Source organism: Arvicola amphibius, chromosome 9 (genome assembly GCF_903992535.2).
Source record: "Arvicola amphibius chromosome 9, mArvAmp1.2, whole genome shotgun sequence".
Taxonomy (NCBI): domain Eukaryota; kingdom Metazoa; phylum Chordata; class Mammalia; order Rodentia; family Cricetidae; genus Arvicola; species Arvicola amphibius.
In genome coordinates, this window is record NC_052055.2 from 1,149,619 (window position 1) to 1,382,984 (window position 233,366).

A 233,366-nucleotide genomic window follows, 5' to 3' on the forward strand; every position below is an offset into this window, starting at 1 on the left:
ATTTTTAAAGTAACCAGTATTTTTCACAGTGAAATAGTTAGTGCCGTTGACCTTTCTGATTTCAAACCCTAAATTCTATCTCTCTTTTTTAAAAATATTTTTATGCTTTATTTAACTTTATTTCATGTGTATTGGTGTGAAGGTGTCAGATCACCTGCCACTGGATCTTCAGACAGTTGTGAGCTGCCATGTCGGTCCTGGGAATTGAACTCAGGTCCTCTGGAAGAGAAGTCAGTGCTCTTAACCACGGAGCCATCTCTCCAGCCCCTAAATTCTCTTAAATAATACAATTAAAATCAGTATTTAAGGGCTGAAGAGATGGCTTGGTCATAAGCGCCTTGCTGCTCTTACAGGGAACCAGGGTTCTGTTGTCAACAGCCACATGGCAGCTTACCATCCTTAAGTCCAGTTCCATGTATGAACACAGTGCACATAGGGACATACAGACAAATCGCTCATACACAGAATAAAAGTAAATCCTAAGAAATCAGAATTAGAGCTGGCAGGTGGTGGTGCATGCCTTTAATCCCAGTACTTGGGAGGCAGAGGCAGGCAGACGGATCTTTGAGAGTCTGAGGCTAGCCTGGGCTACAGATAGAGTTCCAGAACAGCCAAGGCTATACACATAAAGCCTGTCTTGAAAAGCAAAAAAAAAAAAAAAAAAAAAAAAAAAAAAAAAAAAAAAAAAAAAAAAAAAAAAAAAAACAAGCAAATGAAAAAGAAAAAAAGGAAGGAAGGAAGGGGAGAAAGAGAGAAAGCGAGAAAAGAAAAAGAAATGTCTTTCAATTAGGTTTGGTGATTCATGACTCTATAATACACTTAAAAGCCAGAGATACAACAATTGTGTGTCCCAGCCAGCTTGGCCTACACAACGCGTTCCAAGTCAGCATGGGCCACAGAGAATAATCTTATGTATGTACACATACATGTATACACACATACATGTATACACACATACGACATGAGCACATGTGTGTGACATGAAAATAGAAGGGAAATTGAGGAAGAAAGAAACTAGCGGAAGGAACAAGAGAGGACCATTAGCAGTAAATATACAAAGTACATGATATGCATGTATGAACATGTCATAATGAAATTCATTGTGTTCTATGATAATTTTAAGAAAATCTTAAGGGGATGGTAAGAACTATAGAAGAATGTGTGTTGATTTAGGTAGATGGAAAAAGACAAATTCTTCCTCTAAAACATCTTTCATTTTGAAGTTGTTTTTGTGTCTATGTTTGTGCAGGGTATGCAGATGTGAGCACAGATACCTGAGGAGACCAGGAGGCGTGGAACCCCAGGAGCTGCTCAGCGTGAGTGCTGGGAACCAAACCTGGGCCCTCTGAAAAAGTAGTGTGTGCTACTCAGGAATGAGATCTCTCAGCTCTGAGAAGGACATATTGCGGGCAGGAGAGTTGTTTTTGGTTTGGTTTGATTCTTGTTGTTGTTATTGTTGTTTCAAGACAGGGTTTCTCTGTGTAAGCCTTGTATGTCTTGGAACTTGCTCTGTTGACCAGGCTGGTCTCAAACTCAGAGATCTGCCTGCTTCTGCCTCTGAGTGCTGGGATTAAAGGCGTGCGCCACCACACCTAGTCAAGAAGGATAAGTTTTTTATTTTGTTTTGTTTTGTTTTTTAACAATCTCTCTTCTCTCTCTCTCTCTCTCTCTCTCTCTCTCTCTCTCTCTCTCTCTGTGTGTGTGTGTGTGTGTATGTCTCTGTCTCTGTCTCTCTCTTGATTTAGTTATTATGTATAGTGTTTTGTCTGCATGTATGCCTGCAGGCCAGAAGAGGGCACCAGATCTCATTGTAGATGCTTGTGAGCCACCATGTGGTTGCTGGGTATTGAACTCAGCCATCTTTCCAGCCCAAGAAGGTTAAGTTTTAAATATTAAAGTATTAGTTTTAATACTAATGTGTTTAGGAATTGGTTTGAACAACCACCACAGACTCATGGATTTGAACGCTTGTTTGTCTTGGAATGGCATTACTTGAGAGGGGCTAGGAAGTGTAGCCTAGTTGGAATAGGTGTGACCTTGTCCCCATGTCTCTCCCTGTTGCCTGTGGATCCATGTGTAGACCTCTCACCTGTTTCTCCAGCATTGTGTCTGCCTGCATGCTGCCATGCTCCTGCCATGATGATAATGGAATAAATCTCTGGGAGAGATGGCTCAGAGGTTAAGAGCACTGGCTGTTCTTCCAGAGGTTCTGAGTTCAATTCCCAGCAACCACATGGTGGCTCACAACCATCTGTAATGAGGTCTGGTGCCCTCTTCTGGCATAGAGGTGTACATGCAGAAGGAGCATTGTATACATAATAAATAAATCTTTAAAAAAAAAAATCTCTGAAACTGTAAGCCAGCCCCAATTAAAGGCTTTCCCTTATAAGAATTGCCATGGCTGGGCACAGGGGCACAGGCCTTTAATCTCAGCACTCTGGGAGGCAGAGGCAGGTGGATCTCTGAGTTAGAGGCCAGCCTGGCCTACAAGAGCGAGTTCCAGGATAACTAGGGTTACACAGAGAAACCCTGTCTCAAACAAAGAAAAAAATTGCCATGGTCATGGCGTCTCTTTACAGCAATAGGAACACTGACTAAGATAAGGGTGGGAAGTGAAAAATTAAAAATTAAGAAAAGAAATGAGATAAAATCAGTGATTAAGCCAGAAAATAGGTAGTTCTAACAGTAGAGTCCTTGAGAAAGTTGTTCTCAGATGTTAGTCTTCTGGGGGAGATCAAAACATTAGCTTCCCGACGTAGGTAGGGGCAGGTCTGACTCCTTGAAGACATTGACAGTGCAAACCATGGTCAATTCTGACTCTTTCTGACGCTCCCCATTACAGCCTTTCAACATCCACTATGTGATCGTGTGTGTGACCTAATTTTTGAAAACTTTTATTTACAACTTGTATTTATGTGTGCACTTATTTGCTGGTCATGGGGGCAGGTGAGTGCAAACCAGAGGGCACCTTTCAGGGGTCGGTTCTTTCCTTCTACCTTGTGCTTCTCAGGGGTTGAATTCAGGAAGGTCAGCATTGAGAACAAGTGCATCTACCTGCTGAGCCACCTCTCCAGCCTTAATCCAGAAATTTTATTTACATTAACTGTGTAAGATATAAGGTGATATTTTATGTGTGCATAGTTTATGTGTGCATAGTTGTGCACATGGTGTGTGTGTGAATATTCAAGTGGGGAGACTATGGGTGTCATAACCTGTCTGTGGATGTCAGAGGACAATCTTGAGTGTGGGTCCCTGTCTCTCACATTGTTTGCGACAGGGTCTCTTGTTTTTCACTGCTGTGTGGACAGAGTGGCTGCCCCACAGGCTTTGTGCTGTTCTCCTGTCTCTGATTTTCACCGTGCTGCAGGAACAGTGGGTTACAGACGTGAGTCAACATCACAATGGGAGCACTGGCAAGTCTGAAACCAGGAGCTAAGCCAGCAGGGCAGGGAATTGCAGCGGGGATCAGTGCTACAGTCTAGACTTTCTCTTCTGGGGACCTCAGGCTTCCTCTGAGGTCCTTCACCCAGGCTCACTGAGGCGGTAATCTGCTTCCTTTGGTCTATTGACCTGACTGTTAACGGTATATGAAAAATACCTTCACAGTAACTTGTAGACTGTGGTGGCTGGTTGGTTTGACTGCTTGAGACTTTTAACAGAGTCTAATGTGGCCCCTGCTGGCCAAGCTTGTAGCTTCAGATACAGGAACCTCTACTGTAGCTGGGGATGACCTGAAAGTTCTGATTCTCCTGCCTCTTCTCCAGAGCTGGGATTATGGGAATGTGTTGGCACGCTACCCAGTTTCGAGACTGATCTTTGGCCAAACAGGTAGTTTACCACAGCCTAACTGATATATAAAATTAATCATCACAGCCGGGCGGCCATGGCACACGCCTTTAATCCCAGCACTCAGGAGGCAGAGGCAGGCGGATCTCTGAGTTCGAGGCCAGCCTGGTCTACAAGAGCTAGTTCCAGGACAGGCTCTAGAAACTACAGGGAAACCCTGTCTCGAAAAACCAAAAAAAAAAAAAAATTTAATCATCACAATCTCCAAGACAAAAAAAAAAAAAAAAGCCTTCGGGTGAAAAAATGGACTCTTCTATCTGGTGGTCCTAACATATCAGAGATGCTGGAATATGAAAGACAGAAGTCCTCCCAGGAAATCAGAAGCTCCTCAAAGAGTGAGAAAAAAGTGGAGTCCCTCTATTTTAAGATCCCCAAGGATAGCTGAGTCCAGGGGAGGTGACGGATGCAGGTGAGGCTGGGGTTCCAGACTGAAGGTGACTGGGAAGAGACAGTCTTCCAGCACATCTTAAAGAAACACATTTTCCATAGAAGATCAGTGAGTCTTCGGGGCTTTGACCCCACTGTGCTGACCCTGATTGGTCAGAATGGCTGGTTGCCTAGGAAACCTGTTTCATCTTGCACCCAGTTTCATTGACACAGGCATCTGTCTGAGCGGCTTCTGACCTATATATGTTTTCATTCATTTTCATCAAATCATCATTAAAAAAGCAAGCGAGCTGAGAAGAAATTAATGGGTACACGATTTAAAGCTAGAGAAAACATTTTCATTTCAACAATTAACTAGAGAAACAGTTGAGTTTCTCCGAAATCACATGCAGAAAACTAAGGTTTTGAAGGGTTTATGCAGAAACCACAGTGGTAGCTGGATTCCTCCATGCCACACTAGACCTTCAGTGCTAAGAACCTGGACCCAGAATGATGACATTATGTGATGCTGGGTGGCTCAGCTGCTCCAGGAAACCTTTCTGCATATATTTCTACATTACCCCAAATGCAAAGGAAAACACTAGAGAATGTTACTAAGACATGTTCCCGGAAATGTAATTCAAATTATACTCAACGCATATTATTCCATTATTCATTTCTTTGGATCTATAAAACTTAGAGGGTACGAGTGACCAAGTGGCATTTTAAAAAGAGGAAATTGGAATGATAATGAGGTCATTTAAAACCTCCCACTCTGCTCTCCTTGGTTCATGGGCAGCTCAGTTGAGATTTATTGAATACTTACTGTAAAGTGGACAGAATTAAGACAGTTCTGAAGGAGAAAGAAAGGTGGGCATGGGAGATTCTGATCTGCCAGGAATTCTAAACACAGCTCTGTTTAAAAGATCATGTCTGGCTGGGTTTGGTGGTGCATGCCCGTAATCCATTTTAGCACTGGGTCTGGGGAGGACAGGACAGAGGAGGGTGTGAACTAGATGGGACAGCAAGGGCTGCACAGAGAGAAGGAATATAAAACATCAAAAACAGAAATACTCAGGACCAAGGGCCACCAGTCAAGATCAGACTAAAGGAACCTCTGTGTAAACCAGTAAAGTAAAGATAAGTAAAATGATAAAAATAATAAAAATCGAAAATCAAAAACAAGCCGGGCGATGGTGGCACATGCCCTTAATCCCAGCACGCAGGAGGCAGAAGCAGGCAGATCTCTGTGAGTTTGAGGGCCAGCCTGGTCTACAGAGTGAGTTTCAGGACAGCCAGAGCAATGCAGAGAAACTTTCTTAAAACAAACAAAAAATAAAAATAAATCATAATTTAATTTTTTAAATTTGGGTCCAGAGAGATGGCTCAGGGTTTGAGAACACTTGCATGTCATTCAGAGGACCCCAGTTTGAGTTCAAGCACCCATATTAGACAGTTTACAGTTGCTCATAATTATAGCTCCAGGAGATCTGATGTCACCTCTGGCCTCCAAAGAATACAGAGAATCAGGCAAGTTCACATATAGCTAACTATTTTAAAAATAAAAAATTATTACGTTTATTCATCTTTTAATGTTTGAGAGTGCACACATGAGCCATGGCACATTTGTAGAGGTGTAAAGCCTGCAGGAATCAATTCCTTCTCAATTCCTTCTCCCATGTGGGGCCTATGGATTGTCAGGGCTGGTGGCAAGCTTGTCGAGTCGTCTGACTAGCCAAAAATAACCTTGTTTTGTGTGTATATTGTGAGGTCCCAGGCTCCCTTATGTCTAGAAATGAACTCAGGCTCAAGACAGGATTTCTGGAAGTTAGATAAAAGCCAGCATTCCTCAGGAACTAGTGAAACAGTTTTTCCATCTCCCTCGATACTCCCCACTTCTAGTTAGCATGATGTGTCCACCCCAGGCTCACATGATCTCTCTGCTACTCTTCCCACGTCTCCACTTCCCCATCCCTAGTCGTACACAGTCAACTTTTTTTTGCTCTCTGCTCAGGACTCTTCCAGATACCTCTGGATCTTTTCTCTCTTACGCACAATAAAAACCAACCCCAAGACCAGCAGTGGTGTAATCCCAGCACCCAGGAAGCAGAAGCAGGTGGATCTCTGAGTCTGAGACCAGTCTGGTCTAAAGAGTGAGTTCCAGGACAGCCGGGGCTACACAGAGAAACCTTGTCTTGAACAAAATAAAATGAAAACAAAATAAAAACAACCCTGCCCCCAATAGAGCAATCATGTAATCATGTAAACAGTTACTTACTTTACTGTGCCCCTCACATATGTATGTGAACTTCCTAGGAAGGAAATCAAGAGAATCTGCCCCATTCCATAACTTTAAAGAGATTTAAATACCTATAAGAAAAGCTAACCAAGGAGGTGAGATACCTCTGCAATGAAAACAAGACACAGAAGAGCTGGCATGGGGGCTTATGCATTGGTGATTGGTTGCATAATAGAAATGGGCTAATTTAAGATATAAGAGCTAGCTAGAAATATGCATAAGCTAATAGGCCAAGCATTGTTTTAATTAATACAGTTTCTGTGTGCCTATTTTGGGTCTGGGTGGTCCGGAAACAAACGAGCAGCCTCCGCCTATATAGGTGGATGATGGATCTCTCCAGGGTGGCTGGATCTGCATCGACTGCCACTTTCAAGGCTTGTAATTCTGATCTTGTCATATCAAAGCTGAAGTTCCAGCCCCTATGCCTTCAGCTACACCTAGGAGGGTGGATACTAAAACAGCTGTGAGGGCTTCTCATCTCCCCCATCTAGGTGATGTTTCTCACTAGTAAGTCTTTATCATCAGGCTAGTAGATTGATTATTCTGGGGACTAACTGGACCAGAACGCAGAAATCTTTGGTCTGGTTCAAAATGTGAACACAGGAGGTTAGGCCAGAAGCACAGGCCTACCAGGTGTCATCCGGTGGGACCAGGAAGCCAGCTCCCATTAGGTACAGAGAAAGACTGCAGAGATGAGAATAGAAACCATACAGGGGTTTACCTAGACAGAGATGGTTTCCTGTCACCAACATCAGGGTGAGCCTCCCCTTAAATGGTTGCTGCCATCTTTAAGCTTGTGGGATATAATTTAGTTTCTCTGAACCGCTATCCCTTCATAATAGAGGACTTGGTAACTAGACATAACCAGCAGTTCTCAGTGAGGCCGAGCTTTGACATGTTCAGAACCGAGTAGGTGACTGATAACAGCCCCAACCACCCTGGGCCACAGGGCATGTCTGAATGCGGGGTTTCAGTAGATATTGGGGCTCTTGTGCCTTCTGGCTTAGTTGGAGCAGTCAGTACCGTACTGGGACCCAAAGGTGTGGCTGATAATGGAGGCTGAGCATACAGTTGAGTAGAAAACAGTTTCCCCTGAACACCAATGCTTGACTCTCGACCCCCAGGTCTCACCTGACGTTCATCCTGTAGCTTTCCCGGATGATGACTTGGTGAGCTGAGTTAGGATCAGATTGATACCCTTCAACCGAGAGTAACCCCATTCACAGGCTGGGTGACCCGCCCCAGGGACAGTCATGAGGTCTCCATGTTGCGGGACCGTCCAGCAGATGTGGCCCATGGAAACACAATCCCAAGAGGCACAATAGTGTTCATCTGCCCCACCCCACATTTCCTTTCCACTTCCTTGTCTCTGACATGGCCAGGACAGACACAGAAATATTTTCCTTGAAGGGCCCGTGTGTAATTACCTGAGGAATGATGGGGTACCCCGTGGAATGATTGGGTACCAGAGTGAATAGGTCAAAGGACAGGCCAGAGGACGAGGTCCCCATGGGGGCCAGGTGGGTTGTTTGATTCAGGATTTACCCAGTTCCGGAATCAATAATAACCCAAGTGAGGCAGTAGGATTGATGGGGGAGTGTAACTATTCCGCCCAGCATTTAAGAGTAATAGGGGGTACCCTAGCAAGTACAGGCTAGGGAGGAGGACAGACATAGTCAATGTTTAGCCTACCAACTGGGTCAATGACATTCGGAATTCTCAGTTGGAGAGGGTCTTGCGGGTGGGTAACAACCTTCCAAAGTCCAAGGTTGGCTTCTGGAGCACAGTCCTCAAGGTCAGAGTTGCGTCCACAGGCTTCATCTGGGAATGTTGAAACCAGGTGGGGAGCCTGTCCACCTTAGCAGCTGTGGGCATAGTCGGGATGATGGCGTGGGGTCCCTTACAGCCAGGCTCTAAGGTCTCTTTCGGATGTCATTTGATGACCACTAGATCCCCTGGTCAGAATCTGTGGAGCACAGGAGGCAATTCCTTCTCATAGATGGCACATAGCTGGGACCAGGGTTGTTGCTGTACCCGAGAGAGAGCTTGTAGGGAGGAGAGAAACTTCTAGTCATCAAATTCAGCCAACAGCTCTGCCTTTAGGTTAGGTAGTATCAGTGGAGGCTTGACATACACGATCTCAAAAAGGGTTAGGCCCAAAGCATAGGGGGAATTGTGAGCCTGGTAAAGAGCAAAAGGAAGGAGAGAAACCCAGGCACTGCCAACCGCAAGGGTTAATTTAGCTAAGGTCTGATTCATCCTTTCTATCTGGGGATCGTACGCAAGTTTCCAATCAGTCCCCATTACCTTGACGAGCTTCTGTGTTACCTGAGAGATTAGCACAGGCCATCTGAGCCCAAGAGCACTGGAATACTTGGAATATTTTCTCCTGATAGTTTCTTGACTACTATTGCAGCCAGCTCATGTTTGGTTGGAAAGGCTTCAGTCCATCCTGAAAAATTCTCTATGAAGCCTAATAAGCACGTAAACTATATAGGCCTGGTTCTACCTCAGCGGAGCCGATTTTCCTGGTTGGGATCTTCTTTCCTGGTGCCCTGTCCTTGTGACTCCACTCTTTGCGTTCACAGGATGGCACATGGGCATCGGCTTATGGCCTCTGCTGTCTTAGATCTAAGGTCAAAACCTTAATGTATGTCCTCTTCAGGAGGTCTAGTATTGTCTTCTCTCCCAGGTGGGTGCTCTGATGTGTCTGCCAGACTAGTTGAGTGGCAAACCTGATGGGTGAACAATCGGTTCATCTGGGGGCCTTAAACCATCCTTTCTCTTTGTAGGTGTTTGTGCATACGTGGGTCCTCCAGAGCTCTTGATCAGTGTAAGCTGGAAATTCTGGCAGTGTGGGTGCTACCATCTTTGGTGGTGAGACCGGCAGATGGTTGCCTTCTGGAGGGCAACTTCCTTTGCTGTTGCAGCGGCCTGGTTGTCTCCCCTTGAGATGGGGAGTTAGGGACTGTGGACCCCCAGACCCTGAATTTCCTATAAACAACTTGTTTTCCTCTGCTCTGAGCAGCCTGCAGCTGCTCTGAGCACGAGACCCTGATGGCAGGGGAGTGGTTTCTGGTGGGCCTGCAACTGAAAGATCCTGAGAGCTGGGGTGTGGCCAGAGCCCTACATAAGCTGCCCCTGAACACATCCTGCCTCAAGGATGACACGTGTGTCCCCATGTCTCTGTCTCTGTGTATTTAAGTCTCCAGCCCCTTTCCCGGCTCACATCCAGGCCCGTAGTGCAGGCGCTACAATGGGGTCGTCTCCTTTCTGGTGTCCTGGGAAGTGCATAACAGCTATTTCCCTGGGAAGTCATATGGCCTATAAGAGTTCTAAAATCTGGGCCTGGAGGGATGGCTCAGCAGTTAAAGGCTAGGCTCACAACCAAAAATATAAGAGATCTAAAATCTGTTTAATCTTGCCTACTACAGTTAATAACCCTCTTTCCCTGTAGATGGTGCCATCAACACGTATTGTAGCGTGTATGTATCGGCTATCTGTATAGATGTTAGGTCTCTTATCCTTCCCAGCTGCACTGCCTTAGTTGAAGCTATCAATTGTAACAACATTTTAAAATGAGTACAGCCATCCTTCTTTGGGGCTTTATACATCATGTTCTCCCCCAAAGCTGAGGTATTTCCCTCCTTGGGAGTTCACAGCTACAAAGGAGTGTCTCTTTCTGAGCAGGCCTGCATCCCAGGGCAAGGAATGCTGTGCTTTCAAGTTGTCTGTGGCTTCCTTTGGCTTCCTCAGTTCTCATAAAAGGTGCTGTCAAGAAGAAAAGGGAGTCACTACCCAGAAGCAGCCATGCTGAGTCACTGGCTAGGCATAATTAGGGCCTATTCTACAATAAAAACAAATTTTGAAAAAGAAAATGTATCCCCATGATGTAGGAGGGTCTTCTATCATTGGTTAATTAATAAAGAAAACTGCTTGGCCTGATAGGTCAGAACATAGGTAGGCGGGGAAGACAGAACAGAATGCTGAGAGGAAGAAGGCAGTGAGGCAGTAGCCATGACTCTCCTCTCCGAGACAGACGCAGGTTAGGATTTTTCCTGGTACTACACATATTACTAAATATGGGTTAAAGCAAGATGTGAGAATTAGCCAATAAGAGGCTGAAACTAATGGGCCAGGCAGTGTTTAAATGAATACAATTTGTGTGTTGTTATTTTGGGTGTAAACTAGCCGGGATCTGGGTGGCGGGACGCAGCCCACTGCTCCTTCTACATCCCCAGAGGGCAGGGGGAGGGTGGAAAGAGAGAGGGGAAAAAGGAAGGGGAGTGAGAAAAAAAGTGTATAGTTCAACAAAAAACAATACAAAACAATAAAATAAAATGCATCCCCAGAATTCAGTAGTTGCTGGAATGGGACTCAGCAGGTGGCTCTTGCTCTAGAGTCTCCTTTTGTCCCTGGTTCTCAACCTGGGCTGTGCCTGTTTCAGCTCAGGCTGAAGCTTTTTGGACCTGGGAGAGGAAAGCAGTTAAGACACAGGTAAGGAGGGGACCTGCCATGTCATGTCAACTGTCTGGCTACTGTCTCCCTCCACCTCAGGTGAGCTGGACAGTCACCACTGATCTTTCCACTGATGTCATTGTTTGTGCCTCCAAGGAAGGATCACGGAGTAGCTAGACCTAGAAATTTTCTTAGCCCTAAACATGTGTTATAACTTAAACTGAGCGCTGTATGGTGTGTTCTTTCTACTAGAAAGAATAGGACCTTCTCCGACAGTTCAGGGACATGATTTTGTAAATAGCAACAGGATATGAATACCAGAGCCAACAGTATATGGACAACACACTTGCTATTGATGACGACTTACTGATCAACCTCATCATTTTACTGATGGTAATAAGGCAGCCTTGCCATATGGGCACCTGAACAAGGTTATGAGGTTAGCTCAGTCCTCATGTCTAGGAGGCTCCTTGAACAAGAACAACATGGAAGATAGAGTCTGTCGTGCTAGGGCAGCATTTCCTGCGATGTGTGCCTGAGAACGCTGGCCCTGCCTGGGCTCAGGGACCAAACAGAAACTTGTGATTTCCTTAGGACTAAAGCTGGGAATCTGCATCCTGGCTCTTTGGGAGTCTGGCAGTACACAAACTCTCAGCAGCTGGTATCTCACACAAACCACCACCTGTCAGGTCCTTTCCAAATGCATGCTGGGAACTCACACATCAGAATTGTACGACCCAGACCACAGGCTCTGGTTTTCATTTGGAGAAAGCAGAATAGTTGAGAGTCCCTATCTCACTCCCTCTGAAGCTTCAGGTCTGCCTCTCCTCTGAGAAGAGTTTAGGACATGAGATAGGGCACACAGAGTCACTCTGGAATTGTAGCCCCTTAGAACCCAAGACCTTAAAAATAAGACCGTGAGGGTGACATTGCTGACTGACCCAGGGAACCTGAAACAAGGGATACCTATTGTCCACAGTTCCTTCCGTGAAGATCAGGTGGTCCTGCAGCCCATTTCTTTGGCTATCATCAGCTGCAGGTCTGTGGTGAACCTCTCCATTTCCTTCTTCACCTCTTCCTTGGTGAGGAGGGTTGGGTGGGATGACGGCTCCCTAGCAACCTCTGTGGGTTGAGGAACACAAGAGAAACTGCATAGTGACAATGTTTAGAGGCTAGACAGATCACCCTGAGGCACAAACAAAAAGATCATATCTGGAACCCAGTGACAGCCCAAATATGTGGGGCCAGGTTGAGATCTGGGGATCTCAGGTTTTCCATCACTCTGTAGAGATGTGGTTAAAGCAGTCAGGATTTCCTCTGCCTCCCTACACAAGCTCCAGGTGAACACAGACACCACCTCTTCTGGCTTATTCACAGCGGCACAGGATGTATCATGGTCCAGTGCCCTGAGGTCCATCTGTGGCTTCAGAAGTCTGGAGCCCAGATCTCCTGCCTGGTCACTCCAGGCCCACGGCTATGGATTATAAAGTCATGCAGGGGCACAACATGGTCAAAAGACTCACCAAGTCACCCCACTGACAGCCCAGAACATGGAAGCTGGTATGAAGGAGCCAATCTCTACCCTGGTTATGGCTCTGACAGATATTTGGCTACACTAGAGAACTGCCTGCCATCCTCAACTGCTGACTCAGAACCCTAAGGGGACTACTGTCCGGGAGAGGTGGTCAGAGGAGTCCTGCTGTACAGCCTGTGGACACAATGTCTTGGTCAGAAGCACTTTTCTCTCCATGTGACTAGTGTTCGATAGCCCCTGCACCTAAAGGAAACTACTAGGGTTTAGGTGTAGTGAGGCCCTAAGTTGGGGACACATTAGACCCTCCCTGCCTCCTGATGGTCTCCTTCTGTCTCCACATCACACCCCTAACTCCAGTAAAGGTAAAAGCTAGGTACGTCCAGCATCACAGCCGTGGCCTCGCCAGCTCCTGGACGAACTAATGTTCTGGAATCCTTGACAATCAGGAATTATGATAATTAGGGAAGTCCATTTGCTTCTCAGAGACTCCAGCTCTTTTGCTCCATTACTGTAAGGCACAGGTCAAGCCCACCTCCTGCAGGAAGGTCCCCATCTCCAGCGCAGCGCTCATTGTGTGTAACCCCACTTGGCGGGTCAGCTATTCAGGGTCCTCTGAAGGGGCGCTACCTGAAAGACATGGGCTGGAGAGAGAAAGGAAACCAAGCAAGATTCTGTTTGTCAAGGTCTTGTTTATTAGGGTGAAGGTTACAGCTTATATAGCCCTTGAATGGGGTGGAGGTAGGGGTAGGCAGGAACTTTGCCGGGGTAGCAGAAGGTCATCAGTCAGTATCCCTGGTGTAAGCTGAAACATGTGATCCATTAACATTTTTCAAGATAGTTGAAATAGGGCAGGTTCCGTAAACAAATAGTTCTCAAGATAGTTGGGATGTGGGGTGGGTTCTCCGAAAACATCCTTAGGGCAATGACCTCTGCTATCTTTTATTTTTTTAGGACAATGGTCCCTGACAACTGTGCCTATGCCAGACAATTTATTTGATCCTGTTTTATTCTGAGACTGAACGCCAGCTTCCTTCTGTCTTTCTCTGGTCTCTTGACACTCTCTATTCTCTCTCCCACGTAGACTCCTCAGTCTTGACAATATGTCTAATGCTGTACCCTATAGGCACTGAAGGAATGCCCTAAGGGCAGCTGGTGTCGCTACAGCACTGGTGACCTCACAGGGAACACCAAGAGCTCTCAGGAGACAGTACAATGTTCGGAGAAGGGACTGCTGATGCCATGGGGAACAGCCTTTGCCACCCTGCTAATTAGTTCTCACTGAACTGACTGGAAGCCTAGGTTCCCTTTCCAGGAGCCTCTGTTGGGACACAGGGAAGCCATTCAGCACTTTCTCCTTCCGAAGCCAGAGTTCTCTGAGCTTGATTGGAAGCCCCGTAGCACTTCCCGTGTTGAGAGCTGAGTTATACCTTCCAAATACTGCTCAGGAACGTCTCATTCCCTCCTCAAAATCCCTCTATTCATCAATATGAGATTTAAATAATACTGAAAAGCCACATTAGGATGAAAGGAGACAAGGAAAGATTATTTTCTTCAAGGACAAGTGTTTGAAAGCACTTTCAGGGGAACCTACAGGGCTGGTTACAGTGTGGTTTGGGGTTAAAGGTACAGTAATGGAAGCCATGTGCTTAACTTTAGAAAATTCCACAGGATTCATTAGCAGACAGAGAATGCAGCCATCAGGGAGCTGGTACAATTGTGATGATCCTATTGGCAGAGGAAACAGAAATAGTGGATCCACCAAGAGAAAAGGCCTCAGGCCGAGTGTGGTGCTCTCCACTCTGCCCCAAAGATGCCAAAGCAGGATCAGTTACAGGCCTCTGTGAGTTACAGTGAGATTCTGCCTCTTGGGGGAAGAGAAAGGATGGTGGGAAAATAAAGACAACAGCTGTAGACATACCTCAGTTGGCAGAGCGACAGCCCAGCATATAACAAGTCCTAGGTTCAATGACCACTGTTGGCCTTGCTGGCCTTGGTGCACACTTGTAATCTTAGCATTTGTGAAGTGGAAGCAGGATGATCTGAACTCAAGGTGAGCCTGCAAAGCCATTGTGAGGGCCCTGCCTTGAGAAATAGAACAGAAACACACCCCACTCCAAGGCCTCGCCTACCCGTCCCTCCTATTGGAAAGAACTCGCCATTCCTCTCCCCCTTTCAATTTAAGGAGATGGAGGGGAAGGTGAAGTCATCTTTCTAGTCTGAGGACCTTGCTCTTGCCTTTTCCTAGGTCCACACAGCAGATGAAGGTGGGAATGACCGTCTGAACTTCTGAGGAACACCCAATGCCGCCAGCATAGTACTGTGCCTATGACAGACTCTGACTTTCCCTGAGTGCTGCTGCCCCAGCAGCAAGGGTCAGGGTCTGAGGCCCAACCCCTTGACACCCTTAAGTGGCTAGAAAGACACTCCACCTCCTTAGCCAGAGATTAAATCAAGCTGACCTGTTCCAAACCTGGTTGGCTATTGAACCACAGATGACACCCCCACTCCTTTCATTCAGGGTTCAGTTCAGGTTAGAGTTTAGGGACCTACATCCCTGATAAGTACCTGGTATACTGTCCCATGCCCACATTTGTTATAGGACTGGGTGCAAACAAGCAATATGTTGCTGTCAGTAAGAGGTGGACCCTGCCCAGGACCGTTGGCCATGAGGGACTTTAGAGGAACCCCCCTTCTTCCTCAGGACTGTGATGGAGGAGTGTCTATGTGTCACTTTCATTATTAATAAAGAAACTGCCTTGGCCCTTTAAGAGACAGAAAATTAGGTAGGCGGAGTAGACAGAACAGAATTGTGGGAGAAAGGAAGCAGAGTTGGGGAGACGCTTCAGACAGTCGCCATAGTGAGTCGTCATGCTTCTCCTCTCCGAGATGGACACAGGTTAAGATCTCTCCTGGTAAGCGACCACCTTGTGGTGCTACACGGATTACTAAATATGGGTTAATTAGCCAATAAGAGGCAGGCAGTATTTAAAAGAATACAGTTTCCGTGTAATTATTTTGGGTAAAGCTAGCCGGGTGGCGGGACACAGCCCGCTGCTCATTCAACAGGACTGTTAATGATGAAGGACAGTGGTCACTTGGAAGCCACAGGCTGGAGAGCCCTTCAAAAGTGACTCACATTACTAGGAAGCCTCAAGTTTCTATGTCCTTTGCTTTTAAGGCAGTTAAATTCAAATAGACAGTGCCTAACCAGGGACTATCCATGCCACCCGATGTCTCACATCCTAGGTGCTTTTTTATGAATGCCTTGAAGCTGGTTTAGTTGGTTCTACAACTAGCAGTTTCAAAGGAAAATAACAACAAACACTGTGTATGTCTGAGACAGAACAAATAAATAACTGTAATGTATTTCCATGACTACATTAGTGGAAAATCCAGCCTAACCGAGGAGTGGGAACCAGGACTGTGTCCTGGCTTCTGTGGGCCTAGACCTCGCTCACAGGCAGGAGTGGGGTCACCTTGGGGTCCTCTGCAGGGACAAAGTGAGATAGAACTGGCACATAGCAGGCTGAGCAGCCATCCTGAGCCCCCACAAGTCAGGTTACCAGCAGACTCCCAGTTTTCCTTCCAAGGAGCTCCTGCAGAGGCCATGATCTCTGTCTGACCCTCTGCAGCATTTAGGGTCATGCAGGTGTCTGTCCAAGGGATACAAACTTCTTCCATTCAGAAACCGACAGGACAGGGAGCCAAGGTCAGGAACGGTGACCTCCTCCATAAACTATGTGACCAAGATCAGAGGCCTCCTTGGTTTTGGGTCCCTGTTGGCCTTGTACAACACCTTGAGCCCAGTTCTGACCTTCACTGGGATTCCCTTGATGTGCTCAGACACACCTGGAACCTACCAGAACCGGCTCAGGGAGATGGATTCACGGAGTGGGAGGAGCATAACTTACTCAGGATTGCAGATAGAATCTGAGGTCCGGATCTACCACATCTCACCTGGCTAAACTTGGCTCATTGCTTTCCTTCCTATGTATAGTAGGGGCTATCCAAGGAGCACTCTCTCTGCAATGACATTGCCTGCCTCAGTGCAACAGGTCCCCAGAAGCCTAAGCAGCTCAGCCAGTTCTCCTCAACAGGAGCCAAAGCAGGAGACAGACAGGCTCTGAGAAACTGCCTAGGCAGCAGGAACCCTACACGGGATCAGGAAATGGTGAGGTTGCCACCTGCAGTGTGGTGGACTCATTTACAGCAGCAGCTGGACCACCTTACAACGGCTCCATTTGTGCCTGGCTGCAGTAATTTTCATCTCTATTACAAGTTTGGGAGCCACCTTTGCGTGGGAGGCACAGTTAGGCAAAACGTTATGTGGTACAAGACTACTTTCAGAAAAAAAGTAGGTTCTTTGGCTTGGATCTAGAACGTTCCCTCAACAGTCCCTGAGGCAAAAGTTTGGTTGTGGTCGAGGCAAGACTTTGGAGAAGTGGGATCTTGTGTGACCTTAGGTCAGTGTGGTTACTACCCTCCAAAGGGTGGTACAGGGATTTGAACCTCTTTCTCTTCCTGTTTTTTACCTCCAGACTGTGAGCAGAGCGGTTTTGTTCCTCCACAACAGCTGCTCCCTACCATGGCCCAAAGAAACAGCCACTTAATCATGGACTGAAACCTTTCAAGGCTTGAGCCAAAGCAAACCTTTCTCTTTTTCAGTTGGTTACCTGAGGTGAAAGGAAGGCATTCTCTCCCACTCTGTGCTCTTCTGAAGACAGTCACTGGGCATAGCTGCACAGTGGGGACTGTGCACCATGTCCTCCTAGCGGAGGAGCTACCGAAACTATTTGGAATTTTTCTGCACGGAGGATTTGCCTCTTCTCCCCATTTTGTTTATTTTTTTCCAGTCATTTGTTTAGATCAGAATGGATTCCAAATGTTAACACAGTTCGTTTTTTAGAAGAGCAATTTGTGATTCCCTCCTCATGGGTAAAACTGAAAAGGATGCTAAAATAAACATCTCGAACAAAATGACATCAGCCTCGTTTCAAAGTTCCTCTCCGGAGTGTGCTAAATCCTGTGTGGCTAGGAACGTGGCATAGGAATTACATCATGCGATCTGAAACGGTTGACTAACTAGACAAAAATTCCCTTGCAAAAACTTCCCAAGGATTTGTTTAATATAATCTAACCTAAACTTCCCTTTCAATAAGGAAGCGGGATTTAAATGCATTCTTTGTTTCTGCTTGCTATTTAAATTACGGCGGATGACAACACCTGCTCTAGACGATAAAAAACAAAGCAAACGGCAGACCGGGTGCATGAGGCCACCTGTGTGGCCCAGACTGACGCACTGACGCACCGACGCACCGACGCACAGGCTTCCTGGCCTCACAATCCTACTGCAATGCCAGCACCAGCTCAGACTAGCAAGAAGGCCCTGGTGGTCAAGGCCATGGCTGCAGGCAGCGTCCGGTCTTCAGTCACTATTAGAGGCTGTGGTCTCAGGGCACAGACACCACGCATTTCTGGACTTTTGAAGGTCTCCAACCTCTGTGGAAAGGAAACAGTAACGAGCAAACACGAGACCACCCGGCTCCATTTTCAGGAACCACGTGTGATATGGTAGGATTGCTATTCTCACTCCTCTGAAAGCTGCACTGTGCTTTGGACCAGTGCACACATCTTTTTTTTTTTTTTTTTTTTTGGTTTTTCAAGACAGAGTTTCTCTGTGGCTTTGGAGCCTGTCCTGGAACTCTTGTAGACCAGGCTGGCCTCGAACTCACAGAGATCCGTCTGCCTCTGCCTCCCGAGTGCTGGGATTAAAGGCGTGCACCACCACCGCCCGGCCAGTGCACACATCTTTAGTCCCAGTACCCGGGAGGCAGAGGCAGGCAGATCTCTGAGTTCGAAGCCAGCCTGGTCTACAGAGCGAGTTCCTGGAGTGTTAGAGTTGTTACACAGAGAAACCTTGTATGAAAACAAAGAAATAAACAAAAACAAGAGCTCGTTCTGTGGGAACAAAACCCTGTCTCAAAAACAAACAAACAAACAAAAAAGTTCTTAACCACTGAGTAATCTCTCCAGCCCTAGATATTTTTTGTACCTCTCTATTAACTCTTTGCCTACAAGGTAAACAAAAGCACACAGTTGCTCGTCTGAGTGTCTTGGCTCACGCCTGTATTCCCATGGTATGTACAAATTACACGCTAGCAGGTGTTACATAATATTATTTTCATATCCATCACCTACTACGCTTATTTCATCTCAGGCATGGAACATGATTTACTTCATCCTCCTTTCCACAATCACAGAGGATTCTTGTTGCTAAGTCTCAAACCTGGGACAATCACTGAGGCGCCTGTTTAACATATTGAAGTTGGACCTGGCAGCCAACTTCTTCAGTATCGCTCAGTTCCTGCCTTTACAGGGTGTGACTCAGTATACCCCGCCCTTTACCCTGAACTCTCCAGACCAGGGACTCTCCACCCAGAGATCTTCCTACATAATCTAGACATTTTGGTTACCCGCCCCTTCCTTTTGGTACCTTTGGCCTCCTGGCTGCCACACATAATTTCCCTCTCCCTCTCTCCTCCCTTCCCTCCTCCTCTACCCACATGGCCCAGCTGGGCCTGTCCTGTGTGTGTCCACTCTGGACTCTCCCAGATTCTCCTGCCTCCGACTGTGCTCACCCACATACCTATATTAAACTTTCTCCTCCGCCACACCTAGGTTCAGCCATGTCCTTTTCTTTCCTTATTATTTCCTTTTTCATTCACTTATTCCCCTTTGTAGCATTCAGACAGATTAACTGATCTTGTCAAGGACGCAATTATTCTCCCTCATGGCAAAATTATACAAATTCATAAAGAAGAGAAAAGTTAACTTAGTCTTCTGGGTTCAAGACCCAAGCTACCATGAGAAGGTGAGCTGTACTTGGTTTAACCGGCCGCAGACCTTAGCACGACTTCATGAGGGAGGTTGTTAAACCTGGAAATCTCAAAGAGAAAAGACAAGCCCACGATTGTCTGGTTCAAGCAAGCTGTATTTTGGGGTGAGCCTGGGACTGACCTGCTGGCTGCCTCACCCCAGCTAGGGATTCGAGAGAGCAGCCTCTGCTGGCCTCTTGAAAGTCCCTCTTTTAGGAGAGATAAGGTGTGCACAGGGTGAGAGAGTTGATGGTTATACAGAAAGATACAATGAAAGGGAAGGGTCAAAGGTGAGGATGTGAATGGGGTTACAAGTAGTTGGCGCCAGACCTAAGAAATAGGAACTTACTATGCCAGGATGTCACCAGGATGTCACCAACACCCTTCAACCTGCTGTGCCTAACCTCCTGCCTTTTTATTATAAAAAAGAGATGGAAATGTAATGGTCTGTCCTGTCCCTTTAAGAGACAAGCCCCGCCCACTCCCCCCCAACCGAGGCAAGCTGATCTCCTGCTTTCTAGTCTCTCTCCCAAAGAGGTAGCTGCTGCTGTGACTCCTTCCCCGTCCCCCTTTCTTTCCTCATCCCCCTTTCCCCTCCCTTTCCCCTTCCCTCCCATAACCCACTAAATAAGTACCCAGCCTCACTCTGCATGGCGTGCCGGTCCATCTGTCTCTCCCTACCTGGGATCCGCTGCCGGATTTATTTATTTATTTTTGGCACTGTTTTATTTTTGCCGTTACAATCACCACCCCCACCCCCCAACACACACAAAATGGCAGTGCTGGTGACACTGTCCTAAAACGAAGGACATTGGTCTGGTAAACAGAAGGATTATTGTTGGGTAAACAAGTCTAGATGATTCCGTTTGTTAGAATGGTGGGAAGATGGGCTTCTGTCTGCCTCCTGGATTAACCACCTTTTTCTCCCAGAGACCTCCATTAGCCTTTCTCCCAAGCTCAACTGCTTAGGTTAATGGTATTCCTAGTTCCAGATCAATCAGGCAGCCAGTATCAACTCAGCTTCCCCACCCTGCTGACTGTCAAATAAAATCTGTTTGCTTTTCCTCCATTTTGTTCTTTTTCTCCCCAGACCCACCCCAGCCCTGAGGGATCCAAAATCAATCAATCAATTGATCGATAGATCGATCAATCAATAATCCTAGTTTGGTAGTTTCTCTGCCATCACTTATACTTCACATAGGTGGATCATAAAACACTGTCTCTCTTTTTTTTGGTTTTTCAAGGAAGGGTTTCGCTGTGTAACAGCCCTGGCTGTCCTGGAACTCACACTGTAGACCAGGCTGGCCTAGAACTCACAGTTCACCTGCCTCCCAAGTGTTGGGATTAAAGGCATGCCACCACTACCCAGAAATACTCATTCTCTTATATCTCCATATTTCTTTTAGCATAATGCTTTCCGGGTTCATCCACACTGTAGTATGAATTTTATGCTCTTGTTGTAGCTACTATTATGAGATGAATAACTGAGCCAAGCTACTCTAACCTTTAAACAAAGTTGCTTTGGCCTCAGGCCTTAGCTCAGCACAAGGCCCCACTGCCTCTGAACAGAACCAGAAAGAGTTAACATAATCAAGACCAGCTGTAATCTATGTTAGGTCATCCTGACACCACCGTAGAGAACTACATTCTTGAATCAGCAAACTCAGACAGAGTGACCCATTGTAACCCATGCCTGCTTAACACAGATTGCCGGTCTCTAGAAGAGTCAATCCACACTGCAAACTCAGAGCTAATGAGATGTCTGTCTCACCATCCAGAGAGGATTGTTGCAGGGGTGTCCACCTGACAAAACCCAGGAACTTGTCTTTTTTTTTCTTTCTTTCTTTCTTTCTCTTTCTTTCTTTCTTTCTTTCTTTCTTTCTTTCTTTCTTTCTCTTTCCTCCCTTCCTTCCTTTTTTTCTTCCTTCCTTCCTTCCTTTCTTTTTTTGTTTTTGTTTCTTCGAGACAGGGTTTCCCACTCTGAAGACCAGGCTGACCTTGAACTCACGGAGATCCACCTGCCTATGCTCAGATTAAAGGCATGCACCATCACCTCCCACCACCTTCAACTTTCCTTCTCAACTGCAATAAAACAGCTGTCTTTCTCTCCCTGAACCTTGACCTCTTCTCTGGGAACTCCCTCCGTGTGCTGGGATGTGTGTGTGTGTGGGGGGGGGGGTGTGCCTTCTGTAGAGCAAGCTGGGGGAATAAACCGGTCCCTTGGCTTCTGACGGACTGGGAATTTTAAATAATTCTTCGCATTCAAGAAAGAAGCAGAAATCATTATCCCCCAATATTATGCATGGGAGGAACTAGTCTGGTCTTGGGTGCAGTCACATTGTTAACTCCTACACTGCGAGAGCCTGATAAGGAAAGCAGTTGGTGGGCTGGAGAGATGGCTCGGAGATTAAGAGCCCTGGGTGCTCTTCCAGAGGTCCTGAGTTCAATTCCCACCAGCCACATGGTGGCTCACAGCCATCTATTATGGGATCAGAAACCCTCCTCTGGCGTACAGGTGCAATGTACATTAAAAGAGAAAATCATCTTTAAGAAAGGCAGTCGGAGAAGGGCCTTAGCCAACTGTAAAAGGGAGCTGAGAATTTTCAGTGTTTCAGATATCAACTCTGAGTGAAGATGGCCAAGTCCCTGTGTTACGTTCTCTGTCTGAAATACCTAGAATGGTTTCTATTTCCCTGACTGGAATCTGACTAGTACAACTATAGCTGATCGCAATCCAAATCTTTGGACACTGATGGATTGTACAGAGTGCATATTAATATCACTATTAATGAGGATCTGTTGTTTTATTGTTAGTCACATGACCTGCCACTAATGACTCCATCTGCCCATCTTCATATCTCTCTCTCTCTCGTTATTTTCTCCCCTTGGAGGCAGGGATTGCATCTCATGCACTTTGTCTCTCAGCCTCCAATCCAGCCCTGACCAAACCCCCAATGTGTGCTTTAATGACTCTGTGATTAATCATGAGGCCTCTGAGGGTACATCAATTTGATGCGTTCATGTTGGCTGCAGCTCAGTCTGAAGTGCCTCATAGTCCTGACCCTGACTGGGACAAGATCACCTTCTATTGGTGTTCCATCTCCCCAAGCCCCCCAACACACACACCCCAGACAGGTTTTTCTGTGTAGCCCTGGTTGTCCTGTAACTCACTCTGTAGACTGTGGGGGCCAGCTATGATAAGCTAAGTATGAAGTTCTTTATTTCCAACCATTATTACCTGCCAGAGGTGGTGATATTAAATTTATGGCTCTCCATAAATTTAATAAGAGGCCTGAGTCTCAGTAGTTTACCCTGAGGCAATACCTGGTTATAGAACCCGACCACCGCCCAAGAACACACCATTTAAAGGAAATGCTTAACATTCCAACCATAGGATCACCTGCAAGTGCACATTCACCAGGACACCCTGAGACAAATGTCAGCCAATCAGGGTTCCTAAACCTCAGAAACCCCTCACCCCCACCTTTACTACTATAAAAACCCAATTCTAACTGAGCTCGGGGCTCTCCGGATACTCCAAATCGTTGGACACGCGAAGAGACCGAGTTTGCAAACTTGATTAAAATAAAGGCTCTTTGTTTTTACATATGGGACTCTTGGTTTCCTTGTTGGCTTTTGCGGGGCTTCGTGGATTTGGGCATAACATAGACCAGGTTGGCTGTGAACTCAGAGATCTGCGTGCCTCTGCCTCCTGAGTGCTGGGATTAAAGGCGTGCGCCACCACCGCCTGTGTCAAAGTTTGAGAGTTAACACTGGCTACTAAGTCCCATGGACTGGAGATTGTTATTCTGCTGGCCATGGTGGTTGTCAACCTCTTACTCTAACATTCCTCTCCTCTCTGGACTTTGCGCCCTCTGCCTTTGGACCCCGAATATTGACTTAGGTGTTTCTACAGCCATAGGCTTGCCAGCTGTGGCCCTGGCATCTCTGGCTCCCATCCTGGTTCTTTTGTCTCTTCCCCAGGACAATTGCAACTTAACCTACAGGTCACTGTCGCTGTCCTGGCAGGAATTAATGCATTCTAAAGAGACGCTTGGCTATCAGACCATGAAACAATGGTCCCTTTCAGACTGGAATTTCCCCAGGAATCTCGTGCTGGGGGAAGGAAGAGGCTTGAAACTGGTGCCAGTCGGAGGAGGAACTTGTCTCCTAGAGAAAGAGCTCATACAACTTGTCAGGCCACTTTGCAGGAGACAGAGCAGAGACCACGTTGGGTGAGGTGCCACTTGCCTGCTTATTCACACTGCACTGGCCTTCTGCTTAAACCTAATCTTCATTCAGGCCCCCAAAGATGGGTTTGGGGGTGCCACTGGACCTCTTTGTCCCTCTCCCCAATGCCACACTGAATAAATCTCCTTTTTATGTTTCTCATTAGTATTTGCCAATTTAATTGTCCTATTGAGGACTGGTGGTGGTCAGACCTTGCTTGTCAGGGCTGCTAGAGACCAGGTTCTGACCCTAACAACTGCCGTAACTTCAGCACCTCTGGGAAGCCCTCCATGATCTCCCCAAGGCTTTGATGTGGATTTCCAAGGTATGCAGTGTTCGACACACACAAGTGCCTAGCCTGCTTTATGTCCTTTCATGCTTATTTCCCTGTGTTCTTCCTCAGCTAAACTGTGAGCTCTTTGCTATTAGTGGCTATTTCTTGCTGTGCAATGGCAGCCGCCCTGGGCTCCCAGATACAAGGAGAAAGACACTTCCACAGTGACTTATTACAACAAGCTGTATTTTTAAAGGTGCACAGGCTCTGGCCAGTCTGCTGTCTCACCCTAAACTGGGATTGAGAGAACACCATCAGGATAGCTTTTTAAGGTCCTTTTATGGGGGAAAAACCCCACAAGTTAATAGAGCAAACAAACAAACAGCAACAAAACCAAACACAACACAAGTAGCTGCTGGTGTGTTTACAGGGGTGAGATCATGGGCCGTAGGAAAATTACAACGAAAAAGCAAGAATTTCGGCCAGGTAGTGGTGGCAGTATTGAGACACGTCTTTAATCCCAGCACTCGGGAAGCAGAGCAGGTAGATCTCTGTGAGTTAGAGGCCAGCCTGGTCTACAGAGTGAGTTCCTGGACAGCCAGGACTCTTACACAGAGAAACCCCTTCTCAAAAAACTAACAAACAAACACAAAAGAATTCTACAGAATGAGCATGCTAGAATATACATCATGTAGGTGGGGAGTCATGTCATGGGGTTGGCAGTCAACATAATTCAGTGTAGATTTTGCAAGACACATCAGGTAACAAACTTCTTTTATTTTTTTCTTCAGTTTTTTAAGACAGGGTTTCTCTCTGTATCTCTGGCCAGAAAGTTATTCTTAACTAGAACTGGAAACTAATCCTATAGAGTGTGGTAACTTCACAATGTGACCCCTGTTCTGAACTGAAGCCAAGATGGTTCCTCAGAAAGTCCGAAACAAAAATGAAAAGGGAGTAACCCGGCTCTCTCCAAGTTTCTGGGGAAGCCTTAGTCCTTTTTGTTGTTGTTTGTTTTTGGAGATAGGGTCTCTCTCCATAACCCTGGCTACCCTGGAACTTACCATGAAAACCAGGCTGGCCTCAAACTCACAGAGATGTACCTGCCTCTGCCTCCTGCCTCTGAAGTGCTGGGATAAAAGGTGTACACCACCTTGCCTCTCTCAGTTCTACTGTATTCCAGTAAGATCATCCCAAAGACACGGTAGCGGCTTGGTTTACTAAGCTTCCCCGTGCACATATTTCTCCAGCTAGCTTTTACTCTATATTCTAAAATCTGTAGCAATTTGGCAACTGTGACTTTATATCTTGAATAGTAAATTTTCTAAAATATAAAGTTTTTGAAATATAAAATATTTGAATTGATGTGTCATTTGCTTAATAAATCTGAAATTCTGGCGGGAAGAAAGCGGTAACTATGGCAATATACCAAGGCTGTGAATAGTCAGCATCTTTCAATGCAGTATTCCTCATCCTATATTTCCATTCCATTCCTCTTTTGAGCACTAATGCTTTTCCAGTTCCAAGTGGCTGCGGACACAATCATATCCTTTTTTTTTTTTGCAACCCTGAGTCCGACACTCATAATTTCTTGCAAGCTAAGATAACACTCTGCCAGGAGAAAAAAATCCCCAGCCCATAAAGATCCCAAAGAGAAAATTATCTCTACTGTTATGAAGAAAAGTAACAAATACTGAGCTTTTTCCAAGTCCTCCCACAATAATAGTTCCGCTCAAGGACCTGCATTTGGTAACCCTGGGGATAGAACCTACGTTTAAACTATAAACCAAGAACGTGGTAGGTGTATGTCTTTGTGAAACTAACCAATCTTATTTGACATGTACTTAAATTTAAATCGAACCCGTTTTATTTCTTGTTCCAAGTCTGAAATAAAACTTTCACATGGATTTTTAATCTCATTTATCCGAGATTCTTAGCTATCACTGTGGTCAGAGGCTAAACCTTGGATACAAGCCTTCAAGACAAAACACCAGCTGGAAGGAAGTACCCCCCACCCCCATCCGCTGGGCTCTCTCAACGCTGTGTGTTGGGTCTTGCAAAGATCTCCCGGCAGTAATTGTTTCTTTAGAGCTTCAGTCATTATTAAAAATGCTACCCCAGCACAGTGAGGATGCCCTTGACACACATCCTATTTTCTGGGAAAAGATTGCTACCAGAGTAATTGAGCTGGGAAGCTGAGACAAATTGCTCTCAGCGGGTACCGCAGTGGTTCAAAGTACCGCAGTTGACTGGAATCGTACATACCACGCGTTTTTCCCTTCCACCAGTTTGCAAGATAAAACTACGGTCCCAGCGCAGCATACACCGATTATCTGCAAGCTAGATTCGAGGCAAACACAGTCGGAACGAATCCGAATCCCAAGCAAAGTTGCACCCATTGCGGAAGGAAACCCCCGGAGCCTCCCTGAGGGTCCAGCAACCCCGCAACTATTCGCTCGGCGTGCCCGGCGCCCGCAGCGGGCTGGAGCCGGCGGTGACATCACGAGCCCCGGCAGGCCACGTGACCCAGGCCTCGCCTCCCCCGCCCCCTCGCGTCGCCGCGGTCTTCGAGCTCAGTGTCCCGCCGCAGCCGCCGCTCGGAGCTCTCGGGGCAGCGCGGAGCCAAGGGCCGGGGCGAGCGGGCCGGGGCGTCGGAGCGAGCGGGGGAAGAGGTCCAGGAGCGGGCGACCGGGCTAGCGGAGCCGGGACCGACGCGGACGACGCTCTCGCAAACTTGTGCGCGCGTCGGAGCGATGAAGATGGTCGCGCCCTGGACGCGGTTCTACTCGCACAGCTGCTGCCTGTGCTGCCATGTCCGCACCGGCACCATCCTGCTGGGCGTCTGGTACCTGGTGAGCGCGGCCGGGCGACGAGGGGGCCACCCATCCCGCGCGCTGCGCAGCCCGCGCCGCTGGGTCGCTTCCAGGTCGGCCTCGGCCTGGGGTGCCGCCCGCGATCATCCGCCTAAAGTTGTATTATTAGAAAGTTAATTCTCGGGGAGAGGCGAGCTGCAGTGGCGGGGCGGTGGGGAGGGGGCGCGGGGCCCTGGAGGCGTGCGGGGTCCTGGGGGTGTGCGGCGGGCGGGTCCACCCTGGTGCAGCATCGCCGTGAGTTCGCATCCCAGCAGAAACGGTTGGGAAGTTCTCGACCCTTTTGAGTGGGTTTTCCTGCACGTACTTGTTTTAAAGCCTTTACACTGGGAAGGCACCGTCGTGTGACTGCGTCCCAGTCGGCCTGGAGAAGCCATCTTACACCCACTCAGGTCCCTGTCCGTGGACAGGTGATCCCTCTAAGCCGGACGGCGGGCAAATACTGTTTTTAAAATGGCTTTTCAGGTTGGCGCTTTTAAGGTCTCATTTGTATAGAAAACAAGCGGCGATTCTCGTGGGCAGCGGGGAAGCCTGATGGATTCTTGCACTGTGGCGCTACCCTTGGCTGATAGTTGGCAGCCCTGGACTGCACCAGCCTTGAGTCCATTGCTCTGCATTTGGGATTTTTGTGACATCATTTTTGGGAGTTAGATCCGAACTCCTTGGCAGTGAATAACGCTGCAAGACGAAGAGGTGCCTTAAAAAGTGATAGTTAAGTGTCATATTCAACTTTTTTTTAATGAGAATGCACTCTTATCTCCTTCAGCACGAATCGTCTTTTTTCTTTTGGTGGCTCGTATTTAATATTTGATAGCTTAAGAAATATATAGTATATCGAATTATAAACTGCCTTGTGCCATTTTAAGCAAAGCACTCATTCCCCCTCCCTTGTGATGTTATTGTGCTATTTATAGTCTCAAATTTCCTTTATTTGGACTCATTATGGCCACATAATAGAATTTTTTAGTCTTAAAAGCTTTCCAAAGATCGTTGATATATGTGGGTTCTGGCTGTGTGCAGTGTGAATGCAGATTGAACATTAGTGCATTGGCTCAACCCTGAGTTTTCTGAAAACCAAAGGAATTCGCAGAAATTTAAAATCAGATTTGGAGTAAGCAGTCTCAAGCAGTGCTTTTGCGGATGGTCAGGGCAGACAGTCGTCTGCAGATGTCTGGGTCTTCCTTGGAAGTGTTCAAATCTGCTGGCTTGCAAGTGCATCATCGGTGGATGCAATTTGTAAAATCTAGGGCATTGCATTAGGCAAATGTACTACATGATCTCCAGGAGAGATAAATCTACTTGAGCCCTGCTGTTGGCAGTCATCCAACCAGGCGGCATTGGTGATAAAAGCCGAGATCTCCTCAGGCTTCCTCTCCCGTAGGAACCTGCCCTTTGTGGGGTATCTGCGCTTGGAAATGAGGCCTTTTGCAAGATAGCTTCCAAGTAGACAGGAAACCAGGGTTAAGTACTCATCACGTTTCTGCAAACATCTTTATTTCACAAGACTATTGAAATTTTCTTCAGTAGTTGAGTTCCCGTATAGCTTTAAATATAATTTGGTTTTCTAAAACCTTGATTTCCATTTTAAAAGGCTGAGGTGGGTGGGGTATAAGGCCTAAGGAAAAACCGGCCCTCCCACCCTTCCCCAACACCCATTTCTCACTAGCTGCGTGGTCTGGCGTGGGAAAGGAGAGTTTTTCTGGGAAAGACTTAGAGTGGATGGGTTCGGATGAGAGTCCACCGTAGACTGTGCCAGATGAAATGATCATTTTCTGCGTGCTTTCTAATTGCTGTTTCTTATCCTGATGTTTACTAACTAGGTCCTGCGTACTATGTACTGTGCTCGCTAAGCTAAATTTAAATATTCCTGGTGAAAACGGAGGTTAAGAGCTTGCGGCTTATACATAGTCCTTGGTTTTAGCTCAAGTGCTAGCTGGTCCTCCTCCCTGCCCCGTTAAACCTTTAAGAAGTCTTGGTTTTGCCTTGACTATCAAAGGTTTCCAGAAATAAAACATTGATTCAACTATTAGGGGTTTTTCTTTGTTTTTTATGAAATGGCCATTCGCGTACAGTGAGATCCTGTTGTTCCTTGTACGGTTCAGTGGCAAATGTATGTTCCTGTCTAACTAAAGGTTTTGAAGTTTTCTTTTCCTCTTTTCTACCTGGTCCCAGCTCAGTCTGTCACCACCTGGGAGCAGGTCACTTTGCACAGATTTTACTGTGTGCACTTGTATTCTGTTCCTTTCCCTTAGTGTAACCTCCTGTTGGAATGTATGAATGGTCTATATTTTGTTGCTCCATGTTGTTCTACTAATACACCACACCTTATTTGTCCGTTCACTGGATTGAACAGTTTCTAGTTTGGGGGATGCTGTGTGTGTGTGTGTGTGCGTGCGTGCGTGCGTGCGTGTGTGTGTGTGTGTGTGTGTGTATTCTTTTTTCTTCAGCTGCTCTGAGCATCCTAAAGCCATAAGCCAGGTTTTGTTTTTAGATATATGTTTGTATTTGCAATGGGTAGATACTATTGACTGGAGCCGTTGCTCACCGGGTGAAGTATGACTTACCCAGTGCTAGCCAGTTTTCCAAAGGTCGGTTCCGGTCCAGTTTGCTCTGTTAACTACAGGTGGGTGAAGGACTGGTTGTCTCATGTTCTCCAGTACTTGGTGCTGTCACTCTCTTAGCTTTTAGCATTCTAGGTATATGGTGTGCTAGTTTAATTTGCATTTCCCTCGTGAAGAGTGAGGAAGGGTTTGACTTTGGTTATGAACCAATCACATGTCTTTTTATTGGGCTCTGTCTCATTAATTTGTAGTAACTTTACATACTTGGATACCAGTTCTTAAATATGTATGTGTGATTGTAATCTTCCATACTGTGGTTTGCATGCTCTTGCATGCTTGGTCTCAGCCTCCTCCATCTTTCTTCCCTTCTTTCCTTCTGTTTACTTACTTACCTACTTACTTACTTACTTTTACTTATTTATTTTTTTATTCTTTGTTTTTTAAGACAGGGTTTCAACTGTGTAGCTTTGAACCCTGTAACCCCGCTTGGCGGGTCAGCTATTGAGGGTCCTCTGAAGGGGCACTACCTGAAAGAGCATGGGCTGGAGAGACCAAGCAAGATTCTATTTGTCAAGGTCTCGTTTACTAGGGTGAAGGTTACAGCTTATATAGCCCCTTGAATGGGGTGGAGGTAGGGGTAGGAAGGAACTTTGCTGGGGTAGGGAAGGTCATCAGTCAGCACCCCCGGTGTAAGCCGAAACATGTGATTCCATTAACATTTTTCAAGATAGTTGGAATATAAGGCAGGTTCCGTAAACAAATAGTTCTCAAGATAGTTGGGATGTGGGGTGGGTTCTCTAGACATCCTTAGGGCAATGACCTCTGCTATCCTTTAGGACAATGGTCCCTGACAGAACCCTGTCCTGGAACCAGCTCTGTAGACCAGGCTGGCTTCAAACTCAGAGAGATCCACCGGCCTCTGCCTCCCGAGTGCTGGGATTAAAGGTGTGCGTCCCCACTGACCGCCATCATTTTGGTGATCAGAAATCACTCAAAAGTTTAAGACTAAGTTCAGTTTTCAAAGTTAATACTTTCTGTATCCTCTGAAGTCGAAGGCTACAATGTTTTCTTTCCAGAGGCTGTGGTCTTAGCTTTCCTGTGAGGTAGGGGCTGGCATCTATATCTTACTCAAAAAAGCAGTTTAAAGCTGAGCGTGGGGCATGTGCTTGCCTGTAATCTCAGCAGTCGGGAGGCTGAACCAAGAGAACCGCCATGAATTTAGAGCAGCCTCTTGAAACCGGGTCTCAAGAAAGAAAGAAGTGCACAGTAGACTGATACCGTGCCTTCTGGAATGTTCTCTCTCCAACAGGTCCCCTGACTTCAGGGGTTCAACACTGTCGGTCTCAGTGTTTGGGGATGTATCTGTAATGAATACATGCAGTCCCCCATCATTCGTTAACTTAATACAATATAGTTATTTATGTCATATTTACATAGTATTAGTTGTAAGTAAGCTAAATGTGCACTCTAAGAAGACATGCAAAGCTGTTTTGTGTAAGACATAAGCGTTGGAGGAGTTTGGCGTCCTCCCCTGCTGCCCCCAGGTTTTCCCATACTTGTCTCTGACCATAGATTTAGACTCCCCAGCTCAATGCCTCTGTTTTCACTTTAAATAGTTATGTGTATGAACATCTACATGCATGTATGTATGTACCTGCTTCATGTGTATGCAGTTCTCACGGAGGTCAGAAGAGGGTTACAGGCCCTCTGGCAGTGTACAGTGAGCTGGCATATGGCTGCTGGGAACCGAATCCCAGTTGTCTGCAAGAGCCATCTGTCCTGTTGTAAGGAGGCTGGCTGCTCAGCCCCGGAATAATCACACAGAAACTATATTAATTAATCTCTTCTTGGCCCATCAGCTCTAGCTTCCTATTGGCTAACCCTTCTATCTTAATTTAGCCCATTTCTAGTAATCTTTGTATCGCCACGAGGCTGTGGCTTACCCGGTAAAGTTTTGGCATCTGTATCAGGCGGGGCTACATGGCTTCTCTTTGACTCCGCCTTCTTCCTCCCAGCATTCAGTTTAGTCGCGTGTCAGTCTCCCCATCCCTCAGTATAGGTCGTTTTCGTTCCCAGTACAGTATCTCTGGTAGGGATCCCCATACACCGAGCCCCAGTTAAAATTAGACCAGGCCCTCAGCTTTTCTGGAGATAGTGTCTTATGTGTCCCTTGACATGGAATGCCAGATTTCACCTGTGGTGAGCTCCTGGAATGTGAAACCAGCACACCGCTATGTCAGTTTGGTGAAACTCGCCGAGATGAGATGAATTCTGTCCGTAGCGTGTGTCCTCCTTCAGAGGAGGCTAACGATGGTGGACCGGTTTCAGTTCTGCTCTTCGTCAGGGCAGCCTGGTGAATCTAATTTACAAATGACATTACAAATTCCCAGTACTAAAGGAACAGTTCTCCATCCCAGCTCGCCGCCTATATGGTCCTGTGTGAAGGTCTTCTTTGTTTCCCTCGCCCACTTGGTCAAATGGTCAAGAGCCGCCTGTTTCAGCCTCTGTGTCTGGTATAGGTAAAGCTGCCGCTGTCTGGTTCTTCTGTTCCCAGAGGCTAGAGGAACAGGGTAGTGGGACAGGACCACATCCTGCCTGACCCGTGGCCTTTCTGTATCACCTTTGTGTGTGGTTGGGACTTTTCACCATCGTGTTTGTGGGGGACCTCTCACCTTCATGTTTGGTCCTGGCCTGTGAAAGGCGCAAATGAAGGCAAGGGAAATTTGGGAGCCATGAGAAGGAAAAATAAAGCCCTTTACCTTGGATTCCAGTTGAAGCCTCTTGTCCATAGAGAAGCAGGGCTTGACGAGGCCGAACACCTTTCTCTTCCTGTCTGTAAACCTGCAGTTTCCTGGGAATGTCGCAGAAACCCGATGTGTAAGAAAAGATTGTGGGTGGGCAGTAGTGGCGCACGCCTTTAATCTCAGCACTCCGGAGGCAGAGGCCTACGGATGTCTGTGAGTTCGAGGCCAGCCACATCTACAGGGCGAGTTCAGGGACAGCCAGGGCAACGCAGAGAGACTCCGTCTTGAAAAGGAGCTGGAGCGCTTGCTCCTCAGTGCTGACTGCTATTGGAAATGATTTGAGTTCACTTCTCAGCACCCATGTCGAGCCATTTACGTATTCGGGGGACTCCAGTTCCTGGAACTGGACGCCTTCTGGTCTCTTCAGGTATCTTTGTACTCAGGGCACTTACCTAGATGGATACACACACACACACACACACACACACACACACACACACACACACAAAGATAAATTGTAGGACATAAGTTGGAGAGCAGAGAGCAGTGAGGAAGATCCCCTACTCCAGCCTTTGATCTGCACACATCTGTGGTGTGCACACATAGTAATAGTAAAAGAAAAAAAATCATTTTAAGCTTTGAGATAAATATAGCAGGATCCTGATAATAGCTGCCAGGAGGAAGAAAATGGAGAAAAAGCCTTGCCTTTAAGTTAGGCATGGAGCTCAGAGAAAGTCCGGAGTGTCAGGGGAAGCATGCTAGGCTTTTGGCTGATATCCAGAAAAGAGAAGGGAAAAAAAAAGCACATTGCAGGCTTCAGATCTGAGTTCAGAGGGCTCCTGCTCCCAGACTCTGGTGTCGAGACAGAGGGTTGTACCAAGGACAAGTGGTTAGCGTTAGAGACAGTTCATTAACAAGAGGGAAAGCAGGCTCGATGTGACCATGGAGGCCTTTAGTCCCAGCTCTCTGAGTTTGAGGCCAGCCTGGTTGACTTACTAACTTCCATGCCAACCAGGGCAACATAGTGAGACTGTCTCAAAATACTTAATACAGGAAAAGCACTGATGGGAATAGGAGTGGGCTGGGGAGGCTAGGGGGAAAGCCCAAAAGCTAAGAAGGAAAATGAGAGGGGGGAGGGGGGAGAGGGAGAGGGAGAGAGAGGGAGGGAGGAGGGAGGGAGGGAGAGAGAGAGAGAGAGAGAGAGAGATTCCAGGAACAAGGTAAGGATTTCCTACAGGAGCATGGACACCTCACTGGCTGCTGTACTATCAGTTTCCTGTCAACCATCAGCTTTCCATAAATCCTCAGGAAGGGACAGAGTCTCATGAACTGTTCCCTTTTCATGACAGGGTGTTGACAGGCCCAGGCTTGTAATAGCTGTCTGGAGAGTGACTGTGGTACTGCTTTTGCAAGGACCCTAATTCAGTTCCCAATGCCAGTATTGGTGACTAACAATGACCCAGGGGATCCACCTCCATAGCACCAGGCCCACACACACACAATTTACTACTACTACTACTACTACTACTACTACTACTATATTAAAGGAGTACAGCCGTCATCTGTCTCCTGGACCATACATCTCCCATCTTCCACTGGCTTTTCTGTCCTTTCCTCCTTTGGAAGCTTGAGAGGCACTACAGATGACCACAGCCAACGGCCACACTGCTCTTTGGGCAGAAACATCGTGTCCATTTGATAAAACAACTTCAGTAGCGTCCGTGTGAGAGTCTATGACCTTCCAGACATGAGCTTCTGATTGACCGGTACAATACCGGATTTAAAGGTCCTTCTGTGGAACAGGCATTGAGTCCAGGCAGGAGGTTGGCTACTCCTGGAACAGACTTGCCTCTTCTGCATCAGGATCCACACCCAAGTAAGACAGCTGGTGACGTTCTATCCCAGAAGCCTTCCTGGCTCCTTCCAGTCCAGTTTCTGTTTGAGTTCCCTGTGTCCCATGACCAAGGCAGGTGGCATTTCTAGTCTTAGCACCCAGTTCTATGAGCAGCCAGCAGAGGTGGCCATTTATGTATTATTTTAGGAACCTCAGGAGCATGTGCCATCATACTGACTTGAGCCTGTTCCTTCCTTCTCTCTCACTTTTTAAAATGACTTTATTTATGTGCACTGGTGTCTGAGGGTGTCAGTCCCCTGGACCTGGAGTTACAGACAGTTGTAAGCTGCCACTTGGGTGTTGGGAGTTGAATCTGGGTCTTTTGGAAGAACAGCCAGTGACTGCTCTTAAGCACGGAGCCTTCTCTCCAGCCCCACATCTGCCCTCCCCATCCCACCCCCAGGTAAGATCTGGCTATATTGCCTTAACTTACTTGGAACTGGCTATGTAGATGAGACTTGCCTTGAACTCAACAGAAATCTGTTTGCCTCTGCCCCTCAAGCTCTGGGATTAAAGGATTGCACCGGCTCTTTGAATCTTCTCTTAATAAACACTGACTTTGCTTGATACTGGCTCACCATGGGATTCTTTTTTCCTGTTAAGTCAAGAATCCCGACATCCCGCAAGGAGTTTCTGGAACTGTGGAGCTGTGTTTCAGGTCTGCTGTTAGGCTGTATTCTCATTTCTTAGTTCCTGAGGATAACCCTGTTGTGTAACAGTTATCTCTAAAATGAGCATTCCCTCTGTGAGCATTCCCTCCATCCTGCCTGGACGCCCTTTGAAGAGGAAACTAAACAACCAAAAATAGCCTCAGGAACTCCCTGAAACTGACTAGATTCATTAGGCCCCTCCCTCCTGTTGTAAGCAGTAAAGGCAGAGTCCCTATCAGAGGAGTTAGCTGAGCGGCAAAGAAGCCTCTGAAACCAGGCCAGCTGCCTGGGAGAAGCAGAAACCAGCCGAGCCTCCTGGAACAGGTTTAGACCAGTCACTTGGGAAGTACCCTCTCCAACCTGTTGAACACCTGCGGGTTCTGCAATGTTTTCAGATTTCCTAGCTTTTGTGAGCTGTTCCCTGTGTCAGAGTGAGCTTTGATGATGCAGCTGTCTTTGAGACGTTTCTGCTCCTAGAAGTAACCCCAATAAAACTCATGGTTCACCATGTTGGACTTTGGTGGTATCTGTACTTTGGTCTGTTGTGGGCGCCCTATCTGGGGAGAGTACAACATAAGTTTCATTACACAACATAACTGACAGCACCCCAAAGAACCGAATAGGAGTTGGGAAGGAGTGAGTGCATGGTGGGGAACAAGGCATGAACCTGAACCTGAGGCTGTGCAGCCTGAGTGGGGAGCATGGGCGGGGGAAATTCCAGTCTACCCGTTCTTTCCCGTATGGTGTGTGTTCGTGTGCCCTTGTGCTATGAGGAAGTGCATGGTTCACCCAAGGTTGAACCGTCAGGATTAGGAGTATCTGTGGGAGGGATCTAGGGTATCAATCTTCATCTGTGTGGTATGGGGTGGAATACCTGATTGATGAGTGGGGTCCACCGTGTAAATACAGAGATGTCCTGAGAACAGTGAAAAGCTCAGAGAAAAGTTTGCAGTCTTTGAGATCAGAGTCAACTCTCATCAAGCAGCTGCGGAGGTTGTTGGGCCGCTGCTGTGTACAGTTAGAAATGCGTTGCATGGGGCTGGAGAGATGGCTCAGTGGTTAAGAGCTCTGCCTGCTCTTCCAAGAGGACCTGGGTTCAATTCCCAGCACCCACATGGCAACTCACAACTGTCTGAAGATCCGGTTGTAGGGGACCTGATACCTTCACACCAATGCACATAAAATGAAGTTAAATAAGCCATAACCAATATTTTTTTAAAAAAGAAATGTGTTGGAGCTGAGGTGGTGGCCGCTGCTGTGTGCAGTTAGAAATGCGTCTGAGCTGAGGTGGTGGCCGCTGCTCTGTGTGCAGTTAGAAATGCGTCTGAGCTGAGGTGGTGGCCGCTGCTGTGTGTGCAGTTAGAAATGCGTCTGAGCTGAGGTGGTGGCCGCTGCTCTGTGTGCAGTTAGAAATGCGTCTGAGCTGAGATGGTGGCCAAGCAGGATCTTGTTTGTGTAGAGGATCAATTGCAACAAGAAAGGGAGATGCAGCTGCCTGTCATCTTCGTGTTAACCTCTGTTTTGACAAATAAATTAGATGAAAGGGATGAGAGAGATGGTAACGTGATAAGATATCTCTTGAGTCTATCCTTTAGTAGAAAAAAGGGAAACCCTGTAATCCAGGATTCAGGAGATTTATTGGGAGGGAGGAGTCCAGGAGAGTGACTGCCGCTGCCAGGGTTGGAAAAGCAGCAAACTGAACAGGCACAGAGCTTATATAGGGCATCTTAGGGGTGGAGTTTTTCCAGGGAGAAGATTTTCAGGGTGGGAATTGGTCAGATTTCAGTCCCTTGAGCTCAGGTTGACTAGATTTTTTTGTTTTGTTTTTTGTTTTTTTGTTTTTCAAGACAGGGTTTCTCTGTAGCTTTGGAGCCTGTCCTGGAACTAGCTCTTGTAGACCAGGCTGGCCTCAAACTCACAGAGATTCACCTGTCTCTGCCTCCCGAGTGCTGGGTTTAAAGGCATGCACCACCACCGCCCGGACCAGCAGTTGACTAGATTTTTATGCTCAGGGATTGGTTGGTTTTCTGCTCAGGAATTGGTTCATTTTCCTGCTCAGGGATTGGTTGGTTTTCTGAGTAGTTGCTCAGGGGAAGATTTGGCTCTGGTTTCAGGACCAAAGTATGTTTCTTTTCCTGGCTCTTTTTATCCTTTTGTCTCTAATTTCAGGGAAAGGGCATATTTCTTTCCCTGACTCTGATTCTATGGCCAAAGTGTGTTTCTTTGGCACTGGTTTCAGGATCACAGTTTGTTTCTTTGGTTCTGGGTTCAAGGCTAAACTGTTTCTTTCACTGTTTCGTGTCTCAGATCCAGGGTGTGTTTCTTTCACTGGCTCTGGTTTCAGGACCAGGGTGGGTTTCTTTGGCTGGCCCTTCTATCCTATAGTAAGTTACCATCCTTCCTTAAACCAAAGGCTGCATGACCTGAGACATGAGACAATGAGAGAGAAATCAGCCCCTGATGGACTGGGTTATTACAAAACACTTGGTTATCTGCTTCTTGGGTTCCCACAAATAGCAGGGGTTGAGGAAGGGCAGATGCTATTGAGGGAACTAGGAATAAGAGCTGTGTATGAACCACAGTTCTCTGGGTCAGAGAGAGCTGTGTTCACAGAGGAATTAAAGAAAAGGATGACCCATCAGGGCCCTCGAGGCTGGTGCTGACCCTTAGTGGCTTTGCTGAGTCCATCGTTGGGGTAAGATCTTTATAAATTAGAAAGGCTTTGGCAGATCTAAGTGACTTAGACCAGCATGCAAAGGAACTCTTAAGGCAAGAGAGCAACACAGAAGAAATAAAGAAAAGATATAGAGGAGGAAGAGATTTGTCTGGGTTTCAGGAAGAGGGAGCGTTTGCTCAGGAACGTTCTGAAGGCTTCAAAGCCCAAGGGGCAGTTCACAGAAGATACAGCTGATAGACTAAGACAGGGGAAGATGATCAAGCCGGTTCCAGGAATGGGTCAGTATCCCCCAGACTACATGTCCCTCCAGAAGGAGGTCATGTTAGGGGTGAAGATGATTTGCCCAGCCAAGGTGTGTTGTAAGGAGACAACTTGTCTCCCTGCCTCCTGGTAGCTCAGACATGAAATAATCACACAGAAACTATATTAATTAAATCACTGCTTGGCCCATTAGCTCTAGCTTCTTATTGGCTAACTCTTATATCTTAATTTAATTTATTTCTAGTAATCTGTGTATTGCCATGAGGCTGTGGCTTACAGGGTAAAGTTCAGGCGGGGCTACATTCTATTCTGCCTCCTTTCTCCCAGCATTCAGTTTAGTTTTCCCCGTCTAGCTCTGTTCTAACCTATCAGGCCAAGCCAGTTTCTTTATTCACCAATGGCATTCACAGCATACAGAGGGGAATCCCACATCAAAGGTGTACTGAGGGAGAGGCAACAGGGACAGCCACAGCCACAGTGCCAAGCCAGGGACCCAGCAGGCACAGCAGGGAAGAGCATTGCTGCTGAGTGGGTCTGAGCAGATTAAGCCAGGCCCACCGAGTTCATCAGGGGTACAGGAGTGTAGGGAGGCTCCGTGGAAGAACTTCAGGATGTGGAAGTATAATGGCTCAGAGAGAGTGGCGGAGGATGACAGAAAACCAGCCGAGTTAGTGCCTCCTGTTCAGGTTTCCACCCGACCTTGATCTGTGTGGAGGAAGCAGTGGCTATAGGTGACGGGACTTCCGTATGCTGCATTGACCGTGCTTGTTTTTTTACTTTAGTGCCTCAGTTGTGAACTTCTGGGATCACCTGACACTTGCTGAGAACAAATGACAGCAGACCTTCGGAGTGCTCCACTAAGGGCATCTTGTGGCCCCACTATTAGCTATGGGGTAGTGGTTCAGGGTGTTTCCTTGACCTGCTTATGCTTTGGAAACATTTTGTTATACTGGCATATAACCCCTGAGAGGAAAGCCAATGGAAAGACAACCAGCTACAATGGTGCTTCCTCCTGCCTATAACCCTACTAGGGCTGGGTTAATCAAAAGGAAAAGAAAACCCAAAGGGCACCCTATATGGGTGAAAAAGGGCATTCCCAGAAGTCATAGGTTATTGAATGAAAACTCCAATGCCGGGGGTGGGCTTCCTCCTAGGAGTTGTTGGCCAGGGAAGCCCCTCAGGTCCCCACAAACCATAAAGGCTGTTGTTGCTGCTGTTGGTTACATACCAGACTAGACAATAAGACCCTGTTGCTGAAGACACCGCACGTGCATGCTATGACTGCAGGACATGGAGAGATTAAACAGGGTCTGAACTGAAAACTCCCACCTAGAGCGGGACATGTAGGACACGTAGGCTGCTCACAGAGAAGCATCAACAACATTCCTGCATACTAACATACCCACATGCTAACAGGGTATGTCTGCTTGTGCAATAGTGGCCTGCCTGTCATGGGCAAGACCAACGAACAGCCTTTGGGTTGGGTTTAAGGCCTGCTCCACAAGGAGTTCACATCTGGTACTGCGAACCAGAAAACGTCTGTGACTGGGGAAGTCCTAGATCCCGATGGGGAAGCAACTCTGATGGTTTTAGTTAGCTAGGTGGATGTGATGGGCCTGCCCAACTGTGTCTAGTGTTTGCAGCTGTAGATCAGGGTTGTCAATCTCCACTCACGGCTCTCAGGGACAAGTGACCACAGGTGGACAGCTAAAGTCACCCTCTATGTCTTAATTAGGGTTACGGTTGCTGCGGTTACATACCATGGCCAAAGCAAGTTGGGGAGGAGAGGGTTTATTCGATTTATACTTGGTTTACACTTTCAAATCACTGTTTATCATATTGAAGGAAGTCAGGACAGGACCTGGAGGTAGGAACTGATGCAGAGGCCACAGAGGAAGGTGCTTTCTGGCTTGTTCCTTCTCTCTTGGTCAGCCTGCTTTTTTTTCTTTTGTTTTTGTTGTTATCTTGGTTTTTTGAGACAGGGTTTCTCAGTAGCTATGGGGACAGTCCTGGAACTAGCTCTGTCGACCAGGCTGGCCTCGAAATCACAGAGATCCGCCTGCTTCTGCCTCCCGAGTGCTGGGATTAAAAGTGTGTGCTACCACCGCCCGGCTCAGCCTGCTTTTTTATCGGACTCAGGGCTACTATTCCAGGGTTGGCACCACCTACAATGGGCTGGGCCCTCCCCAATCAATAATTAATTAAGAAAAAGCCTTACAAGCTTGCACGCAGCCTTATCTTATGGGCACATTTTCTTAATTGAGTTTCCTTCCTCGCCGATGGCATTAGCTTATTTCAAGTTGACATAAAACTCCAAGGCCTGATTATCATTGCAGAAGAAGAGATGGAAAGAATGTAGAATTGGAGGAAGGGTGGAGTGTTGTGTAACAGTTTCCTCCCAAACTGAAAAATTCCATCCTGCATGGAAGCTCTTCAAACAGGAAGGTAAGCAACTCAGTAGTTTCAGGAAGTCCCTAAAACTGACCAAATTTACTAGGCCCACTATGTGCCAGAATAAGCTGAGGGTCTTTTTTTGTTTGTTTGTTTGTTTGTTTGTTTGTTTTTTTTGGTTTTTCGAGACAGGGTTTCCCTGTAGTTTCTAGAGCCTGTCCTGGAGCTAGCTCTTGTAGACCAGGCTGGCCTCGAACTCAGAGATCCGCCTGCCTCTGCCTCCCGAGTGCTGGGATTAAAGGCCTGCGCCACCACCGCCCGGCCTGAGGGTCTTTCAGATGAGCCAAGATGCAGAGAAGACTCTGAGACCAGACCAGCTGCCTAAAGGAGCAGAGACCAGGTGAGCTGCCCGCAGGTGTGCACTGGGCTCCAGGTTCCCTGCTTTGTGAGCTGTCGCCCATGCCGGGGTGGGCCTTGGCGATGGAGCTAAATGTCTTTGAGTTCTCAGCAATAATTTTCTTTCCTCTCCACCTTCGTGTTATTAATTCTAAAAATAAAAAAACTATGTAGGTGTGTATGTACATGAGTATGAATGCATGTGTGTGTACATACACATGTGCTGATGCCTGCAGAAGCCAGAGGAAGGCATCAGATTCCTTAAAGCTAGGTTTAAAGGTGGTTGTGAGCCACCCAGCATGAATGCTGGGTACAACTTTACCTCTGTACAAGAGCAACAAATGCTCTTAAACTGCACATGTGATAACACAAATCACTGTATGCACATGTGATGACAGATCACTGTATGTACATGTGATAATACAGATTACTGTATGCACATGTGATAACACAGGTGACTGTGCACATGTGATAATAAAGATCACTGTATGCACATGTGATAATACAGATCACTCTGTGCACATGTGATAACACAGATCACTGTATGCACAAGTGATAACAGATCACTGTATGCATATGTGATAACACAGATCACTGTATGCACATGTGATAACACAGATCACTGTATGCACATGTGATAACACAGATCACTCTGTGCGCATGTGATAACACAGATCACTGTATGCGCATGTGATGACACAGATCACTGTAGAACACAGTTGTGATAATCCTAGGAGGATGTACTCTAAATTGTAGTGGAGGCTTTGATCCAGCCCTGGGGAGGGGCAAGCTGAGCTCAACCCCAGCATTCAGGCAGAGACAGGAATATCTGGGGTTTGCGGCTTTCCCAGGTTGTGAAACCCCAGTTCAAGAAAAATAGCACCTGTTGCTGTCCTTAGAGCACCTAGGTTCAGTTCCCAGTATCCCAGGCCCACAGTCACCCGGAACTCCAGTTCTAGGGGATCCCACACCCTCTGTAGGCATCAAGTTCGCACGTGGTGAACATATATGCAAACAAAACACTCATACATATATACTGTATAAAAAATGAGAGGAGGTGGAGTTGGAGCTGACAGTGTTTGGGAGGTGGGGGTGGGGCTGACTGGGGGGTGGAGCTGACAGTGTTTGGGGGTGAGGCTGACTGTTTGGGGGTGGGGCTGACTGGGGGTGGGGGTGGGGCTGACAGTGTTTGTCTGACAGAAGTCGAATGAGGATTTTTCTTCCCTGTCGTCTTCTTCTTCAGCATTTTTAGCTATGTGTCACGTTGTATTATTTGAGTAATTTGATCAAAAAATTTTTACCTTGTGTATGTGTCAAAGACCAGGATTAATATCCTTGTCTCTTCCTGCTAAGTAATGTGAGCCCTTTAATTCCAAGCTTTCCTCCCTTGCAGTTTTTAGTGGTGTCTTGTTTCCTCTTTTTTTTTTTTAATTGGTGTGTGCTGGGATTAAAAGTATGTGCCACAGCGAGCTGCGCGGTGGCTCATCGTGTAGGGCGCGTGAGAGTGAGTGCATGTGCGTGTGTCGGCGAGTTTGAATCCCGTGTGTCGTGTCTGTGCGTGTGCTGCTTGTGCGAACGGTGTCTCTCTCCCACGGCTTCTTGTGGGAAACAAAAAATTTTAAGCCGGGCGATGGTGGCGCACGCCTTTAATCCCAGCACTCGGGAGGCAGAGGCAGGCGGATCTCTGTGAGTTCGAGACCAGCCTGGTCTACCAGAGCTAGTTCCAGGACAGGCTCCAAAGCCACAGAGAAACCCTGTCTCGAAAAACAAACAAACAAAAAAGTATGTGCCGCCACCACCCAGCTTTAGTGGCTGTGTTTGTTTCACAAAACATTGTTTAGAATTGTCTCTGTTTGCGAATCTTTTCTCAATTGTTTTGTCTGTATGTACGTACGTAAGTGAACTGAGCACATGTGTGATGCTTTCGGGGGGCTGGAAGATGGCCCTGGGGGCCCCCAGATAGTTAATGTGGGTGCTGGGAACCAAACCCCAGTCTGAGCCATCTCTCCGTCTCTCCAGCTCCTCTCTATCCCCTCCATTCTACTTTTTATTCACTATACTTTTTTAACAAGTGAAAATATTAACATCTGATATGGGAAGTTTATGGTCTAGGAGCCCTGCCCCTCTGAAGTGTCAGGAAACTTGGATGGTTGTTCTCTAATAATGTCTTTATTTGGTCTTCATTCTTGAAATGTGAGGTATCCACCCCAGGCTGCTCAGACATGGGTTTGAGCTAATAGAAAGCCCTCATCAGTTGGCCACTGACTACGCTGGGTGTTCAGGATCCCAGTGGATCACTGAGCCTTTCTCAGGCTGAGCTTTTAAGTACAAAAACCATGTTCTGGGCTGACCTTTAGCTGAAGCAGAACCACAGAAGCCAAAAAGCAAGGTTAGTACATGTAGAGACTTTCCCAGGACTGGAGAGAACAAAGAGCCTTGTGCACACAGATCAGCCCTGGAGAATCCAGGAAAACTGAACACATAGCTCACCTCTTCAAAGGAATGAGGTGCGAAGCTGCTCATCCTGGACCACCGGAAAGATGTTGCTTCACAACCTGGTGGTCCTTTGCTGTCTGACGGGACAAGCTCTGTCTCACCTCCCAGCATTTATGATTTTACATATCCAAGACCTTTCCCCGTAAATCTTGAGCATTGCTTTTAGACCATAAACACACTCTTAAGAGTGAGGTCCCCTCTGCTTTACAACAGCATAGGTGACTTCTCTGTTATCTCAGGGCCAGACCAATCCCGACACCCACAGGTGTTATGTTTACCGCAGTCAAGCTCCCCAGACCCTAAATCTTGGGCACTGTCTCTGAGTAAGGAGCCAGATGTACTTTGTAAGGGATCTCAATGTGAACTTGTCTTAATCTGTTGTACTCTTAGGACTGGGTTGTTATCATAATATTTTCTTCCAAAAATTGTGCTGTGAGTAAATATGGCTGAAGTGGAAAGATCCGAGCCAGAAGTCCTGGTCCAGCACCGGTACCAATAAAATCGGGCTGAGCTGAGGTTCATTCTTTTCTCTTCCTGGATCATTGTTTCCCTGCCCTCTGTAAAGCCACCGCACAGGGAGTCACCGCACAGAACTATGGACTTTGATGATTTGGCCTTTGTTTTAGTTTTGGCAGGCGGTGCTGTCTTTGTGTTGGGTTTTACAGCCTGAACTGTCCACTTCTTCTTGACCACGGAGTCACGGGCGGTACAGGGTCCTGCATGTCATTAGAATATCAGCAGGCCCCCCTGGTGGCAGAGCCACTGCGAAGGGCAATGGGCCACAGCAATGCTGAGTAGCTGGCTGGCTTGGGCCCAGATCATTTTGGTTAAAGTAACCACTGTAGCTCCCATGTACCTGGTTTCGTCTTTCATTTCCTGACAGGAAGGATGGGCACCTCCATCATTAGGCAAGAGGGTAGCTGTAACTCACGCCTGTTCTACGCTCTAAGCTCTACGTGCTACTGTATGGTTCAGGAGCTGGGCAAGGGGCTGGAGATCGAAACACACACACACACACACACACACACACACACGCCAAGAATGTCCAAAATGCCCCCTTTATTGTGTTCAAGGGCAATTTATACAGTCCTCTGGTCACGCCCCAGCTCTCGGGATCTTTCAGCTGCAGGCCCACCAGAAACCAATCCCCTGCCAGCAGGGTCTCGTGCTCACAGCCCCTGCAAACATAGGAAAAACAAGCTGTTTACTCTGGCACGGGAAATTCAGGGTCTGGGGGTCAGCAGTCCCCAACAGGTAGCCAAGTTGATGGTGGTAGGTTTCTCAAGCCAGACTTGAGGGTGGACATGAGTCGGGCCTGGTACTGGGTTACACATTCATTAGACAGCCAGCGGTCAGGTGCTCCTCAGGAGGACCTCAGCTGTGTCATGGGGTGTTCTGAGTATAAGATCTTGATACAAAACTAAGTTATTTGCTTTCTTCCATTAAATTAGCAGTAGCCATCACAGATCTTAGATGGTGGGCCATTTTGTGGTTACAGGGTCCGATCGTCATAGGGTGTTTTCATGGCCCAAAATTTTGGGTTAAAACCCCTCTTGTGTCAGAGATGTTGTTAAAGTCTCAGACGCCTTTTGTTTAATTTCAGTGTAGACTAGGAACTCAGTACCCACCCTTGCTGCTGGTGTATAGAGGACTTGCTGTTTTCACAAACTCTTGTATCCAGAGGCAGTGATGTCCAGCTGCACCTAGGCACTCTTGAACCTGTCTCTGAGTCTTCGGAGTTGGGGTCTGAAGGATGGCAGCAATCCTACTCTGATACAGGCTCCTTTTGCCTCCCTTCATCCGGCAGCTAAGATAGGTAGCCTCTGATGTACAAAGTTGGGCTTTCTTAATTGACATTCTGAAGCCCGAGGTCTGTAACTGCCGCAGTCCCTCAGTGTTTTCCCAGAAACCTCTGAGGGAAGGTCAGGAAGTCTGCATTTAGTGTCTCCGCATCCTGGGGCAGCCTGGTCCAGCTATGTTGCCCACTGAAACCTCTGCACTGGGCCTGTCCATTTAAAAGCAAAAGATGGTTCAACTCTGCTCTGTCAGCGGGAGGTTGAAGAACACATCTTTTAGGTCCAAGACAGGGTACACCCATTTTTCTAGCAGAATCAGACTCAGGAGAATCAGTTCCCAGGTTTCTTCAAAGGCAGGAGAGGCGTGTTCCGGAGTAACTGGCAGGGCACCAGGATGCCCGTCTCTTCAAGCCAGGCAATATTTACTGCAGTTTCCCCTTTTGTGTCCAGGGTCACTGGGTATTGTTTAATCTGGATGGAGGTCACTGAACTGGTTAGTTGAACAATTGTAGGAGCTTGCTATTGGGCCAGTCTTGGGGGAGTTGGTTTGGGAGTTGGCCCATACCCCTGGAAATCTTAGTTGTCAAGCTGAGAGGTAGTCCAACTGTATTGATCAGGGGCAAGACTTTAAGCCAGGTAGGTTCTCCGGATAGAGGGTAAGACACCGGCGTTTTGCTGGGCATCTGCCTGTGTTTGTCACCAGAGAGGTGGTGGTGACTTTCCGTTTAAAGATCAGGTCCCAACCAGTTCTCTGATGTTAAACACCCTTTGAACTACCTCCAGCAATTGAGACCTATTTATATTTAAATTAAAAATTAATTTTATTTTTATTTTATGTGCATTAATGTTTTGCCTTCATGTATGTCTGTGTGAAAGAGTCAGATCTTGGAGTTACAGACAGCTGTTGGCTGCCATGTGGGTGCTGGGAATCGAACCTGGGTCTTCTGGAAGAGCTGTCAGGGCTCGTGACTGATGAGCCATCTCTCCAGCCCTCTATTTTTAATTTTTAAAAACTTTTATAACTTTTTAAAAAAAATATCTGAGACCGACTGGGTGACAGGAAATCTCAGCAACTGTCTATAATTTTTCTAAAAGGAACCTAGTGAAAAGTGCTTCAAGTCTCCTTGATCAGGGTCACACAGAAAGGAAAATCTGCTTGTTCAGGCTGTGTTGTCTGGCACCAACCCCCTTTCCCAGTCCAGGTTGGTTTTTTTTTTTTTTTTTTTTTTTTTTTCTTTTTCAGAGAATGGTATGTTATGGGTCATTGGTTTAAAGGGCGTCATAAATCATAAAGGAGAAAGGAGTGGAACTTTTTTCTTTCCTTTGGGCTCAGCCCAGGGAACGTTTCCCTTTCCCTGGGGTTGCTTAGCGCCTGTGTGGAGTGGAGCAGAGCAGGTGAGAGGGACTGTTTTCCCCTCCCCGTGTGCATCCCACTGAGATGACTGAGGGCCTTGGACGAGCCGTCTGGCCTCTCTCCATCCCCACACAGGCACCAACCCCAACCCTGAGCAGTAGCCAAGCAACAGAACAAACGTGAGAGCCAAAAGAATATGGGTGCCCAATGGGATGGGACACAGGTCTTGAGACAGGGGCTTCTCATACCAGAGAAAGCCACTGGCCAATACAGGGAAACAAAACTGACAGAAACACATAGAAAGACATAGTAAAGGCCATCAGGAGTGGTCACCACACGGTCACACACCTGAACAGACAGAAAGATCGAGTGTTGCGCATGGAGCCCAGACACCGGATCAGTAACCATGTCTGACCTCGTCTATGTGTACATGAAGAAGGTGCCTGAACCGGGCAGACCAGGTGACTTACTGATTTCTTTCCTTTTGGAGGTGACAGACCCCTCTGCAGGTCAGGCAACAGTTCATCAAAGGGAGCCCTGGCACCTGGAGCATCTCAGGTTGCACATCCCTTAGTACTTCCCCGACCATCATCAGACCCCTCCTCAGTCCAAGGGGCTCCGAGACCCCTGGTGTTTCAGTGGAACCTCCAGAAGTGTTGTAGGGTATTCACTAGAAAAGACTGCTCAAACATGGCTTTAGGCCAATAGAAAGTCTTTGTCAGCCAGCAACTACACTGGGTATTCAGGATTCCTTGTAGCACCCAGCCTTTCTCAGGTTGACATTTAGCCAAGCAGAACTACAGAAGCCAAAAAGCAAAGTTAATACATTTAGAAACTTTCCCATAGCTATATGGAGCTTTTTTTTTTTTTTTGTCTGTTTGTTTTAGTTTTGGCAGGTGGTGTTGTCTACACGCTGAGTTTCACAGCCTGAATGGTAGGTGCTTCCATGATGGAGTCAGTTTTGCCGAGGTCTGGGGACCTTGCATGAAGACTTCCTGGGTGTGCCCTGCTCTAGGGCGATAGTTAACTGCTCAGGCACTGACGCTGTCTGCGGCCTTTTCCAGACACCTCTGCCGGATTCACTGGGTTTCTGATTGGTCTGCCTACGTATGTTCCTTGTATGTTGTAGGAACAGTGCGTTGGCAGGAAGCTCCAGGGCGTGCAGAAGCTGCCCGCCTGCAGGTCACACTTTGGTTAGCAATGGTTCAGTGGATTCAGTGGACATACTTTTTTCTTTTAATGCAAACCTTCTTCCTTTGACAGTGTCCAGGCTGTCATCTGACTGCTGTCTTCCTGTACTAGGAAGACTGGTTTGCCCCACCCCACTGCACAGAGATTTCCTTATAATCTCGCCTGTGTCGGGAGTTTATTTTTCTTTTGCAGTAGTGGGGATTGAACTCATGGCCTCCCAAATGTGAGTCAAGCATTCTGTCACTGAGCTATGTCCCAGCCTTTCCTCCTTGTTGTTAATTTTTTTATATTTATTTATTTATTATTATGAATACAATACTCTGCACCCCTGGAGAGGGCACCAGATCTCATTATAGATGGTTGTGAGCCACCATGTGGTTGCTGGGAATTGAACTCAGGACCTCTGGAAGAAGAGTCAGTCCTCTTAACCTCTGAGCCATCTCTCCAGCCCCTTGTTGTTAAATTTTGTAGTTAAAATTTTGACTCTTAGGACCCGGGTGTGGTGATGCATGCCATTAATCTCAGCACGCAGAAGGCAGAGGCAGGTGGGTCTTTCAGGGCCAGCCTGACCTGCAGAGTGAATTCCAGGACTGTCAGGACTACACAGTTTCGGAAAACAAACAAACAAACAAACAAACAAACAAAAAAATTGACTATTAGGATCTGGGAATGGAGAATGAGGTAGAGTGCTTGCCTGGCATATTAATTACTTTCCCTTTAGTATGATAAAGTACCCTGACAAAAACAAAAACTTGGGTTCGAAGTTCAAGGGCTCAGATCATTGTTTGTGGTGGAAGTTAAGGCAGCTTTTGAAATTACCCTAATCAGGCTAATTCCTCACAGGCAGCCCCAGAGGCTTACCTGATGTAGATAATCGCAGGGCAGGTGTGTTTGTCTTCCAGGCGGTGCTAGATCCTGTCAAGATCATAGTCTTTGTTAAGGTCACACCCCAGTCCTGCCAAAACAAACTTTCCTTCTTCCTCAGTTTCCATTCCTTCAGCAGATCTTCCCAGTGGCGGACACCCTTGTTCTATAGGTGCAGGGCCAGGAGCTGAACTCGGTTCTTTGTGCTCTTGTTTGGCCAGCACTTTGCCCACTGAGCTATTTCCCTAGCCTGCCAGATTTTGGTTTTGAATGTATTGAATGTATTGCCAATTAGGAGATTTTTAACTGCAGCACAATCTAACAACAGCGTTTCCAAATGGATGAAGACTCTTAACTAATGGGTTAAGATTGCCGTTTTCTCTTCTCTGAGCAAGGGGATTTTGCTTATGGATTTCTCTTGGATCTTAAGCAAACAGCTACAGAATGATAGCATGCTTTTTATGTTAAAGAGCAAATACACAAATGGTTATAGTCCTTAAAGTGTATTATTATCCAAGTTTTGCAAAAAGGCGTTAGGGACTCCCAGATGCTGTAGGTACCGCACACCAAAAGAGCATGTGTATGCGTGTTTGTGTGTTTTGAGACAGGGTCCTTTTATTCTGTGGCTGCCTTGGATTCACTATAGAGCTGAAATTAGTCCTTACCTGCAGAAATCCTTGGGCTTTAGCTCCCAAGAGTGAGCCATTGTAGCCTACTCATTCTGTACTTTGTTTTCCCTGTTCCACGTCCCTTAGTGCCGGTCTCTTAGTGCTGGTACTTTTATAATTGTGAACCTAGGTCCCCATCGTTCTCAGCCTCGGCTGGACTTGGGGCCAGGCTGCCTCATCCCATTTGTAGAACCACATTACATGATGTAAATGTGACTACTTTCTTCCTTCCAAAGCATCGATCTCTTAAGACTTAGAGAAATAAAAATAAAAAGGTCAGAGCAACCTGCTGCTTCTTGCTTAAGTTGGCCACCCAGCCAAAATGAAAAACACTTCAGAAAAAACAGTCAGTGACAAGGGCTGTCTGGTGGAGGCTGATAAGAACTGGAATGCTGATGTCTCAAGGATAGCCAGAAACTGGCCAATCAGATCTGCTCATATTGTGCCTCATTTACATACCTCATTTACATATCCCGGCGAGGAACGGGCCAATCAAACGAAGACATACTCATACCCATAGTTTATTTGCATAATGATATCATTCTTTTTTAATCTCCTGCCCTTTTGTAACCGTTTTGCAGTTCTCAATGAGGTCCACGTATGCAAATTAAGTGAAAGTTGGTCCTATGGGTTGTGCCTATAAAAGTCCCTGCAGCTCCAGGAGGGGAGCCCTTCCTGCCCTCACAGTGTTGAGTGTATTGGACAGCTCATATTGCGCTTTGGAATAAACCCTTGCTTTTTCGTCCAAGTCTCGGATTCCGGTGGTCTCTCTCGGGGTCAAGGGTCTGGGCACAACAAGACAACCTCACACTTTGTTCTTGCCTTTCCTGGGGGTTGCTGAGGGGGCATCCTTTGCATTTGCCCAATACCTATTACATACATACATACATACATACATACATACATACATACCTATACATGTATACTTGCATATGTATACACACATATAGTTGTTGTTTTTTGGGTTTTTTTTTGTTTTTTCTTTTTTCTTTTTTTTGGTTTTTCGAGACAGGGTTTCTCTGTAGCTTTTTTTTTTTTTTTTTTTTTTTGGTTTTTCGAGACAGGGTTTCCCTGTAGTTTCTAGAGCCTGTCCTGGAACTAGCTCTTGTAGACCAGGCTGGCCTCGAACTCAGAGATCCGCCTGCCTCTGCTTCCCGAGTGCGGCGGTGGCGCACGCCTTTAATCTCTGTAGCTTTTTAAAAGCCTGTCCTGGAACTAGCTCTTGTAGACCAGGCTGGCCTCGAACTCACAGAGATCCACCTGCCTCTGCCTCCCGAGTGCTGAGATTAAAGGCGTGCGCCACCACCGCCCGGCTGTTTTTTTTTTTTTTTTAAGAGGGTTTTTCTGTATAGTTTTGGTTGTCCTGGAATTCCCTTTGTAGACCAGGCTGGCCTCAAACTCAGAGATCCGCCTGCCACTGCCTCCTAAGTGGTGGGATTAAAGGCATTTGCCAATACACCCAGCTAAAAATATTTTCTTTTTTTTAAAAAATATTTATTTTTATTATGTTTATGGGTGATTTGCGTGTACGATTTCTGGTACCTGCAGAAGGCATCGGATCCCTTGGAACTGGAGTTACAGGTGGTGGTTTCTGGGAAATGAACCTTGGATCCTCTGCAGGAATAGCAGAGCCATCTCTCCAACTGCTGTCCGGAATTTTTCTCATTAATTACATGGTCCTGCCACCTCCCACTTTTAAAGGTATGTACCACCACACCCAGTTGGTCCTGCATTTTTGAGTGCATATAAAGATGTCTCAGCCTAAGAATAACGCCCAGAATCCACCCAAGTCCATTCAGAGAAATCGGTTGGGATTGTTGCCACTGCCGCCTTGGCAGCCTGGCTCTCGCTTTGCCCCGAGTGACCGCCAGTGGCCGACTGGCACATTCCCTAGGAAAGCATTCTGAGCTTGCTGCCTCAAACCAGCCGAACTGGGTGAGGTATGAAAACAGGGCGTGGTAGCTTCTGTGTGATCAATAGGCCAAAGATTCTTATTGGAAACCATATGCAGCTTTGTGGATACAGAATGTACATATTGACTGTACCATATATCCAAGCTCATAATCACTTTGATAAAGGAAACCATGACGTCATCTGAAGTGGGTGTGGGGTGGGGGTGTGGTGAGTTAGTGACTTAGCTTATCACTCAGGAAGCTCTGCCAGTAGGTCGAGAACCCAGACGACCTGTTGAGGGGTCACAAAAACCTTTACATTTTAGACACTCCCCTGTTGACGTGGGGGTCTGGTAAGCACAGCTGCCACTTCATTCCTTAAGCTGTTTCATAATTTGAGGTGCCCCCAACCCCCACACAGTGTTTCTCTGTGTAGTTCTGGCTGTCCTTGAACTCAGAGATCCGCCTGCCTCTGTCTCCCTAGTGCGGAATTAAAGGCGTGCACTACCACCCATCTATAACTTGAGTTTTTTTTTTTTTTTTTTTTTTTTTTTTTTTTGGTTTTTCGAGACAGGGTTTCCCTGTAGTTTCTAGAGCCTGTCCTGGAACTAGCTCTTGTAGACCAGGCTGGCCTCGAACTCAGAGATCCGCCTGCCTCTGCCTCCCGAGTGCTGGGATTAAAGGCGTGCGCCACCACCACCCGGCCTATAACTTGAGTTTTTGACTACAAGATTTTAGGGACAAATTCTTTAGTCTTGTCCAAATTTTTTTTCCATTTTTATCATGGAGAAGCTGTTGAGTAAGAGAGAGAGAGAGAAAGAGAGAGAGAGAGAGAGAAAGAGAGAGGGAGGGAGGGAGGGAGGGAGAGGGAGAGGGAGAGAGGGTAGGGGCAGAGGAGAAGAGAGAAGAAATATAGGTAGGCATTCCTAGCTAGGTAAGGAGGTAACCGGTAACCTAGCCTGGGTGGCCAGGAGGGCCAGGAGCTCCAGGTCCTCCTCTTCTACGTGAGTTCAAGGCCAGTCCACCTCTTCTCCTTTCCTGCCTTGGAATACGTAATTCTGTTGTCTCTGACTGCTTATGTTTCTGATATAATCTGTTGAAGGGAGGATTTCTCCTATTGTAACCTGACTCATGAATGAGCTCACAGCTGTCTAGTGGGTCAATTTAACTCATCACCAAACTGCCTTTTGAATCATAGCCTCAGGAGCACAAGCTTTACCTGCATTTATTATCCAATTCACAGGAATACCAGAGAGTCTCAATACTATGTTTTTGTTCTCAGAGTTTTTCTTTTGGTTTTTTTGAGACAGAGTTTCTCAGTAGCAGCCTTAGTGGCTGTCCTGGAACTCACTCTGTAGACCAGGTTGGCCTCAAACTCAAGATGCCACCCGCCTCTGCCTCCTTAGTGTTAGGATTAACGGTGTGCACCACCACTGCCCAGCTCCTTGGAGTTTCTCTTACCAGTCAGTTCTTCACCAAGTAGTCTGATATTGTCAAGATTTCAAAGCACATTCATTACCTTATGGTATTGGTATGCCAGCACCTTTCTGTGGAGCCTTTGGGCTGCATGCGTCCCCCAGCTGCTGTGGGTTTAATTCACTTTTGAAGAGTCCAAGAATAAGAATATAGAAATGTAGATTCCAGAAATAGGAACGTAGAAATAAAGAAGTACAAAGTCGTAAGCCTAGTCGGCAGCTTTCTCAGCAGCTTAAGGATTAAGTTTTAACAGTGGGTTGTTACTCTGGCTGCTCTGTTTACAATACCAAAGCATCCCTCTGCAAACTGAGAGTTAGCTCTAAGATAACACCCCGGCTACCCGTGATCAACAAAGGATATGAGCTGAGTTGAGCTTTAGCGGGTGGGATGTACGTGACTTTTTGGTTTTGCATTGTCCCATACCCTTCCCTGCCACGTGAAACTAGCAGTATCGGGAAGAGCAGAGCTTTGGTAAACACATCAGGGAGAGCCAGGGAAGAACAATGGCTTAAATACAGACACTAGTGTAAGTATAAAACTCTGCTAATGGAAATTGCACAGAAGGGCAATTTGTTATCTGAATTTTACCTCAAAATTGTAAAAACTCCTTTGTTACTGCCTAACGCTTGTTGCTTCCTGCTAGTAAAAGTGGGAGCTCAAAGCCGGCCTTTGCCACAGCCTCACAAGTTCATCTCTGGCTGTGGTCTCAGCTGATAAGTTTTTTGTGCCCCATGGAGATTTAATTTTTCCTGGAATAAAGTTTGCTTCTGGTTTACTAGACTTCGGGGGTCTGTCCCCATCTTTGTGCAACCCCCGTGGGCCCAACAGTTTTCACTTTGAATGGAGCATGCAGTTCCTGTGATTCTCTTCCCTCTAGATCATTAGCTGTGCGTGGGATACTTAGCCTACCTTCTGGATACACAAACTGCTTAGGACTTCTGTGCCTCTGAACAGATGGATGCATTAGTGAATGCACACATTGCTCTGTATTTGCTTGGCTGCTTGTTCATTTGTGTTCTTCTCCACTGGATTAATCCACAGTGGCAACAGTCAGGTCTCAATTGTAATGTAACTCAGTGTGCAGAGAAACACAGGTGAACTAAGTCAGCTTCATAGACAAACAGGGTTTGCCATAAACTATACTGTGATTGTTTGAGTTGAAATAGCAAATTTCAGAAGTTTATTTCAATACAACAAAGAGCATGTGAGGATCTTAATTTTAAAAGCACATTTGTGTTCTGATTCTAAAATGTGTGTGTTTGTATGTGCCTGTGCATGGGCATGTGTGTGTGTGCCCACCCACTTGGGGTGAGTGTGTAGAGATCGGAGAGCTTTGTGGGGTTGGCCTGTGCTTCTGTGCTCTTCTTGTTCAAGTTTCTTTGTGTCACGTCTTTGCTGTAGGTGTCAGGATTGGTTCTTGTTGGACTCAACTTTCTAAAGTTCATATGTTTTGGTTGTCATCTTTTTAGGCTTGAATGTTTTTTTAAGGTTCCTTATTGAGGTTCTCTTCCCCCCCCCCAAGACTAGACAGAGTCTCACTATGTAGCTCTAGCTGGCCTGGAGCTCACTGAGAATGTGTAGAGATCCGCCTTCCTCTACCTCCTGAGTGCTAGGGTCAAGGGCTGTGGCATCACTATGCCTGCTCTGTTGAGGGTCTTGGGTGGTGCAGCTGGTGGTTGCTGGTGTGCTGTCTGAGATCTGACATGTGACTTAAGGCTGGAAGAACTTTTGAGTGTCTGGAGAGTGTACAAGGGTCTAACAAACCATTTCAGTATTGGACAGAAGGAGTTAAATTTGTTTACACGTGGAAATATTCATTAAGAACAAGAAAAACAAAAGTGTGACAGCACAGGAATAATTGGTACCCACCTCACTGAAAGAGACACAGCCCACATACAAGGGAGCCAATTACAAGAGCTGGGATGTGCCTGCTAGGTCGTTTGCATTGAGAGGAGCTGTGGTTAATCTGCTCCTGGCAAGTTTTAGCACTATTGGGTTCTTGTTTGTGTGGATAGCTCACTCTTGGTCAGAATTGGTGATCTAATTAATGGCATCTGTCTTCTCTTGCAGGAAGTTCTTATTCAGTGTTCTTGGGGCTTTAGCTTGTATCTGGCCTCTTCCATCTGACAGTGTTTAATGGTTGCCATGACGAGATGAACCCCCACTCTTTGTGTTGATCCAAGTTCTCATGGATACTCCTGTATTCATTCCCTCCTTGGTGCACATTCCCGGCCAGCTGTAGAGGTTGTAGGTAGTAAAGCAGAAAAGACAAGTCAGACAGATTCTCTTAGGAAGATCTCACCCCTCAAAGAGAAGAGGCACAGGGATGAGTCACTTGAAGGAAGGCTCCTGGAAAGAACCATGCCTTCCACGAACCTCCTACAAGGCTGGTTATCTGCTTACAACCTCAGGGCTGTGGGGAGGCAAGAATGCTGTAAGTCCAGAGCCATCCTTAGCCTCCTTAATAGCTGCTTATTACCTGCCTCTGTAGTGACCTGACATCTCTGACAATTAGGGAGTCCTTTGGGATGTACAGACAAACCCCAGGCTCCCACCAACCCAAGGCGAAAGATGTCAGCCCCTGAGGCTTAGAGCTGAGATGCCCCCCCCCCCCGTTCTCTCCGTCCACCTACCTGATGTTTCCACCAGTGTTTGTGAAAGTGACATCATTTAGTTTTTATTGTTGCTCTGTCATTATAAAATTTAATTTGGAGTCATTCATATTTGGCTCTGGAATAAACTATCTCTTAGGCCTGTGAAGTGAGAATTATGTTTTGTTGTTGTTTCTTCTTCTTCTTTTTTAATATTTGTTTATTTATTATGTATACAATATTCTGAAATTCCAGAAGAGGGCACCAGACCCCATTACAGATGGTTGTGAGCCACCATGTGGTTGCTGGGAATTGAACTCAGGGCCTTTGGAAGAGCAGGCAATGCTCTTAACCTCTGAGCCATCTCTCCAGCCCCGTGTTTTGTTGTTTTGTTGTTGTTGACAGTCGTTTGGATGTGCAAGAAGCTTGCCACTCTTTCTTTTAATATATTTATAATTTAAGCCGGCATGGTGCTGCACAACTTCAATCCCAGCCCTCAGGAGACAGGTGGATCTCCATGAGTTCCAGCCAGGCCTGCATCGTAAGGCCTTGTCTCTCAAAAACATTTAAAAAATTATTTCTGTCTTTGTGGGTTGTGTATATGTAACACAGTAATGGGTGAAGGGACAACTCAGGAGTCAGTTCTTTCCCTGCCAGTGATCAAATCGGGTCATCAGGTCATGATGCGTGTGCGTCTCCACCTGCTGAGCTATCTCACCAACCTCAACCGCTGATCGTTGATCTGAATTACTGCCCAAAGTACAGGGGCATGGGGAGGAGGCTGCCAAGCTTGGGCGGTGCCTGCGATACAGAGAAGGGGTGGACGCCATTGTTAAGCAACAGGGCATTGTAGGGAGAGAGGAGGACACACCAAACCAGCAGAACTCTTGTGAAACCCCGAGGAGAGTCAGGGACCAAGAGGGGAATGTCAGGATTTTGGGAGGGAAGTTGGAAAGAGGGCAGGCATGGATGGTTAGAAGGGTTAGAAGCCAGGTGGAGCAGCCATCAGCATGGTTACTTGACGTGGCATCACGTGGGACCTTACCGCCTTCCCAGCCATCGTTCCAGTAGTGACAGGATGCTGCCTCACCCAGGCTTGAAGTCAGGGTTGCTGCTTCTCTTGCCTTCATCCTTGCATCTGGTCACTGACTGTGTCTCTCAAGATTCTGGCTCCACGACCCTTGCCTAGCACCCAAGACCACTCCACATCACATGACAGTTCCTCAGAGATGTGAGACTTAGACAGAAAGTGGCTAAAACCTGATCCGTGTCTGCAGGAGGCTCAGAGCAGGGTCTCCTTAGGGAGAGGGCTCTGACTGGGTCACCCCCTGTCCTGTGGATGAGAGCAGAGTCTCCTTAGGGAGAGGGCTCTGACTGGGTCACCCCCTGTCCTGTGGATGAGAGCAGAGTCTCCTTAGGGAGAGGGCTCTGACCGGGTCACCCCCTGTCCTGTGGATGAGAGCAGAGTCTCCTTAGGGAGAGGGCTCTGACCGGGTCACCCCCTGTCCTGTGGATGAGAGCAGAGTCTCCTTAGGGAGAGGGCTCTGACTGGGTCACCCCCTGTCCTGTGGATGAGAGCAGAGTCTCCTTAGGGAGAGGGCTCTGACCGGGTCACCCCCTGTCCTGTGGATGAGAGCAGAGTCTCCTTAGGGAGAGGGCTCTGACCGGGTCACCCCCTGTCCTGTGGATGAGAGCAGAGTCTCCTTAGGGAGAGGGCTCTGACCAGGTCACCCCCTGTCTTGTGGATGAACTGTTTAGAAGGAAGCCCCACATTTCCTGTCATGGCCTTCAGGATTCTCCACCACCTGGCACAGTCCCTGCCTCAGGCCCTCATCCTTGTGTCAGCAATGACTGTGATGTCACTAAGGTAACTGCATCTGTCTCCCCAGCCGGCATCTGCCTAGATGCTGCTCAGCCTTCCTCCCCAGCAGCCACATCCTCCTTAGCACCACTTTGGGGACTATGACCCTCACCATGGTTTAGACATATTAACCGAAATAATTAATGTTTGTGCAAACTAAAACAGAACTAAAATAGCTAGAGGAAGTGTAAATAAAAACCAATTGTCATGCAGTGTCTGGAAAATGCTGCTAAGCTATTCAAAAAGACAAATGTTGTAAGGGTATCCCCCAAAACCCCTAACACCGATGTAACTGTGGGTTTTGTCTCTAAACATAACTGTATTCCTTCCTTCCTTCCTTCCTCCTTCCCTTCCTTCTTCCCTCCCTCCCTCCCTTCCTCCCTCCCTCCCTCCCTCCCTCCCTTCCTCCCTCCCTTCACAGGTTTTCTCTGTATCCCTGGCTGTCGTGGAACTTGCTCTGTAGACTAGTATGGCCTTGAACTCACAGAGACCCGTCTTCCTCTGCCTCCTGAGTGCTGGGATCAAAGGCATGCACCACTGCAGCTGTGAGACCCTGCCTTTCCCACACACCCCACCCAAAGGGAGAGCTGGAGAGATGGCTCAGAGATTAGGAGTACTGACTGCTCTCCCCAAGGTCCTGAGTTCAATTCCTAGCAGCCACATCTATAGTGGGAAGTAATGCTCCCTTCTGGCATGCAGGATGTGTGTGTGTGTGTGTGTGTGTGTGTGTGTGTGTGTGTGTATGTATATATGTGTATATATATATATATATATATATATAAAATACATAAATAAATCTTTAAAAAAATAGGGTTGGGGATGAAGATTAGGTTGCCAAGTGCTTGCCTCCTGTGGATTTGATCCCCAGCACTCTAGAGGGGTGGGGGCAGTAAATCTAAGGCCAGCCAGGGCTATGTGAGACCCTCTTTCTACCCACCAAGCCTAACCTCCTGCTTGTCATATCTGTTTAATCATGTGTGTGTAATGTGTTCAGGAATTGCTGTTCTCATCAGACTGCATCTGACAATGTGGAAAATAGAAGAAGGAAAAGAAAATCCAAGTTGTACGACAATCCTAAAATAATCTCTTGAGATTGTCACATTAAACACTTCCGACTCGAATCTCTTCTGTGATAGGTACTTTCACACTGTAGGATGTGCTGTGGTTAATGCTAGGAAAAGGCCTTTGCTCCCTGTTTGGGAGGAGTAAAACAGAGCACACTCGTTTTTCCTAACTCAGGTGTGGGGCATGGGGGATGAGGGAGATGGTGAGCCCAGAGATAATGAAGTCACACATGTTAGCAGAAGACATGAAGCTGTGTTTGGGATTAAGTTCCTGACAAATCCCCTCTACAGTCTAACTTTCTGATTTGAGCAGTATTTTTAACCTTCAAGCCTCAGCTTTCTCCTCTGTACAATGGGGGTCGTTCGGCATTGCTCTAATTAACTTGAGAGGGTTTGTAGGGCTTGAAAGGGTCAGTAGAGAGGTGGGAAGCGTCAGTGAAGATCATTTCCATGTGGGTGGGTTGGGTTTAAACCCCAGTGATTTTAAAGGCACTGTCCTCAGGGAGAGACTGGGGCAGGAGGTGTTGTTGGTCTTGTACCATTTCCCTGGGCACGCGTGTGGAAGTTAGAAGTTAATATTTGAGTGTCTTTCCTTGATTATTCTCTATCTTCATTTTTTTTTGAGATAAGGCCCTTCACTTGATTTGCTAGATTGGCTGGCCAATAAGTTCCAGGGACCTGACCATCCCACCCCCCACTGCATCTTCCCCCAATTGTATTTATTTCTCTCTCTCTCTGTGTGTGTGTGTGTGTGTGTGTGTAGGTGTGTGTAGGTGCACATAATGATGGTAAAGTCCAACCTTCAAGAGTTGGTTCTTTCGTGTGGGTTTTGGGGATTGAGCTCATATTGATATTATGAGGTTTGATGACAAGTGCCTCTCCCCACTGAGCCATCCTGCCCAATCTCTATTGCGCTTTTTAAGTGGATTCTGGAGGTCTCACCCACGGAGCCTCCTCCCAGCTTAGCTGCCTCCGAGTTGGCAGGTGTCCTCCACCTGGGGACCTTTGCACACTCGCGCAGACATGAAGCACCATGGGTAGTCCAACCTCTGGCCTGGTGTCTTACCTGTTCTTCTCCCCGCAGATCATCAATGCCGTGGTCCTGCTGATCCTGCTGAGCGCCCTGGCAGATCCTGATCAGTATCACTTTTCGAGCTCTGAACTCGGAGGGGAATTTGAGTTCATGGATGATGCCAGTAAGTACGTCAGATGACAGCCGGTGATATTTTGGGATTTCTTGGGACAAGGAGTCTGACTGTCTGTCTTTTCTGTTAAATTACAAATACTGATTCAAGGGCCTATTTGGGCTGCTATTTTAACTTTATTTTCTTTCCATCATTACAAATCGAATCAGCACATACTTTCGTGCTGCCGTGCTCTGGCTCTGTTCTTAATGACTATCAGACTATCTTTTCTGTTTTACTTTTTTTAAAAGGGGGGTGATGGGTTTATGTATGAGTCCTGTGTCTGTATGTACACCTGCATGCCTGATCTCATTATAAGTGGTTGTGAGCCACCATGTTGTTGAATTGAACTCAGGATCCTGGAGGAGCAGCCAGTGTTCTTCAATGCCGAGCCTTCTCACCAGCCCCACCATCTCTCCTGCCCCATCCTCTCCAGCCCCATCTCTCTCCCGCCCCATCATCTCCTGCCCCATCCTTTCTCCAGCCCCATCTCTCCAGCCCCATCCTCTCTCCAGCCCCATCTCTCCAGCCCCATCATGGTCTAGGGTTGAAAGCATTTGTTGCTTTTACAGAAGATCTGGATTTGGTTCTCAATGTACACATGGTAGCTTATAACTGGCTATGTAACTCCAGTTCCAGAGAATTTGATGCCCTCTTCTGGTGTCTGTGGGCCCTGCACACACGATACACATGTATATATGCAGGCAAAACACAGATAAACATAAAACAAAACTTTTAAGAAAGAATCTGCGTGTGCATGCATGTATGTATATGCACACATATATAAATTTACAAAAATATATGGGGAGTGGCATCTTATGTATCCAACAATTGTAAATGCAGAGTTTTCTCTGTCTCACCCTGTCCCACCGGACCGGTTTCTCTCATCCCACCGGTCCCTGCAGCTGCTTATAAGAGAACCACTGAAAGGATGTGAAAGACTGATTCTAGAGGGAGTTTGAAGCTGGGCACGGTGTGCAGGCCTGTAATCCTAGCCCTTGGGGAGGCCGAGGCAGGAGAGGTGTGACTAGGCCAACTGTGAATAAACAGTAAGACAGTGTTTCGACAGTACAAGTGAGCTGGGCTCCTGCCCACATATTCTGTAGTTCACGTGTGTGGAATATGATATCGGCAGGTCCAAAGAAATGGAAAGTGGATTAGTAGATGCTGAGGGGAAGGGACTGGGGAATGACTGCTAATGGTTATTGAAGATTGGTTTGGAAGGATGGAAGTATTCTGGCCCTCATGGAGATGGTCATGTAGCTGCATGAATATATTAAAGCTGTTTGCTTACACATGTTAATTTTCTAGCAATCCCCTCTTCTGTCTGGGTTGCCCACCATTTGTTCCCATCCATAATAGCTAATTATTGACTTCAAAGCAAAGATAACATCCTGCTAGTCTTCGTAGCTCATCATAAACCAGGTTAAACCCACTAGTACTCATTAAGTAAATGTTGAGTTTAAGCATAAAATAAAACTAGAAGTTAGCAAGTTACAAAATCCCTCCTTGGGGTGAATTTTACATTCGATGGGATGCTATCAACAATCGGCAAATCCAGAGTATTAAGACTCTTCTGTTTGGACGATGAAATTGGTATCCTCTGCATGTTCTTCCCTGGTCTTTCACCCTCGATGCAAGCAGCCCCTGGAGCAGAAAGTGAGCCTGGGCCTTTGGTCTTTCACCATGAGGTTTCAGGGGTTTGCATTTTGTCCTGAGGATCTTCACACTGAGAGCTCAAATGAAAACCGCTCCCTGCACCGTGTGATGATTTCTACGGTTGGCTTTTGTGTGCTGTGGGGCCAACAGTGTGGCCAGCCATTAGAGAGGACCTAGATGCAAAAAAAAAGACATGGGAACTTGAACCTAGGTAGCAAGCTCTTCTGCAAGCCTTCTGAGGAGTAAACAGTCCACAAGGTGGCAGGAACAATAGATGACTCGAACACAGGCGATTCGGGTAGCTTTTCTGTGCCTCTTCTGTCCTGAGTTCAGGAAACTTTTCTAATCGTGCCTCCCATACCTGTGTTGTCGCTGTTGTTGGGATCGTTTTCAAACTAGAACTGCATAACAAAAGCAGGAGTTTAATTTAGGAAGCAATTCGATAAGGATGTGCTCTGATGTTGGGGTAGGGAGGCTACTGTGCAGAGAGTAGTCCTGGCATTGGCCATAAACCCCCGCTGTGCTAGGGATGGAACCCAGGGCCTTCTGTACCCCAGGCGTTCCACTGCTGAGCTGGCCTGTGAGCCCTAGGAGGGACCGCACTTTACAGTGACTCTCCTGTCTCTGCTGTGCTATTTCTGAGGGTTGGCAGGTGTGCTGGATTACCCGCAGGTGGTAGACAGCCCGTTTTCATCTTACCTGCTCTGTGCTCCGATTTACAGTTGGGGTCCATGGAAGCGCCTTCGTGTGCTAGGGATGTAGCCGGTTTGTGCGGAGTAGCTGGTAGAAGTACTTACAGAAGTAGGATTTCCAAAACTCCCCATTTCACTTTGTGAGTGTCGGTGTGTACTTTGTTTCTTGGCTTTTATTTGTACCGTTTAAATTTCTTTAGGTTTTATGTTCTTTGGTAAAGATATAAATTACGAAGTTTGAAACTATGACTCTGCCAAAGTCAGTTCTGCAGTGTGCCCTCCCCATAGGACACTGTTCTTTCTGTTTGTTTTGTTTTTTCGAGACAGGGTTTCTCTGTAGCTTTGGAGCCTGTCCTAGAACTAGCTCTGTAGACCAAGGTGGCCTAGAACTCACAGAGATCCGCCTGCCTCTGCCTCTTCTGAGTGCTGGGATTAAAGGCGTGCGCCACCACGCCAGGCTGAACACACTGTTCTTATTAAGATTTCTATAGTGTGTATTTTCATTTTCTGAATAAAACTTTTCAGTTTATTTGCCTGTATGAATATTTATCATCTTAAAGATCTTTGAAATAGTCAAAGAATATTCTATAATGGGCTGGTTTTCATAAAATTATCTTCTTGGGGCTAGAGAGATGTTGTTAAGAGAGTTGTTAAGAGCACTGGTGGCTCTTCCAGAGGTCCTGGGCTTAGTTCCCAGCACCCACATGGCAGCTCACAACTGCCGGTAACTCTGCCTCCAGGGGATCTGACACCCTCGCAAAATACCAATGCACATAAATAAAAATAAATAAATATCTTATCATTGCTATTTTGGGATCTGGGGTTTCAAGACAGAGTTCTCTGTATAACAGCCCTGCCTGTTCTTGAACTCTCTTTGTAACACAGGCTGGCCTTGAACTCACACAGATCTGCCTGTCTTTGTCTCCCCAGTGCTGGGATTAAAGCATGCACCACTGTGCCCTACCCAAATTTTTTTTTATTAAATATACAGAAAGTTTCCTCTCTTTTCCCTTCCCACTCCCCCTCCTCCTTACAGTCCAGGGCATTTAGTTCATCACGGCAGGCATGCTCCAGGGGGCCTTTGTCCTATTTTTGCACTGGGGAGCTCAGCATATGTGGGGGCCTTCCCTCTTATTTAGCATTCCAGAAGCCCTGCCATGGACACCACAGAAATATGCTTGACTAATCCAGGCCCTTCTCAATCCAGTCAAGTTGACAATCAAGATTCGCCACTGTGGCAGAATTAGTCACGGGCCAGTCTTTGAGTGCACACGCTCTCAGAATGTCCTGCTACCCCAAGCCCTCCTTTTATAGTCTGCTCAGAAAGAACAGCATCTACCTCGGCTGGGAAGAACGAAGCAGTTGAAAACCGTCGAGTGCAGAGAGTTCGCTGCCCTCAGCAGTAGGACTTAGCAGCTTGGCTGCATCATACACTAAAGATATAAAGATACAGGCTTCCTGGATAAAGAAGCGTCCAGCTAGTACCTTCACCATCATTCCAGATCAGTGCTGTGCAGTAAGAATGTGAGAACCTGTCGTCTTCTGGTTACGAAAAGCAACCAAAGACCAAGATTAACTGTAATTATTGTAGTCAGTATAAATGCCTTTGGTGAGGAGTCTTTCTCTCTCTGAACTGAGTCTGGAAGTCGTCTGGAAGTCTGGAGTGTGTGTGTCTGTCCATCTCACAGAGCGTCTCACTGTAGTGCCCAGTGCCCTCAGGCTGCTGCTGGAGGGGCCTTCCTCACCTGCTGGTGATGGTAGCAAGCAGTGTAGTCTTACCTGGAGGGAAACCAGCAAGCACTGGAAACAGAATAAGATCAATAGTTCCCATCTGGGTCGGCACAGGGATGGGACCCTGTGGGGGCTCTACCGGCTGGAGTGCTTAAGGAAGCTTCCCAAAGAGGTGGTTTTCCCTGGGACCTAAGGCATTGGAAAGGGAATTCTGAGCATAGGAAAAATAAAACTGCAGGCGTAAGGCCCTGGTGGGTAACGATGTTTGAACACGGTTAGGCGATGTGGACAGTCCAGGTGATGAAGTCAGAGGAGAGGTGGAATCACCAGAATAAACTAGGACATTGGTGTAAAAGAAACTGAGACTTTTAATTGTAAGCGAGTGAGTAAGGTATGGAAAAGTTTTATGTGCCTGAGTGTATAAAATACAGATAGATACCTGTGTGATACAGAATGACCAAGTTAATGAGTGTTTCTGTAGCCAGTGGACTGGAAGGCCACTCTGGTATCTCTGTCCATGTGCAATGGTTTAGGGAGACCATATGGGTACTTGTTAGCTCTGGCAGTCAAGGCAGCATAAAGCTTTTACCTGTAGTTGGTTTATAAACAAAACAACTTTGAAGAGGAATTCAGTGTCTTCAGTAGCGGGTCTAATTGTGTCCAACCTCCCCCCCCCGCCCTTTGACCTTTGCCAGATATGTGCATCGCTATTGCCATCTCTCTGCTCATGATCCTGATATGTGCGATGGCCACGTACGGCGCATACAAGGTAGGTGGCCGCGGTTCAGGTCCTTCCCCGTTGTGGGGGTTCTCAGCCTTCCTAACGCTGCAGTGAGTGCCCGGCCCCTCTTCAGGTCCTTCCCCTGGTGCGGGAGTTCTCAGCCTTCCTAACGCTGAGTCCTTTAATACAGTCTCCCATGCTGTGGTGACCCCAATCATAACATTTTTGCTACAGTTTATAACTGTAATTTTGCTACTGTGATGAATTGTAATATAAATGTTTATATTTTCCTGTCTTAGGTGACCCCTATGAATGGTTCATTTCACCCCCAAAGGGGTCTTGACCCACAGGTTGAGACCTGCTGCGTTAGGGTGATCGCAGTATGTGGTTATTCATAGTTTTCTGTAAGAATCTTCAGAAATCTCTATTACTTCATGGTACTAGGAAAACTGGTAAACCAGTACCCTCACTGTTTTTGTCTGAGTGCCCCAGCGTGGCATGCCCTGGCTGTCATGACCCGGCTTGATGACCGCCAGTTCCAGGTCCCTCTGGATCGGTGAACTTAAAGTCTTGTTAGATTCACCGCATTAACATCTGTTTTCTCGTGTTTAGCAACACGCTGCCTGGATCATCCCGTTCTTCTGTTACCAGATCTTCGATTTTGCTCTGAATACCTTGGTTGCGATCACCGTGCTTGTCTATCCGAACTCCATTCAGGAGTACATCCGACAGTTGGTAGGTGACCCTTCCCGCTGCCTCTTGTCCTCCTGAGGGGCCTAGCCGAGTACAGGACAGAGCCTTCTCGGGACACACGTCATTATGGGGACATACATCATTATTAGGATATACATAATTATCGGGATATATGTCATTATTGGGACGTATGTCATTATTGGGACATACATCATTATCGGGATATACATCATTATTGGGACATTCATCGTCATTGGGACATATGTTATTATTGGGACATTCGTTATTATTGGGACATATGTCATTATCGGGACATACGTTATTACCGGGACATATGTCATATTGGAACATACACTATTATCGGGACATATGTCATTATTGGGACATACGTCATTATCAGGACATACGTTATTGTCGGGACAGACATCAATAAAGTAGATTTTAAACTTGCACGTGAGTGACTGGTCAGATTGCTGAATGTTTTCTGATGGGTGGGAGTTGTGATTAGTAGGGCACTGTTGGGATGCTGTAGCCGTCATAACCTCCCGGAACCTGCAGGAGATAAGATTGTGAGGGCGGCAGTGGCATCCATGTGTCTGCTGAGAATCTCTGATACAGTTTGCTCAGGTATTAGCAGTGAGTTTCTGATACAGTTTGCTCGGGTATTAGCAGTGAGTCTCTGATCCGGTTTGCTCGGGTATTAGCAGTGAGTCTCTGATACGGTTTGCTCGGGTATTAGCAGGGGTGGCATTCTGCCTCTGTTGGCATGGGGAGTAGTTGTCAGACTTACTTCCCAGACTGTTTCCCCAGATGCCTGTCATTTGAGGACTAGATTCCTGCTACGTCCTTTATGGACTTGTGAGTCAGTGTTGGTGGCTGGGTGCACAGGAGCTTCTTACAGCATCAGATGGAGTAATAATTCTGGGCCCTATGCTTTTTACCTGTGGGCTTTTTAATTGTGAAATGTGTTTGAACATGCAGTTTCTTTAAGCATTTTTTGGGGGTGGTGGTTACTGGGACAGAGTTCCTCTGTGAAATTGAAATATACCCTGGATTCTTTTTTTTAATGGGTACTGGGATTGAACCCGGGTCCTCTGGAAGAGCAGCCAGTGCCCTTAACCTCTGAGCCATCTCTCCAGCCCCTCACAACTGTTTTCAATGTCAAGATTTTTTTTTCCTTTTTTGAGACAGGGTTCCTCTGTGTAGCCATGGCTGTCCTGGAACTCATCAACTATATAGAGCAGGCTGGCCTTAAACTCAGAGATCTGCCTGCCTCTGCCTCCTGTGTGCTGGGATTAAAGGCTAAGATATTTATTCTTTTTTAAAAAAAACTTTCTTTAACTTTATTTCATGTGCATTGGTGTAACTATGTCAGATTCTCTGGAATTGGAGTTACAGACAGCTGCGAGCTGCCACGTGGGTGCTGGGAGTTGAACCTGGGTCCTCTGGAAGAGCAGTTAGAGCCATCTCACCAGCCCAAGATATTTATTCTTAAAGGTTCTCTCTCTATATAATTTTATTTATTTATTTTTTTTAGGTATGGTACTAAGGATTAAAGCCAGGGCCTCCCACATGCTAGATAAGCCCCTTACTATTGCATCCCCCCCACTTGAAATTTCCTTTTGAGATAGAGTCTTGCTGAGTTGCTCAGGTGCCTGCTTCCGGCTCCCTAGGATCACAGACTGCCATGTGCTCATGTCACGGAGCTTTTGTGGTCATCTCTGGACTCCAGTGAGGAGTAGCCTTCTTCTAGAACAAGAGGCGAAGCTGAGAGATGCTGTGGGACATTGGGAACTGGATGGTCAAGTGGAAAGGCCAGCAGACAGGGAGGGAGAGTTGAGAGAGCAGAGAAGTTTGCCATCTATGACGGTCATGCTCCGTCCCTTCCAGCACAGAAGGCCTCGAGGTTTTCTTCCTTAGGAGTGTCTGCACTGTCGTAATTTTTATGATGAATCGGGACCATGCTTTGATGTACTGCGGTGTCTAAGAAGTTCCATGTGCAGTTTTGAGAGTCGCCTCTTGTGACGTGGAACACTTCTGAGGAGCTGATTTGTGGTGGGCAGGTGGAGAACTGGCCTCTGCCTGGGGGTTGGTGTTAACTCTGGTAATCATCTGCCAGGCTCCCGGGACCAGAACCCGGTCCCAGCAAGCTCCCCACGCGTGGGCTGGACCGGGTGGTGATAAGAATGTGTCACGTTCCTGGGCTGCAGGTGCTGCCAGTCCTATAGAGCCCAACATGCAGGGCACAGAGGACATTTGGTGACATCTTGTTCTGTTGCTCTTCATTCTCTTTGGAGCCACCGTGTGATACAGCGACAATATTTCTGGAGCTGAGTGGAATGATAATACTGTGAAAAAAAAAAAGAAAAGAAAAAGTCAGGTGGTGGAGACACACCTTTAATCCCATTAAGGTGGATCGCTGTGAGTTTGAGACCAGCCTGGTCTTCAGAGCAAGTTCAAGGACAGTCAAGGCTACACAGAAAAACCCTGTCTCGTAAAACAGAGAGAGAGAGATTTCACTCTTATTTGTAATGACAAACAATTAATAAAGTGAAATATTTCAGAAAGCCAGGTGAGGTGCCAAGGGTTCAAGATCATCTTTATCTACGTAGTGATTTTGAGACCAGCTTGGGTTACCTGTGACTCCATCTCAACTTCCCATTACCCCTCCAAAAAAAGAAAAAAGTTCCATACTACTTAATGGTCATTCTGAGCTGGCCATGGTTGCCTATAATCCCAGCACCTAGAAGGCTAAGGGAAAAGGAGAAGTCCACAGTCAGCCTGGGCTACCTAGTGAGAACCTGTCTCCACAAAACCAAAACCCAGATCGCATACATTGTCACCAATAAAAGGGAATATTGACATTTCCCCTGACGGCTACTGCAGATAAATAGGAATACAGTGAGTTAGAAAGGCATTTATTTATCTGAGAATGCCGCAGAGTCCTGTAAAACACAGTTAATATACATGCATACGTCTTTTTATAGATGTGCGCTTTTGATTTTTTAACCTAGAAATTCATTATCATTGTTTACAAAACAAAGCACATAAGAGAATCTACTATTTAGAAAGATGTGCCGTTAGCAAAAATGCTTGTTTCACTAGGTTCTCCTTGTTCTGCACACACCCTTTAGAATATTGAACTTGAAGAGCATCAGGAAAACACTACCCAGTTGCACTAGGAGTGTACCAGGTACCACACACTGATGGTGGACTTCAGGGTGCACTGGGAGGACCCCTCCTCTGACCTTGGTTCTGTGTCCTGTGGGTCAGCTGGGGAGAGTCCCTGCAGGATGTACGCAGCAGCAGGGAGCCCCCTTCAGATAAACTGACTGCCTTGTGGCTTTACAAAAGCATCTTCCTTCCTTCCTTCCTTCCTTCCTTCCTTCCTTCCTTCCTTTCCTTTCCTTTCCTTTCCTTTCCTTTCCTTTCCTTTCCTTTTTTTCCCTTTCTTTCTTCCCGTTTTTTTTTTTTTTGTTGTTGTTGTTGTTGTTTTCTGATACAGGGTTTTTCTGTGTAGCCTTGCCTGTCCTGGAACTTAAGTAGACCAGGATGGACTCAAAACTCAAAGCGATTCTCCTGTCTCTGCCTCTCGTGTTGTGCAAAAGCCTCTTTTATTGTTACATAAAAGCCACCTTTAGAAAACTAATACTAATATCAAAACCTCTTATTTTAAGAGTTGTTTGAAGGAACCATTCCATTACCTAAGCAGTTCTTCGCCATAGGAGACCTCTTTGTTTGCCAGGTACCTTTGAAGAATAAGTTGTACAAAGGCTCGGAAATTCCTTCAGGAAGAGCAACTCAGTAACAGTCCTTGACTTAAGCAGAAGGTTTTAACCTAGGTGCTATCACTCCAGAATTCCTGCCAGGTGCCATGGCTCCCTCTCTCTCTCTCTCCAGACTTTTCTTTGCTGGAGTGTCTGACTTAGGAACACATTACCTCCCTAGCTCACTGTTTGCTGCTGTCTGGTGTGTAGAGGTGGGAGAGAATTTTGTATCTGCCCTAAATAACAGTATCTGTTCTCAAGGGAGCACCTGGGCTGCTGCTGGCGAAACAGACCTTGGAAAGGTGAATGTGATTTGCTAATGAGGCCTCTTTTCCTTTCAGCCTCCCAACTTTCCCTACAGAGACGATATAATGTCCGTGAATCCTACGTGTTTGGTTCTTATTATTCTTCTGTTTATCGGCATTATTTTGACACTTAAGGTAAGCATGAATAGTCTCCTTATGGACTAAATATTAAATGTATTTCTGAACTCGAAGGAAATAAACAAAATAATCCTTCCATTGCCTCTAGACTTCCTAACATTACAGTTTATTCTGTTATCTGTGTGATAGAGAAATAAATACTACAGGCTTATCCCACAGGCCAGTCAAGGGACAACACTCAGTGGTTAGACCTTGCTGTTCTTCCAGAGGACTCGAGTTCTGTTAGCAGAACATGGTGGCTCACAACCATCCCGTGACTCTAGTTTACAGAGGATCTGATACCCTCTTCTGATGTCTGTGGCCCCAGGCATGCACATGGTGGCAGATGTACACACAGGCAGAACATCCACACACATAAAATAAAACTTAAAAAAAGATGTATTGGGGAACAAGTTAAAGTTATACACTACATAGATTAAGATGCATTATATGGTGTTCTGCAGGTTTTTCATAGTAAAAAGTCACAAAAGTTAAATGCAAGTATTTGAGTAAACATCACACAGACACAGTTTTTATTGGGCTACAATCCATGTCACAAAGTTCAGCCATTTAACGTGTGTGGGCTGACGAGGTGGCTCAGTGAGTGAAGGTCCTTGCTGCAAGGCTGATGGACTTAACCCACAGGGTGGAATGCAGAGAGCTGGTTCCCAAAAGTTGCCCTCTGGTCACGCACACAATGTCGTGTGCACGTGCACACATAGGTGTGGGTGTTCGTGTGCACACCCATCTCTCCCTATAAATAAGCAGATGTTATTAAAAGGGATGAAAGTTGGTGTTTTTAGTGCAGTTACAGGGTGTGCAGCTGGCGCTTCACGGTGGCAGTACGTACCGTGTAAGTTTACTTTTGTCATTTCCCCCAGCGCACGGCTTCTCTGTGTAGCCCTGGCTGTCCTGCACCCTGATCTATAGGTTCGGTTTTCTACTTACGCCGTTCTTTATAGTTACCCTTGGAAAGCCACCGTTACTCTCTTTCTGTCTCTCTAGACGGATGTATTGTAGGCAGTTTACATTAACACAGGCACGCCATGTGTTGGTCTTTGTGGATGGTTCTTTTTGCTCCTAGGTTGCTTTCTATTACTGCAATAAAGACCATGACCCAAAGCAGCTTGGAGCAGGAAAGTGTTTTCCTTGCATCCCCGGGTCACTGTCTATTGAGGGAAGCCAAGGCAGGAGCTGAAGCAGAGCTCGTGCAGGAACACTGCTTAGCTTCCTATTCGCATGCAACCCAAGACTCAGGGTTGGCACAGTAGTTCACACCTTCCCACATCAGACATCACCTAAGGAACAATGCCCCACAGGCTTATCTCCAGCCCCGTCAGTTGAGGTCCCTCTTCTCAGATGACAGCACTCACGGGGATAGTCGCCACGTGCCCTAGTGTGTGACATGCCACGTGCCCTGGTGTGTGACATGCCACGTGCCCTGGTGTGTGACATGCCACGTGTCCGCCCTGCACATGGCAGGCATTCAGCATGAACAACGCTACCCTTCACATTCATGCGTAAAGCGTGGATGGATATGTGTGTCCAGTCCTGTGGACATACATGTCCCTGGGGTGGGATTGCTGGGTCCCGCGGTAATTTGATTGAAATTTGAGGGGGGGGGTCACTATACTGTTTGAGATCTTTAATAACAGTGTGTGACATTTCTGTTTTCCTTCTCCGTTTAACCTTTTTTTTGTCAAAGAATTTTAAAATTAGGGAGGCATTTTGAAATAATTGAGTTCTAATCCAATGATTGGAGATGATTGGAGCAGGAGCACAGAGAACGTCCCTGATCTAACAAACATCTCACACGCATCATTTCTGGCACATTGTTCTTCTGGTGTTAACCTTAAGTACCTGCAGATACTTCATTTTGAAAATGGTACAATAGAATGAGATAGTCCTCTAGAATAAAAACAGTCAAGTAGTATATGCCTATAATAACCAGAAGTCAGGTACTGGAGGGGGTAGGTGGCGGTGAGGCTAGCCTGGGCTATACAGCAGGTTTACTCACATCTTGCTAAAGGATAAGTAGTACAGTGGTAAGTGGCTTAATAAATCTGACCAGTGTCTGCCAGGGCGCCCCTTACCAGAAAGCTTCTATACCCAACTTCTGCGATTTTAAATGCATATGGTTTAGTAACATTAGCCTGGGTATGCAAATAAAAACTTTATGATGTTACTTTGTATTGTTTTAAGCCATCTGCCATTTGAAAATTCAAAACCCCAGTGATCATTACTTGCAGGGTTACTTGATAAGCTGCGTTTGGAGCTGCTACCGATACATCAATAGCAGGAATTCCTCTGACGTCCTGGTTTACGTCACCAGCAATGACACCACGGTAGGTGTGATGTCACCAAAGGTGAGACCTCCCCCGCTGTCTACTGTGTGATGGTACCTAATGTTCCTAGTGTTTGCTGCTTCTCGTTGAGACCTGTGTGTGTGTGTGTGTGTGTGTGTGTGTGTGTGTGTGTGTGTGTGTGTTGTGTTTGTCTTTCCAACTCACTCTGTAGATCAGGCTGGCCTCAAACTCAACAGAGATCTGGCCTCTGCCTCCCGAGTGCTGGGATTAAAGGTGTGTGCCACCGTACCTGGCTAAGACTTGTTGGTCATCTGCTTAGTCCACTACATTGTAGGTTGTCGTCAGTGTAACAGATCCTGAAGGAAATGGCTTAGGAGGAGAGGGGCTCTTCTGGTTATACATTTCCGCCGTGTGGTTGAACTTGTTCCATTACCATGGGCTTGTGGTAGATAGGAAGAACATCATGGTAGCAGACCCTGTGGTGCTAGAAGCTGCTCAGTCTGGGGCAGCCAAGAAGCAGAGAGCACTATGGAGAGTCCTCCCAGTGACCGCCTTCCCTCTAAGCAAGCCCTGCTTTCAAAAGTTTCCATCTGCTCCCAGTAGTGACATCAGATTGAAACCATCAGAAGGTTACTGACAGGTTGTGAGTCTTTCCCATCCAAGCCATGAAATAGATAATAATTGGGCCTGGAAAACAGTAACAAAAACCAACCAACCAACCAAAACAACTCTGGAGAGATGGCTCAGCAGTTAGAACACTGGCTGCTATCCCAGGGGGCCCAGGTTCCCTTCCCAGCATGACATGCCTCACAGCCCCTCTCTCTGTAGCTCCAGGTCCAGATCCGGCTCCGACCTTTGCACAAACACCAGTCATGTACACAGTACACGGACATGCACACAGCCAAACACCAGCACACATAAATATAAAATACTCAGACAACAGAAGATAGTGAAGAACAGAGGTGATTCCACTGAAAATTGCATGTATTTTGATGAATTGTATAAATGATCCTAAAGGAAGCTTCCTGTTCTGTTCCTGTTGTGTATCTTTAGAAAGGGAGAACACAGGCTTCCCTAGACACAAACACATCACACAGGTCATAGCACTGATGTTCGGGTTAGGCCACCTGTGGCCAGCTGGAGCCTCATCAGGATCCTCAGTGTTCTTGCTCCCCAGTATGACAGAGGCTCATGTATTTCCTGCACCAGATATGTGGTCTGCCGTTGCTCCCAGGAACCGTTTCTTTTCTGTGGAAAATGATATCTGGAGACCATTATGTGGATTTTGAGATTCCATAATTTTAAAGACTTCTTTTGGCTTTCTAATTTAAAAACCAAACATGCTAATGCCTGCCCCGGAGACCTTCTAGAAGGTTGGACTGATCAGTTTCTTGTGGCACACAGGGATGTAAGCTTCTCCTTTGCCCGAGTCAGCACCGGGCATCCACATTGACATAATAATATGTCCCGCATGGCTTTCACTTCGCATTAAGTATTGGGCCAGATGGCTCTTCTCCCAGGCGAAATAAATTCGTGTTGACCTTTGTGGGAAGACACTGGGGCTCTCGTTAGAAAGTAAACACGCGTTGTCTCCTTCTCTAAGACAGTGCTCATGCTGTGGTCTGCTCAGGGGGAGGACAGAAGAGAGTTCTGGATAATGGAGATCATTTCCAGGCTTAGCCCTGCCTCCATCTGCAGCGAGGGTCCCGAACACAGTGCCTTGAGGCATGAGTGATTCGTTCAGGCCGTGGGGGTAAATACCCAGCTCTTCTGTGCATTAAGCTGTCGTGTATGCACGGCTTGGCAGCCGCCTGCTCAGTATGTTTCCCTTGAGAGTTTAAAATATCCCAAGGTGCCCCTCTGTGTCACTGCAGCTGCCTGGCCCCAGTGCTGCTGGTGCCTTAGGGAGATGCATGCTCCCCTTTAGAGCCCCGTGTTGGGGAGGCCATGTGGTGGATACGTTATGTAACAGCACGTTCTCTTCCTGATGGCGTGAAGATGTTCTCACCGGAGGGAAAAACACATTAAAATGATGTGTGTAAATTGTAGAAGCGTTTTTCACATTAAACATTAGCAAATTGAAGTTTTTAGGAACTTAATATGTGTAGCCTTGTATCAATAATAATCCTACAACTCCGGTCATAGCAGCGTTTTCCCAAGTGTATGGGACCCAATTCCTGTGGGACCGGGGTCCTCTAAATCAGTGAGATTTAATGTTTAGGTAAAACGACGTCTGAAATTCTGATTTCAGATAAAAACATTATAGTCTTGGGTATGAGAGGAAGGGTTTCAATAATTTAAAGGAGAAATGTAAACTTCTCGGGGTCGGTTATGCTGTGCCAGTGCAGGTGCTGATTAAGACCGCCCTATGCAAAGCTCCTACTTCAGAAGTGATTCACTGTGTGAGGCTTTCTCTTGAGTCTGCTTTAAAAATACAGCTAAAAGACCAAGGGCCGGCCATCTCCCCGATGGCCGTTTCCCGGCAGAGTCTCTGACGCTCCGAAGGTCGGTTAAGGTCAACCTTAGCAGTGATAGTGACTTTGTGGTGGTCTCCGAGTCCCTGAGACTTTCAGTAATTGGGCAAGGTTCCCGCTGGTTTTCTTTTCCTCTCCTCTCCCTCTCCCTCCCTTTCCCCTTTCCCATTTTCTTTTCCTCCACCTACTAGTCTGGGTTTTCTTAGTATAAGTTAGACATGATTAGAGGCCGGTTCTTGACCAGGTTTTGTGCATTTTTTTCTTAACCACAGAGAGAGGAGAGGAGAGGGCGATCAAATTGGCAACCAGAAAGATCTTTCGTTAGACTTTGAGGCTCATTCATCCCCAAGAACTAAACAGTCAGCAGCCTAAAATGTAAACAAGTCTTTTCTGCAGAAAAGTCAAAACTAATTGGCTGGACAAGTCGGCAAGCTTCAGATACGTTTTAGCCAGATTTAAGAACATCTGTTTGAATGGCCCAGAGGGCCTGGGAAGTAGCAAGAATCTTGCAATGTGGGACCCGAGGAGTGAAAGCTTCTCTCGGTTTCGGGGTTCAGAACCATGTCCTATAACTTGTTGGTTTGGAAACTTATGGCCTGTGAAACACTATGATGTAAAGGGAGGTCTTATTTCCAGTGGCATTTTTAAGTGGGTCTTTTCTTAACTGAGTAGGTTGTGTGAACTCTTAGTCCTCACCCCCACTCCTCACCCTTTTGGCTTTAAAAGGCCGAGACCACTGTGAGAAGTCGTTGTGGACCTGTATCTGAGCTGAACTAAGGGCTCAGCTGGGAGGTTGGGGGAAGGAGCAGGTCCTCTCCCGGGAAGAGACAGGGAGAGGACTGGGGAGCGGAAGAGAGCCTTGGAGAGAAATGAGAGTTAGTGGTGAGGGGGAAAACGACAGGGTACTTAAAGGCCCTCTCCTGTATGTGACTGCAACTTTAAACCTCTTACTGGAAAGGTAGGACAATAGCTTCAGGGTCCTCTGGCCCGGCACCCAGTCCTCTGCCCTGTGCATATGTGTGGTCAGCCGTGAGCTCTTCTGTGTTACCCTCCTTGCTCTGGATGGCTTCATCAGACACGGAGGGGTTGCCATCTGCCAGGCACTGAGTCCTCTATATGGATTAACTCGGCCTTCCAGCACTGTGGAAGGATGTCCACATTAGTCTGTTTTCTGTTACTAAAATCTACTTATTTGCGAATGTTCAAAATAATGAGTTTCATTGTGATGTTTTCATACGTCATTATGTTGTAGCATGGCTTTTAATAACAAAAGAATTCCAGCCTCATCGTATAATAACCTGAGAATGGTTTGGTTGAATATGGGTGTATCTACAAGGGCAAAATACATTTATTTTCATTAAAGTTGTCACAGGCAGTATAATAGCAAAAGAAAGCTTTATGATACTTCAAAGTGCAGTACGGGAAGGAACGTGTGCTGTGGTCACGAAGAAGCAAGGCTGGTAGACACAGGTTAGGCTGTAACAGAAAATAGCTACTGTCTTCAGCTTGCTATGTAGCTGTGCCTAGGAGACATGGGAATGAGATTTGGGGATCCTTCCTTGTGGAAACCTGTTAACCTCAGGTTAACTAATAACATCAGAAAGCATATCACTTTCCATTTGCTTTGCTTAGTGTCTAGACTGCTCATGTTCAGTCCCCACTGCCCAGCCTCATATCTAAAGTCCCTTCTCTGACAGGTGAGGCTTGTTCTTCAGTCAGCTGCTTACGTGGTGATTCTACCCAGGAAAAGAAATTAACACAAAACTTGGTGTGGAGCTGTATCAGTTAAGACAGTGCCCATTAGAGATGCCTGTAGGCCAGGGTGATCTGGCCAATCTCCCAATTGACCCTTAGGTGGTTTGGTTGTGTCTAGTTGATAATCAGCCTATATTTTTAACATTTTGTTATACTTTTTTGAGACTGTCAGAGATCGGGTGTAGCTTATACACAATGCCCTGCAACTGCAGAATTACAGATAAACCTCTACTGGCTAAATTCAAATATTATGGTTCAAGTCCAGCCCTAACCCTGGTGCCTAAACATTTTCTAGTTTTACCAGTAAACAGCTAGGTACTGCACAACAATATTTCAGTCTACAACATGCATGTTACATGGTGATCCCACAACTGTATTGTTTGGGTGATAATGTAGCCATTTTAGTTATATAAATACCCCGAAGGATGTTCACGTCTGATGAAATTGTTTAATGGTTTGTTTCTTGGCATATATCCCCACTGTTGCAAGGGGTATGGCTGCAGTTCTTTCCCCTGACATTTTACCATTTATTAACTGATGAAATGGATTTTGTTTTCCAGATTTTATTTATTGTTTGTGTGGTGTTGTGTTTGTATGTGCACATGTGTGCGTGTATAGGCGAGAGGTGGCATTGGGTGTCTACCTTGGCCTTACCACCACAGACAAGCACTTTACTGGCTGAGCCAGCTGCCCCCAGGGGAGGGTGTATGGAGAGAAAGAGGGTTTTTGCACGTGTGTAGAATTTGTGTTGGACTTCATATAAAGTGCCCCACAGTTGCGTGGCTTGGACGTTCTCACTCGGCCGTTAACTTCTGATTGCTAGCAGCAAGTTTACATTGAAGTAGGATATGTTCTTGGCCCTTTGTTGGTGGTTCATTGTGAACAGTTAAAAAATCATTTAGCTAAATGCCAAGTGACAAAAATATCAAGATAATCACATTTTCTTTATATTATGGCATTCTAGTTGGTAAATTTTGTGTAACTCTTATTAGAGTTATTTCTCTCGATGTCCAAGTACTTCATCTGCCTTGGCTGTAGAAAAGGAGCATCCTCAGTGTTAACAGACCATAGTAGGAACAGAGTGGTGGTCCTTACCATCCTGCCTTCCCGTCAGTATCAGGCTCAGCATCTGTTGAGTAAGATGATGCTGAGCCTTTGAGGACTTAAACTAGTTCATCTAGAGAACTTTCAGAAGTATTCTGATGGCCGGAGATGTCGCGTCAAGAATATTTCACAGCCAACATGGAACAGTGAAACGGTGTCTGTCACCAGCTTCCATGGAGGGAGAAATTCTCCAGGCCGCTTGACTTCACATGACAAGCAGAAGTCAGCAGAGCGTTTCAGAGAAAAGATTATCAGTGTTGAAATGCTGATTCCCAGTGAAACTTCAATTCAGGTTTGATAGCGAACATCGAGAATACCAAAGTGTGAGAGTTTTATTTTGACAGAACATAATTGTGCCTCCCCGGAAAGAAAGTGCTGCATTCAATTTGTGAGCATTTTGGAGAAATTTGGCTTGGATGTCTCCTTTTGTGAGAAAGGAAGGAAACAGAGTTGGGTGTGCTAGCTTGCTCGCTGCTTTCATTTCTCCAGCAGCCCACCGTGTAGGATTTCTCCAGAGACAGCGAGTGATAGTTACGGGTCGGTTAATTCCTGGGGGAGGCTGTGGAGGGTACTATCATCATTCTACAGCCACAGGTTACCCTGGCTGATGCAAGCACACACGCATGTGCTGCAGGCTCAGGCCGCAGCCTTATGTACAGCGCCTTGCCCGTCTTCCCAACTGCATCCCCCCCCCCCCCCGTCTCCTTTCTCCCTACCCCAACTGTACACACACCTTTTCACGCTCTCGCTACTGTCTGGCCACTTCCTTCTGCCCTCTGAGAGGCTTTCCTTGATGTCCAGTCTGCACTGGCACCCCCCTGTTCTTTAGTTTGCCTGCTCTGCCTCCCAAATCATATGTTCCTCAACACACAGCACAGTGTCTTACTGGGTGTGTGTGTGGCAGGTGTGAGTGCCTTGAACATTCCAGCACTCGGTGTGCAGGTCTGCCAGGTAGAAGAGTGGCTGGTTCCTTTGTGGGGAGCCCTGCAGGTACCTCCTTGCTGGAGAGTGATCGCCTAGACCCAGCATCTCAGGTGCTTCTGTCTTTTGCCTAGTTTGTGAAGTATTTAGGACCCAGGAACAGAATTAACTGGCCCCTGTGAAAACAAAGCAAGCTGACAGGAACGGCTGCTTCTGGGATGCGGTGTTGGGAGCCTGGCTGCGCTGTAGTGCTGCCCGTTAGTCTGGTTGGAGCTAGACCTTCCCAGTTGTCTGTCGCTTGCTTGCCCGTGAGCCATGCCAGTCAAATGCACTGTAGGAAGGAGGGTGTTCTGGGTCTCGTGTGCCCTGCCTCGTGTCTCTGAGCAGGAAGGAGGGGAAGCAGCGAGCGGTGGCAGCACCTGGCTGTGTCAGGGATTCCCCTGCACGTAACTGCTTCCTGTGGCTAGCCTGGAGAAGTCTGAGCAGGATGCTCTTACACATCGTGCTTACAGTAGATGAGCTGTGCCCTGCTCCAGCAGGAAAGCCTGCTGTCCGCTCAGCAGTTAACAGCCACACCTTCTGAATCCAGTTCCCGTTCCTCCAGGCCCTCGTTAATGACATCACCATGGCTTCTGACTTCTGACTGCATCAAAACAATCCAGACAGCTAGGTGGGCCAGCTTAACCTCCTCACAGGGGAAGCTTCAGACCTCCTGAGTCCCACTAGCAGGTGGATAGCAGGTCCCCCTCTCGGGGGGCGTAATGACTGCAACCTATGGAAGTTAGGAGTGGAAAAGAGGAAAACGACCTGTGTTAAGTTAGAGGGGGTGGACGTGTTGTGTGTGTGAGGCAGGGAGAGCGGGGTGTGACAGGAACTAAAGGGGTGCAGTGGTGTTTCTCCAGGAGCCTACGGGACAGGCACACTTTATGGCTTGTGTGACTGTCTACCACTTTAGTCTCAATGGAACTAGAATAGAAAGTACATTGTATAATGTTTATGTTATTCTTTCTCTTCCCACGCAGTGAATAACCTTGAGAAGTTCTGGTTTTGTGCTTGAAATGTGAGCACAGAGGTGTTCTCTGTCAGTCAGCACCGACTCCTTAGCTCCAGCTTCTACAGGTTCATACCAAGCATTATAGACCTCTGGTCCTCGGGTCTTTGTTTTACAGACGTAAAACCCGCGAGGACATAATGTGCTCAAGGCTATGCTGATAAGAATGACTGGAGTGTGGATTTGGTCCTCCCCCCCACCTCGAGGTCATGGTCAAGGCTGTGGGTTCTACCGTCTACCTAGGGCCTGCCCCACGCGCACACCCTGGGGAGAACCATTGTCACCTCCTTGTTCCCTTGCACTACACCGTCTAGCTATGCAGGCACAGGTAGGACATGGCAGGAAAAGCAGAAGCCCCAGAAGTCCCTCCCAGGTGCTGCTCAAAGGATGCAGAGTCTCATTAACTGTATCCACTTAGTGAGAAGCTGAATTGAGGGCAGGGTTTATCTGCGTGCGTGTCCGGGACTGTGCACCTATACACCTGCTTTCAACACTGACTCTGGGCTCTCCTCTCCAGGTGCTTTTGCCTCCATATGATGACGCCAATACTGTGACCGGCACAACCAAGGAGCCACCACCACCTTATGTGTCTGCCTGAGAGGAGCGGAGGATTTGGGAGCAGCAGTAGAGTCTGCAGCTGCCTTCTGTGATGTCACTTCCTCCTGTGATGTCACTTCCCAGATGAGCTCTCTGAGCCTGTCTGTTGTTAAAATACCACATTTTACAATTTAGATGTTAAGTTGAAGCCTCTGTTGTTTGGAACATCTGCTGTAGCTAGAACACCGGAGTAGCTGTAGATTTTGGTGGGGGTGTGGTGTAATGATCTCCCTTAGTCTTTCCCAGAACCGTAGGCAGCCTTCCCAGAGGCTGGTTTGTAGCTGCCTGGCCCCACAGCTGGGCACTCTGTCACACCGTTCCTCTCCATTCCTTCTGACTCTCTTGAAAGTATAAAATAAAAATTAGATAGTACTTAAACCATTCCAGTATATAGAACAAACCCTAATACAAATAATATTAATTGCTTTAATTAGGCAGTAAGGAGCCCTTACATATATGATAGAAGAATTTCCCTATAATCCCCAAATTCTATTCTGAATTTGCTGGTCAAGGATTTACCTTGTGCTAAATAAAGGCCGAGAAGTAACACCAAACAGTGAGGGTGGGGACCGTCTGCCCAGGGTGTCTGTCCAGGGCTGGCCTATTTGGCACCGAAGCGTCCACTTCTCCTCAGTGTTTGCCCCAGCAAATCTCTTGCTGTGTCAGGTAGAAGTGCCCATGAGTGTTTGTCTAGAAGAATGGAAAGGGTTTTCACCCTCTCTCCTCTGAAGATACATTCTACTTTGGGTTTCTTTTTAAGTATGTCTAATCACTTATTAAAATGTCAAGTGGTCTTCAGAAAGATGAGGAGGATCGCTCCCTTGATGCTCGAGACTGGATTGGAAAAGATGTTTCTGTCTCTGAAAGCGAGCAGCTGTCCTGCCTGTTTCGTCGCAGAATGTGCTGTACACACGGCTTTGCAATTAAAAGTTTGTCTGTATCCAAGAAAACAACCCTGGCTCTGATGATTGTGCGTAGCCCCTCTCCCCTTCCCTCGGGTGCACAGATGCACACAGTTCAACCACTGTACAGATTTGTCTTTAATATTTAAATGCTGATGAAATTGGATTGGTTGGACTAAGAAGAGCTAGGGGCCAACAACACCCAGCATCCGATGTCACTAACCTGTCTTTCACACTTTGGGTATCTACCGGTGGTGTGTGATAACTTTGTGTCCATAGTACCCAAAACCCACCTCCCCCCTTTTTTTTTGAGATGGGCCTTTGCTTTCTAAAAGCTTGGCTGGGAGCTTGCTGTATAGCCCAGGTAGGTTGGCCTCCAACTCAAGATCTTTTTGCCTTTACTTCCCTAATGCTGGGGTTACTGGCACACTTGGTCACCAGGCACTCTCAATAAGCAAATGTGATACTACTGTGTTTCGAGATGTGATGTTGGTGTTAATCGTCACCTTGACAGGATTTAGAATCACCCGGGAGATGGGCCTCTGGGCTGTCTTGATTATGTTCATGGACATGGTGAAGACCTGCTTACTGTAGGCGGGACCATTCTCTGGGCAGCAAATCCTGGACCCCATACAAGTGGAGAGATGGAGCTAAGCATCAGCATGCATTGCTTTCTTGACTGGATGAACTTTGATCAGTTTCCTGATGCCTCTCCCGCTGCGATGGGAGTGAACCCTGGACGTGTGAGCCAGAATAAACCCTTCTGGCCTTTCATTGGAGTTTTATCACTTAAGATACAGGAAATGGACAGGAAAGCTGGGAGGCAGGGAATGATGTATTTTATCCCTGAGAATCACCTTATCTCAGGGTTTTTTTTTAATTAGAACTCTGAATGCATCCTGAGAAATTCTGCCCCTTGAAGCTTTGTGTCTTTAATATTCGCACAGTTAGACTCGACGAACCTTCAGAGTAGAAAGGGCCTGTAGCTGGTGGTTAATGATCCCCATGGAGGACGCATAAGGAAACCACAGCTGTATCTTGTTCCCCTTTGCCTAATACTTTCTGCAAATGCCACATGATCAAATAGAGAGGCATGCTTGCCTTTGGAGTGTGTGTAGGGCTGTGGGAAAGGGGGGGGGGTGCTGGAAAGGATATGGACTGATACGTACTGACTGATACCCCAACTTGATATCCAGTAATAGGAAGCAGCCGTACCCAGATGCTTATCTTGTGATCAGTGCCTGGGGATCCTTCAGGGTTTTCATCTTCACACTCAGGTCTTTAAGGTCTCAAATTCAAACTCTCCCTCTCAAAGTTCACAAATGGGGCTGTGCTTGTGCAGCCCCCGCAGGAGGGGATTTTAGGCCATGCGCTAGGCTACAGGGAAGGAGTAATTTTAACCCATTTGCTGAGTGGTAATTTGTCCACTTCAGAAACAGCTCTCATTAGAACCAGCTGCTCAGACTGCTGGGCAGTCAGGGAGAAGCTGAGGCCAATGGGTCCCCACTGCCTGTTCTTTCTCCCTCCTTACACTGCAGCGCCCCCCAGAGCCTGTCCATGCCCATGCCCCTCCCTCCCCAACCGTCTTCAAGAAGACAAACACTAACACACCTTTCTTGTCTCCTAGTTTTTAAAGAAAAAGCTCTCGTCTCCAACATTTGTTTAGTTTTACTTAACCTAAAAACCTCAGCCCAGGTCATTTGTCTCTCTACCCTTAATAACCACAGTCCTTACTAATGATCTCAGTGGACAGCCTTCAAGGCTGTTGCCATTAAAGTAGCTTTATCCATAGAGAAATACTGCGTTTGAAATAGTCATCATTTGAGGGGGGAAGGGGCCGGGGATTCAGGCCGAGCTTCAGGATAGAGGAGGACAAATGAAACTGAAAACATTTTCTTTTTAAAGTGTTAAAGTGTGTGTGTATGTTTTCAGCCAGTGTATGTGTGTGTGTGTCTGTCTGTTTGTGTGTTTTCAGCCAGTGTGTGTGTGTGTGTGTGTGTGTGTGTGTGTGTGTGTGTGTGTTCAGCCAGTGTGGAAGCTGACTTATATACTGCCTTGTCATGCTGCAGGCCCATAAGCAGGCCTAGGTTCTGGAGGGGAGAAGGCAGATGTCTTTGCCAAGGTCCTGAAAGAGCAGCTCTTGCAGAAGAACTGACAGCATAGGCAAAGCCATTTCAGGGCTCCCTGCCTCCAGCCCTAATAACAACCAAAAATAGTGCCTGTGGCTGTGTGAAATGGGGCTTGGCAGCTCCTATACATGTGTTCTAATAGGAAAGGAAAAAGGAGACATTACAGGGCTATCTCCCCACCCATGGAATTCACTTCAAGTGTTCCTGCACAGTGGCCAAGTTCTCTGCTAAATGGCTCATGGTGTATGGAAACCAGCCAGATCTACACCCGTCTCCCAGCAGCCCATGCTTGCCTTCTGCAGACAAGAGCACCAAGACTGGAGAGTGAAGCTGTCCCCTAGAATATGTTCCATCAAAGTGGAGCTTTGAGCCCCCCAGGCCCACGAGAGGACCCCACTTAGGAAGAGCAGCTGCTGCCTCGGGGTGAAGGGTTTCCCTTACAATAGCACAGTGGACTCGCTTGCTCTATCCTATCCCATACATGACATGTTTTACAGCAAAGTCATTGGCAGCACACTCTGTCTCAGCACAGGAATCTTTCGGTATAGCAGACCGAGATCGTCAACTGCTGCAAGGCTTGCTTTGGCTCTTTGGGGGTTTTCTGTACATTATCATTTGGGGCTGTGGCAAGGCAGCACACTCTGGCATGATAGAACTCTTTCCTCATTGTGAGGAGAAAGGTGAGCTAGAGTCTGCCATCCCTTTCAAGGGCACACGGTGACCCGAAGACCTCCATCCAGACTCCAGCTAGAGTTCATTTTCTTCCGTGTTATTTTTTAAAATTCAAGTATCTTGGGCATCAGGGAACATAGTATATTTGTGGATTTTGTTGCATTTGAAATTTTCTGTTTGCTTTGTTTTTGAGACAGGGTTTCTCTGTGTAGCCTGCATTTGAAAATTTTACTGTGTGTGTAGCTGGAGAGATGGCCCAGAGGTTAAGAGCAGCCTGGACTGATCTTTCAGAGGATCTGAGTTCAAATCCCAGTACCCATGTTAGGCAACTTAAAATTGCCTGTGACTCCAGCTCCAGGGGATCCTGCACTTCTGACTTCCTTGTGCATCCAAAATAGTGTGCACATACTTCCACACATGCACACACGTGTACACAACCATAGTTAAAAATTAAATCTTTAAAACACATACGTGCTTGTTACAATGCATGGGTAGAGGTCAGAAGACAACTTTTGGGAATCCTTTCGACCATATGCATCTGGGGATTGGACTTGGGTGATGACAAGGACCTACTGAGCCATCTTGTTGGCACTGGAATTTAATGACATTAAGTAGAAAAGCCAATAACTCATTTGTTGGGGCTCACATTTTGGAAGTTTTAGGAAGCACTGATCTGGAGGCATTTGTTCAGTGATGCCCATAACATGCCCAGCATCCCCCATCAAACCACATGGTACATTCTGGTTACTGTTGATTTTCTTCTCCGTGATCCCCCAGTTGGGTATGTGTTGCTCATTTTTCTCTCGGTGCCCGGCACACATCTGGCAAATAGAAGGTTCTCAAAAAGTATTTACTAGGATGAAAATAAACACACGAGAAAAATTAAAGCCAGCTGTAATCCCACTCCCAGTAATCACCACAGAGTCTTCATTCAGCTAAGCTTGAGTCCCACAGAGAAAAGTTTTCACAGAGGAGCCCACTGTAGGGAAATGCATTCCTATGGGGCATTCTAAGGGAAGGGTCCCTCAGGAGGACCCACCAAAGTCACAGCTGGAGGAATGTTTATGCCATGTGCGTGTGTGTGTGCGTGCGTGCGTGCGTGCGTGCGTGTGTGTGTGTGTGTGTGTGTGTGTGTGTGTTGACTTTTAGAAGAGAACCAAAGGTTACAGGGAAAGAAACCAACCCAGTCATTAAAGGATTGCTCTCTGAAGAAAGATCAAAGGACCGCTAAGGTAAGAGCCTAGCTAATATTCTGCTTAAATTTAAGATCAGAAAAAAAAAAAAAAAACAGCTCTTACTATTCTTGTGATCATGTCCCTTCGGTGTGAACTTAATCCGTGCATCTCTGAATGGAAACCTTCTTTTTCTCCAGGACTTTCTCCTTTTCCCTGTCTCTATATCATGAAAGCAGTAAGTGATCAAGTCCAAACCCTGAGACCTTGGGTGTCCAGCGGGGAATTCTGATCAGAATATGCGGCTCAGATACATGTCTTCACACTTCCTGGCACTTCGGATTCAAAGTGCAGTCTTGTGAGACTGGGCTAAATAGTGTTTGTCCTTCATGCTTTATGAACACCTTGCAGGATTCCAGAAGGCAAGTGATGGGATTTCTCCGTCAGGTCCTGTGTTCTTGTACAGAAATCTCCACCAGCAGATGACCTGGGTAGAACGCTTGCCAGTTCACAGTGTCCTGAGTTTCATACCTAACTCTGTTTTGGATCATTGATCTTGTCTCCCCAAGCTTTGCCAAACTGTGGTATTCATCCTAATGGTTCCGTAGTCTGTGCCTTAGCATGTCTATGTATTAGGCTCTCTGCAAGTGGATCCAGCTTTGTTTTTTCGTTCTGTCCAGGTTCCTTTTGTTTTCTATTGAGTGACGGTGGTGAGAGCCTTGCTCCCAGTCCTGGAAAGCTTCTGGTCTCCCAGTGTCAAACACCAAGTTGGTCACTGCGTTTTGTGAATACCCTTTATTAGGTTAACAAAGTTCCTTTTTGTTTCTCGTTTGTGGGTGGTTTTCCTTGGGGCTTTGTATTTTGTTAGGTATTTTTCTGCTTCTGTGGAGAAGGTTGTGTGGGCTCTGTGCTTTAGCCTATTGGTGTGTTACATTATATTTAAACATCGTCCTGACAAGCTTTCTGTGGCTGTAAAGCAGTGTTACTTGGTATCACCTCACTTAGCCAGATCAGGAAGGCTGAGCTCTTGCAGAAGGTCTGCTCTCAGACAAAAACAAGCGAACAAAGAAACAAACACAAAAACTCCACTGGGGCTGGAGAGAGAGTTCAGCAGTTATGAGCACTGGCTGTTCTTGCAGAAGACTAGAATCCTGTTGCATCCACATGGTGGCTTATAATGCCAGTTCCAGGAGACCGAACACACCCTCTTCTGGTCTCCAAGGGCACTGGTCATACATGTGGGTGTGTGTGTGTATGTGTGTGTACATAAATGCAGGCAAAGCATTCATGCACATGAAATAAATCTTTCAAAAAAAGCCAAAAACCCTTTCGGCTCTTCCAGAATTTGGTTATTGCTTGGAGACTTTGCTATCAATGAAATTATTCATTTTATTGCACTGCAGATGTTTTCTCCATCTGGTGATGTACGTATGGCTCTCGGCGGGCTATCGCATTATTCTTCCCATTAACTATTTGTAGTGTTTCTTCACTGTTGGGCTCTGGTGCTAACCATGTCACAGCTGGCTTTCGTGGGAAAAGGAGGATGTGGGAAGCCTTCGCATCTGCTGTATTGTATTGTTGACTCTCCTTACTGCCCTCTGCCAGTGCTGCGGGCGGAGGGGGCCTTAAACGACAGGAGGATATAGTCACTGCCCAAGTACCTCACAACCTGATTTAACACCAGACAGTGCCGAGACTCAGTAATGTCTCTGAGAGAAGACAGGTATGACCACTTCATGCCAGTTCTTTGTATGTTTTGGATAAAAAGACAGCAGTGTGTTTCCAAGTGATGCTTCTGCACATCACTTGCTTAAAGACTCCTCTGCAGCCTCTCCACAAATACCACAAGCTCTCAACTCCAGATTAAAGCCAAGAAGCCTCTAAGATGGCATAGGGCAAGTTTAGTAAAGAAGTAAAAAGCTTGTCTTCATCCTCAGGACCTGGGGATTGTTCAGAGCTCCATTAAAACCATCTGAATCCATGGGAGCTGGAGAGATGGCTCAGAGCTTAAGATTTATCCTGCTTTGTAGAGGAGCAGCGTTTGGTTTCCAGTATCCATGCTTCAGGGATCCAGTGCCCCCTTCTGGTCTCCTGACACTGCACTCATGCACAAACCCACACTCATACACACAAATAGACATAAATAAAAATTAAATTTTAAAAAATACAAACAAACAAACAAACAAAAACAAAACCCAAAACATATTGGAATCCATAGACTGGGGAGATAGTTCAGTTGGCCAAGTGTCTGCCTTGCAACTGTGAGGAACAGAATCAGGTCCTCAAAACCTACGTCATCAACAAGAGACCCAGGCATGGTGACATGCGCTTATATTCCCAGCACTGGGGAAGCAGGACACAGTGGATGCCTGGAGCTAGCTGGCTGGCCAGTCCAGCCTAAGCAGTGAGTTCCGGTCAATGGGAGACCCCGTCTCAGAAACTAAGGCAATCACCTAGGACTGTCCTCTAGCCTCTACATGCATAACCACACACTAACACCTCCCACCACACACACATACACACGCGTGTACATGCATGCACACTTGCCTGTGAGCACGCATGCACACAGATACACATTCACCTGAGAGCATGCACACAAGCACACATGTCCATATACTCTCCTGCAAGTGCATGTGCACACACACACACACACGTTCCTCTGGAATGTTTTGTTTTCTTCAACAAGGTTTTGACTTGTTCTATTACTTTCCTTGTTCCTCTCATCTTGTCTTTCTAAGGTGGGTGGATATGTTTATTCAGAAATCTTTCTCGCTGGGTGTGGTGGCGCAGGACTTTAATCCCAGCAGAGAAAGAGGAAGGCAGATACCTATGAGTTTGAGGCTAGTGAGGTTTACATAGTGAGTCCCAGGCAAGCAATAGGAAGACACTATCAAAAAAAAAAAAAAAAAAAAAAAAAAAAAAGAGGGGTGGGTGGGTGGAGAGATGACTCAGCGATTAAGAACACTGGCTGCCCTTGCACAGAATCTGGGTTTGATTCCCTGGACCCACAGGGCGGCTCACAACACCCTCTAGTCTCAGTCTTTTCTGATCTTCAAGGGCACTAGGCGCGCCTCTGGTTCAAACCTGGGACAAACAGTGGAGGTGCCTCTTTAACATATCAAAGCAGGCCTGGCTTCCAGCTTCTCCCGGCTTCTCTCAGTACCTCCCTTTACTAGGTGTGGCTCACAGCATACCCCGCCCTTTACCCTGAACTCTCCAGACCAGGGGTTGGGCCCTTCCCCCAGAGGCTCTTCCCTATATAATCCAGACATTTTGGTTACCTCCTCCTTCCCTTTTGTACTTTTGGTCTCCTGGCTGCTGCACCCGGTTCCCCTCTCTCTTCTCCCTTCTCCTCCCCCTCTCCCTACATGGCCCAGTTCAGTCTGATAACTGGACTCCCCCAGATACCCCTGTATCTGGCTATGCTCTCCCACATACCTATAATAAACTTTCTCCTCCACCATACTTAGGGGCAGTCATGTCCTTTGCTTTTTCTTTTTTTCATTCACTGGCAAAACACACACACACACACACACACACAAATCTTGAAAGAAAAGCCTACATTTGAGGTCCTTCATAAGTTTGAGGCCTGTGTGAAATGACACACCCCTTCAATCCCAAATAGACCCTGTGCTTAGTTTGCTTTCTCTTTCTGGGATAAAACCCTAATCAAAAGCAACTTCAGGAGGAAAGGGTCTGTTTGTTCTACATAACCTGATACATATGCAGTCCATTGAGGTAAGTCAAGACAGGAACGCAGAGGCAGGAACTGAAGCAGAGGCTATGCAGGAATGCTAATGACTAGATGTCTCCATTACTTTCTCTTTTTAAAAAAAATTTATTTATTATGTATACAACATTCTGTCTTGATGTATGCCCGCACGCCAGAGGAGGGCGTCAGATCTAAGTACAGATGGTTGTGAGCCACCATGTGGTTGCTGGGAATTGAACTCAGGACCTCTGGAAGAGCAGCCAGTGCTCTTAACCTCCGAGCCATCTCTCCAGCCCTCCATTACTTTCTTCTTTTGTTTATTATTTTTATTTTTTGAGATAGGGTCTCTCTGTGTATTCCTGACTGTCCTAGAACTCACTCTTTGTAGACCAGGCTGGCCTCGAACTCAAAGATCCAACCGTCTATGCCCCACTCAGCTTGCTTTTTAAAATACAACCCAGGCACCACTCATAATAGGTTGGACTCTCCCATATCAATCATTAATCAAGAAAAATTCCCCCACAAATTTGCCTGCAGGCCAGTCTGATGGAGGCATTTTCTCAGTTCCTTCTTCCCAGACGCGTCTCAAGACAAAACACTAACCAGCGAAGACCCTCTGTGGAGACAGAGAAAGGCCAGTGGACCTGCAGCCTCGCTACCAACGTCTGACCAAATGGTCACCTCACGAACTCTGTCGGCTCCTGCTGCCTTCACTCCGGTTTGGTCATGTGACCTAGAAATTTTATCCCATGCTTCTTTTAAATGAGGTTTTCTACAGCGGAGCCCCAGGCAGAAAGGGCCGGTCTGGGCCTTTCCTCTAGGAGGCCTTCTCATCAGTTTGCATTATTGCCTTGCCCTGCACGAGGTACCAGAGAGGTAAACCGTCATTCTGACTCTGTATTTCACTGAACCTGCGTTTCATTCACTATCTTTATTTATTTATATTTATTTATTTGCAGACCCGAAGAGCATCCCACCAAGCAGACACTCGCCTGACCCCTCTGCCTTGCCCTCAGCCCTGCTCCACCCAAGATTTCCTATTCCGAAGAATTCCCACAGAACTCCCTGGAGGGCGGGGAACACCCATTTTAACCGGCCCAAACCAGATAATGGCGATCATTATTAAACCAGAGCCTCCTTAAAAATGAGAAGCATTTCCAGATTATAGTTTCCCTGGTAAATGACTGGATCCTATGGGTGTCTTGGACTAGAGATGCCTATTATAAATACGTTTCTATTATTTGTAGCTCAGCTTTTCCAACCCTTCCGGGGTTTTCACTGGCTCCAACTCAGGAAGAATTTTGTTCTGTGGGATCCAAGACCAAACATTTCCCAGAGATTTCGTTCTATTTTATGACCTCCACCTTCTTCCTCCCAAAGACCAAAGGAAAACATTTCTGATAGATGCAGGCTGCCAGCAGCAGCAGCAGCAGCCGCAGCCTGTGGGCTAAGGTTCAGGTGAGGCACACAGAAGGGTGAGCCCCTGCTTATTTCTTGGCAGCAAGGCCTGAGTGTGCCGATCCTTTACTTTACGTTTTTGTTGTTTTGGGTTTGACTGCCTCACTATGGCACCTCAGCAGGCCTGGAATCACCGTGTAGACTACACGGCCCTGATAAGCATGGAGCTCCACTTGCTTTTATCTCCTAGGTGCCGGGGCTGAAGGTATGCATGCATCCACCACTGCCCGTGGCTGAGATTTTAATTACCCACCTCTGGAGCTTTTGGAAGGAATAGGTCTTGCACAGGACATTTATTTGTGTTCCAGGGACCACCTCTCGTCGAATATGAGCTGATAGGTACTTACAAAACACAGGCAGCCAAAAGCATGGACACGTTGAATATAGTTAGCTCTGATTTTCCCTGGTGGTTTGGTAAAACCCAGATGGGGTGTATTGGCTTAGCGGCTGGACGATAGGATTCATGGTTTTATTGGGAAATATCCCTGCCTACTGTAGAGTCCTGTTATCCCAGATAACAGGTTATCAGTTCGGTTCCCGCTCTCTCAAGTAAGGTTCCCCTCACTTAACAAAGTTACAGAAGTCTTGCCCATAATTTCTTTAAGTCTTGCCTGAACTAGACTCTGCCCCTTCAGGGGAGGAACCTTGGCATTCTAATCTCCTTTCCCACCCCAGGGGCTGGTCCAAGGCCAGTGGATAGATACTGTTCATGTGAGTTGGCACTGGAGGGGCCGCCCCAGACTGCCAAGACAGTTCCTGGCACTCGTCATCTTCAAGTCTCACCACTTCTTTCTTCATCATCGTGGTCGATGGATGCCTCTAGCCAAAAAATAATCTCCAGTTCAGGTTATAGTACTCCTGCTATGACTACTGTTACTAGGAATCCCATCCCCGACCAACAAGCTCCTAAAGCCTCCAGTAGCTCCTGCCTCTGGAGATCCATCCATCCCACTCCGGCTGGGGACGCGCAAGGAGAGTGAGGTTGTCAGCAGGCAGGGAGCGCGACCACGGTCAGGGTTGGGGGCTGTCTTCAGGGTGGGGCAGCTCTGGCCGCCGCCTCTCCCCGCCTTCCCCATCCCCAAAGAGGACACCCCTCCTTCCGCCCGCCCGCCCGTCCGCTCCCCACCCTCGCGCGGTACCGCCTCCCCGCGCCGCCCTCGCCCAGAGCCTCAGGCAGCCAGCAAGCGCGGGGAGCGCTCTGGGATGGGACTTGAAGGCGGCGGCTCAGGACACGGCGTTGGCGCGGGTTTCTTCGTCGCGTCCCGGGAGCGGTGCTCCAGGAGCGCTGCGGTACTCGGCGGGGCGAGGCGGCGAACGACAGAGACAGACCCACGCGGCTGCGCCCCTGCCTCGCTTCCCTGGTGCCGGCGGCGGTGGCTGCAGGTGAGCGTGGCGCGCTGCTCCGGGCGCGGACAGACCGACCCACTGACCGACAGACGCACTCACGTGGCGCAGTCGGGGAGCCGCTGTTCATTGGGGAGCGTGGGAGAGGGAGGTGGCACTGCTGGGTCCCCTCGGCCGGGAGAAGTCCCGCCACGCCGGGCCAGGCGCAGGACGCACGGCGCAGCAGAGGTCCCCGAGTGCCCCGCGGGGGCGCTGTACCCCGCCGCAGGGACACCCAGACCCTCTCCACACCGACTAGGGAATTGGGGACTTGTTGAGCGGGTTTTGTAGTGACAGTCCTAATTACCAGGTAGAAAATAACTCGATTCCCCCTTGCAGACTGTTATCTCAAGGCCAGGGTCGTCTGGGTTTCCTTTGCGTTCTCTATAATTGCTCCGACTTCCTTGTATTGCTGAAGAGGGATAGGAAGAGGGCATTTTGTGGTAGTTGCTGGAAACCTGGAGGACAGTTTGGGGAGAGGACAGAAAAATATGGAGACAGCCCTTGGTAAGGAAGTAGGCATCGTGGGAGATGCTTAGCTCAGTGACATGCTTCCACTATCCTGAACAAACCCAATTACGAGTCAACAGTGATAACTGTAGCACTCTCACACCGCATCCGCAGAGTGCACTTCCCATCAGCCTTTGAGGAACGGACAGTGAAGAGGCTGTAGAGCCCGGGCGAAGAGCAGATGCTTGGGAACCAGTTCGGCCTCGTTCATACTCCAGCTGCCAAGCTCACAGGCTGGAGTGCTTGGAGATAACCATCAACCGTTTGCCTCAGTTCCCTCACCCATCTCGTGGGGATTATAATGCCTGCAGGATTAAATGAGATTCCACAGAAGTCCAGAGAGTAGTTCTATGGTTTAGCGAGCTCTGCCGCTCACCTTTCTGGGAGAAGGAAAACGTCCCATGAACAGTGAATTCATGCCCACCCCACCCCCTTTCTAGGGAAATACCTCTTGAGGGATGCACTAAGATGGCAGGTTGTCTATATTTGTTAATGGGGCTTTGTGCCAAAGTCCGTTCTAGCACCATTGCCGCTGCCTGCTTTCAAAGGAATAGTTTCACAAAGCCAGTCAAGATACCAAGGTGGGTTTGCCTCTAAGTTTTCCTCTACACCTCTTAAGTTTGTTCTCACTGAAGGCTAATGCCCACAGGTTTTCATCTTCTGTTTCCCTTCTCTTCCTACTTTTATTCCAGTCGATAGGATTCAGCCTCAAGCCCCTACATTACCAGCCAGCTCTTTTCTGTAAGCCAGGGTTCTCTGGAGTCCAGACCCAGGCAGTCAGGAACCATTAAGCCTGCGGTTCGTTGCTGGAGGTACCATTAGCAATTGAAATCTGAGGCACCCTTGGACAATTGGTCCTACCAGCTAAGACCATCCTTCTCTGACAACAGAAGGCTAGTTGAAAGCTTGACATGGTGGCTCATGCCTATAAGCTTAGCACTTGAAATGTAGAGAGGTCAGGGGACTGGAAATTCAAGGTCATTTTAGTTATATAGTAAGTCCAAAGCCAACCTGAACCACATCAGACCCTTTCTCAAAAAAAAAAAAAAAAAAAAGGAAAAAAGACAATTGAAACCATGCTTAAGATTTTAGAAAAAGCAAAGAGATACTGGACTTTAAAAGACAGGGAAGGAATATAAACCACTGGAGAGTCTGGAAAGAAAATTCAGTTTGCCTAGGAGCATAGAGAGATGTGGGGGTGGGGGAAGGAGAGAGGGAGAGAAGGCGTAGTCTCCGGGAAAGCTGGCTGAGTGGGCAGTGGCTAAGGAGATGCTAGGGACTCCATGGAGCGGTGAGAACAGCCAGGGCAACCAGGGCCTCTCTAGGAGTTCCCCTGGAATTTGCTTGTTTTGCTTCTGTACCATGCGTAGCCTCCTGTTCTGGGAGTCCCAGTTCTCTGGGGGGAAGCTAAGCAGGACTCCCTTCCCTGTTTAATGTGCACAAGACCGTGGGGATGGCTGATACCCCAGAGAGAGTGGAGCTCGTAGTGTTGCTAGGAAACAGTGCTGGATGCTCTACCAAGAGTCTGGCCAGCCCTTGGAGCTCGTGAGGTTATCTCTGAATTCTGCAGGACAGTTAACACAGTTCAGCAGTCACAGTCACCACAGCCTGAAGGTGGCTTGGTGGCAGGGCTGGGCTGAGCCCTCAGCCCCTGTCAGTAGTGACATGACAGTGACCTGGACAGATAAGGGGCTACAACTCAAAGCACTGTTTTTAATATCTGTCCCAGCTCCTCACGCCTGTAAAGACTTTTAAAGTGCCATGGGCCCAGTGCCTCAGTTTCCCCATTTGTAAACCAGGAGTAGGAATGCTGGAGAAACTGTCCTAGCTTACACACATGGAATACTTCATGCAGTGGCTGGCTCTGAGCAAATGCTTGGTGCTTACCACCACCTTGGCCTCTATTAGATCGCTCCTCCAGCAGGTGAGAGATTGCCCTAGGTTGTGTTGTAGGTTCTGTGGATCAAATGTAGTTAATGTGAATCTGTCCAGGACTCTAGCTTGCAGAGTGAGCTTGTTGAAACTGACAATTTCGCGGAATAGCTGTGCATTAAAATCAGTGACTAAGCAGGTTCTAAGAGCCTTGGCGGCGAAGCCACTGTCAGAATACTCGTTGCCACTTAAGGTTGTTGTAAGAGCTCCCCGCGGCTGCTAAAACAAGCCTCCACACGTGTAATGGCTTCCACTCATTCATTATCTGGCAGCCCCAGAATCTGAAATGGGTCCCCGAGGGGCTAAATGGAAGCGTCAGCAGGGCACATTCTTTCTGTCAGCTCCAGGGAAAACATGGCCCCTCGTGGTTTCTGACTTCTAGGACTTCCTACGTCATTGGCTCCAAGTCTCTCCTTCCATTTTCAAACGCAAGAAGAGCATCTTCCAGTCTCTCTGTCCTGTCTCCCACTCTATGTCTGTATCTCTGTCCTCTCCAGTTTGTCTACCTCCTGCATACCTCTTTCCCTCTGCCCTCCCTTCTAATTACCCTTCTCCCATCACCGTCTCTTAGATTCTTGTGATCACATTAAGCCCATGAGGAAAATGAAGGCTCACTTCGTCATCTTAAACATTGGGGCATCAACTTTTGACCTACAGGCCTAAAATCCTAAAATATCAGACAGGTTTTTCTGTGAAGCAGGATTTTTGAAGGACTGTCCTACCTTGTGTGGACAGTAACTGTCAGCAATTGAGGCAAGGGCAGTTTCTGTGCCCAAATGACTAGCTTTTATCATAAAGAAAGCAAACTTGTGAAGTTTCTTTGATGCCCATTATCTTCTCTGGAATACATTACATTGGTGCCCACTGTCATGAAAAGTCTAAGGTATTAAAACATTTTAAATGCCATATTCTTTAGGTCTTTAAAATGCTTGAAGAATAGTTATCTATTGGATATATCTTTGTATATCTAGAAACCCTAACTAAAATGACTATTATAGATGACTATTAATTTGTATTTTTAATTATACATTACATTTTTTAATTCATTAGATTTTTAAAATATACTAATCCAACTTCCCACTCCTTCCCCTCCTCCCAATATACATTACATTTTTAATTGAGCTATATAAACACAATACCTTGTTTAAGAGTAGAAATATACATACAGCATAACAAAATTAACCTCAAATTTATATTAATAAACTAAAATCTATACCAGTGTAAAATATTGTGAGATTAACAGTTGTTTTTTGGATTAAAGTAGATTCAATAATCTACCTTTTCCTCCCATCTTCTCTATATCATATCCCCCTTTCTTCTTTTAGAAAGAGATTGGGTATGACAAATTACAGTTTGTAATCAGTCCCCCTTAAGTGAAAACAAACATTTATAACCAATATTTTGGAAATGTGAGTATAGTTTTCTAGACAACTTCCTGTTGATTGGGGGCACTGGTAATCTTTGAGGGACCCTGAGACAATCAGGATAATTGTTAAGTCTCAGCTGTAGTATTCTGTGAGACTGGATTAGCTCAGTCAGCAGCCTCGAAGCTGTTTTGGATGTTGGATCACCTTGACCATCTGTTCCCCTCAGAGTGTTTTAGGGGGTCTCCTTCAATCAAACCATATTAGCATGGAAGGAATCCATAGCCTCTTGTTTCCTTTGGAAACAAAAGCAAAACCTCTCCTCCAAAATAGCTTTGATTTTCATTTGACAAATGTATTTTTGACTTCCTTTTTTTTTATTTGATTTTTCAAGATGGGGTTTCTCTATGTAATAGTTCTAGCTGTTCTGGAACTTATTTTGTAGACCAGGCTGACCTTGAACTCACAGAGATCTGCCTGCCTCTGCCTCCCAAGTGTGTGTGTGTGGGGGGGGGTTAAAGACATGCATCACTACTTTCTGGCTTGACTTTTATTTTAAAGTTAAGGCATTCCTAAAGTATATAGTCTGGTTTATTTCAACAGTCCCTCTTTCAATTACAGGTCTCTTAGCAGCTGTCAAAATCAACACAGCAGCATAGGATCTAAACTCCCTGTGTATTTCCATCTTAAGTGGCTTTTTTCTTTTATATTACTTTTCTCTTTGAATACTTTATTTTATTATTTTTAAACTATTTCTTTCTATGACTGTACATACCCTCTTTCTTTCTTTCTTTCTTTCTTTCTTTCTTTCTTTCTTTCTTTCTTTCTTCCCTTCTTGTTTTCTTTCTTTCTTAAGCATGTACACATTGTAAAACACACTGGAACCTGTTAAAAGGTTTTTCTGTTTGGATTTCTTCTTTTGTGTACCTTTTAGTCTTTTTTGACTGTGTGAGCAAAAACCCCAAATCTACCAGATTTGAAACAGGATTTCTTTCTTTCTTTCTTTCTTTCTTTCTTTCTTTCTTTCTTTCTTTCTTTTCTTTTCTTTTCTTTTCTTTTTTTTTTTTTTTTTTTTTTTTTTGGTTTTTCGAGACAGGGTTTTTCTGTGGCTTTGGAGCCTGTCCTGGAACTAGCTCTGTAGACCAGGCTGGTCTCAAACTCACAGAGATCCGCCTGCCTCTGCCTCCCGAGTGCTGGGATTAAAGGCGTGCGCCACCACCTCCTGGCTCAAAGATTAGTTTTTAGAAGTAAACTTCTTATGATGTGTACATATAAAAAGTATACAAATCAAGGATGCTGCTGGATCTAAACATGTGTATAAACAAGAATCTGATTCATCAACAGAATAATCCCAGCACCCAGACCCCTTCATACCTGCTTTTGTGTGCTTTTCCTCCCATGTAGCCACCACACTGATATCTAGAACTGGAGGCTATTTCTATATTTTATCTTGTTTACTATTAAATTAACAATTTATCGTGCACATTGTGTATCATGTTACATACAAAGCAATGAGTCCTGCCACAGAGTATCTCGCTGTGTTACTGTTTATCTGCTCACTGTTAAGGGCTGTTTACATTGTTTCCATTCACATTTTATTTTGAAAGAGTGATAACCTACCCAGAACCTCAGCTGTCTTAAACTCCATTCAGGTGGAAATGAAGACACTGTGTGGAGGAATGGAGGCTTAATGCTGAAGCGTGCACACAGGTGCACATGCCTGTAGTATCCATGCAGAGGTTGCTGCAGTCAGCATTGTGACACAGGGCCAGGCTATAGGGCTTTACATGCTGAGCAGAGCAGTCTAGATTTGATTCTTTGGAATGTGAGAGCCACTTTTGTTGGGCAGGAGTGTGTTAAGCATGATACTATATTGACAAGGTGGAAGTTAGCACCCCTGCCAGGGGCGGGCAGTGGAACAGACAGGATTAGATTCAGCTGCAAGTTGGAGAAAAGATCAAAATTGCAGGTGTTGGTTTTTTGTTGTTGTTGCTTTGAGTTTTTTCAAGACTGGGTTTCTCTGTGTCTTGGCCGTCCTGAAACTCATAGAGATTCACCTACCTCTGCCTCCTGAGTGTTGGCATTAAAGACTTGTGCCACCATCACCTGGATAAAATAGCATGCTTTTAAAGAGGGACTTTACTTCTGTCTTGGGTTCAAGAAATCTGAGGGCTGGGAGTCCAAAGCAGTTGTAGAGTGGGGACCTAACCTCCTTGTTTCTTTTCCTGGGCATGACTTCCAATTCAGGTGGAGCCTTATGGTTCAAGATAATTGTTCAGTCCCCAAAGAGGATGGGGACTCTCATTCAGGAGTTGTGAAAGAATGAACTAGGAAGCTCACCATGGTCTTCCCAATGATAAGCACACCCTTCTGAGATCACAGGTGCCAAGCGCACCTCTGTTCCTCAGACCAGCACTTAAGTATCTGGCAGGGCCAAGACAGAATCAGGGTCATTATTCTGGCATCTCATGTGCCCACTTTGAAAGTGAGGGTTCTGCAGTAAGAGAAATGGGGTGGAAAAGGAACTGGGGTTGACTGGCAATGTCTGCTGAGGCCTTTGCAGTTTGGGTGTGGCTGCAGGTCAGATCTAGGGCTGTGATTGTGGGGGATGGACAGGAAGACATAAGCATAGGAGACAAACTGCAGGCAGAGATCCAGACTCAGTGTGATATTAAAGAAGGGAGAGGTAGGGGAGATGTTACCATGTGTATCACATTGTGGTGATGGATTTTCCCAAAAACGTGATCGCTTGCAAGAGAAAAAACTGACTTACACTGAGTCCTCGAAGGGTGTTTTGTCAACTATATTTTGAGCCAAGTATTGTTCAAGAAAGGCATGTTTGCTAAAATGACACCAATTGTGGTTGTTTGGGGGTGCTTACAGAAATCAGTTGAGTTTAAAAGTGCCAGAAATTTCCACTTAGAATTCAGTAATTAGTCTTGAGTGTGCAACATCATTATGATAGGAGTTGAATAGTGCTTCGTATGGTAAAAAGTCATTTAGACAATGTGTGTGTTTGTGTGTGTGTATGGGAGCATGTGTGTGTATATGTGTGTGTGTGTGCGAGTGTGGAAGCATGCTCGTGTGTGTGTATGTGTGTGTGTACGGGAGCATGTGTGTGTATATGTATGTGTGTGCGAGCGTGGAAGCATGCTCGTGTGTGTGTATATGTGTGTGTGTGTGTGTACGGGAGCATGTGTGTGTATATGTATGTGTGTGCGAGTGTGGAAGCATGCTCGTGTGTGTGTGTATATGTGTGTGTGTGTGTGTGTATGGGAGCATGTGTGTGTCTATGTATGTGTGTGTGAGCGTGACAGCATGCTTATGTGTGAGTGTGTGTGTGCATGGGAGCATGCTCATGTGTGTGTGTATGTGTGTGTGTGCATGGGAGCATGCTCATGTGTGTATGTGTATATTCATGGGCAACACAGAAAAAGACATTAGATCCCCTAGAGCTGAAATTATGGGAACTGCCAGAATAAGTTCTGGGAACTAAACTTCAGTCCTCTGGAAGAGCAGCGAGTGCTCTCAACTCCTGAGCTACCTCTCGGCCCCTTAAGGACGGCTTTATCGACAGGATGTGCAGCTAAGCTGTCTGCAGTACGGACTCGGAACATGCTGAAAATCTGACTGTCGTTATGGTCTGCAAATTAGGACTGTTGGCCTGGGATAAGATTTCTAGTGACATATAATATATGGACTCAAAACTGGCTGTGTCCCAAACAGCCCAGAAGGGAAGATGCTGAGAATCCCAGAAGGCATCCTTAGTGCTAATACGCCATCTGTGTTAGAGAGGCAAGTAGCATTCAAAAACATCGTTTATAAAACAGAGAACTTTGTTTCATAGTATATTTATGTCAGCTGGGCGGTGGTGGGGTCTGCCTTTAATCCCAGCACTCAGGAGGCAGAAGCAGGCGGATCACAGAGATTGAGGCCAGCCTGGGCTACAGAGGGAGTGCGGATCGCAGAGTCTGAGGCCAGCCTGGGCTACAGAGGAAGTTCCAGGACAACCAGGACCACACTAAAAACAAAACAAAGCAAAAATCAAGAATAGTTTCCACCCAAAAGCACTATTTTACAATTTAAAATGCTTTCAGTATCCATCTATGACAACTGACACGTTATTGTAAGAATTTTGATAGTTTAGTCTTTAAAAAGGATGTCTAGGTTGTCTGGACACTGCAAGTGGGCAAAGATGAGCAGGCTGAAGGGTGAACTGAGACTCACTGGGCCACACTACAGTTTCCAAGACAAGAGTCTTCTTCTTCTTTTTTTAATTTTTCTGTTCATTTTTGGTTTGGTTTTCTTGTTTGTTTTTTGTTTTTCTTTTAGACTTGGTTTTGATTTGGGGGTTTGCAAGGGCCGAGGGCATATTCGAGAAGACACTGAGATAAGGAGGATCAGAATAACGTAGGATGCGAAATCCATAAACGTAATCAATGAAAGAATCAATAAAAGTAAAAACAACTTTTTAAAGGAAAGATATTGCATATGAAGGGCTGAAGACATGGCTCAGTGGTTAAGGCAACTTGTTCCTGCAGAAGAGTTTGGTTGCCAGCACCCCTGTGGTGGCTCATAACCACTCGTCGCTCTAGATCCAGGGGACCTGATGCCCTCTACTGACTTCTGAGGGCACTATATGTGCATGATGCATGTATATACATGGGGCCAAAACATTCACACACATAAATACAACAAATAAGTCTGTGTTTTAATTTTTTATTTTAAAACTGTTGCCTGAGATTTCTGTCCCACCCAGTCCCGCAGCCATTCTGTCCCCAAAAAACACACAGAGGTCTACATTAATTATAAACTGGTTGGCCTATTAGCTCAGGCTTCTTATTAACCCTTACATCTTAAATTAGCTCATAATTCTTGTCTGTGTTAGCCACGTGACTTAGCACCTTTTATCAGTGTGGCAGTTTCATCTTGCTTCCTCTGTGTCTCAGTGATGACTGCAGACCGAGCCTTCTTTCTTCCCAGAATTCTCCTGTTTTGTTCACCCCACCTATACTTCCTGCCTGGCTACTGGCCAATAAGCATTTTATTAAACCAGTATGAGTTACAAATCTTTACAGAGTACAAGACCATTGTCCCACAGCATAAAGGGAAATTGCAGGTGAGGATCCTGCCATTAAGAAAATGAGAACCTTCTATTAGGGTTGTCTGCATGTCTACATCTGACCAATGTAATAAGGAAAGACATGGGCTCCGGCAACCAGTTTGCTTTGACATTTATTGATCTTTTATTAAATAGTCATTTATCCAACACATTGATTATCTACCAACCTATTTATAAAATTTAGAAGCCAGCAGTTAGGGGGATATAGACACAGGATGTCACCTCAAATGGTAGCTCATGTCTATGCAGGAAGAGATTCATGGTAGCAAGAAGAATAAATAATAAATAATGAAGTGCTGATAGCCGACAAGCCCATCTGTGGTGTGTGGAGGTCAATCCTTGTGAAAACCTGAAGACATTTTACTGCCCGAGTAAACCCATGAATCAAACGTGGAGAGCTGAATACTATCTTCATTAATATAGAACGTAGGCCTTGGAGGCCATGGAACCAGCATGGTCAAAGGCACCCATTGTAAAACAATCTCAGTACTTCAGACTCCATTGTGAGCTTAGGGTAAATGTGAGGACATCCTTATTGGAGAGATGGCCTGTGGTCAGCCGTGGAGGGGTGTGAATCTAGCATTTATTCAGTGAGGCCATCAATAGACCACAAGCAGGCAAAGGAGCTGCACACAGGGCATTCAGCAGCACCCGGGAGAAGCTAGGCGCCAAAGACCTGGGCTGCAAAAGTGGCTGCAGCCACGGAAGCAGCGAGGAAGCAGAGACAGAAAAAGGAAGTTTGTGCGTTCCTGAATGCATCCTGGCAGATGGAAATGGGTTTGCAGTTACTGGTCTTGGTGTGGAGGACTAGGGTGACCTTGGCCTTGGAAGGCTCAAGAGGGAGGCGCTGAGCTGGAGTCTGGACAAGCTGAGTTGGATGGGAGTCACAGACAGTCATGTCAGGTCATAATAAAACAGGCTCTAAAATTTCAGGTTGCCTCTGTGCCATGGGTGCCTTTGAGTCCTGGCATACATTTGCTTCCTACTTGCTGGCCAAGCAGGAGATGGCGGTTCTGGAGATAGGTGGAAGGAAGACAGGAGGGGCTTGCCTCTGAGATTCATTCTCGGCTTTGCCTGGCGTGTCAGAATGGTGAGGTCAGAAGAACCTCAGCTCTCAGCGGCCTTTTTCCTCTGCCCCAGCTTCTTAGGAAAGCCACATGAAAGAACTCATTGTTTCATGGAAAGGAGAAAAATGGCTAAAACAAAAGTCAAAGCGCTTGTATTATTTCAAAAACATTCTTTCTGTGCTCCCTGATGTCACTGAAGCCGCTCAGAGCGAATTTCACACTCAGCCGTTCGCATTTGCCCGGAGTTGAAAGGACTGTCCTCAAAAGCCACTTCATTTTCCATTTAGAGATGATGCATAGTCTTCAGAGGCCAGCAGATATAAATGCCAAACCAAGAAACCACCATTGACCTGAGGACAGGAGTCAGCTTTTTGCATAAAAAACTGCATTGTCTGATACTAATAATACCATTATTGTGTATTTATGGAGTATTCTTTCTGTCTTATTAACATATTAATTATGGATAGTAATGGGTTCACGAAGACTTTTCATACACATATCCAATATTTTTGGACTGCATTTGCCCCCATTGCTCTCTTGTTCCCTTCCCACTTGTCCCCTTCCTCTTCCTACTAATTCCTCTTCTACTCTCAGGTCTTAAAATCTTTAATGCAGACAAGGAGGGGAGCCTTGTAAAGTCGATTCTTCCTGACCAGATCTCCAGACTTGAGAGCAAGCACTTGTATTTTCTGATCCATCCTACTGGCACTGGCCTCTCTCTCTCTCTCTCTCTCTCTCTCTCCTTTGTGGTTTTCCCTCCGCCCCCCCCTCTCAGCTGTGTTGTGGGTTCTAATGATGCATACAGGAATATGGGCAGCTTACAATGACTGTACCACTAGAAAAAAGTCTCCCCCTCTCCTAGTAAACATAGCTACCTAGAGACCCTCGGGAGGGACAAGGCCTGGAACCTGGTCTCCCCTCCACGAGGGAATATTAACAGGCCCACTCCCAACCTCGTGCAGGTCTTGTACAGGTAACCACAGCTTCTGACGGTTCCCAAATGCCACAGCTGTGCCCTGCCCAAAAGACAGATTCCACAACATTCCACCCTTCCTCCAGCTCTCTGATGCCATTCCTTTATTTTTTTAATGGCTTTTTGAAGTTTAACTTACAGTACAATTCATTAATTTTAAAGGTTACAACTTGATAAATTTCAGCAAATACATCACTGCACCATAACCATAATGTAAGCACTTCCGTAGCCTCCTAGGTTCCCTTTGGCCCCTCCACAGCTGGTTCCTTTATTTTTAACCACAATCTTCTAGAACCATTGATCTGCTTCCTGCCATGTAATTTTGCCTTTTGTTGAATTTCATATAATCAGAAGAATTCAGAACATAGTGTTTTTGTGTCTGGTTGCTTTCATTTGGTGTGATTCTGAGATTCATCTAGCAGATCCCTCCTTTGATAACTTAGTGGGAGTCCATTGTATGAATGTCCCATAATTTGTTCCCCATTCATCAGCTGCTAGTGATTGGATTGTTTCCAGTGTTCAGCTTTTAAAAATGCAGCCTCCGTAGGCATCCAAGAAATTATTATTATCCAAGTTATTGTGTGGATGCATGCTCTTGTGTTTGAGTAAGTATTCAGGATATGGGCTGACAATACACTGAATTTTCCTGGGGTCGATTTTCCTGGATTTTTCCAGGGTATGGGATTTCACTGAAAGCACGGGAAAATAGAGACAATGGGTTATTTTGTGCTGTGGTATGTTGGTGAGGTGTGACTTTATGAGAAGCTGCCAAATTATGTTCTAAAGGGACACACCTTGCATTCTTACCAACAAAATATGAGGTTTCCATCTGGAAGGGGGAGGCTCTTCCCTGAGGAAGAGCATTTCTCACTCTCAGCATTTCCCAGTTGCTCGTCGGTCTTTGTCGAGGGTTTAGGCCCTGTGAGCTTTCCCCAGTCTTGTTAGCATGCCCACTGTTGGTGCTGTTCAGGTTTTGTTTAGGAAGCCGTGACATTTCATGGGTGCTGTCTCTCGAGCAGCATTTTTAGCAGTCACAGCCCCATGGCGACCTTCTTGCCTTTCTGACTTTTACCATCTTTTCTCCGAGTCTTCCACAGTGACTCCTGAGCCTGCTGTGTGAAAATACGTTGTACGTGTGCCAGCTGGGGTCGGCCGCCACACAGCTCTGATCTCTTAGTTGTGGTTTTCTGTAACGGGCTCTGTTGCAAAGACAAGTTTCTCTGACACAGGGTGGGAGCCATACTTACCTGTGAATATAGGCATAAAAATTCAGAGTATAGTTAGGCATTGTGCTGGTTTAGTAAGGTTGTGTTTAAACCATTTTAATCTTAGAGCTACACCAGGCGTGGAGGTACATTCCTTTCATCCCAGCACTTGAGAGGCAGAGGTAGGAGGATATCTGTGAGTTGGAGGCCAGCTGGAATTATACAGTAAGACCCTGTCTCAAAAAGCAAATTCTAAAAACCATACATCAACATGTATCTATATTGCATTGGCTCAAATGCAGAACGGGTAAGAATCACAACAGAACAGCTGTTGGGATGGCTCAGTGGGTAAAGGGGCCTGGTAACCTGAATTCACTTCGGATTTTTATTTATCTATGGAATAAAACAGATTGAACTGGAGGACGTTCTACTACATGAAGCAAATCAGACACAGAAAGATAAAATAATAGTAAATCACTTATAGATGGTGCCACACATTTAGAGTATTGTATTAAAATTGTGTGATTAATATCAAGAAATTATGAAAGTAGTTGAAAGGGGAAAGGCTGGAGAGATGGCTCAGCAGTTCAGAGCACTGGCAGAGGACCAGGGTTCAGTTCCCTGCACCCACATGGAGGCTCACAGCTTAGCTCTGCAAGAAATCTCACTTGCCTCTCCTGTGTTGTGTTATAGCCACACCCCTGCTCCACTTGAAGATGGAGAAGATGCTGCTCGGATGCTTGCTAATGCTTGGACAGTTCTTCCTCCTGCCCGCTGGAGCCAGAGACCGCCCACAAGCCAGATTTCCCTCCAGAGGCCGCCATGTCCGAACACATCCCCAGACGGCACTGCTGGGTGAGTGAGGGGCACCCGCAGCAGCAGGCAGCGGTGTGGGTTGGGGGAAGGCCCTGGACCAGAGGACCTGGGTTGGGGAGGCTCCTGCCTCTGGGTCCTCTGCTAACTGTGCTGGGCACTGGGGGAATCCCACATCTGGACTGAGGATGAAAAGTATCTGGGTTTTCAAATTACAACTAAACTTCTTCTATTTTAAACCCTTGGGTCTAAGGTGGGCTCATGACTTTGCTCCAATATACAGGGCAAAAGGTTTTCTGCTGAAAATGTCCCTGCTGAACTCACCTGAACTCAGCTGTTAGGCCTGGGCCCTTTGGACAGATGCTACCTGGGGACCACAAGTTACAGTCAGGGACCAAAGGACTAAAGGACCTTGTTCTGATAGAGCAGAACCTATACTGATGTTGACTGAACAGTGACCCTGTCTTTAGTCTCCTGAGAGTCCCCGGTTAGTAGTGCCATAAACACAAGACTTGTGCATACATTGAAAAGAGCCAAGAAGTGTTTAGCACATTGGCTAAAGGGTTAAAGAAAACCATGTCAAGATATTTATATGATTAGCACTGTGCATGTTTAACTGGACGTATCTTGGTGCTTCCTACATCACCATCTGTGAATGCATAGTTGGGTTTATTTTATTTTCTTAGGATGTTAGGGGTGGAACCCAGAACCTTTTACATATTAGGGGAGCACTACACTTCAGACAAGGAGGAGACATGTCTGAAGCCCCACAGGAGTTTTTGATAAAGGCTGGTTTGGGGATGAGCCATCCCTGAATTAACTGGAAAAGCATAAGCCTTCTTTTTTTTTTCCTCTTGGCTCCAAGTCTGTCTATCTTTCTGTTTTTCATACATACACACACACACACACACACACACACACACACACACACACACACACCAGTCTCTGAATTGGTAACTTTAAAACTTCTGAGGCAAGAGGTACACACCTATTTTGCCAAAAGTATTGTTCCCCATGTGATGATTTGAATGAGAACTGCCCCCTTTGGCTTATACATGTGCACATTCAGTCCCCAGTTGGTGAATTGTTTGAGAAGGATTAGAAGGATTAGGAGGTAAGTCCTTGTTGGAGGGGTTGTATCCTTGTTGTAGGAGGTGTGGCCTTGGAGGGCCTTGTTGGAGGAAGTGTGCCCTCATTGGAGGAAGTGTGCCCTCGTTGGAGGAAGTGTGCCCTCGTTGGAGGAAGTGTGCCCTCGTTGGAGGAGGTGTGTCACTGGGGTGGGCTTTGAGGTTTCAGAGGCTCACACCATTCCCAGTTAACTCTTTCTCTGCCTCTTGCATTGTATCACATTAAGCTATTGCTCCTGTGACATCTTGTCTGCTGTCATGCTCCCCACCATGATGATCATGGACTAACCCTCTGAAACTGTAAGCAAGTCCCCAGTTAGATGCTTTCTTCTGTAAGAGTTGCCTTGGTCCCGGTGTCTCTTCACAGCTGTAGAACAGTTACTAAGACACCCCACAACTAACATCACTCTCTCTTCCTCAGTTTACCGGGGAATGTTTTAGGGACAAAGGGGAGAGGGCCCGGACACGGCATGCTGTGTGTAGTTGCTTTTCTGCTCCCTGAGCCTGGCACACTGATGTCCCCAGACTTGCAGAAAGGTGGCTGTGCTCACAAAGGAGGCTGAAGGACAGCCATGAAGCTGGGCAGCAAACGTGGCAACTCTGGCCAGGGTTCTGGGTGGCAGTCTGCTTTGGATGGCACTTTGAAGGGAACCAGGGTGGAGACGCCACACTTGTTGGCTGGCCTTAGTCCAGTGGTGTGACCGTCTCCTCACAATAGGGTATCTTGTGTTTTATATGTGTTTGTTTTTCTTTCTATGTTCAGAACTCTGTCCAGGCCACACTGCAGTCTTGGAACAAGTTACTTTGGCCACATTTATGGCGTCTCTCAGCATGATGTAGTCCCTGGTTATTTGCTTACAGGAGTTTCTCTGAACTTTCAGTAGAAGCAAATTTGTCTCTTAGGTTATTTTATTTTTTTAGAGATAGGGTCTCAGTCCATAGCTGTCTCTGGTCTAGAACTCTCTATGTAGATCAGGCTGGCCCCAAACTCCAGAGATATGCCTGTGTCTACCTTCTGAATACTGGGACTGAAAGCATGTGCTGCTATGCCCAGCCTACTTAGGTTAAGTTGTTGTTTGAAACTTTTAGGTTTATTATTATTACTATTATTGTTTGGTTTTTTTGAGATAGGATCCTCTGTGCAGACTTGGCTGTTCCTGGAACTCATTCTGTAGCCCAGGCCGGCCTCAAACTTTCATAGAGATCTGCCTGCTTCTGCCTCCCAAGTGCTGGAATTAAAGGAGTGCGCCACCATGCCTGGCTGAAAAGAAAAAGTATAAAAAACCCTGTGTATGTGCTTTTTATATCTGTATTCAAATCAGAGTCACAGTAACAAATGGCGCTGGGGAGATGGTTCAGATGGTAAAGTGCTTGCTGAGCAAGCATGAGGTCATGGGTTCGATCCCCAGAACTCAGGTTTAAAAAAGTATTGTGGGCTAGTAAGTGCAGTAGTGGAGAGTTGGAGATTGGAGAGTCCACGGGCTCAATGGATAGCCAGTCTAACCTACTTGGTCAGCCTCAGCAAGCGAGAGACTGTCTCAAAGGAAGAAAGTGGATGGAGTCATGAGGAGCAACACCTAATGTTGACCTCTGGTCTACACGCACATGCACACCCATTTACCTGAACATACATGAACATATACGTACACATATACCCCCATCATATACAAATATACAAAACTGCATGTATATACCCATTCCTCCTGTCAGTGTTTGTAGGTCACCCACTCTATCTAAATGCTGACTTTTTCCCCTTATCCATCTATGGGATTTCCACTCTGGGACAGACACAGATATAGGGTGGAAGGCTTATGATCAATAAGATCAATAGCCTCCATGAAGAGTGTGCAGTGAGGTGCTGGAGAACAGGTTATAGAAAGATCAATAATCTGGAGGAATCAGTGTACAGCTGTGCAGGCATCTCCAAATTAGCCAGTCTGCCGGCTGAGCATGATCTCTCCAGCTTTTTGACCTCAGGAATCTTCCTCACACTCAGGAATAACCTGTGAATCTCAAAGAGCTTCTTGTGGACTAGAAATATCATGACTTACTGCACCAGGAACTAAAGTGAAGAACTTAAAAAATATTGGTTAACAAAAACCAAATAAACCCATACCATGTTGATATAAGCTATCTTATTAAAATTTATTTTATCAAGCTAGGCAGTGGTGGCACAGGCCTTTACTACTCAGCACTGGGGAGGTAGAGGCAGGGGGATCTCTGAGTTTGAGGCCAGCCTGGTCTACAGAGTGAGTTCCAGAAAAACCAGGGTTACACAGAGAGACTCTGTCTTGGAAAACAAAAAAATATATATATTTTTATCAATAATAAAAATCAGTGAAAACGGTATTTCTGTCTTAAATTTTGCAAATCTATTTAGTGTCTGCTTTGATACAACATTTCTGGATTCCTACATTTCATTCTTTCAATCTGTGATGATTTGGGGGGCTGTGGGTAATGCTGGGGATTGAACACTGATCCCTGGACATGCTAGGCAATTGCTTTACCTCTGAGCTGTATTTACAGCCATGGGATGCTTTGGTTGGTCCATACCTAGATCCCGCATAGATACACATGTTGCATGTAATTGGAGAAATGAGAGGCATCTTGTAGCAGTCTTCTCGTGTGAATCTTCTTCGACAGGGCATGAGACTTGACAGACAGAACTTTCTTGAAATTTGTCGTAGTGTGGAATCTAAAATCACACCAGCTGACATGTGTTTGTTATATATACACATGAAAGTCTGCAAGAATAAAAGGTGAACATACGTGTTAGGAACACAGGCCTGACCTCATGGATCTTCTGAAGGAGTCCCAGGAAACCTCGGGGTCCCCAAACCACTTTCAAGATAGTGGTTTAAGGGAACACTACTTGTGAAGGTCGTGACCATGGAGAGCCCCACGGTTGAGCAGGCAGCAGAGGGATGGCTCTGAGGCGAACTCGGACGTTGGCCTGAAGATGGTGGGGGGATCTGAAAAGGAAACAAACCCAGAAGAGCAGGGAACTAATGATTTAGAACTTCAGGGCCTTCTAGGACAAGTCTGAGCCTTTAAACAGACAGTAATGGTGATCCTTTTGACTTTGTTCCTGAGGGGCCTTCCAGACCACCTCAGCCTTGCTGGGTGGGCAAAAGTCAGGGTCTAACTAATCATCTGACTTGCAGGTGCCATCAGAACAATTCTGTAGGCCAATGGGAGAACCAATGAGCACTGATTACCCAGCGTGAGTCCCTTCCAGGGCATGGCAGTGGCAGGGCGAGTCAGAGCAGCATCTGTGCTTCTTCCCGTTTTACCAACAGCACACCCTCCCTTGCCAGCTCCTTCCCAGGCTCCTCCAGGCAATGCTAGCTGCGAGACACACTGTCCTGCCCACAGATGCTGCCACATCATCGGTGCACATTTGTTTTCTTTTGTGCATCGCTGTCCTATGGGGGTGGTGGAGGTGGGGTACCATTTCCAAGGCAACCAATACAGCACAACAGCCTTTGTAGAAACCCTCACTGTTCTTGCTCAGATGCTCACGTATTCTTGATGTCTTCATTCCTAAGAATGCATTTTTAAATTGTTTTTATTGAGCTATACATTTTCTCTGCTCCCCTCCCCCCCCTACCCTCTCCCATGACCCCCACACTCACAATTTACTCAGGAGAGTTTGTCTTTTTCTCCTTCCTGTGTAGATCCCTGTATGTCTCTCTTTATTGTCTAGGTTCTCTGGGGTTGTGGACGGTAGGCTGTTTTTTCTTTGCTTTGTGTCTAAAACCCACTCATATGAGTAAGTACATATTATATTTGTCTCTCTGGGTCTGGGTTACCTCACTCGATATGTTTTTTCCTAGATCCATCCATTTGCCTGCAAATTTCAAGATGTCATTATTGTTTTACCATGGAATAGTACTCCATTGTGTAAATATATCACATTTTCTTTATTCATTCTTTGATTGAGAGGCATCTAGATTGTTTCCAGGTTCTGACTATTACAAACAATGCTGCTATGAACATAGTTGAGCACATGTCCTTGTGGCATAATTGAGTGGTATTACTGGGTCTTGAGGAAGGTTGTTTCCTAATTTTATGAGAAATCACCATACTGATTTCCAAAGCAGCTGTACCAGTTTACACTCCCACTAGCAATGGAGGAGTGTTCCCTTTACCTCACATCCTCTCCAGCATAAGCTGTCATCAGTGTTTTTGATCTTGACCATTCTTTCAGGTGTAAGATAGAATCTCAGAGTTGTTTTGCTTTGCATTTCTCTGATGGCTAAGGATGCTGAACATTTCCTTAAGTGTCTTTCAGCCATTTGAGATTTGTCTGTTGAGAGTTCTCTGTTTCGGTCTGTACCTCATTTTTTATTGGATTATTTGTTCTTTTGATGTTAAGTTTCTTGAGTTCTTTGTATATTTTGGAGATCAGTCCTCTGCCCGATGTGGGGCTGCTGAAGATCTTTTCCTATTCTGTAGGCTGATGTTTTGTCTTGTTGACTATGTCTTTTGCTTTACAGAAGCTTCTCAGTTTCAGGAGGTCCCCATTTGTTAATTGTTGCTCTCAGTGTCTGTGCTATTGGGTTTTATTTAGGAAGTGGTCTCCTGTGGCAAGGCAGACTCTGAATGGTCTTTCCGTGTGGGTATTCTGCTGCCAGCTTTCCTTCCTAGTGTTGACTCTCCCCAGGTGTTGTTGAAAGCTTCATTCCTTTCTACGTTTGCCGGTCTTGCTTGCTTTGTTTTTACTAGCTAACCTTGAGGTCTTTTCCTTTCCCAGTATTTGACCTTCCCTGCCACCCATGCAGAATTCATGCTTGTTTTACAAGGGCGTCTGGTGACAATGTGGCAGTAGACTCAAGAAGAAAGTGACAGAGACTAAAATGGATGCTGGCTCCTTAGTCTGGCCTGGGCATGTAGGAGCAGGACCACTACTCTCCTTCCCACAAGGACAGTGCCAGAGAAAATAACATAAGTGTTCCAGGGTTCAGGCAACAGGGTTTAGGGACACTACTTTATAAATGTTATTTTACTACTTAGAATTCAGCTAATGAAGGAAATCTGTGTTAATCAGAATTCTCTAGAATAATATTGCAATGTTCCTTATAGAATGAGTCTCTGTCTGTCTCTCTCTGTCTGTCTCTGTATCTCTCTGTCTCTATCTGTGTGTCTCTCTATGTCTGTCTCTCTCTGTCTCTCTGTTTCTCTCTGTCTGTTTCTCTGTCTCTGTCTTTCTCTGTCTCTGTCTCTGTCTCTGTCTCTCTCTCTCTCTCTCTCTCTCTCTCTGTGTGTGTGTGTGTGTGTGTGTGTGTGTGTAAATAAGGGTGTTTATTAGGATGACTTACAGGCTGTGGCTCAGCTAGTCCAGCCAGGGCTGGCTGTAAAGAGAAAGTCACAGAATTCAGAAGTTGTTCAGTCCACAGTCCGGATGTCTCAGGTAGTCTTAAGTATGCACTGGAATCCTGAAGAAGTGGGCTTTAGTGCCAGTGAAGGAATGGATTTGCCAGCATTGTGAGGGCAAGCAGGAAAAGCAAAAACTTCCTTCTTTCATGTCCTTATATGGCTCCCAGCAGAGGGTGTGACATGATAAATTTGTGTCTTCCCACCCAAAGACCCAGATTAAAGTTGTTGTTTTTTTTCCCCAGCTCAAAAGATCTTTATTGGGCTTGAGAGATAGTTCAGTGGTTAAGGGCACTGGCTGTTCGTCCAGAGTATCGGGTTAAATTCCCAGCACCCACATGGCAGCTCACAACTGTCTGTAGCTCCAGTTCTAGGGGATCAGACAGCCCTCACATAGACATACATTCAGGCAAAACACCAATGCACATAAAAATAGATCATTAAAAAAGTTGTATTATAAAAAAAAACAAGCTATGCAATGGTGGTGCATATTTTTAATCCCAGAACCCAGGAGGCAGAGGCAGGCAGATCTCTGTTAGTTCAAGATTGGCATGGTCTACAAAGCAAGTTCCCAGATAGCCACAGCTGTTACACAGAGAAACCTCATCTTAAACAAACAAACAAACAAACAAAAAATAAACCTACCACCACCAACAACAAAACAAACAAACAAGAACAAAAACAAACTAAACTAACAAACAAAAGGGATTTGGATTAAAGGACTGTCTTCCCACCTCAAAGATCCGGATCAGAAGTGGATCTTCCTATTTCAAATTAAACAAAAATCCCTCACAGGGTGCCTTCCATTTTTGTATTTTAGTTAATTCCAGATGTAGTCAAGTTGACAACCAAGAATAGCTATCACAGAGTCTAAGATTTCACCTTATACATCTCTAAACATTGATTGCTCTTTGGAAATCACAATGTACTATGAAACATTTACCTCATTTGCATACACCTTTAATTAAGTCTGACATTAAAATAGAGGTAGACTTGGTAGCTGAGGAGATGGTTGAGTAAGGGAGCTTGATGTTCAAGCGTGAGGACCTGAGCTCCAATCCCCAGCGCCCATGCAAACAGTTGTGCGTGGCCACTCTTTCACCTGCAACGCCTGTGTTGTGGGGCCGAGATAGTGGATCAGTGGGACCTGCTGGCTGATATCCTAGCTCCAGGTTCAGAGAGTCCCTCAAGGGAATAAGGTGGAGAGTGACAGAAACGGGCAACCAGCAGTCTGGCCCTGAATGTGCCTCTCCATGTAAAATTGCCATGCATTGCATTAGAAAACCAAACCTTCTTAAATTATTGGCATGATGGGAGGAAGTGGCGGGCGGGCCTGCAGAATGAAACTGAGAATACCCTGCTCTGTTGCCAAGGCCGGTTTCACATAGCTTGATAATTAATGACATTTTCAGCCACTGGCTTCCAATAATGAAGGACGATATCCACAGCCTCAAACAATTCCCCTGATTGACATTTGTTGGTGCCCCTGGTGAGGGAAGAAAGCAGGTGCCAACAGCCATGAGAGTCCTTGGCTCTTGTGGAGACTTCATCCGTCTTACATCATTTGAGGCTATTTGGGCGGGATGGGGGGGGGGCTGCAATTTTTACTTTCAAGCTTCCCCATGATTTCTGGTTTTCATTATCTTCATTCTGCCTGGAGTATCTTTTAGACCCATTGTGCTGGGTATTTTTATGTCAGCTTGACACAAGATTAAGTCATCTGAAAGGAGGGGACCTCAATTAAGAAAATGCTTCCATAAGGTCAGGCTGTGGGCAAACCTGTAGGACATTTTCTTAATTCGTGGTCGATGAGGAAAAGGGCCCAGCCCATGTGGGTGATACCATCCCTGGATTGGTGCTTCTGGGTTCTATAAGAAAGCAGGTGGAGCAAGCCATGAGGAGCAAGCCAGTAAGCAGCAAGCCCTCCATGGCCTCTGTGTCAGCTCCCGCCTCCAAGTTTCTGCCCTGTGTGAGTTCCCGTCCTGACTTCCTTCGATGATGAACAGCAGTCTATAAGTGTAAACCAAATAAAGCCCTTCCTCCCCAAGCTGCTTTTGGTCCTAGTATTTCATCGCAGAAATCCTAACCCATTATCAGCTAGAGTCAAGCCAAATGCCAATTCCTACCTCTCCCAACCAGGCAAGATCCATCTTCAGTAGGGCCACACAAATGGTGGATTGCCGGCCAAGGTATCCACCCCGAGGACGTTATATTCCAGGGAGAGCAGCGGTTCCTACCTCAGGGAGACTGGCATTCCAGTTCTTTCTGTAATTAATGTTTACCACCAGATTGTGACTCGCTTGGAAAGAGGGCTGAGTATTGTTCATGGATCACGGCACATAGTGGGCGGCTGGTCTGTGAACCCCTGGGACAGACATTGTTTCATTTAAGCTTTCGGGGGGGGGGGGGACATTGCAAGTTGAGTCTTGTTATGTGCCTCTTAGTATGAGGAAGCAGAGTCTCCAAGAGGTTAAGCAATTTATCAACTTGTCAAAACTTTGCAAACCACACAGAAACCAAGCTCAGCCTTATTAAAGGGTTGTGTGGTTTTGTTGCGCCTGTACTCAGAGCAAAGAAAGATATATGTGGCCTACAGTAAGATATGTTGATTTCAGCTTGGGCTTATTCTTTCATGGGGGTCCCACTCACCTCCAATCTTGGCAGTGTTCCTGCCCACAAAGCAGAGTATTAATATCTGATGGCTGGCTTTGCCATTGGGATCATTATTTATTTGCTTACTTATTAATTTATTCACTCATTTTTTTTAGTGGTGGCGATCAAACCCTTGACTTTATACATGCAAGGTTGATGTCTGTGTAGACATTGAGCCACATCCCTGCTACCAGATGATTCCAGTTCAGGTGTTTTTCTTCACTGTCTTATCTATTCTCTCTCTCCTAACCCCTCTGTGTGTCTGTCTTAGAGATCTTCCTCTGTCCCCGACCCCCACCATGGTGCTGGGGTGACAGACATGCACACACCACACCCAACTTTTTCCATGGATGTTGAGAATCTTCATCCAGGTCCTCAGGCTTGTACAGCAAGCACTCTGAACTGCTGAGCCACCTCCCAGCCCCCAGCAAGCACTCTGAACTGCTGAGCCCCTTCCAGCACTGACTCCTGTCTTGATCTGACTACTTCTTACATAGGCAAGTGACTTTCTCTCTGAGACTCGGTTTGCTCTGCTCTAGAAGAGGAGGAGGTCAGTGATCCCTCAGGTTTTATCTAGAGAATGTGAGGTCACTAATTCTTTCTTTCCACACCCATCTATGATGTGCAGAATCCTCTGCTGTCTTTCCCTCTCTCCAGGTAAGAGTCTTCCACGTTCCAGAAGACGAGGGAGAAGTTTGGGGTAGGAAGAGCTATGGGAGAAGTTTAGTGATATGGGAGGATGGGCAACAGGACCAAGAGCATCAGAAGCCCCTGGAAGGCTTGTTGGAATAGAGGTTATTCAGCCCCACACCCAGAAAGTCTCCTTTCACTGGTTTTGCAAGCTTAAACAGCTGTATTTCTAAAGATTCTAGTATAAGAACCATCACAGAAGAGCAGTCTTTGAGGTGGGGTAGAAATGGGCAAAGGAAGGCCTTGGGAGATGCTGTGAAATGTGAGCCAGGAAGAAGATTCGAGATGAATAACATCTGCAGGAAAAATTGCAGCTGGAGAATTAACTAGCTTCAGACTAGGCCCACCCCTCTGAAACTTCGAAAATAAGCTGCTAGCATTTTCCTACCTTGGGAGAAGTTGGCAGAGGTAAGACCCACGCCTGTGTGGGGAACCAGTTTCTTCCAGTGCCAACGCAGAGGGCAGTACAGGGTCTCCACAGGATCTGCTTGGCTGGAGTGTGTGTGTCTTTATTATTAGAACTGACCATAAAAAATGAAGGTTGATGTATAGTTTATGAGATTCCTTAAAAATAGAAAAGACTTTTGAAGTAAATCCTCCCCCAATGCCCAGTCGCGGTGCATATTCAGCAGAATCCATAGAATTGTGTGTGGGCTCAACAGAGGGAATCGTTACTTCTCTATACAGGAATGCTGCTCTTTATCAAATACATTTTTCATGCCTGTTTAATATATAAACCAACCTCTGTTATCATTCATTTTTAATAAACTGTATAAAACAAATTCCTCTGTCCTGTCTTGTGATTAATGCTGGAGAACCCTAGAAAGTGCAGTATCTGATTTCCAGTAAGCCACAGATGTGAACGCTTTCCTAGCCAACAGATAAGCTGATTTTTCTCTCCGATGCAGCCTCTTTCCTTCTGTTTCCTGTGAAAGTCTTTCCTCATCTCTTTCCCTTTCTAGAGCCTTCTTTCATCTCCTCTCATTCCTCCTTCTCTCGTTGCCTTCCTCAATTCCCAAAAGTCATACCCCTAGTTTGCTCGCGGGTTTTGCAGTATGTGGCTGTGGTGTGTAGGAGGGCGGGGTCCCCTCTGTGGGTGACGAAGCCACTGTGCCGCTGCTCTGTTTCTCTCGAGGGCCAGTCACGGGCTGATCATGTCTCTGGTCTTCATAACTAATGGTAATGATGACAGGGATGGTAATGCTGGCTTCCGTGGGCTGTTTGTCTCATTTGTTGTTATTTCTCCTCTGCATCTGCCGCCTGCCTGGTGTTGTGCTAGGGTGATTCACACTTTGTTCAGCTCAGTGCTCTTATTCCCATTTTACAGGTGAAGGAGCTGAGCCTTTGAGAAGTCGGGTATTTCATTCAAACTCCTAACAACTACCCAGTGGCCAGGGGTATAATGTGTTTCCTCTGCCCAAATGATCCTTTACCTATGGTGTTAGATATTCCCTTCTGTTCCATCCACCTGAACTGTATTCATCTTTGAGGTCTCAATGGAAGGATCCCTAATCTGGTCAAGATTTAAAACCATAACTGATTTCCTACTGCAGGCTCTCCACCATCACTGGTGCTCTTTGCCTGAAGAGTGAGTCCTTGCTTTGTCAGCTGTGTGGTCCAGCAGTTCAGCAGTGAGGCTGGTATACAGCAGGCACTCAGTACATCCCTAGGAAGGAATAAATGAACTCCCGCACTAATGAAGGTTTCCAAAGGCCAGGAATACAGCAAATAGCGGAAAGAACTAAATATCTGGAGTTTGGAAACTTGACGTGGGGTGCTCTGTGTGTGCGTGTGTACAGGTGTGTATATGCATGTGCATGTGTGTGTTTATGTGTGCATGTTTGTGTGTGTGCATGTGTGTATGCATGTGTGCATTGTGTGTGCATGTGCTTGTGTGTGTGTGTGTGTGTATGTATGTGTTTGCAAGTGGAGGCCAGAGATCAATGTTGGGTAGCTTTCACAATCACTGCACACCTCACTTTTTAGAGACAGGGTTTGTCATAGTGATTAAATACCACAACCAATAGCAACTTGGAGAAGAAAGGGTTTGTTTTAGTTCACATTTCCACATTACAGTTCATCATCAAAAGTAGTCAGGGCAGGAGCTAAAAGCACCCCAGGACCACCTGGCCAGGGCTGTCACCACCTACAATAAGCTGGGCCCTTCCACATTAATCACTAATTAAGAACAGGCTTGCCTACAGCCTGATCTCATTGAGGCGTAGTCTTAATTAAAGTTCCTTCCCATCAGATGACTCTAGCTTATATCAAGTTGACCAAAAACTACTAGCACAGGGTCTCAGAGACAGAGCTCACCCAACACAGGGTCTCTCAGGGAGACAGAGCTCACCCTGCACAGGGTCTCAGAGACAGAGCTCACCCTGCACAGGGTCTCTCAGGGAGACAGAGCTCACCCTGCACAGGGTCTCAGAGACAGAGCTCACCCAGTACAGGGTCTCAGAGACAGAGCTCACCCTGCACAGGGTCTCAGGGAGACAGAGCTCACCCTGCACAGGGTCTCAGGGAGACAGAGCTCACCCTGCACAGGGTCTCAGGGACAGAGCTCACTCTACACAGGGTCTCAGAGAGAGCTCACCCAGCACAGGGTCTCTCAGGGAGACAGAGCTCACCCAGCACAGGGTCTCTCAGGGAGACAGAGTTCACCCTGCACAGGGTCTCAGAGACAGAGCTCACCCTGCACAAGGTCTCTCAGGGAGACAGAGCTCACCCTGCACAGGGTCTCCAACTGAGACAGAGCTCACCCTGCACAGGATCTCCAACTGAGACAGAGCTCACCCTGCACAGGGTCTCAGAGACAGAGCTCACCCTGCACAGGGTCTCAGAGACAGAGCTCACCCTGCACAGGGTCTCAGGGAGACAGAGGTCACCCTGCACAGGGTCTCTCAGGGAGACAGAGCTCACCTTGCACAGGGTCTCAGGGACAGAGCTCACCTTGCACAGGGTCTCAGGGAGACAGAGCTCACTCTGCTCAGGGTCTCCAACTGAGACAGAGCTCACCCTGCACAGGGTCTCAGAGACAGCGCTCACCCAGCACAGGGTCTCAGAGACAGAGCTCACCCAGCACAGGGTCTCCAACTGAGACAGAGCTCATCCGTTTGGCTGTGCTGACTGATTGATCACAGTGTTCTCACCCCCACAGCACTGGATTTCACACGTAAATGTACCCCAACTTGAATTTTTACATAGCTGCTGGGTCCCAGATGCAGGTCCTTATGATTGCATAGCAAAAGCTCTTACCCACTGAGCCTCTCCACAGTCCCGAGTCTCCTGTTGTGTTTTGAGACAGGATTTCACTGTTCAGCCTCTCCAACGCTGATGTTATAGGGTGTCCCACCATGCTCAGTTCTAGCTGCCTCTTTCTTTGCTTTGGTTCATCATTGTTTCCTTCCTTCCTCCCTCTCTCCCTTCCTCTTTCTCTCCCTTCCTTCTTTTTAGCTCTTTCACTCCTTGGTGTAACAAGTTAGGATCACTTGCAGATTTGGCAAGATGCTTTTAGTATCGTCCTTCAAGTCAACATTGAAAATATTAAAATAATATTTGTTAAAATTTGTTTGATTTTTAATGAAACTTTGGGTTAGAATACAGAGTGGGTTCATTGTCGCATTGTTGCACACCTGTGATCTGTATTACTGTTTGTTGTTCTTCATCCCCAGGGACTCCCCATTCATGCTGCTCCTCTCCTCCCCCAACATAGCCCCTCCTGCTCTCATAATGACCCCATTTTATTACTTTCTCCCTTGTCCTCCCTCACCCTTCCTTTCCACCTCTTCCTCCTTTCTCCCCTCTTAACTGTCTTATATTAAACACATTCATGCACATACCACATACATAATCATAAATTTAAGTCTAGATTTTTGTGCATATGAGGGAAAATGTGGTATTTCAAATTTTAAAGCTCTATTTCTATCTGTTTTCCTTTGGATGTCATAATTCCATTCTTTTCAAGTTTTGCTCATTTTCTGAGAACTTTATGCAATGTATTTTGATGATATTCACCCATCCCTCCCTTTGATTCCCTTTAAATCACCCCCACTTCTCACCCTCCCTTTGTGTTCTCCCTTCTTAAGTAATCCACTGAGTTCAATTTATGATGCCCATATACCACAATTTCTTTCATAAAACAATATTTCATATTCTACCAAAGTTTATATAAAGATTATCATCTTTGCTTTTTAAAATCATATCTAAATATTTAATGAGTATTATGGAAAAAAGCAAAAAAGAGCTTGTTTTAAACATTACACAATCAATTGGTCTATAAATATTTACTGTGTTCTTGAAACAATAGCATAGAGACTTGAGTGGCATGTCAGTTTGTTGGAGCTTCCGGAAGAGTGGGCCACAGACTGGGGGTGTAAGCAACACAAATGCACTGTCATCTAATTCGGAAGGCTGGAGCTGAGGTTAAGGTGTTGGTAGTCTGGTTTCTTCTGAACTTTCTGACCTGGGCTTGTAGATAGTTACCTCTATTCTTCCCTGCCATAGGACAAAGAAGCTTCTTTATTAACCAATGGTAATAAAACATATCCATAGCACACAGAGGGGAATCCCACAACAGGGCACAGATGAGCTCTGGTGAGGAGGTAAATAGCTGGGCAACATTAATGTATAAGAAGTGCAAGGGATTCGGTTCTTGTACAGTTGTGTGAGTGTGTGTCGTGTGTGTGTGTGTGTGTGTGTGTGTTTGTGCGTGCATGTTTGCTCTTCCAGGACAATCATAGTAGCTCAAGAGTCAGATATATTTGAATCTCATTCTAGCTCTTACTAGCTGTGTGGTCCTGGGCAGAGGACCCTCTCAGAGCTGCTGCTAGTGCATTCTGTTGGTCTATAACCATTGCTCCATCAATATTAGCTATCATAGGCTAGAACCATGTGTAAAGGGCCAGAGAACAGTTTTATTTATTTAATTTCTTTTATTGGAAACTATAGCACCCTAGAGCTGAGAAAGAACCAAGACATACTATTTCATCTAATATCCTCATTTCACAGGAAAGGAGGCTAAAAGATAGAGAGAAAATGACGCAGTAAAGAAATATCGTAAAAAAAAAAAAAAATATCGTATGGCTAGTGTCCCCTCGCTAGACTTAGGATGCAGGTCTCTGGATTTTCAGTGTGGTGGCCTCTCCCATACAGCCACTGCCACAGAACCTAAGTGAGAATACTAATGGTCAATTAGTATTCTAATTGCTACAAACAGCAAATTATTGTGATTCTTACTCTGTGTCCAGTGCCGTTCTAAGTCCTTAACACACAGTCTCTCGTTCAGTCTGCATGACAACTTATTGTGTGCATTTTGCAGGAAAGAAAATTGAAGACTAGACAGACCCAACAACCCCCCCCCCCCCCGGTGGAGAAGTGAGGTTTGGGGACAGGGGCAGACTAGGAGTCACGAGGCTATTCCATTCCAACACAGCAGGACCTGCCCTCTCTGTAGGAAGAATGGAAACATTGAAAGTCCCCCTTTGACTTTAAAATGTACAAGTCCCATGTGTTTGATGATTCTGAGCCTTGAAGAAACACCATGCCAGCTCATTAGCCTGCTATCTTATTTATTAGTCACTCCTGTTAATGATCAGCTACATGAAAGGCTTTTTGTAAAACAGCCTAGAAACCAAAGACACCAGATCTGTGTGGTGTGGATTCCCAGCGTGTTATTCCTGGCTTCCATGGCAACCCCAACATTGGGCGGCAATCTCGATGGAGTCAGCGACAGCAGCTGGGGAAGAGCATTTGCTAAAGCCTTGCGAGCAGCGAGGAAACAAATTGCTTGCCCAATCGTTTTCCTTTTGAGTAATTACTGTCCCAGTGTGTTTAGGCGGTTGAGACCAAAGCCAAGTGAAGTAGGAACGGAGGAAACAGAATGTTACACCAAAGTGGAGAGAGGACAATTTTCAGACAAGTTAGAGCATGAACACAGAGAGCTAGGGGTCACTGCAGGAAGGTGTAGAAGATGGGTGTGCGGAAGTGTGAGGTGACCAGAAGAAGGTTAGCTGGTTTCCACAAAGCCTGGGGAGTTGGCATGCTCAGTTGTGTTATTCTGCCCCGAGGAATTGGAGCCCTCCTCTGGAGTACTGTGCGGTTGGACAAGGCTTTAGCACAGAGGTAACTATAGAGAAAGCAAAGAGCCAGTTCAGGGAAGCGGAGTGTAATACGTACCAAGTAGAAAGAGATTCGGTATAGGACGTTAACTGCTTCCATGTTTGTTAGAGCAAGAGGGCGTGGAGTTCACCACAAGCACACATCCCCTGGATACTCCTGTCACCATCATCGGCTGGTGAGCTGACCCTGGGACACCGTGTCTGCCGCTGTAGCTCGCTGTCTTCTACAGCCTCGAAGGCCAGCAGAGGCAACCTCTGTCTCACATCATCCTCCGTGACAGTGTCTAGTAACGGTCTGGCTCGTTCTTATCCAAAACTCTACCTGCAATGGAGTCTGGCTCTAAGCCTGTGCTTATACTGCCCTAAAATGTCTACTCAACCCCTGGCCTCAACCCACTCTATCAGACCATATAATTGTAATGCTATATCACGCTGTTCAGGGGGCCCCACCCCCAGCCCCCAACTCAGTGTGGTGCAGAGGTTCTAGCTGTTCATGCCTTTTGTAAACCTTCCAAATGCGCTTTCTCTGTGAGATGTCTTGGTGAGGCTGTTATATGGTGTCTTCAGAACCTGGAACAAACAGGGAGTTCCTGTGTTTGTATAATTCAACCAAATGGAAATGCTGCTTCCGAGATGCAGACTTCAGAAATGCATTCCCTGTCATTTAACTCATCTCTACTCCAGGGAAGAGATACCGGGACCCCATGCCACGAGACTGGTATCTGGGGCCTCCCCCTCCTGGCTCTAAGAGCTTAGCTACCCTGCCTTCCTGTCCACAGGGCTCTCTGCCCTGCTCCTGGCTTCCATCTGCTGAACTCTCAGAAAGCAGATGAGGCAACCGCTCAAGTCCGTAAGTCTGAATGCCCCCGTGGGTCAACGCCAGTTTGCTTTGGACAATTGCCTATGCTGTTTCATGCTTTATGGGGAGCAGAGGCCACATAGCTGCTCCCCAGGAAGTGCCTTGCATACAGTCTCAGATAATGTGTGTGCACTGTACTTGAAGATGGTGCTATTTCTCAATTGGAGAAAGCAAGAAAAATGGCCAGAGTGTTTGATACTAATACTGTTCATTTTTTTAAAGGCCCGAAACCCATTGACTACGTTGGGACTTGTTGGTAGTCTTTATCAGTCACAGGAGAGTTTTGCAGCAAACTGAAAGGCGCGTCGGGCGTTTCTTAGCGAGGTTTGAGCAAACTGCTTTACCTTGCAAGGAAATTTCAAGTCACTGGAAACTGTTTTCTCCCGGGCTAAATGGGGGCAGCCTTTTCTTTGGCTCTTTTGTCCAGAAACTCATCCAGGGTTCTGGAAACTGCAGTTGAGCTTCATACGATGCTGCCCTTCAGCTCCTGTAATAGCTACCAGAGGAGACTGGTGTGATGTGGCATTCCCCCCCCCTTCCTTTTTCTGGCTCCTTGGTGCATATTCCCTGAGGGCCTTAGAGAGCTGTGTTCCTGGAGGAATTTATGACAGTCAATGGGAACAACTGACATGGGAGCTGGCATCAACTGGGATCCCTCAGGGGGCCCCTGCCCTGCGACTCTGCCTTATTGAACAGATCACTATGTAAAGACGCCCGCTCATTAGAATCTTTGTAAAAATAACGGAGAAAGAAACATGTATGCTTTGCCAGGACACTCCTGTGTGTGCCTCGAGGTTGGGAAGAATTCATCCAACCCTGTCGGTCTCAGTACGTTTGTCCTTCTGTACACGGCTTTCTGGGTTAACGTGCACACAGAGCAAACCTAGCAATCCTGAAGCCGCCACGTGTCTGCCTTTAACCTTGGGTTCTACTTGTAGGTGTTAGGAAGAATGTGCAGGTTGACATTTAGACAGTGTCCTGGGTATTCCTGAGGGATGCTGTGGTCCATAGTAAGTTCAGTGGTGTCTCTGGCATGTCTGACGGAACACGGAGTCTAGCTCCTGTATTTTCCTTCCCTTCCGCCATCCTCTTCTTTTTATCTTAGCCCATTTAGGCGTGGAGAGACGGCCACGAACACCGTCTCTGTCTTGACGTACATTGTGATTTATTCTCAGTGGAGGGTCCAGAGAGTGTGTGTGTGCTGTGTTTGTCACAGGTCCATGAAATACTCCCCGAGTCTTTCAGTCGGATGTCAGATATCTAGTGCTGTTGTTTGTGATTAGGGTGAGGCTCTCGTGGGAAGTACACACTATCTATCACTTGAGTGATAGCTACCTCACACCGCCTTGCTCTGTGGTTGCCTGTCCACTTTACTTGCATTGGTGAGCCCTGTAGTCTCCTCTTTGGCCCTGATGGCTTTAGTTTGCCTCTCTCCGTGTACACCTCTGACCTAGGCTCTCATGGAGTGAAGACGACGCAGCCCAGCTGTGATGTCAAGGTGATGTCCGGTTTGTTGGGCTTCTGGCCCAGCAGACGTCATGTTTGTGGGATGACACTGGACAATAAGCGTCACCGCTTAGTCGCCTTCGCGTCCCAGTAACGGAAGCACACGTCTTTGCACAGCGGGTGTGAAGTTGGGATATTCGAAAGGCAATTGTCTTGAGTTGTGCTTTATCTTCTGGTTCTCCTTCAGGTCTAAAGTGTGAGTACATTAGTGTGTTACCTGGTGACTAGGAGGGGGAGGTGCCTTGTCTCTGGGACACTTGTTCTGGTGAAAGGAAACCGCACGGTAGTTACCTACGGTGGAACAGTGCCCAGGAATGCAAGTGGTGGAGTCAGGCTGGTGGGTTTTTAATTCCTTTTCACCGCCTCCCATCAGCCCCGTGGACTTGCTATGGAACCTCTCCCTCCTTTGTCACAATGGGCCTACCTTCTTTATTGTCTGGTTCTAACTGAAAACTAAGGCATAGCTGTCACACACACGATGCAGCCATGGAACAATATCTGCATGAAGACATGCAGGAATCATCCAGGGTATGGGGTGGGCATGTTTCTAAGACCACTCCTGGTGGGGAGTGGTTGCTGGGGCTCAGGCAGAGTACTCTGCTGCCATCCCTTCTTCTAGGCTCTTGGCAGACAGCCTCTCACACCCACGTGTCCCTAGAGACAGAGTTCTCAGGCTTGTGCCCAAGAACCACCTGGAACAAGTGCAGATTCCTCATCCGGAAAGAATCTGACTCATTACGCTTTGGACTCAGCGTTTTAAACACGCTTGCCAAGTGTTTCTAACATCATCTGACCGCTGTGGCTTCCTGCTATCGCTGTCCCTCACTGTGTCTCCAGATCAGCGTCTCCATCCATCCTCGCTCATGGATGGCTACCCAAACTTCTCCTTTTGCTTCCTTTCCACTCCTTTTGCTTCCGTGTACACACCAAAGATTCAGAGAAGAGCCTCGAGGGACCTGGCACTCTGCTGAGTCCCAGGATTCATAGAAGACGATGCATATGACTACACGCCGAGTCCCAGGATTCATAGAAGACGATGCATATGACTACATGCCTCATGCATGACGCATGGGGGAAAGGGTTCAGCATAGGAGACCCCAGGACTGAGGGCATCTGTAGCAGAGGGATTAGTGTACAGAGAAACACAGACAGGCGGCAGCCAGGCATCGTAGGGTAGAAGACTGAGGACAGGGTGTGGTGGGATAGCTGGAGACACTAAAGTTCCTATGTTTAGCGTCCTGCAAACATCATTGATCTTGGAGGAGCGGTCAAACACCAGTGACCTTGCTGTCAGTGACTTTGGGGTGATGCAAACATCAGTGACCCTGTTGTTGGTGACCTTGGGATGGTACAAACATCAGTGGCCTTGGGATGGTGGCTTTGTTAAACAGCTCCCTGAGGCTTAATTGTTCTGGGCACTTCACAGCTACAAACCAACTGTTGTGTCCCAGATACGCATTCATGAGAAGTTCTGATACGAAGAGAAGATTGAGGTCCCTTGTGTCAGGAGGCTCATTGATGAGATGGTTGAGGTTCTAAGTCTAGGAGGAGTCTGATTGGTGTTGATGGGAATCCTATAGCTGAAATCTGATGTTAAGGCCCCGGAACTTGAGCTGTGGATAAAGGCTGTGATGCAGTGGCTTAGATTTTCCTGCCATTCTGGTCCTGATTTTAACTTGTGACCAGCTGTCCATGCAAAGAATTTTGAACCCTATGTAAAGTGTGCAGCACTGGCTTCAGTTAGGTTTCATCGTGTTAGTTCTGACTCATTATTCTAGAAATACCTCATGATCTTGACTCGGTTACTTCATGTATTCATGACTCTTCCCCACTCTATGCCCAGAGAGAACCACAAGAGCTGTTTCTCCCCCTGAATTTGGAGAAGTATTTGGAAAGTATTACTGAGGAAGAAAGGGTTTGTCAATGGGTCCAAGCGATGTCCTGGACCCATCAGCTGAGACTGTTGTCCTAGGCACCAGAGTCAGGGGTTGGGGCTATCCCCAAGGGTACATCTGGAAGATGTGAATGGAAGTGACAGGTTCAGAGAAAGCCATTACTCACCGGCCTTGTACAGTGTCTAACGTGAGGTAATGCAGCAGCTGGCTCCTGGCTAACAAGGGAGCTGGGGAAACAGGAGTCGATTATAGGTCTTCCAGGCCTGGCCAGGGTCCATGGCACTCTTTATTAAAGAGTCTAGATACGTGGGAACTACAGGTCAAGTGACACTGGGGACAAGAGTCAAAGATGAGTCAAATGATTTCCGAAATATTCGTTTAGCCCTCTGTAAGGGCTGCACGTCGATCACACTCAAGAGGGACACGGGGACAGAACCACACGTGGCCTGTGGCATGGGTGGGGAGCAACGCAGCATTGCTTGCGTGGTGGTCTTCACTCTAGCCCCTCCCCCCACTTCTCACCTCCTCTGTTCCGTAGAAAATCTCTGTGAGCTCATCTTTTCCTCTGTTTCTCTATAATGTTCTAGTCACATTTTAAATTGCGGCTGGCATTGTTTCACCGGCCTTAGGTAATTCAGAGCCCATCTGATAATTCTAGAACTCGAGCAGTTGTAGCCATTACTTCTCCGTCCTGGTCTCGGACGTTACGCTCAGCTCACGGTAACCAGCTCCAGCGTTGTTCTTGCCATGATGCCGAGGAGCTCAATATTTATGCGCATGGCCCTCCAATGGCGCGGCTGTCCTGAGCTCAGGTGTTAGCGTCTCTTATCTCCTCCCCTGCTGACAGTAACCGCTCTCTAGGTCTCAGCCCACACAACAATCGTGAGGCCTGATCTGGACGCTCCATCCATTGATATCGCCGCCCTTGCTGCTCCTTCACCCTTCACTTCCCCGGATCTGATCAGAGGAAACCACTGACTCACCCTGTCAACCTTTGTCCCCCTCCTGATCCCCACAATAACTCTGTTATATCGCGTAGCTGAAAGTGTCTGTAATGAGACGCCCAAACATGTTCACTGCTCTCACACGTCATGATCTCTGTCCTCAAGCAGCCTTCAGGCTGGTCAAAGTCCCAGTCTAGTTTCTAATTTGATCCGGGCCCCAGAAACCATCACAGTTTTTTCTCTTCTATCTTTAAAATGTTCAGTTCTCTTAGTGCCCACAAACCATCTGCCTGTGGGACTTTTCTGGGAGCTGATAGGAAGACTCAGGTCTCTGAGCTCCATTCTCTTGTCCCAGCTACACTGCCTCTACTCCTCACAGTCACCGTGACGCCAGTGATCTGTCATTCCACGTCCCTTTCTCATCCTCCAGTCTCTTCTGAGAGCTCACACCTGCTGAACCCTCAGTAAGCCTTGTCAGGTGAACGTAGACGTGAATTACCAGCCGCCTAAAGCCCTAGGCTTCTTGTATTCTGGTAGGCAAGTGTTTGTTTTCATCATTTTATTAATTACACACATGCGCACGCATGCATGCATGCACACACATGTGCACACACGCACGCACATGCACAAATGCATGCACACACATGCACACACGCACAAATGCATGCACGCACACACACATATGTACAAACACATACATGCGCGCGCGCGCACACACACACACACACACACACACACACTGCACAGATTGCAGGCAAGTTTGGGCCTTGGAGCTCAGGCTGTCATTCCAGGAAGGGAAAGGACTGACCCCAGAGAGCAGCTGCAGTCCTGGTGGACCCTGAGGATTCTGGGAATGGAAAGTGGAAAGGATGGGCTGAGTACAGTCTGCCGCTCACACCAGCATAGCCAGACAGAGTTCAGATCCAGCTTCTCTGCTTCCTCGGCAGGAAGGAGATTATGAGCAGGTTTTGGACTCTCTGGAGACATGTCTTCATCTGTAAAGTGGAAACAGAAATGACCCAGTTCCTAAGGTGACCAGGGAATAAATAGGCCAGCACATGGAAAACATCTCAAGCAAGGCCGGACAGCTCAGCATGATCCACACCTTACTGTGATGCTCTCTTTCGATCTCACAAGTCTTTTGAGGGATGAAAGGGACAGGTAGGTCGCTGGGGCTCACTGCCAGCAGGTCTGGCTTTCCTGGTGAGAGAGCCCTTGTCTCAAAACAGAGCACAGCATAGACAAACACGAAGTAGATGGTGTTGAAGAATGAGCCGAGGTTGTCCTCTGGCTCACACACATAAGCATGTGCATGCACACACACATGCATACACACGCACACACATGCACACACACGCGCACACATGCATACACACGCGCGCACACATGCACGCACACACACGCACGCACATGCACAAATGCATGCACACACATGCACACACGCACAAATGCATGCACGCACACACACATATGTACAAACACATACATGCGCGCACACACACGCACACAAACGCATGCACATATTTATAAGAGGCAGAGGGTCTAAGAACTCACAGAGATGATAAGGGCTATTTGGGCAGAAAGTGACAAAGAGTGCACTTGACCTGAGATCACAGGACTAACTGCTCTTTCCCCAAGAACCTCAGCGTCCCCTCCGGATGACATTACTTTACACACCTCTAGCCCCAATCCGGGCAGATGGCAGCAAATATTTAGGATGCTGTGACTGACCTTACCAGAGTCAGTCTATGACAAAGCTGCAGCCCAAGGAGAGGAGATAATTGTGAGGTTGCACACTGTCATCCTGCAGGGTAGAAATGTTCTTAAAATTCTCCTCCTGGCTCCAATTCCCCTCTGGAAGGACAAGAGACTATTTTCTCAATGCCAGGACGTTGAGTCAAGATGACAAGATTGGAAGTGCTGTTGACAGAGTCCAGACCATTGCTTTACGGCGAGAGGGATGACATTTTATTATGTACTCAAAAAACCTCATCCAAGTGCGGCTGAGTGTCCTGTCATGAGGGGCCAAGAGGAAGATCACTGTGTGTCTTTCCCGGGGCTGAGGAGAAGGGGTATCCTTCCTCAGCACCAGCAGTTAACACGAGAGGATCACTCAAAAGAGAGTCCATTTCTCTGGAAACTTCTCTGAGCTGGCTGTTGTGGAGAAGCTACAGATTTCCCACAGGAAGAATCTCAGTGTTCTCAAGCATTTGCAAAGCTCATATTGCCATGTTTGCTGTACTGGGGATGTCTTAAGGGGACCTTAGAGGAAAGATACCATTGTTATTCCAGTCTGACTGTGGTGTGAGAATGACAGCCCTCAGAAGGAGGACCGTTTCCATAAGCCTCACTTTCCCCTTCTGTAAAGCGGGGTCTTGGCTCTCCCTGGGGTTCTTTGGCTTGTAGTCTGAAAGTCTGTGAACCGAGGAGGGTTCAACCGTGGTGACGCTGTGATTAGCGGCAAAGATGTAGGAACTAAAATTAAGTCACACAAACAGGATACACACCTGTTCTAGAACTTTCTGATTTTGTGGTTGTCATTATTTCCTTGCCCTGACTGCCCTGAATTAATTCCTTCCCCTGAAGCCTCCTTTTACCACCTGAGATTCCACTTAATTCTACAGATGTTGATGGAATGCTCACTGTATTTCCCACCACAGGGGATCAGAGCCCCACCTTGTGGGACTCACAAGGAGGCGGTGAAGTCAGGACTTACCAGAGTTGATCCATTGCCTGGATTAGTATTTCCCAGACCAGGATCTCTGGACCAATAACATCAGTATCACCATTCAACTTGTTAGAGAGGCGAGTTTTCAGATGCCTGTCTAAACTCACTGAGTCAGCAGCTCTAGGGATGCTACTCGCTGACCTCAGCTTTTAAGATATCCTGCAGGGAATTGGGGTGCATGCTCAAGCTTGAGAGCCACTGAATTAGCCTTCTAGGGGCACACTAAACTGGTCTGAATCCTGAAGGGTAGAACATGATTTCAGCTCAGAGCTACAATGAACTCTCTTGGAATCGCTAGCCACAGTTTGGACCATTGTGGGATTTTTGTTAAATGTCCCAAGCACTGTGGAAACTACCCATTTGTTTTGATGGGAACCTTTCCAGTTTAGCATACAATTCCACAAGGACCTTTCAGGATTTCCTTCAAATCGTGATGCTCGGTGGGATGTTGACGCTATGAGTCAGACTCACGGTACAAATCTCAGTTTGAGCAAAAACCCTTGCTACCAATGTCTCTGGGAGAAGAGAGCTTTCAGGGAATTAGTCCTCTATGGATTCTCTTCCCTTTGACTCTCTATGGTGAGGTCTAAGCCCGATTCGCCGATCTCCTCAGCAGGTGGAGACTATGGGACCGTTATCCCAGAAATGAGTCCAGACTTACTTAGAATGGGTAGGCAGGTATGGCTTCCGGAGGGGGACTGTCCTGAGCCATCCTGACAGCGCCCAGCTCCAGCCTAGGGCCACATGCTAGATCATGGGGCCCCTCATGAAGATGAGGAGCAAAGGTGCCTCTTAGGCAGACAGCCTTTGGGCCTCAGGTCTCACCTGGTGTTTAGTTCCCTCCCCTCCTTGGGTGTGTCTTCAGGTACCTATATCTAGTACCAGCTGAACAACTATAAGTGCTAGCCCTGCTCCTGCCCAGCCTTGAGCTGAGTGCAAGGCTAAGTAAGGAAGGAGGGGGAGCAGTGGAATCTGCAATGTTCGCATTGCAGCGCCCACCTGCTGGTCCTTGTTCACAGCTGCTCTGAGAGGTGGGTATTTGTGTCCCTTCTGTGTCTTCTCTTTTTCTGAGTTATGAAAGGCTCGCAGACTCTTCAGCACCTCTGTTTGCTCATCCATGCAATGGGTCCAGTTCTAGCAACTCTTCCCCGTGGTTTGTTCTGAGAGTGCAATTTGGTTGCTGGGGAAATCACTCTGAAAAACAGCTTAGAACATCTTGCAAATGTCAGGTTTCTGTTGCTCTTGTTTCTGGGTCCGAAAGGCAGTTTGCGGAGCCTCTGTTTAGGGAAACTCACCTTATCTGTGCCTGGCTCCCAGTCTCGGGTTCAGATGTTATATGGGAATGTGTTGTATGTGGCTTCCTGCCAGACTACTGGTGTTGGGGCCATCCCCTCTTCGAAGACTGTTGGACTCAAATGGCAGGAACGAGGAGATGTGTATGCCAATTCTGCGTGACAAGTCACCACCTGGCCAGCTAGCCTGGACAGAACGACTTCACAGGCCTTCCCACTTCCCGTTTTTATGACTGGCTTCGCTGTCTTGTTTTTGGCTTTCTCTCTCATTTCTTGCAGCTGTGGTGGTTGGGATTTAGGGCAAGCATTTGGGATCTGTTTTCTAATCCCTTTCAAATCCTGCTTGAGCTGCGAAGTCCGGGAAGGGCATAGAGAAGGGGGAAGGGGAGGATTATCCTGCCTAAAGGCAGCATATCAGTATATTTTCTTCTGCGCTAAGGAAACAGCTGTAGCTTGTGACTTTATAACGTGACTGAGGGGATGGCTCCATTGGTGGAAGACTTCCTGCAATGCGTGAAAAGCTGTTTGCGTTCTCAGCACCCACATACGAAGCTGGGCGTGGCTACACATTGTCTACAGCCCCAGTGGATCCCTGAAGTTGGCTGGCCAATGGATAAGCAGTCTGTTCTGTTGGTTCAGTGAGACACCTGCCTCAAAGTAAGGTGGAGAACACACATACACACACACACACACACACACACAAACCCAAACACATGCACACACATAAAATAAAAATACAGTGGGTTATTCTGACTCAAAGTTCAGTGAGTCAAAAAAATGACATTTTTGCTGTTAGACACCCAAGGAGACATTGATGATGTATGTGTAGATTGTGCCTCTGGCTCTCTTAAAAAGTCACGAGAGCTCAGTCACCGAGGCTCTGTCCAAGGACACACTCAATCCTAGTTCCTAGCGAAGGTCTAACCTCTGGATACCATAGCTACAGCAAGCTTCTATTCTCCTCATGCTTCACAACAGGGGTTAAGTCTGGACACGTGAGCCTTTGGGGACAAACAGTAGCAGATTGTCTCTCAGAAATTCCAATAGTGGTGTGGGTGATGCACCTGGAACCTCTGGCAGAGTTTCCATGCTGAGGATTTAACTCAGGGGCTCGTGCATGCTAGGCTCATGCTCTCCCACCACGCTGCATCCCCTAACCCTGATTCCGTTGACTGCAGTTATGCAACTTCTCTACAAAAGATGTTATACAATATGATGCTAAGATGCCATGCCATGCCATCTGTGACCCCTGCACAGATTTCTGAGACTCAATTGAAAGGTCTTTTAGAGCTGGCTTCAGAACATTCTCAAATAATCCAAACCAGTAGTTCCTAGTATCCCCTGTGTTCTAAAGATGCTTATTCTGTTATCTGCCATTCCTCCTGGCTAGGGCTTTGCTCATGAGCCCCTGTCCGTGTGTTCTTTCAAGCCAGACATTCTGTATTCACAAGGGGGCAGCTCATGCCTCATCTGTCCACAGCCCTTGTACGTCAGTTCTCTCTCTCTTTCTCTCTCTCTCTCTCTCTCTCTCTCTCTCTCTCTCTCTCTCTCTCTCTCTAGTTCTCTTTGGGAAAAAAAAAGATGTGTTTATTTTTATTTTATGTGTGTTTAGACTGCATGTATGCCTGTGTACCGTGTGCATACATTGGCCCTTGGAGGCCTGAAGAGTGTCTCAGATCCCCTTGGAATTAGAATTACAAACAGTTCTCAGCCAATGTGTGGGTGCTGGGAATTAAACCCAAGTCTTGTGCAAGAACAGCCAGTATTCTTCATTGCTGAGCCATCTCTCCAGACCTACTGCTGATCTTTCTCTTAGTCTGTTGTTAGAAGCTCAGTTTAACATGTCTTTACTGCCTTCTTAGCTCCATCTTCCAGAACAGACGCCCAGCCATTTGATACTGGACCCTCTCAAGTCTTTGCAGTGCTGTCAAACTTAAGAACCGTGCCACAGATAGTAAAGTAGTTTTGACTCTGATAAAGGGTTTGTCTGATACTGCATTGGTGACTTTGTAGACTTATCTTGCAAAAAGAAATTCTGTTTGTAACTAAAGGTCATGATCATATAGTATGCACAGATTTTCCTGAGAACTTTCCTGGTAAAAATTAAGCTAAATTTTGGGGATTCCAAAAGTGACCCTGAGTCCCAGGACATTCCACAAGAACCAATCTGTGTTGGGTACTCACCTCTTGTTTATGGCCAGCTTGGCACAAATTTACACACACCTGGGGAGAGAGAAACTCAATTGAGGGATTTGTCTCCATCAGATTGGCCTGTGGGGGCTTTTTTTACTTTTTTTTTTGAATGCTGATGATGTGGGAGGGCCCAGCCGACTTCGGGCAGTTCCCAAACTGAATGAGAAAAGTAGCTAAGAAAGCCAGGGGATGCAAGCCAATGGGTAGCGTTTCTCCACAGTCTCTGCCTTGGCTTTTCTTGACGTTGACCTATAACCCATAAGCCAAATATCCCCATGTTGCTTTTGGGCCAGCGTCTTATTACAGACACAGAAAAGGAAATCTGAACACTTCCCCTCTGATGCTTGCGACCTCTGCTCTTTCCCCAGAGAGCTCTTGTGAGAATAAGCGGGCGGATCTGGTGTTCATCATCGACAGCTCCCGAAGTGTCAACGCCCACGACTACTCAAAGGTCAAGGAGTTCATTCTGGATATCCTCCAGTTCCTGGATATCGGTCCTGATGTCACCCGAGTAGGCCTGCTCCAGTACGGCAGCACAGTCAAGAACGAGTTCTCCCTGAAGACCTTCAAGAGGAAGTCTGAGGTGGAGCGAGCTGTCAGAAGGATGAGGCATCTGTCCACAGGCACCATGACGGGACTGGCCATCCAGTATGCCCTCAACATTGCCTTCTCAGAAGCAGAGGGGGCCCGGCCCTTGCGGGAGAATGTGCCCCGGGTCATGATGATTGTGACCGACGGGAGGCCTCAGGACTCAGTGGCTGAGGTGGCTGCAAAAGCCCGGGACACAGGCATCCTGATCTTTGCCATTGGCGTGGGTCAGGTGGACCTGAACACACTGAAGGCCATCGGGAGTGAGCCCCACAAGGACCACGTCTTCTTGGTGGCCAATTTCAGCCAGATCGAATCTTTGACCTCTGTGTTCCAGAACAAGTTGTGCAGTAAGTTCTGTGCCTCTGTGGCTCGTTTTTTTCTTTAATGCCCCATTCTGCGCTCGTGGCCATGGGCAAAGAGAAATGCATCATTCTTTGATGGGTTACACTTTGCCCAAAGGGACAGATGTTAAGCATATAATTATACAAATACAAAAGTAGCTTCAATTGTTAACAGTGTAATGGGGGAAGAATTCAGGGCATGGTGGGACAGAAGACCCAGGCCTAATCTAGACCATGGTGTTTATAAAGGCTTACCTAGAGGAAAGGGTGTGTGTGTGTGTGTGTGTGTGTATGTGTGTGTGTGTAGGTGCATCCACAGGTATGGAAGTTGGAGGACTATTTGCAGGAGTTGGTTCTCTCTACCTTATGGGTCCCGGGATTTAAATTTAGGCGTGGTGACAGGTCCCTTTACTTGACATCCCCAAAGGACATTTAAACTCAAAAGGCAGAATGAGTAAGGCTAGCGTGAAGGTTTCCCCACACATGTTGAGCTGACACATTGGCATTCCCAAAACTGAAACTTGTGAGCTGGAATCGGGATAGGAACAGAAGGCAGAGATCAGAAGAGCATTCCCATGGGTTGTCTGGGAGACCAAGGCATCTTTGCTGCATGTTGGTGTGAGGGGTGGGTGATCTGTTAACTGAGCGTGATGGTGTGAGCAATGGATGTTCTGTTAATAGCGTGATGGTGTGAGCAGTGGATGTTCTGTTAACAGCGTGATGGTGTGAGCAGTGGATGATCTGTTAACTGAACGTGATGGTGTGAGCAGTGGATGTTCTGTTAACTGAGCATGATGGTGTGAGCGGTGGATGATCTGTTAACAGCGTGATGGTGTGAGCGGTGGATGATCTGTTAACAGCGTGATGGTGTGAGCGGTGGATGATCTGTTAACAGCGTGATGGTGTGAGCAGTGGATGTTCTGTTAACAGAATATGATGGTGTGAGCAGTGGATGTTCTGTTAACAGAATATGATGGTGTGAGCAGTGGATGATATGTTAACAGCGTGATGGTGTGAGCAGTGGATGATCTGTTAACAGCGTGATGGTGTGAGTTGTGTGAGCGGTGGGTTTTCTGTTGACTGACAAGAGACAATGACTCGGATGCACTGAGGTGTGAGCTTTGAAGACTGAACCTTGGACTGGGACAGACTGCAAACCCTTGTGCTATGGTGCTTAGAGAAAATAAAACAAGATGTACTTAAAAACATTTTATTTTTATTCTTTTGACACAAAGTCTCCATAAACCAGACTGTTTTCAAACTCTCTGTAAAGAATGACCTTGAATTTTTTTCTCTTGTTTCACCTTTCACATGCCAGGATTACGGGTATGTGCCACCACCATGCCTGGTTTATGTGGGGGCTGAGACCGAAGCTCAGATCTCTGTGCATGCTGGGCAGGCACTCTCCCGACAGAGCTATACCTCCAACCCCGAAGTGTACTTTTGATGCATCTTTTAAAAAAAAAAAAATCCCTTGCAAGAACTAATTTCAAAAAGCAAAGACTCCATTTTCTCTTGACTCCAGAGTCAAATGATTTACTTAAGAAATCAATCCCACAAAGGAAAAATAACCTTTTTTGAGCAATGTCATTTGGAAACCATTCAGAAGTGCCATTTCCCTGGCGCCACTGCGAGGCTGCATTATCACGGTGCACCGTGGCCTGCATCAACTGGAAAACTTCAGCCTGTAGAACGCACTGCAAACATTTTAAAGGTTTTATGACTTTAAATGACTTCAGCAGAATTTACGCTCCCCCTTTCCTGGAAATATTAAATAAAAAAAGAAATTGGTTCTGTAACACTCTTGACAGCTTCTTCATGTGTACGGGAGGACTTTAATGGAGGCAGCTTTTTATAAGCATTCTGCATCCATCAGCAGTTGGAAAGATGATAAGACAGGACTGTGCAATAAAACGACCCCCGTGGGACTGCATGTGGACTTCGGCTCAGAGAACCTTTCTCTGTGGGCTTTGAGGCAATTCAGCAAGATTAAAAGGCTGTGTGGACACCCTCCGCCCCATCATCTTTGTTTAATCTGGAAGCTTTAAGAAAATGCTGGTATTATCTCAATCCTTTGTGTGGCCTGAGAAATGAACCCCCCTGGGACTCCTCGCATCCACTTTGCTGGAACGCAGCTGAGCTCCAGGCCCTGTACTGCAGGCTCGGCTGAGCGGCTTCATCAACTATCTTGAAAGGCTGAGGAGGCCCCAGAGCCTCTTTGTCAACCACACACTAAAGACCACAGTAACTAGCTTTCCTTAAGCACTTTTCCCTCATGCTTTCTCATTTGGTGCTCGTGAAAACCAGGGAGGCATGTCGGACAGCACCGCCCTCCCTTCTTCCAGGTTAGCAAGTTTGCTGACTTCCAAGTTCCTGCTTGGTTCACTCCTTCACAAGCTGGGAGTTATAAATTCAGCTCAGGGTGAACCGTTTGCTGAGAACAGTCCTCACGGGGATAGTGGCTCTGATCATGGCCTTCACCTGATGAGGGTAAAACTGAGAAGGGACTCCTATGTAGGACTAGGACAGGACTGGCTGTGTGATGCTAGGTAAGCCCTTGAGGCTCCTTCAGCCGCAGGTACCTCATCTGGAAGGTGGGGATTTCACATGCAGGTGGATGTGGGGTCCCAGTCCACGTGCACGCACTGTTAACAGTCTGAGACACTCGGGATCCACACGTGGGGCGACAGCTTCTGTGCTGGACTCAGTCTGGCAGTCAGACAACAGCCATGAGCATCTTCTGAGCTGCAGACGACATCTCCAGGTTCTGGAAGTCTCCTTTGCTCCTGAAACATTGAGCGACACCCTGATGATCATAGCTTCTCACATCCTGTTCTGTATTGTTTCATTTAAGCTGTTCTCCCAGATAGGTATTCTTGTTACATCTATTTGCAAAACTGGAAAGTGAGGCCTAGGAAAAATAAGCAATTCTAATAGCAGCTCCAGAAATACAGAACCTAAGTGCACACTCTCGTTGCATGAGCCCCAGAATTAGTGAGAAAATACTCTCATATCTACACTCCCTTATAGGACAGTGGAGAGTAGACACACAACATGCACTTCATAGCCCTAGGAAAGCCATCTGGACCAAGAAACTTATCCCAAAGAGCACCTGGCTCTGCCTCAGGAATCCAGGAAAACCTTTAAAATGAATCAATAAGATTGATCGCTGACATTTATTGTTATCTATGTGTGCATGTGACTAGAAATGGCAAACTCTTGTAATCCGTGCGTTCGAGGTTGAGCGGAGGGTAAAGACCTAGGCATGGTCGTCTGGTGCCGTGAGTTCTATCCCCACAAGAAGCTCCTGGGCCAGCTAGCCTAGAACACAGCAGCACAGTAGGGACAAGCATGCTAGTGTATGTGTGAGTGAGTGAGTGTGTGTGTGTGTGTGTGTGAGAGAGAGAGAGAGAGAGAGAGAGAGAGAGAACAGACACACAGAGACTATGAGTGAGCACTCACACACACACACAGGCAAAATAAAAAGATAAGTAATGTTTTTAAAGACACTGAAATAAGAGGACCTAGAGTTTGAAGTTAGCCCAGGATATATAACCAGGCCAACCTGAGCTACAAACAGGAAGCTGTCTCAAAGGTGTGCATGTGCGTGCCTGACTGTGTGTACACCCTTTTTTGAGCTCTTAGTATATGTAAAACCATTTTATCCACGTGGCAAACATGAGAAGTAAGTATTTTTTTTTTTTTCGAGACAGGGTATCCCTGTAGTTTCTAGAGCCTGTCCTGGAACTAGCTCTTGTAGGCCAGGCTGGCCTCGAACTCAGAGATCCGCCTGCCTCTGCCTCCCGAGTGCTGGGATTAAAGGCGTGCGCCACCACCGCCCGGCCGATAAGTATTTTTATGAAGTCAAAGACCTAACTGCCTTGCCCAGGGTCACTCAGCTCTCTGTGGAGGATGACGGGGAGTTAAACAAACCACACCGTGCTGCTCAGACTCGGGGAAGCTGTTCTGTGGGCAGGGCTGTATAGGGAGGGCTGTGTAAGGAGGGTGAGCACCCTGCTCCAGACAAAGAATGATGTTATTTTAAGTCTTGATTCTGTTTTATTTAAAAAAAATACAAAAGTCAGTCCTGGTTCTTTAGCTGATTTCACTGCCCCACTAAGGGGCTATGACTCACAGTTGGGAAGAGGTAATGAAGGGCCAGACTTGAGGAACGGCAGCTACTGTGTGTGCAGGAGGGAACAGACTATTGGAGGAAGTGCTAATGGCACCTTCCGGCCAGCAACAGCAGAGGCAGACTCTGCCCAGATGTACCCAGGGCAGGGGTCTCATGCAGTGGCGTTGCTTAGGCTCTGAGCCAGACTGTTCTGAGTAAGAACCAGCGTTGGCTCTGGCTCTGGCTCTGGCTCTGGCTCTGGCTCTGGCTAGCTCTGTGGCCTTGAACTTGGGCACAGCATCAGCTTTGGGCCTCTGGGCAGTGACTTCCCACCACAACCTCAGCGCAGGGGAATCATGAGAATATTTCTTAGGCCACCCTGAAGCCCATCAAAAAGACTTAGAGACCAGAGTCCTGTGAATCAAGGTCCTTTGTACAAACTGACCAAACCCCACATGTCCTGGCATCCATTTCTGCAGCCTAGGAGCAGAAAACACTGGCCAGTTGTCAAAGTTGAAAACCCCAAGTCTGCCTTCCGCAATCGGGTGACTCAGTGCAATTTGAACAGGGCTTTTAAATAATCTACTGGTGTCTGTTTTATCAGCCAGGGCAAGGCGGTCCCTTCCCTAACAACCCCTTCCCATTCAGGTACAACTTAAAGCCCTGAGGGTGTTCTGAAGGCACAACCTTCATCAACAGGTCTGAGCAAAGTCTACACCGATTTTATCCCTTGGAGGCCCTGTTGTGAAGGGGAAGGAGGCCTGTGTAGATGCTGACTTATATATTCAGTAATTGTTCCTGCTGGAGCAGAATGCTCACCTGATCATTCACACATTTTAAATAAATATTTGCCTCAAGCCCGCTGGGTGTGGTGGTGCACATTTATAAACCCAGCACTCAGGAGGCTGAGGCAGGAGGATGGTGACTGCTAGGCCAGTCCAAGCTACATAGCAAAACTTTAGATAAATCAGAATAAACAACCCCACCTCAAAATTTTAGCTGCTTATATTTCCTTTCTTTTTTTTTTCTTTTCTCTTTCTTCTTTCCTTCAGACAGAACCTCACTTTATAGGTCGGGTTTAGTAACGCATCTAACTGCCTCTGCCTTCTGAATGTTGGAATTAAAGGCATGACCCACCGTGCCTGGATGGGTTCATATTTTAATATATATATATATATTCCCATGGTCTAGGGATATGGCTCAGTTGACAGAGTGCTTTCTTGGCCCTGGGTTACATCTGTAGTACTGCATAAAACCAGGCCTGTTGGTTCAGCCTGTAACCCCAGCGCTCAACAGTCAGAGGCAGGAGGATCAGGAGGCTCAAGGTCAGCCTTGACTATAATCCAACTCTGGACACCACGAAGTAGATAAATGAACACATACATTTAAAAATCTAAGCCAGGTGATGGTGGCTCACGTCTTTTTAATCCCAGCATTTGGGAGGCAGAAGCAGGAGAATTTTTGAGTTCAAGGCCAGCCTGGTCTGCAAAGAGAATTCCAGGATAGTTAGGATTACACAGAGAAACCCTGTCTTGAAAATCCCAAATAACTACATAAATAAATAAAAATGTAGTCCTGATACTGATTTAAAACCAGTGATTTGTTCTTTTCCCTGAATAAAAAACTTTGATCAAGTTTAAACCTGATACTTTCTGAGGAACGGTGCTAATGGGCCACACAGTTCTGTGGCTCCTTGGAGGAGGCGGGGTACCACTTCCCCTTTAACAGCACAGGCCTGTCTTAGAGATGAGAAGGCACAAGGCCCAGATGCACACAGAGGCACTCAGGACTCGGCCACAGATTCCACAGATGTACAATTTTTATTCTGTCCAGTAAAAATGTTTGGAAATCTTGGTTGAAAGTGACAGAAATTCAATTTGAGTTGGGTCTAGAGCTAATCTAAGATGGGAGCCAATCCTGGGGAATAATGGCATGCCTTCCAGGAATGTGTTTAAACATGCTTAGCACAGCACTGTAAAAGTGAAAGATTAGAAACCTCCCCATGCTGACCAACAGGTAACTGTCTCAGTAAAATGAGAAATGGCCATGGGGCCAATGCATAAAGCAAGCAGAGTCCGGCTAGAGCCAGTTGGTTTGATTGCAATCACAAAGGTTATGTTGGAGCTCACATGGGAGATGAAATCTAGGCTCGAGCTGGTTTTCATCGTCCAAGGTGATTTTGCACTGTGAAGTACCAAAACACTGAATTAATAAATATGGAGTTATTTCTCTTATGCAAAGTATGGGCAGGATTGGTTGCAGTGTGCTTCTGGTCACCTGACATTCTTGTCAGCTGGTCAATATTTAATCTATTTGGAGACAACAAATTTAATGTTATAGTTGACTCACTAACCTTGAGCTCATGGCCAGCAATTGACACATTCTTATTGCAGGATATTTGATCACCCTATGAACCCTGAGATTGCTTTATTTACTGAAAAACCTCTTTCTAGTTGTGGTGTGACTCAGCCCTAGCACACACCTTTAATCCAAGAGTTTTCTGCTTGAATATTGTAAACAGGATTAAATAAAGTCAACCATAGGTCAAGAGGTGGAGCAAGCAACCAGTTAACAGGAAGTGAATTTAAGATTATTAAGAAAAAAACATCAAGAGGTTGGATAGAGAGACACACAGGAAGTAGAAGGGAGGGACATTGAGTTTCAAGAAACTTTTGCTGAGACAGTAGGAGAAGAGGTTTGAGGGTGACAGAGGAAGGCTGGGTGCTTTCATCGCCTCTCCGAGCTATCCGGCTTTCATTCCAGCATTTTGCTCCCGAGTCTTCATTGGTAAAATTGAATGACTGAAACTTTGTTTAAAACAGCGCATTCTAGATTGAAATATTTTAATATATTCATTTTCCCAAAAGGGCATATCATAGCTTTTTTTGTACTTGGTCATTTCAAACAGGAAAATTACCTACAAAACCTACAAAAATGTAAAAAGTTCACTGCTGCCTGGAATATGAGAACCATTTGTTATGAAGCAATGCTACCTTATCCAGCCCAGCCAAGGCTGTCCAAACCAGGGGGCACACAGTTGTCACCTCCCCGCACTCAATGGATGCTCGTGAAAGTGCTGCATTGATCTGGGGTTAAAAGGACCCTTCAGTGATAGGCGAATTCACAGATATGGAATCGGTGAATGATGAGGGTCAAGTTATATGGCCTCGCATTTTAATGTCTTTGAAATTAGAGCACATTTTGGATACATGTGGTTGAGTGAACACAGACAGAATCTGTGATTAATGTTGACTGGAAACCCAAGTCAATAGCTAGAGATAGACGTATATATGATGTTCCCAAATATGTAAAATAAAACACTGTGATACTGTGAGAGACAGATCAGCAGTTAACAGTACTGACTGCTCTTCCAGAGGATCTTGGTTCAACTCCCAGCATGCCATGGCAGTTCCCAACCATCTGTAACTCCAGTTCTAGAGGATTAGACGCCTTCTTCTGGCCTCCTCAGGCATCAGGCACACGTGTGGTACACAGACATGCATCTGCAAAAACACTCATACACATAGAATAAAAGACACCCCCCCAAAAAAAAAAACCCACCCTGATACTTTCCCTTTGCTATGAAATGGTTAATAGGTATTAAGTATTCCCCAGGCACTGAACTCTGTGCTGGCCACTCTAAGTTAGTTCAGTTAACCCTCCCAAGACCCTTAGGAAGTTGATGCGATGTTTATCTTTATTTGATATAAAGAGATTAAAATTTTCTCAGGGTCACAAAAAGGTCACCCATTTCTGCCTGTAGTAAAAATAATTGAATTTAGCCTACAGCTTCCCTTATGTGATTTGTATCCTAACAGGAGCTAAAACACAGCCCTTGGTTCAGAACAGTATGTTCTAAATTACACTGTTATAAAAGTCTCATTCCCCTAGCTCATATATTGCTGTCTTAGAGTTTCTATTGTTGTGGTAAAACACCATGACCAAAGGCAGGTTACATCTCTTGGGTCAAGATCCATCACTGAGGGAAGGCAGGGCAGGAACCTGGAGGCAGAAACGGAAGCAGAGAGCTGTTTACTGGCTTGCTCCTTAGGGCTCAGCTGACCTTCCTTTCCTCCCTCCCTCCGTCCCTCCCTCCCTCCCTCCGTCCCTCCCTCCCTCCCTCCCTCCCTTCCTCAGAGATGGGCCCTCAGATCACTCAGCCATAAGAAAATACTCCACAGGCCAATCTGGTGGGGGACATTTTCTCAGCTGAGGTTCACTCTTCCCAAGTGACCCTAGCGTGTGTCACGTTAACATAACTGGCCAGCACACTTGGCCATGACATTTCTTACTTATATGCAAAGAGATGTATATTAGAGGTGTGTGTAGCTGAGCTGGACTACTCCCTATCTACCAGTTAAACACAGGACTGCTCCTCAAAGTTCCCTTTATTGTATAAGCTTGAGAAAGCTATTTTCTCATTTGGACATCTTTTGTTTATGAGAACACTTACGTAATGTGTTCTGTTAACACCAATGCCTGTTCATTTTAAATATGCTCAAGTTATACTAGATTGATAAAAGTCATAAATGGAGATGTTAACAAACAACAAGAATTGTATGAGCTCCAGGAAGACTTACATAAGAATCTATGTGTCTGAAGCTAAGGTACTTTAAGAAACTAAATGTAGAAATATTTAAAATTAAAACACAGTTACCTTGGCGTTGTGAAGCATTTAAATGCATTGTTATTCCAAATTTTCTTTATACTTAATATGGATTTAAAAGTACATTGTTCTTCGGATTTATGATCTTGGGAGATTGTGGGTTCTTTAATACATCTTTATTTAATCAGTAGCTTTCCCCCACCCCCTCCACTTCTACCTATTCAAGGTTCCATGTTACATTCTGGAGTCAGAGTTCTGATGTTTCTCCCTGTCAAATGGTGTTATTAAATTGAACCTGGGGGCTGGAGAGATGACTCAGAAGTTAAGAGCACTGGCTGCTCTTCCAGAGGTCCCGAGTTCTATTCCCAGCAACCACATGGTTGCTCACAACTATCTGTAATGAGATCAGATGCCCTCTTCTGGCCTGCAGGCCTACATGCAGGCAGAATACTCTATACATAATAAATAAATAAATCTTTAATAAATAAATAAATTGAACCTGAAATTTCTGTATTTGTAGGTCTAAAACCAAACAGATATCAGTGATTTCATATAATTCAGCTATTCCCCTTTCAGTTGGCATGGTCCTTTGTTTATTCGTTGCTGGCACATTTATCAGGATGTGTCTTGTCATCCTGAGACAGTGACCCTCCGTGCTGACAGGGACTGCAGTTTGCTTCTCTTGGGGTTCAGCCCTCTCCTTCACAGGCTCCCATTGCACATTTGCTGGATAGAACGAAGCCAAGGGAAGGTGTCTCTGTTCACTTTCTTCGTCTTCTTTTGCAGCGGTCCACATGTGCAGCGTCTTGGAACACAACTGTGCACACTTCTGCATCAACACACCCGGCTCGTACACCTGCAGGTGCAAGCAAGGGTACATTCTCAACGCGGACCAGAAGACTTGCAGAAGTAAGGCCGCTTGGCGGGCGTGTCAGTATTGCTTGCTCTTTAGCTAGGTGCGTCTTGTTCACCCACAGTTCCACCTCCTCAAGGCAAGAAGCAGCTTGTGTATTTTCTGGGAGTTCCCCTCACCCTACCATCACGTACAAGCCTGGTGCAGAGCAGGCCGCTGGGCAGTGTGTGAAAGGTTGGAACATACTGTCTCAGAATAGTCTTTCACGTCTGTGCTGACTCTTGGTGGAAGCTGGCCAAGTGTCTTTCCGTCCTGGCTTTATTAGCTGGGCCCTAAGGAGCTGTTTCTCTGTTTTATTTTCTTCCCAAGGCATGGACTTAAGATGTGATTAACCTCAGCTGGGAGTGATTCTGCACACTCGTTTTAGAGGTGAGCAGAATCTGGCTGTTTCAGTGATAGACATTTTATTGTTCTAATTTTAAAAAGGACTGATACAAAGAATTTATATTGTTCTTCTCTGGCCTGACTCCCAAAACTAGACAATATAATTTAAGCAAGCAGGAGGTACCCTAGCTCTTCAAGGATAGAATTAACCATACAATGAGTGTATGCCCTTTATTATTATAATTATTATTCTCCTTACCTTGTATGTGTAGCCACTGCTTTAACCACAAAGCCTGGACTAGGCACACGAGGCCTGAGAAGATTGGCTGCAAGGAAGCAAACAGCTCCGCTAAGTCTGACGTGTCGTTCATGCAATGCAGAATTGTTATTATACCACATGGCACGCTATCAAGCACTAATGGAAAGCAGTTTGCACAAATGGCTGTAATTAGCGCTGCATTTATAAAGCCAAACCACAGTTTCCACTTTCCTTCTCACTTCTTAGTTTCAGCACTGAGGGGTTGATGGAAGGACCTCCCTGCCCTCCGATATTAGGTCCTATCTGCTTGGCTCTCTGTTCTGGGTCCCCGAAAGCTCATAGGCTCCTCTGGGGTCCCAGGACTCAGCTGGAGCCACCATGTTTTGCTGGAAACCTCTGACACTTCCTCAGGTTCTACAGCAAACTCGGTCACAGCAAATTCTCATGGGTTTAATAAAATCTACTGATGAGCAGGGGAGCCTGGGAAGGGTCATCTAGAATCATCCCACACTGTTCAGCAGACAACTGGAACATCTCTTGGTCACCTTGTCCTCTTCAGGTGCATCCAGACACCTTGCCCACTCCCTTCCTACCCTTCCCCCTCTTTGAGAAGTATGGGTCTCATGCATGACCCATACTTGTCGGGGATCTGGGAAGCTGCAGTGCCTATTTTTTCACGGGCTGGCTTATACATGCCAGATGAGCTCTGACACCAATTGTGGTGGTTTGAAAGAACATGGCCCCAAAGAACACTCCCCAAAGGGAGTGGCACTATTAGGAGGCGTGGCCTTGTTGGAGGAAGTTGTGTTGGCCGTGGTGGCAGCTTTGAGGTCTCTTGCTCAAGCTTCCCTCAGCGTGACTTCCAGTTGTCTTCCTGTTGCCTGCAAGATGTAGGACTCTCAGCTCCAGCATCATCTCTGCCTGCACACTGGCATGCTCCCCATCATGATGAGAGTGGCCTGAACCTCCGAATCTGTAAGTGAGCCACCCCAATTAAATGCCATGTCATGGTCTCTTCACTGCAATAAAAACCTTAACTAAGACACCAATAGGTAGGTAGGTAGATGGATGGACGGACGGACGACAGACAGACAAATAAAGCTAAAGAACTGTCCTTCCTCAGTCCTGCCTTGGCCCATTGTAGGTCCTGATGTCCTCACCTTCAGCCTAAGGGAAAAAGGAAAGCACTGCAGTCGGCCTTTGCTCAGGCAGCAGCATCAAAGAACTTGAAGCAGGAACTCCCTGGTTTTACACAGATGCTTAGGAGAAGGAGCAGGGACATCCCAGGTAAAGAAGGGACAGGAGTTTCGGGAGCGATTCAGAAAGCAATTCCCAGAGTCTGACTCTGCAATTCCAGCTTTTCTCTTTGGTCTTTTATTTGTTTTTTTATTGTTTGTTTGTTTTTAAGACAGGGGTCTCTGTGTAACAGCCCTAGCTGCCCTGAAACTCACTCTATAAACCAGGTGTTGGGATTAAAGGTGTATGCCACCACTGCCTGGCTCTCTTGGTTCTTTTTTATTACAAAATGATTTATTTATTTTATTTTTGTGTATGGGTGTTTTACCTACATTAAGGTCTGTGTGCCATATGCATGCAGTATTCACGGAGGCCAGAAGAGGGAGTCAGATCCTCTGGAACTGAAATTCCAGATGGTTGTGAGCTGCCATGTGGGTTCGGAGAACCAAACTTGGGTCCCCTGCAAGAACAAGTGCTCTTAATGCTGAGCCGTCCCTTAGCCTCTACTTCCTCCTCCCCTTCCTGCTCCTCTTCCCAAAAGCTTACTGTTATTTGTAATTATAGGTATATCTGTGTCATAGAGGCCAAAGGTATTATTCCAATGAGCAGGTGATTGTGAGTTACCTAATATGGGTGCTGGGAAGTGAAGGCAGGTCTTCTCACCCTCTAGATGATCTCTCCAGCATCTTCTCTTTTCTGAAACATGGTTTTACTCTGTGAGTGAAGCTAGAACTCTCCATCCTCCTGAGCAGTGGAATTACAGGTTTGCGTCAGTATGTCTGGCTTCAGGTCTAAAGTTTCAGAGAGCTTCTGCATATTGCTCTTGCCCCTCAAGGTCCCAAAACCTCGGGCAGCGAGGGCCTGGAAAGGTGGGGAGCTGAAGTGTGTGACTCAGTGTAGCAAACGGTTCGTGAGCCGGGGAAGGGGCTGGAGATTTAAACACATACACACACAGAGACAGAGATACGGGTCATCCTTAAAACAAGAATGCCAACTTTATTGTGCTCCAGGGAAGCTTATATAGGGATCCTTAACTGATAGCCACACCCCAGCTCTTGGGATTTTCAGCTGCAAACCCACCAGAAACCACTCCCCTGCCATCAGGAACTCATGAGGGTCTCGTGCTCTGAGCAGCTGCAGACACAGGAAAACAAGCTGTTTACTCCGTTCACTCCAGCAGGCAAAGGGTGGGGCAGGCAAAGAAAGCCAAGGGGCCCCAGGGGCTGCAGCCCCCAACAGCTCAGCCTTGTCCTCTGCCTAGGCCAGTTGCTCTAATGTTGTAACCAGCCCTTCAGTGCCAGAGGTAAATGCATATGCTTGGTCTTGTCAGAAGCAGATCCTGCTCACTCAACTGCATATCTGAAATAGGGCTTGTGAAACAAACAGGAACCCGGACATTGTCATCTTCTGGCTGTGACTGCCTCAGCCCCACCTGCTTATCCTTGACACTCAGTTTCCGATGGTCAGAAGTTAGAACTTACCTTTCTGATAGGTTGGTGGTAGCTCCCGTGCTTGGCCTCTGGGATAATCGAAGCTGTGCCAGGGCAAAGCTGAGCACCAGTGACTCCTGTTTACAGGCTGCCTCCCTGCGGACCAGCACAACTTGCCCAGGCCTGGAGGGAAACGAGAAACAGCTATGTTCCATTTTTACTAACCTGTCCTGAATGTAGCTGGATAATCTCCCAGTTAAAAAGGAGAGGGGATTATGGCTCGTTCCTGAAGCGTCTCATGCTCTCTCAGAAGTGTTTTCTGCTCACTCTTCCGTGTGCTCACCTGTGGGTCCGACTGTCTTTTTGTCTTGTCACAAGTGTTTGAACAAAGACACTTACTAGGTTGCATACAAAGTACTAGAAATCGAACCAAGGTAAGAGAATACTGCTTCTGTTTGGAGCTTCCTTTCTTACTGGGAGAGAATCGCACACTGTACTTGCACCCGACATCCAGTGCAGCCCTTGCCCAGCTTAGTGCTTAGGATATGAGGCCAAGTCTAACCCTTGCCACTCTTCAAGTGTTTGACGAGTGCCAGGAGTTCCCTGTGAGCTTAGTCTACTGCCTTGTACAATTGTCACAATGAGTTCTTAAGTAGGCTTCATCACTGCCATCTTACGGATAAGGAAAACAAGGGACAAAAACATTAGATGGTTTAGGAAATGTGGCCAAACCCAAATCCAAATGGTATGCTCAGCTCTTAGCCACTGTGTGGTGTTCCATGTCCCTTGAGCGGCACCAGAGGGCTGCAAGCAGAGATTCCCCAAGCCCAGGGCTGACAGGGCTCATGACCTGACCTGATGATTGGGAAGAGGCTCAGAACTGACTTACATCCCACTGACTGTGTGACTGTCAATACATAAAATGTGGGCGGTCCCTGAGGCCGCTGCCTTCCCACACATACACACATTACAGATAGACTTATAAAGCATACTTTCCTCACAACTTTCTGTTTAGACTCTGCTTTTGTGGAGAGAGGAGATGGGCACAGTTGATCCATAGATTCTCAGAGCGGTCATAGACATTGGTCTCAAACTCATAGCTCCCTCTGCTATGCAACCCCAGAATTCTATCCCTGTAGCAGGCTTTCTTGGGCTACCAGTCCCCCAAATCATGACATGGAGACTTATTATTAATTACGAATGTTTGGCACTAGCTTAGGGTTGTTTCTAGCTAGTTTTTTTTTCTTTCACTTAAATTAACCAATTTCTATTTATCCGTGTGCTGCCCCAGGCTTGTTCACCTCACCTGTGTATTGTCTGTCTTGTCTGCCTGGCCCCTGCCTGGCTGCTCCCTGGCGTCTCTTTCTTTCTCCCCTGAGCCTAAATTCCCCCTCCTACTTATTCTCCTTGCCTGGATATTCCACCTATACCTTTCAGCACTGCCTTCTTTTCTTTTCTTCTTGGCTTCTCTTCGGCTTTGGATTTGGGGAGGGCAGGAGCTTCCTCCTTCGCTCTCAGCACCGTCTTGTTGACTTAAAATGTTAAAGAAAAACTTCCCTTCCCCTCTGGGTCATTTATTTTATGCGGAAGCGAATGAAAAGGCAACATTTATAAAATCTCATTTGGCAGAAAAATATAAACTTCGTATATGGATTTGCTTTTGTTTCTGTCTCAGGACCCATACCAAATGCATTATGTTGCTTTTATTCTTGAGAAATATTCCTGACATAATTTTTCCATGCTGTAGAAGTGACTCGATATCTTTATGTTAAAGTATAAAGAAAGAACATTGTTCAGGAAAACAAACAAACAAAAAAAAACCAATATGGCATGGGCTTTTGAAACCTCAGCTCAGTTCCCAGTGATCCACTTCCTCCAACAATGAGTGTGTGAGCTGGGACACAGGATGGAGCAGTTGGAAATTCAAACTGAGTTCCAACTGTGTCCTTGGTGACTGAAGGAGCCGAACATGTGTGTCAAGGGCAAAGTTGCAATTAGCCCTGCATATTAAAATCACCGTTGGATCTGACATTAATGTATGCTCTGCACTAGAAGGCAGAGAATGGCACAAGGATGTCATTCATTTCTTCTTTCCTTATGGGCTCCTTTCTGTGGGCAGGCAATCTTACCGGGCATTTCTCTTGTATGTGTGAGACTTATGAAATTAAAATTTAGCTTCCTGCATGCCCCCATGCAGCTTAGGACATGATTCTGATGTTTCAGTTCACTGTGCATTCCTTATTCCTGCAGAATTAGCTACGCCACAGCCACTGTTTGTCCCAAGGAGGTCTTTGTGACATGAAGCAGAGTGGGTGAGTGGGTAGGTGGTAACATTGAGACTGGCAGATTTCCTCACAGAGAAACGTGGTTTTGAGAGCAAACTGTAGTCTGGGAGCTAGGCCATATAGGTGCCTAGAGAAGGAAGATCATCACTCAAGGGAAAACCCAGGCCGGACGTGATTGTTGGTGGTGACTGACCTTTAAAATTGAAAGAACCCTAGAGGAAGAACGGTGTGCATGGAAGGTGAGGGTCAAGGAGAGAGTTCACAGGCAGGGGGAAGAGTGAACATGACAGACAGACAGACAGACAGACAGACAGACACACACACACACACACACACACAGAGGCTGGAGAAGAGCAGACAGACACACACACACACAGAGGCTGGAGAAGAGACAAAAACAGAAGCGTGAACATGACAGACACAGACACACATACAGAGGCAGGGGAAGGGACAAGAACAGAAGCGTGAACATGACAGACAGACAGACAGACACACACACACACACACACACAGGACAGGCAAGAGAGCAGGGTGTCAGCCGCAGAAGTGACCCAGCCGCTGCTTAGAGCACCTGTGTATGCTCAGAACACGTGCTGAGAAGGGTAAACCCTGCAGCCCATCTTCCTGACCCTAGCTGCTGAGCCCCGAGTTTAGAGACGGTGCCATGCTGTCTGTGCCTCTGGCTGTCTCCAGGCACAGAGTCGAAAACAAGAAATCTGGGGCGAAAACGTCCTGGGAGAACTGAACTGACCAAACACAAAGCAATCCTAGTTTTGAAAGAATTCCACACACGGGGAGACGAGCCTGAACCTTGAGCTACTTCTCTGCGTAGCAGTCTCCACAGGGACCAGACTGCAGCTTCCACAAGTGTGGTCCCCCTGGCTGTCTAGGCTGCTTGTTAAAAATGCATGCTCCCTGCCCTGCCTAGACCTGGCTAAGTCAGGACCTCCCAGCAGGGCTGACAAGCTACCTGTGGATTCTAATTTCTATTCCATCTTGAAGTCCTTGAACCTAGACATTTTACTCCCATTAGGAAGCCCAGTGTGTGTGTGTGTGTGTGTGTGTGTGTGTGTGTGTGTGTTTGTTTGTGTGTGTGTTAAGGTAAAAAGCACTGCCTTCACACAACGGAGTATTATTTCATTGATTACTTCAGTCAGGGTCTTTTGTTTCCCCTTTGATGTATATGTATGTTGCCTATGTCTGTGAGAGCTTTGTGTGCTTGGTACTTGCGGAGGCCAGAAGGGAGCACGAGGTCTTCTGGAACTGGAATCAGAGCTGTTTGTGAGCCACCATGGAGATACTGAGAGTCGAACCCAGGTCCTCTGAAACAGCACTGGCTGTTCTTAATCTCTGAGCCATCTCTCTAGCCTCTTGCTGGGGTTTTAGTATTTTGTTTTGGAGACCTCCCCTTATCCTTACTTTCCTAACCCCAAAGAAACCCAAAATAGGGCTCTGGGGAGAAAGGCACAGGTCCAGCTGGGGCTTGCCAGAGAGGGCAGCTTTATTTTCTCTGCAACTTTGGGTTCATTTTGTTTCTTCCAGCAGAGAAGCACAAGACATGTGATGACTCACATTTACTGTTGAGTCTTAAAACCCAAACTGCAGCTGTCAAAATAAGATTAGTGCTTTCAGGCAGGCTGAAAGGAAGGGGATGGTCCCCAAAATGTGGGCTTGGGTTTGATTTGCCTTTGTAGATCTCTACAAAGGAGTGAGCCTTTGGCCGAGGCAGGCAGAGACCCCGGTGTTGCCAGAGGAGTGGGATCACAGCTGTGGTAGCCCCCTCCCCTCTCTTGCTGTGGTAAACAGTTTCTGACGTCTGCATCTTGGGTTAAATAAAAGGAGGAACTATTTGAAAAGCAAAACGCTGGAGAGTCCTTGGTGAAGGTGTTCATTTGCTTTAACTCCAGAGGAGAAATTAAGCTGTCACTAGTGTCAGGGGCATGCGCTGTGGCTTGTCTACCTCTCTGAAACATCTACAAAAGCCCTTGATTAAGCCCTGGGTGGTGGCTTGAGCCAAGCAGCCACAGCCTCTGCCTCAGGCTCCCCTCCTCCAAGGCACGGAGATGCACATCCCTAGTTCTCTGGGCTGCGACCCAGCACTGAGATCTGGGTATGAATAAAGGGAAAATTAAACCCAGGGTGCATGTGACCCTCTGGGGAGACTCCGTGGATGCATTTCAGCTCAGCCTTGAGGCTCGTAGCGAGCACGCCCTTACTAATTGATCTCACCTGCCTTTGCAGTTCTCCAGGACCATGAGAGACGAGCTAGTTTTGCTGACTGAAGCCTGGTGCGCATAGTTGCCCCCGGCGAGGTGGAGCTTGGATTTGGCCAGATTGTTTATTATGCGCTCCAAAACACCAGTGTTGCTGTATCTGATCCATTTAGCCAACCAAACTTAGCCAAAGATACTTTTAAAATATTTGTGAATGTAATAATCTATGTCTGAAGCATCCCTAAGTGCCCAATAAAATGAAACTGTCTTTATGGAATTGCGGCTTGGGCAAATCTTGTTTTCAAGGTCATGTCTGTGTCATGCAGACCTTTCTCTACCCTGCCTTAAGACAGGAAATGAGGAAGCTGGCATTTGGTATGCCCACTCTGGGCTGCATGCCTCTCCATCTGTTATCACCTCCTTAAACTCTGCATAGATGGTGCTTTCTACACACGGTAATTTTACATCTTCCTGAAAACTGTTTCTTGAGGGGCATTTGCTGAAGTGTCCCAGCTAGGGCCAGGTTTGCTTCCAAAGATGATAGTCACCCCTTGCTTCCCCGAAGAGACTTAACTGCCATGCTCCAGCGGTGACCCCCACATGGCTGTTTCCACATCGTCTCTTCGGGTCTTTACACAAAGCCACCTCAGCAAGACCACCGGTTCCATCACATTGTTTAAAGCGATAGTCCTTAAACACTTCTGAGTCCCTTGTGAGATAGTGCTGTTGATCCCTCATCAGTGATGTGCTGGTTGGTGTTTCACAACTGTCTTTCTAGCCAGAAAGGCTTCCTTGGTGTAAACACTCCCACCACGGCCATTTCAAGCTGCCAGGATAGCTCCACGGATGCAGAGTTGGGAAGAAAGGCCTGTCAACTGTTCTGAATGAGCTAACTCCAACACACCAATAAATTCCTTACTAGACTCTCAGCTCGTGATGGTAGGGATCTTTTATTTTCTTGGTCTGTTTGATTCACTATTGTTTTCCTTGTGCAATGAAAATTTTCCTGAATGAACAAGTAGACTGATTCTGTCATTCACGAACATGCCAGGTGCCATGCTAGATAATTGAGCTAGAGTCCTGAGTCAAATGAACACTCGTGAGGATGTCTCTGCCCTTGTGTGATGGGCAGAATGGTGTCATGACACTGACAAATTAATAATTAAATTATAACCGTGGTGAAAATGGCAGAGGGAGACTACAAGGAAGGACTTAACTAATGGCAACCGACGTCCCCTTGGAAAATATACTTTAAGATGTGTCCTAAAGGGTACGTAAGAGTCAGGTAGGCAAAAAGCAGGCAAGGAGGAGTGTGAGCATGAGTAGAAAGAAAGGCACGTGCAGAAGTCCTGGGCAAGAGAACGCTTTATTTGCGGGATAAAGAAGACAATATGATGCAGCAGGAGCAACCGAGCAGCATGGGCTAAGACTGGAGAGGAGCTGGGTAATTGTGCAGTACTCTGCCTCACGACAGCTTGTATGCCACACTAGAGCAGCAGGAAGCCGCTAAGCATGCTAGGCAGAGGAGAAGCAGTGCAGGTTGTTCAGGTAGGCTAGCATAGACACCAGAAGTTCAGGGAGCAGATTGCCTTGATGGTTGAGCTGATCCTGGCTCCTCTTGGCAGGGGAGATAAGTAACAGTAGCCAAGAGTACCGTCGTAGGGTTTCTTTTGCTATGAGGAGACACCATGACCATGACAACTCTTATAAAGGAAAACATTTAATTGGGGCTGGCTTCCAGTTCAGAGATTTAATCCATTATCATCATGGTGGGAAACGAGACTGTGTGCAGGCAGACACAGTGCTGGAGAAGGAGCTGAGAGGGCTGGAGAAGGAGCTAAGAGGTCTACATCTTGATCCACAAGCACTTGGAGGAGTCTGTCACACTGAGCATAGCTTGAGTAAAGGAGACTGTAAAGCCCACCCCCACAGTGACACACTTCCTCCAACAAGGCCACACCTACTAATAGTTCCTCACTATGGTAGCCAATCTCTTTCAAACGCCACGAGTACCAAAGAGTTGATTGGCTCTGAAGAGCACACCCATGACTTCCAAATTTCTGTGGCATCCTCTGCTAAATCTGAAAGGGATATCAAAGGTTAAACAAATGGTATAATCCACACATAGGGTCGCCCACACACAGGGATGCCCACACTTCTTAGTGTTGGTCTGGTCCCTCACTGAGCTTATAACCCAGGTAAGAAGAATAAGATAGAAACATCCAACAAGTCTGTGTTTGTGACATAGATGTGGACTTATTTACCTATCTGACAAGTACTTGTTCAGCAACTCCAATGTGTCAGGCACCGTAATGGCTACAAGGCATGTAGCAGACAGCTAGACACAGATTCCCTACCAGTCATGACAGCCTTTCTGGTATCTGAAACTAGAGATGGGTGCTTGCATGCCCTTGTCCTCAGGGACAGGAGTGCGTGGTGCTGAGCTTGAGGAGAGGTGTGGAGATATGGAGACTTTCGTTTTCCTCTCTCTTTTACCTTCCCAAGATCTCATTTCTGTTCGAGGAAAGGGCTTTGATGAGTTAGGAACATCTTAGTTGAAAGGCAGGGCATATGGATCATTGTTACTGTCCCTTCCGTCATGAAGCACACACAGGGACGGTACAGGGGCTCTGAGGGATCAGATCAACAGACCAGCTCATGCTCCCGTGGGTCAGCAGATGTGTGCCACCCTCCCAGCACCAGGAGTGAATGGTGATGGCTGCAGGACCCAGAGGAAGAAGGCTTTGAGTGGGCTCCTGGAAGAAATGACTCTTAGCAAGTCACAGCTGTAACTGGGGTTACCAGACAGAGGAGGCCGGAGACTGTGCCGGGATAGGATAACACAGCCTCTCCCATGCCCCTGAGTTGTTTTTATCACCCTTCAGTGAAGTCCATCCAGACTGTGAGGAAGGGGGTTAAAAAAAAAAATAGTTGTTTTTCAAAAGCATAAGGAATTATCCAAAACATCTGCATTTTCTTTTCAAATGGAAGTGACCACTGCCAGGAAAACAAGAAGTCATTTTGTTAGAACCCAGTTTCCATTTTATTCCTTTCTCTTTGTTTAATTAGATTAATCCCCCAGTGGTCTCCCTTGGGTCAGGGCAAATCACTCATGGCCATAAATCCTGACGTCCTAAAAACAGTATGAAAGAAAAAGCCTCATAGCGCCAACTGGCAAGCTTGCTTTTCGTGGGACAATTCTTTGGGAATGAGAGCTATAATCCTTCCTGGTCCTACCACATTCTCATGTGTGGCTGGAGAGGAAATAATGGTGGCTGCCATCACCCTGTGGTTGGGAGCTGTTGCATAGAGAAAGCTGAGCTGTGGTGTCGCAGGTCCAAATAGGAGTCTGAGTACCTCCCACACCAGAGGATCATGGGGACTTTTGTCCATGGGCTCAGTGATTCTCACCTGCTGCACTCTGGGGACATTACAGATGTTTAGCAAATACTACTGCCAAAATCCTACAACCCCTGGCATTCAGGTTTAACAGAAGGGGTGTCTTGGCATCGGGAGAGAGTATGGGGCATGCGAGCATGTGTTCATGTGCCAGAAGCCGACCTCGGGTATCCTTCACGGAACCATTCACCTTGCCTTCCTTTCCTTTTCTCTTCTCTTCCTTTTCCTCTTTGCCCCCGGCAGAGTCTCACTGGGACCTGGATCTTACCAGTCAGGCTAGGCTGGTGTGAATTGACATTTTCTGTCCTGACCACCCAGTCCCAAATAATCAACTCAGAGACTGAATATGAATTATAAATTCTTGGCCGGATAGTTCAGGCTTGTTACCAGCTAACTCCTACACTTAAATTAACCCATATTTCTGTCTACGCTTTACCACGTGGCTCAAGGCTTGTGACCTCGCTTCTCACACGTCCTGCTTGCTCAGCATCTGGCTGGCGTCTCTCCTGACTCTGTCCTTCTTCCCATCATTTTCAGTTTGGCTTTTCAGCCTAACTTCCTGCCCAATTACCGGACTGACGGCTTTTTATTAACCAATGAGAGTAATACGTATTTTAGTGCAGAGAAGGATTGTTCCACAGCAGGCTGGCCCACTGGTGAGCCCAAGGATCCATCCATCTCTGTCGTCTCTGCAGTGCTGGGATGGCAAGCACCTGGACGTTTGACATTGCCTGGCATTGAACTCGGGTCCTCAAGTTTGCCCAACAGGTGCTCTGCCTCCTGAGCATCTTAGAAGGGGTCCAGAAAGTTCTAATAGGCAGTTGGGTTAAGACCCTTCTGCTTCGATAGACGGGGTCACACGGTAATAATCTGAATTTTACAAAGTCCCAGCCTGTCCAGAAAGAATTCAGGCCGGCCTCACAGAGATCTACCTGCTTCTGTCCACCCTGTGCTAGGATTTAGCTTCGAAATACAACTTTCAAAAGGTTCTTTTGTGCTGGGCGGTGGAGGTACATGCCTTTAATCCCAGCACTCGGGAGACAGAGGCAGGCAGATCTCTGTGAGTCTGAGGCCAACATGGTCTACAAAGTGAGTTCCAGGACAGCCAGAGCTATTACACAGAGAACCCTGTCTTGGGTGGGGTGAGGGTGGGGCTTTTATAATATGCTAATTTTTCTCCTGTTCTTCTAAAAGCTCTTCTTAAGAATTTTTAAGCCAGGCAACTGTAAGTAAATGAATTAAAGCCCTCATTCCCACCCCCACTTGCTCTTCATGGTTAGCAGGGGTTCTAGGGGTGACAGGGTAACACTTGGGTAGAGCGAGGGACTGCAGGAATTCCTGCCTCCCTGCAGAAATGGCTTAGAGACAGCAGTTGCCAGTGAGTGGGGAGCCCTTTTCCCCAGCAGCAGTGCAGAGAGCTGGCCACCCGCAGAGGGACTTAGAGTCTAGTAAGGGAGACTCTTGTCTGCATGAACACATATACCGTTAATATCATGCTACATGCCAGGGAGGAAGAGCACAGGAGTGTACTGACAGCCAGTGTGGGAGCCCAGAAGCCCCACACAGCTCAAGCTCCTCACAGCAAGAGGCAAACGTCCCATCACCCGACAGGCACGCCTGGGAGTCAGGGTCACATTGCATAGTTTTCATCGTGCCCGCTGGAAGTCAGACGAGGTTCCCAGAGCTGAGACTATCTGTGACAGATGCTGCCAGACACAAAACACGGTTTGGATGGAGTCACTGGTGTCTCCCTTGAGTGTGGCTCTGTCGTCTGTTGAGGAGAGTTCGGCTCCTCGGGCTACGGAAGGCCTCTCAGCCATCTGGTGTCTGTGATCCCTCCCAGCCTCGTCTGCCACTTGCCAGGGAATTCCCAGAGTAGAATTCAACTGCCAACCCTGTCCTCCTAATCAGTACAGCCCCTCAGTCTTCATTCTTCTTCTTAGACCTCATCATTTTAATATGTACTAGTATACATGTAATTTAATTAATTGATTAATTAGTTTTTTGTTTGTTTGTTTGTTTTGGTTCTTTGAGATAGGCTTTCTCTATGGAACAGACCTGGCTGTTCTGAAACTTGCTTTGTAGACCAGGCTGGCCTTTAACTTACAGAGATCCACCTGCCTCTGCCTCCCCATTGCTGGGACTAAAGGCGTGCGCCACCACCACCTGGCTTTTTGTTTTTGTTTGTTTTAAGGAGCGATGGCTCAGTGGTGAAGAATATACTTGACTGCTCTTCCAGAGCACCTGGGTTTGACTTCCAGCACCCACATAACTGCTCATGACTGTTGTAACCCTGGTTCCAGAGGATCTGATACTTCCTTCTGGCCATGGGCACTACATGCATGGACGTGGTGCACAGGCATACGTGCAGGCAAACATCAATAAAAATGAGAAGTGAAAAAGTGCTCAATTTATTTAATGGAAATTCTGAGCCAGATCAGTTTTTTTTATCTTTTAATCAATTTAACATATTTATCCAAAAGCACAATACAAAATTCGAAGACCACATAGGTGATATTACTTATTTATGTGTGCTCCTGTGTGTGTGCACGCGTGTGTGCCTGCAGGTGTGTGTAATGCATATGGAGGTCAGAGGACACCTTCCTTGTCGTTCTTTGGGCACTGTGCACCTTTTGCTCGAGGGTCCGTTGCTAGCCTGTGTCTTCACCAAGTGGATGAGGCCAGCTAACAGGGAGTGCCAGCTGTTCCGTCTCTACCTCCCGTCTCACTGCCAGGATGACAAGCTTGGCTTTTTATGTGGGGTTCTTGGGATCAAATGCAGGTCTTCATGCTGCCAAGACAAGAGCTTTACAGACCGAGCCATCTCCCCAGCCCCTTGGAGGTGACAGCCAACCATAGCTGTTAGAGAAGCTGCTTTTGCCATGAACGATACCAAGTGTAGACTCATGGATGTTCATGGTGCTGAGAATGAGTGACAGTCGAGGGCTTATCCCTAAACAAGGCTTTTACGACACCCCCTTTGAGGCCCAGGGACTATCACAGAACAGGGGGCAGAAAGAGTGTAAGAGCCAAAACACAGGGCAAAGGGCTGTAGGATGCTGTCCCCAGGGGACAGCAGCCACTGCTGTGATCACGCTCTTACAGCAGCCGTGGCAGCCTGCACAAGGCCACCCCACCATCAGGCAGAGTTAACCACAGATCTAGGAGGGACTTATGGGCCCTACCCTTCCTTCCTGGGCTATTGCCTTCTGATGGATTCCCGGGGAGGGGCTGTCATTTTCTTTAGTTGTGTATCTGTTGGTAACACCACCCCCAGGCTCTAATGGATATTTCCAAACTCAAGGTTTCACAGACAGCCCTGGGTAAACTCAGTGGGGCACCAAACAACTCACAGGCATGAGTGTGGGAAGGGGCTGGTAAGAGGGGGAGGAGTGGGAGTAATCAGGAAGCATTACGTGTATGAGAGTGTCAGAGGTCAGATTTAATAAAACATATTACAGGGTTTCTCTGTGTAACAGTGCTCACTGTGCTGGAACTCATTCTGTAGACCAGGCTGGTTTTGAACTCACAGAGCTCCACCTGCCTCTGCCTCCCGAGTGCTGGGATTAATGGGATTAAAAGCGGGCACTGCCACTGCCTGGCAATAAAAGATATTTTAACAAGGAAGAATGACGAGGCTGGAGAGGCGGATGAGCACTAAGAGTGTCCCGCAGAGGACCTGAGTTCAGTTCCCAGCACCGTCAGGTGGCTCCCAATGGCCTGCAATGCCAGCTCCAGAGGATTGAAACCCACAAACAGAGCCGGGCGGTGGTGGCGCACGCCTTTAATCCCAGCACTCGGGAGGCAGAGGCAGGCGGATCTCTGTGAGTTCGAGGCCAGCCTGGTCTACAAGAGCTAGTTCCAGGACAGGCTCTAAAAAAGCTGCAGAGAAACCCTGTCTCGAAAAACAAAAAAAAAAAAAAACAAAAAAAAAAAAGAAACCCACAAACAGCTGTGCTTGTGAGCACATGCAAACAAACATGTGGTTAAAATTAAAATCAACCTTCGTTTAAGCGATATAGACTTCTTTTTTAAGTATAAGTGAGAGTCAGGGACTAACAGAGCTTTCTGAATAATTGAATTTTATTACCCTTGATGTAGTGACACTTTTTAACCAAAGGAACTTCCCTTTAATATCTCCAGTCCCTTTAATGCTCCCTGACTTTCTCTGGTTCTAATGGCAGGATTGTGGGTAGAGCTGGTCGTTTCACGGCAACTGAGCAGTCTCCTTGCCAGGAAACAGCACACCATCATGTCTGCTCATCTGTGCCAACGAGAGGCTGAGTCAATGGTGGGTTAAAGGTGCCTTTAACCTTGCCATCCTCTTACACATTCCTACACCCATGGCAGGACACACATGCCCATACGCGCATTCCCACACTGCATGTCCATGACGAGTTAGCTCAGCACTTTGTGGATACATGGTGGCTAGCTGACTCAAACAAGGGCATGAAGAGTCTCCTCTCCGTCGTTCCCTGTAACGGTCCTTAGTTCCTCCCATGGCATCTGGCTCCTCCATTTTCCTCACCCAGTGTGGGGAATGAAGACCCTTCCTGTAGTCAGATGGGCAGAGGAAAGGCTGGTGGGACCTGGGGTTCGAGGTTGTACTTACAACTTGCCATGTGTCTTAGTCAGTTTTCTGGTGCTATGAAGCGGTACCATGACCACAGCAACTCTTATAAAGGAAAACACTAATTGGAACTGGCTTAAAATTTAGAAGTTAAGTCCATTATTGTCATGTTGGGAAGCATGACAACCTGGTGCTGGAGAAGGAGCTGAGAGTCCTACATCTTGATTGACAGGCAGCAGGAGGAGAGAGCACTGGGCCTGGCTTGAGCATTTGAAACCCCAATGCCCACCCCAGTGATACACTTCCTCCAACAAGGCCACACCTCCTCATGGTGCCACTCCCTATGACCGAGCATCAGATCTGTAGGCCTATGGGGGTCGTCCGTACCCAAACCACCACATCCAGCAGAGTGGTGAGTCTGTAGCTCCCTTGCCTGCCTTTTCTGCATGATGTCAAGGGTCACACAAGACAAAGTCACCTCCTGTATATTGGTGAAGCTTCGTTTGCCCAAAGACTAGGAATGGTGCATTATGGGAGCAAGTAGAAGCTCTCGCTCACAACCCAGCTCTCATGAGCCCTCAAAATCATGCTCAAAGTGGTTTTCATGACCACAGGAAAATACAAAATTGATTTTAATTAAAATTATTTCGTGAATTTCCAGATAATTCCAGCTTTGAAAATGGTTTTATCAGCGGGGCAGTGGTATGCACACCTTTAATCCAGGCACTCCAGAGGCAGAAGCAAGCAAATCTCTGAGTTCTAGGCCAGCCTGGTCTACAGAGTGAGTTCCAGGACAGCCAGGGCTACACAGAGAAACCTGTCTTCAAAAACAAAAAGAGGGCTGGAGAGATGGCTCAGAGGCTAAGAGCATTGCCTGCTCTTCCAAAGGTCCTGAGTTCAATTCCCAGCAACCACATGGTGGCTCACAACCATCTGTAATGAGGTCTGGTGCCCTCTTCTGGCCTGTAGGCATACACACAGACAGAATATTGTATACATAATAAATAAATAATTTAAAAAAAAAACAAAAAGAAAAAGAAAAAAGGAAAATGTTTTCATCTACACTAAAATGGATACAGTGTCAGCAATGGTTGCTCTGGGTGGTAGGACTACAGGTGGATCTTCCTTTTATGTATTTTGCCCCTCAGTCTTCTACAATAATCTTTTAAGATGTGCAATGTTATTTGAGGTTACTGTAGTAAGTGCTATAGAGTTGAGTTGCTGTGGGCCAGGAGCACTTCGGCTCCTGAGCTGTGTGCTAATGGTTCAACTTTGCCTCAGTCCAGGATCTGTGTGCCTCAGAGGACCACGGCTGTGAGCAGCTATGCGTGAATCTGCCAGGTTCCTTCGTCTGCCAGTGCTACAGCGGCTACACCCTGGCCGAGGATGGGAAGCAGTGCACAGGTAGGTGTCTCTTCAATCATGCGTGCTGAGAAAGGATACAGAAGTACAGGAAGGAGAGCAGCATGCACGAGGCCCAAACAGTCCTTTAGGTTTTAATGAAGTAGTCGGTGCTGTGGTTTAGTTTTTAGGCAGAATTGAACTTTAAAGACTTCATTTTTGCTTGAGGTCAGTATTTGCTTATTCCAGACCCTTATTCACATGAGGCACGCTTATGACAGTCTATGTAAATATAATTGCCTATTACATCACTGCTTGTAAGGGACAGTGCTGTGGAATATGCCCTGTGTACACCGTAAAGAATTGCCTCTCGAATTGGTTTAGTAGAAGGCTGAGTGACTGGTAGCTAGGCAAAAAGTATGAGCTGGATAGCCAAACTGAGAATACTAGGAGGAAGAGGGGCAGAGTCAGGGAGATATCAGCCAGCTGCAGAGTAAGCAGGGTGTGTACAAAATGAGGTAACAAGCCACGACCCACACACATATGGGTTAATTCCAATGTAAGAGTTAGGTAGTAACAAGCCTGGGCTATCAACCAAACATTTATAATTAATATTAAACCTCCGTGCCAGTTATTTGGAAACCGGTGGGTGGGACAGAAACTTCCACCAACAAGCAAGGTGGATTTAGAGCATAGTTTGGGGACCTACATATGAAATTTACCTGGTGATGGGCAGGGGTGCTATGCAGTACCTGAAAGACCTGGTAGCCTTATCCCTCATTTTGGACCCGCAGTTCAGAGAAAGGCCCAACTGTCTGTATTGACATCAAGGTCACAGAAAATAAACAGCCTTGAGAGCCAGGGAAGGGCTCTCTATGAAGTGCTCGAAGCTGCAAGCACAGCTCGCAGTTGAATGCCCTCCCCACTTGGCATCTCCACACTGATCAGTTGAGAGATGGGGTAGAGTTTTCCTGAGCCCTTGTAGAGCAGGCCAGCAAACCCCAAAGATGTATGAAGCCCCTTCCTGATTAGCTGCAATTCCCTTGCCTGGTCTCATTCATCATGAGAGCAAGAAATGGTAGGTAAATGCCGGGTGTTCAATAAGCTGGACGGAAGTGAACGGAGATTCCTGACCAAGTCTTGCTTCTCTGTTCTATATCCCGTTGCTTCCAGAGACCATGTTGTATCCCTTCATTCCTTGTTCCCCTCCACAGTATATGTTTATTCTTTTGCATTTCAAATGCATGTTTCCCAGCATGCCCTGGTTATTAGTTAGGGGTATGAAATGGAGGAAAAAGACAAAAAAAAAAAATGATCACTTGCTATTTGCATGGGAGTAATGAGAGTAATGTGACTTTGTTTTTCCACACTGGTAGGTTTGAGAACTACCCTGTCAGACGAGATCAGCGAATGGAATTGGTTTACTGAGTACTGAGTCTTAAAGCTATTTATCAGGGATGGGGGGGAGGCAATTTGCTGGTGGCAGCCATGACTGAATGGCAGGATATTCTGTTGGCCATCATCCAAAGAGAAGCCAACACATAACCACCAATACTTATTATTTTGTTTTATTATTTTTTATCATACAACTGATACTTAAAGGATGAGAAAATCACTGTTAATGATTCATCGCATTTCTACCATACTTCCCCTAGAAGTATCTACTATAAAAACATTGGTCCATGATGAACAAGAAGTTATACGTACTGCTTATTTTTATCAGCTTTTTTTGCCCCTTCCTGTTGTTACATAAGTAGAAACCTTGTGAACTGAAAAGTTAAAAAAAAATAAAAGGTGGGGAATGGGGCCTTTGTGAGGAAGGACGGGGATAAAGCATCAAGGTGTCGGGAACACAGTTCTGATTGACGGAGTGGGGGAAGACAAAGAATGAACTAAGAGCTTGTGGGAGTCCCAGGGGATAGACGAGAAGGAGGCCAGTCCATGGGAGGTTGGGAAACTAGAGAGTGGTGGGGAACCCAGTTCTCTCTGTATTACCAAATAATTGCCTAATTGTCCCAGTGTAGTAGAGAGTCTTTGTGTCTCTCAGGATTGTGCTGTAAGTTTGGAATTTGACATTTGCTGAAGAGCTGAAAGAATGAGAGAGAACACACTGTGTTTGCCAGGATCCGTGCTGGCTGTATTCATCCAAGACGGGTGTTTTCCCTGCTGATGCTTATAAGCGTATGAGAATGTGTTGGGCTGGAGGGATGGCTCAGCCGTTAAAGGCTAGGCTCACAACCAAAATGCCAAGAATGTCTTGCCTGTATTAGGCGGTCAAGCAGGAGAAACTGTGTATCCTAATGTGACCCTGGTCTCGTCCCTCTGATGATCCTGGCATCACCATCTTCACAGCTATCCTTGACAGCCATTGACTAAGCGTCTGGGGGAAGCAGACCAGGAGATGAGTGGGCAGATCTCTGTCACTCGTAGGCTCAGAATTCTCAAAAGTCAACTGCTGTTCCATGGGGCTGTGTTGGGAGCCCAGGCAATCATAGAACTCCCAGAGGACAGAGGTAGAGAAGAGAGAGACATCTGAGGGACTAGCCTAGAAGATCTGCATATAGAAGGAAGAGTATCCATCGGACAGATGAGCAAGCAAGAACCTATGTGATGGGCAGGGATGGTATGGAGGTGGAAGTGTTTTCAAGAGAAATATCATAGTAAAATATCATTAGAAGCTGCACAAGCAGCCGAACAAAGGCACCGTTCTCAAAGATGGAGACTCCGGGAGCTATAAGATATCAAAACAAACAAACAAAAAAGCAAAATCACCTCATTGTGTTTTAAGTAAGATTACACTTTTTTGTTGGGCCACATCTTGACTATCCTGGGTTGGACACACCTGAAACTTCATGACCTTGAACTTCTAAGACTCTGAGAATGATGCCAAAGTGATAGGAAGAGATGAGAATGGATTCAAGGAGAGATAGCCTGGAGTTTGGGGCAAAGCAAGGTTGGAATTATGGGACAAGGCAAGGACATGTCAGAGAGAGAGAGAGCAGAATAGCCCAGTGCAGAAGAGGATGCTTAGAAAGCCAACAATGCAGGCAGGAAGCGACGTGTTTTCCCCTTGTTCCTTTTAATGTCCATTTAGGTTTTATGAGTTTAAATGGCTATGTGTCTTTACTTGTTTTGAAGGCATCTGGACCTTCAAGCCTTACATACCAGTCTTCAGTGAAGTACGTCTTTATTTCATGTAATCTCTGAGGTTTTTTTTTCACCCACAATGAGGAGTCATGACAGCTACTACAGAGGATTTGAGAGGATAAATTACTGAGTAAAGTTCCCGGTGTGCACTAGGCCTTGGTCATGGCTGTGAAAATAGCCATGATAGTGATTGTTTCCTGCCTGGGTTTGAACTGTGGAATGAGAATGGATGGAGGACTTTACTCTAGCCACATAGAGAAAGCAGGAAGAGCTAAGGGCAAGAAAATGTCTATGAATGACCGTCTAGGGCTGTGGAGGGGAGAGAGAAGGAGAAAGTGCATTGAGGAACTGTGGAATATGATGGGGAGAGACTCCCCAGTGGGCGTTCTATTGTTGTGATAAGGTATCGTGACAAATGTCCATCTTGGCCTTTATTACTTTGCACTAATGCGCTGTTTATCTCTGAGGTCAGCTGAGTAGTTTATCACACATTGGGCAGAGCCTGGATGTGGCAAGGCTCACATTTGATTCTGTAACCTTAGCCCCCTGTGATCTGCCTGGACAATGGATGACAGCCAGGAGTTACTGTGTTCTTTCCGTCTATGGAGGTGCACATAGACTCCAAGCAGAGACAATGGAAGGGATTTTGGTGGAGTCGGTGAGGAGCTGGAACAGTGAGGAGATGATGGAAGGGATTTTTTGGAGTCGGTGAGGAGCTGGAACAGTGGAGGTGTTGCTGACTTGAAGAACGGCTCCATGATCTGCCCCTAACCCTGGCCTTCTTTTTCATAAATGAAGTTTTGCAACTAAGGAAGTTATGTAACAAATCCAGAATATTTGGTGAAGAATGCCTGAGCGGAGTGGACTAGAACTATCCGGACCTTACAACTCTTAGAGGGTCACATGACTGGAAATGTGTTTCTTCACGTTCGACTGCTGAGTGCTGGTCTGGGCTGCCATCCCTAAGAGGCCTGGTAGTGAAACCGTGAGATCACATAGACCAGGGTCTTAGGAACCCACAGTCTCTGAATCCTGTCTTTCCCTAGTTCAGACAGGTGTGCACACAGAGAATGAAGCAGCATGAAGATCAAGGCCGAGGAGAAGCTCGTCTATGAAATGGCCTGTGGCTGCTAAGGAATGGAAAATACCATCCAAAAAGGGATATCCTGCACTACACATGGAGCTGGGTGGGCGTGGTGGCATGAGCTTGTAATCTAAGCTCTCAGAAAGCATTGCTACAGTTCCAGGCCAAACATTCTGCGACTCTGTCCCTGCCATAAAACCCAAAACAAACAACTCCACTCCCAAACATCCACAAATATACAATTATATCATAGTTGTTTTTGTTTAAAAACAAGTGTACATTTAATAACAGTTATATTTAATAATATTTTCAAAATGTTAAATAGGATTATTTGAAAAATATGATATTTAAAATCTTTCTTATATAAATAATTCCCATGATATATTGTCTGATTTTTTTTCAGTTTGGAGCTCTTTAAGTAGGCACAGGATTTGAAAAATTCTGAAAAATAATTTAGAGTCAGAATCCATGATATTGATGAAAAATATTCCAATCTTTTATATTTATAATAGCATAAAATTGCTGTTCTTATCGTAATTTTGATCAGCACATAATCTCAAGTTTCTCCAAAGCTGCTGATTTAATTTTTATGGCTTGTATAGATTATTCTTGCTTTTTAACAGGGACTATTAAAATTTAGCCTGCATCAGAATCCCCTAGGGGCTGTTAGCAGAGATTCTAGTTCCCATACCCAGAATTTCTGATTCCACTTGTGTAGGATCTGAGGACTGATATGATAGGCAAGTTTGCAAACGATTGTTGATGTAAGCAGTTCACAGACGACACCTTGACAGTGCATGCCTGATAGACATACCACACGGTCAGTGGCAGAACAAAGGTGTTCAAGAGAACAGGTGTTACAGTACAGCTGCTTGTGAGGATGCATCAGGGTGAGGTGTGTACAGACAGTCTCGCACGCAGGGGCTCAGACTGCATCAGGATGAGGTGTGTACAGACAGTCTCGCACACAGGGGCTCCGACTGCATCAGGATGAGGTGTGTACAGACAGTCTCGCACACAGGGGCTCCGACTGTCTAAGTCACATTAAATCCCAGAGGCCTTAGAGGAGAGGAAAGCATCGGTTTATCAAGAACTGGTAATGAGGCCGGGCGTGGTGATGCACGCTTTGAATCCCAGCATTTGGGAAGCAGAGGCAGGTGAATCTCTGTGAGTTGGAAGCCAGGCTGGTCTTTAAATCAAGCTCTAGGACAGCCAGGGCTATTACACAGAGAAACCTGGCTCAAAAAACAAAACAAAACAAAACAAACAAACAAAAAAACAGCAACCAAAAGAATTGTTTATGTGGTGTTCGGCATCAACGGCTGCTTCTGTGCAGTGTTACTTTGCACACTCTTCCATAGCTTCTGAAAGAGGGGTTGATTACACCTTATGAGGTGAAAGAGAAGTTCAAGAGTTATTCTTATTGTGCTGGTCTTAGAGCCTCTTGAATATACAAGTGCCCTGTCACTGAGCCACACCCGCAGCTACTTTTAGGGTTCATCTTATCTCTGTTCCCCCCAGTTCAGTAGGTATAAACGTGCCTTGTGATGGTTTTTATTAGCACTTCTCTGACTTTTAAATATATTTGTCCATCTTCAGGAATGAAAGCCTAATCAAAAAGATCTTGATTTTTTTTGAGGGGGATCTTGGGGTGTTGTTTATTTATTCATGCGTTTTGCTGCAGATGACAATTAAACTCTAATCGTATTTGTTATAGGTATCCTGACATTCTACTGTCCCCTTCTCTGTGCTTCTAACCAGATGTGACCGTGTGTTGTTTTCTGCAGCTGTGGACTACTGTGCCTCAGGAAATCATGGATGTGAACACGAGTGTGTAAATGCTGAAGGTTCCTTCCTGTGCCAGTGCCACGAGGGATTTTCTCTCAACCCAGATAAGAAAACATGCACAAGTAAGTTACACACATGCACACACACACACGCACGCACACACACACACACACACACACACACACACACACACACACACGAGTGAAATCGCTGTGGGCACTGGGGACTTAGAACTCTCCCACGAATGGATTATTGCATATTAAGTCATGGTGCTCTGCCCTTGTTCCTCTCTGTCAGGCCTTTCTCTGTGGCTTACTTGGTCTCGATGTCTCCAGGCAAAATATTTGAAGGCATCTTTTGTTGGGGACTCCGTGCGGGCATGCTCTCCCAGTGTCTGCTAGCATGCTAACTGTCCCACATGCTGCCTCAGCACAGCTGCATCGTCATTATAACAGGGCCTGAGGGATATTTTCACTGAAGCTTTGTGGCTTGTGGGCTCCAGCTTTGAGTCCACGTGAGGAACAGAGAATCACTAAACTGAAAGGAATTGAATGTGGTTTCTTGGGGGTGTAGTGGGGATAGGTGAACCTTCGTCTTTTAAGTTCTGTTTGACTTTAGCTATATGCATAAATATTGAAATTAATTTGAACTCCTAAAATTAGAACAGAAAATCTACAAACTAAAGATGATCCCCAGTTTTAAAAACGATGGCAGAAGGATTCTTTTAAATTTAAAGGTGCAAGGGTCTTCAGTGCAGTGAAAGACTACGTGGGAGATGCCTGCTTCTGAAGTCTTAGGGCCCAGCGGCATTTTAACGAGGTTCAATAACAATTAAGAGTAAATAAGGACCGGGTGGTGGTGGTGCACGCCTTTAATACCAGCACTCGGGAGGCAGAGGTAGGTGGATCTCTGTGAGTTCGAAGCCAGCCTGGTCTACAAATGGAGTTCCAGGACAGCCAGAGCTGTTATACAGAGAAACCCCCATCTCGAAAAACCAAAAAGGAAGGAAGGAAGGAAGGAAGGAAGGAAGGAAGGAAGGAAGGAAGGAAGGAAGGAAGGAAGGCACCACTGCAGTGTGTATCAATGACAAAATAGGATTTTAGTTTATAAAAAGTTTGTGTGCCTTCCATCTTTTAAACGGACATCCAGTGTGTGCTTCTGTACATGTTTTCAAAATCATCCTTCCTTTCATTCAGTCCCTTAATATCAACAGCTTCAAACCCCAGGAGTTTGGCACGTTACATCCAAAACATGTTGTTGGAGCCCCAGATGAAGGAGGCACAGGTCATGGCTGGATTTTAAAGTGAGCTGTCACTCGCCACACGAATGGGTTTGCCTAGGAAGGAAAGCAGCGCTACAATAGCACCAGAAGGGCATTTAGACCTCCATGCCCAGCACGCAGCCAATGCACAGTTCTTTGTCTGAGTAGAAAGGCTGAATAGGCTGCTCTCCTCCCAGGCTCTCCTCCTCGCTGTACAAAACTTGAGCAGTTCTCAGCAAGACGCTGTCCACCTCGTCCCACCCCAAACCCAAGAAACCACATTCTGAACTATGAACAACAGTCAGGCTGTCGCTGTGGTTGGGAGCTGTGGCTGTGGGGCAGATGAGTCAGCATTCCCATCAAAGGGGGACCCTGTGCTCCTAGGTCAATTGCGGCATCTCTGCCTTTCCCCTGACTGATCTCGGGAAAAACCTCATGCTGCAATTTCCTCAACTGCAACAGGAGATGATAATCCACGCTGTTGCCTCGCAGACTAAATAAGATCATCTGTAGAAGTGATTGATCAAATTGTCAGGTGCTAATTATGTTTTTATGAACGATGGATGATACTGGCATCTGGGGAGGTGGCTCAGTTGGTAAGGTGATTGCTGTGCCAGCAATGAAGTTTGAATCTCTGGAACCCCTGTAAAAAAGGGGGGCACACACTGAGGAGGTGGAAGCAGGAGGTTCCCTGAGGCTCACTGGCCAACCCGTCTAGATGGATGGGTGAACTACACGTTCAAAGACCCTGACTCCAAAGAATCAGATGGAGAGCAACTGAAGGAGATAGTGTTGACCTCTGACCTCCAAACACATGTACGTGCACACATTCATATACACATGTGCACACATGAACACACATACACTAACCCAAAGATAGTATTGGCCTCAAAGAATTTTAGTATTAATGGGCATGTAACATATGTCTTGACTAAGCATAAAAGTACATACAAACTCAAGACTTTTCTGTTGAAAGTTGATGGGAACCAAGTCCCACCACAGAGAGCAGCTGAGTCACTGTAACCCAGGGCACATGGTGTGATGCAGGCAGGCTGGACTAAGACAGGTGTGATCCACAGCACACGGTATGATGCAGCCAGGCTTGGCTAGGGCAGGTGTAATCCAGGGCACATGGTGTGATGCAGCCAGGCTGGGCTAGGGCAGGTGTAACCCAGGGCACATGGTGTGATGCAGCCAGGCTGGACTAAGACAGGTGTGATCCACAGCACACGGTATGATGCAGCCAGGCTTGGCTAGGGCAGGTGTAATCCAGGGCACATGGTGTGATGCAGCCAGGCTGGGCTAGGGCAGGTGTAACCCGGGGCCCACGTGTGATGCAGCCAGACTGGACTAGGGCAGGTGGAAGCCATGTCCCATGATCAGAGGAGCAGGGGAAACACACCTGTCTACTCTCAGAACTTCCTCCCTGGAGGAGTCCTGGCTCTCACTCCCACCCTATTCTCCAGAATGGCACCATCTCCCACACTGCCTCAGCATGTCCCCTATGACTAGACCCTATTCCAGACCCAAGAGTGGTACAGACAAAGAGATCTGAGCTTTGCCGTCAGATCCTGAGGTAGAAACTGCCATGTGGGGGCCTGAGAGAGGTCTGACTGGGAGTCAGGGCAGAGCTCTTCCAGCTGGGAGGTCTCACCAGCTAGGCTGGGAGCCAGCAGCTCAGCTATCTTCAGACCATGTTAGAGGCGAAACCGTGAAGCTGGCCAGCCCAGTGCGTGGGCAGAGAAGTATGCTGGGAAAGCTGTGGGGTCCAGGCCAGCAGCACTAGGGAGAACTGCCCCCTAGAAAGGCCACATTCCCACCATCCTGGGGAGCGTACAGGAGCCAGATGGAAAAGCCTGGCCATAGAGAAGAGATGCTCCAAGCACTCAGAAAATGGTAAGAGAAGTAAAGAGAAAGCCAGCCTGTGCAGATACAACACTGGAGTCTCCCATTCCAATCATTCTAAACTCATGTTTAGTTCCACCCTAGACTGAGGTCTTGTCTTGGTTACTGTTCCGTTGATGTAATAAACACCATGACCAAGGCAGCTTTTAAAAGGAAACATTTCATGGGGACTTTGCTCACAGTTTCAGTGGGTTCATCCATGATCATCATGGTGGGCGGAGGTGTGGGAGGTGTGAGATGCAGGCAGACATGGTGCCAGAGCAATACCTGAGAGCTCACATCTGTCTGCAAGTTGGCAGCAGAGAAAGGGCGAGACTAGACCTGGCATGACCTTTTGAAACCTCAAAGCCCAGCCCCAGTGGCACACCTCCCCCAACAAGGCCACACCTCCTAGTTCTTCCCAAACAGTTCCACTAACTGAGGATCAAGCATTCAAATATACAAGCCTATAGAGACCATTCCCATTCAAACTACCCCAGGTCTCAAACTTCACTTTGTGTGCATGCATAGCATAGGAGGTGGGGAGGGGTGACATATCTCTCTCTCTCTCTCTCTCTCTCTCTCTCTCTGTGTGTGTGTGTGTGTGTGTGTGTGTGTGTGTGTGTGTGTGTGTGTGCTGAGTCAGATCTCCTGGAGCTGGAGTGACAGGTTGTTGGGACCCATCCAGCCTGGGCTCTGGAAACTGAACCTGGCATCTCTGCAAAAGCAGCATGTTATCTTATCCACTGAGCATCTCTCCAGCCCCCCTTTGGATTTTTAATAGTGACATCTTTGGCTATATATAGTATTCTTAGCCATGTTCACTGATTTTTTTTTTAATCTCTGGATACCTCCTACACTGTTCTTTTTTCTATATTATTTATTATTTTCCATGGCAACTAGTTTTGTAATTATGAGCACATATATTTATTTTTATTACAAAAGTAAAATAAACTTATTGTAGATAACCGATTCTTACAGAAATGAAGTTATATAAAATAAAACCATCTATACTCCATGGGCCAGAGACAAGTATCATTAATCACAGTTTGTTTCATTTCCTTCCAGACCTTAAATTTTAAAAATAGTATTACATTTATTTGCTTGGGCCTTTTAAGATTTACGTATTTATTGTGTAAAGGTGTTCTATCTGCATGCATGCCAGCATGTCAGAAGAGGGCAACAGATCTCATTATAGATGGCTGTGAGCAACCAGGTCATTGCTGGGAATTGAACTCAGAATCTCTGAAGAGCAGCCAGTGCTCTTAACCGCTGAGCCATTTCTCCAGCCTGTGTTTGTTTGTTTGTTTTGGTGTGTGCACACGCACCTTGGTAAATATGAAGAGATCAAAGATAACTTTAAGGTGTCTGTGAATTCCAAAGATTGAGAACTTAGCAGCAAGTATCTTTATTTATCTAGACATTTGCTGGCTCTAATTTTTTTTAACTTTTATTATGTGTGAATGCTGGGCTAAGTATGTCGTGGTATATAGTCAGAGGACAACTTTATTAATTTAGTCCTCTCCTTCTGCCTTTATTTGATGTCTTAGTTACCATTCTATGGCTAACTAAGAGACACTGTGACCAAGGCAACTCTTATAGAAGAGAGCATTTAACTGGGGGTTTGCTTACAATTCCAGAGGATTAGTCCATTAGCATCATGGCACACCTCCTCCAACATGGTCACACCTCCTCCAACAAGATCACACCTCTTCTAACAAGGTCACACCTCCTCCAACAAGGTCACACCTCCTCCAACAAGGTCACACACCCTCCAACAAGGTCACACCTCCTCCAACAAGGTCACACACCCTCCAACAAAGTCACACCTCCTCCAACAAGGTCACACCTCCTCCAACAAGGTCACACCTCCTCCAACAAGGTCCTCTTGATTTCATCACACCTTCTGATTCCTTCTAGTCCTTCTGAAACAGTTCCACTTCCTAATGACTAAGCATTCAAATATATGAGCTTCTGGGAGGTGTTCTCTGTCAAACCACCAAACATGGGCTTCAGAGATCAAACTCAGGTCATCAGGCTTTTATGTAAGTGTTGACCCATCTCAACAGCCTCCCCTTTTAAAGTGTACATGCACAGATATATTTTTATAGTGTTAGAACATATAATAACCATTGAATCTGGAGCATTTTAGCACATCATTTGCATGTTATAAAACATTTTAATGTCTGCATCATATTTTGTATATTACCTGGTATAATTTATTGAACAGGTTTTTGTGATACGTTTTTCACACCCATATGCATAAATCCTGTGTTTTTATGTTCTTAGGAACAAAATGCAAAAGAAAATTTATGGAGTCAAAGATTATTGACATGTCATGATGGATAGTTTTATGTCAACTTGACATAAGCTAAGGTCCTCTGAGAAATTTCAATTAGGAAAATGCCTCCAGCTGGTCTATGGTGGCACACACTTTTAATCACAGTACTCAGGAGACAGAGGCAAGTAGATCTCTGTGAGTTCAAGGCCAGCTTGGTTGACAGAGTGAGTTCCAGGACAGCCAGGAATAAACACAGAGAAACCCTGTCTTGAAAAACCAGAATAAAAGAAAAGAAAATGCCTCCATAAGATGGGGCTGTAAGCAAACCTGTAGGCCATTTTCTTAATTAGTGGTTGATGAGAAAGGGCCCAGTTCGTTGTGAGTGGTGCCATTTCTGGGTTGGTGGTCCTTCTAAGAAAGCAGGCTGAGCAAGCCATCGGGAGCAAGCCAGTAAGCAACACTCCTCTGTGACTTCTGCATGGGCTTCTGCCTCAGGTTCCTGCTCTGTTTGAGTTCCTGTCTTGACTTCCTTCAGTGATGGGCTAGGGTATGGACATGTAAGCCAAATAAACCCTTTCTTCCCCAAGTTGCTTTGGTCACGGTTTCATTACAGTAGTAGTAAGTAAACCAAACCAAGACACATGTTAAGTCTTTTAATGTGTGTGCAAAATTAACTTCCAAAATTTTGTATCAGTGTATGGTCCACCATACATGTTTTGAAGAGATGAGATTTTTGTTTGTTTGTTGTTTTGTTTCAAAACAAAGTCTCATCGTATAGCTCAGACTTGCCTTGAATTGGTCATTTTTCTGAATTTTCCTGAATGCGGGGATTACAGGAGCATACCACTTTACCTGTTGAGAGGTTTTGGTTTGTTTTTTTCATAACATGCTAATCATCTAGGACAAATTTCTTCTTGTTGTAATTACTGAGTTTTTATTATTTTTTTATAAAACTGTCTAGTTATACATTCAATTTATCAAAATAAAACCTTGTAGATAAGTAGAAACAAATTGGGAAACAAAACAAAACAGCAAACAATAACTCTCTCAGCAAGATCTGAACTAGAGCCACCCTATAGATGTGCTAATCTCATGAGGCCCCGCCCATTGACAAAGAGCCACAGGCAGTTAAGGAATGGGAGAGTGGGCTAGTAAGTCTTCCCCAAGGAGAGTCCAATGGGTAATCTAATGCCAAATGATCAGCCCTGAAATGACACACATGCAATGCGAAACAGACTCAGCAGGATGTGTGTGTGTATGTTAAATAAAAAGTATGCATATATGTTTCACACATATGTATATATGTGTGTTAAAGATATATACACACATGTATATATTAAATATCTATACATATATGTATTAAAGAAAAAGTATGTATATATGTATCGCATATATAACATATATGTTAAACACATATATATGATAAGGAAAAGAACTTAAATTTGAGAGGGAGGGAAGTGGGGGTGAGAAGGGTTGAAAGGAGGAAAGGAAACGGGGGAATGATATAATTATTTTAATTTTAAAAATTAAAAACAAGAAAATGCTAGCACTCAGGAGGCAGAGGCAGGTGGATTTCTGTGATTTCAAAGGTAGCTTGGTCTACATAGTGAGTTCCAGAACAGCCAGAACTACATAGTGAGATCCTGTCTCAAATAAAAAAAGAAAGAAAGAAAGAAAGAAAGAGAAAGAAAGAAAGAAAATTGTTAAATTTCTAACCAGACTAGCTAGAAGAAAAAGGAGAGAGCAGACACAAATCCCCCCCTCCGAAATATTAAGAATGTGGGAATCAGTATTGATCCATTGAAAGAAAAAATATTACCACACATATATATGCCAATAGCTTATATGATATGGGCAAATCCTTTAAACAACGCAAACAACTACAGTTTACTCCAGAAGAAACAGGCAATCTGAATAGTCATGTCTCTTAAGTCAGTCTAAGTTACACCTTAAATCTTTACACCGAGAAATCGTTAGACCTATTTGACTTAACTACTAAGCCTACCAAGCATTTGAGCAATAACTAATGCTAATTCTATACAAGTGACTCATCAATATTAACGATAAATGCATTTCAGCTCATTCCTAAGTCAGCATTACCAGAATAAGCTGTAAGAAAATTTTACATACAGATGTCTGTTTTTTAGCAGTCAGGTCAACAATATACAAAAAGAACAATGCATCATAACCATGTGGGATTTAGCCCAGGAATTCAAGGTTGGCTTTAATACTCAAAACTCAATCAATGCAATGTACAATATTAACACGCTAAAAGAAACCATATAAGCCATATCATTAGATGCAGAAAAGGGCACAAGTAATATATGATACACATATAATATATGATACACATATAATAAAAATCTTTATGTGAACGAGAAGTGGAGGTAACTGCATCAATGATTAAGTAAATCCATCCCTGACACCCACATAAACAGGTGGAACTGTGGTCTTGCTGACCAACCAGCCATTTCAGCTGAGTCAGTGAGCTTTAGGTTCAGTGAGAGACCCGGCCTCAAGAAAATAAAGTTGGAAGTAATGAGGAAGGCATCTGAGATTGACTTCTGATCCCCACACTTGCACCCACGCACATGTGCACACGCATACACACACACAATACATAGGATATACACACAGAATACACAAAACTGCATTAATGAAAAACTATTAGCTGTCATGCTTAGTGATGGGAGATTGAATTATTTCTTTATAAGATCAGAAACAGAGCAAGAAAGATGGCTCATCAGTAAAAGTCCTTGCTGCCAAACCTGTGACCTGAGTTCAATCCATCAGATCTACATGATGGAAGGAAAAATTTGTGTTGGTCTGGGAAAGTATGTCAACAGTAAAGAAATCGGGTAGCGTGTGCAAGACTGCACAGCACTGAAAACGAAGCTAAATATGACCCGGTGCATAAAGCCCTTGCTGCTGAGCATTGGGAGCAGAGTTCAGAACTCCAGTCCAACACAAATGCCATCCTTACCCATCACAATTTTTTCTCTTATATTTTGTTTTTGAGATGGCCTTGAATTCACAGAGATGTGCCTGCCTGTGCTTCCCAAGGACTGGGAATAAAGGTGTGCACCACCACACCCAGCCCCCAATGCAGATTGAATTTCAGTGGCTTTTACAAGAAGCAACTGGTATATAAATATTTTGTGAAATAAAAACATTACATCAAAAAGCCCTTGGAAGCCTGGTGTGCTGGTGCTCGTCTTTAATCCCAGCACTTGGGAGGCAGAGGCAGGAGGATCTCTGTGAGTTCAAGGCCAGCCTGGTCTAGAGTATGGGCTCCAGGACAGTCAGAGCTACACAGAGAAACCCTGTCTGCAAAAATCAAAAAACAAATGAAAAAAGACATAATAAAGACATGGAAATGGCTTTTTGAAGAGGGCTCTTCTGGGCCTAAACCTCAAGGCCCGTATTTTACACACTTGGGGAAAATGGGGGCCAAGATTCCTTGTTTTCATGACTAGCCATATTGACTTATTCATGATTCCTAGGACCTTGCTTTCTTTCCAGAGATCGACTACTGTGCCTCATCTAACCACGGATGTCAGCACGAGTGTGTTAATGCCCAGAAGTCCGCTTTCTGCCGCTGCCTGAAGGGCTTCATGCTGAATCCAGACGGGAAAACCTGCCGAAGTAAGTGCCCATCCACCATGTTCCTTCCCACCAAAACGCTTCCCCTCTTGGCAGACCCTTAGCACACTGCATTCGCAGTGGACACTGGTGTTCGTTAACACTCTTCTGCCCCTATTTTCCTGTGGCTACTAGAACCTATTGTGGGATGTTTTCCTAGAGATTGAATAGACTAGACTGGCTCTGGTCACGAGATTTGTTTAGCAACTCTGTCTGTGCTGAAGCGTCTTCTTGAAATGCGGGTGGGTTAGGGTTAGGGTTTATGGAACTTTGAAGGAGGAAAAAAGGCAGGGCACAGAGATGGGGCATTAAAGGAGCTGCTAAGTGTGGGGACATTAAAGTTCTGGTTTCTTTGATAGGAAGGACGAAGGAGAGTAATACCCTAGGTCATTGCAGCCACACTCAAGGAAAGCAGGGCATCAGCAGGATGGGGGTGAGGACTCAGATGCTTGTCGCTTGACATACAGAAGGGATAGCTAGCAACTAGAGCACCTACTCCAAAGCAGACCTCTAGGCTAGATTCCCAGTGTCTGCACACACACACACACACACACACACACACACACACACACACCAGGCTGTTCCCAAAGGAGAGTGGTCTCACACTCACCAGACTGTTCCTGAAGGACACCAGAGTGGACACACACACACACACCAGACCATTCCCAAAGGACAGCAGAGTTCACTCACACACACACACAGACACGCACACACACACACTCACCAGACTGTTCCTGAAGGACACCAGAGTGGACACACGCACACCAAACCATTCCCAAAGGACACCAGAGTGCACACACACACACACACACACACACACACACACACCAGGCTGTTCCCAAAGGAGACTGGTCTCACACTCACCAGACTGTTCCTGAAGGGCACCAGAGTGGACACACACACACACCAGACCATTCCCAAAGGACAGCAGAGTTCACACACACACACACACACACACACACACACACCAGGCTGTCCCCAAAGGAGAGTGGTCTCACACTCACCAGACTGTTCCTGAAGGACACCAGAGTGGACACACGCACACCAAACCATTCCCAAAGGACACCAGAGTGCACGCACGCACACACACACACACACACACACACACACACATGCACCAGGCTGTTCCCGAAGGACACCAGAGCAGAAGCCATACCAGGTTCTTGTCTTTTACATCAGTGGATCCTCTACAGTTCAGAGTACTGGGTGGGTTGGGTGCAGGCTTGTGGGATGGATTGTGTGAGTATGAGTGAGTGAAAAAATTGCTTTGAAACCCATCACCCTGGAGAAACCCATCACCCTGGAGAAACCCATCACCCTGGAGAAACCCATCACCCTGGAGAAATCACAGCGCGACTGGAATCCTTGATCTTTTGGTTGTGATTTCCTGATCATGACATTTGTAGAATTCTCTGGAACTTTCATCCAGTGGTGCATTTCCCCCCTTCATGTTTTTTCTTTGTGTTTTGTTTTTGTTTTTGGCCTTTGTTTTGGCTTATTTTGAGACAGACTCTAGCTATGTGGTCCAAGCTAACCCCAAAAGTTGCACCTCTCTTCCTTCAGCATCCGAGGGCTGGACCGCAGGTGTACACTACCATGCCTGCTGGGATGTTTCCCTAAATGCTGCCCCACTGTATCTCCCTAGCCAGTGTGTGCTTGTGGCGAGACTGTACCATGAACCTCTTCTGAAAACACTATGAGCCATGTGTGAAACTGACTCTAGACAAATCACATTCTGTTCATGGCACAGACTGAGTTCCACATGCATCCTAATAAGTACCAAACTTTGTGTATCCACTGCCAAGCCTGGAGACAAACCCTTGAAACAGCCAAGCATTAAATAATAGCCTCAATGGAGAGCACTCAGAATGTGAAGACAGTTAGACCACACACGCCCAATAGTTTGTGTGAGGCCAGTTTCATGGCCTAGCCACTCCCCTGTGTGCTACAGGCACCTTTTTCCAGGGATGAATGTTTGGGGGACTGAGTGCACCATGGGAAATCAGTTACAGAGAATGAGGGTGCTTAGGGAGATAATTAGATCTGGTTCAGCACAGAGGCATCATGGTAGCATGCTTGGTGCGTTACTAATGGAGAAGAACAAGTGGACAAGTCAGGCATGTAGCCTTGATGGAGATCTTGCTTGAGAATCTGAATCTCCTGCCAGATCTCAAGGGTTTCCTTCACCTTTGCCACTCCCTCCACACTCCACCGGAGAGGCACCTGAGGGAGAGACGGCTCCAAGGACAGGCACAGCCCAAAGATGGGCTGTTTGGTAGACTATGACTCCTGCCAGGGTCCCTCAAGATCATCCATGTTTATCTGGTGGTGACAGCTCCGTTTTCTGTGCAGCCAGGAGAACTAGAACTTTTCCTAAGAGCTGGTGTCCACATCAGCCCATCTCTCAATCTTCCTCCTCATTACATTTTCCACTGTCTTTGCCGTGAGCCCGGGCCTGGACCTCTGAGGTCAGTCTGTCCTGGCTTAATGCTTGCACTCAGTCTTCCATTATGGCAGGCAGCTGGGAGCGGGAGGGAGCGCTCGTGGTCTCTAGAGCATTGCATGGCAGAGGGAAGCAAAAGCGACTGGCTTAAAATCAGAGATTTGTAATTAGGAATCTAAGATCTCCCAAGTGTTCTGGGTCTTACAGATGCTGGGCCATTTACATGTAACAGGAAGCTGCTGGCTATTTTCAAATCTAATTAAAAACAAATCTGTTTCGAGAGTACTCAGTATCATCCAATTAAACTGGGGAAAGTAGTTCAGGGCAGCATCATCCTGAAGGAAGTCCTTGGCCAGAACTCAGTCTCCCTTGTCACCTCCCCCTGGACAGTGAGTGACCACGAAGGTGGTGATGCAAAGCCCGGAACCCCAGCCGACTCTGAGGCTGAGTCGATGACAGATGTGGTCCAGGGGGTGAACTTTGAGATTCTGGACTCTAGTGCTCAGGTTGGGGCTCATCATAGCTGAAACAGCATCCCTAACAGCGGTGTGAACTCCCCAGTTGTTCTGAGCTCCGAGTGGCGAGGTCCCGTCCGAGCATGGCCATTCACACCAGCGTTGTCTCTTCGGACCAGCTCCTTTTACTTCTCTGGACCTGGACTCCCTAAATGAAGAGTTTGGAGACTCTGCTTCAACATTTTTAACCTTTTCAGATTTTATGGAATTTCTTCTCTGGCCATTCATCTGACATCGTAACTTGATATGCAGGATTGCTCATCATTCATGGTTTCGGTACGGACTTCTCGGCCAGCCTCCGACTTTATATACTGACGTGCAACAAGGACAGTTATTATCTAACAATTCTGACATCTGACTTTGGCAAGCCAGATCCTACCCAGATGAAGTTACGTCTGTACCCGGTCCACTTACCCTGCTCCTCAGTTTGTGGCGTAACCAGCAGTGGAGTGTGAAGGAGGCCTCAATAACCTCACTTCATTTTGACACTCGATTGTGTCTTTGGTGTCTAATGTTCCTGGTTCCTCTCTGTTGTGTTGCCAGAGCACAAACCATAGCGGGGCTATGGCAATGCTCACATTGGCTTCTACACTTCTAACTTAGGGCCTGGCCCTTGCCTGGTAAGTGACTGAATGACGGATAATTCCTGGCTTGCCTCAGTAAGCAGCACCCGCCAGCTCGCTCCATGGGGGCTGTGGGAACCGTGGAGTCCGCCCTAAAAGCCTCACAGCGTCTGAAGGAGGGTCTTCACTTTCTCCCCTCAGGGATCAACTACTGTGCACTAAACAAGCCAGGCTGTGAACACGAGTGTGTCAACACAGAGGAAGGCCATTATTGCCGCTGCCGTCAGGGCTATACCCTGGATTCCAATGGCAAGACCTGCAGCCGTGAGTGTGCCCCGAGGGTATGGGTGCTGATGGGTGGGGTCCATGCACAGACCATTGGGCCCCTTAGCAGCCGTGCCCTTCCGTAGCTTCAGGGTTTCCTGCATTTTATAAACCATCCAGTGGTACAGTTAGTACTACCCGCGTCAACGGTTGAGCTGTAATAATGAAGAGAATCCATATGGGGGACAGGGAGGTGGCTCAGTGATTAAGAGACCTTGCTGCTCTTATTGAAGACCAGATTCCATTCCTAGCAAACCCCATGGTGGCTCACAACTGTTTGTAACTTCAGTTCCAGGGGCTCCAACACCCTCTTCTGACCTCCATGGGCACCAGGCATACATATAGTACACATACATATAGATAGGCAAAATTCTAGTAAACATAAAATAAATAAAACCAAAAAATAAAATTTAAAAAGCTAATATGTGCTGAGTCCAGCAGTGCACAGTGGCAGTCTCAGAATGTGGGAGACTGCGGCTGAAGGACGTGAGGTCAAGACCAGCATGGGGAACTCGGGAGACTGAGGCAGAAGGACGAGTTCAAGACCAGCATGGGGAACTCAGGAGACCCTGAGGCAGAAGGACAGTGAGTTCAAGACCAGCATGGGTTCTGTAGAGAGACAGTATCTCAAAAAACTGAGAGAACAAGATTGAGGGGTGTGTGGATAAATAAAAAGATCCATGTGTAGGGGTTGAGGGCATAGCTCAGTCGGTAGAGTGCTAACCTTGCTTGCACAAAGCCATGGGTTCCATCCCCATACCACATAAAACAGGAGGGAGGGGGAAGCAAGGAGAGAGAGAATATGTGTAGACCACTTAGAACAGGACTGCCGGCTGCTATTACTCTTATTACTCTTTGCTATTAAAAGCATTTACTAAGAAGACAGGCCGGTATTCAGTTCTAAGCTCTGTCACATGCTACACATGTGACCTCAGACAGGTTATTCTCCAAGCTTTGGCTGCCTGTCTGTTTTTAAAAAGTGAGGCTGTTAATAGCATCGATTCCCCAGGTTATGAAGAATAACAGCCATTTCAATGGTTGCAATCTTTTGGCCTAGTGCCTGGTTTGTGGTAAACATACAACTAAAGACAAATATGCGTATCACCTGTGAGCGTAACTAATGTTTGGTACCAGGTTGGGACAAGAGGCCAGAAGAGGTGGACCTTGGGAAACTCTGTGCTTCCCAGGCTGGTGTGAGGGCAGGATTAGGCGATATGGGACTTTTGTAAAAACCTTTACTTAATTTCCTTGGTGATACAAACACATGGGAACTTTCAGGTCTTGACAGCTGGAGGGGCCTATAACTTTTTTTTTTTTTTTGAGGTACGGTTTCCACAGGTCCAGGCCAGCAGGATGAGATTATGTGGGGGTTGTGATGGATCCTAGGGCCCTGGCACACTACGAGCTGGGGCTAGTGACACTGGCCTACATAGGAGGGTCCTCTCGTGTGGCCTTACACTTATTACACTGTGTATCTGCTTCAGCTCCGCAGACGGAAGTGGATTGTGAGTGGGAACACTGCAGCTGTTGAACAATAGCTGGGCCCTGGACTGCCAGGAGAGCCAGTTCCCAGCTGAAGTGTGAGATACAGAGCCAGCCTGGGGCAGCCCCACACTCCCCCGTCTGCAGAGGAAACAAAGTGCCTCCGCTTGGCTTTCTAAGCGTGACCCTGACTCTCCTAGCCTGCCCCGGCGGTGTTTTGTCTTTCAGATTAGCAGTTGCACCTGAATCTACTCATATTTTAACCACTGTCTGAGTCCTGCACCCCATAGTCCGCACCCCACCTCTCAGACCGTGGCCTGGTGGGATTTCAGGTCCCACCGGCACTGGCTGGACCGCCGTTGTGGCCGCCAAATGTAGGTTTTTAACTAAGTCTTTATTCTGTTTACCAATAAAGAAGTCAGATGTTAGGGTGAAAACCTGATAGATCAGAAAAGCTGAGGTGTAACCCACTGACTTTCCCAAGCCAAAAAAAAAAAAAAAAAAAACCAAAAAAAAACCCCCACGAACCACAAGTCTCTAAGTCCTTCCCTGCGCCTTTGCTCTCTCTATGACTAATTCTTGTCCACTCCACCTCCCATCCAGGTTTAATTTTATTAACACAGTCTCAGAGTTTTACAGTGTGATCAAAAATCTTGCAACACCTTGGGGAGCCTAGAAGAGCTCAGACGTGAGCCCAGAAGAGATAGGGGTCTTCCTCTGCTAAAACTTTTAGAACACTTAAACCAAGCTATTTCCATCCAGAAGTTCCCAGGGAAATAAAATCCATGCGGTTCTCAGGCGTGATGACACAGCGTTCTGAGCACTCACGTGGCGGGCACAGTTGGGAGCACCTCCAACATCCTAGCTCTTACAAGCCTCCCAACAATTTCAATGGCAGAATCAGGACGTGAGCGTGGGCTGGTGGCTCCTGAGATGCTGGAAGTGTTTTTAGGGTGTATCTACCGGTGGATTGGTCCAGAAGCTACTGGTCCTTCAGTCACGCAAGAATGAAAAGGCTTGGGCTGGAGAGATGGCTCAGAGGCCTGCTCTTCTAAAAGTCCTGAGTTCAATTCCCAGCAACCACATGGTGGCTCACAACCATCTGTAATGGGGTTTGGTGCCCTCTTCTGGCCTGCAGGCATACACACAGACAGAATATTGTATACATAATAAATAAATATTAAAAAAAGAATGAAAAGGCTTATATCAGTGGGCCATCATGAAGTCTTCAGTGTTTGTCCAGTTGGTGGAGGGCTCTCTATGGGAGCGTCCACCCCAGCCATGTGTTTCCCGGTCCCTGCCCAAGGACCAGCTGTGTGGGGTTTGGGTGCCAGAAGGGGCCACACAGGCAGCAAGGCTTTTGTTTACTGTCTGAATCTGGATGTCCTGATCAAGAGAATAAAAAAAAATCACTTTTTTTCTTTTTCAAATAAAAATAAATTACACAATGATTCTTCCTGAGCACTACTTAGTAATAATAACAACCATTCATTAAACAGTTGCTGTATGCCAGCCGCTATTTGGAGGGCTTCAGATGTATCTAGTTTGCTTCTCTGTTGCTCTGATAAATGCTGTGACCAAAAGGAACCTGTGGAGGAAGGGGTTTATTTCCGCTTACACCCCCGTGTCACAGCTAATGACTGAGGGAAGTCAAGGCAGGAGCTGAGGCGGAGGCCACAGAAGAATGCTGTGTGCTGGCTTCATCCAGTTCATATTCGGCTCATGTTCTTACACCACTCAGGACCACCTTCCCTGGGTGAACATATTCACAGTGGACTGTGATCAGTCAACAATCAAGAACATGCCACACGTGCCCACAGGCCATTTTGGTGGAGGCAGTTCCTCAAATGAGGGTTCCTCCCCCCAAGTGACTCTAGGTTTGTGTCAAGTCCATTGGCTATGACATGGAGCAGGGCTGATTTCCCAGCAAGTCCAGTTGTATGAGGTAGAATGGAACCTTCCCTGTGGCTGCTGTTGCCGCCAGGAAGGCTTTGGCTGACAGTCAAGCATTGGCACCTCGGTCCCTTTATGTTCTCCTGTGTTTGTGACTAATGCAGGGGTGGACCACTGTGCACAGCAGGACCACGGCTGTGAGCAGCTATGTCTGAACACAGAGGAATCCTTTGTCTGCCAGTGCTCAGAAGGCTTCCTCATCAATGATGACCTCAAGACCTGCTCCAGTGAGTCCCCCTTTCACCTCTCCACTAGGGAAGAGTTTGCCACAGGAGGGAAGTGATCAGCATGTTCTCCTCTGCCTTCCAGGGAGACTATGGGGAATTCTGCAGGGGACCAGAGCTTTCAATAGCCATAAATGTGAACTGTTACTTAATTTCCATTGCAGCCCAGAGGCTTTCAGATGGAGGCCCCAGGGATCTCACATGGCTTTGGTTTTACAGGGGCAGATTACTGCTTGCTGAGTGACCACGGTTGCGAATACTCCTGCATCAACACAGACAGGTCCTTTGCCTGTCAATGTCCTGAGGGTCACGTGCTCCGCAGCGACGGGAAGACCTGTGCAAGTAAGTCTGATCACATGTGAGATCCTGGGACATACAGGGCTCAGCACAGGCCCTCGTAGGTGCCAGTGGACAGCGATGTGTTCATACCTGAGTGTCCTCTCAGGCTTGACTGGGGCCCTGGTTATATGTGTGCCTGCATCTCAAAGCCAGACAGACTTCTTTCCCATGCTCCCGGAAATGGCTTATGCAGTCTCCACACCCTGCCTCACCACCATTATGAAACAGGCCCTCGCTCTTGGCATGTGGCTGTGGTATGAGTTGTGATTTGGCCATACTTAGATTTATGTTTGAATTTGGTTGCCATTATGACACATCTGAGACATGAAAGTTTTCCAAGGTGATTATGTCGACAGGAAGGATTAATGCCTCTCTCAGGGACGTGGACTGGTCATAGAGAATGGATTCTTGTAAAGTGGGATCCGTCCCTCGGTCTCCACCTCTTGTTCATAATTCCTCATCTTTGGGCTGTTCCCACCGCAAGGTGAAGCAGAATAAAGCCCCAACATCTTAAACTTCTGTTCTTCTTCTTCATCGTTCTATCCATGTATTGTGAACAGGACCACAGAGAACACACACTCTCAGACACACTCCACCCGCAGCCAGTCACGCCCGTGACCAACAATACAGAAACTTGCCAATTGCCAGCTGGCTGCATGCCAGGCCAGGCTGGACTCTGTGCGAAGCACATGCTGTCACACTCCAGTGACAGATGGACAGATGGAATAACTGCAGCTCAGACTCAGGAAAGAGTCTGAGGTGGCCCTCTACTAAGTAAGGGCTCTCTCTCTCTCTCTCTCTCTCTCTCTGAGACCCCAGTTACTTTTGAACGGAGACGTCTGAGAAATCCTTGTCTTCTCTCTCACCTCTCAGCACAAGGCCAGGTCAGCAGTGACAGTGTCTAGGTGTATGTCTCCTTGTAGCTGGCTCTAACGCCCATCTCCATTTAAAAAGACTACAACCAAAGTTCCAGGCTCTGTGCTTTCTGCCCTGTGTTCCTATTTCCAACTGAACCGAGATCAAAGACTAAGAACCGTTTGAGAGAAAGTGTCAAAAGCATACTTTGCTTCTGCTGGCTACTGCCTTTCTGGTTATAGGACCAAGTTCCTTGGCCACTGATACAACTGTAGGTCCGGCACTCATGCTGGGTCCACCTTTCTGTATCACCATCTGTTCACATGGGTGGATGAGCTGTCTGCACAGATGTGCAGCAATGGCTGTGCTTCTTATGAGAAAATATTTTCCCAGTTTGGGATGGATTCTTGGATCTTGGCAAGATCCGGGTTGCAGCTTGCTTGTGGATCCCTGCCCAGCGGCTCACACGGTGCCGCTGCAGCCAACGCTTATAGGGCCTGGGCACTGGGAGTGTGGAAAAGGGTAAGTTAAATACCATCTATACTTGCCTGCCTGCCAGAGTCAGATGCAAGGAGGGGATTATGGATGTAATTCCCCATCGTCTTAAATTCCTCACGCCCCGTCTTTGTTCTCTTCGGTCTGACAATCAAGAGCTGAGTGGGAGATAATTGTAGGACTTCTAAAATCTTCTCACAGAATCTGAAACCCTTGCCGACCCTCCGTTCATTCTCTGGCCCCTCTCCTAATCAGAATTTTGCCGCCTGTTTTCTCATTTAAAGAGTAAACTTTGTGACTAAAGGTGCAGTGTCATCGTCTGTGTGAGTGAACGTCCAGCAACTGCAAGGGACATGCGAGGTATTCAGTGGGCTGGGACTTAACTCGGATCGACACAGGACAGACGTGTATATCCCGCCAGAGCTGTTCCCCTCACTGAAGACTTTCTGTCTGCTCTCCAATGATTCAGTCCAGCTGCTCCATCCTGTAATCATGGCCTAGGTTTCCAGTGTGGTCATAGCTAAGAGCGGTTGGGATGAGTGTTCCCCTGCCCCATGCCAGATGACACACAGCCAGATAACATGACTGTACCTTTTCAGTTAGAGCCTGGTGGACAGAGGATGGGGGCCAGCTGGGGTCTGCTAGGCCTTCATCAATAGATGAGAGTTTCCTTGACAACAGGTGATCTGAAGAACCCTTCACCCATTCTCGGAGTTGCCTGAAGTGTAGAGAGACAAAGTCCAAGTTTCTGGGCCCCAGGGACCAAGTAGATACTATAGTGAAGTTAGTAACCTGTCCTTTTAGTCCTCTGTTCCAGCTGTAGTAGGTACTGGAGGGAGGCCGTCCTCTCCTGGTCCTCTGTTCCAGCTGTAGTAGGTACTGGAGGGAGGCCGTCCTCTCCTGGTCCTCTGTTCCAGCTGTAGTAGGTACTGGAGGGAGGCCGTCCTCTCCTGGTCCTCTATTCCAGCTGTAGTAGGTACTGGAGGGAGGCCGTCCTCTCCTGGTCCTCTGTTCCAGCTGTAGTAGGTACTGGAGGGAGGCCGTCCTCTCCTGGTCCTCTATTCCAGCTGTAGTAGGTACTGGAGGGAGGCCGTCCTCTCCTGGTCCTCTATTCCAGCTGTAGTAGGTACTGGAGGGAGGCCGTCCTCTCCTGGTCCTCTATTCCAGCTGTAGTAGGTACTGGAGGGAGGCCGTCCTCTCCTGGTCCTCTATTCCAGCTGTAGTAGGTACTGGAGGGAGGCCGTCCTCTCCTGGTCCTCTGTTCCAGCTGTAGTAGGTACTGGAGGGAGGCCGTCCTCTCCTGGTCCTCTATTCCAGCTGTAGTAGGTACTGGAGGGAGGCCGTCCTCTCCTGGTCCTCTGTTCCAGCTGTAGTAGGTACTGGAGTGAAGTCCTCTCCTCTTGGTCCTCTGATGCCAGTTCTAGCTATATAGATTGGGAGTGGGTTGGAGGAGCGGGGAGGTGGCCTTTCCAGCTGCAGCTTAGGGCTCTCTTTTCCTCACTAGAAGTTTCTTTGAAAAGCAGCTCATGCAAGATCAACACAGTGCCAGACAAGACCCCATAGGCCCACTATGCATGGAGTGCACAGTCCGCTGACTGCAAGTCCTTGGGAGTCAGAGGTCAGGTGTCATCTGGAGTCAGAGTTCCCAGGGCCCAGCCTTGCAAAGGTAGTGGATAGAATGGGTAGGGAATGAACAGACTAGCTCGCTCTCCTTTGGCTCTGACTCCTGATGCAGGCTCCACTTCACGCTCAGTCACCTTAAGGGCTCCCTACTGCCTCCCAGAACAAATTCCAAGGACAATCCTTGATTCGGAAAGCCTCTTTTCCCACCTGTGAAGACCTTTCCTGTGACATCCTCATAGCTCCCTAGGTGTCACAGTCCCTGACCAAACACTATCCTCTCTCCATTGAGGACAGCCTCCCTGCATACAGAAACCCAGCCTGTCACCAGAAGCAGCTTCACGGAAACTTCCGACTCCCTGACCAACGGGTGCCGAGTTCTTCCTTCCACCCCTCTGAACACCTGTGCACAGGTGTTAAAGGGAACAGGTAGACAGAATATAGAGTATGGAGCTGGGCTCCAAAGCCCAAATTCACATATTGTTGCTTCTAACCCAGGCAAGGAAGCTGACCATTCCAGTTTCTGATCGCTCACCTTCAACCTGGGAACAGTTATTCTGTTTTTCAGAGTCCCTGTGTGGCACAGGAACATATATTCATAGACATGTTTTGAGAATGTGTAGTGGGCCTTAGACTCCATGACACCCCGTCGGTTCTCACTCCTCAGCTTCAGATTCTTTACCGAGAGGTCCAAAGGGAGCTCCCTGTAATTGCTGTCTGGAGACCCATCTCCCAGGCACACTCTCATTGCAGGGCTCAGAGATGCCCTACTCTGGAAGCTACATCGCCCTAGGATAAGCCTAGGAGGGCACTGTTTGGATAGAAGCCATACTCTTAAACCTCAGGGATCCAGCTGGCCACACTGCTAGTCCAGGTACCACAGGCTGTTCTGAAAAGGCCCCTTTAGCTACAAAGTCCTAACTCTCTGGCCCGTCCCCAGTGTCTAAGTCTGCTTAGATACAGACTCTGTATTGTTTCCTAGCCACAGAAATGTCTTTCTCATAGTCCTGGAGTCTAGAAGTCTGATGGCAGGGTGGAAATGCTCTGGGGAGGGCTTGCCCCCACCAGTGACTGTGTCCACTCATAGAGGGAGAAAGATGGAGACAGAGTATGAATGACTGAGCTCTTTGGTATCTTTTTAAATAAATAAAAACACTAGTCCGGGGCTGGCAAGATAACTCAGTAAAGTGCCGGCCGTGCAAGCCCGGTGAGCTGCTCGATCCCGAGAATGCACAGAGATAGAGGGGAAACTGACTCCAGAGAGTTCTCTGACTTCCAGCACATGAGCTCCTATCACATTCATATACACTTCTGCTGATGGTGGTGATGGTGATGATGATGACAATAATAATATTAATCTAAGAAAAAGAACATTATCTGGGCCCCACCCTTGTAACCACAATCAAACCTAACCACTTCCCAAAGCCCTGCCTCCAAATACAATCACAATAGGGATTAGGGGACCAGTTTATGAATTAAGTATTGAGACACGCAGTCCAGTGAATAGCATGAATGAGGGGTCCTCAGCTTTAGAACACATGAGCAGAATGTGTTGGTCCGGAGGACAGCTCAGTGTGGATGCTTCTCAGTTTGAGAAAAGGCTTCTACAGAGGCACCAGAGGGTCAGCTGCCCCTGCTGAAGCTGTCATGTTAGCAGTGGGTCTTGGGTTTAATTACATCATCTGTGGAATTCAGAACCAGACCCGGGGTTGCTTTCTGTCTTTGCTGCTGAAGTCTGAGTACACTGGACATCACCCCATAATTCACACAACCCCTATACCACCTGCAAGACTCATCTGGTATATAACTTAGATGTGGGAAACACAGTTTATGGCAGTGTGCCAGGACCCCAAAACCTGAGCTATACTATGAAACTTCTAGCCATCCTGGCCGCAGATGGCAGATCCCACTCACAATGAAACTTTAATTAAATGTGTGACCTGCCTCCCCCCATGTGAACAGAAAAGAGAAAGATATTCCTTTTCTTTTCTTCTTAAACATCTTCTTTTAAAGATTTGTTTACTTATTTTATTTATATGACGCTCTATCTGCATATACAATTTTATGCCAGAAGAGGGCATCAGATCCCACTAGATGGTTGTGAGACATCATGTGGGTGCTGGGAATTGAACTCTGGACCTCTGGAAGAGCAACCAGTGCTCTCTTAACCACTAAGCCATCTCTCCATCCCCCAAGAATGTGGGAGCCCATGTGTGACTCAGTTTCCATCTGGAGTCATTTCTGGCTTGAAGAACTCATTTGACTTCAAGTTTGCCTGCTCTACTTCTTCTTATGACCCTGAGGGCTGTGAGAGACTTCTGATTTAGCCCGTGAGAAAAGAACACTCTATCTAGTAGAAAGTCTACTGCTGACGACAAACCCCAGGAACATCAAGATAGAAACTAATGCTGCTCCAAAGCAGCAAGCACACGCTGGTTAGGAGGCTGCTCACTCAAGGACAAGAATGGTCTTGTAGCCGGGCTGTGGTGGCGCACGCCTTTAATCCCAGCACTCGGGAGGCAGAGGCAGGCGGATCTCTGAGTTCAAGGCCAGCCTGGTCTACAAGAGCTAGCTCCAGGACAGGCTCTAGAAACTACAGGGAAACCCTGTCTCGAAAAAAACCAAAAAAAAAAAAAAAAAAAAAGAATGGTCTTGTGGTTAGATGCTAACTGACCGGCTGTGCTTTGTTCTGCTTTTGTACGTAAGCAAGTTCTGAAATAAACTCTGGGCTGTTGGCTGTTTCGGCATGACCAGACAGACATCCCGATTCTGTCCTGTCTTCTATTTCTTTTATCCAGCTTTCCTTTGGCCTTGAAGATCCCCTATCCAGGAACCCCAGCTGACTTTGCAGGGGTGGGCTCCTACACAAGAAGGCATTTCTTTGAGTGGGGGATGCTTTGTTCTGAGACTTCTAAGCCTTCCACCTCATTCTACATCAGCACTGATTAGTAACTGAGTCTGACTCATCCCCTTCCCAAGGCTGGAGTCTCAATGCTCGCTTAAGAACATAATCTTTCACATCTTTGCATATAGTTTGTCAGGTGTTGGTAGCTCCTGGGGCTGAACTAATTCAATTTTTGCCCCATCAGTGGTGAACTGTTCTCTGGAAGAGATATTTAAGATGTGTCACCCAATCTGGGTGGTGACCACTCGGATGCAGGCAGAACTGCCGTGAGAGCATGGAGTAGTAGACTCTCCCGAGTTCAGGGAAAGATGTTTAATCCGATGCTAGAGACTCCATCAGGGGAGACAGCCACAGGTGCAACACAAGAGCTTCCCAGACATGGTCCACAGCCTGTGCAGGTCCACGATCTGGACAGGCCATGGGGAGATCAGAACACTGAGTGCCAGAGGGAGCCACAGGAACAGGTGGGGACTGTCACCTGTGGCACAGAGAGGTGACAAACTTTCTGGAGCCTACCTTGAGCAAACTGTTCCTTTGTCTTCCAAGAGTCTAGCCAGACTGATTAGCCACATGGAGCTGGGATGACCAGGAAATACAGCAGGGATAGGTCTGTGACCTACCAGGGTCAGTACAGCCAAGACAAGTCACGTGTGCAGGTTAGGGAGCCTTGAGAGCGTCACTTCTGCTTGATGGCCACCGTGTCCTCCCCTCTAAGGTGGAGCTGGACCAGCATATTTCCCGTGTCCTTTACAGTCTCCAAATATAGATAGTAGTGGGCATGGGTCATCGGTCTGCAATGCTTGCTAACCAAGTACAGTCAGGGTGCACGCAGCTTCCCCAGCCCAGGCTGGTGGTTACTCTAGTGCAGAGTCAGAGGTGGAGGTGGTGGCTGCTCTCCATTGTTCAGGAGGCACGGAAGCACATTCCCACCGTGGAGTATCATCAGCTATGGGAGAAGCCGAGGCCAAGTTGGTTTCCAAAGTGGAAGCACCAGAGCCTGTGGGCAGGGAGTGGGTTCTGTATACATTGACCATCCCACACAAGCTTGCTAAGCCAGCTGTGCAGCCCCCAAAGTCTGCATCTCAGGTCTGATGTCAAAGTACCCTTCAGATATCCAGCTCCTGTTAGCTTTGCTGACTCTAACAAACTTTGCTTTCTTGGGCTGGGTCTGCTCCCTGTTAGCAGCTTTCCTCAGCAGTGACCCACTTCCTCCTGCAAGGCCACACCTCCTAATCCTTTTAAAAGTGCCACTCCTTGCTAACTGAGTGTTCAAATCTGTGAGCCTAAGGGGGCCATTCTTATTCAAACCACCACAGTTACCTCTGGAAGGTCCTCGTTCTTTTCACGGCTGTGTAACGTTCCGTTGGGTTTGGCCTGTCCCATTTCTGAATACTTTGGTTGACTCCTGCTTTTCAGTCTTACATTCCTTTATGCGGTACAAGGGCACCTGCACAAGGCCGTCCCAAAGTGAAGCTAAGGTGTGAAAGGTGCTTTCTGTAGCATTGTGGACACTGCCCAACACCCTCCGTAGGCAAGTTTGCCCTTTAGTTCAGCTGACTTCGGTCTTGGAGCAGTCAGCTGCAGAAGCCTCCTAGGACTGGGAAGATGCCCCGGGGATGAGCAGAAGAAAAGATAAGCTTGAAAACTCCGTCACCTTAAAGCAGGCCCACGATAACATTTCTGGACGAACTGAGGAGCTGGGCCTAGAGCTGCTGGCAGGGTGCGTAGCCGAGGCTGAGGGACATGACCCTGTGGGCATGGGCTGCTCTCAGATAAAGAACAGTGCCACCTGACAGGCACAGGCTTGGGACGCTGGGGCTCAGTAGGCTATGTCTCCATTGAGGAAGCCCCTGTAATCGTCACAAGATGAGCTTGGGCTGTAGCTAGTGGAACCGGGCTGGGTTGGGGAGTCCCAGGCAGAAGAATGTGCTCAGAGGGTTCGCTCTGGATCAGGGCTTGGCAACAGTGGCCTGAGAGACCTTCTGTTGTCTTATTACCTTGGAAATTAGAGTATTCTTATAAATTCATGGTGAAGGAGGGGAAACGTTGCCCCCTGTGCCAGGCAGCTGTTGGTGCTATGGATCACTTAGTGGTACTTTTAACTATGCGAAGACCTAGTCCAGCCATAGGGAAATGTTCTGCATGCGTAATGAGTCCAGAATGTGCCCAGAGGAGAAAGTCACACTTAGAGCAAACCAGAGTGCCCAACTCTGCTTAGCGTCTCCTCTGCCGTTAAAATTCCAGCTAACATCATTTCCCCATTGTTCAAAGCTTTGGGCAGTATTCCTGCCCAAAGAAATGCAAGACTCCCCCCCGCCCCCGTCTGAAAGCTTAGCAGATGGTAATGCTGTGTGACGTTGGGGAAAGTCACGGGCTTCATTACCGAAAAATAACATCTTTCATCTGGTTCTTCCGCTGACTAGCAAGTGGTCTTGGCAAGCTGTAATGAGTTTTCCTCAACTGTAGTTTCTCCTGCCAGCTGATGAGGATAACACTTAACTAGCCTGCAGGGTAGTTCTGAGGAGTCCCCCTTCTCTGAGAAATACTGCAATAATGCTTAACAAAAAAAAAAAAAAAATAGTGTAGGTGGGTTCTTCCCGAGTATCACCGCTGCCATGTGCCTCTAGCCCCTTTGGAGCATGCACTCCATTGAAATCCTGTTCATTTTCTAAAGGGCTGGGTTAGCTTTCAGTTAACTGTATGGCTGTCATCAAATGTCACTGCCCCGGTCCTCAGTTTCAAGGTTTGAACTGTCGGCCTTGTTTCCACAGAGGCACAAACCTTCTAGTTCCCAGAAGTCACCCAGCTGTATAAACAGCAATGATGTCCTTCAGTAGCTCAGTCCAGTGACCTCTGGGTCATCCTTGGCTCTCCAGTCCTGGCCATGTGAAGGTGGGCTCTTCATTTCATTGTTGAAAAGAACAGGAGTCGACACAAAATTACCCTTTTAGATGATCTTCATCAGGAGAGATCACGGGCAGCTGTGATCGGGCCAGGACATGGGAGGGTGGAGAAGCTGACAAGAGAGCCCTCCACTCTGAAGAACAAACGGCATTCTTAGAGGACAGTGGAAATGGCCTGCCTCCATACCATGTGATCTGCTTGGGCCTGGCACCGACAAGAGTAGTTAGCGTTCCAGGGTTGCCTGTGGTCTAGGAATCAGGGTGGCCGGGCTTTCTCACAGTGGTAAGAGGGAAGGAGAAAACTACCAGGGAGTCAGGCTTCAGGGAGGGGTGGCCTGTTTCTGGAAGATCTGTGATGTAACCTCAGTTCACCAGCCAATCTCATTGGCTCAACCTTCAAAACATAGCCCGTCCAACCACGTCATCGCCAGTGTTCTGGGCCAGCAGGACCGTGGCAGTAGGCTGAACCCGCCCCCTGTATTCCTTCTCTACCCTCACACCATTCTATACTTCAAAACACAGCCAGACTTGGGGATCCTACTGCTCGAAGCACGTGTCCTGCCTACTCCTACCATGTCGGGGTCCTTGCCCCTTGCCTCTCCTGCAACGTGATGAGCATGCTCTTGCTTCTGCAGTGTGCAGCCATTCTGTCTTGCCCATGCACTCGCCTCCTCTCCATCTCCAGGGCTCTGCCCTTATCTGATACTGTGTAGGATGTCAAACCCCAACCCAGCAGCCACTATCCGTCCCTCTTGTCCTCCGTTTCTCCAGGGCACTTTCCTCCCTGCTGAGAAGGCATGCTTGTCCGTTGTCATCCACACCCCTCACTCCCCTCATGTACTCCTGACACCCATTGCCAAATGCAAAGTCCTGTGGAGGCAAAACCATTTTTTTTAAACTGGTTGTTCTGTCCTTAGTGGCTAGAACAATGCTTGGCCCACAATAAGGACTCACAAATTTGCTGACTGTCTAGATGTGTTGAAGCTTACCTTAGCCCTCAGGCTAAAGCAAAAGATCACGTGTTCAAGGCCGGCTTGAGATACATAGGGATCTCCTGTCTCAAAAAAAAAAAAAAAAAAAAAAACCAGCAAGAACTCTGCTGCCTTTGAATAAATGAATGATTCTGCTAAGTGTTCTGCATGCATTTGTAGATCCACAGAAAAGTTGGCGTTAGATGTCTTCTCTCATACTCATAGATGTTTGCATCTACTTTTGGAAACTGTCTTCTTCTGTTCCTTTTTTCCTGTGGAACGGGATGTTTTATGTATGTGCTTTGTATATATTAAGACAGAGGAAGGCAGGTCTCTATCAGTTCAAAGTCAGCCTGCTCCACAGAGTGAGTTCCAGGACAGCCAGGACTGTTTCATAGAGAAACCCTGTCTCAGAAAACCAAAAGGATAAATAAATGAATAAATAAATATTAATAATAATTTTTGCTCATAGATACTTTCTATCCTGAAATGACTGTGTGGGAAGAGAGACTGTTTTAACTTAAGACATTCACAGTGTCTTTTATGAATGAACAGAATATAATCTATGAATAATTTTCTTCTGTTTCTGTAATTCTAATCAGAACTGGACTCTTGTGCTTTGGGGAACCATGGCTGTGAACATTCATGTGTAAGCAGTGAAGACTCATTCGTGTGTCAGTGTTTCGAGGGATACATCCTCCGTGACGACGGAAAGACTTGCAGAAGTAAGTTTGATAGAGCTGGCTCAGATGACCATGCCTGAGATCCACCATGTCAGCTTGGGTGTGAGACAATTATTCTCAGCTGTCAATACCACACAATCAAAGGTCATGTGGTGTCCTGGTGGGATCCTGGGACAGAAGAGGGTTGCTGTGGAAAACAAAGTAGCTGTATATAACGGTATACTTGGTAAATAATAACCTTTCAAGCCAGGTGTGGTGTTGTATGCTTTGATTGCCATTATTTGGAAGGCAGAGAGATGCAGGTGACATTTGCGGATTCAAGCCAAGTGTGGTGTTTTGGCACAAGTATGCTTTGATTGCCATTACTTGGAAGACAGAGAGATGTAGGTGACATTTGCAGATTCAAGCCCAGTCTGGTCTACATAGCAAGTTCTAGGTCAGCTCTACATAATGAGACCCTCTCTCAATAACAACATACTACAGTAGGCCAGTTGGTATACCCCTATAAGCCTGGCTACTTAGAAGGCTGAAGCAGGAACGTGGCAAATCCAGACTTCCTGGGCTGTAGGCCATACTGGCCTCACTAAATTTAGTGAGACACTGTCTCAAAATAAAAAAATAAAATAAAAATGGAAGGATAGAGAGATGGCTTAGTGATGAAGAATACTTGCTGTCCTTCCCGAGGACCTGAATTCAGTTGCTCACACCCACATCAGGCAGCTTGCAGGCTCCTGTAACTCCAGCTCCAGGGACTCTGATGCCCTCTCCTGGCTTCTGCAGGCAACTGTACTCATGTGCACAGACACATAAATAAACATTATAAATGAATGGGCTGGGGGTATAGCTTAGTGGTCAAGCACCTGCCAGGCATACACAGGCTGTGGATTAAGTCCCCGATACCCTAATCATAGCAGTCAAAGAGGAGTGTGCAAATCTGGGCAAACGGTTCTCATCTCTGCCAGTCCTCTTTTTCTCAGGCTTCTCGAAGCTCTTCCCAAACAGCTGTGAAGAAAAGATAGCACCTGGAGTCATTACTCTTATTTGCAGACGGGAAAGCTAAGATTCCAAGACGTTATGTGATTTTTTCCCCCCTAAATCATAATTACATCAGGGACAAAGGCAAGAGTAGATTTCAGTGCCGCTGAGTTATGCTGAGGCTTTCTCCTACATAGCCATCAGATAGTATCTCCACTTGTCGGCCACGTCTGCAGACAGCTGAGACTGAACTGCATCCCGACGCCGAAGACTAAGAAAGTCTGAAGATTTAACGCAACCGAGAGCCACCAGGCTTCATCCCCAGTGTCGCATTCCTACTCAGGCAGCCCTCGAGTCCAGAGGTCGCGATGGACGGATCGTCCAGGGGCAGTGCATGTAGACTTTAAGCTGATGTGGTTGTTCTAATCGCTGCACTCTCCACAGGGAAAGACGTCTGTCAGGCTGTAGACCACGGCTGTGAGCACCTTTGTGTAAGCAGCGGCGAGTCGTACGTCTGCAAGTGTCTGGAAGGGTTCAGGCTGGCTCAGGATGGGAAGCACTGTAGAAGTAAGTAGCTGGTGGAGAACGTGTCTGCCTGTGGGACTCTGGCTGCAGCACTTGGCTTAATCCTCACAGCCTCCCTTTGGAGGGCTCTTAACCATCACAAACTCAGACCCTAACTTCGGGTGCTCTGCAAGTGTTTCCAGGGGGTCACGTCAGGAGTGTCTCGGTGTTTCCAGGGGTCAAATCAGGAGTGTCTCGGCGGTAGTCCTGAGTCGTCAGGCTCTATGCTATTTTCCCTCAGCTCTTGGCCTTCTGCATGGTGTTGGATGGGTGCACGGGCCTAGTGAAGTGCCTAGCAAATTGGTGTGCAGAACTAGAATCATTGGTTCCAATTGACTACCAGGACCAAGAAGATAATTTCAGTGCTTTTTCTTCTTGGCGAACCATATACGTAAGATGAAGGTAGGAGGGGGTTGGAGGGAGGCTCTGTAGTTTTTTAGTGTTAGGAGGGACTTCAGAGATGGCTCAGTTGGCAAAGTGCTTGCTGTGGAAGCATGAGGACCTGAGTTCAATCCCCAGGACCTGTGTAAAAGCAAGCGTGGTGGAGCACATCTGCCATGTCAGTGCTGGGAGGGGAGTAGGGGAGAATCCCAGGGAGGGGAAAAGGGAGGGTCCCAGGCGCTTGCAGTCAGTCTAGTTGAATTGGTCAGCTCCAGGATCAGTAAGAGCCCTTGTCTCAAAAAATAAACTGGATAGTGACTGAGGAAGACACTGACCTTTGACCTCCACAAGCATGCACACATGTGCAAGTGTGCATTCTCTCTCTCTCTCACACACACACACACACAGAGAGAGAGAGAGAGAGAGAGAGAGAGAGAGAGAGAGAGAGAGAGAGAGAGAGAGAGAGAGACCCATGTTAGGATTCTCCAGAAAAATAGATTATAGTGTTTATGGTGTTTATGTGCAGGAGAGACATGTATGTACATGTTGTGGCTGAAGGAAGAGCGAGGAAAAACGTGACTTTAAGAAATTGGCTCACGGGATTGTGAGGGCTAGTGAGGAAGATGTCTGTGAGGGAGGCTGGAATCCAGTAGAACTGATGTTGCAGGTGAAGAACGGCTTCCCTTCCTCTGGGAATCTTAGCCTTTTACCCTTAGGCCCTTCGTTGGATTGGATGAGCCCCCCCCCCCCCCACACACACACACTACAAAGGATAGTCTGCGTTTCTCAGAATCTACTGATTTGAATGTTAACCTCATGCACGAGTACTTTCGCAGCAATGTCTAGACCTGTGTTTTACAAAACAGCAGGCACCATAGCCCAGCCAAAGCTTACATAGAATTAGCCATTGCAGCACCCAAGAGCAGCCCACTGAGGCTGGGAATGGAACACAGGCATAGACTTTCTCCCATTCTAGAAGGCAGTCCTCTTTAAGGGTTGGAGGTTGATAACATCTACTTGTTTTTAACACTGCTGTGGTATCCTTTTTTAGTTAAATTAAGTTCACTTGCCTTTGAGGTTGCTTTGCGGGCAGTTTTCTCCCTTGAGATGACATTCCAGCTCTCAGCAAAGCTGGGCAGGATAACTCATCAGGCACTCTTCTCGGGGGCATGGCTGGTGTCTAGTGAGAGGCTCTGTGATTGACAGAGTGCTGTGGGTGGGGCCTGACTCCCAGCCTCACTGCACTGTCTGGGCTTCCAAGACTGCCTTGCTTCTTTCACGGTCTGCCTGAGTCATATTTTCCTATCAGTCAGCGTATGTTTTGGTCAATACATTGAGCAGTTGTGTAAAAGGCACTCTTTCTGGCTTTGCAATCTGAGTCCTCAATTAACTCTCACTATTCCCCACTTCCTAGAGGTATCCATAGTTACAGATCCCAATTTCATGTAAGGTTTCTTCTTTTAAAGGGTAGATGAAGCCCTGGGGTGCCGTACAATCAGGAGGGAGTGTGCCTCAACTGGGCCATCGTCTGGCTGGACAACCTTGCACAACTCAGTCAGACGCATGGCATCTCCTGCTTCATTTATTCCCTGTGTATACCTAGCCGTGTCTCAGGGTGTTGTGAGGATTAAAGGGTCATAACTACTTCAAGGAGTTCAAATTACCTCACCTCTGTGAAGCTCATTAGACAACTGACATGGGGTTTTTGGGATCTCTTCTAAAAAATTGGAAGCCCATCTAGTCATTCACAATTAAACGACAGATCCAGGGCCAGGAGGAGCAAGACTTCTAAGAGGAGCTGCTCTTGATCTTTGCCTGGCATGGACTGCAGCGATGGTCGTTTTAGCAAAGTTGGATTCTGTAGATGACTTCCTTCATTCCCCAGGCATGACTATTCACACTAACTGATTTCTACGATAATGGGTTGTTCACCTCCCCACGTTTTCCCCAGGGAAGGATGTCTGCAAGTCGACCCACCACGGCTGTGAGCACATATGTGTGAACAACGGGGATTTCTATACATGCCGGTGCTCAGAGGGCTTTGTCCTGGCTGAGGATGGGAAGCACTGCAAGAGTGAGTGACCTGAACTGGCTCTCTGCTCCCATTTGGCTGTGGAGCAATTCTTTCTGGAGCATCTTCAGGCAATAGACCCCATGGCCCTGCTTCTCCCATAAACATAGATGTGTACCCTGAAGGCAGGGTCAAGCTCAGCAACCGCAGCCAGGACACCTTTGATTTGTGTTAGTAAATCACAATGGCTGACTCTGTTCCGTAAGCATCTGCTGGAGAGCCACATATATGACACCTCCAATACCCGTGACATCTGCTGGAGAGCACATACATGACACCCCCAATACCCATGACACCTGCTGGAGAGTCACATACATGACACCCCCAATACCTGTGACATCTGCTGGAGAGCCACATACATGACAGGAGCCTTTCCTGATTTCCCTTCCATGGCTAAAGAATCAATAGATTGACTAATTAGGACAAGCGCTTAATGAAATAAAGAAGCCAACGCCAGTGCTCCCCCACACACGTGCACATTCCCATCAGCATATCCTGCTGGCTGGGCACAGAAGTATTTTTGCATATGTATGTCTTTATTTGCTTTATTATTGTGCTTCTCTTCGAAAGATTAGACAGCTGCTTGATATATAAAAGAGAATATTATAATAACATACCATAGATTGTTTGAAATGAGATCATTCATTTAGCATTGTTACAATTCTCTTATGCAGTCCTACAGAACAAAGTCTCCCGGCATCCAAATTGCCTACGTATTTGCATAAAACATTTTCACTTTTTACTGTCAACCATTAAAGGTGCCCGAAAAGCCTTGGTTTGGGTAAAGAATTCAGTAATCATACATCTTTAAGCCTGAGTAAGTCAGTAGGGTACTTAAATTGTACTACCTAATGGATACATACCACTCTGCTCTTTTATTCTGCCAGTAATAATGTATTAAGTATTTATTGTGTGCCAAACAGTATGGCTACAAAAATAAATGACACACAGTATCTACTAAAGGACAATCTAGACTAAGGGAGAAACACCCATTGTTAAATAATTATCCTCCCGCATGGATACAGCTTAGGACACACTGGACTTAAGAAACATGGTGTCAGATATTTTGTTAGTCATTATCATAATCCTGCTGTGTCAACTGCCTTTCACAAAGCAAATACTCAGAAACTTGATTTTGATTGAATAAATTAACGTGTTGGGGTTTTTATTCAGAGAATAGCTGACACAAGCTGGGTTACTGTGGAAGCTTCTTGGGAGAATGGCTGAGGAAAAATTAATCATCTCAACTGCCAGTCAAAATACTATATATCAGTATTGTGTTTATCTATCTGCCTCCCACAACAAAGCAAAAAGAACTGCCTTGGTATAATCGTCTAGTGGGTAGCAACCCCTTTTGGAGTCAATTGATTCTTTCACATGGGTTGCCTAAGACCATTGGAAAACACAGATATTTATGTTACAATTCATAACAGTAGTAAAATTAAAGTTATGAAATAGCAACAAAAATAACTGTATGGTTGGAGGTCGCCACATGAGGAACTGTACTTAAAAGGTCTTAGCATTAGCAATGTTGAGAACCACCGCTCTAATCTTTCCCATGCTGTATGCAGTCACTGCAAGGCTTGGCTGCCAGTGATCACCCTGTGGTTTCCTTTACAATGTGTGGATACTGTGTAGCTTTTGAGATTCCCTACTCCTCTGTCCTGTGTGCTAGCTGAAGAACAGAGACAGATCTCCGAACTCAGCCATGCCTCCTGCTGAAGCATCTTTTTTATACTTTTGTATGTAGCTGATCTCTAACATTTTAACCATTCCACCTTTCCTTCTGTCCCTGTAGGATGCACTGAGGGCCCAATTGACCTAGTCTTTGTGATTGATGGGTCCAAGAGTCTCGGAGAAGACAATTTTGAGATTGTGAAGCATTTTGTCACTGGGATTATAGATTCCCTGGCAGTTTCCCCCAAAGCGGCTCGGGTGGGGCTGCTGCAGTATTCCACACAGGTCCGCACCGAGTTTTCCCTGAGGGACTTCAGCTCAGCCAAGGACATGAAGAAAGCTGTGGTCCACATGAAATACATGGGCAAAGGCTCTATGACCGGACTGGCCCTGAAACACATGTTTGAGAGAAGTTTTACCCAAGTAGAAGGGGCCAGGCCCCTCTCTACCCGGGTGCCCAGAGTAGCCATTGTGTTCACCGATGGACGGGCTCAGGACGACGTCTCCGAGTGGGCCAGCAAAGCCAAGGCCAATGGTAATACGGGGTGGTGTTGTGGTTTATATTACCCAAAGTTCTGGTCTTTTAGATTCATAGCTGGCCTTAGGAGTCTGAGTGAGTACAGAAAGTCAGTTTGGCAACTGCCATTGAAAATTCACCTTGACTAGACTGCCATCTAGAGGTTATAATGGGACCCTGGAGACACTCAATAAAATGCTCCAGCCTGAGTAATGGCTTTACTGGTGTATGACCTCCAGCGCAATCACCTCAGCCTGTGCTATTTAACCACAACATGCAGCTGGTCCAGCAATCTGGTCCCCTACAGAGTCACCTGAAGATTTTTTAATGGATTTCTGGTGGCAACTTTACTGACACACATACTTTTTTTTTTTTTTTCAAACCAGGATCTTTCTAGCTCAGGCTGATCTCAAGCACACTACGTAGCACAGAACGGCTTTAAACTCATAGCAGTCCTCCTGCCTCAGCCTTCCTAGTGCTCAGACTACAAGCACAAGCCACCACGTGAATATATTTTTGATCCTCTTAGGGCACCTGATCATGCCTTCAGTGCTAAGGAGTTTGGGCTTACAAGCAGACAGCTTTGTAACCTTGAGTTTTCTCGTCTCACCACAGGAAATAGGCATTATCATGAATTGGCTCTAACATCCATCTTGGCTTTTGACCTCCCAGCAGTCGAGAGCCACACTCTTCTGTCTAAAGACTTCACGACTTCAGAGTGCTTGCTCAAGGTGCCCTAAGGGGATAAGAAAAGGTCCACCACTTCACCCACGAGTCTCTAGACCTCGTGCCTAGATGGGCCAGATGCGTAGATGATTGACAGACACTCGCCCAACCTGCAAAGCCAGGAGTGATGTACGCCTGGCCTGTAATAGAGAAACTCCATTTCCCATCGGAAAGGCTGACGGTTCACATCCAGCCCTTATGAAAGAGTCCATTTTATCGACATTCCTTATCTCACTGCTCACTAACTGCTTCCCATTTCTACTCAAGACGGTGCCCCTCACCCCCTAAGAGAGGTGGGCAGAAGGCAACTCCACTGGACCCCCAAACTCCTTTCCTTTTGAGAAGAACCATTCCATGCACTCAGAAGGCTGAGGCAGGGGAACTACCAGTTCCAGCCCAGCCTTAGCTATATGGTAAGAGCCTAGTTTTTAATAAGGTCATGATTTGACCTGCTTAGAATTTTCCCAGAAAACCTCTCATTTTAGTAAGCTGTGAGACAACACTTTCCCTACTTTCCAGAAGGCAACATGATAAAGCTGCACATCTGTGGCCCAACCCTCTCCAGAGCTAATCAACAGCATCTCTCCTAGGTGCCACATCTCTGTCCTGATCATAAGTCAGAGATAAAAATGCTGAGAAACATAGAGGTGTTGATATTGATGCTTCAGATCACACTGCTTAATGTCTCACTGGCTTTGAGCATAGTACAATGTCCAGACCCTGGGAATGCAACTGTATCTTATCCTAATTTCTGTTGCCTAGGTATCACTATGTATGCTGTTGGGGTAGGAAAAGCCATTGAGGAAGAACTACAGGAGATTGCCTCTGAACCCACGGACAAGCATCTCTTCTATGCTGAAGACTTCAGCACAATGGGCGAGATCAGTGAGAAGCTGAAGCAAGGCATCTGTGAAGGTACTGTAGAGCGTAGCTAGAGCAGGCCTCAGCCACAGGATACTGTAGAGCGTAGCTAGGGCAGGCCTCAGCCACAGGGCCTCAGAAAATACCACCCTGCTGGCCAAGGCAGGTGACAACTGGAGACACTTCAGCCGGAGAAAATGCAGGAGAGGTGAAGACACATATGGTAGCTACCATGTCTTCAGCACCAACTCTGTGCCAAATGTCTTAACATGCCACTTTTAATCCTCATCAAACCTAGAGAAGGGATCATTTAAGCAAGAAGGCACCATTAAAGAAACTAAAGTACTATTTCAGGGTATTTGTGGAAGGGGATATCTATCCTTACAAGCACACCTAAAAAATGCCTTTCTGAGGAGACTTCTATTTAAAAAATATGACTATCCTTTAGATTCCAGACATTTTGTGTAGTTTCTCCAGTTCACTTATTAACCCAGTTATGCTTCCATAGGGCTTCTACCACTTCCCCTTTTATCCACATCCTGGGTTCAGACACACTTAAAATGCACCCCATGATGTCTTATTTCTCCCCTGGGGTGAAGGGGAGATGCAGGGGGAAAGCCTTCCAGATCCCAAAGCGGGGAGCACGTTTTGGCTCTTTCATGCTCAGGGAAATCTCACAGGTAGGGCTGCAGGGATTACACAAGTATCTTTCAGAAACTTGTTCTGCCTCCCTTCCTCGACATGGCACGGGGAGGGGAGCCTTCTTTAGATGTAATTTATGTTCTCTTCAGAGAGAGAACTGCTCTACCATGGTCATACATCACAGAATCTTACCAAATATCACCACAAGACCTGGGTTCTAGCAGTGCTCTAAAGAGCGTGTGTGGAACTGTCATTCCTTTTCGCCATCTCTTTCCTCCCAGCTCTAGAAGACTCTGATGGAAGACAGGACTCCCCAGCAGGGGAACCACCAAAGCAGGTCCACCAGCCAACAGGTGAGCTTCCAAAGGCCGTATGATCCGCCCTCACTGAGGCAGAAGCTTCATTTCCGTGTCCCTGCAGATACAAGTTGTAAAGTGACCATAGATTTAAATGCCAGCTAAGGGATTTACTGTCCTCGACACCATATTTGGTGGCTACCACCTATCCCAACAGCTTACGTCAGTGTATTTCAAAGCAAGGCTCTCTATCGAGGAATACCCAATGCCTTGCACCAGCTGGTGCCTGCTTTAAACCACAAGAGCGTGAAACAGGTTTGAATTCGGTTTTCTCTCCTTACAGAATCTGAGCCAATCACCATAAATATCCGAGACCTACTTTCCTGTTCTAATTTTGCAGTGCAGCATAGGTATCTGTTTGAAGAAGACAATCTTTCACGATCTACACAAAAGCTTTCCCACTCAACAAAGTCTTCAGGTAATTCCAAGTGAAGTACCACTACCAGATAAGGTGCAGCAGCCTTTCAGCTTGCCAACAGACTTAAAGTAGGCAAAAGAGGAAAGTAAGTAAATAAGTAAAAGCTAAACTAAAAGAAGCAGCAGTCTTGACTCCCAGAGTACAGCGAAAGCCCCTTTCCCAGTATCTACTTCCCTGGGTCTGGATGCGTGGAAAAGGCTAAGCATTTTCTTTCATTATGGTTTCCTGTGTACTGACTCAATAACGTTATTGTGTCTGGGAAGTGTATGAAAGACAGAGGTGAACTCTTTCCATCTGCTTCCTCAGGAAGTCCTTTGGAAGAAAGCCAAGACCAATGCAAATGTGAAAACCTTATAATGTTCCAGAACCTTGCAAATGAAGAAGTAAGAAAACTAACCCAGCGCTATATCCTTTTCCAATAGATGCTCTGTATGCAATGCAAAGAATAGTAGCAAAACTTTACAGATATCTGTAAACTTTACAAATAACTTTGCGGATCTCATCAGCAAAGCCAGCAACACTGAACCAGGAAAGGCAGCCTCATCAGTGCTGAGAGCTGAAGTCAAGCCAAGCTTAGTGGCCATCTGAGCTGTCATCTGCTGGCTAGGATAGGAAGAGTAGCATTAAGGGCATCAGGCAGCATATAAAGCGTAAGTGGGGAGGCACTTAACTCTAGTGGATAAACACTAGGAATGATTCAGGTCTAGGCAAAGTGTGTTGTAGAATGAAGAGGTTTCGTTTAAGCTCTAAACCTTCAACCCTAACCTAACCATACAGAAGCTGCATGTATGTGCAGATTTTGAAGAACTGGGTGTTTCCCTTTTTTTGGCAACTGAGATCCTTTATATCAGCACTCTTAAGAGATGAAAAATTCTACCAAGGGAACAGAGTGTATGTAGTGACTCGTTTAAACAGGAATGCACCGGGATGACAGGGTGATTGGTGCTTTCACACACTGAACACACTGCCAGCTGCTCTGAACTTAAAATTACAGTAAGCTTACTAAAGCTGGCTGATACGGATCTCAGGGAGCATCAGCTAGTCCACAGAGAAACAGCTTAATTCTGAACTCCCTGTGCCAACAGGCTTACTGAGAACACGCAATTCTTCCTGTAAGGATGGGAAAGAGGGATTTGTCCTCTATGTGGAATAAGTCTTCCTAGACAGTAAATAACACAGATAAAGCTGGGTTGTCACTGCCATGAGAGCAGATAGGAAATACGGGGCTTAAATAATTAACCACAGTTTCTTCTGTCCCTTCCTACGCCTTATGAAGGCTAAGAAACATGTGAAAGAGCATTCCAGGCCGTCAATGAACCCCATTCCCACACCTCTCTGCTGACTTCCCTTTACCCTGTAAGGCATGATCCTTTTCTTTATATATCTCCCAAATCAGTTTTGGTTCCCAGAGTAGCACTACGGTAAATTATAAGCAACATGGGTGTAGTTAGAAAACATTTTTGGAAAATCTTAAGGAAAACCCAAATTCAAACTGAAATATCTGGCTTTGATGTTTTGAAAATGAGCTTAACATGAATTTTAAAAATATATTGTCTTAATAGCATGTTAAATGAATCACTGTAAATGTATAAGGGTTTTAAAATGAGACAGTTTGCTTTTAAGCCCAAAGTCTTTATAAAATAACTTTTAGTAATCATTTCAAGTTGTACTTGATTGTAAGTTAAAACAGGCATCCAGGTTCCTCTTCCTTAATGAGAATTTACTAGAAGAAATGACTCAAAGAATGGAAGCCTTAGAAAACCGCCTACGATACAGATGAAGACTAGAAATGCTTTCATGTGTTTATACATCATAAAAAGGATTTCAAAAAAAAGTGGTGGAGCCTCAAAGCTCACACCATAGTTAAATCTCTAAGCTGTAAAGCAACTCACAACCAGTACAGAAGACACTGGACTGCTCTACAAAGAGAAAATGGAGACACTAAGGGGGAGGGGTCCTTCTGAAGCCTAAAATGAATTTACCCTAATAAATGAGCTGTGCTGTGTTCTGTGATCTGCTGTGGGTACAATTTGCTTCTGCCTTCCTGCCTTAGCACTGAAATCTCATTTGACAATTCTGCAGAAAACTGACCCCACAAATGGCTAATGTTTTTGTACTGGAATTTACCCTGATGTATATGGATGTATGCATAAAGTCATGGGACCTATGTTCTGCAATAAGCTGAATTTTTATACAATATTAAAATTCACCACTCCAGAAAATGATGTTGAGTAAAATTCCTAGTTTAAATATGGGATGGGGTCTCAAATTTGCTGAGGTTGTAACTCAGGCTGCCTATAACTCTCAATTCTCCTGCTTGCACTGGCAGGTAGTACCGGCATGTGGCACCAAGCCCAGTCTCACTGTAACTTTAAATATAAAATGTACATACATGACAAAAAAAAAATCTATTATGCCCCCCAAAATGAAACAAGTTTATTTTTATTTTTTAGCTCGTGAGCTTGGTACAACCACTGTCTGACTAGTGGTGGCTACCAATGCAGAAATACAGGTTCTTACAGGCTGCTAGAGAGTGTACACGCGCAGGCTCTGGAAACAGAGACCTGTAATGATAGCAGCTGCCATACCATTTGGTTCAAACCAAATGGCTTTTAACATACACAAGAGAGAGACCTGCAGAACAGAGTCACTAGGGCACAAAAGCGACAAGTTAGAAATAGCCTAAACATCAGAACTGAGTCACTGGGTAGTCCATACCACAGAAATGCTATTTGTTTGCAGAAATTCCAAAATCCCTAACAAGCCATAGTGAAACCCAAAACTAATTTTTTGTTGTTGTTAAATTGTATCTCATGTATCCCAGGCTGTCCTGAGTGCTGGGATTACAGAAATGTGCCACCACACCAGATGGTGCTAAGGATTACGCATGTGAGGAAACCACCCTCTGAGTCACAACCTAGCCCTCAAATCAATTTTAAAAGTCAATGACAATCTGGGAGACAGAGGCAGGTATACCTTCATGAGTTCAAAGACAGCCTAATCTACATACTGAGATCCTGTCAGAAAAAAACCCAAAGTCTAGCATTTCAGTAATTTCTATGAACAGACAGAATCAACAGCTCAAGGAGATATATATATGTGCAGACCACTTCAAGAAGGCACTTAACAAGTAACAGCTTCCCATCAATGCTACATTTGTTTTTCCAAAATACTTCAGTTGAGTCTTATACTGACACTTTGTTCTCATCAAATGTCCTCCCACAGGTGAGCTGAGTGCAATAATGATTTCCTAGGCCTCCATTTTATCTGAAGAATCTTCCTCGGTGTAAATGCTCTAACTCAGAATGTTTTCACGACAAAGATTGAGGGAGAAGCCATGCTCATACTGTCTGGCCTTTATCCAAGCTCCCTCCGTGGAACAACCACACACAGCACAAGAAAGCTCCATGAGAAACAAAGGCCTACAGCCAAGGCGTCATGTTCTACAGACCAGGGACTGGATGCAATAGTTAAGAGTGTTTGCTGCCAGACTGGGTTCCCAGCTCCAAGGGATCCAATGGGCATGCATAGACTAAAACTAACTTCTTTTCAATGTATGGTGCTTGTTTTACAAGTTGTTTATTATAGTTTTAATGTCTAAATTATGTAGTTTACTCCAAGATACTTAGCTTTGTTGTCTGCAAAGTGTTGTCAGCATTGGGCTTGCCAGCTGCACTGGCAACTGGTTAAGCATTTTGTATTCCATTTCACTGCTGATTCTGTAAGCTTGTATTCATCTGTAAAAGCAGGTTCGCAGCACTGTCTTGCTGGGTTGTCAGAGAATTGAGTACATTCACATCTAACCGCAAAGGATTACTTGTTGGTTTTTTTTTTTTTTTTTTTGAGACAGGGTTCTTCTTTATAGCTTTGGCTGTCCTGGATGCCTGCCTCTGCCTCCCAAAAGCTGGGAGTAAAAGCAAATGCTATCACCATCCAGCAATGCGTTTCTCATATATTTTTTAAAGCAAGACTGGAGATGGCTTGGTGGCTAAGTGCACTTGATGTTCTTGCAGACTGTTTTGAGCACCCACATGAGTCCCAACCACCTCTAAATGCAGTTCCAGGGGAGCCAGAACCAGCACTTGGCCCCCTTGGGCACTGGGCATGAACATGGTGCACTTACTCATACAGATCAAGTAAACAAGTCTTTGTCCTAGAGATGGCCCAGCACTGCAGAGCACCTGTTCTTACAGATGATTCAGGTTGAGTTCTCCAGCCTGGCAGCTCTCATCAGTGCCCTCTACTGGCCTCCAGGAGCGCGTGCAGTACAGACACTGACTAGCAAGCCAAGCACTCATAAATCTAAAAACAATTCTTGGGCACCCGTGTAAGCGAATGCCACGTATGCAGGTGCCCAGATTGTAAGAGAGGGTTGCAAGCCCCCTTCGCCAGTGTTTTAAAGGCTCAGTATCACCCGTTGAGCCCCCCTCGCCAGTGTTTTAAAGGCTCAGTGTCGCCCGTTGAGCCCCCCTCGCCAGTGTTTTAAAAGCTCAGTATCACCCGTTGAACCCCTCTTCGCCAGTGTTTTAAAAGCTCAGTATCACCCGTTGAACCCCTCTTCGCCAGTGTTTTAAAGGCTCAGTGTCGCCCGTTGAGCCCCCCTCGCCAGTGTTTTAAATGCTCAGTGTCGCCCGTTGTATCTGTATTCTTTCGTAGTCAGCGCCTCACTAGATGGGGCTTGGGGCTTCTACTGAGTAGATGGAGACAGTGAATTCGTCCTCTCTGAACCAGATGGGAGTCAGCAAATTAAGCGGTAAATGTACTAGATTGATCCTCTAGGATCATAATGTAGTGAGAGGCAAATGAGACTAACGTTCTTTTTTTAAAAAGCTCAAGTAAGCTGAGCACTGGCAGTGCTCCCTTTAATCCCAGCACTCGGGAGGCAGATCTCTGTGAATTGGAGGCCAGTCTGGTTTACAAGAACAAGTTCCAGTACAGGCTCCAAAGCTACAGAGAAATCCTGGGGGTTGGGCGGGCTAAACTTTAGCCAGCCTCATTTTTAACCACCTACATGTCACCTAGCTTCAACTGGACTTGTCCTCCAATCAAATACAAGTAAGCCCAGGATGGGGGCAGAAAACCTTCTGTCACCATAGGAAAAAAGCACAGCAAAGTTCCAAAGATGAGCTAGAGAAAAATCTTTCACGAAACATGACTATCTTCCTTCCACCTTATACAGCTAGCTACATTCATGACTAGCCTAAAATGTGGTTTCTTCGTCATACACGGTTGGCTATTGCAATTTTTTTTCTTAAATATTGTTTGAGCCTATATAACGGCTTGTCTCACGAGGAAGAGAACACCGGAATAGGTTAGACTTTCTTGCTATAGCAAGCTCAAATTGTGTCAGACAGTATTATTCATCTGCCACAGAGTGTTGCTTGCAATTTTGAACATACTCACAATACATGTCTATATGTATGCCTGCAGGCCAGAAGAGGGCACCAGACCTCATTACAGATGGTTGTGAGCCACCATGTGGTTGCTGGGAATTGAACTCAGGACCTTTGGAAGAGCAGGCAGCGCTCTTAACCGCTGAGCCATCTCGCCAGCTTCTTTGGTACTTGTCTCCACACCTAACAGAAGTCCACTGGGCTAGAATCCCTTGCAGTCCCTCACATTAGAGCAACCCAGCTCTGATCTGGGTTCTTTCCCAGCAGCCACAGCTCGATGGCACTTATCAGCTATCCCACAAACACACCCAAGGCGTTTCCTATCAACTGGCTTTAAACTTTCCTCTTCATTTTTAACCCTTCTTGAAGACACATGACTAGACAAAAAGTACATATAAACTAAAAGCCAGATCTTATACCATATGATCGCTACCTTCAAAGCCCCAGAAACCATTAAATATTCTAAATGCCTGTAGCCAAGTCACTAACTACATACAAACCCCACAAGACAGTACCTAAGAACTTGTGCTTTGGGATTCTCCAGTTTACCATTCATTAAAGAATTAAACTGAAACACTCTGAACCATGGAAACAGCTCTCAAAGGCAGACCTAACCAATGTGCGTAAAAGATCTAATACCCGATTTTGAGCACACTACCAAGAATTTAGAACACTTAAATCCAACTGAGCCAGTACCTTAACCTGGAAACTAGTGTGAAATCAGGGGTGAGAGTGGGGACGCACACCTTTATCACACACTCGGGAGGCAGAGGCAGGAGGATCTCTGTGAGTTCCAGGTCAGGATTGTTTTACAGAAACCCTGCCTCAAAAAAAAAAAATCAAAACAAAAAAGTCTGGGGTGGGGATGGGAACAACTGGGGGCAAAACAAGATAGAAGACTGGTTGGTTCTCTGCAGTTATTGCTGCTCCCAAATGGAGAAGCTAAGGTCACTCTTCAAAGTATACCCACCTTAGGTTAACTTCTGAAAGCATTTCACATTACCTTGAAAGAAACCAGTCTCTCACCCGTCACAGTGGGAGACTCACCCAATTATGTACTATTAAGGCCAGTCCACTCTGACTCTGGATGATACACAGAAAGCATCCTCAGCTCCTATGTCTCATTCTTCAATCACAAAAAAACCCTGAGTGAATGGAAGGAGAGCATTGAGGGGGAAGCCTTTCTGATACTCCTAAAGCTTCCTTCAAAAGCTTAGGTTACACAGGGCATCTGTACCAGGCTGACATGTAGTTTGTCCAAAATCCCAATTTTCACGTTTTGGAGCTGAATGACAGAACACCCACCTGGATAACCTGACACTTCATCAGCTGAGGACCCAGGCTCACTCTGGGGTTGTCCGAGACTCCTTTCCACGCAAGCTCGGAAGACCCTTATACTCTAGACGTTTAGCACCTCAAACAGCACTCCTCCCCATGCCACACAGCTTTGTCAATCACAAGTCTTGCTCCACCAATGCCTCTCAAACATACCCAAATACACAATAAATACCGAGACTAAAATCACGAACCTGTCTTTGCAGGGGCTGGGAATAACAGCTCCATGGCAAAGCACTTCCTGTGCAAATCTGAGGGCTGAAACTTAAACCTCCAGCACCCACATAAAATGATGGTGTGCAGGGTAACCAGCCTGCAATGCTATCTCTCAGGAGACACAGAGGATGCAGAGGAAGCTGCCTAGCTAAGTTAGCTGGAACTGCCAAATTCTAGGTTGAAGTGAGAGGTTGTGCCTTGGTACTTAAGGTTAGGTGCAGAAAAAGGTAGTTATGAAAGAAAACACCTACCAGCCTTGAAACGCACCCACCCACAGAAAGTACCAAAAAACACAGCCTTCTTGATTAGATACATATTAAATGAACACAAGAGTGCGTGTATTTCAACACTGGAAATCCAAAGTTTGAAATACTTCTGGTCCCACATTTTACAGACAGTATACTAGTTTGAAATACTTCTGGTCCCACATTTTACAGACAGTATACTAGTTTGAAATACTTCTGGTCCCACATTTTACAGACAGTATACTACTTTAGCAAAAGAAAAAACCCCTGCAAATTGGAAATTTGGCTTCAATGACTAATCCTACCTTCAAGTGTAAGAGAACCAAAAGCTAGGAAGAAAACAACCCAAACACAGTCTTTAAAAGCTCTCATAAAGTTTTATTAAAGGAAAACTTCCCTGGTTTACTTTTCACCAGTCTGTTCTGGCATGCTTCTAATAATGTCAGAATCACCTAAAAAATAAAAGTAATAGTTTTACAATTCATGTAATGGCAACTGGTAATCACAGAACTTCCCTAGAATGGCTTAAATCAAGGAGACAGATTAGCCCCTATCTGCAAATTATTACAGTGGTTACAGTCACTCTTGGGACCAATTAAAAATACCTTAGAAGAGCAACCATCCTAGGATAACACAGAACACACATAATCAATCAGACCAGTCTTGTCACCAGCATTTAGAAAACCAGGCCTAGGTATAGACCTAGGTCTGGGGACACATGCATGGCCTTACTATAGCGAATGTCTAGCCTGTCCTGATTATCACAGAACCAGAACAGCGAGAAGATTCGCAGTGCTCTACAAGGCACCAACCCTAAGCTCAAAACACAAGACTGTGTACTTGCAAGCACTCGCCCCAAACTGCTTATTCCCAAGCCACAAAGATTTACTAGAAACACTGTTGTATAAATATTGCATGATTTAAAAAGCATACCTGGGTCAATGATGGCCAGTGTGCATACTCTGTAGTATTTTCCACACGCTGTGCCCAACTCAATGTTATTGCCACTGTAGTGATGGACACCAGTTTTAGCCAACATGGCATAGTATTCTATTTCAGATTTCCTTTGGGAACAAAAAAGCAAAATAAAATGCCATACCAAGGTACTGATAGACTGTAACCACAAATCGATGAGGCTTTTAACAGTAAGCAGATCACTTCCAAGCAAAGCTTGTAAATACCTACTTAAAAACTACGAATATCTAGGTTAGCAGAAAAGGGTATGACATTCAAAAGTCAATGTTGATAAATAGCTCAGGCAAAACTGGAGGTATTCCTTCCTTACCAAAGCCCCAAGTTCAGTTCCCAGCGCTCACAACTCCACCTCCAGGAGGTCTGACACCCTCTTCTGGATTCCCAGGTCACATGCACTCACTTTCCCCTCTCTCCCTCCCTCCTGATTCCCCAGGTCACAGAAATTCACTCTTCTCACACACACACAATTACAAATAAACTTTTAAAAAAAATGTTAAACTTAGCAGTGTCCAAAGCTTTATGCATTTCTCAAATCAACAACAGGTACTATGTACCATTTTAAGTAACAAATTAGAGGGTAGGAACACCCTCTAGCACCCTGAGGACTACACAGGCCTTGACAGCGCTCCTTAAAGAGTAACAGCTTCAGTGCCAGCTCAGTGGGCACAGACGGTTAGAATGTGAAAGTTCCACAAACCATCAATAGTGCCACAAGGAGCTTATGAGAAATGGAACCTGAACCCCATCCATCCCGTACCCGGGTCTGAGCTTGTATTTAACAGCGAAAGTCTATACTGTTACTACCAAGGATCAGTTAAAAAATATAAACAAATCAAAAAATCCCTCACACACCTGAAAGGTTTAAAGTAAGGCCAAACACTCCAAATCCTGCCCCTAAGTATAGACACCCTACACAAAAGACTGAAAGGGGGCGCAAGTGGAACAGAAAATCCAGGGGCTTCTACTCGGCACGTTCCTCTAGCTTACTTATAACACTCAACAGGTTCAAGCTCAGCGTGAACCAAGAGTAAACATATGCTCAGAAAACTGGGCACTGCTGAACGGGTTACCTTATGACACCTTCGCCTCCGTAGAACAGCCAGAAATTCTCTAAACTAAAACAGTGCTTCTCTGGACGTGTATCGTTTGTCTTCCTCCTGTCACACACGTCTGAGAGGCACGTTTACAGCACACACACACACGCACACCCGCGCGCACACACCGAGGTCCAAACGCCAGGCAGCAGCCACCCAACGCATTCTTCCCAGCGCTCATATTCGTCCATCCACCATGAAGCGAGCAGTTGGTCCCGCACGCTCCGGTCCCCTCCATTATTACCTCAAGGCGGGGCAGTTGTTGGCGAGGATCACCAGTTTCGCTTTGCCCTGTCTGATCATCTTCAGAGTCTGTTTGTATCCCAGCACGTACTTCCCACTTTTCATAACAAGCTGGAGCCGAGAGTTGATCGACTCCAGAGACTTTTTCTACAAGGCAAAAACATTGGAGACTTGAAAACCGGGGGCGGCCATCTCTAAACCAAACCCGGTTCCAGACTTCGGGACCCGGACCGTCTAAGGCACCGTGAGCCTCCCTGCACGCCGGCGGCACGCGGACGACCACGGGGCTCCCATCCACCCGCCCCGGCCCAGGCCCGGCTCTCCACGTGAATCGGCTTCCGGGGCCCGGGCGGCCTCACTCACCGTCTTCTTTGCGGCCACCATCTTCCTGCCTTAGGTGCGGGACGGCCCCCAACCTAGCACACAGAGAGGGCAGAAAACAGGATTAGCATCCGGAGCGCAAAACGCTAAACAGCGGGGCTCCCCGCGCCGCCAGATCCTCCCACCCGGCAGAGCTCACTCACCAAGACCAGCCGCCAAGATGGCCGGGGAGCGAGAAAGGAAGGAGCTCCCACAATGCAAAGCCCTTCTAGGCGAGCCGAGGGACGCTGGGACCGGAAGCGGAAGTAGAAGCCGATCCCTAGCGGAAGGGCCGCGGTGGGTTGCTATGGGGACCGGGTTAGATCGGTGGCTGGGTGCGCGGTGCAGCATTTAGCTCGGCCGCAGTGCAGCGTGGCCCGGCCGCGGGTCCAGCGGAGCCCGGCCGCGGGTCCAGCGGAGCCCGGCCGCGGTGCAGCATGGCCCGGTCTCGGTGCAGCGTAGCCCGGCCGCGGGTGCAGTATGACCCGGCCGCGGTGTAGCATGGCCCGGACGCGGTGCAGCATAGCGGTCTCGGTTTGTGTTCCGATGCTGCGGACTGAGACCGCGGAGAGCCGGAGTTGCATGGAAACTCCGAGGGCAGCCGCGGCGGCGGCGACCTGAGTCCGGCCGCTGCTGAGTTAGTTTCTGGCAGACGTTGCCCGCGGCGGGCTCCGGGAGGACACCGGGACGCAGCTCTCCCCATGTCTGCCTTTCGCGTGCGTAGGCAGCTTTGTCCTCCCGCCGCAGGCTTCCCCAGATACTTTGCACAGGGATGGCAATGAGTCCAAACTCGATGACGAGTAAACGCACTTCCCGCCAAGCGGATGGACTGAGTTCGAGACCCACGTGTGGAAAGGGAGAGCCTGCTCCAGCAGTTTGTTCGCTGATCTGCGCTTGGACGCACATTCGCACACAGAAGTTAAGAAATAACCGTAATAAAACTATTTTTTAAAACATTTTCGTTGTGAAACTTGGACCGTCGTATAAATGAAACGTGAGATATTCAAGAGAAAAAAAAAAGATTGAAAGCTTTTTACTTCTTACTAGTACCAACAAGCCCGGGGCTGCTGAGAGTGTTAATCCGGTAAACGTGAGGACCTGAATTCTATGCCTAAATCTTCCCCACCCTATCCCCCCAAAATATCTTGGCGTGTTTGTACATGTAATTTCGTTTTCGGAACATAGACCGATCCCTGAGACTAGCTGGCCAGCTACAGGGAATAAACTGGTCCATGGCCTCTAGCTAGCAAACATAAGCACAAAAAAGGAAGATCGGGTTAGTAAATAAGTTGTATGGTATATTGCTTTGCCCTGGAGGTTGGGAGAAGGACACACACTCACAACCCTCCCCTAATAATTTCTTTGTGTCTCGAGACAGGGTTTCTCTGTGTAACAGCTTGGGCTGACCGCCATCTCACAGAGACCCATCCGGCTGCCTCTGCCTGGGATGAAAGGTTTGTGCCACCCTGAGCCATGTTGTCGTGGTGGCCTATGCCTTTAATCCCAGGAGAGGCAAGCAATCTCTGTAAATTGATCTTAAATAAAAATGAAACTAGGAACTATACATTTACCTAACCATCACGCGTGCGCACACACCCTATGAGATAGTAACCTTGTTCTCAAGGTTTTACGGCAGATGTATTGCAAAAATAGGAACAGAACGAGGTATGTAGATTAGATAATTTTACAATTAAAATTTACTCAATTCTTGGGGCCTATTTTGATGTGAATTTGACCAAACAATAGTGTTAGATTACCATTCTATTTGCTTTAACATTTAGGCATAAATTAAGGTTATGCAAATCCAGATAATTGCCTTTTACTATTCACGTTCTGTAAACATACTAATCTTTAAATGAACTTTAAGTCTAACAAATATTCATCTGAAATTCAATGACAAGCCTAGATTAGAGTTGTGACATTGCTGGTTAAAATACCAGCCCCCCCCCCCCCTTAAATCCTGTGCTTTTCTTTGCTGACCTCTTTGGTTTGTGGTTGTCATGCTGTTATGAAATGGAATGTCTGCTTAAGAGCACTTTGCATTACAGTTCTCTTCAGGTACAGTTTGGGAATGTTGATGTCCTCCTGTTCACATTAGACATGCAGGTATGCATCTTCACCTTTCCCCATGCTCCGATATTCTTGGTAGGTACTTGGGTCCAAGGGACCACACTCAAAACTGAGTCATGCTAAGACACAGTGTAAGGTGTAAGTCTAGCTGCTATGTGAAGAGATTGTTACGGACATCATGTACTCATCCCAAATGATGCTGTGTACCAGGTCCCTTGTATTGCTGGTCCTTCAAGGTGCTTTCAGAAGTACTGAGGTTGTATCTTGACTGGTAGAGTGCTTGCTGACCATACACTAAGTCCTGGATTCAATCCCCAGTACCACCTAAAGCTGGGTGTGCTGATGCATACTGTGTAACCCCAGTGCTTGGGGGGCGGAGGGAGCCGGATCAGAAGCTCCAGTTTCAGGTCACCTTCAGTTACACAGCAAGTTCAAAGGCTTGAAACCTTGTCTTAAAAAAAGAGGTAGGATAGTTAGATAAAGAACATAATGGCTAGTCACAAATGTAAACACACTTTTAACTCAGGGTCATGAAAATGTCATAGACCATATTAATCTTTTTTTTTTTATGGAGGATAACACTAGAAAGAAAGTGATTAACTTTTCAAAGATTAAGTAAAACCAAATGTGGTCTCCCATGCCTATGATTTTTAACAATCAGGAGATGGAGACAGGAGAGTTAGGAGTTCAGGGATATCCTTGTGTGAGATTCAAGGTTAGCCTGGGCCACTCAAGACCGTGTGTCAAAAATAAATTAGGATTGAAAGTTGAAGTCTGAAATATTAGCTGAAATTTGGAGGCAGGTACAAATGAAACCTTGAAAAGTAGAGTGGAGGCAAAACCGGAAGGATGGACAGTGGCAGAGTTGGCTGACAAGTAATTTTCACGAGAGGAAAGACCAGGCTGGCCTTGAGCTCACAGAGATCCACCTGCCTCTGCCTCCAGAGTGCTGGGATGAAAGGTGTGCACCACCATGCCCAGCTCTGTTTTTGTTTTTTGTTTTTTTCTTTTTTCTGTTTAGGACAATTTTACTTTGTATATTTCAGCTTCGTTTGGGCTATTTTATAGCATGCATGAAAAGTTCTTTTTAAATAATAAACTTTTTTTGTATTGTATTTTCAAACTGGTGTCTTGTAAGATATCAGTTAGGTAACAAGGCCCCAGACTTAACTGGCTCCTAGGCCTTAGCACAACTGACTCCATGACAGAAGTACCATTTAGGTTGTAAAACTCAGCGTGTAGACAGTACCACTTGCCAAACTGAAACAGAGGCCTAATCCATCAAAGTCCATATAGTCCTGGGAAAGTCTCTAAATGCACTAACCTTGCTTTTTGGCTTCTGCAGTTCTGCTTCTGGCTAACTGTTCTTGTTAACTGAAGTGTGTCAACCCAGAAAAGGGCTTTTGTGCTTAAAAGCTCACCATGAGAAAAGCTCAGTGCTACAATCCCAAATACCCAGTGTAGCTAATAAAGACTTTCTATTGGCTTCCACCCACATCCAAGCCGTCTTCTCTTGTGGATAGCCCACAACAAGTTATATCTCAGAATGTGGGCATTGGGTTCACCTGGAGTTCTGATTCTTGGGCCTATGTTGCCTATGGAAAAGACTTCAGGATGTCAGCACTGAGAATCGTCTAACAAGCAGCTGAGATAACTCATATAAATTCTATATTTAAGAAGATCTAAAGAATGACTCAGCCAAGGTGTCTGAGGCGAGAGTCTCCAGATAGATACCAAACATAATGATGCCTTAGTGTGCACTGAGTTCCACGTTAAGGCCAACCGACTCCAATTTTCTTCCTTTTCCTAGTTAAACGTTAAATGTTAGTTTCTAATTTCCCGAGCTGAAGGTCAACTTGTTTTTTTTTACTTAAACTTATGATTTAAATGTCATAAATTGTTTCATATGTTCCAAGAATTTGCGGATCATAAAATATGTCATGGTATGTTCTGATAACTATCTAACCATAAACCCATAACACATACCTTTCCCGTGATCACATAAAGATGTTCCCGTCTTTAGTTTTTGCCACTTCGTTATCCTACTATGGAAAACTGAAAGTTTGGCACAGCCATAAATAAATTTTGGCCTTGCAGCACGTTTTTAGCTCTCTTGTTTTTGACTCCATATCATTCTATACTTTCAAAGCTTTAAAAAGTTATAGTTTGGGGCCAACCGTGGTGATGCAAACCTTTAATCCCAGCATTCAAAAGGTAGAGGCAGGCAGATCTGTTAGTTCAAGGCTAGCCTGGCGTGCATACTGAGAACTACGGGGCTGCACGGTGAGATCTTTCTCAACACGATAGCGTATTTTTTATGGGCTGGAAGTTCAGAGCCCTGGCTGCTCTTCCAAGGACCTACTCTCAATTCTCAGCACCCTCACGATGTCTCACAAACATCTGTAACTTCAGACCCAGAGGATCTGATCCCCTCTTCCGGCTGCTGAGGGCACCAGGCTGAGCTAGCCTTGGAAAGCAAACCAGTAAGCAGCGCTCCTCCACCACCCCTGCATCAGCTCCTGTGCCCAGGTTCCTGCCCTGACTTCCGTTAGCGATGTGGGACTATAAGTTAAAAGAAACCCTTTCGTCCCCACATTGTTTTAAGTCATGATGTTTTATAACAGCAATAAAATGGTAACTAAAACATACATATTTATCACTTTTGTCTACACGTTTCTATATATATATATATAATCAAAATAATTTATATATATATAATTCAAAATAATCAGAATTACTACCACCTCCATTTTAGAGAATTAAAGGCCTTGTAATAACTTTCGTGAGGTGGTTTTCCTGTCCTTGCTATAAAGAAAGAATTGTAAGGCCGGGCGGTGGTGACCCATGCCTTTAATCCCAGCCCTCGGGAGGCAGAGGCAGGTGGATCTCTGTGAGTTCGAGGCCAGCATGGTCTACTCTACAAGAGTTAGTTCCAGGACAGACTCTAAAACTGCAGCGAAACCCTGTCTCAAAAAAACAAAAAACAAACAAACAAACAAACAAAAAACAAAAAGAATTGTAGCCGGGCAGTGGCAGTGTACACTTTTAATCCCAGCACTTGGGAGGCAAAGGCAGGCAGATCTCTGAGTTTGAGGCCAGCCTGATTAACAGAGTGAGTTCCAGGACAACCAGGGATAACAACCAGAGACAACCCTGTCTTGATAAAAACAAGCAAATAACAAAAATACACATTAAAAAAGAGAAAGAATTGCTTTTGCAGATATTATAGTATGGTAAAAGCCAACATAACATTTTTAGAAAACTCAGCTGGGCAGATTTGGCCTGTATTAGAAGATTATTGCTATCATGTTTTTTTTTTTTCAGATAATTTCCAGTAAAACATCTGTGGATAGACAGAGCTAAGTAGGGAAAATGCAAAAAGATATCGCCAGCTTCTGGACCCAGGTGGAGTGTGTAGAGGTGCACATTGTCTGAGTCAGCTTTCTCCTACTTTAAAAGCCTCAGTACTGGTTGGTGGTTCATGCCTTTAATCCCAGTCTATGGGGGCCAAAGGCAGGTGGACCTCAGTGAGAGCTAGTTCCAGGACAGTCAAGGCTACAACATAGAAACCCTGTCAAAAAAACAAAACAAAACAAAACAAAAAACTCCACACTACTAAGCTACGAAATGTGTATGCTTTTGACTTTGTCATCTGGATGTTATCACTCCTGAACTGCTTCTTTGTATCTAGCATTTCAGTGGAATGTTGAGAGAATAACAACAGGTAATTATGAGAGAAGAAAATTAACACAAGAATCTCCCTTGTTTTTCCTTCACCAAAATTGCTACCCCAAGCTTCTGAAAACAAAACAAGATTGAAAACCACGGGCACCTACATGCATCTTGCTCCCTGTTTTGTTTTGTTTTTCTTTTCTTGCTTGCTATGAGAATTAGAAGTGGCAGACTGCATTCCTTGTGAGAGCACAAACAGCTCTAGCAAGTTCATCTGCTGGTTGTTGCTTCAGTGCATCGACCCTTGCTGCGGTTAAAATGATCATATTCATTAACAATCACTTGATGTTCACAGTAAGGCACGCCTCGGTGCTTTGTGTGACTCAGCCTTCATAGTCTTACCAGCCACCTGCACATTATCCATGCTGATAAACGTGTTGATAAGAAGGGGGGACGATGAAAACTTGGTAAATGATCAATGTGCCCTCGTCCAAGCATTCTGAACACTGAGGGGGCAAGAGAGAAGGGCAGCTACCCACCTACCCACCCTTTCTACCCATAGTAGAGGCAGAAGTACTTCTCTCGTAGCCCTTTCTGCTCAGATGAGGGGTGTTTCTGATTCTGTCTTCACAGACTACATCTCATATCCTTGAATCGAAAGCCAGCCAGAGTAATGCTTTCCCTCTCTAATTTTGTTTGATCTTGCCATTTTCTATCTAAAGTTGCATAAGGTTTTTATACCCTTTGATACAAAGACCCAAGCGAGAATACTTCCTCCGTGTGCTTGCTATAGTGGACACTTTTGGAAAATAAAGTGCTATCTATGAATTTGGTCTTTGGGTTAATTGGTTTTCTTTCTTTCTTTCTTTCTTTCTTTCTTTCTTTCTTTCTTTCTTTCTTTCTTTCTTTCGACCAGGCTGGTCTCGAACTCACAGAGATCCACCTGCCTCTGGGATTAAAGGTGTGCATCACCCAAAAGTTGATATTTCTTAGGGTCATTTTTTAAAATTATTTTTGGGTTTTTTTTGGGGGGAGGGGAGGTTTTCTGTAGCTTTGGAGCCTGTCCTGGAACTAGCTCTTGTAGACCAGGCTGGAAAAGTGGCTCAGCACTTAAGGGCACTTGCATAAATTGCTCTTCCAGACATCCCAGGTTAGGTTCCCAGCACCCATGTAGAGGCTCACAAACATCTCTAACTCCAGTTCCAGAGGATCTGATGCCCTCTTCTGGTCTCTATGAGCTCAAGGCATACAGGTAACACACAGACCACCCAGACGTGTAAAAATAAAAATTAATGCCTTGGCGTGATGGTGCACACCTTTAATCTTAGCACTAAGGAGGCAGAGGCAGGTGGATCTCTGTGAGTTCAAGTCCAGCCTGGTAGGACGTAGTGAGTTTCAGGACGGCCAGGACTATGTAGGGACCCTGTCTCAAAAAAGAAACAAATTAAAATAGCAATTTCTTAATTAATTAAAAGGACAAAGCAAGATTATGGGTACCGCTCCAGATCAAAGCAACCAAAAAGAAGCACGGTACCAAAGCCATGGGTGTAGTTCTGGATGGATCAAGAGCCCGAAGCTGACTGTGGAAGGCAGGTCTAACAGTTTGGTATCTGTTGTTGAACTTCCTTGTGGTAACTATGTTGGAGTTATGTAAGAGGATAAGACTGTCATTGCACATCTAGTCTACCAATCAATAGCCTCTGGCTACAGCCGCCACCTCCCATCCCTGGCTATTTAGGACGTTTATTCACACCATCCCTCCCAGTACTTAGCTCTGTCCCTCATCCCATCTCGGAGCCTTTTCCCATTTACTTCCCCGCACCCTCAACCTCCGCCTCCTGTCCAGCTGGTTCCTTGGTTTTCGTTGTCCCTACTCTCTCTTGCCTGCTAGTCCTCCAGCTGTCTGGCACTCTGCCCTCTCTGCTTCTATCCGGATACCTGTGCCTGTCTCCTCGCCCCTCCAGGTGCGCACCCAGTACCCCGGGCCCCGCTGCGCGCGTGCGCCTTGAACTCTTGGGCAGCAAGATCACACAGTTGGGAGAAACTTCAGTGGCTGGGTTTGCGGTGAGCATTGCATCCAAGCCTCGCGACCGTGAGTGAGGCTGGGCCAGGTGACTACCCTTTTGCGCAGCGCAATGGGCTGCTCCAGCAGCGCCCTCAACAAGGCCGGCGACGGCAGCAGGTTCCGCAGCGGAGGTGAGCAAGGGCCCCACACCCGACCCACTCCCTCACGGGGAACTAGGTCTGGGGGATTCTGTGTTCTGCTGCCCCGAGATGCAAAGAGTGCAGCCCTCAACCTCGCCAGCAGGAGGCAAGCTCCTTCCCGGAGGAGGAGAGCGCCGGGACTGGTGTGTCCATCTGGGTGCATCCCCTGCAGAACGCCGGGTGCCAAAAGTTGGGAAATGCCTTACCCAGCGGGAACGAAGGTTCTCGGCGCTAAATTACTGAGCTAGCTGCGACATTCTCTTCACCATACAGATGAGAAATACCCCGTTGAGAGTTCTATTTTGCTCTCACGTGGACGGTTCAGCATCACCGGATTATAAAAATGCAGAGAACACACACACACTTGTGCTTCCCCCCCCCCCCCCCCCCCCATATACTAGGTTCCTCCAGAGGTTTTTGGAGTTTTTTGTTTGGTTTTAGTTATTCGAGACAGGGTTTCTCTGTGTAGCTTTGGAGCCTGTCCTGGAACTCAGTGTGTAAACCAGGCTGACCTCAAACTCACAGAGATCGGCCTGCCTCTGTCTCCAGAGTGCTGGGATTAAAGGTGTGCGCCACCACCGACCGGCTTCCTCCAGAGGTTTTAAAAGGTCACACACACTTTCCCCTGTCTCCGATTTATATATTCTTGAGGCATGTGTGTGTGTGTGTGACGGAAGGTAGTCATCACTCATTGCTGTAAAGAAATTCTGCCGGCACAGTTTAATCATCTGCTTACTGTACACAGGTGCCGGAGCTACTCCGGTAACTCAGGGAAGCTGAGAATGCAGCCTAAAGCACAGGAGACAAGTTATCAAGTCCATTCTAGCAGGGATAAACACTGTAGAAAGAATAGATGTAGATGAATGAACTCAAGAGTGACTACATTTCACAGTCAGCCCACTTCCTAAATTATAACTTGCTAGCATTTAGGACATCGATAGTTAAGTGGATTCTTCTAGCAGCTTGTAGTCTTCATCAGGGCTCACTTTAAGGGCAAATTTATCTTCTAATTCCTTTTCTTGGGTGTGAGCATCCTGTATTACTACAGTAGCAGTGATTTTTTACTGTTTCCTTTGGTGGCAGAGACCTTAAGATTATCATGCAAGCTGCTTCAGAGCTCAGCCTATACAATATGTCCTACTCAGAAACATGTTGCTGTTTTTTTTTTTTTTTTTTTTTTTGTGCTGTGTGGCCGATGAGATTTCTGTCTTCTGTAAACAAGCAGAAAGCGAGGAAGTAGACAAAACCGTATATGCAAATGATCCAAATCCCTTGAAAACTGAGAGTATAAAAACATGGAAAGTCTATTCCTAGTGCACAGTGCCTCCTGACTCTTTTCCCTAAAAGAGCTCGGAAACGCTCATAGCTCAACAGGCTCCTTCGAGGCCAGTACACTCAGAAACTGTCTTCATGTTCACACCTCGTTTTATAAAACCAGATGGATTTTTGCACTTGCTCCATGGTAATTCCTTACTGGTATCCACATGCGAGAACATAAGAAACGCTGATGCTTTCATGAGATAATATTATCACAGCCTCTCTTATCCACTCTCGGCGGTATCTTGGGTTAAAAAGCAGAGCACTTTGTTAGAGTGGGTGTAGCTCAGTGGAAGAGCCTGTGGGCAGTATGCCCAAGGCCCTTGGCAAAATGCCCAGCACACACACACAAACACACACACACACACACACACACACACACACACACCAGGAATGTAACTATGTAACTCAAGGACTGGCAAATGTATCTAATCAATAGAATGGGGGCTTTACTTCTCTCCTTCAGAAAACATTTGATCACTGTATTAACAATTCATGAGTTAAACTCTTGTTTTTTACTCTTGCTTTCTTTTGTTGTAAGTTTTTATGAACATTTTTCTAGAAGAAATATTAAACACTTGCCAGCAAGTTGAAGTGTGTATGAAGTTGGTTAATATCTGGCATAAATTCCTCGAAACATATACTGAATCGACCAACAGGTGTACTGCCTCTGAGCCTCTGTGGGACAATACTCTTGTAATTGAATACTATTGTATTTTCAGCATTTCAACTTTGTGATCTTGGAGGCCTTATAAATAATTCATTCCTCTCTCTACAGCTTAAAATTTCTTTAAATCCTAGATACAACCCAAGCTGGTGTATTGTGCTTTTAGATAAAAAAACAGTCCAAGTTTATTAAATGCCTGTCACATGCATTCACTAGCCACATGCTCCTGTGCCTAACAATGTTTAGTCTGTAATAGTCTCTTGGTGAAAAATTAAGTTGAAGAGGAAGCTTCAGTCTGGAGAACCGTCCCAGTTGGCAAAAGTGCAGGATTGCAAAGGGAACGGCAGTTAGTCTAGAATGGCAGGAGAGTATGAAAGACTACCAAGCTCTCACCTCCTTCTCTCTGTTCTGAACTATTATGGGAAACATTATGTAATTGTAGTCAGGTACCATTTGAAAATACTCAAATCAGATAACCAAAACTGTATTATTTGGGGGTGGCTTTTTTTTTTTTTTCCTGATGCAAGGTTTTCCTGTACAGTCCTAGCTGGTCTGGAACTCAAGAGATCTGCCTGCTCTATTACTGTTATCTTGTAGTTGGAGAGCATCACTAACATTCACATTAATTTGTAGAGTGTTCTTCCGTACAGATACTATATGAACGGGATTTTTTTTTTTTTTAGGTGTTAAAAGTCTTTGGATTGAGTTTTGAATGCTCAGAATGTCTTTGGCATGGACCTAGGTGTTCCATGACCACTTTAGATAAAATATAGGGAATAAGGATGTGTTGCTCAGAACATGAAGATTTTTGAAGAAGGCGTGTATAGAGAGTATCGCCTTCCCCTCGGCACCGACTCTTTAGTCACCAACATTTATTTAGTTTGGTTGTTTCTGTTGTTGGTGGTGTGCTTTATTTTGTTTTAAGCTCTCATTCTGTTGCTCAGGCTGGCCTTGAATTCACTGCATAGACCACGGTGCCCTCCATCCCATGGCTCACCTCCTGCCTGGGGTCCCTTCCATCCTATGGCTTACCTCCTGCCTCGGGTCCCTAGATGCTGAATTACAGATGTGCCATCCCTACACAGGCAGGATTTTGGTTTGTTTGCTTGTTTTCATATATTTCCCTTGAGTTTTCTTTTTGTTTTTCCACTTTGGGTATTTTTTCCTTTTATTGAAAATAGATTTTTTTCTCTCACATATTACATCCTGATTATGGTTTCCCCTCCCTTAACTCCTCCCCACCTCACCCCAGTCTGGATTCATCATTTTCATTTGTCGTTAGAAAATAAGCAGGACTCTAGGAATAATAATAAAATAAAATATAATGTAATAAGATTTAAAAAACACACACACACGGAAAACAGAAGAAAAGGAGCCTGAGAAAAGGCACAAGAAGCAGATAAAGATGTAGAGACACACCAGTGTTTGCACACTAAGGGGTACCATAAAAACACTAAGCTGGAAATCATAATATCTATGCAAAGAATCTGTAAGGTTAAAAAAGAGAGAAGAAAAATATAAATAAAAATATAAGACAAAGAAAAAAAAAAAAAAAGGCCTGACAGGACATTATGAGATAAGGAACCTCCAAAGATGCTGTTGAGTTCATTTTCTGTTGGCCATCTCCTGCGGGGCAAGTGGCCTACCCCTAAGAGTGGTTGGCTTCTTCAGTAAGTCTCCCTTGGAGAAAACCAGACTTTCATTTGCAAATGGTTATCCATTGGAGATTTCTTCTGGGTTGGGGATGAGGGCTTCTATCCACTTTTTTTGCTCTAGGACCTCATCTGGTGAAAAACCATTCAGGCCATCATTTTTGGTATTTTGAGACAAGATCACACTATTATAGGCCAGGCTGGTGATGCCCCTGCCTCAACATCCTGGTTTCTGGGATCCTAAATGTATACCATCACCCTCAGCTAAGAGGTATTTTTTAAAAGGCATTACAAATATTTTTTCCCTGTCTTTATTTGTAAAACATTGTATGCTCTGCCCAATGTTCCTTTATCTAGCCTAACACCATGGAGGCATTGTTCTCCCTTCTATACCTGCAAAATAATCTGTCGTGTGACTTATTTGACCAGTCCCCTACCGAGAGACATCTGATCTGTCTCCAGTCTTTCCTGTTGTGAACAAGTTCTGGTAAATTCCTTTGTGCAGACATCACTTTGATTACGGACAAGCATATCTACAGATCATTCTCAGAAGTGGTGTTGCTGGGTCAAAGGGGGTGCACGTTTATAACTTTAATAGAAAACTGCCCAAATGCCTCTAAGACAGTAGCGTAAGTTGACAGCCTTAACATTAAATCTTTCACCACAAAAAGCTTTCAGACGTTTAGATGGCCACCTCAGAACATAAGGAGAGAAGGCAAGGATGCGGGAAAGGGGGCAACTGTTTGACTCCAGCTTCATTTTGTGCCCTCCTGTAGCGATCTCAGAGGCCTTAACGCAAACGTTAGTCCCAATTATAGCTGGAAAACGGAAGCTGTGTAGGGATGAGCAGCTGTCCCGTGTGACCCAAAGCTCCTACTTTGTCCAGAGCCTCCAGTTCACCTGCAGTCTGGCCTCAGCCCTGCAGAAACTTGGATCTAACCGTGTCATGACCTTACCTGTAGGAAAAGTGGAGTCAATAACTATAGAGAGCGAATGGTCTCTATAGTTAGATAGACGGATTGCCAGGGATTTGTGGAGATAAGAGAACTCAGAAAGCAGAAGAATGGGGATCCAGGAAACACAGAAAGAAAATGAAAAGTAGCTCAGGCCACAGTCGGCTGGGGGACTGTTGGGCGTGATGGCAATCTCTCTCGCTTGTAGGAAAGAAAAGCAGTACAACAAAGCTGGAAGTAGAGTACAACACGAAGCCAAGCTTCCGCAAGGCTGGCTCATCCAGTCTCACAACATCCCAACCCCCGGGAGGCTCGCTCAAAGCCTAATCAATATGTATTTTAAAGCATCAACTCCACATGGGTGAGAGCTGGTGTGTGTAAGTGTTTGATAGGATGGGGTCATGATATTTTTTAATTGAAGTACTAGAATGTGGTATTGACACGTGCGTGTAGTGAGTGTAAAAGTCTCCCAGGTCCTCAGCGACCGCAGAAGGTTTGGTAATTAATTACCTTCTTTGACCCTCTCCTTGGGAACTTCCTTAAAGTTATGAGTGTATTTTAGGGGAGTATTGCATTCTTAGGTATGAGTCCAAGGGTGTCCAACCTCTGCCCTCTAAGAATGAAGACATGAAGAAAGTGCCCTAGGCATTAAGCGTTGCAAAGGTCGGTGAGATTTGCCAGGCGATGCTGGTGTGTGTTACCAAGTGCTGTCCATGCTGTCTCTGTTTCTCAGCCTGTGGGAAGGAATGGCTTACGGTGTGGTAGGGATTCTTCAGTCCTCAGGAAACAGCCAGGCAGGGTGTCAAGGGCCCAACCCTCAGGGAGCAGCTTCCTTCCTTTGTCCTATTCTATGTACATCAAGGAGGTCAGCACTGGTGTGTGCAGCCATGGCTCCTTCATAGGACCCTATTAATATGTACTGGTAGATAGAATCACACGTTGGGGCCGGAACTGGAGTCATGGTAGCAGGACGACACATCCACACACTGTGAAGGGCGGTGGGTAAGACCATCCAGAATAGCTCCCTGACGCTCTTGGCTGTAGACTAGGACTGGGAAGGAAGTGAGCAAAGAAACCGAGGACGCTGGAGCACTCTTGGGGGCTCATGCTGTTGTACCACTAATTCCCCAAGTTACCTAGTAGTAAATTTCAGTGACTGTGCTTGTGAGACAGATGACAGGTGCTGTGATCTGAAGAGGAAGGACTTCTCAACAGAAGAATTAAGGTAAAAGGTCTAAGAACCTAGCACCTCCAAAGTAGCCGCACAGAACACGCCAGGAGCACTCCCCCAGGATGCTCGGGGTGCTGCGTGGCACAGCATAGGAAATACTGACCCGGGTATTTCTCTTTGCTGGGTAGAAACTTTTCACTTCCCATCAGGGCAATGAACTTGATTGAAAAGCTTTCACCATAATGTGGATTTCAGATATGTTAGCTCTGGTTCCAGTCCTTCCAGTAATGCGGCCTGGTATTTAGGTTCTTTGTGTGCCTATCACCACGGGTGCTTGCCACAAAGGTCTGCCGGCTCATCTGTCACAGCAAATTTGTCAGTTTATAACAGGGTCAGAGATAATGGGCATCACAGGATTAGGCCCAGAGCAGGGTAAGCGTTGATGAAACAGGGGACTCAGAAAGCAGACGTATCCTTGAACAGTCCCGGGTGGAATCAGTGCATCCGCCCTCAGCACTGGTTATATAACGACACAGACTAGGCAGCAGGCTGGCTCCTGTCTGTGGATCAAAGTTCAGGTGCTACAGGTGCTTCCACCTTGTCTGCTTTAGGAGGGGATTCACGTGGAGCACATGGGATGCTTGGCTGTGAGGAACTGTAGGAGTACCCAGTTGTAGTTGATGAGGAAGTAGGTATCGTTTGAATTTTCTTACAGAGGATAGGCACTAAGGTAGCCCGGGGAGAGTCCTTCCTGTGACCTGCTACAATTCCTGTGCCCAGTCCAGAGCTGTCTATGACAGCCCACTGTGAGAATGATACACTTTTGTAGATCAACATTGATACCTCACAGTGTTCAGGGGCCTGTGTACCAAAGCCCTCTCATGATTGTCAAATAACAGCTAATAAAAAATAACACCTCTATATTAAGCGCTCTAGGTTCTTAGGCGATATATGCCGATTTAATTCAGATGTTGTCTAGATTACTTAACCCTCACCTTCTACTGTGGAGTATCAGGTGCTTGTGTTAATCCTTTTTAGCAAATTGACTCTAGTCTTACGTAGTTAACTTCTTTTGAAGTGTATTTGCTGTTAAAAATTCTATATAAGCTGGATGGTGGTGGTGCATGCCTTTACTCCCAGAGGTGGGTCTCTGAGTTCAATGCCATCGTGGTCTACAGAGTCAGGGCTACACAAGAAACCCTATCTTGAAAATCCAAACAAAAACCAAGACAAAACTCTCTATAAAAACCTGTGCCTGTGTTTTGGGTGTGTTAACACCTAAACCTCTCTCCTTCCTGTTAAGAGTCAGGCTCAGTCTGTAGAGCAAGGTGAAGAGATGCGCAATCTCTCTGCCCCTCCCCGTCTCTCTCTCTCTCTCTCTCTCTCTCTCTCTCTCTCTCTCTCTCTGTCTCTGTCTCTCTCTCTCTCTCTCTCCCTCCCTCCCTCCCTCCCTCCCCCTCTCTCTTACACACACACACACACACACACACACACACACACACGCACACACACCACACCTATACCTACCCGTTTTTGTATGTTGTTGTTGTTGTTGTTGGTTTTGCCTTATGTCAAAACTGCCTTTTTCCAGACATAGGCAACAAGCATTTCTAGTCAAGGTCTGGCTACCTCCCAGACTTTGCCTCTCTATGCACAACCCATGCCTGCCTCTACCGCATGCCTCTGACAAAACCATGCAGGTGTCTCTCTCTCTCTCAACCCAAACCGTCACCCATATTTTCTGTCTCCAGGATCCGCACGATTAACCAGTGATTAACCAAGACTCTCCCTCTTACCACCATTGCACCCGGCTTTATCTCTCCTATCGGGGCATCCTAGAGCACTGAACTAAGACCCTAGCAAGAAGGAGGCTTTTCAAAATCCGTTTCTGATCTGCCCACTCCCGTGCTCACAGTTTTTTCCACATTATTTTATGTTAAAACTAGCAGATTGGGGGAAATGTCGTGATATGTTGATGATATGTCCTGCACATGTTTACTGTGATGTTTCAGAAAGGTTTGCTCATGTTTGCACCCACAGATGCATCCATGGGAATCGGCAATCCTGATCGTGACTGTTTCTGTTTCTCCAAACACTTCCTCGTGCCTCTTGGAATTCTCCCCTCCTGTCCCGGCTCAGGCCTCAAACATTGCTCTGCACTCTATATCACTGTTGAGCAACTTGGAATAACTTTCTAGTTTATAAAAATATGATCATACAGCTGGGCGGTGGTGAGCATACCTTTAATCCCAGCACTCAGAAGGCAGAGGCAGGCAGATCTCTGTGAGTTCAAGGCCAGCCTGGTCTACAGAGTGAGTTCCAGGACAGTCAGGGATACACAGAGAAACCCTGTGTCAAACAAACAACAAACACGATTGTAGAATATATACTCTTTTGTCTTCATTTTTGCAGCCTTGTTGTTTGAAAATTAGTGAATTGTTAGGTTGTTATACTCACATTTTTGTTTGTTTGTATGAGTAGGGTCCCAGTGTGTAGCCCTGGTTGGCCTGGAACTCCTTATGCTGGCCTTAAACTTGTGTTCCTCCCAAGTGCTGGGATTCCAAGTGTGAGCCACCGTGCTTGGCACAGCATTTCACAGTGTGAATATACCTCAATATGCACATTTACCTCCTGATGAAAATTAGTTTACAATTTTCATCACAAATAAAACTGCCATGAACATTTATGTTCGCATATCTCTATAAACAACTATTTTCTCCTGGTAAAATAAGAGAGAAACGGCTGTGCTCTATCATTTGTGTGTGTGTGTGTGTGTAACTGGGGTGCTGAGAACTGAGCCCAGGGTCTTGTGTACTCTGGACCCAGGCAGTACTTCTGAACTATCTGCCACTCCTTATACTTAGCCAACTCTTTACTAAGCCCTGCTCACAGTTCTTGTTCTTCATGCTTCACATTAAGCTCATGGGCTCCACCTACAGTCGCCTCTGTGACCTCAATGCAGTCTGGCCTCCAGCTCGCCTGCCCTGAAGCCTCCAGACCTTCTTGGCATTCTTGGGGACTCTAAAGAAGCTGTTCCACATGGTCTGGTGATTGCCAGATCTCTTTCCTCTGTGTTTATGTGACTGTTGCCGAGTTTCACAGGACTCTCGGATACCTGAGGGCGGAGTCTGTGCTTCTCATGTCTGTTCAGATTTTGCCTTTAAGTATCACTTACGTGTTTTAATTAAAAATTTTTCTTTTCTTTTTGTTAGAAACCATGCTCGTTACAGTGTCTGCTGAAGTCAGATTGAAAACATGCCTCTCATCTTGTGTTCTCTAATTTATGAGAGAGTCATGATTTTAAGGGATTCTTAGTGCACGGTCACTGACCTGAAAGGTGATAGGAATGTGTAATGGGACAGCAGGGTGGGATGATGGTGGAGTAGGTCAGAAAAATGAGCTGCAAGGTCCTGTTCTTCCACAGTAGGAGTTAACTGAAATGCCCCAAGTCAAATTATCCTAAGGTACAATTCATGTAGGTACCTAAAGAAAAGCATTCTTCCGGTGGGGTGTGGTGAGCACACTTTCAATCCCAGCATTAGGAGGTGAAGCCTATGTAGGAGGCCAGTCTCCATCAACAACAACAACAACAACAAAAAGGCTATCCTCCCAAATAGCTGAAAGACTGAAAATATTTGCCCTAGAGAAGGGGAACCAGAAGAGAAGACCGAGGGTCAGGACACAGTCTTTAGATTGTGCGTGTATGTAACCAGGCTAGGGAAAGAACAGGGAAGTAAGGAAGACACCTTTTAGGACTGGGAGCAGCAAGGAGAGATTATCACTTGCAGATCTACTGTGACGCTAGGGGTTACTTTCTTCTAGCTTCCCTCCCTTCGTGATGTTTGTTTTCTCTTCCTTCTCTTCTTCCATCCTTTCCTTCCTTTTAGCTTAGTTGTGATCACCTGTAACACCGAAACCTGACTTTGTGAGCTGTCCGCTACACAGCCGACCTCGTTCTGATGTCTGCCATTTGCTCCCCCTTGTACGATCAACCCAACGTGCACGTTGACCTTTTGTTTGTACTTATAGGCTCTGTCACATGGTTTTCACATTCATATTCTCTCGTGGGGCAGTATCTCACCCAATGGAATATATTTTTAGATGTTGAAATTGCTTTCCAGCTTCTGCTGTTACAAAGAGCATTTGGGTGACCCCCTGCATCGCTTTCTAAAGGCCTTCCAGTAGTAGTAGGAGTATTGGGTCACCTAGTAGGAGTCTGGGGTCACAAACCCAGGAGTACAAACAGGTCACCCAGCTTTTGCTCTAAACTGTCCCAAACACTCATAGTCACTGCTTAGTGTGCTGGGATGTCTCACAGGGCTCTGAGATGGAGGGGCACCCACTGCCATGAGCTGTGTCCCCAAGGCTGTCCCCACGTCACATGTCAGCCCTGAGAGCTGTGTCCCCAAGGCTGTGCCCACGTCACATGTCAGCCCTGAGAGCTGTGTCCCCATGGCTGTGCCCACGTCACATGTCAGCCCTGAGAGCTGTGTCCCCAAGGCTGTGCCCATGTCACATGTCAGCCCTGAGAGCTGTGTCCCCAAGGCTGTGCCCACGTCACATGTCAGCCCTGAGATCTCTGTCCCCATGGCTGTGCAGATGCAGGAGGTGCTAGAGCAGCTCTAAGTGGACCACGTGCTCCCCAACGTTCTGAATTTCACTTTTTCCCGTGCCCCTAACATGACATGGAACTCAGGTTTGGATGTCCCCGTCCCCCTAACATGACACGGAACTCAGGTTTGGTTGTCCCTATACTTCCCAGGGTACTCGTCTTCACCTGTAGGAGTTTCTTTGTTGTACAGCCTTTCCTTTTCAGAGGCCCACTCTGTTGTAAGGAAGCCGCTTGTTTCATTCCCGAAATAATTACACAGAAACTGTATTAATTAAATCACTGCTTGGCTCATTAGCTCTAGATTCTTATTTGCTAACTCTTACATTTTAATTTAACCATCTCCATTACTCTGTGTATCGCCACGTAGCTGTGGCTTGCTTATGCGCGAAAGTTCCAGTGTCTGTCTCCAGCGGGGCTACATGGCTTCTCTCTGACTCCTTTCTCCCAGCATTCAGCTTAGTTTTCCCCACCTATCTACCCTATCAGGCCAAACCAACTTCTTTATTAACGAATGGTATTCACAGCATACAGAGGGGAATCCCACATCACAACTCTGAATCTAGCAGCCCAAGGACCACACAGGGGAAGCTAAGGAGGAGAAAGGGTGAGTAAAAGAGAAGCAAGTAGTTGTGGTGAATTAGAATATGGGACAGAAGCCTTGATGGGATGCTCAGGAGAAAGCTGGTTCAGAGGATGCTAATGATTAACGTGAGGTGTTTAGGTTGATATTAAAGGCCTTTAATTTGGAGTGAGGGTCGTGGTTTGATTGAACAACTAAATCTACTTGATGTCAATAAACTTTCTCAAGACAGCTAAACAATAACTCTGTTCTCTCTTTTCTACTTATTTTTACAACTAAATGTTCCAAAAAAAAAAAAAGTACCTTTAAATGAGAATTCATCCACTGGAGAACAAAGCAAGTTCTGCGTGGCCCAACCCATGCCGTGCACGCCAGGGAGAGAAGCTGCCTTCTACGGCAGTGCACAAAGGCCTGGCCAGGTCCCGTTAGAGAGGCCCAAGGCTTCCGTGCTTCCTACAGCCAATGGTGTTAAATCCTGCCACCAACCATCCCTGGCAAATGATGAGGCCTCTGGAAAGGATGCCGCAGACCCGTCAGGACCCACAACGAAGACCGAGCCTCTAGTGCAAGGGGAAGAATCTGATCTACTTCGGCCAGGAGGCAAAGATGATACGTTGGGGGCGGAGGAAATGAAGAAAGATGTAGAAACAAGGACAGAGAGCCAGTCTCTGAAAGGAAACGTTGAGGCTGAACCTCTAGGAACAGAAGCCGGGAGCCAGCCTCTGAGCACACCGGGAGAGAAGGACTCCCAGGGAGCAGTGGAGGACTCTGAGATTCCACAAGCTGCCAGAGGGACGAAACTTCTAGAAACGGCGAGGGAGAGCGCTCTTCCTCTGGAAACGGCTGAACTGCCGGAACTGCCGCCTGAAGAAGAAATGAGAAAGGATGAGCAGCCCCAGACTGCAGAAGCAATTCCCAAAGAGAGCAACTCTCCCGAAGTAGCAGAAGGGGGTCAGTCTGCAGAAAGCAGTGAGAAGCAGCAACCTCAGGAAGCACCTTGCAAAGATGAGCAGCCCCAACTTCTGGAAAGAATCCTCAAAGAGAGCGAAACACCGCAAGTGCCTGACGGAAGCCAGCTGGAGCAGACTCCTGTAATGAATGAGTCACTCTGTGAAACTCCTGATGGGACCAGAAACACCCAGGGATCTCACCCCGAAGCCAGCGTTGGAAGCCGGGAGAAGCTGGCAGGAGCTGCAGAGACGGCAGCAAACGTGGACATGGCCAGAGAAATTCATACCGATAAAGAGGAGCAACACATTGAAGGTAAAAGGAGGGAAGCCAGCCGAGGGCCCGGCTGCTTGGACAGGCTCCAAGGGGATGGAGGCCAGCTCTGGGGCCAGAGGTGGTTGAAGTTCATGTCACCCAAACACAAAAGACTTCCATATTTGGGAAACACGTTCTCTCAAGGCTCAGTTCAGCTCCCAGTAAATCGTTTCTTTCTTTCTTTCTTTTTTTTTTTTCCTTTTTTAGTTTTTCAAGACAGGGTTTCTCTGTGTAACAGTCCTAGCTGTCCTGGAACTAGCTCTTGTAGACCAGGCTGGCCTTGAACTCACAGAGATCCACTTGCCTCTGCCTCCCGAGTGTTGGGATTAAAGGCGTGTGCCATCACTTCCCAGCCCCCAGCAAATCATTTCTAAAGTATAGGCTATGTCAAAATTTTAAACATTTATTTTATAATTATTATCTCAGCCTGGATGTCCATGTGGATGTGTGCAGGTACGCACACGTGTGCAGGCCAGAGATGGGCATCAGGGTCTTCCTCAGCTGTTCTCCCTCCCCCCCCACCTTCTGTGTCAGGCAGAATCTCTCAATCTGTAGCTCATTGATTTAGTTAGCTCTAAGTGATGACTCTGGCTCATGAGCTCTAGGCATCTGACTGTCTTCACTGCAGGGCAAATAAGCTCTGTTGTGCCCAGCTTCTTACGTAGGCACTGAGGATTTGAACTCATGTCTCCACGCTTGTGTAGCTTATCCACCGAGCAATCTTTTATCCCCGAACAAAACGTTTCCTAGGGAAATTCTCATCCTGGCTTTATAAGCAGGCCAAGACCCAGGGATGTTGAGTGGCGTGACATTGTGTCCTCAGAGGCTCTGGGGAATGAGGGGAATGCTGGTAGGACAGCATGGAAGAAACCTACTGTGCTTTCGGTGGGCCTTAGTCAGGGTTACTATATGGCTGTGATAAGGCACCATGACCAAAAGCAAGTCGGGGAGGAAAGGGTTTGTTTGTCATTGTCGTCCATCACTGAAGGAATTCAGACTGGAACTCCCCATGGCTTGCTCGGTCTAATTTCCTGTAGAACCAAGGACTACCAGCCTAGGGATAGCACCACCCACAATGGGTTGGGCCCTCCCACATCAATCACGAGTTAAGAAAATGCCTTATGGCCGGGCGGTGGTGGCGCACGCCTTTAATCCCAGCACTCGGGAGGCAGAGGCAGGCGGATCTCTGAGTTCGAGGCCAGCCTGGTCTACAAGAGCTAGTTCCAGGACAGGCTCTAGAAACTACAGGGAAACCCTGTCTCGAAAAACCAAAAAAAAAAAAAAAAAAATGCCTTACGGACAGATCTTATGGGGGCATTTCTCATTCGAGGCTCCCTCCTCTCAGATGACTCAAGCTTTTGTCAAGGGGGCATAAAACTAGCAGGACACACTGCTGAGCAAGCGACTCCTACTGTCCCCTTTCGCTGCCTTTTCTAGGTGAGACTGGAGAGAAGATGGAAGCAGAGAAGAAACACGAGAAAGGAAGTGAAGAAGCTGAAGTCAAAGAACAAGAAACAGGAGAAGCTGCGGACGTGGGGCCGGCAGGGGATAGCGACGGAAGGGCTACTGCACACAGCTTGTTATAGAGAAGGGCAGGAAAATTTGAGGCTGTGGGGGCAGATGCCATCTTTCTGTGGCTGTAGACTGAATGTAGAAACCAGGAAAATAAATGCTGTTTTTGATTCTGTTATGCCATAAGACTGCTAAGCTAGACAGCTTTTTTTTTTTTTTTTTTTTAGGTACTAGGATAATTATGCATTAAAAGTGACAATAGTCACTACCAATAAAAACTGTGAGATCATTTCAGAATGTGAAGGTGATTCTCTTCCTTGTGGCCCATTCAGGATAAAATGAGACCCTAAAAGGGAAGTTTTAGATGTAGGGGAGCTAGAGAGAAACTAGTAAAATTTAAGGAACTCATGATAACAGAGTTGCGTAGTTATAATAATGATGGCATAAGAGTGAATACTCCCAGGACACAGGATGAACTACACCTAATATTCGTGTCTTGTGATAGAAATTAGAGCTGTTTGCGTTCTCTTGCAAGGTTTGGCATTTTTCACAACGAAAGGCTCCACATTTTCCATGTGCCGTGGAAAATGACAGGCACCAGGCATACATGTATTACACATACACACGTGCGCAACACTCATACAGATAAAAATAAATCTTAAGAAAAGATAACTTTATTATAGTTTGTACCTAACGGGGAAGGAAATGGTGAATAAATGCTCTCTACAGCAGGCAATCAATTATTTTGCTAGCCTCAAATCTAGGAAATACCGAGGCCAGACCTTGAAAACTCTTGACTGGAAGTGTTAACTACTTGGGAGGACCACCGGAAGTGTGTGGCTGACTCCTGGGATGAACCACAGTCCGCACCTATGGTATTCTTTCCCATTTGGACTTTATATTATATGGTAAGAGCTCAATGTAGCTTATAGCTTTGGAAGCAGTCGAAAGCACCCATCCATTGTGAACAGATATTTTATTACAAGTCCTGTCTTGAGAAACCAAAAACAACAACAAAAACAAACCAAACAAACCAACAAACAAAACCAAAACCAAAAGAGGCACTTTTTAAAGGGAAGTGCCTTCTCCATACTTAAAGGGTCAGAGAATGTCGGATGACTTGGTCCAATAACTGTAGCTGGGTGTACATTTGTGCTTTTAGAGACTCCAAGCACAGGGTGTTTCTAGAAAGACAATTGGGTACCAGCTCT

General features: G+C 46.5%; 4 protein-coding genes and 2 non-coding genes across 6 annotated transcripts; 3 read left to right on the plus strand and 3 right to left on the minus strand.

The window, feature by feature from the left end:
- Window positions 1-26,439: 26,439 nt before the first annotated feature.
- On the plus strand, window positions 26,440-79,606 carry Laptm4b (lysosomal protein transmembrane 4 beta). The gene is made up of 7 exons (XM_038342450.1): window positions 26,440-26,731; window positions 58,661-58,772; window positions 63,538-63,611; window positions 64,176-64,298; window positions 68,365-68,463; window positions 70,695-70,790; window positions 78,574-79,606. Exons 1-7 carry the CDS (start codon window positions 26,633-26,635, stop codon window positions 78,652-78,654), a joined length of 684 nt encoding a protein of 227 aa, XP_038198378.1. The 5' UTR covers window positions 26,440-26,632; the 3' UTR covers window positions 78,655-79,606.
- Window positions 79,607-89,987: 10,381 nt separating this feature from the next.
- Window positions 89,988-202,734, plus strand: Matn2 (matrilin 2). Its single transcript, XM_042055707.1, has 19 exons — window positions 89,988-90,081; window positions 102,948-103,109; window positions 130,817-131,386; window positions 140,887-141,009; window positions 158,011-158,133; window positions 164,089-164,211; window positions 173,038-173,160; window positions 176,880-177,002; window positions 180,542-180,664; window positions 180,881-181,003; window positions 191,352-191,474; window positions 192,852-192,974; window positions 195,304-195,426; window positions 197,222-197,635; window positions 199,106-199,258; window positions 200,128-200,199; window positions 200,543-200,620; window positions 200,927-201,025; window positions 202,345-202,734. Exons 2-19 carry the CDS (start codon window positions 102,971-102,973, stop codon window positions 202,398-202,400), a joined length of 2,811 nt encoding a protein of 936 aa, XP_041911641.1. The 5' UTR covers window positions 89,988-90,081; window positions 102,948-102,970; the 3' UTR covers window positions 202,401-202,734.
- Window positions 202,735-205,877: 3,143 nt separating this feature from the next.
- Window positions 205,878-206,003, minus strand: LOC119824108. Its single transcript, XR_005287042.1, has one exon. It is a non-coding gene; the product is annotated as a small nucleolar RNA SNORA28 (small nucleolar RNA).
- Window positions 206,004-208,166: 2,163 nt separating this feature from the next.
- On the minus strand, window positions 208,167-210,752 carry Rpl30 (ribosomal protein L30). The gene is made up of 5 exons (XM_038343002.1): window positions 210,646-210,752; window positions 210,485-210,537; window positions 210,123-210,268; window positions 208,743-208,873; window positions 208,167-208,261 (listed from the first exon to the last, which is right to left on the minus strand). The coding sequence occupies exons 2-5, from the start codon at window positions 210,503-210,505 to the stop codon at window positions 208,212-208,214; spliced, it is 348 nt and encodes a 115-aa protein (XP_038198930.1). The 5' UTR covers window positions 210,506-210,537; window positions 210,646-210,752; the 3' UTR covers window positions 208,167-208,211.
- Window positions 208,471-208,602, minus strand: LOC119824097. Its single transcript, XR_005287033.1, has one exon. It is a non-coding gene; the product is annotated as a small nucleolar RNA SNORA72 (small nucleolar RNA).
- A 7,606-nt stretch (window positions 210,753-218,358) lies between the features above and the next one.
- On the plus strand, window positions 218,359-232,330 carry Erich5 (glutamate rich 5). The gene is made up of 3 exons (XM_038344122.1): window positions 218,359-218,419; window positions 229,681-230,643; window positions 232,081-232,330. Exons 1-3 carry the CDS (start codon window positions 218,359-218,361, stop codon window positions 232,227-232,229), a joined length of 1,173 nt encoding a protein of 390 aa, XP_038200050.1. The 3' UTR covers window positions 232,230-232,330.
- Window positions 232,331-233,366: the final 1,036 nt, after the last annotated feature.

Excerpts from the sequence above, each read along its gene's own strand:
- Laptm4b (XM_038342450.1), top strand. The coding sequence starts at position 26,633 with ATGAAGATGGTCGCGCCCTGGACGCGGTTCTACTCGCACAGCTGCTGC. Across the intron at positions 26,732-58,660 it reads TGCTGGGCGTCTGGTACCTG|ATCATCAATGCCGTGGTCCT; the intron begins GTGAGCGCGGCC and ends TTCTCCCCGCAG. Across the intron at positions 64,299-68,364 it reads AGGAGTACATCCGACAGTTG|CCTCCCAACTTTCCCTACAG; the intron begins GTAGGTGACCCT and ends TTTTCCTTTCAG.
- Matn2 (XM_042055707.1), top strand. The coding sequence starts at position 102,971 with ATGGAGAAGATGCTGCTCGGATGCTTGCTAATGCTTGGACAGTTCTTC. Across the intron at positions 164,212-173,037 it reads AGATAAGAAAACATGCACAA|AGATCGACTACTGTGCCTCA; the intron begins GTAAGTTACACA and ends CTTTCTTTCCAG. Across the intron at positions 199,259-200,127 it reads GAAGCAAGGCATCTGTGAAG|CTCTAGAAGACTCTGATGGA; the intron begins GTACTGTAGAGC and ends CTTTCCTCCCAG.
- Rpl30 (XM_038343002.1), bottom strand. The coding sequence starts at position 210,505 with ATGGTGGCCGCAAAGAAGACG. Across the intron at positions 208,874-210,122 it reads AACAACTGCCCCGCCTTGAG|GAAATCTGAAATAGAATACT; the intron begins GTAATAATGGAG and ends TTGTTCCCAAAG. Across the intron at positions 208,262-208,742 it reads ACTGGCCATCATTGACCCAG|GTGATTCTGACATTATTAGA; the intron begins GTATGCTTTTTA and ends TTTATTTTTTAG.
- Erich5 (XM_038344122.1), top strand. The coding sequence starts at position 218,359 with ATGGGCTGCTCCAGCAGCGCCCTCAACAAGGCCGGCGACGGCAGCAGG. Across the intron at positions 218,420-229,680 it reads CAGCAGGTTCCGCAGCGGAG|TACCTTTAAATGAGAATTCA; the intron begins GTGAGCAAGGGC and ends AAAAAAAAAAAG. Across the intron at positions 230,644-232,080 it reads AGAGGAGCAACACATTGAAG|GTGAGACTGGAGAGAAGATG; the intron begins GTAAAAGGAGGG and ends TGCCTTTTCTAG.